We start from the raw sequence: 265,229 nt of genomic DNA on the forward strand, positions 1-265,229 counted from the left end.
TTGAAAATTGCAAAATGTTTGCCAGAGACCTCCGTGGCGTCACACCGGCTTCTCGGAGTGTTTGCCTGAATACGGTGCACCTTCCTGGGCCACAGCAGGTGGCTCCCTCCCCCTCTATACTCTGGTTCTCCTGATAGTAGTGATGTGATAGTAGTAATGTCATCATATTTCATTAGGACTAATCAACAGGTACAGTTGTTCAAATCCTAATTTGTTCCGGCACAGGTGTGCGCAAACTGCACTTAAATCTAAATTTGAATAAAGTAGATATAAAAAAGTTATCAGCTTTCAGTATCAGTTTGAAAAAAGATATTGTGCATGTCTGTCAGTTAGTATTGATAAATAATTATATAAAATGAACTGAAAGACTAACTAAAAAAAACACAAACTGTACATGAGCACCAACAGACTGTTAACTTCGTCATAATACAACAAAACAAAAAGCACTAAAAAAAATACATACATTTGATGTCCATTATGGCAAGATAGTCTACACATATGCCCCCTAGTGGCTGTGGATGGCATAGGTGTCTTATTGTAAGTGCTATGGCCATCTTTCTGTTCAAAATCTTGCCTTTGTGTTGCAGTAAAAAATCAAAACCAGTTGAACAGTCAGAGCAGGGAAGGCATCGTGGACGCCTGCCAAGGCCGTAAAGATGCCAAGGAGGAAATTGCAATTTTGTGCCGTAAACCAAAATACCGAGCAACAGGCCGATAATGTCCGATGAGAAGGAAGCAAGGCTGTACATGTGACAAATAAACAATACCAATATCACCTCTGAACATACCAAGCTCATGATAAGGTCCCACATGCGTGCATTTAAATTCAAATGCGTGTTTTTGTGCTGTAAACATTTTTGGGTAATTGCTGAAGTGGGAAGAAGAGACGACAATTACCAGCGTCCAGAGGGAGCGTTGCGTCTCTTTAGTCAAGGACTTGCGTTGTATCAGTTGAACGATATAAAACATGACAAAATGCCCACTCAAAGCCTATCAAACATTCCCAAGTCCTCCCGCGGGAACTTCTATGTAGGCCAAGAGCTCCCTCTCACTCTCTCTGTCTGTGTGTGTGTGTGTGTGTGTGTGTGTGTGTGTGTGTGTGCAAGTGCAAGAACATAGCATCACAATGCACTGCAAAATGGCCGTCATCATCCTTCATCCTTATTTTTGTTTTTCCACAAACTTTCCCCCTCCGTCATTACGCTTAAAGACACCACCAAAACAAGGACGTTGTCACATTTTGTCTGCTTTGTTGTCATCAATACACATTAGCATTAGCATCCATTTGTTAACAAAGTGACACCAAAACAAACAAAAAAAAGATCAATGCCCACTGTGCCAGTTAAAATATTTGGTGTTGCGTCCCCCCCCGAACCCCCCGCCGGAGCGTTTGCTGTGATGTTTTGTAGTTTTTTTGTTTCACTGAAGTTCTTAAATGAGACACAAACATTCACACACACGTTTGTTTCATGCTTGTAACACATTCAAAACACAACTGCTTTTTTCTTTGTGTTTTTTATCTTGCCACAGCAGAATATGAGCAAAAAAGGTCCGGGAGGTGGGGGAAACCGCCCACGCACTCATCGGGGGCCCCAGCAAACTCAAAATGACCAGAACATGCCACTTTTCTGAGGAGTTGATTTTCGACAGAAGTTGTAAGGACGCTGAAGCAAAATGTCATCAGGGTCCCAAAATCTTTCCCTGCCCCTCATCGGGGGTCCCAGCAGGATCCAAAAAGGGCATAAAACATCACATTTTGAAGGGGTCGACTTTTTGCTAATTTCTTCAGGAAAGCGGCACTTTAAAATCTTTCTTTGCAAAATTTCTGTTTTGGATGTTGCTTCAGATGCATTTTTCCAGCCCGGGGAGGTCAGGGAAAATGTCCCGGCCCTTTTTTGGGGTCCCGACTGGAACCAAAAATGGCAGAAAATGCCACTTTTCAGAGGCGACCCTTACGCAATTTTTATTTTCACAGCCACAACACTTTTCTGGTCCGGAAGGTTGGGGAAACTTTCCACACCCTCAACAGAGGTCCTGAAATCTCTCCCTGCCCCTCATTGCGGGCCCCGGCTGGAACAAAAATGGCAGAAAATGCCACTCTTCGGGGGCATTCATTTTTGTTAAAACGGCAAAATACGGCAATTTAGTGAGGGGTCGTTTTCCCACAAAAATTGTAAGCGTAGTCTTGAAATGTAATTTTTTTGTCATGTTGCTGCTACCACACCTTCCCGGCCTGGAAGGTTGGGGTTGACCCCCCCTTTCCCGGGAGGACCCACTTACGACAAGAAAGTAGACTTTTCCGAGGGGTCAGTTTTCTACAAATTTTGTCGCTGGTTTTCCAAGGGATCAGCGTTTGTTCATACAGACGAGCCTTGTTACAACGCTTTCTTCTGGTTGCTTTCACAGCAGCACCTTTACAACCCGAGAGGTCGGGGAAACCTCCCCGCCACCCATTGGGGATCCCGGCGGAACTCGAAAACAGTACGTTTCAATGGGGTGCACTTTTGGACGGACACCAGCAAACGCGGCAAACTGTAAAAAGCTACACCTATACAGGCTACTACAGTATATACTACACTATACGTATACATTTCTTCAAGGTTGGCAGGTCTGTTAGCGTCTAGAACGATGCTATGGTGCCAGCAACTCATAAAGTGGTTTGTACAGATAAATAAAGAAATACTAAAAGTTCTCAACAGTGTTTCAAATCTGGAGGGTGTGAAAAATATTTTTATGCCCTCCTGGGGGCCATAACAGAAAACATTTGAAAAGCACTGCCTTAGGCTATAGAGGTTGAGCGGTCAAGCTTCACTCGTTAAAAGCCGAAAAATAAAATTGCAACAAAGCACATTGAGTCACGCGTCAAATTAACGGTCTTCGCGAGCGCTTTCTAGATCTGTTTTCTTTTGTCATTAGACTCCAATATGATTAATTAGTAACTGAAAAACATCTTCAAAGAGAGCAAACCACCGTGTAGTCCGTCTGTATATTTTAGTGCGTGCACAGTATTCATTTAGAGGAAAGTACTGTGCACAGCATGGACGTAAATACACCTTAAATAAACATTAGAAGAGCGTCCCGTTACCCTCCAGCCTGTTCATGGTTAAAAATGTCCTCAGATGGTAGCGCTAAAGAGACAAGAACTGGTGTTTAACAGCACTATTAGCGCAGGATGGGGGTAGCGATCAATACCGCCAGTTGGAGACAAGTAGCATCTTTGTCCTGGTGATGTGTTATTCATGCTGGACCTCCTTCTCACTGGCCTTAAAGACATTATCAGCGCCAGGCAAAGGTGAAAAATGTCAGTGGAAGTTGATATCAAAGGGAGAAATAGTTTCTTTGTCTCTAAATTGCATCCTATCGACGTTTGCGGCAACATGCTAAGTGATGGATGCTGCTGGAGACGTCATGCTGGGCCTATTAGGACTTCACTGCTTCATTAATGGCTTCTCCACACTATTCCACTTGTGCCGCTCGCATGGCTCCAACCTTTGTGTACTTACGTAACAAATCACTTCATTGTTGTTTTAATACATATTGATTCGTCTTCTTCTTCTCTTGAGGAAGCTCGCAGTGAGTAAATGTCTGACTTTGTCCTCCAGATGTCTTCCGTGAACTCCAGATGCTCCCCGCGGAGCATCATCTCTCTTTTTCGCCGCTAACAATTAGGTAATGAAGTATTGATTTTTTAACTTAGATTCATATTGATGCTATTAGCTTTGCATTGATAAATCACCAGCAATACGCTGGCAGAGCTCGAGCAGGAAGACATTACTGTACCGCGTCTTCATCTGATGGATATGCAGCACTAACGCCATCTGTTTCAACCAGGGGTGTCCAAACTTTTTCCACCTTCGGGGCCGTATATAGAAAAGTGTAAGTGTGTGGGGGCCGTTTTATATTCTCCACATTAAACACACAGAACCCCATCTATGTGGGTCAATATATGCTAAGCTATTACATGAATGTAAACAAAAAAACAGCCTCTGCTTTGGAAATTCTTTCTAAATTCTTTACTGCTATTATTATTAGTAGTAGTAGTAGTAGTAGTATCATCATCATTATTACCACTACATTAATACCTGCGATTAATTAATTGGTTCCAGACCTGACCGTGGTAAGTGAATTTCCGCAGAGTAGGATTCCGTCTTTAGAAATGGAAATACGTTCTAAATACGTTTTTAACCTTATTAGAGCCATCTAGACGTGCAATAACCCCCATCCAGTCACCTTTACACTCGTAAAGGTGACAATATCGTACACATAATCAGAGAAAATAAGACATTTAAGGCAGTTTATCTTCTAAGGGAGCAGAATCGGTGACAGACAGGAAGTGATGTAGGAGGTTCAGAGTTGAGTTTTAGCTCATTGTGGGCCGCAACAGTCACCCATGGTATTACTATGATTATTATCACGTTATTGTTAGAGATGCACCGATCAGGGTTTTATACTGCCGATTCCGATACCAATCATCCATGAGTGAAATCGACTGATACCGATACCAATCACATGGATTAACTAGAGAAAAAATCTGTAGAAATTTGGAATGGGCCCGCCCTTGCAATTACCCCCGTTACACACTGTATTCTTGCAGGTCATTATGTCATCACAACCTCGACATTGGGATCGTTCTACCCACCTCTTTTCATGCTCTGAGATTGCTCTCTGCAGGACGCAGTGAGTATTGCACTCTTCACTAATTAGTCCATCAAAGTTATTTTATGGGCAAAGACAGCGTTGCCGTGGCAACCCCCATCCATCCATTTTCTATGCCGCTTATCCTCATTAGGGTCGCGGGGTATGCTGGAGCTTATCCCAGCTGACTTTGCAGGGCACACCCTGGACTGGTCGCCAGCCTATGGCAGGGCTCATATAGACAAACACTCACATTCATCCCTGTGGACAATTTAGAGTCACCAATGAAGCTAACATGCATGTACCCGGAGAAAATCCACGCACGGGGAGAACATGCAAACTCCACACCGAGATGCCCAACAGAGACTCGAACCCAGGTCTTCCCTAAGACAACCTGAACAGTCCACTCACAGAGGATGAGACGCCTTGTTTAAGGAGACTTTGGATATGGGAGTATGTTGGCGCCCTAGCAGGACTTCCAGGTAGCACATACTGTAGGTGGGCTCCAAGTGACAAAGGCTGGACGTCTCATCCGATGAATTCATATATTTTTTGGGTTACTTGCTTAGTCTTCTGACTCCTTCTGCCTTCTGAGCTGCCGTTTGACGGATGGTCACACCGTGAGCCTAGAAAACTCACCATACTCCATCAAGTGTTTGCTCCTCAGATGCCGTATTACATGAAAGCTTTTCAACGTGCTACTCCCGCCAGATATTTTTGGTGGCAGACATGTTTGTTTTGTTTCGGTACGCCTGCACAGTGTGAAAGAAAGCGGGCGGGGTACGCTACTCAAGACGTCAGTGCAAGACACCACACTGCAAGCAGGGATCTCTGCAGGCTGCGACAGTATGAGCCACGGGTGATTGGCTTTTGTGGGTGTGCTTATGCATTACGCACTTACTAGGGCGGAAGAAGAAGTACTTCCTACCAACCACGTATCAATCATGTGTTGGCTTTCCACTGTGTTCCTGTTCATGATATGCATGACCTCAAATGACTGAAGTATCAAAGTATTGATATTTTGATTTGAGAAATGATTTTAGAGCATGAGGAGCTGGTATCAGAAGTATCGATATTTCGGTATCGCTCCACACATTGCTAGTTGCTATTCCGTCTTCAGTGCCTACGTGGGAAGTTCTGAGTTGTTACCTTTTAACTTTAATCCAAAATGACGAAACAATGACAACAACAACGCGATGGATGTGAAAAAAACATAATTTTAGTAGCTGCTGTCATAATTTGGGTGGAATTTTCCTGTCTTGTCTCTTCATCGCCGTCATTGGCCTGGGGACTTGGTGTGAGGAAGCTTGGTTTTCTCTTAGTAAACAAAGTAAAATCAATTGATCGTATGCTATTAAATAAAGGGAAGCTCCAAAATGGATATACATTGGTGGTTGGGGACCCCTGGGTTAGGGTTCGTATTAGCATAATCCATTTAGCTAACAAAACGATGAAACATCGATTGTCCGACTTCAACTAAAAAGCGCCTTGCTAGCCCTTTAAAACAGTCAAAATCCCGTTCCACGTCCCCACTAGCACTAGCGCACGCTGTCAGCTGTCACTCCAATGAGCCAGCAGCAGTCCTGCGCATCCCCACTCAGTCGTTGCCAGTCAGACAACATATGTCAGTGCCTCACTGCTTCCTGACATGATCTACTCTCAGCGCCCACAAAAAAAGCTCTGCTTGCTGCCGGGAGCTGCTAACATGATCTCTGGTGTCTGGCGGGCGGCTAAGTGATGCTGTCACTGCACCCGGTCCTGCCTGGCACCACAAACGCAACATGACATGCGCACACCGAGACACACTCCTGCTGCTATGAGCCCCGCACAGCCTTTTATTTTACTTCTACTAGATTTAACTTAACAAAAATGATGTCTTTACTGAGATAATAATGCTCATTTCTTACATTTGTAGTTTGCATCGATGTACTGTACGGTCACTGCATCACACCGAGAGCCGTTTCTAATATTTTGACTCTCCCATGTACCTTATTAAAGGTAATCCAAATAATTCTAAAAGCACTTTTTCATGCAGCTCATTAGCTTGGTCCCGTGTACCTAATTGTGTGGCCTGTTTGGAGACCAATTGCTTGGGGTTGCTGCCATCTGCCGGTAGTGACTAAGAACTGCAGCCAGCAGGCATTACATGTTGAACTATTGTAACCTCCGTAGGCGTACCTGTACACACATAATAATGAACAAATAGTGCTCAAGTAAAAGTAGAGTTGCTCAGGTAAAAGTACACGTCTAAAAAGACCAGGTGTTCTTTAATGAAGCGCCACCTTTATGGATGAAAGCAGGGGGTCCAAACCTCTTGGCGCACAGTGAGAATCAAAGGATTTGGGGGTGACACTTTGATATTTGATGTATTTTGTAATTTTGAAAGCAGAATTTTAAAAAAGAGGTATATATTTATAGACAAAGCTGTGCTTTATTGATAGTTATTAGTATCAACGTTTCAGCTTCTTCTCTTTACATTTTGCCTTTCTGTACCATTTTTTTCAATTTTTGCTGGTTTTTTTTTAGCTTAATTTGTGCCGCAGGCCAATAAAAAACAAGCTGTAGACTGCAAATGGCCCCCGGACTTTGGACACCCCTGGATTAAAGTGACCACTGACCGTGATAAGCGAGTTGTTATTATTTTATGTCATTTATATATATAATACATAAATAATGATATACATATACAGTATATATATATATATATATATATGTATATAGCTTGTGTAAAAAACATATTATTTTATGTTAAGACAAAACGTAGTAGTGGCAAAACTATGACTTTTAAAAATAAAGAAGTTCATCTGATTTTTTTTTTTTTTTGCAGAACAACTTTATTTTTCATTCAACATTTCCAACTACAAATAATCAAGTACTCAGAGAGTGTTACAATTCCACTCCGAACAAAAAACATTAAATAAAACTATAATGTACAAACGATCCAAAAAACAACGTTTTATAGTCAGTACCCGTCACTCTCAGTAATAGTCACAAGTTGATGGCTTTTCTGTTGTTTGTTTTTGGTACAAACACATCATGTTTCTCTCGCTATGGGACATAAATACAGTACAGGGAATGGAAACTAAAAGTATGAAGACACGCTAAAAAAAAACACATAAAAGTGAGGAATGAGGTGAACAGTAATGAGTCTTTGGAGCTGGCAGGTCATAAATCAGGACATTGCTAGCATGTAGGAGACCAGTGCGTGTATTCACAAGTAAAAAGGAAAGGAGACTTATTCAGTGGAACAGTTTGGCAACAAGTCAAATGTTTGCAGTGAATTGGGAATGTCAAGTGTTCGCGCTGTACGCCCTCCAATCCGTTTGGCATGCTTTCAAATGATCAAACGGTTGAAATCTCGACCGAGAAAGAATCTAAACAATGATGGATGGATGGATGGGCCTACTCAATCAAATGCAAGGACAGAACTGTCATACAATCACATGTTTTTAGGTCGTATTTTTTCTAGCTTCACATTTTCTTCCCATTCCAGCTCATTTCCATGCAACATATCTGCTAGCAAACGGTGCACTTAAAAAAAAACAAGATCTGTTTGCATATGTTGTGCATAACAATGAAGTGCGTCGATGATTATTCTTTTTTAGGAAGTCACGGTGGGGGCCATTGATCATCAGTTTATCACTATGGAGGACGAAGAACTGTTTTCATGTTCCTTTATGGAGAGACCCTGAGGTGGAAGTGGAGCGACTGGTCACCTGTAGGAACGCACACACACACACACTCGATGTAAAAACACTCACAGATAATTCGGTTTCAAGTTTGCTACACTGGGAACTTTCCAAAAAGTCCATATCCAATGTATGGGAAATTAGTGGTCAAAAAGTGGTACACAGCCATTATTTTGGTACTGCTAACACCTAAAAACGTTGACCATATCAGTGTAGGGATGATTCATTGTGGAATGGATTGAGCAATGGGCTCAAACAATGTACTGATATGAGGCAGCTTAAGAAATAGCACAAGCGTATGCTGTCTACAAGGCATGTGGAGGAAGCACAATGGGGACAACTACAGTGTCTGATAGACTCAATTCATTCATTTATGATGTCATGAGTAGCACAGTGACTGATATCATTTATCCTGAAGTTGATCATTATTTAACAAATGTCAGTGTCTGATATCATTTCTCCTGAATCCATTCATTTTTATTTCATGAGTTCCACAGTGTCTGATATCATTTATCCTGAAGTTGATCATTTACCAAATGTCAGTGTCTGATATCATTTCTTTTGAATCCATTCATTTATTATTTCATGAGTTCCACAGTGTCTAATATCATTTATCCCAAATTCATTCATTTATTTAATAAGTACCATAGTGTCTGATATCATTTATCTTGAATTTAGTCAAATGCCACCGTGTCTGAGATAATTTATCCTAAACTCACTATTTAATCAATATCAGTGCAGGTTGTAAATAAATGCAACCAATACCCTGACTAACAGACATCTAACAAGCGCATACTTAAACTTAACTATACAAGTACTTAAACGCCACTTCCCGGTGACTTTTAAAAGAGTTGTACTAAATGATGAAAGACACGTACTTGCTTGGAAGCTTCAGAGGAGGAATGGACTTCATTTCCATAAGTCCCGTTGAGCTGCAACATTGCTGCAAAGACGGGGGGTGGGTCGTGAACATGCAAAAGTTGTGCCGTTAAGTATATTTATCTTTTGGAGGTGCCCCCTCACCTTGTGGATCAAGCCTGGGGTCCACGAAGCCCCAGTGCTGGTAGAGAGCCGCCAGCTCGTGAGGACCGTAGTTCTTCAGGAGGCTCAAGACGTCAAAGTCCACGGGCGTGTCTACTGCGGCGGCTGCGGCGGCAGCGGCGGCGGCGGTGCCGTCCCGCTTTCCCTGAGCGAACAGCAGCGGTTCAAAGTAGGCTCTGTGGCCCCACATGCTCATGGCAGCCCAGAGGTCGGCGCCTTTGGGAGCTGAGGTGGAGTCACATGGCCGCCTTTGTGGGTGGAGTCTGTCTGTGGGTGAATTGGACGGCGCCCCGCCGTGACTTCGAGCTAACATGAAGCCGAGACCTTCTTTTGGGAAGTTGCCTTCCGCCGTGGTTCTCCCAGAGGCACTCTTGGCGGACGAGCTGGCTCGGGTGTTGGGGGCTTTGCCGGCCCCCTCTGCCGCCCGCTTCTGCTCACCAGACTTCCTCTCGGATGCTCTTGATTTGGAGTCCTTCGACTGAGGCTTGGGCTTGGCACCTGATTGGCTCTTGGCAGCTGTCTCTTGCTTGCTGCTGCTGCTGTTACTGGCAGCGCCACCTGGTGGTTGCGTGCGCTGACTCCTGGGAGCAGGCAATGCCGGGCAGTCTTTCCCTTCAAGGAACGGCGGGGGCCCCGTGCGCCTCCACTGGGAAGTGCCCATCTTTGGGCTCTTAAGACTGTGAGCGCACGGGGCCCACTTTGGAGCCACGGAGCTGCTGGTGCCCACCCTGTGGGACACCCGCTGGTGGATCCACAGCACCTCCGGGTAGCAGGTGGTATGGGAGCAGTATGGACACTGATGTCTCACCAGGCCTTCTTTTCTGACAGCACAAGACACTTGTCCTTTACTTCCATCCACTGAAGACAAGTTAAGAAGACTGTCCAATTCGCTTCCTTGCCCTTCAACGGCCCCGTCATTGCCCTTCTCTGTTTTAATGTTCAACTCCGCCAACCCCAAGCCAGGCGGTCCAGGGTACGGGTTCCAGTATGGCTGACAAAGCAAGGCGCTCCTTTTCCTGAGGTAGTCCATGTACCGTGAAGCCTTGGAGACGCTTCGGCTGTCCGGATGCGAGCTTTGTGCGCCGCGAGACGCCTGCGTGTCCCGATGCTGCGCGTGCACGTGAGACCTGAGTAGTGAGGCGTCGGCGGTGTGGAAGTCACAGTGCTCGCACAAGAAAGGCTTGTTGTCTGTAGGCAAGAGGATGGAGAGGTTATATATTTAAAGTGGGAGACAAACACTTAAAATGTCCTAATTAGTGGTGGCGCCCCCTAAGGGCTGTGGTCAACACGCTTTGGAATACAGACATCCTCAATGTTTTATGTCACAAGTAAATAAGACATTTTGCTTGACGCCGGCCATGTTTTTGAACCATTCATCCATTTTCTATGCCACTTGTCCTCACTGGGGTCGCGGGAGTATGCTGGAGCCTATCCCAGCTGACTTTAGGCGAGAGACGGGGTACACCCTGGACTGGTGGCCAGCCAATCACAGGGCAAACATAGACAAACCACCTTTCACACTCACATTCATACCTATGGACAATTTAAGAGTCGCCAATTACCCTAACAGCCAATCTTGCTCAAATTTGACACACATGTGCTTGTCAGTGGCCTAAAGGTGTGTACCAAATGTTGCAGTGATAGGGCTAAACATCAGAAAGGTGCAGAGCTCCGTGAGAAATTTCTAGTCAATCCAGTTTATGCGGTTCGATAACAGCGCCTCCATGTGGTGCATTTGTCAGAAAAATAACTGCGCAGGCAGCACAGCAGGGGCACATGTTTTGCCAAATGTCTGCAAAACTTTTGTCTGCAGCGGTTCAGGGGTGGAAGGCTTGGCTGACACAAACAAATACATATCCTTCATTATATCATATATCCCACCCAAGGGGGCGTCCTACATTTTTTACATTTATGCAAACAATTCATAAATCGTAATCCAAAATAAGGGATTATTTAATTTGCTAGAAATGTAGTGTCAATGGAGAACACAGTTGTAGGAACCTTTTTTCTTGTGTTATATAAAAAATAATAAAAAGATGAATTATTTCATATTAATTATATTCTTAGAGTAAATGTACTTATTTGATATTTTGTAATATTTTAGTTTGCACTTGTTATATTATAAAAAAAATCTCCATTCATCATCATCAATCTCCATTATATAATTATTAAATATAAAACAAGTACTAACATTTTTATGTTAATATAACATTTTAACATATTTTTAATAAAAGAAATTTTAAAAAAATATGATATTATTATTCCATATTAATATATTCTTCTAATAAATTTATTTATTTGTACTTATTATTAGATATTCTATAATTATAAAAGGCTTGTTTTATATAATTAAAGCAATGAAAAAGAAAAAAGAAAATTCTGTGATTTAGCTTAAATCTTTCTTATTGTCTACTTTGGTCCAATTTTGGTCCATCTTGATGCATGATGACGGTTCAGTAAGCACATACTTGCTTGTAATTGCACTGTTACTCCACAAGAGGTCTCCCTAGCCGCACAATAGTGCTACATTAATCCTGTAGGAATTGAAGTGCTGCATAGTACCAACGCTGAGTGAATACTTGATGTTTGATGCTAGCAAACATGACGTTGTGTTGCTGAACAAGTGTCCTGTGGTTGGAAGGTCCTACCTTCCTGGTCCTTATTCCTGCTGCTGCTGGTGTGTTTGGGTGAGATGCCGTCCTCTTTGACCTTTCTGTTTTGCAGCGCCTCATAGAACGCGTGACCAAGTCCGTTCAGGAGGATTCGGTCTTTGTGACAAATCTTCTTGTCGGTGGCGACGGCCTTAGCGTGAGCCAGGCTCTTTGCTGCCTGATCGAAGCCCGCGTCGCCTTTCTTCTTCTTCACGCCGGGGCCTGTGGCGTCCATTTGCTTCCTCTTCTTGTCCTGCTTGATGGGGACGTACTCGCCCTTCTCCGTGTCGAACGCCACCTCGGCGTCAGCGAGGCGCTCCTCCCAGCCGAGACATTTCTCTGTGGCCTCCGCCAGTCGCCCCCTGGTGGCCAACTGCCAAGCCTGGTAGCTGCAAACGGGATCCAGCTCTGGAATCCGCCGTCCTTGACTTTTGTCCTCTTCCTGTGTTCCAGCACGAGTGAGGTTCAGGCCTTCCAAAAACTGATTCTGAGTAACATTCAACTGAGAGGCCTCGGAGTCCTGCACTACTTGGCGGCTGTGGGTCAGCTTGTGTAGCCTTGCGTGTATCCTCAAGGTCTTACCGTCAGTGAAGAAGTTGCCGCATCCGGCGCAAAGCTCGTAGAGGCACTCGTCGTTGGTCAGCGCCTCTGGCTCCTGGGGTACTCCGTTAATGGTGGCGGGCGACTCCTGACCCTTGCTGCCCCACAGCTGGGCTTTGACCCGGTGAATGCGCATGTGGCTCTGGAGGAACCACGCCTGACGGAAGCGGCGCCCGCAAATCCGGCAGCCGTGGTCCTGGGCGCTGCGGTGGCGCTTCATGTGCGACTTGAGCAACAGCACCTGAGGGAAGACTTGGTTGCAGACGCTGCAGACGAAGGGCCCGGCGCCGTCCCACCCGTCACCATCCTTAACTTCAACCGCAGAATCCTCACCTTTGGCTTTCTTTTTGCTGGCTTTCTTCTTCACCTTCCCGTTGGCCTTGTGATCTTTGCCGGATATGTCCTCAGGGGTGCCGGGCATCTCCACGGTCTCCACCCCTCCTTGCGCTGTCTCCCTGTCGCCGAGGTTGTGGCTGAACAAGCCCAGTTTGTGGCTCCGAATGTGCGCCTTCAGGCTGCCTTTCTGGGCCGTGCGGTGGTCGCAGTAGGGACATTTGTACGGCTTCTCCCGGGTGTGTCTCCTCATGTGCTGGGACAAAGAGCTGAGGAGGGGGAAGCTGCGACCGCACACGCCGCAGGTGTGACCGGAGCTCACGTCTTCCTCCGTCTCCGCCTTTGCCGTGTGTTTTGATGGAGCCTCCTCCCTCCCTTTGGTCTCCATCGCCGCTTCTCGAGCACTGCAGAGTGGTCGCTGACTTCTTTGAAAACAACGTTCAAAAAGTTTGTAGGCTGTACAAAAATATGGGAAGCATCACCGCTTGTGTGTCATCCTGGTATTTGACGGGGAGGCATCCTCGCTGGTCAAGAGAACCTGGAAATAGAACAAATCGTGATGAACATTGGGACATCTCTCTGTTGGAGTTTGCGTGTTCTCCCCACGCCGGGTACTTCCTCCCACATCCCAAAAGCGTGTATGTCAGCCTTGAAAACCCTTCCCGGTGAAATAAACACACCAAGACGAGCGGATAAGAAAACCGAGGTAAGTGATTACGGTGCACCAAGACACCCTTCATTTTCAACCCTTCTTCCGTTGACTTCATCGTATGTCTTTGTCTCCTCGGTTGATTTTTCAACACAACCAAAGCCCAGATTCCCCCAGATTGTTCTCATATGAGTCCAAGCTGGTTTGGGTCACTACAGTATAGGGGGAAAAGAAGCCCGACTTCTGCACCAATAATCCATTAAGGACAATTTGCAATTACACAAGTCTCCAGTGTAACCTTTGTCCCCTCGCCAGGAGAGAGGCGCCTGTCTGCATGTATTAAGAGAGGGTCAGGCCTGTGTGTCCAAATTGAGTGTGTGAGGTGAAGCATGAAGGGTTGCATTCATTCCTGGCTAAACCAGGATGGGCCCTCGGGGGTCAGCACACTCTAATTCATGATCAATAATCCATTATAACCCAACTTTGTTGCAACAAAAGTGGCGCGTAGAGACGGGGCTAAGTGCTGACATAAGAAGGTCTAACGGTGGTAAATGTTTAAACATTGCTGTTTAATTCATGTGGCATCTTCTAGTATCTTCTAGACACGCATGTAAATAATAGCGGCTCAGTATGAGGAGAATGATGATTCCATGAGGTTTAAGTGCCACTGAGACATGTGCTTGTACTCTGCAGCACAATGCTCCCAAAGTCTTGACAGGGTCGCGACATGTGACCAGGAAGAACCTCCTCTGGCCGGGCAGTAAAAAAAGTAAAACCTGCCATTGTGTCGGCCGCACCAGAACTGTCACATCGACTCAACGTCTGGCCCCTCCAGCTCTCGTTGAGGGGGGTTGAGAGGGTCATTGTTATAAAGCAAAAGAGGCCGCGGCCTGCATGTCGGCGGCGCCTCGACGTGGGCAAAAACAACAGATAAAGGAACCGAAAAAGAGCTTGAGACTTTTTAGCTTGTCTGCAGACGTCTGTCCTCATCACGCAGGTTGGATCCATTCTACTGGAAGAAGAGGACAAAAACATTATTTTAAAAAGCTTTTGTCGTAATTATTTCATCATTCGACAAATAGTTAATGGCTTATGGACAACTGCTAAGTAAGAAAAACATTTTGCTTGATGGCGGCCATGTTTTTCAACCCATCTAACTGAAATTTTACACACATGTGCTTGTCAGTCCTCTGAAGCTGCGTACCAAATTTGGTGAGTCGGCGGAACGCCCTAAAGTTACAGTGGGTGTTTTGTAGAGCTGAGTGACAAATTTCAAGTCAATTTGACTCATGGGGTTTAATAAGAGCGCCACCGTGTGGTGTATTTGTCAGAAAAATAACAGCACAGGCAACATAGTCGGTGAGCATCTTTTGACACATTTTGTCATTTTGTGTGAAGCGCAAGAAGAGAGCGCGTAGAAGAGTTTCCACAAACAAATCCATCCAATAATGTGTGTCCTAATGACAGTAAATTACTATTTGTGGCGCCCCCTATGGGTTGTGCTCACACTGCTTTGCAAGGCATGCATTGAATACAGATGTACTCAAAGTTTTAGCATCGTTAGACAAATTAGACAGTTTGTTGCTAAGTAAGTAAAACGTTTTGCGTGTGAGAAATGTGAAGTCAGTCTCACTTATGGGGTTCAACACTGGCGCCATTCATGTTAGCTACAGTTTATATGGGGTTAGCCGGTTACTGAATGGCTCGGAATTGTGTCTGTTGTGCTGAAGTGGTTGAGGCTGAATGGAAAGTCAGTAGGCTATAACATAAAAAAATAACAGGGGATGGGCCTTGTCGTCATGGCATGGCAGGTGTTTGCTAAAGCAGACGCCATCAGATTAGCGTATGGCTAATGTGGCACACTGTCTCTGAGAGGAGGGGGTGTGGAGGATGTGCACGAGAAAAGTGGAGGGTGGCAATTAGGGGGTTAAGGTTAAAGCAATGGGTTAACACAATGGGGATGAAGTCAACAGATGGGAATAAACAGGCCATCGTCAGTCTGGGGTGAGCCTTTTGTCAAAGCAACCTACATTCTTGGCATCTGCAACATCTACCTCATGCATGCGTCAAAGACACGTACATATTTGTCCTTTTCACCTCTCCTGCTTTGCAAAGCTCCCTTTGGAGTATGCCTGCAAAGTAATGTGCAAGCATGTTGCTCCAGGGGGGCTTAAGCTCATATCTTTTAGAATCCCTCGCTCCCCTTTTCTCATCTCTTTTCTTTGGCAGATGAATAGGCATGTCCACTCAGCTGTCCCCGCATTGATTCATCCTGACGTCCCAACCAGCTCAGCACAAACTCCCTATGGTTAGTGCGCTCTGATGTCTCTCTGTGCGTGCGTGTGCGTGCGTGTGTGTTCTTGCATGAAAATAGCTACTGCCGGTGAGTCGTGCATGCACCAAAACCACGGGTGTCATTTCCTGCCAGGGACTCAAAATAGCATCTGAATTAATTCTCCAAAGCGTCCGTCCAAAATCCCTATTTATGGACTTTGGTTGTAAACAGGTAGACTATCAGACATTTTACCAATAGTGTGCACGTGTGTGTGTGTGTGTGCGTGTGTGCGTGTGTGTGAGCTGAAGTCATCCAAACAGTCCCAACCACCAGTAGCGGGCCCGTGCCAAGCTACTGCTGACTGGCGATATAGCATGTGACCGTCCTTATGCTTCTGTTCAAAGCTCGCTCGCTAAGCCGCACCTCACATCGCTAACTGTTTCCCCCCACCCCCCCAATAATAATCCTGTCTGTTTTCATCAAACGGGAGAGCATGGAACAAAACCTAATACACGGATCGCGTCGCTGTTTTTTAGGCTAAATGTTGTGTAAATATATAAAGAGGGATTGTATTTTTCGGACATTACCCCCAGCCCCCTTCGTTCATCTTCAAGTAATCCCTCCCGAGCTTCCACAAATCCGAGAAACATTTGCCACTGTCAACAAGTAAGCTGTCGGCATTGTCTCGTATGAGCAAACACTTGTCATGCTTCACGACAGAATCACACGTACCTCGGTTTTACGCTCACGGTTTGGTTCATTTTCACAACTTTTATCCAAGCCAAGACAGCAAAGTGGAGACAGTGGAGTGTAAAAGTGCAGCGTTCAGAGCTTGGGCAAAGCAACAGGGTAAGCCAACATTAGCGAGTGTATCGTCAAACATCACAATGACTAATCCGCTCTCCCGATAAACAACCAGCAGCGGTTTGTGTTCCGCATATGCGGCATCTGACCTGGTGCTTTGAATCTTTGAACGGTGTTTTTGAAGTAGGTCTAGTGCCCTCTTGTTATACGGAAGAATATAAGGGATGAATATAAAGACAATTTTTTTTACTACTTGTTTTTCCAGTACGTCCTTTAACCGAAGAAAAAAACCACACCTTGTCTATTGAGGATAATGGTAGTTAATGAATTAACATTCTTTGTTCACTGAATGATGGCGTTATGTTCATTATTCACTGAAATATGTTCATTATTCACTAAATCCCGTTCATTATTCACGGAAATGATTAACGCTACGTTCATTATTCACCGTAGTCAACACTCGGTTTACAAACGACAGATTAACGGCGCTTAGTGATCCAAGTTGCCAAACTTGGATATACTGGCATTACTTCAACAGTAAACTCAACAGCCGCAAAACGCTTGGTGACGCAATACCCCCGACATCACTTCCTCTCCGCACGTCCAGATTGCATTTATGGGACTGTATGCAACACACACGAACACAAGTCTTATTTATGTCTTAAATGTCTTAATTTCTCTTATTATGGCAACTATATTGGGTAATGTGAGCGTTAAGGTGACTATAGGGGTGTTATTTCATGTCTGGATGCTCTAATAATGTTAAAAACCGTATTTAGAAGATCGTAAACGAGTTTTCTATGCCATAACTACAAAAATATTCAATTTACAAAGAAGGAATCCTACTTTGGTCTGGAACCAGTTAATGGCGATAAATGAGGGATTATTGTATTATTATTTTGTTTTTTGACGCTCGACTACAGCCACACTTCTCAACCGATTCAAACCATTCCAACATCAAAGTGTTCACCTCATTCTATATGACACGGCTATCTGTTGACACATTCCAAAAAGATCCCACATTTTCCGTAATTCCACATTTTCCGTGACAACACTCGCATTGACAATGAAGTTCTACATTTCATTGTGTTTCATCATGAGAACTCTTACTACTTCCACATTTCTCAACCGATTCTAATCGTTCCAACATAAAACACATTCAGCTCATTCCCAGGTCCCAGTTTCCCTGGAATTTCACATTTTCCAGCCCTAAGATTCCCAATGAAATGAATAGCATTTTCCCACATTTCTCTTTCATCCCAGCATCAAAACATGCAGGCTAACACTTTCCACATTCCACGAATTGCCACTGTTCCAGTAATGCCACATTGTCCGCAGCATGTCAGTTCAGCTTCAGCTCTGCAAAAATTGCCTTCTCGAGTTGAGTTTCAAACAGCATTCCTGTGGCCTACGGACTGTTCTACTCATTTGTCCTGCAACATTTGTTGTATTTAATGTGTACTAACATGTCATGTTTACGTGGAACTAAAAGCACCCGCAGTGTTGAAGTGTACATCTGTCCCGGGGGGGGGAACTGAAGCTAAAGCGGACACGAGGTGAAAGACTGCGAGCGGCATAGCGAGAGAGCAGTGCAGAGTGAAAGAGTCGCAGCGAGTCGACGCTGACCTTGCCACACGATAATCTAATCCCTGTTGAGAGTGCTTTTTTTAGATAGCAAGTTAATGCCTGCAGATTATACTCCAGTGTCTCCCATACCGGCCAATGAAAAGAGAGTGGGGGGACCGCAGCAGAAAAAGTTCATTAGTGAAGGATTTCTCCAAAGATACTTTACATAAACGTAAACACGATCATCATCATCTTTGGTCTGTGTGCGTGTTTGTGCGTGCAGGTGCTGCCGCGGCCCTATGAAGTCGTCGACCTCGCTCACGTCCTATTTGTGCTCTTTTATTTCATGATAAAAGGCCCCACTCATGGAGTGCCTCGTCTAATACTATGAAGAGTAATCCCTGTGTATGTTGTGTAACCCGGCGGATGGGTTAGGCAAGGCAGGAAGGAGACGGGGACAAAACATGGATCTGACGGCTGTCTAATCTCTTAGGGAGATGAGGATGTTGGCCAGTGAGGCAGGTGAGGACCTCACCTGTCATTGAGAAAAATAACAAAATATTTGTCCAGTGACTTGTGATTCCAATCGCTTTTTAACATTTTCTTATGTAAAAATGGCTGAATTTGCACATTTCCTGATCAAATACGACACAGAAACCTGTGATGCGCGATCTCTGGGGAGTTCCTGTTTGTTGTTCACATTTATTCTACACCATGCCTTTCTAGTGTAGTGTCGTCCGTGCTACCCGGACACTAAACTGAAATGTCACATGGCGAGGCGCACACGGCGAAGGTGCTTGGCACTGCCGTCTTTCACAACAAATAGAGATTATCCTGGAAAGGATATGCAGCTCTCTTTTTCTTGTTATTCTCAATATGAATTAACATTCATTTGTGCACACGAATATAAAGTTAAAAAACCCAACAAAGTCAATGCCTCACCAGCCATGAACCTTAAACAGCCTGCTCACATGACTTATGTAGCAAAGAGATAATATAGTCATAAAGTCATCAATTAAATCACAAGTCAAAGACCTTCTATGTGCTGTTTTTGTTTTTATCTTAGTCTTGAAATGTTCATTATTAAACCTCAAAGCTCATTATTTAACAAAATCAAAGGGATGTTTTGGTTTGGTTTGCACAATTAATTGGATTAATTATCCATCCATCCACTTTCTATGCCGCTTGTCCTCATTAGGGTCGCGGGGGTATGCTGGAGCCTATCCCAGCTGCCATCTGGCAAGAGGCGGGGTACACCCTGGATTGGTCGCCTGCCAATCACAGCAGTTAGATCTAAATAATGACCTTAGTCATCACCAAGAGAAATTCACCTTTCCAGCAGCTGGTTCAAATATTGATACAATAAAAGGCATGCATGCGGGTGAAATGTGGTTTTATTTAAAGAAAAACAAAAAAATATATCAAACTTATAATAAAGCAAAAACATTTATTTTTTTTAAATGTATTAAAAAAATTAACATGAAGTAGCAGTGCGTGGTGGTGTTTTTTCAAAACAAAAAAAAAGTGTTACAAATACGAGCGACCCTAATGAGGATAAGCGGCATAGAAAAAGAATGGCTGGACATTAAAAATAATTTATAAAAATGTATGTAAGTAATAAATATATGAGTAGCCCTTTGATATTTCAGTATATGGCTTTTTTTGAATATGTCTGATATAGGGTGATGTTGGCCTTATAGGCCACGCCCTCTATGATTACACAAATATATCCCATGTTAGGGGTGTCACGAGACGATACATGAGATTTCTTTTCTTGGGAGAATGAACAGAATAAGATTTTCATTGCATGGTATAACTGCTGTTTTACCGTGCACATGACAATAAAACTCTCTTGAATCTTGAATCTTGAATGAGATTGGGTCTACGAAAACGAGACGAGGCTAGATTTTAACATTACTTTGAAGAAAAGTACAATGAAAACAATAATATATATGACGTCCTTGCAATCTACTAATTTAATTTCTACTACGTTACACTCTTCTGCACTCTGTGTGTGTATGCTAGCGGCCCCGCCTCCACCCATCAAGACAAAAAAGAACTGTATGACTGACAAAAAGGCTCACTTGGTTCATGCGGGCTGCTGAAACCAATGAGCACAGTGAACTCTGGCGAGGAAAACAAACACGCATGCACATGGCAATATATTAGGGATGGCAGAATTATCAAGTACATTTTCATTTATTGTGTGATAAATCAATTAATTTATCATCATCGTCATCATGAGGGTGGCATGGCTCAAGGTTCAAATCTCTCGTGATCGTGTCAAAGTGTCCTTGGGCAAAATACTGAACCCCCGGTTGCTCCCGATGCTGCGTCATCAGTAGGCCAATGTGCTAGCAGTGTCAGAGCGCTTTGAGCACCGAGTGCCCACGAGACTTTTTTTTCTGAACATCTTGTCTAGCGAGATCTTGTGACACGCCTATCCTGGATACAGTAGATGCACGCTGATGCAGCTTATTGTGCACAGTCACAGGTCAAAATGAAGCAAATGAACTCCAAATGACACTGCTTTTAATGTGAAATATTGATAACATTGTGTGCATTGCCAACAATTATTATGTAACTACATGTTGCCATCTCACTTGCTCATTTTCATCTGTTAATGTGAGAATAATAAACTTTGATATCTTAGCGAGTTCAAGAGTGCCGCATCCCTTTGAGACGTTCTACATTTGGGTACTTTTCCAAATCAGTTAAATGTCTTTTTAGGTCCATTTTGCCTGTGGAAAAGTAGCTGCCTGATAGTAGTTCTGCAAACCTTGACCACCAGCTTAAATCCAATAAATGCACTCAGGTTTTTACTGCTTAAGAGTGCTTAAATGCACTTCATTTCAATGTTGTTTTGAACATTTTCGTATAATCCTGTGAGTATTCAATCAACACCTGAGCTGTCTGGACTCTAGCCAGCAGTTCTTCCTAAGTGACGTAACTGAATTGCGGTGCTGGACGACAACATGTGTAAAAATGTCTTCCTGCTAGGCCATGATCAAGGTAACGATTAGGGAGAGGCGGAAAGGCGATACGTGCTTGAGCCATTTTGCCCTGCGGCAAGCGGCAGCCAAGAAGAGGGAGAATGACAGCTGGCAGCAGGGTTTGGATTAGGTTTCCCATCGGGGTTATTGCATCTTTTACGCTGTCGCTTCTTGCGCAGCAGAATGGTGCTATAGTAACCCGACTCCCTCGCACCTATCCAATCTCGTCTCGGTCTCAACGGGGTTAAACAGAAGGGATCTGTGAAACGCCTTACTCATCCCCGCCATGCTCCATCTGGACGCCGGTGCCCGTCGGCGCTTGCAGCTTTGTAGTAAAAACAACCTAGTAGGGATCACTGTGATTATTCTCAATTAGCAATGTTACCGAAACAACCAATGTTAAACAAAGACAAACTACTACTACTACTCCTGCTACAAGACATTAAGACGGGGGTGTCCAAAGAGACACGGCCCGCATTAGAACATTACACAGAAAACATGGCCCATATCCTTCCAAAATGGCTGACTACCTGTGAGTCTTACATAATAAGCTCTTTGATGGATGTCCTGTCAATCAGACACCGGTGACGGCTATTTTTCACTAACCTGGGGGGCAGGTTATGTAAATGTAACATTTTTGTGTGTTTAATGAATTAAAACGGTGCATCCTTCATGTGCAGCCCTCAGTGGAAAAAGTCTGGACACCCCAGCCTTAGAAGGTCGTCCAATTTGGCAACCGTACAGAGTGTTAGCGGACAAAGTTGCACGAAAACAATACTTCAGCAAATCCTGTGCTAACTTTAGCTCAGTTAGCATCAAAAGGACGAACGCTAAAAGTGTGTTTTACTTTAGCGTAGCAAGAAACATTACACGTACCTCCGTCCCGGCTGCTCAGTACAATTTTGCACTGTCAACAATACGTGACAAAGGAAGAAACTGACTGAGGGAATGCAAAGTATTTAAATTAGCCACGTGGTCTCCATCCAGGCTGCTCAGTACAATATGGCTACGCACACATCATCACCAACAACATTAAAAAGCTGCATGTGGTCTCTTTCTGTGACATACTGACGTGTGTCGTATCAATACTTCTCTTTTCATACGTCACAATGTTTACACACTTGCCATCTTTTTCACACTTGTACGACTGCAGCGTTATAATGTTAATGCAGTCGTCCCTCGTTTATCGCAGTTAATTGCTTCCGGACTCGACCACGATAAATGAATTTCCGTGAAGCAGGATTCAATATTAATAAACAGAATATTTTCGTAGTTAAGAGCATAGAAAACCTGTTTATGACTTTCTAAATACAGGTTTTAACATTATTAGAGCCTTGTAGACATGAAATAACAACCCTATCGTCACTTTTACACACCTACTCTATTCTTTGTTTACGCAGGCTACGGTATCACTGCCGGGACATAATAGACAGCCACTGCTAATATAGCAAGTCACCAAGCTAACTAGTTAGCCTCTCCAATTTACTTATTACTAAACTAAGAAAGTGTTTTAAACTGAGTGGGGAAGGAGGACAAAGAAGCCAAAAACTTACCACTTCCACACGGAAGATCATTCAATCTCAGCCATGGCATGTCGGCTCAGCTCTGCTTGCTCAGTCGCCAGTCTCCATGCAGTGTGAAAGGTCATGTAATCTAACGTCAGGTCTCATAACATTACTGATGCCAAGTGACCACAATACTACATACAACTTGACTTCCAATATTTTTTGCCATAGTCAACCACAAAACAGTGATCGTTTATTAATTCATTATTTTCTGAAAAGTGAGGGAGTGATGTTCAAACCGCAATATTGCATGGGATGACTAACTGTGCTTTGACGGTGACAGTTCATTTTTCCCATTTTTCAATTTCCATGGGTGGTTATCCTGTGCTTGTTTGAGTGCACACGTGAAGATGTTTGCTGTGGTTACTTATCTTCACACTTACTATTGCAACAACACATCATCAGTAGGGTAAAACTAAGCCGTCTCACGACGGTCTACAGTGTTACTTAAAACATGGCCTGCATTGTTAGGAACAATGTTTTGAGGGTGACAGTTTGACCCCGGAATTTCATGTCCATGACTTCCTGTGGGCCAATTGTTTCAAAATAGGAGCAAATTGAGCCGCAAAAAGGATTGTGCTGGTTCCACTGTGTTAATGAGCCTTTACCTCCCACTTGCATGTGTTTGGACGGTGGTGTCCAAAGTACGGCCCGGGGTGCCATTTTTATCTCACTGTTTGTTTTTTATTGGCCCTCGGCATATTCACAAATAACACAGAGCTAAGATGTGGATGTTTTGTTCAGACAGCTAAGCATATATTGACCTACATTGGACCACTTTTATCTTCTTTAATGTACAAAATGTATCAAAGTGGATCCCCGCATCCTTCAGCTGCAGTCCCCTGCTTTTGGGGGTCCTATAGCAGTGTTGCCACTTTACATTAGCTGTACACGTTTACATTTGAGACTAGTAAACGATGTTTCAGCCATGGGCAGCACACCCCTCATATCTTCCTGTCTGCTCAGTCTGCACCCCTCCCCCCATCCCACCCCGGCCTGCCCAGACCCCCAGCTTCTTCCTGACCCAATCTCCATGATTAAATCATTTTTTCTTTAGCCCAAATTTTACCCCGCTCCCCCCCCCCCCCACCGACCCAATCAACCCCACCGTCCATCCCGTCCTGTGCCTCTCTTGTCTGGTTAGATGGCGCACACCCTCCTCTATTGATCGTCATGCTGAGGAGATTACCCTAATAGCTGGGATTACCTCCCCACATGTTGGTTGGCCACATACGGCGGGGAGGGGGGAGTGCATGGATGTGCTAGAGTATGAAAGCGGTGGGCGGGAGTTAGCAAGTGGTGATTTTTTTTTTTGGTAGTATTTGGAAAGAATCAAAATTAGTATTTGTATAGAACGTCATAAGTCATGAGAGAAAGACAGCACCATGCCATCACCTCAATATGATTGTCTGGCACAGTGGTCGCCAACCTTTTTGATCCCCCGGACCGCTCTCAGACCTCATCTAATGCTATTTGTCATGTTCTGACGTATAAAACAAAGACAAGCACAATATCAAATGAAAACGCTGTACAAAACACAAAAAAACGCTGCTGGAGTTTGCTTTCCGGAGAGAAGATGATAACAGTGTGCTTTAATGTACGATGGATGACAGACAGCGTCTTTTAGCATCCATTGTTTTCATCAGCACCCAAAGTCCAGTCTTACACACGTAATTGGACAGGAATGAATGAATTCATGTTGAATGAAGTCAATTTCTCACCAGCCAGGGTGAGTTGGCACCACTGCCCAACAACTGGTGTGTGTGCGTGCGTTTGTGTGCGTGTGTGTGCGTCACAATCTCAACCCTAAGCAAGAAAACTGCGAGTCACATTTTTCCCTAGTCGCATAGCAAGAAAAGCATCACACACGCCTCTGTCCTGGCTGCTCAGCACAAAAGTCTAATAATAATTGTTACGTCATTATGATTCCTGTTAATTTTAATCCAAAATAACAGGACCCATTGTTGTAGCAAGAAAACCACTACACACGTCTCTGTCCTGGCTGCTCAGCACAATAATAACAATTTATAGTTTCTTTGAACTTGAATCCACAATGACAGAATAACGACGAAGCCACTGTTTTTGGCGTTGTAGTGTAAGAAAACGTGTAAGAAAACCCTTACACATGTCTCTGTCCTGCCATGGCTGCTCAGCACAATAATAATTATTATATTAGTACAGCTCCTTTTAACTTGAATCCAAAATGACAGAACGACAACAACCGATAAGGGATTTAGCGCATTATTAGCAGCCTGCTCGATTTTGGTTGCTTTCTCTTCTCCTTGTTGTGCTCATTGGCCTGGTTAAGTTGCTTTACTTTTCAGCAACCCCAGAGTGAGAAAGCTTGTCTCGGGTACACACTGGCTCACTTTGCCTCCAAGGTGATGTCAGAGTAAAATCAGGTATTATTAAATGACAGAAAGCACATTATTTCCAAAATGGATCAGCTTTTACATGTAATTGGACGTATGTACCAGTACCAGCCCACGTCCTGGAGTTTTGAGACCCCTTTCAATGGTGAATCTAAGCCAAGCAATCAGTTTTTATAAGTTCTAAACTAGCTTCTCAAATAAAAAAGAGTTTGTTTTGAAGTGTTAGTTACAGACCTAAAGCCATGGGGACATATTTCCATGCCCTCCCTGTCCACTTAATCCCCATTTAAGTGCCCACAAGCCCTGGAAACAACAACCAGGACACATATCCTTAGCAAATACATCCACCTTTCATCACTCTTGGCTCGGTTTGACTTTGAGCTCACTTGGCTCGTCAGAGGTTTCATTAAGATGTTTAAAAAGCTGCAGGGAGAACTGACATAGAGAGAGACTGGGTGGGGGTGGGGGGGCATTGAGACAGTGCAGGGGGGAAAAAGGAATTCCGTTAATCCACCGCTGATCCGCTACAATGGCAGCCTTGTTGTCTGTTATTGCCTGCCCGCTTACCCGCAAGTTTGCACGCGGTGACAGCTGGGGGAAAGATGGACGTGGAATAAAACTGCGCGGAAGTGTTGATAAAGTCCCAGGACACCAAAGTGACAACAAACTACTCACTCATTCATGTTGCAAGTTAGACACTCTATTCCTTTTTTTTTTTTTGGTGCCACTTACCCTCGGAGGTCGCTGGTGGAGAAATCCCATCACTTATTCAAAAAACACACACACACACACAATGGCGTGTCCTTGCCCGATCTGGTCTGGGAGTGGATGGCATTCAGTCACAGTCCAGCTCCAGGAACAAGAAGAGCAGGAACAAGAAGACCAGCACATCCAGTAGCACCGCAGCGGGCGACGTCTCGTTCCTGGACGCGAGTGACGCGAGAGATAACGTTATTAACGTTAATAGGGGGCATCTGCGCCTTTCTGCCTGCACTTGGATGGACGGATGAGTGGAGGAGTGCGCACCAGGCTGCTTTTGGGTGCAATACGAGGTCCTCGTTGGATGAGTTTGTCATTCCACTTTTAGATAAACTGCCAAACTTGTTCAGGACCCCAAGAGACTACTTAAGAAGGTCATCAAAGGCGAAACAAACTCATCGATGGCTTGTGACGGTTGTCTTTTAAAGCGACAGTACGTTAGAGGGGGTGGTCGATCCACATGGCGATGGTATCGATACCGTGGGCAGAACACTATCACTTGCCTTCGATATTTATTTTCACATATATCTGTTTTTATGTTTTTATGTTGTTCATATTGATGCTATGCTGATATTTTATATTTATCTGTTGTTATAAACCAAAGTTCTCTGCTTTGGGGGCAAAAAGGGAAGAGATTTGAATGAGAACCAATAGTAGTTGACTTATTTTGTGCGATTTATTTATTACATTATTTTATTAATAATGTAATTTTATATTGTTGTATTTATATGTTCACAGATAAGTGAAATGTACATTTTTGTTGTTGTTTTTTAAAATCTTTGTCCTGATCATGATCAACAAATTAAAAGTCACAAAACCGTACAATGATCTTGAAAAAGGTCAAGTAAAAAGTGTGACTGGCAATGTATTTACTTAAATTGGTAGTACCACCCACCTCTCGTGTACACTCATAGTTGCACACATGCAGTATATTCTTCTAAAAAGCCAAAAACTCAACTTTTACATTCTGTAATATTCAGATTTGGTGTTTATTAGCATGACAACTAGCCTAACTAGACATTGATAATACATGATGGCATTTCCACCCTGAATTTATTCATTGAAACAATTTAAAGTATTACATATAGTAGCGTAAAAATCCGTTATTTACAATAAATGTGTTTATTAAACGTTATATTGGTACACATTGTTTTGCTGTGTTATGCCATCATGATTGACTGGTTGAGTCTTGATGAGCTTTTCTGTGCTTGATTGCTTTAGTCTCCGCCCACTCACCTGCTACCCGGAAATCACATGTCCATGTCACACTCGTGCTATCATTACTTCTGTTATTACTGGTGTTGCTTCCCGAGTCATTATTTCAGGTAGGTTCAAAGCAGTTTGTCTTGATGATTAAATTTTTTGGAACTTCACCAATAGCCACCTGTTTGAATTTAAAGTTTATGACGCTTTCCATGTTGCTAACCTAGACGTTAGCTAACGGTAGACCCTGATTGCCAGTGCAGGTTAACCCGTATTACGTGCTGTTGGCGCTATTAATTAATGTATTTAGTCTCTTCATAATTTTCCTGTTGTTTTAATAATTATAGCATATCATATAAATAATTATATATTGTTTCAGTGATTGTGGTCCTGTAGGTGTATGCTGAGGCAAGTGAGTGCTCTGAGGCAATGCTAATACTTCTGGGCCACCTTACCTTCCTCTACCACATGACGTTACGTGCCCCACTTACCAAGGTATGGTACGCAATGGTTTATTTCAGACATACTTAACTATAGTTCTATTAAGGAACATCATGTGGTTACATTTGCACAATTCAAAAAGTAAGTAGGAAAGAGATGGATGTTATTTAAACCTACCCCTACTCCATGAGTGATAATTCATTCACACCATACGGTAACTTAAATGTTGACACTTAGAATATTTTCTTTGCTTACATTTTGTCATTTAAATTTGGTTCACTTCCTATTTTTTTAAATGACATATATAGTGTGTGTAGTGTTCAAGTAACGGAAGAAGTGTTACAAATAAGGATAAGAGTTGAGAGTTGACTTTTAGCTTGTCGATGGTTTTGTCCGTGTTGTTATTATGATGATTACGTTATTATTGCGCTTATTGTTAGATCATTTAAACCTGCAATAAAAGACGGTTCTTCCTGCGATCAAGTCTGGTGCTTGTCTCACCAAACAGTTATTGACACCTAGTGGCCAATGTAGAATACTACATTCACAATTTTAATGTGTCATCTGCCTTGTGTGTGTATATTAGTTCATTTAGTTAGTTAATTTAGTCATTTTTATGCTTGAAAATGCTTAATTTAGGAAAAAAATACACGGAATTCTTACTAATAATAGGTCATATTCAACCTCAAAACAGCAATCATTTATTAAATAATTATTTTTTATATTATTAATAGAGTGGGGGAGCGATGTTTGAACTGCGATGTAGTGACAGATGACTGGTGCCTAATATTGTTAAATTTGGCGTAATCTGTTATTGTAGAGATTGTTGATGAGTTTGATATGTCTCAAATCTTCATGAGCTGGGTCTTTTAGCTTCCTTATCGGCAAGATGATGTCATTTCCAATATTTTGTCCAGTTCCTTAATGGCTTTGACAAAAAGTAGTTTGGCTTCCTCCGGTCCTTCACTGAAATTGATGTAGATTATGCAGTTGGTGCTCCAAATGCCTTGAATTTTCCCCTGCTTTCTTAAGTGGCGTTCTTTCTGGCGATGTCAGGTTTGCGTAATAGATGCTCATTGTTGTAGATGTTTTGTTCCCTTGAGTTTACTTCTCTGCTTCAGCAATGCCACCTTGTTTTTTTGTTGGTAAACTGGTGATGCCAGACATTGGAATGCATGTATCAATATTAAGTCAAAAGAGACACAAATAGAGGTAAAACAGCTTTACATTAGATAAATAATGTGTACTTTACAGCAGAAAAGATGATGGATGAAAGACTTATTCAGTTGGCACTTGTGGCCGTTGTAGACTGCAAAGGACGTTGCATAAAAAATACATCAGTAATAATGCGGATATATTATTTCCCACACATGACTAATACAAAAAAACAAAATTCAGGAGTTTCAAGTGTATACCGTGTTATGCTGATGGGCACATCTAGGAACAAGAAACAAATAATACCTTTTCATGCTTCGGTTGTGGAAGTATTGTTGGGACCATACAGCCACATGTTGCCCTGTTAGGTTATTCTCAGCTGATGTCCCATGCTGCCACGCTCTCATTTGCACGCCCCATAACTCCAAGTAAGTAATCCCCAACCCTACACGCCAACAGTTAATTGGTGTATTGCAAGTAAATCTGATATTTATGACGCTAATACCCACACACTGTGCTTTATACTGTACTAGCGTGTCACAGCCACCTTCTGTCAGCCTGCGGTCAAATTTCTACCTCAGGGAGGCGCCAGAGATCCTCCTCCCGTGGAAGTATTCTCCCAGATTTAGCATCAAACGGACAAATACAAGCGTGCAGGTTCAAATATGAAGGTTATGAATGAAACACAAAACTAAATTATTATTATTATACCAATATTTGACACTCATGACTGTTCCTGATTACAGGACATCATTAATCTAATGTGGGAGTGCTGGATTTGATCTGTGTTATATAATTAAAGCAAAGCTGCACTGTGTACAGTTAAGGGACTTGAAGGTGATATTTCAATGAAAAACAAACCAACCCAAGCATGGAGAGTAGGACGTTTTATGGGACTGACTTTGTTTTTGACAAAGAAGCATTCATCACCTTCTTCCGCCCATTGCCACCTAATCTCATTTGGTCAGTCACTGCTGATGTTCTTTCCACTATCAACGATTCATAATGATGAGCTGTTCCAGCTGCCCCATCTTACCCTGATATAAATAGAAAATAACAGAAGATTGATTACCTTTTCTAAACTATGCATTTCTTGTTTTTCATCTTCATCCATTTATTTAATTTATTCTAAAATAAGTACAAGGCTAAATAACATGTCATTTTAAAATCTGTTCTTTGATTTATTGCAAAAGAGAAGTTTTCTGTAAAAAAAAAAATAAATGCATTCATGAAAGAATAGACAAATCCCAACCTTTTCCAAACCCGAGTAACTGCATATAATATGTCATGTTTAATATGACGATACAATTCTCAGCATCCAGGAATAGGAACACTTCAGGTTTTCCCATCATTCCATCATAGTCTGAATTGTTTACAATCATTTAGTCATGTCATATTGGGGCTATTTCCAGCAAGGAAGAGGATGGGGTGGAGCATGAACTCGGGGACGGTTATAATCGCATTGTAGGTGGCGGTTATTGTTGTCGACTGCCTCGGCGATAACTTGACTTCATGAGCTGCAGGAGCTGATTGCTGAAAAAAAAGACCTTGGAAAATACACTGGATTATTTGGTAAGTTTTTGTTTTCATGCATGGTCTATAGTGCTTGGAATAAACAGAAAATTCATGAAGTTTCGAGTTAAATGTAGCATTATTATTTTTGTAAAGGCATATAGCTCTTATTGGATATAATCTATATATCTATATAATCCAAACATGCTTACCAAGTTACATTCAGGGACATCACATGTTTGTAGAATTCAACATGTCTGAAAAGGAGTAGGAAAAAGCAGTGTTTATTTTATCTGACCCTTTATCCAAGGGTCAGCAATTGTCGATAGGTTGTTTACTTCCTGTGTTTAAATGTTGCCATTTTCTATTAGTGATGGGGCAAGTGTAGCTATTAAAGTGGCATTGAGTGTATGTTACCCTGATTATTTTACACGCATTTACATTTAAATATTTCCAAGTTTATTTTGCTAAATCATTTAAGTTTGTGTGACGAGAAAGACACTTGTGCCTTTCAGATGTATGACATTTCCAGGTTTTTTTCTTTTTGTTGAGAGCTAAAATGAAATGAAATATGACTGTAATGCGTTCAAGTACACGGTCTTGCGGGTGTCAGTTAACTAGGATGGATATTGCCACACCACACAACGTGATGATGACAGATCACCAGAGAAACGGTCTTCTTTCAAGATGAAATGGGATTATCCAACTCTGCGTCTGACTCTTGGGTGTAATTTGTTTATCTGACAAGGCTAATCCACTTATTTACTCATAAACTGCACTGCCTATTATGCAATAATGATTTCCTCTTTTCCTTCCAAGGACTGATGACTGTCATCTCCTTGGCGGCCGCCCTGAACTTTCATCTTTAATCAATTGCAGGCACTACGGACCTGGAACGAGGAACTGAAATGTCCAGCAGTGACTATAAGAGACTGGAGCTCTTCCGACATATCCTAAATGTTTGCAGCCATGATCCGTCCTGCAACACCTCCCACCTGCTGCTGCACAACATCAGCTCATGCAGCGGGCTGGAGCTTGTGGGGGATGGGTCCCCCTGGTTGAGAAGCCTGATCTCTGTGGTGTACTTTGTGGTGGCAACAGCTGGAGTGGTGGGCAACCTGCTGGTGTTGTTTCTGCTGTACTCCACTCGCACCATCACCACTGGCACAATCAATTTCTTTGTCTTCAACCTAGCTCTGGCCCACCTCCTCTTCTCCCTGGCTTTGCCCTTTTGGGCTGTGGACATTGCGCTGGACTACAGCTGGCCATTCGGTGTGGGCGTGTGCAAGGCCGTATCCTTGCTCACCGGCCTCAACGTGTTTGCCAGTTGCTTTTTCCTCACAGCCATGAGCTTGACCCGCTACTGCTATGTGGCCACCGCACTCAAGCCCAGCGCATCCGTTTGCAGCAGGTCATGCACCTCCCCGTTGGTCACGGCCTTCATCTGGGCCGGAGCCCTTATTGCTGCAGCACCACGAGGTGTGTTTGCTGCTTTGAGCCGCGTGGGCACCAGCAACGATACTGCATGCCTCCTCCGTTTCCCAGATGGTACAGCCTGGCTGGGGATAAACCAGCTCCTGCGGGTAGTGCTTGGCTTTCTGCTTCCTTACACCACCATCATCCTCTCCTACCTGCTGCTGCTGCGCTTCCTCTGTCGCCACAAACTGAAAGGCAGCAACTCACGGCGAAAGGCCAACGTCTCAAAGTCGGTGGCGGTGGTGGTGCTGTCGTTCTGTGCCTGCTGGTTCCCGTACAACATCCTCACCCTGTGGAGCATACTCATCCACCTGGACATCGTCGACATCAGCCCCTCGTTCTACGTGGTGCAGACCTACTTCTTCCCTCTGGCCAACTGCTTGGCTTTCACCAGCAGCTGCTTCAACCCCGTCATCTACTGCCTGGTGCGGAAGGAATACCGAGTGGCTCTTCACAATGTCTTTTTCAAGCTGAACCTGGCCATCATGTCCAAGATGCCTTACGCCATCAACCCCAACAAAGGATTGCAACAAGCTGGACAACTGGCCATTCCTCTTAGCAACATTCCCAGCCAGACGAGCCAATCGGACTCAAGAAGATACGCGCCCCTGTCAGCACTCCCAACGGTAGTCTCCACTCTGTAAAGCCTTTTGTTGAACCTTATCGAACCATATTCAATGCAAGAGTTGCATCCAAGATTATACCGAAGATGACAACAAATGCATGGTTTTAGCCCTGTCATTCCCAACCACTGTTCCGCGGCACATTAGTGTGCTGTGAGAGATCATCAGGTGTGCCACGGGACATTATCCAATCTCACTTAATTGGTCCCAAAATATTAATTTACTACACATTTCTTTATTCATTTTTTTTGTGACAAGCAGAAGAATGCAATGCTCTTCCACGAGATCGCAGGAGATACTTCATCAAGCTGTACAGTTTTTCCACCTGTTCCCAGTAACACATTTTTGTTTGGTGGTGTGCTGTGAGATTTTTCTAATGTGAAATATATGCCTTATAAAACATATTATCATACACAAGACAATGATAGGACAACGTTGCTCTATCTAGTGGAGATGGTGGTCAATTACAAACAAAACAACCACGATAAAAGCATCTTCTCTCCATCTTTTACCTTTTCTTGCTTAGTGTTATTAGCATGAGTGTAAGATGTGTAACTCCTGAATAAAATTGGTCTGAAACTGCATTTTGACCCTGATTTTTATTTCACAATACACACTTTCACATTTACCCCTTCTTCTTTGTGTCTTAGCAATCGCTGATTGTTAGTTCACTTACTGTGTTGAACATGTTCTCAGATTACCAACAGGGAAAGAAAATAATAGTGTGTAATGAGGGAAAGGCTTCTTGAGACGTCATCTGTACTTCTGTGAAGAAGGTGTCGGACGTTTCGCTCCTCATCCGAAGAGCTTAGTCAGCGAACTAACAAGTGCTGGTAGCCTAGGCCTTAAATACAGTAAGAGTGGGCGGAATTGGTGTGCCAATGCCCTCCTCCTATTGGTTCCTTACACTAAGCCTGGGAGGAGTTGTGGTCTAATCCTCTCCTTCCGTGTTCAGCAGGTTACTGAGACCGAAACCCACAGCTCTTAGTCTTGCAAATGAGGTAGAGCCAGGGCCGAGCCAGAACAATAGATGCTAACGAGCCAGTATCAGAGTCGTTCATACCCAACTACAGGGAGCTACACTTCCCTTTGATCTGAGGTGCTAATGGAAGGAGAGGATGAGACCACAACTCCTCCCAGTCTTAGTGTAAGGAACCAATAGGAGGAGGGCATTGGCACATCAATTCCGCCCACTCTTACTGTATTTAAGGCCTAGGCTACCAGCACTTATTAGTTCGCTGACGAAGCTCTTCGGATGAGGAGCGAAACGTCCGACACCTTCTTCACAGAAGTACAGATGACGTCTCAAGAAGCCTTTCCCTTGTTGGACAACTCCTGTATGACTGAGAGCCTATACAGACAAATAGTGTGTAATAGTAAAGTTAATACTTACGGTTAGCTTATTCAGGAATAAAATAATGAATAAATAGTAGAGTGATATCATAGTAATAAATAGTAAAAGTCTTTTTAGCATGGACTTTGTACATACAAAGTTAGTACATATTTTGCCTTCTGTGCTCCCAACATGCCACATGATGGCGCTGCCGTTCTTCATTTCCTTCTTCTCTTTACCTAATGCATCTTCAACTGAATATGGAATGTGTACTTAAAGCCAGGATGTAAACATATAAACATCAAAATACTCAAGTTCTAGCTCTTATAATTGCACCACCAAACCCACATTCTCTTGCATCCTCATCAGTTTTGTTTAAAACACATTTTACCCAAGTTTCTTGTCCTGAGTGTCGTCACTTGCAACAATGGAGAGAGCGACACCCTGAGATGTGTGGGGTGTGAGCAGGCTCACAAACGGCTGTTTAAGTATCACCTAAAGGTAGGACAATGTCATGTTGCCCTTCTTTACACAGTATATATCATGACATATAAGTCTAGATACACATAAAGAATATATTGAAAAGGACCTTAATGGGCACAGGAACATGAACCTCAACCATTTTTATTACAGAAAATGTTTTCAAGGGAGAATACTAGAAATGAAGCGTGGACATACTTTAGAGTAGTCAATGTACAGCTGGTATAGATTTATGCAATGTCATTTCAATAGTAAAGTACTCAAGGGTATTTGCATTTTGCATTTTGTCTTTAGCATAAATGATTTTTAACTGAAAGTTTTATTTTTTCATTTTTTGACTTTTCCTAACAGGAATGCACGTGGACTTTGTTGTGGCAGATTACAGCCTTATTTTTGCACATTTTGTTTGCCATGTGGGTACGGTGTTTTTCTCAGCATTATTGGCATTTATAATTCATTCATTATTATTCAACAAATGTTCCTATTATAATCACAGAGGGAAAACCACCACTACTTATTGCAACTTTCACGTTCTCCTGCAATTTTATGGCAGCAAATTTTTGGGGCAAAAACTTCTGCTAAATCAGGCATCTCAAAAAAGGCCAGCGAGATCCTGGGGGGACTGGTATTGTGTCAGTGTTCAAAAATGTGCCCTGCACTTGAGTTTAATATGCAAATAAAGCTAATTTGTTGAAATCATGTGCTTTTTGGGGTGAAGGTTACAAAGAAGACTTAAAAGAATCATGAATTCATAAAATCACAAGCTGATGCAATGTTATTGACAGAAATTGACAAAAACATAACTTTTGCCACAACAAGCCCACGAAATCCTTGAGGGACTGCTCAATATAGTGATACACAGAACGTTTATCGCGGTTAATTGGTTAGAGGTAAGTAAAGTTACATTCAATAGTAATAAATTGAATATTTTCATGGTTAGAGCATAAAAAACAGTTTATGACGTTCTAATCCCAGAGGTGGGGCACGATGGCGAGGGCCGGGCCTGTACCTATGGGGCCCGGTCGGGCACAGCCTGAAGAGACTACATGGGTCCCTGCTCCCTGCATTTTAACATGACTTGATGCTTGATGCAGTGACAAAAGCTTATTTATCTTTAAATGTATTACTTTATTGAAATCACCCAGAAAAATCACCTGAAAAAAAGATTACATTCCTTCAATTTAAACATAACAAATCATATCAATCCACATACACAGATTATCAGAATTACAAACGCAGTCATACCTACAGTAAATATAGCATTATTAAATCAAAGAAAAAAATCCACATTGAACATCCACCACACAACATCAGGGGAGTGTAGGATATGGCTTCTCAATGGGGCATGGCTTGTTTCAAAACTAAATGTCAATAAATGATTACATCCACTCAGCCAAAATCAAGTCAGTCAAATTCTATTAGATCCTTCGTGTGGCACAGGAAGTCAATTGTGCAGATAATAGCTGCCAAGAAAAAAAATAGTATGTTTTATTCTAAAACTCTATACATCCATTATAGAAACGTAAATATATGTTGCACTGTCGATTGATAGTAGTATTCAAAATATACAAGATATTATACGTAATCGATGAGGTCTGTCATCATTTGTGTTATTCTGAACAAAAAAATTACCTCATTTCTTTCATTTAATAGTACAAGGCAAGGTGCAAATTCTATCATTCATATAGAGGAGGTGGGGTTTGTATAGCACACAGCACTGTTTTAAAAAGTGTTTAGCTCTTCGGCTCAATTTCCTTCCATATATTTTGTGCTTCTGACACCGAAAAACAATTTAAAGGTTATCTCTGTGTTCCTCAAACACCTGAGAGTCTGATAAATACTGTTCATCTCATACTTATGTGATGGTAATGGAACTGAAATACGATACTGGAAAGAAAAAAACAGGAAAATAAGGATAAATTGATAGCACAGCAACGTTGAAGCCAAATTTGTGGCCAAAACGTTTTTAAAATAGTGTACAATTTCCCTTTAACTTCAAGAATGCATGGGGTTAATATACTCTTTCTATAAGGTTTTTCCCACATTATTGAGTACAACTTGGCCAATTATAAAAACATTAAAAAGCTAATGAAATCAACATATATTTGAAAAGAATATAATTGATATTGCAACCCGGTGTTGGTCAGGCCTTGTCCCATCATTGCACTATAGACTCTGATGACTTAATAATAATAATGTACAGTAGAGAATCTGTTTACAAGTTCATGCCTGATGGCCTACTCATTGATTATTATTACAATACGTTTTACATAGAAGAATAAATAAACACTTGTCGCTTTATTAGCTTTGATTATAAATGACTCTGTTGCATTCCACCGTACAATATTAGTTTTATCTAGGTGTGCCTAATAAATTGGCAAGTGGGTTTAAACATTAATGCTGTACATTTCAAATAAAACTTTTTGTATAGTTGAAAGCAAAAGTTTTTTTATTCTTTTTTTAAAGGCAAGAGGTTTAAGTGAATGATATCAGCCATGGTAATATAAATGACGCATACATACGCATTAACCAACACAGCATTAGTTCATCACCTAACTACAAATAGACATGTAATATACAAATGTTACACCTGGCGTTGGTATTATATATTTGGCAGTGTTAGTCCTGCACCTGGACGCCATCTTGTTCTCCACAATACTTGTCCTTCCTACTTCTTTCACGCCGCATCGATGCCAAGAGTTAAAATGTGCAGTTTGGTTAAAGAAAATGTTTGTTTTTTTTGGTACAACAGAATAATATGTGACTTACTCATCTTAGCATTTTTAAAAAGCACATGCAGAACCATCGCACATCAGTAACACAACAGATGACTTGCTATGATATACTGTACTGCTTTGTTCACATCACAGTTTTCATCACTTAACTTACAGGGACAGTCTTTTACACCCCGTTGGGAAAAAAATATGAAAAATGCTGGACATGATGGACTGTTAATATATTGTTTTTGTTGCAGTTGGTTGAAGCTGAAGTGGATGCTAAGATCCAGGAACCAGGTAGGAATGACCCTGTTTAGAATATAAAGGACAGGATAACTTATTTTTATTGCACCTCCATAAAGATAGATGATTTAGAGTAGTCATTTTTAAACTGTTAAAAAGGACGCTTTACAGCAGGGGTGTCCAACGGCCTGGGGCCATCTGCGGTCCGCAGCTTGTCTTTTCTTGGCCTGTGGCACATTCTAAAAATATGACACAAGAAAACTACCAAAAAAAAAAAACAACAACAGTAAATATGCTTTGTCACCAATAGCACAAAGCTGAGATGCAGGCTGTAAAGTAGAGTCAATTTACATAAAGTGATATTTCAATCACTGCTACCCACATTTTTGGAGTCATTTTAGGACAAGGATGTCCAACATGTGGACATGTTCCAACATGTGCAAATGGCCCCTGGGCCATTTGCAGCTCGTTTTGTTATTGGCATGCGTCACATTGTAGCAATAAATTCAATGAAAAACAAAACAGTAAAAATGGGGCAAAATAGAGCAAAAAGGCACAATGTAAAGAGGAAAACTGCAATGTTGAGAATGATAAGTGCGAAAAACACAAAGCTTTGTCTTTTTTAGCCTTGTTCCAAAATTAAAATCTTTCAAAGTGGCCCCAAGCATTGTTTGATTTTTCAGCATGCGGTTAAAAGTTGTAGTTGTTAATACTACTACTAACAGGTTTTGTCACCTTTAACACAAACCTGAGATGCAGGATGTTTTATCTTAGCATATCTATGTTGGATTAACCTGTTAAGAAAATTAAAAATGTCAAAACGTCCTATGATTTCTTAGTGGAAAATGTTTGGACACCCCTGCTTTATAGTCTGGTGTGAGTAGAGCTCATGAAACAGCTTGAATTGTCCTAATTGGACAAGCTGCGGATGTTTAGCACAGGATTTACAGGATTTATTTACATACCTGTACTTTGTAGTGATTCATTTATTTTTTTGCTGTTTTACATAATTGAAATGCATTATAATAAAGAGGGAAAGGCTTGAAATTGAGTATAGCTAAACTGAGTATAAGTAGCTATCATTTGTTTAGAAAGAATGATTATGTGATTAAAAAGATTCAAAAAAAGCAAAATCAGGCCCACCGATGATGATATGTAACTAAAAGACTGCATTTGAATAGGACATTCTGCCTATTCACGTTCAGGGCGGACTTTGTGCTTTTTCTACATTTTGTCAGCAGCCCCTGAAGAGAGAAGTGTTGCATTGTGGCAGCAAAAATCTCCAAATGTCCTTTTTTAATACTTTTAGCTAAGGAAACTCCTAATGAGGCATTGGTTTACCTTCAACTTGTGATTCTTGGTACATATTGGTCTCCGTCGTAACGTGATTGTCAAGTTCTTTTGAAAGTTTTTGTAGCGACAAGTATCCTTGTGTGGTACCGTAGATGTTCTCGTGGAGACAGAGTGGGCGTCTGCTCACACTTGTATGACCATCACGGATCCAAGTCGCTTTCGAAGTGGCAGTCAGGATCCTGGGAGGCCGCCATAGACCTGGCTGATAGACTGGAATGAAAGGAGAGGAAAGGAATGAAATCGCTGCTCACCATGCGGCATCGCTAAGGTGGCTGTGTTTAGAGCGATAAATCAACATTTTGGGAAAGAACAGCTGATGTAGAGGAAAATATTGACACCACTCAATATACCTGGTGTGTTTAGCATAAAGATGCAAGACAGGAATCTTGCCAGCACCATTAAAACACACTAACATGTTATGGTCTTACAGCCGTCCCTCGCTACATCGCAGTTCAAATATCGCACCCTCACTTTATTGCTTTATTTTTCAAACTGTAATTATTTAATAAATGATCACTGCATCGTTGACTATGACCCATTATTAGTCAATGTTGAAATACATGTTATATGTAGTATACTGGCCACTAGGCATCAGTAATGACACAAAACATTGATGAGACATGACAGTACATCACATTACCATCACACTGCATGTACAGTAGTGTAGTCAGCTATGGTGTGTTCGACCTGATAGAGTGAAAAAAAAGTTCTCCTCCTATTCTGTGTGTAAGTGGTAAATTTTTGGCTTCTTTCTTTGTCTTTCTTCCCCACTCCATTTGAAACCCTTTCTTAAGTTTAGAATAAATATATTAGAGGTTAACTAGTTAGCTCGCTAGTATGCTATGCAGCCGTGGCCATCTCTTGTGTCCCTACAGTGATCCCGTAGCCTGCGCATGACCAAAGAATAATACAGGCCCGGATTTAGAGGGGAGTCTGGGGATGTCCCCCCCAGTTTTGAGGTACCCACGATTTTGTTTGCCACAATAAAAGGTAATAAAATGATAAACCATCCTGGATTCCAGTCACCCAGTCCCAGTGAAGGTACATGTTCTGAATTCTGGGCGCGTGGTGGACGCATATGCCAGAATGCAAGCGAGACGCATGCTATTCCTGAAGCCACTGTCAGGCTGATCATTTACATTGGACATTGAATGTGTGCTGTACATGGCTATTCAGGTGGAGGTACAAAACAAAGGTTCTGGCATCATGACTATAAGGAAAACTGACTATTCTCAATGAAAATGAACCAGAAAAGCGATCCCCAGTGACATAAAATTATACTCAAATCCTCGGAATTTACAGCTGCTTCAAATTAGAAAATATTTCAGGAAATTGAGCTAAAATGGGTTTCTCCTAGTACGGGTAATTTTATAAATAGAATCTTTTGGCGTAAATGATGTATTCCAAAGATAAAAATAACAACAAACTCTTGAAATTAAGGACATAAAATTGGCCTCAGATATCACCAGATTGCAGGAAATGAGGTCTAATTTTAAACATTTTTGTGGGGAAGGGCCCCCAGACCCCCCGCTCCATTTCCAGCGCATTTCCACACCCCGCCTTTTCAAAAAAGCTAGATCCGCCCCTGTAATAGAAGTGTAAATGTGGCTATATGGGAGTTATTTCATGTCGATGTGAAATAATGGTAAAACATATTTAAAAAGTCATGAACAGGTTTTCTATGTTCTAACTACAAAAATATTACATTTATTAATATTAAATCCTACTTTGGGTCTGGGGTCTGGGTCTGGAAGCAATTAACTGCGATAAACCAGGGACGACTGTATTCAGAACTTGAGCAAATTATCATCAGGGAAAATAATGCAACTGTGCCAAGTCCAAAACTGTCCAGGGGCCATTTGCGCGTCATGGCTCATAAATTTCTTCAAGCTTGGCAGGTCTGTGATTGTGTCCGACCTTGCGTCATGGACATAAGTCACGCCAATGTTCCCGTGGGATTCTTAGCAAGAGAAGCACGTAGATGCCAAAATGTTGAAATATCACTTCATTTATTGATTTCTTTCCCCTTTGAAAACAGTTGACACCAACAGATGAACAGGACTCTCCCCCTCTTGAAGGAATATCTCGACACTCAACCCAAAAGGATGTGAGCTGTCACTGCTGCCAAAGAGTCAAGACACGGCGGCCTTGCAGGCTGGCGGCACTGATGAGTCACTCTGTGCAACAAATAATGTATACTGCAAGACATAATATACAGTGTCGGTGCTGAGGGCTTGATATTCCTTCAAAGAAAACAACACACTGAATTAGCCTCTGTGCACAAAGCATCCAGCTCCTATTGAGGATGTGACATGTGGTTTTGATAGATGGGAAAAGGTGGAGTGTGTCCTGCACTGACTGGCAAATGTGACGTGGAGAATGATGCAGTGCTTTTGAGCAAGTGGCGATGGTAAGAGAAATAAATTATATATATATATATATATATATATATATATATGTAGACTCAGGCACAAACCTGGTCTGTGAGGATTCGAGGCTTAATATCAGGAATGGCACCCCCTCTCAGCTCATCTTCCACAGCCATGAGTCTGACAACAGGGAAATAGAAACAAACGCTTGACAAAAATAAAATGACGAAGCCGCTGTTTTTTCAGGTTGAGTTTAGGTATGTATGTCTTCGTGTGGCCTTTTGATGATATTAAAGTCTTGGCATGCTGTGTTTTGTTTGTACAATCCACTCCAGTAATATGCTTTCCAGAATGAATGTATGCTCACCAGCGGTTTTATTAGGCACACTTGCACAAAGTAATGAGATCCAATACAAGAGCTGTATGACACATAATTCTAAGTATGGAGAGGAGATGTCACTTTGTAGTTTTATGTGTGTGTGATGGCAGTAGATACAGTGGAACCTCAGTTAGCGTCATTAATCCATTCCAGAATGTCCAACTCAAACTGAATCGTGCTCTAGCCAAATACATTTTTCCCATAAGAAATAATGGAAATCCAATTAATACGTTCCGGACACCCAAAAATGTTAACACTAAACTTTTTAATAGTTGTTCAATTATAGTTTTACTGTATATGCAAAATACAATTTGAAATGCATATAAATGACGAAGGAAAGGGATAAACATTTAATACAGAGATCCACACAGAAACTACCTTGGTGTTTTGCTATGAGTTGTTTTCGTGAATTCAATAGTTGGTCTCACCTTCTTTGTCAAAATGCTGGTACAGTAGTACCTCGCATAACATAAACCTCCTTTTACATAAATTCCACTGAACATAAAGAATTTCTGTAAAATTTTTGCTTCGTATTACAGAAGAAATTCCATATAACATAAAGCGTCAAGTCAGTGCAAGTTTTTTTTTTTTCAATCAACTTTATTAATGCCTCAAGTCGGTGCAAGTTCAGGTTAGCACTTGGTGACGCCTTCTGACGCATCACGCTCTCATTGGCTGATTTTCGGGGCACCACCTCCACTCTCATCTCATTGGCTGACTTATACAGCAGGTATGTAAGTTTGTGTGAGAGACAGGTTTCTCCCTTCAAACTCCTTCCTCTTCGTAGTCCCCCTGAAACTAACTTAAACAATTAAGTTAAGTTACAAATTAAAATTTGGCACACAGCATTATCGTGTAGCACGTGTGCGTTTGTCTGTGAGACCAGCTGACTCTTAGACTCTCTGAGTCGTGTTTCGACTCAGGCTAGCCCTCCTCCTCCTTCCTGCCTCCACTTGCGCTCCTGATCAAGACATCTCGTGAACGGTAGGATTGTTTTTGTTTTTCGGTTTTATTCATTTACAGTAATCTTATTTATTACCTTATTTTATATTGGAATGTTACTCTACTATGTTTATGCTAACGTTTTCTTATATTTTCCCACCATATTTGGTGGACTTTGAACATTTTGAAGTGCCAAAGAGGTGAGTTTGGGAAGATCTTGGAACGGATTAGGCTATTTACATGTATTTTACGCTTCGTATAACATAAAAACCCTATAACAAAAAGGTTCTCGGAACGGATTATTTACGTTGTAGGGGCGTCTACTGTACTTGCAACTTCCTTTGGCTCCATTGTGGGTTATTTTACAGCCGTGATCAATAAGAAAAGCAGAGACTTTTGCCGTAACCCTGTTGGTTAGCAAAGAATTACAGTCAACCGCTGATGACATCTTCGATGGGTAACGGAGCTGGGCGACAATGACTTCCTTTTTCGGTTTCCATGCTAACGCAATGCTAACAGGGACGTTTTGTGATTTAAAAAAAATAAGCAACGTTATGAACACAGTTGGACTCGCTCAACAAGATGCACGCCATATTGTACACAAACTGGAAAATGTATGCAAAGCAAAATTTTTGTGTACATTTTTAACATAAACCACTGAAGTTAAATGTAAAAACTACGACTGCTTCTTGTATTGGATATCATGAATGTAGGTGTACCTAAAGTTGCGTCCGGTGAATGTATGATCCGTCATAGTTGATATTGCTCTTTTACAGTACTGTATATGCTGAGCTATCTTATTTATCGCTTACGATAAGTGCATTTTATTTAAGAATACTGTACTTTGGATACTTAGCAGAGCATTTTATGATGTTAAATCATACAGAGCTGTTACTCGGTATGCTTAATGGTGTGCTAAGCTAGGTTAGGTGGTGATGTTGTGAATTTGTCAAAATGTCCCAAAATGTTTGACTATACATTAAAAGTCAGGAATAGGTTAGTTTTTCTATTACAGCACTTGTAACTATATCAGGGTTTCTTTGTGATTCATCCTACTTTTTCACAATGAATCTCTTCTTTCATATGGTCTTGTGTTGTTAGACACACATATGTCCTTCAACACCCGGTGCTGACATGCTCACAAACACCAACAAATTTCTTTTGTGTGTTAGGATTGACGCCAGAAGAAAAAAAAAGGTGTCAGTGGACATTTTTCCCGTTGAGCTCAACCGTCACCTGTTGATGATGCCTTTGATTTGAGAATCCTTCTCCAACTGCTGCTGCTTGAGGCGCCGCTCGCTGTCCTCCAGGCGGCACTGATACTGCTGCAGGATCTTGCTTGTCTGCTGCTCCTGCGACAGAAGCCGCTGCTCGTACTCCTCCAGCTTGCGATGAGACATTTTCAGACGCTCCTTCAAGGAGTGGATCTCCTCCTCGTACTCCTTTACCTGCGGAGGGAAGCCGCTCTGGATTATGAATGGAAAACATTAGTGTGGTGTGCAGTCAGTGCCAGCAAGGCTTTCTCTGCTGGTCTAAACACTATCAGAAGGACTTACCTACATTTAATTTAAAATGGTGTTAATTTATTCCCAGCAGTCTATTATCTTCATTTTGTAGAGTGTCGCTTGGTTGCACTGCTTCCAGTTGTGTACGTGTATGTTAGGTTTTTTAGTCCAATCAGATTTCAGCTACTATGTGTGTTGCTGTGTCAATGTAATCTACCCAGGGCCCACAGTTATGTCAGCAGTCAGCATCCTGTGATTGGTTGAGGTCTGAAAGCCAATTCCCTCACAGACAGTTACTATTGCGCTTGAATGCATCACCACATGAACAGCGCAGCGCTGTGATGCCACGTTTGTAATGCGTTCTGTAATGCCACGCATTGTTATATTGCTTTTTTGGATATTTTTGAAGGTTTGTATAATTGTGACGTGGTGGTATACGAGGTGGATTGGGTCGCTTAAGTCCGGACTGAAGGCCCAGGTACCAAATGCACTGCCCGCCACTGCTTTCCACGTATACACTATATAAGGCAGAGGACAGTAAGTTTGCTGACCCTCTCCAAGCGGGATTCATCCATGCTTTTGGAGTACTCCTTGAGTTGACCCTCACGGTCGGGGCGCAGGCTCTCAATGTCGGCAGAGAGATGTGGCATATTGGACACCCAGGCCACGGTCCGTTCATTCAAGTTGGACTGAGAACCCTGAAACAACACAAAAATTCTGTTTTGGAGGTTATATTTTTACGTCTTGTTAGCAAGCTTGTCCAAAAACTAGAACCAGAACCAAGGATTGTCTGGTCTTGGCAGTGGTTAATGTGTACAATTCTCAACAAGGTGAAATATGGACTGACCTTATTGACAACCGGCTTGAGCAGATGCTGCTGTGGAGGCTGCAGCTGCTGAGACTTTTTGTTGCTTTTTGTGGGCGTATCTGTCGACTCCTCGGCGGCCGTGGACGGGACATGGTTCTCCTTGGCGGAGCCCGTCTGGAAAGGCAAACCAGGAGCCGGACTGTCCGTCACAGGCATCTGTGTCTCCTGTTGTTGCGGTTGTGGTTGTTGTTGCGGTTGTTGCTGCTGCTGTTGCGACTGCTGTCGTTGTTTTGGCTGACTGCCACTGAAGTTGGTGTCGGAGGAGTCCAGGAGGAGGTTCCTGCTCTGGGGTCGGGCCTTTGGAGGCGTGGCGGTGGCTGGAGTGTTGATGGAGCGCTGTGACTTGAGAAGTTGGGACGCAATGGAGGACTGGCGCGCGGGGTGAACAGTGGTAGGGGGCGTGGCCAAGGAGGCGGGTGTACCTGTGCCAGTGCCTGTCTGAGATGTGACACCCATCATGTGCTGCTGCTGGAGGGACTCCTGAGGACAGAGGAATTCAGAAAGATGACAAGCTCCCTTTCAGTGTTCCCTGGTGGTTTAACCAAAGAAGGCTGGAAGTCTGACGTCATCTGACCCCCTCAGAACCAAGTCAAACCCTGACTTTTGACCTAAAAAAAATCCCACACACCCCCACACCCCAAAGTCTTCCCAGAAGAGGGACCAACTGTACCTTTTCTTCCAATATAACTTTGTGTAGGTGTAATGGCTAAATGTGGTCAAATAAAAAAGGCCAACACATAGCCAATAATTAATTAATTAATCAAGAAAAATCGTCATAGCGCCGACTGTGTTAAAAAAAAAAAAAAAAAAAAAGACGCTGGAGATGTTTGTTCCATCACAGCCCACGCGGAAGGCCAGAAATAGCTCAGGACAACAGTACAGTACATGGCGTTAGCATTAGAACCACTGCAATTTACATCCTGCGAATGACTAGCCAGAATAAGAGTAGGAATCTCACAAGCTATACAGTATATTTGCTTCATATGCTTAAGATTAAGAGCTTCAGTAGCTAGGAGGTAAGACTACAGATGCTAGCACAGAAGGATGGAGGTCAAGAAGAATTTCTACTCTTACATTTATTCCTGAAAGTACAGCATGTACAGCAGCTGGCAAGCTGGCAATGCATAAACTTCATTCTCTAGTGTGCGCCTACACATTCTAATGAGTTCCAACACTAGATACAACATGAATAATGCTCAGTTTTGACTGGCATTGTTGGAGAGGTATTAATTTGACAGTTGTTATTGGGCTTCTTGTTTGCAGAGGTGTACAACCGCATAGTATAATAAGGTAATCATATTAACGGTACTCACTACAAACCACGATAGTAAACATGTTCAAACGTGTCAATCAAATCATAGTCTTTAATAAACATAATATTTAGTCTGGATCATAATGGATTTACTGTTTATCAAAAATGGAATGTATTATTATCTTGAGTGAGGCACAATTTTCACACTAGATCCCATTAATGTGCAGATGTACCAGAATGAATATACAGTATTTCATGTCTGAAACTAACAACCACTTTAGTTTGTGCATGCATATTCAAAGTGAAGCGATTCCTACCTGCACCTGCAGTGACAGCTGATGCCAGACAAAGTCATTGTTCTGGTTCTGCCGGCTGAAGTCGTCACTGTAGCTGTGTGAGTGGACGATGCTGGGCTGCACCAGGCTGTTCTGAGAGCGCAGGGCCGACAAGTCCTCGCTGCGGGAGAAAGCGTTGTTGCCGAACGCCGGCACATAGTCGTGGTGGCCATTCTCTGGCTCCGGGGCAAGGAGGAGCGGTGGGGGAGGAGGCTGCGCCGGTGAGTTCTGGGCCGCCAGATGGAAGAGAGGGTTCTGGAAAGACAGGGGGTAGTGCATGGCGGCTGCCGCCTGTTGCTGCTGCTGGGAGATGGATTCAGTGGGACCGCCAATGTGGCCCATCTGGCTCAGCCTCAAGCCGGACCCTGCCGAGCCACTGGGAAGGTGCCCACTCATGCGAAGAGGGCCGCCCAGGTTGCCGAAGCTGTGGCCCAGGCCGGCAATGGAGGCCTGGGAGGAGGTGAGCATGTCTCCCACAGAGTTCAGGTTGGAAATGCTGTTCATGCGTGAGTCTTGAAGGTCCATCATGGACACACTCTTGTTAACACTGTGTACCTGAGTCCAAGAACAACAGAGAACAATATCATCAGTGACGTGTACGCAGTAAAATATTACTATTTTTAAAATATTCAATGCTTTGTATTTTTAAAAAAATGCAGAATTTGCACATTTCCCGATCACATACAGGGCAGAAACCAGAAGTGAAGCAGTGATGAGTCGCACTTCATCTCTGAATGAACAATCCTTCACAAACTGGGCTGTGTGGTTCTTTGCCGTTTCTGTTTTTCATTGAGTCGCCATTTTGATGTTTGCAGAAAGATTTATTGTACACCAAGACTTTCTACAGCCAGTGTAATGTCTTTAATGGAAGTGTGATTCTTGTAAATCATGCAATAAACTGCAGAGAAACGTCATAAGATGATGCAGACAGTACTCCGCTGTACCCTCTGTATGAAGGGGGCGTACATGAAATCTCAAGGAGTCAGACATGAACCTCACCACACATCTTTGAATATCATCATTAAAATATATATCAATAAGTATTCACACATTCATTTAAAGGCCTTACCTTTGGGTCAGGTTCGGTGATGTCAGAGCTGCTTGTGCAGTATGCCGGGCTGGATCGGGCCAGTGGTGGCCGTGTGACGTAGAACACTTCCCTGGATGAGCGAAGGTCTCGTTCTGCCTGACGCCTCATGTTGAGGTTGGATGAGAGGGACTCTACGGCTGACATGCCAGTGGCGGGCGACGGCAAGCGGGAGATGTCTATCGAACTGGAGACATGACACAACTGTTAAGTGGTGAATACAAAGTTCCTGTCCTTTCTCCGCTTGTGTGGTGCAGGAGATGATGCCAAAGAGTTAGCATTTTTAAATGATTTTATTGGGGTTAGGAGCTCAAATGATTAAGCGCTACAGACTGCCAGAATCCAAAAACGTCTGCTGATTTACAATCCACATTTTTAAATAAAATTGTGTACATTGGGCATTCTAGTACTATAAAAATTAGCAGGGGTATTTTATGTACCCTACTTTCAGTGATTCCCCACCAGTGTTGTCATACACAAACGCCACTAGAATGCTTTATGAAGATGAGTGCGGGGGGGTGGGGAGGCGGCATCGCTATTACAGCTGTTATTGCTCTTACGTTAAGAGTTCTCATCTAAAATGTTGGCTGTAAGGCGAGAGTGAATGTCTCTTGATAATGGCAGAGTGCTGAAAGAAAGTATGAGGTGGAGAAAGGAGGTTTGAGTAAGAGGGTGTGGGAACAGATGGTGCTGGCAATTACCAATTGATCAAATACTTACAAAGCCTTCAGAGATAAATTAGGTAACATTAGCGGGGCTCAGAAATAAGCTGGCATTGTGATTTGAGCCACTGAATCCCCATTCTGTGAGTATTCTTGGTCTTGATGTGCATACTACTGTTAATTACACCCATGTGACGCTGCAGTGTCAGCCCGCGTTTCCATTAGAATTATCCGTCACGGCGCAGCCTCCCCGAGGACATAATAATCTATTTTTACACGTGATGAGGAGGAGGGGAAACCTTACCTGTTTAAGTCGCGCATCATCAGGCTCTGGAAGTCAGAAGACATGAGGCGATTGAATGTGGGCCGAGAGAAGAGTCTGTCCTTGGGCCGCTCGGGCTGGTGATTGGTGGTGGTGTGCAGCTGAGGGTTCCTCAGGGCCACGCTGATGTCATTCAGCAGTCGAGGCAATGGCCCTAGTTTGAGAATAGCGTCCTGCAGCAGAGGTTGGAAATGTGACGGCAGTGAAGATTGTTGTGCGCTTTAATGGGTTTTCGCAACCTTTTCTTGGGGGTCGCTGTTATGGTCAAATTGAGCATCTTTGTGAGTAATACAAAAAGATGCTGCCAGTCTTAGCCATACAATGTATGAAGTGAACAGAAAATATGGACAGTGGAGCCTGACATCCCTCGGATTGGCTAACTCTCGACATAAGCAGTTTTCAACATAAACTGAAAATTGCTTGCATATTTGCTTGACTTTTGACTGATACATAAGTAGAATTGGCAATAATCAAGGATTTTTAAACCTACGGCAGTTTGGTGACATTGTTCTCCTCTATTTGTGCAACATTTTGTTAGTTGCTGAAAGGTGAATGAAAGAATGGCTGAGAATCCTACTGGAAAATAAGAAAGGACGTTTGGTCCTATGTTGAAGCTTCCAAGATAAGTGGCAGTTCCTGTCCTACTGCCACTCCAACCCTTTGTTTGTTTTGCAAAAATACGTGCAATAATGAAAAAGATTGTGACGTTCTGCAGGACAGGAGCGAGCGTCTCCTGTCCTGCGCTCGTATTTTGGCGGGCTGTGCCTTCTCCGGGGAGGAAGAGGCAGCCGCTTCACGCCTGGTGGCCGCGCAGCTGCGGTCAATTAACATTTGTGGCGGTTAAAAGGCCAGCGCCGTCGAATGTGCGGCGCTGGTTCATTGTTGATATTGTTGATATTCCTCTCTGAGCTGTTACCTAGATTTACCTACCTGTTAATACAGAGTGTTTTCCCCTCTGTCTCTTTTGGTTTTGCTCCCGTCTTTTTGTGAATACTTGCACCTGTTTCATTAAAGATTCCTTATTTTAGCACGCCATTGCCTCGTCTCTGCATACCGGGGGTCAAGCTTTCGACAGCAGCAACCGTAATGTGACAAAGATGACAATACTACAACAGCCGTCAACATAAACGGACTGATTTTTCATAGAAATTACTGTACCCCTTTGGGTCTCAAATTTTTGTCAACAAAAGCACTCCACCATGTACAATATGTCAACGATGACTTAAGATGGCACTTTTTAGTAATAAGGACATGGTGGGCCTGGACTTGGTGTGTTGGTCGACTTAGACTGGTTGTCGACATAAACAGGATCGACATTAATGGGTTCCACTGTGTAACTTTAATTTTTTTTTTTTATTACTTCAGTGAATTACCAGTGCAACAACTACAATTATACCAAGTCTGGAAATAGAAATGGACATACGCAAGGTTGATATAGGTCCACCAACCTTGCTGAGCTGACCCATGACTTCCCACAGTAGGCTGTGTAGCATGGACAGCTCTCTGCCGAGGTCAATGTAGCCCTCAAAGCCGCCGGCGTTTCCTCCAGCATCCATATTGGAGATCTCATAGAGGAACTGCTGCATGGAGCCCCACTCCATCTCCAAGAACTCGTTCATGAAGTACATGAACTCCTCCTTGGGCCCGAACCTGTGGAATATACCAAACGTCATGTGGAAAAATATATATTTTCACGGAACCTTTGAGTGCCACGTGGAGCAAGAAAGAGTAGAACTGGTGTGGATGGAGGTATTTTCACTATTTAACAATAACTGTCCACTTGCATTGGGGCAATATGTGGCAGTAACCCACCAAATTCAGCTGATGTAGTAAAAAAAAAAAAGTACTTTTTTACCACCTACAGGCCTGGAGTCCTAGGTGAGAGAGGACATTGTGGGGACTCACTTGCTGAAGCTGGCCAGGTTTTGCATGACCTTCGCGATGAGGGTGAGAGTCCGCGAGGTGCGCTCGGCTGGGTACTCCTGTGTCAGGTTGAAGAGCGATGGGGACATGATGGCCGGGCACATGAAGCGAAGGAACAGCGATGAGCTAATGAGGCTGTCGGCGAGGTCCTCCCTTCCACGCTCGGCGCATCTTGCTCTCCATGAGGCAAACACTTCCTTCAGCTCACGGGGAAAAATGCTGCAGATTCACACCAAGACCCTTCGTCAAGAAGGAGCAGAAAATAAAAACGGAAAGAGTGTGTTGAGGTCACATACGCACCACAGAGAGTTGATGATCTTGCAGAGGAGGAGCTCGCAGCACATGCGAAGGTTTGCTTGATGATCAGCCAGGACCGAAGGCGGGACTCGCATGGGGTCCACCTCACAGTTCTCCTCAGATTCGTATAAGGCTCGGATGAAGTCACCTGATAAGAAGAGGATATCACACTTAGGTTGGGTACATAATATAAGAAGATTGTTGTCTTTACGCAAGATGTAACCCACCTATCCCATCCTTGAGGTATCTGTGACCTATCAACTTGAGGTACTCTTCCACAGCCTTCGTGGCCAGCGTGTTCTCCCGGAAGATCATGTGTTCACGGTCCATGAATCGGTCCACCTCACACATCGCCATGTCAGACAAAAACTCCTGAATGGTTGAAGTTATGTCAAATCAGCTTTCATCAAATTCTGATTGAATGTCATTGTATGACATATGTATTAGTCTTGGCGGAGGTGTCACTTGTTTACCTTAGTTTTACCAGTGCTTTGGAGGATGTGTACCAACGCGAACGCCACCTCCTCTTTGCTCTTGACACTCAACAGAGGTTCCAGGACTGCACACAGTGTTCGGTAGTTGTTGGTGATGTACTCAGCAAATTCCTTGTACAGCTCCATGGGAAGGATGTTCATGGTCTGGTAGCGGGACTTGACGCGGAGCGAGGCGTTGATAACTTTCCCACTGCCGACGCCGCCACTCTTGGCCAAAACACTGGACTGGATGACGGGGTACCACTGCTCCACAAACTGCCGACCCGTGATGCTGGATATGGGGATGCTGACGAGGCCGAGGTATGTGCTTTTTTCCTTGAATGACAGTAACAGCATTTGGTAGACCTTTATCAGGAACCATATTTGGTAACTTAGTCTTTGTCAGGCAAAGACACATGCGGTGACTTAGCATTTAGTAGGGAAGGAACCATATTTGGTTACTTAGCTTTCATGGGGCATGGCACGATAAGTGTAGCAAAGCATAAACATATTTGATAACAAGCATTCTCAGGCAAAGAACCATATTTGGTTGTTTATTTTTTACAGGGCAAGGAACCATATTTAGTACCAGCAAAAAAAAACAAGGAAGGAACCAGATGTAGTTACTAGCATTTATCAGGCAATTAACCATATTTTGCTTTTATTGGGCAAGGAACCATGTTGGTATCTTAGCTTTTGTTGGGTAACTTTTTGTATTTTTTGCATTTTTTTAGGGGTATTTCTGGGTATTATGGGAGAGGGATTGCGCCACTTAAAGCAATTTGTTACATCACTATAACTACTATACCGTACTATACCTTTGTTATCTATATGGCAATGACAATAAAGAATTGAATTTGCCTTTATCAGGCAAGGAACCATATTTGGTAGCCTCACCTTTACTGGGCAAGGAACCATATTTAAAATATACTGCTAGACTGAACCTACCTTGCGTCTCTTCTTGTCCGTCTCCTTGTAAAGGTGCAAACGAAGGCTACGAATGGTGGGCAGGTTGTTGAACTCAAAGTGCTCCCCCCAGAAGATGGTGTCTGTGCGAGGTTTGCTGGTGGTGCGGGCGTAGAGCATGTCATCCAGACACAGCTCACAGTAATAGCGTTTCTTCGCCGGGAGGTCTCGGGCTTCAATGATCCACAACTTCAGCACGTTTTCCACTCGCCTGCTGTTGTCCTGGAAATAATACAATGATAAGACTTGATGATGCTGAAACCTTTATGACTAAGGTGACTAATGAGTTCTACAACTGGGCAAATAATAAACTCATACAGTAGATTTGATAGCTATGCCAGCATGCCAATTTGCAGTAGTATGTTCACCTTGTTGGGTTTGACAGCGCGTTGCAGGTTTTCAATCCACTTGTCCCTCTCTGATGCAGACCGGCAGGCAAAACATTTTGTCCCTGAATTGGTGGTTACCTAAGCATGTAAAAGCTATAAGAGCTTTCATTCTTCTGGAAAATACGTTTTGATTTTTTTTTTTTTTGGTCGACTTCACAAATACGCTATACGCACCTCAAAGCAATACTCTTGTCCTAAAATGCTGGAATGAACTGGTTTTATAATGGCGTCTTCGTCCAGAACCAAGTCCAAAGCCTCGGCAGCACTGCTGGGAGAAAGCAGGGACTCGTGGGAGTGGGATTCTTTGAAGCTCTGCATTAACCGTGTCCTAGTGAGAGAAGAAGAAAAACAATGTATGTACTTCCATCTGCACAAGTACAGTATTATCATTATTATCAGTATTGAATAAACTCTCTGGAAAGTACTTTAATATATATATGACGCACAGTGAGACACTGTGTCTTGGCATGTATCACACGTGACAATCGAAATATATTTTAGAGATGATCCTTTCTTAATTAGTTTTTGCAGGGAAAAGTAAGACCACCAGATTTCTTTCATTTCTGCTGTTTGCAGTTTAGCTTGTTGACTCGGCTGGCTGGTCTGCATCATTCGTTAGCGGTGCGAAATGTACACAGTCTCAGTAGGAGAAGAAAATCCTTTCATTCTAATATACGGCCAAGATGTGTGTGGAGCTAATATGTGTGGAACAGATAGGAAAAAAATTCTGATTTGCAAAAAAATGCATTTTCCTTTGCTTGGTTTAAAAATGTTGAGGAATTTACTGAGAAATTAAATTTTGTGCATTTCCCAGCTATCATCAACATAAATGTCATACATACTTGGCAACCCTCCTGTTTTCCCCAGCAAACTCCTGTATTTTGCCCTTCTTTTCCGTCAACTTTCCGTTTGAATTAAAATTGTAAATTAATTAATAAAACAAAATTTATAAGATGGACTGTTTCGGAACAAGGGGTAAAAAGTGTAGCATCATTTTTAGTACAGCGTTCATCTGAACGTGACGTTTTGCTGCGCTGACAACCTGACACGTTGTCTTTAAGCGTAAGAAACAAGGGAATAGAAAAAGAAAAAAGAACAAATTAAATCAGCACCTTTGAAAATAAATAAATTATGCAGGAATCAAGGATTGCTAATTCAGTGCTGGATTTAATGCTGTCAGTTGGACGATGGCGAGAAGCGGTGGATGAAACACGCTTGGCAGCCACGTTGGAGCAGCTGCAATGGAAAGCGAGAGTGTGAAGTTGGACGCGGCATTGTCAACTTAACGCCGCGTAGAGAATTAACGCGTGTGTGTGGGCAGGAGCGGGAAGCCGGCTGTGAAGGCAGCTGTCAGGCAGCGGCGTGTCGGGAGCGGCGGTAACAAACTGTGGCGGGAAGACAGTGTGACCTCCCCCCCTTGACCCAACCACCTCCACGTTTCACCAACACCACGTCCTTTAATATACGTTTTCTTTACACATGTCAACTGCTGTTTCTGCTGCATTACAATTATTTGTTTAACAACGCCGGACACCCACACCTGCCCCCAAAATGTCCATTATGTACTTCTCCTGTGGCTGCGACGGAGGTGGAGCGTCAGCATAATATTTCCCCCACTTTCTGTTTTCAATGTCTTCACTTCAGCTGTACGCATCGTGACTGAATTCTGTTGGTTCTGCATAAAATTCTGACGACAATGCAGGGCAGATTCCTCTGGGAGGTGACCTCGCAGTAGAATGCAAAACAACAACAATCTGGCATCACAGCCTCTGAAGTCAATGTTATTGTACAGTAGCCTCTCACAGTCTTACGGCACCAGTCATAGAGGTTTTATCACACTGATGAAGAAAACAGTCCAGGGAAGTGAAAATCTTTTTTTAATTAAGTGTGATTTTTGTGATCAATTGGCCATGAATAATACAAACCAGGGAATCTGCAATCATACAAAACAGTTTAGACATTTAAAGAGGTTCTTAAAAACTAACCTCTCTTGATCGGCGCTACGAAACCGAGGCAAGATCATTTGCCTGAAGCTGCTGGTCCGGTCCAGTTTGGGCTGACTTTTGGCCCTCTTGATGGAGCCCTTTAACCTCCGATTGAGGAAACTCTAAAGAAGAAGTCCATGAAACAAAGAGTTAAAGTCTCTTGTTGGACTAAGACTGAACACTGATGGCATTAAGCCTTATTGCTACGATGGACTGGAACAAAGCTGGACAACACAACAGAATTGTCTTTGTGGACTTAACCTTGCAATGTTGATACTAATAACTAATAATAGAACAAAGCTCTGTTTTTAAATATACAGGGTGTCCCATAAAAAAATGTACACACTTGCTGCAACAGTCTGTCATGCCAAACATGAGAGAAGACCTTGAAGATGAATTTTATTTTCAGCAAGATGGGGCACCCCCACACTACCATGGCAATGTTAGATCCTTCCTTGATGAGATCTTGCCAAACAGGTGGATTGGACGGAGGGGTTTCGTTGAATACCCTCCACGTTCACCAGACCTCACACCACAAGACTTTTTTTTATGGGGATACCTAAAAGACAAAGTCTATGCTATGAGATCTGCAACAGTCGCTGGATTGAGAGCAGCCACTGAACATGAATGCACGCAAATACCAAAGGAATTGTTTTGTGATGTGTGCAATTCCATTGCTTTGCGTTGTCCGCTGTGTCGGGACCAAAATGACATCAGTTTGAGAACAGGCGGTGACAAAACAATAAAACAATGTTTGTAAATTCTATTACATTTTGAAAATTGAACTAATTAAAATAAACAGCTACTGTACAATTGTTTAAAGTGTGTATACCTTTTTTGGGACACCCTATATATACAGACCCTTTCCAAAAAATTTGAATGTCATGGAAAAGTTGTTTAATTTCCATAATTGCATTCAAAAAGTTAAACTTTCATGGATTATAGATTCAGGGCCCACAATTTAAACGATTTCAAGTATTTATTTGTTTATTTTTATATAATTTGGGCTTCCAGCTCATTAAACCCACGAAAACAGGAATTCAAAAAATTAGAATACTGTGAAGAAATCAGCCCAAATTTTGCAGGGCATGAATGTTTTAAACTGAGTGTCACACACTAATCATCTACTAAAGTCAAATCACCTGCACAGGCTTCCCCAGGTGTCATTAAATTGCTTCAGTTTGGTTCAATTCTCTCAGTTGGGTTCAATATGGGGAAGACTGCAGACATGACAACTGGCCAGAAGACCATCATTGATACCCTCCATAGGATGGGTAAGCCACAAAAGTTCCTAGCTAAGGAGGCTGGTTGTTCACAGAGTGCTGTGTCCAAGCATATCAATGGAAAGTCTAGAGGAAGGGCAAAATGTGGCAGGAGAAGATGCACCAGCAAAAGAGATGACCGTGGACTTCAGCGGATTATCAAACAGGGAAGATTCAAGAATCTGGCAGAGATCCAGAAAGAGTGGAATGAGGCGGGAGTCACAGCTTCAAAAACCGCCACATTCAGACGCATCCGGGAGATGGGCTACAACTGTGGGGTTCCTCGGGTCAAGCCACTTCTGAACCTGAGCCAACGTAGGAAGCGTCTCCACTGGGCCAAGGAGAAGAAGGACTGGACTGTTGGCCAGTGGTCCAAGGTCCTCTTTTCCCATGAAAGCAAAGTGTGCCTTTCATTTGGGAATCAAGGTCCAAGGGTTTGGAGGAAGACGGGTGAGGAACAGAACCCAAGCTGCCTGAGGTCCAGTGTGAAATATCCACAGTCCGTCATGATTTGGGGTGCAATGTCCGGTGCAGGTGTTGGTAAACTCTGCTTTCTTAAATCCAAGGTCACCGCAACAGTCTACCAGAATGCTTTAGAGGACTTCATGATTCCTTCTGCTGAGGATCTGTATGGAGATGCAGATTTCATCTTCCAGCAGGACCTGGCCCCTGCCCATACCGCCAGAAGCACCAAAACCTGGTTTGATGCCCATGCCATCACAGTGCTTGACTGGCCAGCCAACTCAGCGGACCTAAACCCCATTGAGAATCTATGTGGTATTCTCAAGAGGAACATGAGGGGCACCAGACCCAACAACAAAGAAGAGCTGACAGCAAGCATCAAGGAAATCTGGGCTTCCATAACTCCCAGGCAATGCCACAGGCTGATTGCTTCAATGCCACGTGGCATCGAGGCAGTGATTAAGGCAAAGGGATTCCCAACCAAGTATTGAAGATTGACATATCGTTTTGAAAGTGCCATATTTTGATTGATTTGATGTGATCCTAATTTCTTTCTTTTTTTTCCTGCAAAAACTGAGAAGTAAATGGTGATTTCTTCACAGTATTCTAATTTTTTGAATTCCTGTTTTTGTGGGTTTTATGAGCTAGAAGCCCAAATTATGTAAAAATAAACAAATAAACACTTGAAATCGTTTAAATTGTGGGCCCTGAATCTATAATCTATGAAAGTTTAACTTTTTGAATGGAATTATGGAAATTAAACAACTTTTCCATGACATTCTAATTTTTTGTAAAGGGTCTATATATATATATATATATATATATATATATATATATATATATAGGGTTTTTTCAAATCCTTTTTACAAAAAAAACCCCCATAAAAATATCAAAGTGGATTTGTTGGAGGGGCCGCATGGTGGCCTAGTGGTTAGCATGTTGGCCACACAGTCAGGAGATGGGGAAGATCTGGGTTGGAATCTCCGATGGGCATCTCTGTGGGTTTTCTCCGGCTACTCCGGTTTCCTCCCAAATTCCAAAAGCATGCGTGTTAGGTTCATTGGCGACTCTAAATTGTCCATAGGTATGAATGTGAGTGTGAATGGTGGTTTGTCTATATGTGCCCTGCCATTGGCTGGCGACCAGTCCAGGGTGTACCCCGCCTCTCGCCCAAAGTCAGCTGGGATAGGCTCCAGCATACCCTGGACCCTGGTGAGGATAAGCAGCATAGGAGATGGATGGTTGGATTTTCAGGATGCAGCCCTTGGTGGAAAAAGTTTGGACACCCCTGACATAAGCGGTTGTCAGCATAGCCGAAATTGAAACTGATACTAGCCATTGCTTGCACATTTACATAGAATGGGCGATTAAAGGATTCTTGTTTGTTGACATTGTGTTCCTGCATTTAGGCATATTTTTATTTTCATTCTTAGGTTTCCACGATATTTTATACTCTTATGTAACAGAGCTACTGCAGTAATTTCGCACATGTGCAAACCTTTCTTCCGGGGCTCTCAAATTTTATGTCCACAAAAGCGGCCAACCATGTATGTTGGCTTAAGTGGCCGCTTACACGGATGTGCACTAATAACCAGAACACGGTGGACCGACACCTGATAAGTTGTCGACATATGCTGTCGTATTTTTGGGAGGATTTTCTATATAAATGTTCTAGCAACGTCCATGGTTTTCTTGATGATTACCAAAATCACAGAAGTTCTTACATGAATAGCTATACCATTGTACTGCCAAAAAAATGTACTCTTATGAGCTCTTTTTGTTGTCATTGTTATATTTGTCCAAACAAAAGTCCTTTAGTGGTATCAGGCATTCACAAGAACAAGAAACTGAGGGAACAAGGGTGGTCTCATCATTTTTTCCATGACAATGGAAATGATGTGCAAATATGATACATTTTAAAATGAAGTTTAGATTACTTATCCTTATTAGGATCTAAAATCTTTTAAAATTATATATACAGTATGTAATTTTTTATTATAATTATACATATATAAAATCTTAAAATATTTTAGTACCTAATTAAATAAGTAATCTAAACTTCTTTGTCAGGTAAAATAAGTAACTTGAGACACTTGATCTTGGTGAAGTTTGTACATAAAGGAAAAAGAAAAAGTAGGCTTGCATGTTGAGATCTCAAGTACTGCTATAAACACTGAAAATTTGGCGGATGAATGACGACAAATCTGTCAAATAAAAGGAAGCAGTGCAGGGATAAAAACATTTAGATTAACTTTAGGATGTTCACTGGACTCACCGGCTGCCTGAAGGTCTGCGGGGTGGCATTCGGGGGAGTTTCCATGCTTGACTGTCTCACGGAGGCAAAACTTGCCCTGCGTGATTGGTCTGGGCGGAGAAAATGAACCAAAACGTTAAGAAACACAATAAAGATGTGGTGACAGGCCAACCATTGGTGTTTTTAGAAGCAAAGCGCACAGGCAAGTCTTCGACAAATCAGCGTAGCACAACAAAAGCGAGGACAGACATCAACAACAGCACAGTGACGGACGTTTGTGAGCAAACGCAATCTTTTGTAATGTGTGTTGCACCTCAGATAACGAAAAAGTCTTGTCGATATAATTGCTACATTTAAAGCGACAGCCATTTTTTTGAAAATGCAATCATTGATTTCTTTTGCTCTTGGGAGAAGTACATGCGTCATTCTCTACACTATTTCAAATGTTACTTAACCGGGCTTTTTGAGGCACTAAAAAGGCACTAATGTCAAAATGTACAAAACGTGCAAAATATTCATTTAGAAACACTTGGCTTGAATATTGTGTTTTTAAGGATTTTTTAAAAATGTATTTGTATTTGTCAAGCATATTCATGACTCATTATGTTCAAATATCAATTGTGGGTCTGCACATGTAGCGAATATGCACATGCAGGATAGTCCCAAATATATAACAATCCATGCTCCCTGTTGCTATTCCCTCCTCTCTCGTCTATTTTGGTCTTTTTTGACTTTAATGACTAATGTGAGGGAAGTGAGACACACTGTCACATCCTGTGATTTCCTCCCAAAGCCAGCAAACGGGCTGCTCTCCAGTTTCTATTCTCAAACCCCGGCTAATTGTTTGGTATCCATGGCAACAACTCCAACGACTAGTATTTGAACTGTTCAAGTTGCTGACACGATAAGCAATGCAAGACGCTGCACAGAACCAGGAAGCTTCAAGTGTTCTTTCTTGAGCCATTTTACTGCTAAAGAACAATTGGCGACACAATGCAGCCGTGACGCGCAGCATTTGTGTGTTGACTCGCCATGTTGTGGATGTAAATTGCTATCAGGACAGAGTGCCTGTGTGTGTGTGTGTGTGTGTGTGTGTGTGTGTGTGTGGGCGGCTACAGCCTCTAGCTAGCTGTGATGCTGAGGAAGAAGACCGGGGAGTGGGTGTTAGAGAGCCATGCTCCACACTTAGCATGCATACTGTACACCGTGAATGAAATAACAATTTTTTCCCCCAAATCTCTTCTTGCCTGGTTTTCGTAGTAAAATGTAGGTATTAAATGTATGACGGGACTAGAAAGCCACAAAACCGGGGAGTTTTAATCCAACACAAATACGGCCGACAGGCTGCACTGGAAACGCTACACGGTTGACTTTCGCAACTTGCGTGACTTAAACTGAACAAAGGCTTCCAGATTCAAAGACACAAACAAAAATGGGGCCAATCTAGAAATAAAATGTTTCCTGCATTTTTTTTGGCTGTTTGTGTTCGTATACAAGCCAATGAGGAACATTCTGTTGGCGCTGATAGAGTTTAAAAAAGCAACACGATGAGTTTTGCAATACGTGTATGTTAAACTTAACAACCGTTACTGGGGTAACTTAAGAAACATGAAGCTGTAGTGTTAACTGTGGTGTTAATAGTGGCTTTAAAAGTTAATGGCATGTCACAACAGCAGAGGGAGCCGTGGAGCAAAAACCAAGTGTTATTTAACAGTCAACCTGCTATATCGTGTTTTTTTTTTTCAGAAATTAATTAATTAATAAACTATGGCTGTTTCGTGATAGACTATGGTTTATTATTAGCCAAAACATATTGAAATATAAGTGATATGTAGTATTCTACTCACTAAGCGGCAGTAATGACACAAAACATTGAGAAATTACCTTACATTACATTACATTACCTTAACACAGCATGAAGTCAGCCATGGCATGTCCAACATGATAGAGGGAGAAAATGTTCTCTCATTCAGTGTGGAAGTGGTATGTTTTTGGCTTCTTAAGTTTAGAAGAAATTGGTTAGCTTGCTAGCTTATTAGCTCGCTACCTTGCAGCATAAGAGTTGCAGTGTTGTGTAAACAATGACCAATATGAGTGTAAGTGTGACTATAGGGGTTATTTCATGTCTACAGGGCTCTAATAATGGTAAAAACTATATTGAGAAAGTCTTAAACAGGTTTTCCATGCTATAACTATGAAAATATTCCATTTATTCACATTGAATCCTATATTGTGGAAATTAATTTAACGCGGTCGGGTCTGGAACCAATTAACCGCTATGAACGAGGGATGACTGTACTTTCAATACTGTCGTATGTGCATGAGGACCACACTAAAAACAATATTACGACGAGAGAACTGTCATAACCATAACTAATAAAGTCAGCGAGAATGCTAATGCTATGTCACATTTTATTTTTTATTCACATAATATTGAGGAATCTACAGTATTTAAATGATTAGTAATCATGAGATAATATAAAAAAAGGACTTATAATATTCCGAATTAACGTAATGCTAATTTCACGTTCATATTTGAGAATAAAGTGGTAGCGCCACATGGATAACGTTGCATTTCAACAACAATGAGGCGTGACTTCATTTTAATTGTTGTGATAACTTCATTCATTGAGTTTTTATTTCTTGTAAAAAAAATCTCTTTATTTTTGTTTATTTTATATTGTTCTTTTTATATTATGAAGGTAAAGTCGTCATTTCATGACGAGAACGCCACTGTTTTATTTTTTGAAAGAAGTTGTGACGAGTGAATACTTTAACACTTTTCTTTTGCTGAAATGTTAACTTTATTTTTTTGCCTTTATTTTTATGTTATGTTTTTATTCCCCTATGAGGAATGAAGTTGCATTATTACGAAACTAAAGGGTGAATATTGAAATGTATTTCTTTTCCAAGTGTGGCCCTCCTACATAAACACAAAGTTTTGCATGGCATAAAGAAAGGAGGCCTCTGATGACCCCTGCTATTGTATGCTTAATACATGCAATGAAAAAAACACATGAACGTTTAAAGAAAGTGTTGCCAGGAGGCTCATGGTGTTTTATGCAAAGAAAGACAAGTGACACTTCTGACTGTAGCTATTTTTAGCCCGGAGGCTGCAATCACGTAAATATAAAATGCACGGAAGAAGAAGGAGGAAGAGCTGCAGGATTTGAACAGCGGAGGTGGCTGGAGGGGTGGAGGTAGCGAGAGTCCAGTGTGGGTGGGAGGAAGCATCAGCAGAGACTCACAAGATCCCGTTGGCTTCAAAACGGACACAAACGTGGAATGCCAAAATTGCAAATATGATTCTAACATGATCTATATCAACAATCAAGTGTCCTTGTGTGTTCCAGCATCCATTGCTAACCAAGGGCACTGTGGCCTGGTTGCCATGGGAACATGCTCATCATGGCTTGCTACTACCACAGTTTCAAACAACTGACTGAGAGGTGAGCTTGCAAAAAAAGCAGACTGATGAAAGCTCTCAAGCATCCGTGAGACACTATGAGGCTTCCTCTCATCTTTTCTTTTTCCCAATATAGTCCCTGGCTAAAGGCAAGCCTTTACATTCATTCCTCTCTCCCCGCTTCCCTGACAGTGAAGGAAAAGCTTCAAGAATGTCAGCGCTGAGAGGTGAGCGAGGATTGCGCACTCGTGTAAATCTTCACAGCAGCTAATAAAATACAAAAGTACGTACTAGAAAGAAAGAACTGCAAAGCCAAACGGAGGAACGAGAGCAGCAGAGCTTGTTAAATAAAGCTCCCTCCTGAAGGTTTTCACACCATGCACACAAGAGACTAAAGAAAGTCATATTTGTCATCTTTTATTTTTCAGAAAAAAGGTGGATTTTTTTTTTCTTGTATCTGTTTTGTTTTTAGAAAAGTTTTTTTCGGGAAAAAATCTCAGTCAAGAATCTTAAGTGGATTCATTAGTTTTTGTGGGTTTTCTTTAAAAAAAGATGTCATCGTCTCACGAGAATAAAGTTGTATGTTTTCAAGAAACAAATTGGTGGTGGGGGGGGTTATACATTTTATGGGACATTTTTTGTTCAAAAGGGAAAAATAGAATTAAATATTTTTTTCATTTGAAAAAAGTCCCATTTTCACAGGAATGAGGTTGTCATCTTACAATGATAAAGTTTATGTATGAAGTAGGGCTGTCAAATGGTTAAACATTTTAATCGTATTACTAATTGATCACAGGTTTCAAATGAATTAATCATGATTAATCATCATTTGCAGCTATCTGTGAAATTTGCCCATTTCTACTGTATTTTATGAACAAAAAGCTAAATAACAGGACAGGATGATATACTGCATACAGTATGTACTCTATGTATTTGTATGTATGTATGTATTAACAGCTCCAAATGAACTGAAATTTGAACTCAAGCTAAAAGATAGCACACGTCTGAAAATGTATTTGCCTAACACTAGTCTCTTTCATCATAGCACAACATTTGAATCACACTTTAGCGGCGTTATTACGAGCCATGAAGCGCTGCGTTCAAAGACACCAAGTAATTTAAGTTGAATTCACATGTGATTTCCCAAAATACTTAAATGCATCGTATTGTACTTCCACAGTGAGCGTTACATTAGTGAGTGATAAGAATATCCACTTATTCTTTGTCTTTGTCTTTGTGTTTGTTTGGACCGCACATACATGCATAATAAAGTTATTATTGTGATTTTTGGAGTGTCCGTGAATGCATCTCGCGCTCGTATAGTGACCATGAGGAAGTGCCATTCCAAGGAAGACTATGAAGGTGTTTGTGAGTTGCAGATACACACATTATAGAATATGCTGCTGGAACTGCACTGCTGTTGACGTGTTCAGGTCAGAATGAAGTTATTAAAGAGCGTCAGACTCTATGTGACTGTGGGGACACAACACTATGCTTCCGTGTGCCGTCACATCAGAGAGGTGTGGCTTGGCATGATGCACATGCTTTAATTACACAAAAAATCGGTGTCGGTTGGCGCTGTGTGGTGGTTCGCCTGGCTGCTCGCCCGTTTTCCCGCCCGCCTGCTCAGTTTCCCGCTTTCCTCCTCGCTGGCTCCTCTGCCTGCCTTGCTGGCGGCGTCCTACCGTTGGGAGGGTGTGGCCTGGTGTCTTCCTGCTCCCCGGCGGTCCGCGCTCTCCACGCCTGGGTTCTGGATTGTATGTCTGGGACCCCGGGGTCCCCGGCTCCGCTGCTCCTTGGGTTACTAACGGGGGATAGGGTGAGGCTTCCGGGTGTCGGGCAGTCGACCAATGTGTGTGTGCGTGCGTGCTTGGGTGCGTAGGATTGTGTATGTGTGTACGCGTGGGGGCGTAGGGGTGTGTATGTGCGTGCGTGTGTGTACTTTTATTTATTTATTTATTTATTTATTTATTTTAGTTATTTATTTTGGGGTCAGGTGCTGGGTGATACATCTCTGCCGCCTGTGCCTCCGCCGGGTGGGTGGAGGGTGTGCCTCCTGCATCCCTGGGCGGGGCGGCCCTGTGTCGGGGGTCGGGCGGGGGTTGGCCCGGGGCGGGCCGGGCTCCGCTCCCTGGGGGTGGGGGTGGCGGTGGGCGGGGACTGGCGCTTCCGGCGCGGGCAGGCTTCTTTCCGGTTGTGGGGGCGTCTCTGGGCCTGCCGGTTTGTGGCCCCCGGTATTCGTCTGCCTTTGTGGGGTGTGATCTCTCGCTGGTCTCAGGGGTTGGCAGTCCTCCGGCCCGCCGGCGCCCTGTCCTTGGCTGGGATTACCTCTCTTCGGCCCCTTGCTGGTCTTCCCGGGGGGGAGGGCTCTCTGGGCTGGCTCTTGGGGCACTGATCTTTGTGCTGCCTGCCCCTGTGGGCCTGGTGGCCTTCTGGCGACGGGGGCTCGGCCTGGCTATTTGGGGCGGGGCTCTATGGGAGGTGGAGGGCGGCCCCTTTCCTTTCATGCATTCTCAGTGACAATCACACGCCCACACATTCCTGCACCTTTATATATATATGAAGTCTTCCTCACATACAGAGATACCTGTACATATGCACACTCACAGTACATACGTACTTCCCCACATTACTCACTGAGTTAACCACGGTGTTATTATGTTGTTGGTTTTATTACAGCGACGGTGATATCAGCAGTATGACTATAGTTTTTTTTACAATGATGTGCATTACAGTAATTACCATTCTGTTCACTATTATGGATAATCATTTCATTACTACTATTATGTGTGACTGTTTCAATGCAGTATTGTCATTGTGATCACTATCATAGTTCATCATTTCATTACTACTATTATGTGTGACTGTTTCAATGCAGTATTATCATTGTGATCACTATCATAGTTCATCATTTCATCACTACTATTATGTGTGACTGTTTCAATGCAGTATTATCATTGTGATCACTATCATAGTTCATCATTTCATCACTACTATTATGTGTGACTGTTTCAATGCAGTATTATCATTGTGATCACTATCATAGTTCATCATTTCATCACTACTATTATGTGTGATTGTTTCAATGCAGTATTATCATTGTGATCACTATCATAGTTCATCATTTCATTACTACTATTTTGTGTGATTGTCATTGTCTGCGTTGTCATTGTGGTTGTTGATATTGTTTTGTCCTTTGTCCTTATGTCCTTGTTTGTCTTTATAGTTGTCAGAGACATTTATTTGCTGATGTCGTTCTGTATGTTTCTGTTGTTCTCTTCTTGTTGTCACTATTGTTGTTGTTGCTGCTGTTGTCCTTGTCTCTTGTCTCTCTTTTTTTTTGTCCCCCTCTCATCCCCGCACCCACCCCCCACGCCCCCCGTTTCCTTTTCTCTTCTTCTCTGTCCCCTCCTGCTCCGGTCCGGTCGCTCCAAATTTGCTTTATAACAAGCATCAAAGTCAATTAAATTTTGTATAACAGGGGAAGTGTATATTACACTTCTCCCTCCAGAGTAAATCTGTTGAGCACTTGATGGCATTTAGATCTACAATTCTATCTGCTTTAAAGGCTGGACAGGACAGGGGAAAAAAAAAAAAAAAAGAAAGAGATTTTATTGTAACACCGGAGTAGGGTTTTTTTTCATAATATAATGATATTTGTGTGGACGTGGCCTAATTTGCACTTGTCAAGAAAAATAATAATAATAATAATAATAATAATAATTACACCAAAAATTTGAACGCGGATAATGAAATAAATTCGTTACCGCCGTTAACGCGTTATTTCTGACAGCCCTAATCTAAAGTAATCTTATGGTGCATCGACATAAATTAGAATATGGTGTAAATGTTCACTTCAGACTAAAGACACCAATTAAAGGTTCAGAAAGTTTTTACAGTTCGTTGCTGATTTTTTTACAGTAATCAACTTTTTGAATTTTTTTTTTCATTTACCTTACAGTTACTGAATTTGGTGTTTTTATTAGCTGCTAAGCTTAAACTATCAAACTTGTTAAATGAAGAGAATACATTCTTGAAATATTTCACTCTGTACTGACTCTACAGAAAATAGGTTTCATTTTTTGGATTGAACTACTGAAGTAAATGGACTTTTCAAAGATATTCTAATGAATTGAGATGTGCCAGTTAGGGGTGTCACGAGACGAGACGTGAGATGGGATCCAAGAAAACTAGATGAGACGAGCGTTTAACTTTTTCATTTTAAGAAAAGTACAATGAAAAAATATGACCGGACAAAACAACCGTGTCACAAAACAATGACGGTGCATTTTGAAATGTTTATTGTTCTAAAAAGTATTATTATCAACATTTTTGAGACCAAAGAAGCAACTTTTATGATCCATCCATCCATCCATCTTCTGTGCCGCTTGTCCTAACTGTTATGATAATAGATCATAATAATAATAATACGTAATATTAATGCAATATTTCCTTTAACATGTCGTTGTGACATGTATTTTCTCACAGCCAATTCGTACTGTCTGTCAAACATTTGCAGCATTTCTCGAAATGCTGGCTTTTCAAGAGGGGTGTCAGCATTAATAGTTCCAGCTTGTAGTTGAACAATGCCAGCTCACTGGTTTTGTCTCATCTACTTGTCTAAAAGTTGTGCTTTTATTTTTATTTATAATTTTTTTTAACTATTTGGAATAAAAAATAGCATCAATGGGACTTTGTGGGACATTCTCACCAAAATTGAACACAAACATAGCGACATATGTATATACAACAATCCAGATTGATTGAGCAAAAGCAGTAGACAAGAACTTGCACACACACAAACGCACACCAAAATATACAGTATACACTGTAGGCAAATAGAAAACCAAAACCTGTGTGTGCGTGCGTGTGTGTGTGTGGGCTGGAACACACTCACTTGGGGTCAAAACGCCGGGTCCACCACAGCACACCTCCACTTGACCACCCAACCCAAACTGACCCTGATGTGGCAGCCACGACTTTGACGATGTGTCCATGCAGCTACGAGGCACACACACACACACACAAAGTCATACAGGTACACTATTATATGAATATTTGATGGCTACTGTTTTGGAAATTGTGAGCCCAAAGAAAAAGCCAACTCCATTCAGTCGTTTCCATGCACACACCAGCTTGGCTGACTGAGAAGTTATAATCATCTCAAGAAAAAATGGTTAACAAATAAATCAATAAGAACAAAACAACATTCTAAGTGTTTTCAAAAACAGGTACAATTTCTTAAGTTATATTATTAAAAATGTTTTTTTTCTTTTATTATTATATTTTTACTGACGCCAATGTTTAGAAACCATCATATGTTATTGAATTATGATATTGTATGTGATTATATATTATATTTTCAACTGTAAAAGGGGCTTTTACACTATAAAACATCGGTGAGTAGGTTCCACTAAAAGTTGAAGGATCACTTACGTCCTGAATTTTTTCTGGACATTCAGGTGATTTTTTTGGTGTGAATTTTCTGAATGCCATCATCCTATGTGACGAATCCAAAGAGCACATCTCATCATGGTTGCCCTTTCCTGCCCTAAATGTCAGCATGGCTGCTGCTCAGCCCCAAGCTGTTCCGATGATTAATTGATGGGATTTCTTTGATAGATCTTTTATATCCCACATCTCATTTCCTGATTGGAGTGCATTCAAGTTGGAACTCAACTCAATTAGCAGTTTGCTTGTCTAAAAAGAAGAGGAGGGTCCAAATATCTTGTTTTCCCTGCTCTAAATAAAATAATGACATAATAATTCATGGGTCATCAACAGAAGACTTTGGTTTTAGAACATTCTGAGAGGCTCAGAGCTTTAGTGTTCTTGGCAGAGAACGTGCATCCTCCGTCCATGCTGCACTCAAGCTGGTTGCATGAAGAGTGGCACAATTTAGCATCCAGTTATTGTGCCCGAGTAGAATGGGCTTGTTGTTAAGTATATTCTTCTTCTTAAGTATATTCTTCTTCTTCGTCTTTAGTCACTGAAAATGTATCTGCTGTATTTTACAAGACAGATATTTAAGCATTTTGACAGCAAAAGTGGCATTTTTTGGTATGTTTGTTTTTAGAAAAGTGCAAAAGGTTTGCCAGAGACCTCCGTGGCTGCTCAGAGTGTGTACCCGAATACAGTGCACCTTGCTGGGCCGTGTCAGGTGGCTCCTCCCACCCTGTATTCTGGTTCTCCTGATAGCAGGGATGTGGTGGTAGTAATGTCATGATATTTCATTAGGACTAATCAACAGGTAAGGTTGGTCAAATCCTAATTTGTTCCAGTTCTTCTTACCTCCAAGTGTGCACAAACTACACGTAAATCGAAATTTAAAAAGTAGATATAAAAAAGTTATCTGTACCGTATCGGTCTTGAGAAGCAGAAAGTTATCAGTATAAGTATCGGTTTGAAAAAAAAGATATCGTGCGTCTCAAATAATAATAAAAATGATGATATTGATTTAACAATAATAATAATTAGTAATCCTGATACCAACACTCATACAGTATTTTTATAATTTAATTTAGTATTTTTATAATATTATTTATGTTTAATAATTTGCAATTTTACAAGGAAAAAAGTCACAATTTTGCAAAAAAAAAGGTAAATTTTTTTTAGAAAAAGGTCAGAATTTACAAAAAAAGAAGCTGTCATTTTACAATTTAAAAAATGTATTTTACCAGAATGTAAAAAAAAGAATTGTAGCAAATCAGAAAGCTTTAAAATTTGTTTAGTCTACATAGTACAGTGCTTCTCAAATAGTGGGGTGGGCCCCCCTGGGACGAACTGTCGGGGGGGCATTTCTGAGAACCACTGGCATAGTACAAACGAATGTAATTATATTTAATTTTTAGCTGTGCGTTTTCCGGAAATGACTCTTTTCCAGCGTTTGATTGGCTTCAAGTGTCTTTCTGGGTAGCGATTACAGCGCCATCTGTTGTTTTGGCATGCACTTGGCAGCTTAAAAGACACCATGGATGAATGAGGTTGTGAGATTTATGAGGTTTATGTAAGACATCTTTCTGCAAGGTGACGTGGCGATGGCGCAAAACATCTTGTTTCCTCACATGCCTTGTTCGTTGAAGCAAAATGAACTTTGGGGTATCGAAGCAAAAACTTTGACTGGTGTTTGGCTCGGTTAACTTAATGCAGCATGGTGAGAAATAGCTTTAAAAAAGTGCACACATCTTACGGTCCTCTTTTCTAACGGCCACAAGGGGGCGTCGTTTGAAATTGCGCAACAATCTCTGTAAGAAATTGACCTCATTCCTCACAAGTGTTTGATCTCAAGATCTAGTTTGCTTCACCAAGCAGAACTCAAAAACACCCTGTATTGCAAAAGCAATAAATACATGAAGAGAGAAGTTAGCAAACTAGCGTTAGCTTGGATATGTGTGAACTTGCAAAGTAAAACTGAAAGTTAGCAGTTGCTACTTTTATAGGTTTTAACACATAAAAAATATGTTATGACAGAAATTGAAAGAAAAATAAAGCACGCGTGTCCCTCGTTCACGTCATGCCGGTGTAGCATGTTACGCATCCGGTGGTAATCTCACCAAGTGACGTCATGTAAAGTCAGAAATGAAAACACAAGCAATACATGTCAAAGATCCTCTGTATGACAGGAGCGCTCTGCTGTTTTGAAGCACCGGCTGCAGGGGTGTCCAAAGGGTGGCCATTTGCGGCCCGCGGCACATCGTAGAAATAAAATTACATTTACAAAATAAAAAAATATATATAAAAATATCAAAGTGATTTGATTTTTCTGTGCGCAGCCCTCAGAGGAAGAAATCTGGACACCCCCGACCTGCCGTAAACATGTTACTCAAAAATCCCCGACATGACAGGAGTGCTCTGCCCTTTTTTACCACTTTGCTGCAAAAATCTTAGGCGCTCCCAAGTTTTGAACTGACGGGAGGGTCTGATGTTGTCGTTGAGTAGGCCTGCTCTAGAACCTTCAGAATTATGACATACTGGATCAGTACCGTGTGTGAGAAATTGAATAATAACAAATAATAATCATTCATAGTAGTCAATCAAAACTGAGCTGCATCGTCTTTGCAAAGCAGGCGTGCCTAATGATTTGACAGGTGTGTGTGTGTGTGTACAGTACTCACCCAGTAAAGATGGGTTGCTACCTGGTGAAGAAAAGAGCTCAGTCACATCAGTGTCTGCAGGCTGACCGTCTCACTGCGTTGCCACGTCGATGGCTTCCAAGAAGTCCCGGCTGGTGTCGTTGTCCCTTTTGAGTGACCCCTCACTCATGAGGCCTCACCTTCTCCTCTATAGCAGGTGTGTGTGTGTGTGTGTGTGTTTGTTGTAGGCCTCAGTGGAGTGTTTTAAGAAGACGACATCGTTGCTAGCATCATCATCACTTCCATCACTCTTCTTCAACTCTGTCTTTGCTCATGATGTGTTCAAGGCACCTGGAAACAGCATCCACATTCACTTTTTTTCCCCTACAGAGAAATGAGATGGTTGGTGGAGGGATGCAACATTGAGAGCATCAGCAGGTCACCATAGAAACACACACACACACACACACACATTTAGAGAGACATCCAAAAGTAAACATCCAGGTGGAGTCCAGTCGTTGTGAAGCCACATTGCAAGCCAGTGTGCTGCCTGCACATTTTCCCTCCTTGCACTCGGTTCCGCCTCCTTTCTTAAAAAGCAGTCAGTCGACAACAAATCCACAAGCAGGTCCAGTAATAAAGTCCGGTACCGAGCCGAGCCGGCACCCGTGCAGCATCAGCAGCATCAGTCACACCTAATTGTGATTAAACACAACGGCGGTGGCGGCAGGAGGAAGAGGCGCTCGCTGAACGGATGCGCCTCTCTCCGGAGGGCGGAGATAGAGAGATAGATGGAGCGGAGGGGGGAGAGAAGCGCCGCCTCCGTGAGCGCTCTCTTCCCGCTGGAGGAACCCCACTGCGCCGCTTAATTGGAAGGAGATTGGACGGCGTGATAAGACTGAAATTACACCCCGAGTGTGTTTAACCCCCCACGCTGATTCCAATAAGTACATTCGGCGTGTGGAAGGACTTATGACTAGCGAATATTTATGAGACAGAACGGCTTTGCACTAACTGGAAAGGCCGGCATTTGTGCACCATTTTTGCATGGGGCTGTTCTGCATAACCGGGACAGACTCAGTATAAGCAGGATAAATTCGACCAGGCAATTTTCCACCTTTAGAGGGCGTTTCAGAGGCTATTCCACCATGCCTGGCGAGTACAGGTGCATCTCAACAAATCAGAATCATTGATCTCAGTTTTGCATTTCGCAAGATAAAGTCTTCATTTTATGGGAAAGAAGCATAATTGTGACCCCAAAAAAGTCACTTTATGGAAATAAAAGTCCCAATGTTTTCCATTTTTTCTCCTGAGAACATGTCATGCTGATATTTTTATGTGATTTATTTCTGCTTTGTTTGTAATTCTATATATTTAGAGTAGTTTGTTCTTTACAAAACTTGGTGAATTATTTCCTCTTTGCCGTCAGGTTAAGTGGTGGGGGGGCTGAAGGTGACACCGTGGGCTCGCTGAGGCAGCAAACGAACGCAACATTAGCACAGCTGTGTGAGCTACAGTGCTAACATCACGCTTTATCATAGCAGCATCATGCTGGGTTGGCCCTCATTGCTGAAGAAAAACAAATAATGACTTTCTTTTAATATGTGTAGCGAAGCCTGATTTTTGGGGGAGCGGGGTCTACAAAGCTGTCAAGTGGTGGGCAGGTCAGAGACAAGGAAGGAGGTTTTTCCTTACGCGACGTCACCAAAAGCCAGCGTTTGAGTGCCTCATCTCTCAAAATCTTCCCACGAACGTCATGAAAAGGTTACTTTTGCATAAAAGAGTACATTTAAGCTTACTATAGAGAAACTAAAGATAAGAACTTTTGACATTATAGCACAGACAGTCCTAAATATAGGACATGAGTGACACATCTTTTTTTTTAGTTCTCCCTGTTCACTCTTGTTATACTCGTGCACGCGCACACATCACCATGGAAACTGATAATAGAATTTAAAAAAGCAAAAAATACAAGAAGAAGAACTTGGACGATGGGCAAGGATGTATTTATAGACGCATAGCCCACTACTTTCATCAACTTTTAACACACACACACACACACACACACGCTATCTGCATTGTTGTTTCCCCTTTCTCTTACATGTGATCTACTCCTTCATGTTCAACCTTCACACACACATATCGCCATGGAAACTGATAAAAGAAAGTCTTGCCTGCAAAAAAAAAGAAGCATGGATGGTCAGCAGGGGGATTCAGTGGAAAGACAGCAAGTCATGCAATGTCTTTGTTAGGGACGTCTTACTCCAACTGAAGACTGCACAAAGAGTGCACACCGTAACCTCGAGGTGCATGACAGATGTCTGGCACTTAGAAGAGCATTGACACCACATTTATTGATGTGCTTCGGTCCCACAAAGGCAACACGGTGCGTTTGGTGACAGGAGAAGAGGCCGACGTGGGTTAGAAGGACTGCAAGTTAAAGAGAGAGGATAAGGGAAGGAGTACAGCACAGTACACCACCTACACTCCGTCTCCATGGCAACTACCACACTAGAACCAGCGCTCCTCTGCCAAGTGTACAGTCGGCGCCAGCATGTGAAACGTTATTTTGGACTGGGGGGGGGGGTCAAATCTCATGGAATTAATGATGACAATGCAGCACATCTTTTAGGAGGCCGTCATTGAACGCACCACCATAGCAATGCAGACCATGCACTGTATGGTTAGTTACATACTGAGCCAGAATGAAATGTGTTAGTGCTGCGTGATGTTTGTGCATCTCACAGTGGGATGATGATGATGATGATGATGATGATGATAATTGCACTGGCGTTCTACTATCACAACAAAGCCAATCAATTAGCGGAGCTGGGTGAAGGAATGATCTTTGTTTTCTCTTCATCATTATTAATACCATCGTTATTTTTCTGATGTGACGTCCACAGGACCAGCTTGAGAGGACGGTCTCTTCACCTGCTTCGTTTGCGGCGTGGACAAGCGAACGGAACTAAAGAAAAAATAGAAGACGTGCGTATTTAGTAAAATCATTCCTAATTACTCTTGGTAAGGGTGCAGGTTCAGCATTTGTTTGGCCATTTTGTCATCATTTTCCTTCATTACTACGTGAACAATGCATAAAAAAGTGCATGTATTAGGGCAGGGGTGTCCAAAATGTGGCCCCGAGGACCATTTTCTGCCACATAGCTCATTTTTATTCTCCCTACTGACTTAGCATCTTTCATGTACAAAATGTATGAAGTTCCCCCTGCGTCCTTTAACTCTTCTGTAGAAAAAGCTTGGACAAACCTGGTAGTCGTCCCTCGTTAACAGCAGTTAATTGGTTCCACTGAATGAGTGATGAAGTGAAGTTATCTAACATGAGAAGGCCAACGTGTCCAAAAGGGGAAAACAAATTTGGCACTTAACTGCAGCATCAAAAAGGTTAATGAAACAAATGAAAATAAATACAAGCATACGCTACATGTAAGTGATTTTGTATTTTATTAGTTTTAGAAATCATATAAACAGGTCATATTTTCACAGTACAAAAGGGCAAAACATGAAAAAACAAAGCAAAAAAAGTCCAAAGTCATTACTTAATCCACTCAATGTGGATTAGCAGTTCTAGAAATCAATCTACGGAATGATGGTGGAGATTCCAGTCTGGAGTTTTTATCCCTTTTTAGTTTACCGGCGTCTACGAAGAGACGGTGCTCTGTTTGACCGCCATCTTGTGGCGTGCTCCCCTCGAAGCCGAGTCATGCCCCGCCATTCCCCCTGACATGTTTGGGAACCCATGAGCGGCCACGTACTTACGGTACGCCTCCCGGATGATGCGGAAGGCTCGCGAGTTGGCGTAAGGGATGTCGGTGACCGGGTCGCGGTACAGCGCCGCCTTGTGGGTGACGGGGCAGATTTCCTGCACGGGTACCTGGGGTGCCGCCGGGGCTCCGTGCGGGAAGGCGGCCTCGAAGGCTTCGTCGTCGCTGAAGGTCACATAAGTGCGCGAGCAGAGGCCGCCGGCGGGCTGCTGGGAAGGCGTGGCCGGATTCGCGGAAGCGGTCTGAGGGACATCCTGGTCCAACCTGAGGAGTCATCAAGCAGGAATAATGACAATATTTCTTCTGATATGAAAACGGATTAAAGCATTTGAGGCTAAATTGCTTCCAGTGAGTGGATTACACAAACAGTTCAAAGGTCAGCATCATATTGAAAAATGGCAAACAGACCCTTCCACGTCCACGTTCTCTTCTTTGGGAAGCGATGGCGAGACAAGCGGCATGAGGACAGAATGGTAACGGATGGTGGGACCCTCGAAGCGACGCTTCTTGTGCACCTGTTTCTTCTTGTCCGCTTCCAGGCGCTCGTAGTTTTCTACACACACACAATCACATTTAAATCTATTGTTGGATCGTTCACTCGTTTTATATATGACGGATGTCAAAAACATCCAATCTATGTCAACATATGCTAAGCTATCACATCCACATCTTAGCTGTGTGTTAGCAAAGAAAATGGGTGTAATTTTTAATTAATAAGATATCTCATTAATGATGAATACATTTTATTTTTGTGGGCTCAAAATGGCCGCCTGGCCGCACTTTGGACACTTAGGGCCCGATGACTTCTGTGTGATCAGAATCGCGGAATTGGCCAATAAAAACGGAATTTACTGCTAAACGCAGAGTCTCGCAGAATTTGACATAATGTGAATGAAATGCTGTCATTGCGAGGAGAAGGAACGTTCGTGTGGGGAAGTATTTCCTGGCGGACAGCTCCATCGTGGCGGAATCTCACCATCAACACTAACCCACCCCCTCCCACACTGAACATGTCGGAATGGCCACCAGAAACACCGTAGAAAGTTGGCATAAAAACTCCTCTTAGGGAGTGTGAATGGAAGCTAGCTGGGTTAGCTTCGTTTAGCAGAGCACGCTAGTGCGGCCGTGTGTGTGCGCGTGTCTCAGGCTGGAAGAGTGTGTTTTCACCGTGTTGTGTTTTCCGCTTTAATGTAAGCGAGCGTTTTCCGATGCCTGATGACGTCGTGCAAGGTCTGACTGAAAAAAGACGAGGCACGTTTATTCTTGCACCCAGCTTGTCTTAACCGTCAACAGACATTTAACACACACAACACACTTCTGGCCTTCAAAATAAGAGCACGGTACGCCACATCTTGTCTAATTGCGTAAACATATTAAGGGTATCATAAAAATATATTACATTAATAACGCAATTGGAATTGAACGGGTGACTACGTCTTCCTTAATCACAAGCACGGGCATTACAGTTTGTTGAAGATTTTGTAGCAATGTGTGCAGAGGATGCCAGCCCATTTGAAAAGTTAGCCCGGCTACATCCATTCTCTAAACTACTGGGCAAAGTTGGCCAATCATGTATTGCATTTAGTTAATAGACATTCTATTCACCAACACACACTCACACTAAAATGTCAAAGTGTAAAAGGCAAAAAACAGAATTCTAAAAAATGAAAACAGAAAAAACGGAATTTGAGAACAAAATAAAAGGACTTCATAGGGCCCTAGACACCCCTTCCCTTGTGTGTGAAAGCAATGCTGATACCCAGTGATCGAATGTTGAGCTCAGCTGTGAGCTTGGCCTCGGCCAGCAGCTCCTCTTGCGTCAGAGGTCGGTCTCGGTGGGCCCCCCTCCTGCGCCGAGGGGCATCCTGGCGCTCCTGCAGGCGCAGATTGGTCTTGCGGGTGTGTTCACTGGTGGACTGTCGCACGGACTTCCGGGCTGGAAGAGACACAAAAATGGCTTTGAGATTGGACCACTCAGTCGCTGGCTGTGTTTCAGTTAGCATACTTCTGCACACGACACACCCCAAATAGTGAGTATGCAGAATTGACCACCCCCAATCAGCGCCATCTTGTCTAGGTAGCGGAAGGGGAGGGACTGACTCCAGTGGTTGAAAGTGACATCCAAAAAGGAGATTAGAGCATGTGGATAAATACGGCATTTCCAGGTAGTGCCAAATGACAGTAATGGATTTGGGACAAATACACAGCGTACATACGGTACATATTGGAGTGTAAGTATGGAAGTGTGCAAACTGAAACACAGCCATTAACAAGTGTTTAAGGGAACAACGGATCTGTGGTAGGTTCGTCGCAATCGTACTCTCGCCAAAGTCTTGAAATTCTTGCGGAATCCTCCGTTTGAGCTCCACTTTGGTTTTCTCCGTCTTCTTTGTCTCCTCTGAGGGTCTTTTGGGCTTCGGCTTAGGCTTGGCAACTTTGACAGGTTCCTTTGTATGGAACACACACAAAATACATCCATGAAAACAAAGACTACAGGATGAGTCAAAACAGGAATATAGTCATCCCTCACAATATCGCACTTCGAATATCGCTCACTATATCGCTTTTTTTTTTTTACTATGAATAAAATGATGGCTATTTCCTGGTTGACTATGGTCTATTATTAGTCCAAAACCATTGAAAGACAAGTTATATTTAGTATTGACGTCACTGGGCATCAGTTATGTTATGAAACATGACGTTAGATGACATGACCACAATCCTGAGTTGCTTCTACAGATGCACTATGGAAAGTGTCCTTACCGCCTCCATCACTGTTTGGTACGGTAACTGTACAACACGTGATAGGAAGGCACTCCAGCGGGTGATCAAGACCTCACAGAACATTGTTGGGGCAGCCCTCCCCTCACTGCAAGACATTTATAAAACTAGAGTCCTACACAGAACACACAACCTCTTCAAGGACAGCACACATCCACAACACTCATTATTCACACTCCTACCGTCAGGCAGACGCTACAGGAGTTTGAAGTCCAGGACCACAAGGCTGGCAAACAGCTTTTACCCACAGGCCATCAGGCTTCTCAACGAAGCACTCGCACACGCCGCACGCAACACACGCACACACTCATAGCACTTTATTTATTTATTTGTATTATTTATCTGTATTAATGTCTCTTCTGTTGTTGTTGCTTAATTTATTGGTATTTATGTTTCTTATTCTTTCTTGTGTTTTCTTTCTTTTCTTGGGAGAATGAACAGAATAAGATTTTCATTGCATAGTATAACTGCTGTTTTACCATTCACATGACAATAAAACTCTCTTGAATCTTGAATCTTGAATGACCTTGGCTAAGATGGAGTGGGGAAAAAAAGGTTCTCCTCTCATTTCGTGGGGAAGTGGTAAGTTTTTGGCTTCTATGTCCTTCTTCCCCACACCGTTTGAAACACTTTAAGTTTCAGAATCGGTAAATTGGAGAGGCTAACTAGTTAGCGTGGTATGCTAGCGGCAGCCATCTGTGATGTCCCTGCAGTGATACCGTAGTCTACACAATGTGATGTAAACAAAGAATAATAGGACTGTACGAGTGATTATTGGGTTTCTACAGGGTAATAATGGTAATGGTAATATACAGGTAATAATGTTAACACCCGTATTTACAAAGTCATAAACAGGTTTTCTATGCTCTCGCTACAACATATTCCATTTGGTAATATTGACTCCAACTTTGTGGAAATTCACTTATCGCGGTCGGGTCTGGAAGCAATTACCTGCGATAAACGAGGGATGACTAAACACAATGATTCGAGTCTCTACCTTATACGCTTTAGTAACAACTCGACTTTTCCGCCGAGGCGCATCTTCCTCCTGGTCGCTGTCGGGCTCGTCCCCCTCGTCGATGTCAAAATCGCTGTCCACCTCATCCTCCGTGTCTGAGTGTTCTCCGTGGTACTCGTCGTCTCCCGATTCCTGGAGGGAAGACAAAAAGGTGCGCTGACTTAGCCTCAAAATACAGTGGCCGACGGGCAAACGTGCAGCAACGTCCAAACGTCCACACGTCCACAACCAAAAACACACAAACTCTTAAAAAAAAAAAACTGCAACGGGAAACTACTTCAATCACAAAAACACTACAAGAGCGAGACCAAATGCAATAAAAGTGCTACAAATGCCCAAAACACACATAAACCCCCCAAATAACAGCATGAGACAAATGCTAAGAGACGTTTGTCAGGCTACCAGAGGAGACAGACCTACGCTTAGCTATGTACTAAATACTCTAAGACAACTTTTTTTCTGAGCAAGAGGCTCATGCCTTTAAAGACAGACATCCCTCAAGTCTGGCTCCACTGGTAGCCTGGCTAACTTCTGTTTCTTGCAGCACTTCTCTCATACATTTGCTTTGAGGGTTTGTGTGTTAGGGACTATTATGGAAGTACACTATTAGAAAACACCTGCATCGTTTAATTAGCTTCGACACAAAAAGTGCCATCAAAAACTGCCCTTGAAAAGATAATCATGCTCAGTTTTGATACTGTCTGACAGTACACTTTTATTATTGCCTTTGTAGTTTAGCCTTTAATAAGAAACTTACATCGTTGAAGCCTCCGTAAGTCGTCTTGTAGAACTCGTCCTCCTCTTCGGCATCCAGCAACTTTGACATGCGATTCCCTGCTGTCTTCCTGGGCTCTCGGTGAACTGCTAAACTCATTGTGTTTATAATAGCTTGGCGATGCTAACAACAGGCTATTTAGGTAAAGGTATCCTGATTGCTATACGTCGCGGAAAATGTGTTTATTGCAAAGCCTGTCTGTAATTATAAGTATTTCGCCGTACCCACTAGTTAGTCACAGCGAAATTATGCAATTGTGCTGTTTTTTGTGACCTAATCTATGAATTAAATGACGGCGCTGACTTGTGGCTGTCGCCTAACACTAGCTAGCCGCAGTTGGACTACCTGTTTTCTTCCGGGTTAGCACGTCAACTTCCGATGGAAACTTGCCTTCAAAATAAAGCGGTTTTCAACACAGCGCGTCAAATTGCAATTCACACAGCCACCTACGAATGTACAGTATGTAATCCACACTAAGCGTCTAACGTCCAAATAGTTATTAATAATGATAATATTGCTAGTATAATGAGAAGCAAGGATTGAGATTCGGCTGCTCAGAGCTGATCTGTGAATGGAGAGTGGCTTATTTTGGAAATTTAAGCACAATACAAAACCACACGGCAAATGTTAAAATTGGATGTACTTTATTTAATGAAAACACAGAAAAATGCAATAAAATTATGTAGAATGAAATTAAAGTAGCAGAGTAACCTTAATATAAGGTTAAATACACATTTTTTTCTCAACATACATAGACTTGATATAACCTGACTTGTTGCAATTTGCCTGCTAAGGAGAAAAAAATAGTATTTACCGGAATGGGCTGAATAAATTGTTTTCATTTCATTCTGCAATAAGCCATTATAACCCAATATTGATGTTTTGTTTTTAGTTAGCAACTGTTTAAAATCACTTTTATTATGTTCACATCAGTTTCATGGTAAACCTGCTGGTTTCCATGTAGTTGCCCGTGCCACCATTACTGCTCGTCACGCTACGTGGCACGTACGCAATGGTGGCGGTGTGCTTTAGCTGCCCTTTACCCTTACTCCACAAGAAGATGAAGACGAAACACACGCTCACCGAGCTGAAAAACGAAAGGACGCCGATGGCCGCTGCTATCAGCAGCGTCTTGACGTCGATCGGGATCTCCTGCGGGCCGCTTGCACGTCCCGGAGAGGTGGACGGGAAGACCAGCCAGCTTTTAAGATGAAAAGGGTTTGAGGATGAGGAGAAACCTTGGACTTGGAGGCTGATAGGCGACGTGTCATTTCCCGCCACATTGGACGCCATGCAGCGATAAGTACCGCTGTCCTGAGGCTGAGCATAGCGAACCTCCAGCGAGCCGTTGGCAAGGGCTCGTATCCTGCCCACGTCGCTCAAAGCTCTACGCTGTGGGCTCAACCAAGTGACAGATGGCGCAGGGTCACCTTCCGCATGGCAGTAGAAGACGACCGTGTGCCCCTGATCCACCCTCACCTGCTGAGGTTGGCGTCTTTGTATACGAGGTGGCCGGCATGTGAGCAGGACTTCCGCTTCGGAGTGCTCCAGAAAATTCCACCAACCCTGCGACTGGAGAGTAGTACACACTGGAGAACGTCCACCAAAGCTGAGAGAGGAGTGTCGGTGGACCAGCCACAGCAGGCGGCAGTCGCAGGAAAGGGGGTTGGCGTCTAGGCCTAAATGCTGGAGGGCGTCGACGGAATGAAAGACGCCCTCCTGGAGCGTGCTCAGAAGGTTTCCTGACACATTGAGGAGGTTCAGATTTGTCAAACCAGCAAAGGCCATGAGTTCAACATGCAGAAGATGTCCTCCAACGAGATGGAGCTCTTGGAGCCTGAGCAGGTCACCAAGCTGGTTGGCGTGGATGTGAGTGATGGGGTTATACGACAGGTCAAGGTGGACAAGATAGACTAGATGATGCAAAGGGACGTAAGGGATGGTGCTGAGGTTGCATCTTCTAATAGTGAGCGATGTCAGATTGAGGCCAACGAGGCTGTTTGCTGACAGTGCCTCCAGTCTGAGCCAATCAGAGATGACGAGCTGCTTGAGACGCACCAAGCCGATGAAAGCATAGCTTGGCAGCGAGCTGGAGCCAAGACGGTACAAATACAAACTAGTCAGTCCGCCAACATGTGCCAGCGCCTCTGTGGGCACTGAAGTCACGTTGCAGGCGTCCAGGTGGAGCTGGCGCAGGCCGCTTAGGCCGGCAAAGGCCTGGCGAGAGATGAAGACCAGGTCGTTTTGCAGCGCTTTCATCACACGCAGCCTCGCTACGTCTTTAAAGGTGTAATCAAGGAAGCCCAAGAGCTCATTGCTGCTCACGTCCAGCAGTTGCAGCTCTGACAAGCCGGAAAAAGCTCCAACGGGAAGAACCTTCAGGAGATTACGAGCAAGGTGCAGATTGATGAGGCTCTTCAACCCGAGGAACGCGTCCACCTCGATGTACGCAAGCAGGTTGTCGCTCAAATCCAAGCCTAAAAGTCGCGCCAGAGCTCCAAAGTGCTGAGGTGCCAGAGTCCTGATGGCGTTGTGGCTCAGGTTCAGCTGAGTGGCATCAGGAGGCAGATGTTCAGGAACAGCGCTGAGGCGGCCGTAAGAGCAGTTGACCCGCCATGTGGTCACGTCGCAGCCGCACAAGTGAGGACACGATGGCGACGGTGGAGGCGGAGCTTCTGAAGTTAACACCATGCCAGCTGCCAACATGCAGAAAGCCCCCAAGCGCAGTCTGTGATGGCGGGCTGCCTGCATGGGAGACTGCTGCGGAAAAAATGCGTAAATATAACAAACAGCTCTCAGCATGATGCCTCCTACACCAGTGTCAAAATATTCCAATCATAATAAAACATATAAATTAGTAAACCCATTTAATGAAGACATATTACAGTATTAAAATAAATATCTTAATAGTTTTTTCACTTCTGTAATTAATGCAGTGCAATTCTACGCAAGTGTAAAAATATTCTAAAAATACTACATTTTAATTCATAAACGAATTTAATTAATTTAAACATGAAATGACATTAAGATAGAATAATATTACATATTATTATTGTATTAAAATAAATATGATCTTAGTTTTTCCATTTGTGTAATTAATGCTGGGCAGTTTTACACCAATGTAAAAATATTGTAAATCATTTAAATTAATAAGCACATGTCAAAATATTTTTTTACGTAATTACTTTAAAAATATAATAATTATTACATACTATTATAGTAGTTAAATGTGTTTAGAAAGTGTTGCACTTGTGTAATTAATGCAGTGAGGTTTTACACCAATATATTCTAAAAATAATACGTTTAAAAAGTATTCCCACATTAAATTACTGTAAAATATAGTATTTGGTAAATATTATTGTAGTATTATTATAAATATACTAATATTTCCCACTGGTGTAATTAATAAGGTAAAAGAAATTGAGACAGCTCTTAGCGCAGTGCAGTTCTACACAGTGTAAAATGATCCAAAAAACAACACCGTTTAATTAACATGTCCAAATGTTCAATATATTATTTGCTAAATATTATTATAGTATTATAATAAACATATATCAATATTTTCCACTTGTGAATTTAATAAATAATGTAACCCAAATATTAGAAACTCCACTGAAAATTGTACTTTTTAAAAGTCACAAATTAATATTTTTTTAAAAAGCCAATTCTCACCTCTTAGATAACAGGAAGTAGACTTTCATAACCAAACAGCAGTTTAAGGAGGAGTTTTGTCCAACAAACACAGAAAAAACTGAAACAGAGAAAGCAAATTACGGCAGTTTTTATAATTTCCTACAAAAAAAAATCAGGTCACTAACTTGTTTTAAAGTTCCACTACTCGACCAGTAGGGGGCGACAAAAACACATCACAGTTTACAGTTTACAGTATGTTCAATCACCAAGGGGAGAATTAAAATAGCTTCTATCCTCTAAATAATTCATAATAAACACTATTTATTTGCATGGAGTCTGAGGTAGAATCTCAGGTAAAGCACTGAAAATTACAACACTCCAGATTTTTTTTTTTTACCAAAAAGTGAGAGGAACAAGTGGCACCTGTCGGTGTGACGTCATCGCCGTTATTTGGCTACTTTTCTCACATGCTGCAAGATGCAACATGAGATGGCCGTGTTAATAACCTAAAGATGATGATGTTTGTTTTTTTGCACTAACATATTCAGCAAAATATCAGCCAATTTTGTCTTGTGTTGCATAGAATGTGACTATGATTTTGCTGGAGGTAAAGAGGTGCAGTGGAACAATCATTTGAAAGCGTAGAAAAATAAGACTTTGTGACTCACCAGTTGTCATGCTCTCTCATTATCATTGCTCCATTTCCTGGATAAAAAAAAAATTACATTTAGAAGATGAGTTTTTCTATCAATAAAGTAAAGCCACACAAAAAAGACTCAAAAGTACCTTCGGCAGCTTAAAAATGAAGCTCGTGACCCGCCAGGTTGTTTCATATTGCACTGGCGTCCTCATGGCAACAACAACACTGACGGCGGTGGGAACCTGGTGCAGGGAGCAGGGCGCATGCTGGGGGATTATATGTGCTGCCTGGTGGCCTCGGTCCAAGGCTGGACGCAAGGAGGCAGGCGCAGGTCAGCCAAATGCTGGGAGTCAGGAGCGGCGGCAGATGGAAGAGAATCTCCGCATTGGCTTTTTTGGAAAAGCAGGAAGTGCTTTCAGCTTTATGACGCTGAAGGGCAACAGGTGACAGTTGAGGACCGCCATTTGCATAAGACATCCAAAAAATGGCTTGCGATGTCAACAAAATTGTGACAGAATGTCCTGCATCTGCACCTCTGTCCAGATCTGCACCAATCTTTTAATGTATTCTAGCTTGGCACCACACCTCACCCCCTCAAGTGTTGTCAAAATCTATTAACTATTTTTGGGTAATCCTGCTCCAAAGCAAAGAAACTGTGACGAAAACACCTTCTTATTACCTCAGATAGTTCATTTATAATCAAATCGTTTTCTTTAAACATGCTTGGATGCTTTTTTATTGCGGTTCTGAATGGTTGCTGTGCATGTGCCGTCACCACAGAAGAAGACACACGGCGCTGAGTCAGGAACTCAGCCATCTGCTACCTCCGGGGGACCCGATCTCACCAGCCGCTATCAGTCCAAGCCCGGATTCGTAGAGAGGTGGGGGTGGTGAGTGGAAGCCCGGCACGTTGCGTAACAACGGTCGTCAGTATTGTCAGTGCATTGTCTCATTTTTTGGTTGTTGTGGTGACAGCTGGGATAGTTCCTGGAAGCTGTGATCATACATGAGTATATTTAGCTCACTTAGCATGACGCCACCATAAAACAGGACTACTAGAGGACTGCGACACCCTGGAAGTTATGATATGATCAATTTCACAGCATAAGCCCTAACCGGCTTCTTCGTGTCTTTCTTTGTGTCGCTTCCACCTTCAGATTCTATTTTGGATTCACGTGACGGCCCATCAAGCATTGAAAAACAGAAAAAATAAGGGGCTTGCTTTATTTACCAGTACACCACAACTACTAACGATTGGACTCCCATCATGTAGATTTTGTTTCTTTTTCTTAGTTTTTATATTTGTTTAGTCAACAACAAAGGACAACACTTTCCTCAAGCAGAAATCTTGTTTGTAGTTGTAGTTTTAGTCATTTGCTTCGCATGGCAAAGGCAAAGAACTACAAACAGCAGTTTGCTGTATTCAACGTACAAGCACAAAATTAACGTCATTATCAAAAATTAACATAAGTATCAATGTTGTCCAACTAAAAACATTCATTTATTTATTTCTGAGCCGCTGAATCCTCATTAGGGTCGTGGGGCATGCTGGAGCCTATCCCAGCTGACTTCGGGCGAGAGGTGGGGTACACCCTGGGCTGCTGGCCAGCCAATGGCAGGGCACATATAGACAAACAACCATTCACACTCACATTCATTCCTATGGACAATTTAGAGTCACCGATTAACCTGGCATGCGTGTTTTTGGGATGTGAGAAGAAACCGGAGTACCTGCAGAAAACCCACGAACGCACGGAGATGTATCTTCAAATTTTGTCTTTTTGTGTGTGTACAGTGTTCCCTCGTTTATCGCGGGGGACAGGTTCCCAAAATAGCCCGCAATGAGTGAAATCCGCAAAGTAGCCAACTATATTTCTTTACAATTATTATAAATGTTTGAAGGCTGTAAAACCCCTCACCATACTCATTATACACTTTTCTCAGACAGGCAATAACATTTTCTCACATTTCTGTCTTGTTTAAACACTCTCAAATTTCAAATTTCGTTTAAATTTCAATGATCAACATACTAGCTTGGACACAAGAAATTAATAAGTGACTCACATGTATTTCGCTCCTCTGACAGGGCCCCATTTTGGCGCCGTTCGGCTGTGGCGTTTTTGTATCCTTGTTAAAATTTTCCTCACACGGTTAGCTTCTCCTGTTTCTTCTGTTGTTTACAGTATTGGCGGTTAGCAAGCAGCTCACACGGTTAGCTAGTTTGGTAGCCATGACCACAACAGGAGATGCAGGAAGGAGATTGGCTGCAGACCATTGTCAATCAGTCACGACGCAGAAGACAATGGACGGTGCAGACAGAAGAGTGAGAATAGCGAGACACTAAAGCACAGAACTACAACACTCAACTTCCCACAATGCAATTCTTCTTAAAGGCTCCACCTGTGACAGCATTCATACGCTGTAAAAAAAATTAAAAAGCACTAAAATTGCAATAAAAAAATCAGCGAAACAGAAAGTCCCTGAACGGTGAACTGCGATCGAGCTAGGGAACACTGCATTTAAAGAATAAAAAATACATAAAGATGAAAGGCTTTTAACTGGATGCATTAAAATATGATGTATAGCTTAGTGTTTCCCACAAGACTGCAATCTACCTGTGGCAGTGGGTCGTGGGGGTGATGTCATTCTCTAATTTGCATAATTGGCCATTGAGAGAGACATAAGATGAGCAAAAAACCTGAAAAGAAAACAATATGTTTAGAAACACAAATTGACTTTCTTCTGTCACCTTCTTTTGTGTTTTTACTTCACAGCAGCACCCCCGCTGCTCGTTGAGAAGAGAGATACATGCTCTCATGTTAGTCTCCACAAGTGTCCAATAAGACTAGAAAATGTTGCTAGCTGCTTTTGTGGAAAAAGACAATCTGGAGGGGTCCAAATACTCGCTAATTGTAGCCGCTTAATTGGCAACACTGATCCCTCCTGCTACGTCTTCTTGAGGTGTGTTTAGAAGCAGTGTTATGATGCCATGTACTGTACGGAGTTGGAACGCCATGCTACATTCACAGACAGTCCCGTTATGATGTGTTTATGGGCGAGGGTGAACAGGCAGTGCCAAATCTATTTGTGGCGGGCCGTAAGGGAAACACTGGCTTAGCATGATAAAAGAAATATTTAATGAATTTTTGATCATTATTATTGAAGCCAAGCAGCTCCTAATTGGATCTAATAAAAAAAAATTGAGGCCAATTCAGAAGCTCATAACAAAAATGAACAATTAGACATGACCATGATATTTTAACATGATAGCAATTCAACTTTTTTTTGCAGGATGCACATTCTTTGCACCGTGCTGTTTTCTGGCTTACTGGTCCTGAGCTGCTCTTCTTCATCTTTGGACCACATGTGGCTAACATGGACCTCCAGCATGACCAGGTTTATCAGAACCAGGTAAGACAGTGGATTAAAGCTGTATAGCTTGCTGAGTGTTCTTTTTGTTGTTGTTGTATTTTCCTTCAGGAGAGCCGTATTGGAGAAGAACGTGGAAGCTTAGACACAACTGGGAGGTTTTGGCAGGGAAACAGAGCTTCAGGCTGGGACTGAACCACCGGGCAGACATGGTAAGTCCATTCTAAGAATACTGCACATGAGTTTCAATGCGGATGGAAGCTTGTCTAGTCTTGTCAGTGCTATTTTGAACTAAAGCAGACTGACCTCCAGTGGTGAAAGGTGGTTACTACGCTACCATACTGTTTTTCTCTCTTCTTCAGACAGTAGAGGAGGTCAACAGTTGAAACACCTGATGTTGCCTCACAGTGTGGACGGGAGGACCAAGGGCTTGGTCAGTCCTGTGCAGAACCAAATAGGCCATTTTTGTTTAACTGGAGAACGTTCCTCCAATGAATGACACCATCTTCTTTCAAGTTCTTTCATGAGGCTCATGCTGGGCCCTCAGCGCTTTGGGGGCCCTGGAGGGCCACATGAAGAAGAAGACCAGGGCCCTGGTGCTGCTCAGCCCACAGAACTTGGTGGACTGCAGCAGCCAAGACGGCAACCGTGGCTGCAGAGGAGGTTACATCACCCAGGCTTACCAATATGTCGCACACAACCAAGGCGTCGACTTGGAACGCTCCTACACCATACGAGCACCAGGTCATTATGACCGTGCACACAGCAGCCACTTTATTAGGTACACCTATACACTCTGTATGTTCAGCAAAATGTTTATCATTTGCAGTGGTGGGGCTGCCTCTCACAACTGAAGCATAGTGCAGGTGTACCTAATGAATAGTCCACTGTATGCTCAGTAACACCCTGCCGTACACAAACACCAAGCTAGAAAAACATGTTTACCATCATTTTGTTTGATCTCAGCAGGTGTCGGGAGTGAAATCACCTCACAGATGCAGCGTGATTGCATGAATAATGTGCATATTTCATAAGCTAAGTTATGTATTCATAAAAGATGCATGGATACCAATACGGAAATGATATCTCTACTTGCAGGATGGGCGGTATCGCCATGGTGGGGGGAAAGGCTGGCCACTGCTCCAGCTTCTGCGTGCTTCCGCGGAGGGACGAGGCAGAGCCGCAGGCCGCCGTGAGACGCGTGGCTGTGGCCGTGAATGTTGTGCTGCCGTCCTTCCAAATCTACAAGGGAGGTGAGAATGACGGACAGCTTGGCAATGTTTACTGTGAAAGTCAGCAATATAATACAAAAAAACATTTGATCCATTTACCACTTCAGAATAGTTATTTTTTTAGAGTCTGGTTAGACGGGGCCATGCTGTCACTAAGCTACGGTGCCAACAGAATGGACTAGAATTCTGAACAAAATATCACATATCATTACAATGCAATTATGCCCCCAGTAGCATAGTGTTTGACATCATTTGTGATCGTATAATTTCATAGACATTGTTCCTCAAACTGCTTAAAATGTTTTACTTTGTAAGATGCCATTATTTAACACTAACAGGATTTTAATTTCATAGATATTAATAAATACTTTAATGCCATTTTCTTCCATATGTAGTTGGATTTTTAGGGTTGTGCAAGGGGCTGCATCATGCGGAGAGCCGTGTCTAATATTTTGACCTTCTTGTGTAGCTAGATTGGTTCAAATAAAGTTACAAATAAATGTTAGAAACAACACAATAATAACCAGACTGTGCAAACGTTTTGTCTTTGTATGCTGTGGCGGGTCAGCAATGGAGGTCTTTCACCTAAAAACCAATGAAGAAGAGCAAGTAGTGATGATGTCATCAGCCTCTGATGGGCTGCAGGTGTGCAACCAATTAGATAAAAGGGGGCTTACGTGTGTATGTAGTGTGTGTTTGCTGTTCTCTTTCTCAGGTGGGATGTGTTTCATGCTGTGGTATCCCTGTGCAAGTGTCAGGACAGCATTTCTCTTACCTTTACAGCTTTGTTTTTGCAGATCTAGAAATGTTTCGGAGCCTGCTGTTCGCCATCTTGTGGGGATTAGCAGAGGCCGACATCAGTCCGGCTCTGGATGATCACTGGGAGCTCTGGAAGAAGATGCATAACAAGGTTTACTCTCATCAGGTACAAAGTTATATGCGTTTTTTTGTTCTTATTGGCTTAAAGGTCCCATGTCATTTTTTCCCCATCTGTTTTAAATACTGTAAGTCTCAGAGGTGCAACAGTTGTATTGTCCAATATCTGTCCTTGACACTGGGATTTACTACTAAGACGCTGTTTTGTGTGTCTTTAGACAAATGGACTCAACACAACTGGTGCTCATGAACAGGCTTTATACTTCTTTAAAAGTCACTTTTGCATCATGTGTCTTTTTAGGTGGAGGAGTCTGGTCGCAGGCAGATCTGGGAAGAGAACCTACAGATGATAAACGTCCACAACCTGGAAACCTCCCTGGGCTTGCACACCTTTGAGTTGGCCATGAACCACCTGGGAGACCTGGTGAGAAGACGAGCAAAGCATGAACTCTGTAATCTGCCCTGATATGATCTTGCCATGTTGCAGACCAGAGAGGAGATCAGCGGCACCCTCACTGGCACCATCATTCCCTCAGACCTGGAAAGGTATCATTTTAACTTCAACTGGGACAAAAGCAGTCGGCTGCCGCACTCGCTGGACTGGAGGGAAAGAGGCCTGGTGACTGAGGTCAAGATGCAGGTGAACGCCATCAAGTCTTCTTGGTAATATTGCATAAAAACCAAAACTCCTCTGCAGGGTCCTTGTGGGTCCTGCTGGGCCTTCAGTGCCGTGGGAGCTCTGGAAGGTCAACTGAAGAAGACAACGGGGGTCCTGACGTCCTTGAGTCCACAGAACCTGGTGGATTGTTCCCTCGAGTACGGCAACCATGGTTGCCATGGCGGCTTCATGGCAAACGCTTTTAAATATGTCAACCAGAACAAGGGCATCGACTCGGACAATACCTATCCCTACATGGGAAAGGTGAGCTCTTTCAAGGAAAACGGCACTTTTTTTTTCTTTTTTTTTTTTAGAATTTTGCCCATAATCCACAATAATTGAGACATGAGCCCACGTTCTTTTCTGTGCGTTCTAAAGATATAAAAACGGCTTTAAAAAAGGCAGCTAAGAATGCAAGTAATGGCACACCTACGCCATTTAGAAAGGTCGCTATTAACACCAAGTTTTCTATCCATGCTGTGAGCATGTGGTAATGGACGCACTCGTGATAACATGGAATACCGTGTTTTGGTCATTTTAAGCATTAGCGAAACGTCCTCCCTGGGTGCATTAAAACACTCCAGAACACTATTGGTCACGAGATACAGCAGATTAAAATACTGTTTCATGAAACTAACATCGAAAACACAAGTTGTTGCTCCAATGTGTTAACATTGTGCAATGTTGTGTTGATAAATGAAAAGACGAGTAGGGTATCATTGTTACAATCTACGTTAACTGCATGCCGGCAGTCCTCCTTCGCTGTATTGGCGGCGATGATGTTGCTTTTAGCAGTCATCTTTTGGGAACTCTTAACACTCCATAATTACGTACTCATTTCTTGTAAATTTAAAAACTAGTTGGTATTGCTTCACTTTTCAGCGGAAGTAGAATCATGACATCAAATGCCCCCTTTCGTGTGAACGCGCACTTGGCACAAAGCCGAAAACCAGACTTGAAGTCTGATTGCGGATGTTGGCTTTTGTCGAGCTGCATCTTGAGCACAAAGCATGGATTTGTTGAGCCATTTTCGCTGCATGTCCACCTAGCGTTTACTTTTCCAATATGCAGCGTTACTTTCGCCAGTGGCCTGAGGCCTTGTGAGTGTGTGTGTGGTGAAGCTAGTAGCTAGATGGTGTCACTACACCATTAATGTAGTTCTTCATAACGTTAATGTCGCTGTAGCTTGGTTAATATGCAGGTCACATGATATAAATGAGCGCTGTTGGCACTTTTTTTTCAGGCATTATAGGCAGAATAGTTGTCTCACTACGTGCATTCTTAGCTGCCTCTTTTAAAATGCACAGAAAAGTGAGAATTTTGGAATCAAAATGAAATATACAGATTTTTTTTCTTTTTTTTTTTTTAAACAAAGGTTTGGTTTTAACCTACATTGTCATTAATAGACAAATGATTTTAAACGTTACTTTGATTTTTGTCTTTCAGCGTGGCGAGTGCAAGTACAACGTGCAGGATCGTGCTGCCAACTGTTCAGGTTACGTGTACATCCCAAAGGGGAATGAAAAGGCACTAAAGATGGCGCTGGCAATGGTTGGGCCAATTTCCATCGCCGTGGACGCTTCACGACCCAAATTCCATTTTTACCGTCACGGTGAGGTGAATGGTTTGCATGTTAAACTGACTAATTTGTGAGGGTGTTTTTTTGGCTGTCCAGGTGTGTACCAGGACAACACGTGCACGCACAAAGTCAACCATGGCGTGCTAGCTGTGGGCTACGGCACAGAAAAAGGAAGTGACTACTGGCTGGTCAAGAACAGGTCTCATTTAAAATGTTTGCAAGGTGGTTGAATGATGTGCTTTTAAATAAGCTTTTAATTGCAGCTGGGGCGTCCGTTATGGCGACGAGGGCTACATCAAGATGGCTCGGAACCGACGCAACCAGTGTGGCATTGCGCTCTATGCTTGTTTTCCTGTCATGTGACAACATGAAGGCACGTGTACACAGCCACGATGGCTACTAATGGCAGTTATTTTTTTTTTTAAAAGAATAAAGTATTTGTATTAAAGGTGTTGTCTGCCTTGGTTGGGTACTCCATGGGGGATGCAACTTGAATTTGCTGTAGGCATTAAAACATCCTTCCTGCCTTGACATTACAAGCCATGCCCCATGTAACACATGCATGCACAATACTTATATTTGGCAAAGTTTAGCTGTTATCACTGAATGTACAGCCAATAACTGGTTGCTTCTGAGGCTGCCTGTGTATGTGAACGCCACTAGTAAGATGCTAGATGGTTGGGTTTGTGTTTTTAAGTTTAGTTTTTCTGGATGTCCAGTCCACCCCATAGTCCCAACATTCAGTCAATGAACCTACATTTTATACACAAAGACAACACACCAAAGAGGTTTTGTACATATTTTTTTTCTCATCTGCCAAATAGTTTTCCTGAATTTTCCACAAATTCCATACTTGCACATACAAACATCAATTTTTTTTTATTTTTTTTTTTTTTACATACAGTAGTTTATGTTGATTCTTTTTTTTTCAATTGCACTCACATTTAAAGTAGTTTTTGTTCAAATAAAGATTGGGGAAAACAAAAATAGTCCAACTATGATGGATTCTCGCAGTTCTTTGTCCAGATTTGGGATTTTCTGGCATGGATTTGTCCTTGTGTCCATTTTAAGACAAAAAGTCCATCCTTTGATCGGAAAAACTGTTCATTTTGACTCCAACAAACGATAGGGATCCATTTGATAGCTTTACATATACAATATACTGTTTATATTTCATTCTACACATAGTAACAAATAGTTATCAAGGGCACTCTTTGGATGACTTTCAGGTTTAGCGGTTATTGCCCCAATCAAAGATGGGCGAGGGCCCATTTCTCACCATTGCTGTTACATTACTCTTGAGTAACTTGGGTGTATACATCTGTTTTTTAGAAAAAAGAAATACAAAATAAAGGAGCACAGTCACCACTTTCAGAACACATACTCAACATTTCACCAATGTTAAACCCACTTTTTAACCAAGAACAACCACTGCAAGCAACGAATCAATGTTGTCGTCGTCATCGGACACTGAAAAAACTGGCTTTTCAAAAGACACAAACTGGCTGGCATACAAGGACGTCCAAAAAGTCAGACAACACGACACAAACATGCGTCACGCACGATGGCTTGACTTGAATTAGGAGTCAAGTCGGCTGTAAATTGAGGATTTTTTCTCCTTTTTTTGTAAATAGACTAGAGAGAGCACCCCACGAGTCTCAGTTTCTATGTTTACACGCCACGCAGCATACATGAGGTGTTTCTTAAGTAAAGCCAAAAAAAAGTTTTAAAAATGCATGTAGATGTTTTTAATGCAAATAATCTCTCAAACTGTGTATTTATTTAGTCTTTAAGACTAATTCATTTTGGGAAGGAAACACATTCACTCTCACCGTTAGCCTAGCTAGCTTAGCGGACAAACCGGCAGTAAGGCGAATGTGTGGAATTTGCGATAGCATTTCTTGTGGCTATATTTCAGATTTATACACAACGGATGTCTCTTTTTACATTATTAGCTTTACTCGCTAACGTTTTTGTGGTTTTTAACTTAAAGTTAATAGCTGCTTTCCCCACTGTTTCTAGGCCAAGCTATGCTAACTGCCGTTTATGCTAGGCTAGGCTAGGCTAAACACGCAATGCATTCAAGCCTCACTCGTTGATTGTCTGCACACAAGTTTCATGTACATTTTGGGGGGAATTATGTTTATAAGCCTCAAAGTATCAAACGTAAATGTGTCTTTTAGTAAACGTCTGTTATATATGTCCCGTTTTTTGTGCCGCGTTAGTATGTAATCATTATCAACTTTTAGATTGGTCCCATTTGTGCTTATGACTATCATGGAGTTATATCGTTAAAAACAAGCAAATTGATCGTTCTAAAATAGCAGACAGTATGACTAATTAATGTAAACATAAGTGAAGCACTCACCTGAGCTACTGTGTCGATTCAATTGTAAATAGTGTAAACACTGCTGCTGCTTGGTACATTCTGCTCTTCAGAAGCAATCAATAGTAAATAAAAGTATTTTTTATGAGAAAGTCTTGGAATGATGCGAGTTTTCTCTCTCACACACGCACGCGCACGCAAATATATGCAACTCACTTGCACATTAAAACAAATTTAGGCAACTCAATCGTCAACACTGGACTTGAAATAAAACATAGTCCCAGCAGAGGGCGCTGTGCGACTTTTTTAACAAGAAGAGTGGAGCGACACACAGGGAGGAACCGGGTTAAAAGTACTGCAACCCCATTTTACATTTAACAGAGAATCCTGGGAACTGCTTTTGAGAAAGAGATGAAGGTAGTAAGAATAAATGTGAAAAAAATAGATTCAAAAGCAAAAGTAATGCCTGGATTAAATGGTTAAATCAAGCAGCCAAGTCATGAAAGAGAAATTCATTTTGCGACGCTCTCTAAGAAAATGGCTTGTTTTCTATGCGCCCGTGTGCTCTCCTGTCATTCACAATGACGTCATCCACATGTCAGCGGATTCTGGACTTGACAAAAAATGGTGAGTCTGTGTGTGTGTGTGTGTGTGTGTGTGTGTGTGTGTGTGTGTGTGTGCGTGTGTGTGTGTGTGTGTGTGTGTGTGTGTGTGTGTGTGTGCGTGTGTGTGGTGGTTTGGGAGTGTGACAGACAAGCGGCGCTGAAGCTCTCAAGGGATGTTCGGGTCCCCGGTTGTCATGCACTCGCTCCGAGCTTTGGACACCCCCCAGCTGGACACCTGCTACTACTGCAGCACCTGGCCCCGCGTTTCAGGCAACTTTGTGGCAAGGAAACTACCTGCGGCCAGGGCACCGGCGGCAAAGAGGATGGGCACGGCCTTGGTGATGCCAACGAAGGACTGGAAGATGCTGATGCCCAGGACGGCCGCCACCTTGCACAGGGCGTTCAAGAAGCCAAAGGCCGTGGTCCTGATCATAACATCACGGCGCAAAAACAATACATGACTTGAACTAGTTTGTTGTTTTAAATTTCTAAGTACAATATTACTTTAAGAATTTAATGTAAGTAGCAGTAGTACAGTACTTATATATAATACATCTTTTAGCATTTTTTGTTGTTTTTAATTATATTTTTTATTATGATATTTTAAATATCATAAATATATATGTCCTACTCAGTTGCAGAGGGCCTTTATCAGAGGTAAGGCAGTTATTCCAGACAGCACCATTATTATATCAAGCATTTTACCAGACTGACACATGTGATCAATATTATAACATTAACATCATTTAATAATAGTCTCATAAAACATTTATTCAAGGTGAGGAGACAAATGCATTTTTTATCAAATCCAATATGTGCATAATTTTTACAAAAGTGTTTACCAGAGGTAAGGTGTTTATTGGAGAAAAGGTATTTATTGACATTACACAAACGCATTTGTACAATAAAACTGCGTTAAATCTCTACGCAACATTTTTACAACCAAAGCGTTTTTTAGAGGTAAGGCCTTTATTTCCAAAAATGCATTTATAATACTAGTTTAGCTTCTTATAATATGATTTTATAAGATTAAGATTATATCTACCTTTAAAAAAAAAAGAAGGTATTGAAGGTGAGGCATTTATTGGTTTATTTATTTATTTCTACAGGTGTATTTTTACTCAACTAATCGTAATATATTCATACGTATTGGAAAAAATATTATACTACAATATTATGTATGTATCATTTTTTAAAATGAAGGCTTTATTGGAGGTGAGGTATTTATTAGAGAGGAGAACTATTTATACAAACGCATTTTATCATAACATTAATTAATTGGTAGCATTTTTTTTTTTACAAATCATTGATTACAGGTAAGAGAGAAGACCTATAGAAATGTATCGTATTTTATAGCAATATATATACAGTATTGATTTTTATACATACTATTTATAACCAATAAATAATGATAAAAATATTAAATATATTAAAAAATATACTGTATTTTTTAAAATGATTCTCTGTATATTCAACGAGTACATTGTGACATTTTAGCGGACGAAAAAGTGGTCCTTACCGTTTGTCTGAGGGGTAGAGCTCCACCGTGATGACATCCAGAGCGTTCCATGAGGCGATGCTGATGCCGCCAAAGAGACACAACAGGGCGATCATCCCCGACTCACTATTTCCGAACATCAGGAAGAAGCAGCTGACACACGATATGACGCTGGACCCCGCTATGTGTGTGTGTGTGTATGTGTGTGTGTGTGTGTAGGAGAAAGAAGACCATTAGTGCTGCGGAGGATGACAAATGAATGATCGGTTGCACTGATTGGCCTACCCAGCATCCTCAGACGGCCTATTTTGTCCATCAGCAGAGCCGAGACGATGTTGCCGGGCAGGACGGCCAGCGTGCCGAGGAAGTTGACGAAGTAGATCATGTAGGCGTTGTTGAAGTCGTCGCTGAAGTCCAGCATGCAGCCCTCCTTGTTGTGAAGGAACGTGCTGTTCACCAGCTTGCAGTCCACAAACCTGTACTTGAACAAGTCTGACACAACACAAATGTTCTTACGACAAATGCCATCCGTTCCACGAACGCATCACAGCATATCACAGCAGTCCAGGAACGCCATCAACGTCCAATCATGCCATCTAGTGGCTGTGAGCGGTATGGTTGATGACATCCCAGCAATGTGGTTGGAGGTTAATCGTAGCGTTCATTTGTACTTGTGGACGCTGTGGAAAAAGCAGCATGCCTCAGTTAATCGCTGGTGTGTCGTCCACTTGAATAAATCAACATGTCACACTAGATATTCAAATTCATACGTTATCACTAAGTACCACTTAACACCAAAGTAAACGAATAAATATCTATTTATATATAACATTTACTACAATAAGCGAAGATTTATTCATGGAAAAAGTATTTTGAAAATATATTTTCTAAATATTATATATTATATAGAAATAAAATTCAAAGTACATATAATTATTAAATAATAACATAAATAATGTAATAATAATATTAAATACTATTACTAATAAAATGCATGTGCACAAATAAAATACATAATCTAACTTTTTTTTATATTTGACACATTTTAAAACTTATTATTGTTATTATTTCTTATTCCAATTGGTGATGGTTTCATTTTATTTGAACATGCATACAAGTTACAGTGGAATACATCACATAATTCATTTCACAGTTGCACATGTCCAAAAGGAGTCGGAAGAAGCAAAGCTGAGTTAATCCGACCCCCCGTCCGTTCCACATCTATTGCAGTACATTTATTCACTCCTTGTGTTCCATAAGAGTGATAAGGTAATGTAACAATATGCCCATTTTTGTTCATAAATAAATAACATAGAAATCATATATAATAAACAGTGTATTAATAAATAATAATAAGTAGAGACAAACCATTAAAGACTTTTCCTCCTTGTAAGTCGCAAACATCAACTGCTTGTATTGTTTCTTGACTTCGCTCATGTCGGTGCACTGATTGACTTCCTTACTCAATCCGTTCTATAATTTGATTCCACGTACTGAAATGCTGTGGGTTTTTAGCGTTGTTCTTGAATTATTATTATTATTGTTATTATTATTATTACATAGGGCTTAATTCTAAAAATGCCACCTACTCTCTGCAGTTGAGTAACTACTGTATATTCCCTCAGACGTCATTGAGAAAACACATCACTGTTGAATCCGCACCGACCACTCCAATGCCATCAGGAAGGCTTCAATGATGTGTTTACGTTGCCACGGCAACACCTCCGCAGCACTGGTAACCCTGGGTTACTGACAACACGCGTCTCCACGGCCACTCGTGTGGCTAAAAACGACTCGAGGCTGGTTTGAGCCCAGCATTGGCGCGGGTACCTGTGTTATAAAACAGGCTGGCGATGAAGGTGCAGTTCCTGAAGACGGTGTGCGTGGAGGTGATGTCCTCAAAGTAGCACTCCTCAAACACCGAGTCCTCAAACACCATCGACTTCATCTTCAGGTTGAGGAACCTGAGGTAAAGAGCAGATACGGTAGATGTGTGTGTGTGTGCATGCTTCACATGGTGGCGCTCCTATCTAGTGTACATGTTACCCACTTATCGTTGAAGTAGTGGCCTTGGCGGTGCACCTGGTTTTCCAGGGTGAAGTTAAAGGTGACGTGCTCCACGCGCTCCTTGCTGAAGGTCTTGGTGCGGGACTCGTACTCCTGCTTCTGGATGTACTTGATCATGTCCGGGAACCACACGGTCAGGCCGTAGTAGCTGCAAACAGGAGTTATGACCAAACGCCCATTGTGTGATACGGTATGTGTCGATACGTGCTGATATCTGTGTAACTGAAGATGAAAAACACCCAAATAGAACATAAATCGTGAGGTGTGTTTACCTGAAAGACATGGTGAACCACACGGCCATCAGCATGAAAGTGGTCCGTTTGTATTCCGGGGTGAAGCAGGCAATAATATTATTCCGAATCTGCAATGATATTTCAAAATAATCATAATCATAATAATAATAATAATAGTAAGAAGCACTCCAGGGTGAGTCACTTCCTTGTATATTTTAAGGCTACAGTATATGAAAACACACACAAAAACATCACCACAGGCTGTCACGTGCATGCCAAAGCAACAGGTGGCGCTCTAACACCTGACTCTCAGGCCATGTAAGAAGCCAGAAGAAAGCCACTTCCGGACAAGAACGTCACACTTACAATACAAAATGACCAAAACGAGGAATGTTTGATGATAGTTGGTTTATTTATAAGCAGGCAACTTCTGGGGACGCCGTGGATAATTGGAGCATTTACGATAATCCATCATGTCACCTTGACTTCTGCTCACCTGCTGGGAGAGGCTCATGATCTTGAGCCTGTAGCGCTGCCAGACGGGCGTGTCGGTGCCAGTGTCCACCAACTCGTCCATCTGTTTCACCGTCTTGATGGTGGTGACCTTGGGCGAAAGGAGGAAGAGTCACCTCAGGCTTCAACTGCTCACATTCTCAGCCGGCAGGAGTTCTACAAGGTGTGCACAATCATTAGGCAAGGGTTCCACAGCATCTTTTTTATTTTCCAACTCCTGTAGAGAGTAAACGTGAATGCTGGTAGGACTGAAATACGTATGCTGATGTTTATTTGTGTCATGATGGAAGATGTGGCCTATACGCCTGTGAATGTTCTTATTCTTATCTTATTCTCAGGGCATTTCATCGACCGCAACTGGACTGTTCAGGTTGTCTTGAAAGTTGTGGCCTATAAGAAAACCAGCACTCTTGTGTGTGTATGCACTAATAGGCACACGATACTGGTGCACACAAACGGATGCCCCTAAAAGGCTCCCAATAATAGTGTGTACTAATAGGTGCATGATAATGGTGCACACTAATAGGTGCATGATAATGGTGCACACTAATAGGTGCATGATAATGGTGCACACTAATAGGTGCATGATAATGGTGCACACTAATAGGCGTACAATAATGGTGCACACTAATAGGTGCATGATAATGGTGCACACTAATAGGCGTACAATAATGGTGTGCACTAATAGGTGCATGATAATAAGCGTCCAATAATAGCGCACGCTAATAAGCGCATGATAATAGTGCACACTAAAAAGCTCCCCAAAAATTGTGCACGCTAAAAGTTGCATGATAATGGTGCACACACACTGTAGATATTCTCCTAAGAACGGCAAAGCCTCACTTGCACGTTTTTAAATATTCATCTTTGAGTGTTCTTAACATTTAGGACAGACACAGAGCATTGCTGCTGTTCAGTGATAAACCAAATCCTCAAGAATGCAACTTGAAAAGCAATAAATGTTGACGTTTGTGTGCTCACGGTGAAGACTTTCTCCGGGTGTCCCTTGGCCCTCATGTTGGTGTCGTGGACTTGCTTGAGAATCATCCAGCCTTCATCGTGTTTTCCATTCTGTTACCAAAGGAAAATCCCAGGTGCATTCATTCTTGCACTTTTCAAATCTTACATGTAACACAGCATGTTGTTAGCCTCGAGGGTCAGCTGACCTCCAGGTAGAAACGTGGGCTCTCCGGCATGGCGTTGAGGGCAGCGATGGCGGCCACGGAGGGGAAGGCGCACACCAACACAAATACACGCCAGCTGTGGAACTGATAAGCCGAGCCCATCTGGAAGCTCCACCCTGACAAAGCAGGACGACAAGCAGTAACGCGTACAGCATGTATAGAAGTATATTATGGACAACTTGCTTTGCTCCACGAACTCCATCTCATCTGACCATAGTGGGGGATGATGGCCCACGCCATGGCCGACGCGTAAATCCCACCAATCATCCAGAACATGCAGAGCCAACTGAGGTGTTCGCCTCGCTTCTCCTGGGACAGGAACTCCGAGTAGTAGGAGAAGACGATGGGGATGGAGCCTCCGATGCTGCAGAGATGGCAGAAGACGTGAGCCCCGCCTGCCGTAAAAGGATATTTCTTTCATTGGTGATAATTACCCAACACCCGACAGGAGCCTGCAGAAGAGGAAGGTGCTGTAGCCCTGCACGAACGACGAGAAGAAGGAGAAGATGCTGTTGATGGAGAGGGAGATGAGGAGAGACTGGCGGCGGCCGATGCGGTCGGCCAGAGCTCCCCAGAGGAACGCCCCCACCATCATGCCGAAATACACAATGAGACCTGAGGAGAGACAGCAACAGACACCATTAAGGGGCATGCACGATATCAGCAACATAAACTAACGAGAGTCGATACATTTGTGTTGCCTTCGCAAAGATTATGTTGACTTTTCATTGAAACTCAAGGCCGTAAATACAAAGAAGGTGACCACAATGTTAGGAACACCCCTTTGTTTCAGGCTGCTGGAGCAGCAAACATTTACATGAGTTCATCAAAGAAATAATACAAAAAGAAATACAAATAAATAAAACACATCATTATAAATAACAAATGAAAAACTAAAATTAGAATAATTACGATTTAAAAACTCTAATTGAAGTAGTTATATTATTATGGTATGGCAGCATCGGGAGAGCTGTTTCTAATATTTTGACCACTTCAAAGTGTTGCATTGCTCATATAATATAAAGAATAAATAATAGGGACGCTCCAATCAGGGTGTTATGCTGCCGATTCCCGTCATCCGTGAGTACAATCAGGCGATACTGATCACATCGATCACGTGTAGATTTTTACATGAATTTCTGATGAGTGCTCTTGGCCAGGGGTGCCGTATGAGGGGGAAACGTTGAGCTGGTCATCTCGTCCGATGAATTCAGCTATTTTTGGGGTTATTTGCTGTGACCGGGCTGTGACCTTCAGTGTTCACTGGGGCGGTTTGCAGCTGGGTGCGAAGCTTCTGGCCTCCAAATCCGAAGCCATGGTTCTCAGCGGGAAAAGAGTGGCTTGCTCCCTCCGGGTTGGGAATGAGGTCCTGCCTCAGGTGGAGGAATGAGGCGTTGCAAGGCATTTATCGCCATTTGCTGATCACAGGATTTTATGCGGAAATCGGTGGCCGATCGATCGGAGCATCCCTAATAAGTAAAAAGTGAGCTGCCTTAATAATAACAACATTCATGTTCAATTTTGATGGACGCTGTCACTCAGGTTGCCATAAAAAAAACCAAAATATTAGAAACACCGAAGAAGAAGGTATTTTTGGTGAAAAATGCAATATATTCAACCAATGTGTGTATTTGTTGAAATGAATTTAATGACAAGTATGTTTTATCATTGTGAACCGATTCAAATTTGGTGCAAAACTGGATAAAAGTGCGCTTTTGTGAAGTGTGCATCTGTTAAAGCGTCCGATGTGTTTGGTGGAGGTCTATGTGACTGACTGGTCCTGTTAAAGGCACAATAAGTGATTCCGGCTGCGTGTGCGTGTGCCTAATGAACGCATGCATTTGATGGTGAACATACCCAGCATGCTCTTGTTGGGTTCAGACAGACACATGTCCTTCTCAGCGCTGGGGAGGACAAACCCGACCACAAAGATCTCCACGCCATCGGCCATCAGCGCCAGGCCCAGCACAAAGTAGAGGGTCCACTGGAACTTGCCGTGTCCGCACTCCTGCAGGATGGTCTCGTACTGCTGGGCCAGCTCCTCCTGGTCTTTCCTCCTCTCCGCCTCGGACACCCCGACGTCTCGAAACTGCTGAGCGCCAGCCGCCACCGAGCCGGGCCCCCCGGCCAGGCTGCCCTTGCCCGAGTCGGCCCTGGGGATCCCCTGGTACTCGCCCTCGTAGATCTCGTCATCCTCGTCGTGGCCCTCAGTGGAGTCGCTGTGGCCGCCCTCGTCGTCGTCATTGGCCGCCTGGCTATCGCCGCGGTAGTAGCCGCCGCCGTCCTGGCCGCCTTGCGCCGGGTAGTCGTCGTCGTCGTCCTCCTCGAAGCGGCTGTAGGAGCGCCGGCTGTACTCGTCGTTCATGCGGTCCACCGTGCGGCCCACCTTCTTGGAGGCCTGGCGCTTCACCTCCTTGGCGATGTCTTTGGCACCTTTGATGAAGGCGGTCCGATTCTGATAGCCGTCCTCCATCTTGCGAGGTCGGGAGATGCTCCGATTCGAGGATTATGGTCACCTGGAGCTTCTGTTTGATGGTCAAATCCCTCACAGAATCCCTGGGGAAGACAATCAAGATAACAGACCAATCAATGAAAAGCCACCCGACCATCAAGGCAGCTTGAAAAACATCCACCAGGCTCTGCATCGACCCCGCGTGACTTGTGAGCTGAGTCACAGCATCCCGCAGCTTTTCTTCAAGCTTCTCACAAAATACTGTCCAAAACGTCGCCTGGAAACTTGACAGTTTGGTCACCTGGCCTCGACTCTTGCAGATTTCCAAAAGCCATAAGTGTGTTTTGATTTGGTTTTCTGTGAGAAAATTCACAGACGACCACAGAACCGGCGAACAGGGCCGCCCTCGGTCGCTACTCTATGCCTCAAGGTGGGGATGAGCATCCTTTGCGCATTTGCCGAGAATGCGCCCCTTAAGTTCTACTTCTCAAAAAATACAGTCCAAAATCACGGTGGTTCAGTTTTTTGGAGCCTCTGAAGTCTCCTGAAACGTGGCATTTGACTATTTTGTCATACTCAAATTTTGAAAGATTTTTTTTCCTGTGTTTTTTTGTTTTCTTTTGGCAGAAAAAGCTGAAAAATGTGATGATAATCACAGAACCACAAATGAAACGTATTGAGACGACGTAAGCCTTGCACACACGTCTCTGTCCAGGCTGCTCAGTACAAGACGGCAACCATAATAGTGAAAAAAAAGAGCTGCCGAGAAGTCATTAATATTTCATGGCGATGGGAAAAAGAGTTGTCATCCACAAAGCGCTGCATCGACTACCCTGCTTGACTTGCATGAGTTCTCTTCATGCACGTGTCTCACAAAAATACAGTCCAAAATGATCACAATCCATTTTTTGGGGGTAAAAAAGCGCCTCTAATGTTGCATAAAACGTGGAGTTCGACCATTTTGTGATGCCTCCTCAAATCTTGCAAAATTAGTGTCCCAAGTGTGTTTTGCTTTGGCTTTTCTGTGAGTGTTTTTTTTTTTAACAATTTAAATTGAAATTGCACTTATTGTGGCATAGTAAGCATTATATGCATGTCTCTGCTGTCCAGGCTGCTCAGTACAAAATGGCAAGCATAACAGTGACAAAAAGGGAACGTACGTAAGTCAGTAATACTTCATAATAACAGGCGCGGATTTAGAGGGGGGGTGGGGGGTGTACAGGCACCCACGATTTTGTTTGCCACAATAAAAGCTAATAAAATGATAAACCATCCTGGATTCCAGTCACCCAGTCCCAGTGAAGGTACATGTTCTGAATTCTGGGCGCGTGGTGGACGCATATGCCAGAATGCAAGCGAGACGCATGCTATTCCTGAAGCCACTGTCAGGCTGATCATTTACATTGGACATTGAATGTGTGCTGTACATGGCTATTCAGGTGGAGGTACAAAACAAAGGTTCTGGCATCATGACTATAAGGAAAACTGACTATTCTCAATGAAAATGAACCAGAAAAGCGATCCCCAGTGACATAAAATTATACTCAAATCCTCGGAATTTACAGCTGCTTCAAATTAGAAAATATTTCAGGAAATTGAGCTAAAATGGGTTTCTCCTAGTACGGGTAATTTTATAAATAGAATGTTTTGGCGTAAACGATATATTCCAAAGATAAAAATAACAACAAACTCTTGAAATTAAGGACATGAAATTGGCCTCAGATATCACCAGATTGCAGGAAATGAGGTCTAACTTTTAAATTTAAAAAAAAAGCTAGATCCGCCCCTGTATGCTAGCAGCCCCGCCTCCACCCACCAAGAGAAAGAGACTTTATGACTGACAAAAGGGCTCACTCCGTTCATGCCCTTGTTCTTCTAACAAACGCTCCAAGGTGCTGAAAGCAATGTACAGAGTGAACCCACTTCCTTCCTGTTTGGAGGCGAGAGATGAGGAAAACAGACACGCACGCACATGGCGATATATTGAGACTGGCAAAATGATCAAGTTCTTATTGTGTGATTAATTCATTCATTCATTCATTATCGTCCCAGTCCTAGGGCCTTTTAATCTTGTCACTTTTAATCTTGCGAGATCTTGTGACACGCCTACCCGGACGCCATCAATATTTCGCGGTAGTCGCCACCCGGCGACATCATTCATTTGGTTATCTTCTTTTTACACTTCTATGATAGTTCAAATGTTACCATAAAAACACGTGTACAGTTAATACAATGATTTACAACGGTGACAGTTTGACCCTGGGACTGACCATTTCTATTTCTATTCTTTCTTGTGGGAGAAAATGTTTTGATATTCAAGCGGATTGATGGCGAGTGTGTGCAGATTTCCTTTCTTGCCACAAACTTGTAAAAGCAGCAAATAACAAAGCAGCGACGGCGGAGAAACTGTTCACCGAGCACCGAGTCATGGAGACACGGGGCGCTGAAACAAGTGAGGCATGAAATGGAGGAAAACGAGATATTTCATCAACGTCCGCGCAAACATGAACACAACATCACCGCTGGTGTGTGGCCTTGCGTTACTTGTGGCTTCCTGGGTGATGTTTGTGGTGCAAGCGCTCTACGATGTGTTTCCCTATTGTGGTCCTCGGGGGCCGCCGTACTCGCTGCTGCACGTTGGTCGCCATAAAACAACATGTCACTCTGGGTTTGTGCTGCCCCCCCCCTTCTTCATGGCTTCATTTTAAAAGAGCTACAAAAGACACAAAGCCTGGAAGGTGATAAAAGTCCAGACGTAGAAGGTGACGAGATAAACACAACATGACTGCACCGCATCACACTCACACCTGTTTGTCATATTTACACCACACACGCTCAACTAACCGTCCAATGACGTCACTCGGCAAAAACAGCACAGCACTCCTGTCATGTAGACAATGTTTACGCAGAAGGTTCTTAAAAGCAGCAGAGCGCTCCCGTCATAGAGAGGATCTTTGGCCAGTGTTTTTGCAGTAGGTCCTTCAAAACTGAGCACGCCTGTCATAGAGAGGATCTTGGACTAGCATTTTTTTTTCAGTCAATTTTAAAAAAGAGCAGAACACTCCTGTCATATAGAGGATCTTTGGCCAGTGTTTTTGCAGTAGGTCTTTCAAAACTGAGCACTCCTGTCATATAGAGGATCTTTGACTCGCGTTTTTGCCGTCGATTCTTAAAAACAGCAAAGCTCTTTTGTCAGATAGAGGATCTTTGACTACAATTTTTTTCCATCCGATTCGTAAAAACAGCAGCACACTCCTGTCATATAGAGGATCTTGGACTAGCTTTTATGCGGTCAGGTCTTGAAAACCGCAGAGCTATCATGTTATATAGAGGATCTTTGACTCGCGTTTTTGCCGTCGATTCTTAAAAACAGCAAAGCTCTCTTGTCAAATAGAAGATCTTTGACTACAATTTTTTTCCATCCGATTCGTAAAAACAGCAGCACACTCCTGTCATATAGAGGATCTTTGCCGAGCATTTTTTGCAGTCGGTCCTCAACAACAGCAAAGGCATCCCGATACATGAGAGGATGTTTGATAGTGTCCTTTAAAACTGCACATATATAAAGGATATTTGTATTTGGTGGGTCCCTATAAACAGCAGATTGCTCCTGCCAAATAGAGGATCTTTGACTGGTGTTTTTCAGTAGATTGATATTGTGTTGTGTGAGTGTGTACTGACATACAACACAGTTCAAGCGTGTAAAATGACACCATAGCATTAATAAGATGAAAGAGTAATACAGTAAGTGTTCCTAATGTAGTGTAATCTAATGTAATGTAACGTGTGCTTCACTGACAGCTGTTGTGCTTTTGTTTAATTTGCTCCAACACGAGACACTGCAGGAGGTGGGAAATACACATTTTAGAAAAAAGAAGAAGCTCCGAAGGCTAATGGATAAAAAATGAGCAACAGCTTAGCACGCAAGTGGTAAATCTTATCTGTCTATTTGCATGCATGCGTGTGTTGTGTTGTGTTTGCATTGGTGTGTTTTTGGTGTCTGGCAGCGCAGGTGCAAGAGTCATATTGTGCAAATGAAACCTCCAGTGCATCCATAATGGTCTCTCTGCTTCTCTGGAAGACGAGAGAGGAGGGGGAAAGGCCTCATCGCAAACTGGCTCGCTTGCACACTTTACACACACTACATTTTTTTTCAAATGTGCCACACACACGCGAAGGTGGAAATAATGGCCAATTGTGTGTGTTTTGATACGGGAGCTAAATCTTGCTTGTCACGACCTGGATGAGAATGCAGGCCCGATTCACACGCACACACAAAAAATGGAGCGTTAATTGTTGCGTGGAAGAGAACACGCCCATCGTGTCCCCCTCGTAGCTTGAGGGAGGAGGGGGGGGGAAATATTTTAAAATGGCAACAACAAAAAAGACGCGGAAAAGCCATCGTTAACATTTCTAATGAAATGTACAAGGACTCACCCCGCGATGCCTGCGATGTCTCAGCCCTGGTGAGGATGATGGTGGTGGTGGTGGTGATGATGAGGAAGAGGGGGAGAAGGAGGAGGCTGTTGCTGTGAAGCGAGTGATGATGCTGTGGAGGAGCCCACGCCTTCCACACACACACACACACACACACGCGCGCAGTCATCATGTGCGTGGGTCCCCTCCCCCGCCCCAAAAGAACCCCCTCCCTCCTTCCGTTTGGCCCACGCACATATTTCCTAGATGTGTTTTTTTTTTGTTTCCATTAAATTCACATGATCGACTGCACATTCGCACCCAATACGAGCGGATACGCACGTGCAGGCACACCTGACTCCCGTTGCCATGGCGACAACTTGCCATCACTCCTTGCAGCATCAAGTGCCGTGCGGTGAGGGAGGGGCGGTGGTGGTTAAAGTACGATGAAGCTGTCAAATGACGTCATCGCTATGGCAACACGTAAAGGGTGTACGCAAATGAGAAGCTAAATGCTAACATGGATATTATATGGTCATTTGTCTCGCGCTAGCAAACTGCAAAATTGCCAGATATTTTCATCTGGTGTATAATTATTAATCTACTTTTTCACACTGTAGCAGCACAATCCTGAGTGAACAAGAAAGGCACCGTCGTAGACAACCACAACGTACCCACAAGGCATCCGCTGTACGCTTATGTGCGGAAAAAAAGTCCTAACATTATCAATATTGAAGAAAGATTTTGACAGCATGCTGGCAAAGTTAACCAAATAAAAGCAGCAACGAACCACAGCCATTAGGAATGATTTTGTCATGATGGATGGCTTAAGCATGGTTCAATCCACAGCTCATTTCCAAAAGACATACAGCACCAGTCAAAAGTTTGGACACATTCTCCTGTTATTGAATGTAAAAGTGTCTCCAAGCTTTTGGCTGGGAGGGCAGCCCATCCTCACGATGCCACACACTGTATGATGGTGTTGACATGAAGCTGTATGTGATCATTTTAGGCTGGAAATAGCAACGTCGAATCACATTATGATTAGGTTTAGTTCGTGCGAACATGCCAAATGTTGGCTAAAAGTAAAAAAACAAAAGAAAAACAGAAGTTACTTCGGCAGTTATTTAGACACTAAGCCAGCTGGCCTATTAGGCAACATACTGTAGGTGGGTGCTAAGGATGCTGTGGCCTCCAAGGGGTGCCGAATAAATGGAGAAAAAAAGTCCCCAATACACATGCGTACCAAACCGTGACCGTTTCATATTTATTTTATGAACTGAAACACTGAAAGCTCAGTGTATCTGTGATCAACTACTCTGGCTTAGGTTGCATTGTCAAGCACAGAGCCACTGAGCTGCGCGCCCCCCCCCCCCCCCCCCCACATTCATACCATGCTGAAAATGTTGAATGAGAAAAATGTTGGCAATTCCAATACAATTCTATTTTAAAAAGGCAAGGTCATTTATGAGTTTTGAAATCTTATATTTGTATATACGGTAGTTATTGCAGTGTCAACAGTGTGGTTGTTTAATGTTGATTGCTGTATTTATATTTATTATCGTATTTACAGGATGTTTTACTTTGTGTTAAGCGTATTTCTAATATAGTTCAGACTTTTTTTGTATTTATTTGTAATTTGTCAACCATGTAAACTGGATGACACGTCGTCTTACAAATGAAAGGCAACAGTAAAAGCGAAGCCATTCAATTTCTTCTGCAAGCTATGTAAATCACTGATGGAGGGGGGCACCACGTTGGGTATAGGGCTGGCTCTGAGCTGCGATACACATTTAAGCCCAAAAAAAAGCATTCTGACCATTATAAAGAAATATTATAGAGTATATACACACCGACATATGTATATAAAATGTATACTTAAAATAGAAACTTTCTATGAAGGAAATGAAAACTGCTGACCTGCTTGTGTTGTAGCAAACAATCCGCCGTGTGTACTAAAGGTTTTATTGATCAGCGGTCTTTCATCTGTACAGTGACCCCAAAAAGTACAAACCCATCATTAAAATAAGTACGCTTACAAACTTGTTTTGACATTTAAAAAAGAAAAAAAGAAAAACATCAAGGGTGCAGGAATTTTTTGGAATATGTTTGGATTTAAGGTGGCATGGGTGCCCTTAAGGGAACCCGGGGCGGGGCACTGGGCGGCCTCGGCGGCATGGGGGGAGCTCTCTGGAAGCCAAAGGGAGGAGGGCGAGGGGGAGCGGCGCCGTAGCCTGGCGGGGGCATAGGAGGAGGGGGTCCTCTCATGCCAGGAGGTACGGGGTGACCTAAAGGTGGCAGATAGAAATGATGTAAAACATATAAAGAAAACGCTTATGGCAGCCAAGAGGGAGGGGTTGCGTACCCATGGGTGGTCCGTAGGGGGCCCGGTGTGGCATGCCCATGGGTGGCGGTGGGGGCATGCCGGGAGGTGGCGGTGCACGGGCTTGAGTTGAGCCTGGAGGCGCTGGAGGTGGTGGCACCATGCCAGGAGGCGCTGGAGGGGGCATGGGCATTTGAGGCATACCTGAAGGACACCCCAAGGGTTAAATGCATATACATCACCATGGCAACGCACGTACAACAAAACAAACATCTACCTGCGTGCATGGAGGCAGGAGGGAAAGGTGGGGGTCCAGGTGGGTGTCCACCTTGTGGGCCTCCGTGTGCGGCATGCATAGCCATATTGGGAGGCATGGAAGGCATCGATCCTGGAGGCGGCATGGGGGGAAACGCTCCGGGAGGGGGCATCCCTGCACGAAAAGAAGCTGTTGTCATTACTACACGGCTAAACGTAAATGCACACGACTCCTACCTGGCATGGGCATCCCGGGTCCCATCGAGGTCAGAACTGGCGGTGGTATGGCCTGCGGCGGCGGCGCATCAGCAAACAGCTGATGCGGCCTGTCTGCCTGTGAGAGCGGGTTCTGGGCGGCGAGGAGTCGCTCGGCGGCCGAGCCGTGGCGCTCTCCTTTGGAGTCCTTCTTGAAGGCGTAGGACACGGTGATGGGCCTGTTGCACAGGTACTGACCGTTCATGGCCTCGATGGCGGCGTCCGACGCGTCAAAGCTGGCAAAGTTGATGAAGGCGTATCCCTTGGAGTTGCCCGTGTCGGGGTCGCGCATAATCTTGGGCGTCTGCAGGATGACGCCGAAAGCGCTGAACGTGTCGTAGAGGAGCTTCTCGTCGATCTCTGGGTCCAGGTTGCCGATGAAAATGTTGGCACCCACGTCCAGGTTTTTATTGTGTGCCGACGCCTTATTGACGCGGATGGGTTTACCGTAGAGCTTGATCATATTCATGATTTTGATGGCGTAGTCCGCATCTTCTTCACTAAGAAACTCCACAAATCCATATCCTGCAACGCAGCCACAAACCTTGTTATTGTCCACCAATGCCATCTCAGAAGTATTTCTTGATTACCTTGATGTTGTCCTGTCACCCTGTCCTTGGGCATGTGCGTGTTGACAACAGGACCAGCCTGCAAAAAAAGCTCCCACAGTAACGGCTCTGACACCTTCTCATCCAGGCCACCCACATACACCGTGGCATCTGCATAAATAAAACACACACATACAAAAGGTCAACCTTTTGGAGCCTACAGAACGCCTCGTTTTGGAGTGTGCTCCAGATCTCCTCGTGATCCAATGTTACTGCCATGTGCCGATGTATAAAAAAAAGCAAAAAAAAAAAATCTAATGAAAACGCAGTACAAAACACACAAAATCAATACCAACTCGCCACCAGTGTGAGCCTGGAGCTTGTTCTCCAGAGAGAAGTTGTAATAATAGCACGATTTTAACACCTATTTTGCCAAGTCTTATTTTGGCAGTGGTCAGTGCCACTAAAACACAAGTCATTGCATGGGAACGGCAACAACGTCTGCAATGCCATTGTGGAAAGTTGGGCATAGTTTCTTCTAACTTGAATCCACAAATGATGGAACAACAAACGTCTCCTGGAACATAAAACAAAGGATTTGGCACATTAAAATGCCTGGAAACCACCACAAAAATATATTTTAACTAGTTTGGGTTGAAGTTTGCATCACTGACATTGACCTGGGAAGTTCTTACAGGAAGAGAAAACGTTTTGGTGATGCGTCTGTCCCGAACGAATCGGCTATTAATGATGCTCACGTCAGTGGGAACCAAGCGGGAGGCAATTGTTTTTTTTTCTGTTGAAGGCGAATGTCATTGTATGTATGTATGTATGTATGTATGTACGTATGTATGTATGTATGTACTTTATTTATCCCACAGCGGGGAAATTTACTTGTTACAGCAGCAAGCAAGCAAGATACGCAAGTAAAGAGTACAGTGTCAAGTGACAATGTGTACATTGGTCAAGATGTGTGGCGGCTGGTCTCGGTGTCCACACTAACCCGACGGGGGAGGAGTGGAATTAAACACACACAGCACAACAAAGCAGCACACCAACAGGAGGGAGGGAGACGGAGGTTGCGGAGACACATGCAGTAGAAAGGGTAAGGAAAAAACCCAAGTGACAGAAAAGGGAGTTTCTGGATGCCAATCTTAAGTAAACAACACAATTGTGACCTGGATGCTGCTTTTTGTTTTGCACATTTTACTTTATGATTTGTTGATGTGTTGAGTGTAAATAGTCAGAAATTTGCATGCAGAGACTTGACCTTGTCTATTGAGATGGGTCTTGTAGTTTATAATATATTGTTATGATACTTTTGTAGCTGTTCATTGAGGATTTAAATAAATCCATTAAAATGATACACATTTGATATCATGTATTTTTTTACATCAGTAATTCACTTTACACAATATACATAATTTGGTCATAAATTAATTTAAGACAACAAAAATCTGAGGCGCCACTTGGGAGCCCAAAGAGCCGGCTCGTTTGGTGAGCCGAGCCAGAAAAAACGGCTCTCTAAAAAGAGCCGGAATTTCCATCACAGAAGGTGTTTGTCTCTTCATATACCGACCGCACTGACTCAACTTTGGCCCAGAGGTGACGTCAAGGTAAAACCAACTAATTGTATATTATTGTTTCCAAAATGCATATATGTATACATGTAATTCGACGTTGGGGACCCTAAAGAAACAAGAGAATTGGCTCTCCTGCTTTGCCGTAGTTTGCTCACTTCATGTTAGCCTGCTAAGCTAACTGCATCCGGGAGCAAACTGCATGCATCTCGTTCCAATATAATAACAACAATAAAAACAACAAAAAGGCTAGCTCTAAATTAACACAGTAACACGTACACAACACGCAGCTAATAACTGTTATTTAGACACTATTATTTATATCGTTTTCGATGGAAGAATTAGCGGCGAGCAGCTAAGCTAAAGACCGCAGCATGTGTCAGCTAGCGACCAAATATTAGCGAAGCAGGCAACTAAAGGAGGCCAACAAAGTGTCCGAACGGAAGTGAAAGCCACAAACACTGATGTAAATAGCAGACAAATGTACTGAACTACTGCATTACCTTGGTTTCTTTCCGAAATCGGCCCCGCTGCCATGTTGAATGAACAACGGGGGATGCCGCTTGGAATGAAGCCCCGCCTCTTCCTGTTTCGACAGCGGAAGTAGAAATCTGCTTTAAAAAAACAAAGTACAGTATTTTGATTTTATCCACAAACCTCCTAAATCCACATTATTTCCAACCATATACTCACATCTTTACTGTAATGATTATTCTAACAATCTACCTCTAGAGTAGCTGGTCAATTAACAGGGAATACATTCACTAACTTTTATACCTTCTTCCTTCCTTTGGTTTTACACTTTAAACATGCTAATTTAATGTTTTTGCCTGCAATTTACCTTATGTTCTGATGGCCGTACTGTGATATTTGCCACATTTTTTGTTTCATTTCTACATTTAATAAAACATATTAAACATATACACTGTATTATAATCCAACCCAGGTTTAGTTGAGTTTCTCAACTCTTGTACTTCAATGAAACACAGAGCTCAAATGTGTAAACGTGTATCATCGTGTACTTTATTATATAAATCTACTAAATGTATAAACAAGACATGGAATACAAAACACTCATAGAAAATACACACAATGATGACCTGGATAAGTCCTTTACAAAAACAAAAATACCGTTTCAGTACAGACAACTTAATAGCGATATGCACCCAAGGCAAAATATATGTTTTAATAAACTAACTTCTTAAAAGCCCTCAATATATGGATCACACATAAATGTCTTTGTCAGAAAGATGGCTTATGTTTAAAAAGAAATCTAACACTGACATCCAATAGTAAAGTGATGTGAATGACAAGGCAAGGCGGGGATATAAACAGAGCTGCCAAATTGAGGTTAAAGTGAGCATTTTATCACATGAATGCTCTATTGTTCACGGCGCTATTTGAACATGGAAGCTCTTTGCTATGGTGACCAAATGACTTGCAGGCATAGTTCTGCTGCTACAAAACTAACAGAGTAGGATTTCAACTCTGAATGATAGCAAGGGTTTTTATGAAAGGAAATGGAAAAAAGGGGACGGAGGTTTAAGTGTACTTGAGCAAGTACGCCTGCTACCATGTTTGTAAAGGCACCGTAACAACCATTATATAAGGATCTAGCTTTTATTTGTGCTTATCTTATTTTATATGCAACTCTGCAGTCATTCTTTGCAGCTGTAATCCAACTTTGAGTACTCCTGCTGTTTAAGCAGCATCACTCGTGCACACATCTGCTAGTCACCTCCCTTAGATAAGACGGAAACAAAACAAAATACAGTTTAAGTCGGAATGTCAGATTTCGAGCATTAAAGAATTTGCCTATGCTACAGTGGCACTGCAAAAACATTCAAATCAATTGTTGTGTGTTGTGTTGACTTAAGTGACTTGCATGTGACGCAGTTGCTCAATACAAACAAACCACATTCAAATAAAAACCTTCAGACAGTCAATAGTCTAAATTGCTGGAACAACATGTTTGTAGGTCCTTCAGTGAAAATGTACATTCTGATGCCAACACACCCACACTCACTGCTTGTTACACCTGAGCTGCTTTGCTTAAAAATGATCACTGTAACACGCATTTTGATGCACGATCCTGCTCATTCCTCTTCTATGTGTTCTGCGGTGATAATAAAAGGCTCTGTGTACTTTAAAATATGCAAAACTTAAGTATTAATCAAAGAAATGAGTGCTAAATGGTGTGTTTTGATGGCCTCACACATTCACTGACGAAAGGCAGCTCCGAGGCAGACAAAACATGTAAACTCCAGCCAGCTGGTACGCCAATTTGACAAGAAAAAACACAGATTTTGTAACGGCGAGGCACCAAAAATGTAACAAGCGATCAATTGCGGCTTGTTTCATGGCTGGTTTCATGTGTTGTTACCCCGCCCCGAGGATTTAGTGCGCGGGCAGCGTGGCGGCGTTGGCGGCGTTGAGCTGGCCCACGGCTAACATCAGGATGTCCTTCTTCTCCTTGTAGAAGCGCAGCTCCCGCCCGGCCAGCCTGGCCTCCTCCAGCTCGCGCTCAGTCGACGCCAGCTCCTGGGCGATGGTGCTGGCCACGCTCTGCTCCCGGTTCACCCAGTCGGCCGCCATCTGGGTGCGCATGTCGTCGTCCAGCGCCCGGTGGGAGTAGTGAGCCAGCACTTCCTGCAAGACAAGAGAAAGAAACACGTGTTCGTGATGGTTTTGTGTGTTTTCCGTGTGACTAATATTAATAAAAAGCACAGGTATAAAGCAGAAATATACAGTATATATATATATATAATATAAATTACACAAATATACCATTGTTATAAAAATACCTCACTGACAGTGAATTGAGCATTATTTTGAAAAAGGTTTTAATTTATTAATGTGTAAATTGATCATTTTAAATTCATTACAATTATTTTTTTAAGATATTAAATATAATGTCAGATTTTTTATTTATAACAAATGTAATATTGTTGAAATAAAATGATTTGAAAGCAGCTTTGTGCAGGTGTACCGAATGTTGTGGCCTGTCAGCGTACATTTTCACGCATTTCCCAGCGTGATTTTCCCAAACTAAGCTATCTTGAAGGGGAACGTCATGTGAGAGGAGATGTATCGTGTGTGTGTGTGTGTGTGTGTGTGTGTGTGGGAGGGAAAAATCCCTCAAACCACAAAGCACGACGCTACAGCGTGACGATTGAAACCATGTGTCTTGTTACGGCGGTTTGGACGGGATACGCTACCTGACGGGAACACTGGCGTTCCCTCATGGCTTTCAGGCTTCCGTTCCAGTGGAGGAGCTGGAAAACGGTCATCAGCTCCTGAAATACACACACAGAGGAAGAGGGAGATTGTAGAGCTTTGCAGGCTAACTGCTGTCTTTTACAACACGCAAATGTGCGAGTGAATGCATCGTACACGCTAATTACATCTAATGTGGAGGACGCTAGCTTGTGTTGGTACAGGAAGCCGATGAAGAAGGTATGAAGGATCGTGTGCCACAGGTTCCATTTGTTCTCTTTGAGGAGCGCCCCCTTGCGTTAAAGCAATAAAATAACAAATAGAAAACAAAAATGATGCTATTGTATAAGTGCAGGGCTCACATTTTGCATGGAAGTTCAATAAAAAGTATACATAACAAAAAAAACACATTAAATGGGCTTCAAGTTGAAAGATAAAAGATTTATGAAAATTCTATTTGATATTCTAATATTTTCTATTTTTAATAATTTATTCCTATTTCATTTACTTGTTTTATTTATTTTATATTTGTACTTTTATTTTTTCCTTAACACTGCACGGACATGCTATATTTTTCTTTTATATTGGTATTTAACACCCTTTCCTTCATCCATATCTACCATTTACTCTTTTTTTCAAAAATATTTAGCACCTTTCTTCATTTTTCTTTGTTATACAGTTTTTAAAACGTTTCTTTACTCATATGAGCTTAGTAGTATGTTTAGATTCATTTTATAATGTATGGTATTGTGCTGTACTTTATTTAATGTTATTTCATCTCATTTCATTTCACTTGCAGCTTTTCATTCTTCTTTCATTTATTCCATCACTGCATAAGCTGTGTACACAATTTCTATTTTCTCTTCAATTAGAAAATGATGACACTTAAAACACGGGAAGTGAAGAAAATTTCAATGACAAAATGTAAGCAGACAAAATATGCTAAGTGTCAACATGAAAAAAACACCCAAGTAGTGCTAGTAGGGCTTAATTTAAAAAAAAAAAAAAAAAAAGATCATTAGCTATGCAGCAAGGAGCCTTGACTCGTGTGGGCGGCCTTGCTCCCCCCTCCCTAACCCATTTAAGAGTCTCTGTTGGTCACGGCTAGGGTAATTTACGTGTATGTGAATGGACCGACTTGTTTTAGCTCTCTTCTGCGTTTGCCAGAAATGCTACGGTGTCCCAAAAGGGCCGAAAAGACTCAATGCTGGGCTTGTGGAGCAACCCTGAGAGCAACGACAGGCACTGGCAAGCCACTTCCTGTACATGAATGACAACACATGCACGTTTTTGTTTGTTCCTACTCACCTGAAACTCCAGCATGGATTTGCCTTTGTTGGATTCCAACATGAAACGGAACGCTCCGATTCCCGTGTTGGGATTGTCGGCCTCCTCTCTGTTTCCCTGTGAGAGGACGCGCTGTTAGTGCTACGGCATTGCTACATATGATATAATGTGTCACAAACGTCTGTGCCCTTCATACAGCCTGTAAAAGCTGACTAATTCTGATATAGTGTGAATGGCACCATCAGCCTGGCAATTTTCTGGCATTGGAGTTAGCATCAGAGCTGTAACAGAGGCAGGACCACCCCTGTGTGAAGGAAATAGTGACTAAGCTGGGACTTGGGACTTACAGTACATTTATCAAAAATAGACATTTACAGGCGTGACCATTATATGCGGGGATGGACCGTACCCTTTCACACATCCCGCCCCTGATACTACCTTTGAAAGTGGCAAATTTTGGGTTCAAAGTCGCATGTCAGTGCTTTTCCACACTGATCTACGACACGGGGAAAAGGCGCAAAAATTTCCAACTTTAACATGCCACTGTGTGAAAGGAGCTTCTGTGGAAAAGAGGCTTAGGACTGAGGCCTGGGACATGACTATGACCACACCCTGGAACTGATCCCATGTCAGCAGCTACAAATACACGACACGGCGGGGCCATTAGCCGAATCACAGCGAAACTTGGCACACGGCTTTACGGGACAGACACACACGTGTAAAATTTGAGCAAGGTTGGTTGAAAAATGCGGCAACCGTCAACCAAGACGTCTACCTTCGCAACTAACTGTCCGTAAGTCATTGACTATTTGTCCAATGACGATAAAACATTGAGCATATCTGTCTGTACGACATGTACCACAAGCATTTGGACCACAACCCGTAGGGGGCGCCGCCAAAAAAAAAAGCCAATGGTGAATCCCACGTGGTGCTACTGAGCCTGCAGTGTGACATCTTGGCCCGATTACTCACGTTGAAGGACGCCAAAGCCTCGCTGACGCTTTTCTCGATGAAGTCGTCCGTGATGCGTCGGGATGGGTGTTCGTTAAAAACAGAGTTCATGAGGGCGATCTTGGCTGCGCTGCGTCTGGCCTCAGCCTTGGTGGGACAGAACTGTTTAAAAAAAAGGGAGGGGGGGGTGTAGTTGTAATTTATGCGTGTTGCTTATGAAACATGGAGCCGAGTTGAGGAGAAGTGCAGATGTCGTACTTGGAAGCTTCCGAAGCAGCTGCCTCCCGGGAGGCTCACGTAGCAGACGTACGGGGGGCTGTTGGACGGCACCATTTCGTAAACAACCAGCGCTCCGTTGCGTAGGTCGGCTCCCCGGCTCAGCTTCATCTGCCAGAACTCCTGCAGGGCCTCCACCACGTTGACTGCAGGAAGACGAGAGAAGCTTCATGGAGGGTGGGGCATGAACAGGTACAGTACATCTCCGCGTTTAAAAATGTGATAAAGGCAGCAAAAAAAAAAAAAAAAGAAGCCAAGAAGTCTTTTTGGACAGGTCCAGTGAGGAGGACCAACGTGTGGGCGGCTCGTTTCTGGCGTTATCATCTAGAACTTGGCTGAGGAACATTTGTGTACTCACACAGTAAATCATGACGCAGCCACCTTCTTTATTGACTTGGCCTCAGGATGGTCAGACCACCACATCCCACCTCTTCAGGTTATTAAGGACTTGAAAGTACAACTGTGGAGTTCTTTTTGGACAGTTCATTAGGTACACCAGCACGCTATTTTTGTGGCACATCAGCTGACATTGGAATGAAAGCTGTTTCTAATGTTTTGGTGCTTAAAATAGACCAAAATATGCAGTAAAATGACACCAGTGCAAACTACATAACACATCACATCATAATGAACATATTGTTCTCATAAAGCAAAACAAACCATTCATATCTTTGTGGAGGCACTGTGTAGTCCTTGTAAACACGGGCAATAAGTGCACAAATCATCTTTAGCTTTAATATCACTGCAACTTCAAAAACTGTGCACCACTAAATAAGCCAAACTATCTTAAAAACTCACTGGTTTAACTATTAGCAACACCTGCACACTGTAATGTGACAGAATACACAAAATGCATCCACAAATCTATCATTGCAAAGATAATAATGCCCTATTTTGATGGAATTGGACAATATTTGTGTTATTGTGGCTGTAGTGTGCAGCGGGGTAGAGATGCACTGCATATTTTGGTCTATTTTGACCTAATTTTGCTGCACAGGAGGGGCAAAATCAGTTCAACACCCTTGCAAAGCAAAAATAATAATGAAGATATTGTTGAATTAAATCAAAACAGAGTGTTATTATCTTTATCAAAGCACAGCGTACTCATTTTAAACACAAATAATGTCATTTCTACATATTACGCTATATTTTCATATTAATGTACCTTAAAAACCATGTAGCAAAATATACAAAAAGGCCTGAAAACTTTAGGTACGCCTACACTCCAATGCACAAGATGTTGCCAAAATTCTGCCTTTACGAATAAAATAATGCAGTTTTGATGTCATTTCACAATACACGTACATGCAGTGCAGTGGTGCACAACTGCAGTGCATATTTATGTCAAATTTAACCTAATTTGCCTACACGGACAATAATAATGTACATATTAAATGAAATGAAGATGACAGGGACATTCAGTACGTTTGCAAATGTTCCATGTCTTTTTTACCACCTACGTATTAGATACCTACATATTTATCTTATTGTATCTTGTATTATGTCTATTTTTACATGCTGCAAGGGTTGCACCCCAACTTCACTGAACAATTTATGCGGTGACAATAAAGTTATGTTCTTTTATGTCCTGTGTGAAAGCTTATTTCAATGAAATGTCCCGCTTATCGATCTTTAATGTAATCCCTGCTTTGGCTTTAGTACTTAATCCTATAATGAATTGGACTGAAACAAATGTTACACTAAGGACAGGGAACTATGCTGTAATTTGACTTTTAACTTAATAAGGACATAAATGAGCATAATTTGAAGCATTGCGTGAAGGAATGTAGCTAATGTTTATGCTCCATTTCCAAACAACAAATGGCGCCGCTAAAACGGTCCTAAAATGTGTAGAAAGAGTTGATGAATAAAAGGTTGTTACCTCTGCCGTAGCCCTGCGTGTGCTTGGCGAAGCTGCGGACCACAGCCTCCACTGCCTCCTTCAGCACCGCCGGGTTCCCCGGGTTGCAGTGGCCGGGGGCGGTGGGACCCAGGCCGGCTCCAACTCCGGCAACTCCTCCGTAGAGGCTGTGGAGCTGAAGCGGCGGTGGCGGTGGAGGAGGCCCCGAGGAGGCGACGAGGGAAGCCGCGGAGGGAAGCAGCGGCGGCGGCGGGATAGGCACCGTGACGCCTGGCCGCAGAGAGGAGGAGCGGAGGGTCCCCGTCGGCCCAGAACCGAATCCGATGCCCGGTTGGAGCCTCTGATTGCGGATGTTGAGGACGTGAGAGTCCATTGTCCACAGGCGACGTTGCAAGTCCGGGTCCGGTTGGGCTCAGGACCTAGCGAGCAGACGGTCGGTCCTGGATTAAGAAAAAACACAGACAGCCCTGAATTTACGACCACTTTGGTGGGTTTTGTCAGCCTGGACCAGAACTGTACTTGTCCGTTGTTCTGGTCTGCATCCTCCCTGGACTGCTAGCTGATGCCTTCAGGGACACTCGTAAAACAGGGTGCTTTCCAACAACAGTGCTTTTTTGCCTATTGAATTTCACTCAGATTTTAAAACGACACAACCAGATGATACAAAGCTTCTAATTGAAAATATATTTTGTATAACAACAAATACACGTAAAACCCAATGAGCTCCGTACGGCGAGTACTCACATGTCAGATTTTTACATTGAACCTGAAGGCAGCAGTGTAAAGTCAGAAATATTAGGCCAAAGAAATTTGAGCCTTCCCCTTGTGTTCCTTCCAGTCTGGCCCCTTACACACAGAAAAACTACAATGAGGCTTTACTTGTCATTAATTCCACACAAAAGGCCAGTTTGCTTCATAACTCATCAAGATAAAAGCTGCTCAACTCACAAGACTCAGACCACCAACTTTGTGATGGAGAAAGGAGAGGAAATGAAACCTGGAGTTAGGTTTTTTTCCCCTTTAGTCCCCCCCTCCTTTCTCATCTCTTGTATAAATCTTCCTTTTGTGGTCTGGGAAGAGGCCAGATGAGAAAAGATGGAACATTGTTTCTAAAAAGTTAATCCACATTGCAGTAAACAGTGAAATCACAAAAGGATGTGGCCTTATTATCACAACAGTGCTGTGTTAATAGCCACAACTATGCAGATTATTGCTTTCAGGGACTTTTTGTGTAATTGTTTTTCTACGCCGGTATTCAAAAGTATGAAATAAAACACTTTCACACAGTAGTGGTTTTGCAAAAAAAAAGGAAATGCTACAAGACAGCCCACAACCTCTGTAAATAAGCATGTGGCCCCCTATGCAAGGCCAATACAGTTGTTTAGTAACAACTCAACAGCATATTCATAAGTTTGGACATGCTTGCTCATGCTTTTGAATGCAAATATGTCTCCATACATTTGACCGGTAGTGTAAAGCTCCACAACAAACATGCTAATGAGGTGATGGGTGTATAATAACTTTTCTGCAGGTTACCATCCAGGCCAGTGGTGTACACATGCAGGACACAAAGAAGAAGAAAGAAAAAGGCTGCACATTCCCACAATTCCCACATCTGGCTTTGATCAAGGCTTCTAGGACACAAAAGGGAGGCCATTGTTGTTGTATGTATGAGCACACGTGGCCTCCTGATGTAGGAGATATGCATTTATATCATGAGCCGGAGCGGGGCCACGATGTGATTGAGAATGAATGACTTTACAGCGAGCCATAAAGATAGCTACAATAGGACACCTGGCTGCATGCAAAGCAAAGGTAGAAGGTGTGCGCCCACATCCTCTCGTCATCTGTCATAACAACGACACCTTTGTCACGTCAACACTGATTTCTAAGTGAGGGTACACTTGACCAAACCTATTTCTGCATTTTTGGTCCTACAAAAGGTGCAAAAAGTTATTTAGGGATCTCAAAAGTAGACTTCAGGGAGGCTCCTGGAATTTAAAATTAAGTTTAGAGAATATTACAAATTAAATGTCAATTTGTAGGATTAAAAATACAAATAATAACATAAAATATATACATTACTACACAAAATACTAAAACCCAAATTAAATATAATTAATTGGCAGAAATGAGCAGATATTAAGAAAAAATAATGAACATTAAATTAAGATTAATTGGTCATTTTAGAATACTTGTAATATAAAATACACATCTTAGCAATTAGTCAAATAAGTAAGAAATTATTTTTAAAAGAACGTATAACACACACACACACACACACAAAATAAAGAAAAATAAATTAAGAGCAGATTTAATTCTGAAATATTTTAAATAAAATTGTTTTTTTGTCTCTTTTGCTTGCGGCTGTTAAATCGTCTGTTTATTTAAATTTACTCATTATGTTTAAATTTCACCTTATAGGATAAAAAAACAATTAAAATAATCATAATAGACAATAAGCACCATATATTAAAAGCACATTTAATAATAAATTAAATGTACATTTGAGGAAAAAAATATATACAATATGTATAATAGAAATACAGTATCCTGTAATAATTTTTTATTTTACAGCACACACAACTCTTTAAGAACAAAACAAAAATTGAAACTATTTGAACATATTCACCAGTGAGCAGATGCTACAAGTACTACTGCTACTAATAATAATAACTATTCAGTAATAGGGGGGTTCATATAGCACTATAAAGGGATATTGAGTTTGTGCTTGTTCTAAACCAAAACGGCAATGGGGAAAGGATGTAATGTGTTTGGTTAGGAAGCCGAGGTGGAAGGACCAAAAGTTCTGTGTGTGAGGCCTCAGTGTCATCATTCACTTATTAGTCATCAAGTGTTTGGTTCAATCAACATGATAAGAAAACACACACAGGAGCAGTGACACACTTGGACTTTGATTCACTTTGGCCAAGTGGCACAGAGCAGCAAGGGTCACCACAACATCCAATCATGTTTGGGTTTTTTTATCTCGTCCAATCACAGTCACTTTTGGACCCGGCTGCCCCCCCACTGTGGGGCTATATAAAGTGTCTAACCCCTGCAGGGAGTCACCGTCCGCTCCACATTATCCTGCACTACAGGTAAGTGTCCTTCTGCAAAACTACTTTAAACCTTGAGGCACCTTCAGTGTACATTCTGCTCATGTGACCGTTTGCATTCTTAAAACGTTACTCAATTTGAAGGCTAACTGTATGAAACTTGTCCAGCATTTGTTACGTGCATGGAAAATAGGAGATTTGCATATATGCCTACATTCTTTACCCTCAGCACTCATTTGGTCCCACTGAGACTTGTTTGTTGATACTGCGTGTGTCCTGTGATTGGCTAGTGACCAGTGCAAGGTGTACCCCGGTGGCTAAAATCAGGGGGCTAAAAATAATAAAGAAAACAATACAAAATGTGTATCTACAAAACAATGTTGTATTTTTATATCATAAGAGACCATTTTGGGACCTGAGGGTAAAAAGTGTAATTTAAATTCCAACACCCTCTTCCTTCTTTAGGTCTTCCCCAGTCTGCAACCATGAAGTTCTCCATCATCGCCGCCTTTGTTGTATTTGCACTGGCTCAAGGTACTTTCTAACCTGCTCGAGGGATGTGTTTTATGTTATGCAATGCAAAAAGACTCACCCCAAGTGCTGTACTGGTGGCCCCGATCCCACAGGTAGCCTTGCACAGGATGCTACAGGCGAGCTCCAGAGGATCAGCCAGTATTTTGAGGAGATGAAGAACAAAATGACACAGCAGCTGACCGACTTCGTGCGCACCCACGACCTGAACAGCCAGGCTCAGTGAGTATATGAACATTGCGTGTTACAGTATTAAATTATCACTTGACTTGGTAATGCTTTAATGTGTTTAACATAGTGGTTTAAAACCACTATATATAAGTATTAGAAACTCAGTCATTAAAACCAGCAATTACTGAGTTTCTAATATTTTTGGTTACCTGGAACAAAAGGGTAAAATTGTGCAAACAACTCAAGTGTGCTGCAATGCAAACTACAGCCACTAGGGGTAGGCGTAACGCTGATAGTGGCAAACGGCGCACAGTACATTACGTAAAACTACATTAACTTTAAACATTTCCCACAATTTAAAACTAATCTAAAATTAAATAAAAGGTTAATATTCGGCCAACATAACAGTTTTCAATTTTCCAAAAACAAACATTCAATAATTTAAAAAGAATGTTTTTTGTCATACAATCTGTGTTATATGAATGTGTGTTTATATCTGCCTAGTCAAAGCTTAATCCCCATCCCTAACAGCAATTCTGTACAATTCAACTTTAAATTGTATTAAATGATACCTTGCAGCATCAAGGAACATTTAGCGTTACTATCTTTGCAAAGACAATTTTACACTGGTTGACAATATTCTGTACATTGTGTACAGTTTGGCTTTTTTCCAGATACCAATTTCTTTTTTTTGGTAATTTTTAAAAACACTAATGCCGATCCTGATGACCTTATTTGGAATTTTTCTCCATGCCAATACCAGAGATACTTAGTTACTTCAATTGTAATGTGATTTAGTTTGTCATATCTTGGTTCCGACTTAAAGATAAACTGCACTTAATTACCTGCCTCTTTTTTTGTTTGTTTTTAGCTGTTTTGAAACCATCAGAACACACAGAAAAAACACGTGTGTTCATGTCTCACATAAGGATTGTGAATGATGGGCAAAATCCCAAAAAGCGTGCAGTGTTTTCCTTGCATACATACCCATCTCTTCCGTCCTGTAGGACCTTCCTGGAGGAGCAGAAGGCCCAGTTCGAGCCCCTGGTCGCCAAGATCCAGGAGCAGCTGCAGTCGATCGCCACCAGCGTTGAGGGGCAGGTCCAGCCCATGGCCGCCAACGTGCAGGCCCAGATCGAGCCCATGGTGCAGAGGTTCCAGGAGCAGATGGAGGCCATCGTCAAGCAGCTGACCGAGCAGGCCAAGGCCATCACCAACTAAGCAGCTCTCGCCGTCGTCTTTTCCTCCAACACGGACTGAGTTTTTTTGTGTTTGGACTTTGCCTGTTTGACATCTGGCTGAGAACAACTGGCCGAAAATGTGTTTCATCTTTGCGCCATTAAAAAAGTAGAAACATACCGTCTCACGTTTGTGTTTGTCCCACATGAGACTGACCACCAAACAAGCAAACACATTTGCAGAAACCTTTACTTCAGTAAACCTTTCACCAAAAAAAACACGTCTTTAAATGGCTCCAGCTGAAAATGCTTAAAGTAAAAAATATATACACAACAGCGGCTCATTTACATTTTGTCTAAAACCTCTTCATGTAAAAAAATATTGTACAGATATTTCAATTTTTTTAAATTTGATGTGATCACCTCCATGAGCCGTTGGGTTTCCATCAATATTTGATCAATATATTTTCATATTTTATGGTCATTTCACATGTATTGTTTGATACTTTATGGTCATTTTGATTGTATTCTATGTTTTATGGTGCGTTTACTTGTGTTATGATCTGATTCTTCTCTCCGTCAGTGCAGTTTACAACCCGAGGAGCCCGTCACACCCTGGAGAATGGATCATCACAAAATGTGCAAAGCAGAAAATAACATTTAACACCCCTGCTGTCAAAAGTCAACCAGACGGGGGTACCTTACCTTGGGTCCGTCAGTAAGTCTTCTGGGTAGACTCCTTGGCCTGATGGGCCTCGAGCACCGCCACGGCCTCGTCCACCTGATTTTCCATCCAACAAGATAAATCAAGTATTAGGGTTTTAGTGGGATGCTATAAAAGTTTCGGTGACAAATTTATTTTAATTGACCTTTGAGCGCAGAGACTCGGGGGACTCCAGCATGTGGAGCAGCTCGGAGTTGTCCATCTCCAGCAGCATGCCGGTGATCTTCCCCGCCAGGTCCTGACGCATGTTCTGTATGAGCGGGAACAAACACTCACCTGCAAGAAGAAGCAAGAGGGACTCCTTAAATACTGTATAGAACACGTTCATTTGGTAACACACTTGGGTTTGCACGCAGAGGTGGACAAAGCTGCCATCTTGTGGAGTTCATAAATTAAAAAAAACTACAGCAGGAGGTTGCCTACAGCCACAATATGTTTTTTACCCTGTGCTAATTAAGACACCACAGCAGTTATTTGCTTTAGTAGACTATGTACCCTGCAACTACTGCATAGAAGGCTCTAAATGGTGCAATTTTTATGTGATTACATCTCCTGATGAAGTTTTTTTTTGTTAGCAGGATCACAAAAAATACTTTGGTGCAGTTACGGGACTTTTTAAGGGTATTTGTGCATAATAGATGAATGATGGGTAGAACTGTACTGAAATCCACTGGAGGTCTGCCATGTTTGGTTACCTTATTGGGGTACAGTAAGTAAAATAAACACTCAGTCAAACTACAGCTGTCAAAACATTAAAAATAGTAATCAAATTAATCACAGTTTTCAAATTAATCAAACACGATCAATCACCATTTGCAACTACGTGTGGCCTTTTTACTGTACTTTATGAACAAAAAGATAAATGACAAGACAGGATTACATATTTGTATGTATATGGTTTCAGCTCCAAATGAACAGAACATTTAAATCAAGCTAAAAGATATCATCATCATATGTCTGAAAATGTGTTTACCTAACACTATTTATAACATTTAATGTTTTTGATGATAACACGTGTTATACATGTGTCTTATATATGGTGTTGGAATTGCACTGCTGTTGATGTGTTCAGGCCAGAATAAAGTTCTAAAAGAGCGTCAGACTCTGTGGGTGGATGCTTTTGTTCCTCCGCCTGCCGGCATAACAGAGAGGGGTGGCTTGACATGGTTCGCATGCGTTAATGACGTTAAAAAATGTCATGTAATAACTGCCGTTAACGCGCTATTTTGACAGCGCTAGTCAAAACGGACGTCTTACCCAGCATCTGCTTCTGCTCCAGTGGAGGTGCCGCAGCTAGCACGGACGCCGTCAGAGGCTTCTGTGCCTGAGTGTGAACGGCAGGCTGAAGGACAAGCAGAGACTTCACAAACATGGTCCAGCGGGGTTTTACAAGCGCCTTTCAATACCTGCTGCACAGGCGCAGCCGCCACCGCTTGTGGTTGAACATGTTGCATGCGATCCTGAGGACTGCGGACTGCTGTGGAGTACCTGTAATGAGGAAGACCATACAAAGGGGTGGCGGACCTCGGGCTGGGAGTCTGGGGTGCTGCAAGGACACGTAAGACATTCAGGACCAGGTTGTGTGCACTACAGTATAATCACTAATGAATGAAGGACCGACCAGCACGCTGGCGAGCCATGATACGGGGCACATGGGTGTGAGAACGCAGGCTGCTGAAGGCGGGGGGGCTTGGAGCGGCGGGGCGTATGGCACCAGGCAGGCTCTGGTAGTCTAGGCAAGCACACCATCAGCAATTCATAATATTGGCTGTTGCTCTGCCTAATTGACTGAATGTAATCAATTTCCATACAGAAGCTATTGAAATCTGGTGCATATCTGGATAAAGGTGTGGGCTGAGGGATTTATTCTGATTTGTGGTCACGCATCCAGCAGATAGAGCAGTAGTGAGGATTACAAAAATAAAGGTGTGCAATATACATTACCGCCATCTACAGGATAAGAAGTGCAACAGCATTACTGGCAATAACCTGGGTTCTATGTCAAAAATTCCGGATTCTCTGTTTTGCAGGATCTCTTTGTACAAGAGGCAACTGCTTTATCTGTGTGCAGCTTACCTGCGGTGGTCCAGCGTGGGCTCGGGCAAAGCTGGGCCATCTGGGCGGTGGCCGGGAAGTAAGCGGCACGGCTCTGCGCCTGCGGTAACGGTGCTAGGAAGAAGCCAGGGGGCACCGCTGCCTGGTAGGGGTTGATGACCTGGCTGGGCACGGCCTGCATGCTGGTTATGTGCCGCATGTACTGGTTGTACAGGTACGCCTGGCGCTCCTCCTTCCGCTGGGCCAGCGCCACGTAGAGAGGCTTGGTGGCCACGATGCGGCCGTACATTTCCACCACCGCCTTGTTGGCCTCCTCCGGGGAGGAGAAGCAGACAAAGCCAAAGCCTTTGCTGCGCCCGCCGTCCGTCATCACCTACAATAAACGCCATTAGTCAGCAATTCATTTCAGCAATGCGGTCGAGAGGGGGTTACCTTGGCGCTGGTTATGATACCAAAGGGTGCAAACTCTTTCCGCAGGCGCTCGTCGTCGATGCAATCGTCGAGGTTCTTCACGTATAAGTTGACACCCTGCAGGGCAAAATCATCTTCGTTAGTTACACAACCTGACAGGATGCAGTACAAGAGCTGGTTCAAAAACTAGGATTGGGGGGGGGACATTGACAGTTTTGATCTGATACCAAGTAAATACAAGGCCAGTATTGCCGAGACCGATACAGCCCTCTAGACATGAAATAACACCCCTGCAGTCACCTTTATACTCATATTACCCAATATAGTGGACAGGAATATATAGGTAGAAGGATGCTGAGTTTTGAACTGCCAGGCAGGAGGCCTAGAGGAAGACCAAAGAGGAGGTTTATGGATGTAGTGAAAGAGGACATGAAGGTAGTTGGTGTGAGAGAAGAGGATGCAGAAGACAGGGTTAGATGGAGGATTGATTCGCCAAAAAGCCGAAAGGAAAAGAAGAGAAGACCCAATATAGTGGACATAATAGAAAACAAGCCATTTCCGACAAAAATAAGACATCATTTAGACTCACACATGCTAGCATTGAGAGAGTTCCTTGTTTTTTTACTTTCCAATATGTACAGTACTTCCTGCAGTGGCTATCGTCTCATCAACGCAACGTAATGACCCTTAAGGGCATTCTTATTGCATTCATTCTACTGTGCTTGTGTGTCTTGCAATGTGTGTCTTCAAAAACTAGGATTGGGCGATACTTCCATTTTTGATCTGATACAGAGTAAATACAGGGCCAGTATTGCCGATATCGATACGGATACTGACACTTTTTACTTGAAATTTTTCAAGAAGCTTGAATGACTTAGTGATTTTCCCTCGAATATGTTGATCCTTTTAATCAGAATAAAACACAGGACCAATATTTTAGGCAAATATATACATTTTTATCAATAAATGTATTCCTGAACAATTTAACAATTCAGTAATCCCTCGTTTCTTGAGGTTAATTGGTTCCAGACCCGACCATGATAAGTGAAACTTCTGCAAAGTGGGATTTTTTATTTAGAAATGGAATATTTTCATAGTTAGAGCATAGAAAGCCTGTTCACAACCTTCTACATATGGTTTTTAACATTATTAGAGCCCTATAGACATGAAATAACAACCCTACAGTCACCTTTACACTCGTATTACCCAATGTAGTACACATAATAACGGAAAATAAGCCTTTTAAGACATAAATAAGACATAATATACTCACACGTCTTAGCACTGGTTAGGGGTGTCACAAGACACTCTGTTCATGAGACGAGACGATACACGAGATTGGGTCTATGAGGACGAGATGGGATTTTAACATTATTTTTAAGAAAAGTACAATTTAAAAAAATATTGAAAAAGAAATAACAATATGTTGCCATGTTACACTCTGCACCCGGTGTGTATGCTACCGCCCCACCTCCACCCACCCAGACTTAATGAATGAAAAACGAGATTTTTTAATGAAGACATTAACTTGTGAATGTATGCAAATCCTGGATGGAAGTGTGAAGTGAAGTGGGATGCTCTGTAGCAGTCTTACATTAATGATGCTCATCAGAGTTAACAGTTGCATGTATCTTTAATTCACTTTAAAACGCTGTGTAATAGTCTTATATTAGGTAATGGTGGGCATGTGGATTAACAGTTGCATCCATCTTTGTTTATCTCACAAAGATAATTTACACAACTTTAAAACGCTGTATAATATCTTACATCAGGGGTGCTCACACTTTTTTACCTTTAAAATGACAAAGTCCCAAAGATCTACCTACTATTATAAATATAGAAAGTATATACATTTACTATATTTATTTAAAAATATGAGTGGGTATTTGTGTAGTTTATACATGTACATCTGGAGTGCAAAAGACAATGCAGCCGAAGTCAAGGCAACATATTGAAAAAGTTTCACCAATGGGCACATTTTTAATTTCATCATGAAATAATAGTTTAAGACGCGAACTCTGTAGGAGAGTTCATGACGCGAAGCAAAGCCAGTAAACAATACACTTTTTATCTACGCAACTAGCCGCCATAGATAGCTTTAGTTATATAGACATCTTACCGCAGAGTTAGTTCATCCATAATCACAATCTTAAAGATAAGTTGCATCTTCGTGTGTAGCTTGAAACGCTACGGGGGAGCAAGCGCGACTCAGGAGGGGATCTTAATGTCAGCTGACTGATGTCATATGACAACTACAAAGTGACGTTTACGCGATTGACCCAAACAACCTTGGCGATCTATCGGATCGACGTAATGGCCACCCCTGTCTTAGATAATGGCGGACATGGGGATCAACGGTTACATGTGTCTTTGTTTATCTCTCAGAGGTGGAATTTACACGACGTTAAAGCGCTGTAATATGCTCTCTAAAAGAAAAACTAGAATGTTCTCCTTGATTCTCATGGGGCACTAAAGCGTAGTGTTTTACTGGTTTACAAAGTCACAGCTTAACATGGTGTAAAAAACAAACAAACAAATAATGCAGTTTCTGAAGCCGTTTCTCTCGTCTTCTCCTCTGCTGCGCCCGAGTGACCGCAACAGCCAGAGCTGCACCTCGCTGGTCTGTGTCTTTGTGTGTCAGGGGGCGGGGCCAGGTACTCGACCAGGGTGCAGCACGGAGACAACACAGGAAGGGAGCGACAGGAAGGGGGCGACAGAATCTCCGCGCGGCAAAAAAAAGCAAATATATCGGTCACATATGCACTGATGCTGATTAATCGTTGACACTTCATAATCGGCCCGATTAATCGGCGCCGGGCTCTAGTGGCCAGTGTAGAATACTATATATATTGAGTCGTCTAAATGCCTTATATTTGTATTTTTAGTTCATTTAGCAATGCGTGAAAATACGTAACATTTGCTTAAATAAATCTATTTTTGGACTAACAATAGGCTGCATTCAACCACAAAACAGCATGACTTATTCATAGATATCTTTTTGAAAACCGTGACAGATTGAAGCCGCAAAATTCAAAGCGGCGAGTGGCAAGGGATTACTTTATTGTCTATTTATTTATCCCCAAGAAGAACTAGGGCCCGTGTAGCCCAGCAGGGGTTTCCAAAGTGCGAGGCCCCACCAGAAGACTCCAGGAAAGGTGCAGCAGCTTGAGAAAGAATTTTGAATTTACGCGAGAAAAGAAATTAACGTACCTGGTAGCGGGAGATGCGATCTTGTTTAATTTGTTCAAACTTCCTCTTCAGCTCAGCCTGGCGCTCCACCTTCTTCTGGGCGCGGCTGACGTAGATTGTCCTGCCGTGCAGCTCCTTCCCGTTCATCTCATCCACCACCTGGGAGGCGGCAAACGCTGTGGTAATAACAATGCGTGGTCGTATCCATTTTTAACGCTCTTGCTCACCCTCTGCGCGTCCTCATGCCTCTCGAAGCTGACAAACCCGAACCCGCGACACAGTCCGTTCTCGTCCCTCATGACGCGGATGCTGGTGATGTTTCCTGGGTGACACACAAGAGATGGTGCTTAAGTGCATGGGGCCAAGAGCTGTCAGGCCTTGCAGAGGACCGAACTAACCATATCTACTGAAGATCCCCCTCAGCTTCCTGTCATCGATGTCTTCGCCAAAGTTTTTAATGTAAACGTTTGTAAACTCCTTGGCTCGGCTGGCCAGCTCGGCCTTGCGCTCTCTGCGGGATTTGAAGCGGCCCACGAATCTGTTGGATAGAAAAATATATCTATACACACACACACACACAGGTACATCACAATAACTTCCATCCATCCATTTTCTATGCCGCTTCTCCTCATTAGGGTCGAGGGGGAATGCTGGAGCCAATCCTAGCTGACTTCGGGTGACAGGCGGGGTACACCCTGGACTGGTCGCCAGCCAATGGCTGAGCACTTATAGACCAACACTCACATTCATACCTATGGACAATTTACAGTCGCCAATTAACCTCACCTGCATGTTTTTGGAATGTGGGAGGAATCCGGAGTACCCGGAGAAAACCCACACACACACGGGGAGAACATGCAAACTCCACACAGAAATGCCCAGGGGAGAATCAAACCCAGGTCTTCCCGATCTCAAGACTGTGACTGTGTGGCCAAAATGCTAACCACTAGACCACCGTGCAGATGCCAATAACTTTGAAATGTTGATTTATTTCAGTGGATTAATTAAAAGAAATTGACCTCTTATAGCCTATAGATTCACTACACAGTGAAATATTTAAAGAATGCATTTTTTTAAATAATTTTGATGATGGCCGCTTACAGCTAATAAAAACCCAAATCCGGGGCATGGGGAAACTATTGCTGGGCATCACTGCCAAACCTGGGAGCATTTCCGGCATCCTAGCTATATGCCGGATGTGTATATATATACACATATATATATATATATATATATATATATATACATACATATATATATATACATATATATATATACATATATATATATATACACACACACATATATATATATATACATATATATATATATACACACATACATATATATATATATACACACATACATACATATATATATATATATATATATATATATATATATATATATATATATATATATATATGTATAATATATATATGTATATATGTATATATATATATTTGATTTATTTATTTAGATTTAACTGTAGTTTGTGCACACCTGGAGGTAAGAAGGGCTCAAAGTTGCCTGTTGATTTGTCCTAATCAAATATCATGACATTACTACTATCGGGAGAAACAGATAATGGAGGGTGCCAAGTGGCGTGGCCTGGCAAGGTGTACTGTCCCGGGCACATGCTCCGAGCAGCCAGTGTGACACCACGGAGGTCTCTGGCAAACCTTTTGCGTCGTCGGCATTTCTGGTGGCTAATAAGGTTTTTTGTGTGCTTGTCCCGCCCCCTCATTGCGGGACATATGGGGCAATTTTTAATGTGATCAGATTTACCAGTATGATGTGAATTTTGCCTCATATCGGCCTGGTGCACCCCTAGTTTTTATATTTGTATTCCCCGTAGTAGTAGCAGTTGCCCTATATGTGTCTACTTACCTGTTACTTTAAGTGTTTTGTCTAGTGACTGCCTTCAGTGCTGGCTATCGGTTGTCCAGTTAAAGTGCCTCTGACCATCTCCCCAGGGTCTAAGGGCCGCACTTAAACTCAACTTTAGTGTCAAGAAGGGGGCCGCAAAATATGGTCCCATTTTGGGACACACTTCCTCATTATCCAATTAGGGTTTCAATCTTGAACCCCCTAATCTAAGTTCTTAATCTTTGCAAGACATTTTGCATGATTGTATGCTTTCTAACTGTGCGGGAGCAGTTTAGGGAAGGCCAGTCTCTGTCCCACCACATCTTTCCAGAAGAGTAGAAGCTGCAACCGGAGCACAGACTTCCATTTTTCCACCTCCTGCGGGCTTATAACTGTCACAATGCACAAGAGTGTTGTGTATTTATGGGCATATTTATCTGTGATGAGTATGAAAACAAAAGAAACCCGCTTACACTTTCCGGTCCTTGAGCAGTTTGCCGTTCATTTCCACAATGGCTCTCTCAGCTGCCTCCTGAGTCTCATAATGCACAAAACCGTAGCCCTTGGAGCCGTTCTCGTCACATGCCACCTTGGAGAAAGAAGGCGTACGCGTGTACACAACAAGCGACCGCATTTTTAACAATATGTACCTTGGGTTGTACCTTGCCGGACAGGATGTTGCCAAAAAATGAGAAAATGTCGTATAGGATGTTGTTGTTGATGGACTTGTCCAGGTTCTTGATGAAGATGTTGCCCACGCCGCTCTTCCTCAGCGAAGGGTCCCGCTGCCACCACATGATGCGCATGGGCTTCCCCATAATCAGGTCAAAGTTCATGGTGTCCAGTGCATGCTCAGCTGTAAAAAAAAATAAATAATAAATAAACATTTTTTGGAACACATGATAGCATATAAGTGATAAAAATATCCAAAGATCTATAATCATTAGACAAATGGTCATGGCATCAACTGTTAAATACGTGAAAACAGAACGACTTGGTACATGTCATTTCTTTTTTTTAATAAGTTGGCAAACATTTTGAAGGAACTTTTATCATGCCGTCATTAGAATTTTCGAGGGAAAAGTGAGTTTACTCCATTTTGGAACGAGGCTGTCACTCAACTTAACATAAAAAGCAAAGCTGCACGGCAAATGTGATCTCATTGAACTCAGGCTAGCATCAGTAACGCTTGAGGTTTAAATGATGAGACAATACGTTTTAATTGATCAATTGTTTGGGTGTCTTTACCGTCCGCAAGCTGCTGGAAGGTGACACAGGCGTAGCCCAGGGAGCGGCCGGTCACCATGTCCCGACACACTCGGATGGACAGGATGACCCCGATGTGGCTCAGCCTCTCATAGAGCATGGCCTCGGTCACATCCTGGTGCAGGTCGCCCACGTACAGCGCGGCCATGGACGGACGGATGCTACGTTTTGTGTTTGTTTTGTTTTTTAAATAAATACAAAAACCCACCCACCCACCCACATCAACACGGCAAAACTACAGTTGCGGTCGGTGGAGGTTGCGCAGGTTCCAAAACGAACCCCGGCGACGTTAAAAGTGGGTTGCCAATCAAATGTGCGTGGCGAGCGCCGTTAACTTGTTTGTTTTTTATGTGTGCCGCCCCTCCATCGTCACAATCGTCACATAAAAACTAATAAATACAAAATAAAAAAAAAAATAAAAACGACTGAACGTGAACGCATCGCCATGAATGGGCCCTCATTGGCGCTGTTTTACAACTTGAAATGGTCATCATCAGAGGCACGTACGTCAGGTCACGCGTACGTCACGTTACGTTTGCTTCTTAAAGGGTGATTTACGCCTTTACAAACGTCATATTATATAATTTACTGGAAACGCGTAGATGGGTTGTGTAATGACACGTCGGACACAACATTAGGCACACCTGTATAATCCAAAACAGTATCCAACATTCTACACTAAAAACTCGAACGCTTTTATTTAACAAATACGTGTGGTTGTACAACTGCACTAGCTGTTTCTCATGTTTCAGCCCACATTAGCTCCGCAAGCTTACATCAGGAGTAGGGAACCAACGGCTCAGGAGCCAGATGAGCCTCTTTTGATGACTGCATCTGCATCTCAGACATTTCCTAACAAGATCAAATGTATTTATTTCATTTTTTTCCCCGCTGACATTTTAAAAGCAAAACATGACAGAAACCACAGTGTTAAAAACAACGTTTAAAATATAAAACTTTCTTATGCATTTTAATCCAACCAGACACAGCCAATGGCAGCTCTCCTCCCATACTTTTCCAGGTCAGAAATCAAAACTCGATTATTACTGGATAATGCAGTAGCCTACCCCGGTCAACGAGAGGTCAAGAAGTAAACCTCTGCTTTAATCATATATAGTCATCTAGCCAACCCTTCTGACAAGGAAGAGGCCAAAAAAATGAAGATAAAAAGTACGATGCAAAACCATGCAGCACCAGAAGTTGCATTAATGGTATGAACATTCATCAATCCATTTTCTATGCCGCTTATCCTAACTAGGGTCACTGGGGTAGGCTGGAGCCTATCCCAGCTGACTTTTGGCGAGAGACGGGGTACACCCTGGACTGGTGGCCAGCCAATGGCAGGGCTCATATAGACAAACAAGCATTCACACTCACATTCATACCTATGGACCATTTAGAGTGGCCAATTGACCTAACATGCATGTTTCTGGAATGTGGGAGGAAACCGGAGTACCCGGAGAAAACCCACACACGCACGGGGAGAACATGCAAACTCCACACAGAAATGCCCAAGGGAGATTCGAACCCTGGTCTTCCCGATCTCCTAACTGTGTGGCCAACATGCTAACCACTCAATTTGAACAATTTTATTTATTATTATTATACTTTTTAGCTTCAGTATGGCATGGTTATGTTAAAAGAGAATAAATACAGAGACTTACTATAGTCTAAAGTTGCATGTATTTAGTTGTGCTCAATGTTAAAAAATATGGTATTGCCCTCACGGAAATACATTATAAAATATGTGGCTTTCATGGCTCTCGTAGCCAAAAAGGTTCCCGACCTCTGCCTTAGATGGTCCACTAAGAAGCAGGGGCGGACGTACCATTAGGCAAATGTAGTTTTTGCCTGGGGTGGGGACTGTTTTAGTCTTAACCCACGTGCTTAAAACTACATCAAAATCTGGAATCTATCATGAGAGCTTCGATTGCCCCCTCCCCTCCGTCCTCATGCAATGGACTATTCCAGGTTACAACAAGGGTGCAGACTGATTCCTGGAAGGCGGGAGCGAAACAAACTTGTTGGCGTGGTTTGGAGAAAAGTGATGCGAAGTAAATCCAAACTACCAAAAGTAGACAGCCGGAGGGCAGGCTCTCTACAGCAACACAGCCGAGGAGAATGCAGTAGTTTTAGGGAGGAAGCTGAGAGCGACGCTTTTCATCACAAAGATGTGAGTATTAAAGCGGCGCACTGTATGAAATGTTGCTTAATGTGCCTGTGTTAGGTAATAATAATCTCCCAGCAGGATTTATCTACCTCAGGAAATAGAATTTTCTCAAACTCACACTCGTTAGTAGATGATAAACATTGATATTTATAATTGTTTTTTTGTGGTGGTGGTGGGGGGGAGGGGTAAATAAACTTGGCAATGTAACTAGCAACTCAAATTCAGGGAAAAAAATTGGTCTAAATGACATACGCAAGTACGCAACTGTTACTCAACCGTTTATATCAGAGTTGTAGGGAGACACGGCGTAACAAGCACACTCACCGCACAAAAGAGAGAGGCGATGGACCGTACCGGGACAAGGGTGCAAGACCTCTGAATTTTCCGGCTTTAAGAGAAAACCGTCATCATTTCAGAGGTACGCAAACGACACAAGGCCACGCTGTGTCAGCACAAAACGACCACGCTCCCACACGACCAGGGCTGGGTGATACGGCCCAAAACTCACACCCCGATATATTTAGGTTGAATATCGATATACGATATATATCCCCGACAAAATCAAAGCCAAATATGCATGTCAAGTTGTTTTATTGAAAGAAATACTTAACATGAGGATGTTTTCTGACATTTTAAAGCTTCATGCAAGATGAACATTAAAAAATCGTATCTAAAAATAGCCTCTAAAATAAAGCAGGCCGGCCGCACGGTGGCCGACTGGTTAGCATGGTGGCCACACAGTCAGGAGATCGGGAAGATCTGGGTAATTTCCATGCTAAGCTCGCTGGACATCGCGAGTTTGTCGTTTCCGGCAGGTTTTTAAAGCCGTTTTTTCCACGGTCGCAACAGGGACCATATTTAGCATAGCGCACCAATTAGCTTTTTCCTTTCACAAGGAACGCAACAGGAGCGCGGCAGACAGCGCTGCAGCTTCACACATTCTTCGTATTGGAGTTTGTGCCAAGTTTTAAGGTGGCGAAAAAGATTTTTTTTCCACATGACGCCACCTAACGGCAGGCGTTACGCTTAGCTTCATTCATTCCACTTAACTTGAGGGACCTACTTGAGAATTCCCCTGACTTGCTCCAAGAGGCGGTGGGAGGTTAATCCATTCATCTGAATGAGACACGCTTTGATACACGGCGCCCACATTGTTTGCACATACGGTGGTGTGGAAAAAGTGATTGGCGCCTTCCTGATTTCTTATTTTTTGCATGTTTGTCACATTTAAATGTCTCAGATCATCAAACATCTTTAAATACTAGTCAGTGACAACACAACTGAACACAAAATGCAGTTTTTAAATGAAACTTTTATTATTATTATCATTATATTATTTAGGGAGAAAAAAAAATCCCCCCCAAAAAATCCAAACCTACATGGCCCTGTGTGAAAAAGTGATTGCTGAATTGGCTGAATTGGAAATTCCTGTAAGAGACTCATTGCAAGTTATCGCAAACGCTTGATTGCAGTTGTTGCTGCTAAGGGTGGCCCAACCACTTACTAGGTTTAGGGGGCAAACACTTTTTCCACACAGAGTCAAATTTCCTGCAAACCCAAAATTTTCAGGTGTAATGATATCAAATAAAATAAAATAAAAAAAACACTTTGTAAATAACTAAAGGATATCAATTTTGGAAATATGGGCCATTGTATTATTTTTAAAATAATATACAGTTTGAAATCCAGAAGTAGTTGCATGGTTATGTTGTTTTTTTGCGAGTGGCGACTCATCCCACTTTGTTTGATGGTCCTTGAACGCACCATTGTGTGCTAACTTTGAAAGCAGTCCCTTTCACTCTCATGGGCAAGGAATTCACTTGAGCTTCACAGATTGCTTCAAGAACCCTTTACACTCCTTCATGATGACATCACAGAGCTGTTGGCTGTTAGAGACATCGTGCTCCTCCGCCTCCCACTTGAGGATGTCCAACAGATGCTCAATAGGGTCTTTGAGGTGTGTTTGGAGTTTATCATCATGCTGGAATGCTGTCTTGTGGAGAAGTTTCCAAAGGGAGGGCATCATGCTCTGCTTCCCTATGTTACGATACATGTTGGCATTTATGTTTCCGTCAATGAAGAGTAGCTCCCCAGTGCCAGCAGCACTCGTGCGTCCCCGTGCCATGACACTCGCACCACCATGTTTGACTGCAGACACACTCGTCTTTGTACTCAACTGGTTGCTGCCACAAACGCTTGACACGACTCCTACGTCTTATTTTCTAAACACAACCTATGGATGTGATGCTGAGCATGTGCACTCAACTGCATTGATGGACCATGGCGAGGCCTGCTCTGAGGGGAACCTGTCCTGTTAAAGCGCTGTATAATCTTGGCCACCGTGCAATCTTCTTGTAGCCTCTTTACATAGAGCAACAATTCTTTTTTCGCATCCTCAGAGAGTTCTTTGCCACGAACTGCCACGTTGAACTTCTCGTGACCAGTATGAGCACGTGAGAGCGTTAACACCAAATTAAACACACTTGCTCTCCATTCACACCTGAGATCTTGTAACACTAAGGAGTCACATGACCCCAGGGAGGAAAAAAGGGATAATCGGAGCCCAATTTGGACATTTTCACTTAGGGTGGTACCCACCTTTGCTGCCAGTGGTTTAGACATTAATGGTTGTATGCAGTTATTTTGAGGAGACAGTATATGCGCACTTATTCAGTGTATCTAATACTGTATAGTGCAGGTGAATGCATATGTTAGCTTTAGAAGCCAGATCCCCCATCTTTTTTAATAATTTAAGACGCTAAAGAGGCACTTTTTCTTTATCATTTAAGTTAATTTATCATTTAAGTTGTCACAGCAAGGCTTCAGACAAACCTTTCATGGTCTTCCAAAGTCCAGCACCATCCGTCATCCCCGTCCAGGACATTCCATACAGAGGTTTTTTACTCCGTCCAGTCCTGAACACGGCGTCCATCCATCCATCCATCCATCCTTCTTCTGCTTATACGAGGTCGGGGCAAACAGACAGACAGACAGACAGATTAGTAATGTGCGGCTGTAAACGACAAGGCTCTTGGAATCGATTCTTTAAAGTGAACAATCTGACTCCTTGTTTTTGTTTTGGCTCTAAGTAGTATCTGGAGCGGCAGAGGTTACAGACCCAGCACGAGCAGACAACCAGTGGCAGTTCCGTCTTGAATGATGCATGGATGGACCGATGGTGTAAAAGAGCCGGATTTCCCATTGCGGAGACTATTAGATCATAACAACAACCTTGAATCATCAAGAGAAGTGACCGGTAGCAGGAGACACAATTGCTGATGGTGGACAACGTGTTGTAGATCAGGATGAAGGTACACAGGATACACAGGAGGTGGTTGTCAATGAAGGTGTAAAATGTAGCATATTGGCCATACTGTAGTGTACTTTGAATAGGAAGTTTGTAGCCCTGTAGCGCTATAAAAAAAAGTGATATTGTAGTTTCAACATACCATTGTGGGCCCAAAGATGTTGGCTAGGAGTGTTGTCCATCCGGATCCAAATCCTGAAGGTGCTTCTCTCTTCAGGTGGTTAGCACAACCCTATTCCAGCCAGTTAATGTTTTTTTTTTACACCAGAATGAACCGAAACATGTACTTATCAGTCACTGGAGCGGTTATACGGCGGCAAAACCGGAAAATATAACTCTTTACAAACCTTAGTGTAGTTTCCCCCCACCCAAGAGCTCACTCAGAACTGTCAACAGAACCTTGGTTTGTCTCGTAATACTTTCAGTGGATCCAGTCCGGATATTTTAGCAAGTTCTTCTCCCTTGTTGCAGGATTAAAATTTATTTATTCCTACCCTAAAACACTTACAGTGACTGAAAACTGACCCCTGCGGGAACATTTTCGCTTCTTCCAGGGGTCAACAGGTGACGTAGGCATTGACCCTTAAACTTTAAGGACGTCACAACAGCAATGACATATAGTGGACAAGCAAGAGAATGACATGCAATTCATTTAAGGACTTTTTAACACGTTTTATTGTTAGATACTTCTCTGACAGTCACAAACTATATTGTAACTTAGTGTAAATATAAAAAAGTGATTGATTACATTCTATTATACGTTTATTAACATAAATCAGAGGCTGAGCTGACCGCCAGGGGGCGTCAAAATGGCGGCCACAACGTTGCTTAGCAGTCTCAAAGTACATATTTCTAATCATTAATGTAGTTCGTTAATTTAAGACAACACTTCAGCACTTAAATGTAATAATTTGTTCATTAATTAATTGAAGGTGATGAAACAGGAAAAGAAACAGACACATCCAGCACAACATACTTGGATTTAATGTTTTAATTCATCTCACATGAAAGCACATAACCAAATAACGTACTTAAGAGTGCCACTTGCAAAATGTTTAGAATCTTGCATCCCATCATTTTTTTTTCTTGGAAACCACCACGATAAGAAACCAGCACTAGTTTGTGTTGACTAAATGGTCAAAACCGCTGCTTCCTACTTTGACTTATGAATTTATAATTAGCGTCAACATTTTTTTTTTGCACAAAGTACTGTACTTTCAACGAACGGCATATGCTTTACCCGGTTCAAGCTAAATCCTAAGCAAAAAAAAAATGTAAAAAAAAATAATCGAATAAGTGCCACTTTCAAAGCACGCCTACCTCTCACGCCATACTACTGAGAACCACATACATTCCCGGGGTCAAGGGGGGAATAAAATACACAAAAAGAAAATACAAAAACACCTGAATAGAAAAAGTAGAAAGCCACATAAACGCACATGGCAAAAAGTATCCTCTGCACTGCTGGAAAGATCAAAGGTTTAAAAAAAGTTACAGTATCAAGCCATTTGTGGTGTTGGTTCTTAATCAAGTTGTTCACTTTTTGTTTGAAAGTAGGAGGCAGGGAAAGCAAAATGGAACGTAACCCACATAGCAAAAACAACCAAAGCAAAGACGGACGAAAGCAGAAATATTCATTCACACCTGGGAATCTTCACGACACCCACAGAACCCACCGAGCCGTGAACACGTACCATCCGTAAAAAGACGACTTTCCGACGCGGTGTGGGATGAAGGCAGCAACCTGTTGTCTACTCCATCACTAACTAGACACAAAATTTTAGCGAGAATCCAACCGCTGTGACCATTTTTATTTCAGTATACGAGTTTCAAGGTGTTTTGTTTGACCCAAGTTTCACAAATGTTCAGTTCAAGTAAAAACATACAAAGTATCAAAATATAGTCAAGAGATTTTTGTCCTGTAATGGCGGCGAGCTTGCTACCATAAACGAGGGTCTAATTTGGAACGAAAAAGGAGGGAATACATCGGGACTAAAGCATACAAAAATTCAAATGAAAAACATCCATTGGTTGACACATTGAGTAATGTTCAATTTAAAAAAAAAAAAAAAACATCTATTTGGATATTTCATAAGTGGAGGTGTTCTTACATTTAACAAACACAATGATTCTGCACACGTACTGTACTTTACACACTGTGAGTGGAGCGTAAACATACATATGTGCGCATGTATGTGCACGCACACACACACGACCACGCACACAACATAGGCTGGTGAGAGGTAAAAAAAAAAAACGCGTGTAAATTTTTTCTTTTTAATCCTACGGAGTTCAGTTCTTGTCCGCTGCTGGCGCCGCCTCTGGCTCCGTCTCCTCGCCCTCGGCCTCGCCCTGGTGGTCTGACATCCATAGCTGCAATGAAGAGGCATTAGCAAGCATTAGCCGAGTCAGAGGCACCACAGGGGTCAAACACTGCAACACACACACACACTAGTGATGGTCGAGTATTGACAGAGTTGTTCAAAACTTAGCCTGCTGCTGCCGCTAGCTAAATGAGAAAGGAAACCAGGTAACATGGCATTAATTGTGCAACTGTTACCCTAACTGCATTGTATTAATAAATACAATGCAGTTAGGGTAACAGTTGCACAGTTGCTTCTGTGGAAGTCTCTGCATGTACAGTACAGTACATCTGTGGAAGTCTCTGCATGTACAGTACAGTACATCTGTGGACGTCTCTGCATGTATAGTACATCTATGGAAGTCTCCGTGTGAGGTTTTTAAATCATCCATGCGCGCTGACACATCCAACTTGAGTGACTCGAGTACCCACAATTCGCAGTAAAAGGAATCGAGTTTCCCATCACTAACACACACACACACACACACACACACACACACAGGAAATGGGACATTGCTCCGAGCCACTCCTTGTACACTTACTCAAACTCACACGACACACCCAAGTTTCTTATGAGTCACTGAGGTGCTTGGTGAGCAACGCATTAATGACTTCTGTTCCATGCAAATCGACTAGACAGGATGATGTAAGCTTGTGTCAATTCAAATATTCCTTAGCAACACCGCCAGAGGTCACACCCTGATATTTTGGAAATACTGAGGTGTGGCGCAGTAGCGCATAAATTCAGCTTGTGACAATGACAGAGTTATCAACACCTGCTGGCATGGAGGGTGACCGTCTCTGGCATACATTTGCTGCACTATTTCTACATGTGGCTTAGTCAGGAATTTGGAAAAATCACAGTAACAGCTCGGCTCGGCTCTACTCGCCTGGTTTGGGGTCGTCCCCTACAAAACCGCAAAAACTGAATGAACAGAGGAGAATGTGGGGGTTTGTATTTACATCTTGGCATGCTGGCCACGGTAAGGAGACTGAGGGCAGAGAAGTGGAGACTATGGAGTATAACAGTGCAGCGCCCAGTGCTAAGACACAGCAACAAGGGTCAGCTAATGTTAGCATGTGTGTGTTTTTTGTGGGGATGCACAATTTTTTTCTTCAAGCAGATGCTGATAACTTCTGCTTCTCAAGACCGATACGGATGACATTTTTAGCCATTCTAGAGTAAGAAGACAAAGCCTGAAGAGATTAAAGGCAAACAAACATTTTTTGCCGTTCTTGCATGATGGCCATAATAAGACATTTTATCCGAGAGGAGACTAAGGGCAACATGCAGCAAAGCGGAGACTCTAGTGCAGGGGTCACCAACGTTTTTCCTTGTGAGAGCTACTTTTACAAAATGAAAATGGCCAAGAGCTACTCATTTTTGTAACATTTATTTTCAGAGCTTATTTTAAACCCAAACAAAGCAAATATGCTTGTTTTACCAGAACGTGAACAAAATGCTGGTGTCCACAACTCACATTTTGTATTTCAGAATGCATTTCTTTCATTATTAACTGAAAACCTGAATGAAAAGCAGGCTTGCGGGCACCTCATGTGGTCGTGGGGGGCTACCTGGTGCCCGTGGGCACCACGTTGGTGACCCCTGCTCTAGTGTATCAAGACTGTAGCATCCAGAGCTTGGGCTGTTCTTGCATGCTGGTCATAGTTAAAAATAAATTTTATTCGAATATAATACTGTAACATCCAGAGCGCATCCTGACTAAAGTATGGAGACATTTTACCCAAGACGAGGTTGAGGGCCGGACGTGGCATGAGTGGTTAGCATGTTGGCCTTGCAGTTAGAAGATTGAGGATTCGAATCCCCGTTTGGGCATCTCTGTGTGGAGTTTGCATGTTCTCCTCATGGTTTCCTCCCACATTGCGAAAATATGCATGTTAGGTTAATGCAACTCTAAATTGTCCACAAGTGCGAATGTGTTCATGGCTGTTTGTCTATATGTGCCCTGCCATTGGCTGGCAGCCAGTCGAGGATGTACTCTGCCTCCCGCCCTAAGTCACCTGTGACCCCAATGAGGACCAGCAAGGTATGCAAGGTGGATATTGATATTTTTTCATTGTACTGTTCTTAAACGTAACGTTAAAATCTTGTCCCGTCCTCGTAGCCCCATTCTCGTGTATGGTCTCATGACACACCCCTACCGGACACTGTTCTCCTCTGACGATAATGACTTCAATCGCTTCAGGGTTGTGCAGTGATGGATGTTTTCATTTCCCTACGCCTGCGTCAAGGGGCAACGTGAAATTTTAAAAAACCCTGAAAAACACTCACGGTGAGATTGTCGCGGAGCAGCTGCATGATCAAGGTACTGTCTTTGTAGGAGTCGCTGTTGAGAGAGTCCAGCATGGCGATGGCTTCATCGAAGGCCTGGAGGCAAAGACAAGTCCGTGAGGAGCATTTACCAACGCCATCACGTCATCATACAACACTGCAGCTTTCCTGACTTTGTGGCAAAGAGACACTCTTTATTTGTATAACCTGCTGTAGGTTTTGTGCATTCCTGCTAAACTTATACACCATCAGACCCACCAACAGCTTACATCGTTCGTGGGCAACTTTAGTGCAAGCAGGGGAAGATTTTTACCGTTTTGGCGAGCTCGCAGGCCTTGTTGGGCGAGTTGACGATCTCATAGTAGAAGACGGAGAAGTTGAGAGCAAGTCCGAGGCGAATGGGATGGGTGGGCTGCATTTCTTTGTAGCTGATATCCAAAGCCTGCTGGTAGGATTCTTGCGAGTTCTTGATTATTTCTGTCCAGAGGAAGCAGGACAACAGTTTTAAAAACTCAACCAACAATTAGGGATGCCGTGATCAGTATCGGTAGATTTCCGTCAATAATCACGTGACCGGCATGTGCCGATGAATGCCTCTTGCCCTAAGTCAGCTGGGATGGACTCCAGCGTACCCCTGCGACCCGAGTGAGCGGCATATAAAATTGGATGAATGAAATTATAATACATCCATGTGATTGGCCAATCTTGGATGATCTGTATTGTAATCGGCAGCATAAAACCCTGATCGGAGCGTCCCTACCAACAATATAAACACTCTTAGCTAATGTGTGACTATAAAATGCAATATGCATTTTATAGTCACACATCCAAAGCATCTGGCATTCCAACTGTTCGTTGTCATGTGTACCCAGATCATATTTGTTATTTACTGCACATGGCAACATTAAAAGACATAGAAACGCTGGATGAGACAAAAGGGGCCACCGGCATCACTCACTCTCCTTGTCCTCCCCACTGGCCACCTCAGCCAGGTAGCGGTAGTAGTCGCCCTTCATCTTCAAGTAGAAGACCTTGCTGTCAGCAGGCTGGGCGTTGGGGATCAGGTGATTGTTGAGCAGGTCCTGCAAGGCGGATAAACGCCATAGTTGAAGTCAGCGAGCCTTTTACGACTTTCAGGTTGCACAACAGCGACAGCGACAGCGAGCGGCGGTAAGCATACTTGCTTGAATTGGCAAACGTCACTACATGAACGTATCTGTCAGTCAGGGATGGGCCTAGACTGGTTATTTTGAAAAGGGAAGGGACAATGTGCATCCTAACTCCTGTTTCCATGCCCAGTGTAGTTGTGCCCTTTGTGGTCAGCGTTCAACTTCCCATGGCGGACATCAAGATGTCTTCCAATAGATCCCAAACTAGTCAAGGGTGAATCAACAGCGCCTCTGCTGGCTGCAGCCGAGTAGTACACTCATGTTTGCTTCAACATGCATTCATCAGTAATTAGGCTAATCAATTATGCCCGTCAAGTCACAGACTTCTTCTGTAACATTTCGCCATTTGGGCCCCTGGCCCACATGAATGGAAGAACTGGACACCAAATTCCAAGCACGGTGCCTATTCAGTTGGAAAGAAAAAGAGAAGAAAAAAAGCTTCGTCCTCTTTGTAGTTCCAAACATGTGCGCTTGTGGTTTGACCCGCCTCCTAACAGAGACCTCATAGGCAAGGCGCATAAGTTGTGGTCCAATATTTCATAACAGAGTAAACGCTTGGGTTGTCTTATATTTATAAAACCAAAAAAAAGTGGTGGTTGGTATGGTGGTGATGCCCATTGAGGAAGCCAGCCACGACACATCCAGTTCCTCTTAATACATTTGCGGCAGACCTGAAGCGCTGCCTGCGGTGCCACACTGCACGGAGAGGCTACATTATTTAAAGTATACAACGTCTGTGTGTCTATATATAGCTGAGCCTGGAACTGCAGTTTTCACTGTGGATGTCTTCATGGAAACAGACGACACTTTAATAAGCCATCTCTCCAAGAAGCAGCAAAATATCCAAAAAGTGCCCGCCTTACCAGAACTTCATTGCAGATGTCGTTGAGCTCCTTCTCGATCTTCTCCCTGTACTCCTTGGCCAGGGCCGTCTTGCCGCTGTCTTCCGACTTCTGCTCCAGGCTGGACACCACCCGCCACGAGGACCTCCGGGCGCCCACCACATTCTTGTAGGCGACAGAGAGAAGGTTTCGCTCCTCGTTGCTCAGCTCGGCGGTGCCCCCCTCCGTCACGACCTTCATGGCGGCGGCCATGTCGTCGTAGCGCTCGGCCTGCTCGGCCAGCTTGGCTTTCTGTACCTGCTCCTCCTTGTCTGCCATGGCTCCTTGCGTGGGCTGTGAGCGAGAGGAGGAAGGAAGGGAGGAAGGATGAAGGAGAAGGGGGGGGGGGGGGGTCGACGGGAGGGACAAAACAAAGGAGACAGGAGACGGATTAGGGAGCCAGGAGAGAGCGTTGGGGAGGAGGGGGGAGGGGCAAGGCGGATATGATCATAGGAGAAGTACAATGCGTGTCACCCTCAAATTAAGACTTATTCTCTATAAAATAGTCACAATATTTAAAATGAAAATGGAAAATCAGTGCAGTATGTTGGCCTCTTTTGGACTGCTTCAAGAGGTTATGCCTTTCCACCGATTACAACTCAAACACGATAAATACTGGCAAGTTCATTGGACAAAAACCAAAGACAACAAGCACATCTACTTCCTGATATTTTGGTTGTTGAACGGAGTGGACGACTGACCAAACACGCAACGTGTCAGGGCCTCGTGTTATTTAATCTAGCACTCCCAACTCCATGCAAATGCCACTGAAGATCTAAAAATCTGCAGGTGTTGAAGTGAAAGGCCAACAATCATCAACCGTCACCATGTCCTAAAGCCTGGCATGACAAAGAAAAAGCACTGATACACCTAAAATCTGGACAATGAGACAAATTATGCAGCTAGAACTGATGAATATCTCATGCGTGAAATATCACAATAATCAATCATTACAATGTCCTTCACCTTAGCAACGAGACAACTTTAACGGCTAAAAATTCTGACTACTACTAGATAATAGCCAACAATAACCAATGATTTCAATGTCCTACAGCCTAACAAGACAAAGAAAAAACACCCAAAACACCTACAATCTGCACAATGACACAAGTTGAGCAGCTAGAAATAAAGATATTTAGACACAATTCATGAGCACAGCACTCACTAGGACGTCCACTTCAAATGGCAGCCATGATTATTAGCACACAGGTAAAAACATGGCACGACGTGACGCCCCCTCCGTTTGTCTGCAGTCTTCAAATGCTTGAAATTCGTGTTGTTGGCAGGATTACAGTAATATATGGGGTCTTACCGTGAGGACTGACGAGAAGACGGCGTTAGAAAACGACCATTTAAAAAAATCAAAATGGCACTAGTAGTGTGTGTGTGAGTCACACTCGCCTCCGTCGACACCTGCGCCCTTCTATGGAATGTCGGCGAACCCGGTTTTACGTGACACACCTGTGCAAAAATGACCTAACCTGTCCCTGGACGAGTATGCAATGTAATATTGTAGCATTAACACAATGAAGTGTAACCAATTGGTTGTGCTAGTGACCTGAAAATGAAAGACTAGCTTACATGTTCGCCAGTGAACGCCCTTTTTTCGCTTCCTGGAAAACTACAAAAAATGTCCCCTAGCTACGTTAGGTACTCATACAAGTCCCCTCCTAGGTGTGCTGTGAAGTGACAGAAACGATGAGTCTCCTTTGTAGGGGGCTAGTGAGAGCGCGAGAGGCGGGGGAAAGGTGGCTCGAATGCGGTAGCCGCCGAACAATGACTGAGCGTCGGAGCATCACCAAGCGACTCGACATTCAAGCCAAGGAGTTCACCGTTCAAGCAATCGCGCTTCCTCCCCTCCTGAAACGTACTTTTGCGAGCTACGCGTCGACAAAAAAACCGAGCTGGCGTCGGTTGCTATAAGGCGACCAACTAACCTGTGGTGAGTCGTTCAAACAGCGCTGCTCCTGAGTCCCCGGCCGCACAGCTGACGATGGCTCCCGCTCATCCACGGGGTTTCCCTCCAATCAAAGCCACACCAGCAGGGTCGAGCTGGGACGGATGACGTCATGATCCAGTTGCTAGGGTAACTGCAGCAGGAAAAAATGGCGAGGCACACCGGGGCTCCGTCAATTACACATTTGGAGCACTTCTTGTAACATATTTCAAACATTTATTTCCTTGAATATGTCTCTCCCGTTACACAAGTCGAAATATTGAAAGTAATCGTAAAAGTCAAGTCATTGGAAGCCAGTTTGGTACATATGTGTTGCTATGGAAACCTTGTTTGTGAAGGGGGTCGCCTACATCTCTGGATATTTTCACTTCTAATCACAAACATCAGTGATGATATACAACTGCAGACTAGTTAAATAATGGCATGTATCAATTGGGTATACCTGCACCTTCAATAAACTTACAAAAGACGACATAAAAAAGAATAAAACAACTTGAAAAAAGCCCTCTGTTAAATACTGTTAGTCAAAGATCTTCTATACGTCAGGAGAGCGCTGCTGTTTTTAAGGACCTACTGCAAAAAGGCTTGTCAAAGATCATTTATATAACAAGAGTGCTCTGCTGTTTTTAAAGACGAACTGCAAAACTGCTAGCCAGGGATCCTCTGTACGACACAAACACACTATTAGCAACAAGAATCTCCTGCCTAAAATAAGAATTGAAGATCCCCTATGTGACAGGAGCTCTGTTTTTGAGAATATACTGCCCAAAAAAGTCAGTCAAAGATCCTCTAAATGACAGGAGTGCTCTGCTGCTGTCAAAGGTGTCATATAGAAAGGATGTTTACATTGCAGGCTCCTTGAGCTGGTATGCAGCGGTGTCATGAATCTAACGCGCCCTCTGACCCGCAACACTCGACCTCATCTATAAAAACAAGTAAGGAGCGGACATAAGCTGCTTAAACACGTCCTCTGTCTACGCCGCTTAGGCTTGGGCCCCATTTTAGTAGTGTAACACACTGACGCCGCTATTTAGCAAACATTGTTGCTATCTGACACCTTTTTATCTGATCTCACATAGCTTTTAAACTTGTGTCCTAGCAATAAGAACTGGACAAGTGGGTCAGACGTGTTTTTGTGCGTTTAAAGAAAACACACACAGCAGAACAAGTCGTACAATTCAGAATAATAATTCTGTTGTCCCGATCTTTGCACCTGCATGACAATAAAATGTGCTTTTGCATGCGAAATGCATTTGAGACATGACTTATCATAGCCTTTGTTATGAATGTTAACATTTCAGTGGTTTATTGCTAAGTTGTAATATGCACAGTGCTTCACTTTTTTTTTTTAATTCAGCAGTGGTTAACTTCTTTTTACACTTTTGACTTAAGAAAAACATGCAATGTGCATCTGTGACGCAGCCTTCACAATTCAAGTTAAGATGTGAGTGTTTTTAAGTTGGAAATCCGACTGTGGTTAACTTCTTTTTACACTTCTGACTGGAGAAAAAAACCTAAAACGTGGAGAGTGCATTTGTGATGAAGCCGTCATCATTAAAGTTAAGATTCCTTCTTTTTACTCTTGGAGAGGGTCAGAACATTACTTGAAAGGCTTAATGATGGCGACAGTTTGACTCCGGAACAAATAATTGCCGTTTCTATTAGATTATGTAGGAAAATCTGGATTTAAGTTCATTGATTCTTTATGAAAACAACATCTGACTTCAAGTGTTCCACTTTGTATTGTTGACACCATTATCAGCATCCAAACATTGGCAGTCATATGCAGCCTGTATGTCAACTATAAAGCAGAAAGGTGAATTGGACAATTAGAATGACCTTGAGAGTGCGTGATGTAGCTGTGATACAGTATGTCATAGAAAAGGTTTTTGTCAGGGTGTGTCTGCCGTGACGTTTCAAGCTTCTCCGAGTTTGCAGTGAACTTCCTTGAGCTGAAAAACAAAAAAAGGTTCAATTATTTCTACATAGGCCGTAAAGGAGGTTGAAGTTTTGCAGCAGCGTCTGGAAATAGATGACCTACAGCTGCTGGGAATTCATTAATTCTTTCACCTCATTATGACAGCTAATTTTGTTTTGCTCCTCTTCCTCCCCACTCCCCTCTTCATCTGAGACACCTTTCAGACTGATGTGTCAAATGTTTTGTTTCCACGTGGCAGGGAAGGAGGTGGATTCAAGCGCCAGACTCATTCCTGGTCAACCATCCGGCAACCTGCAATTTCATTAAGAACAACCTACATTGACTGTTTCAGAACTTACTTTAAACGTGAATACAGGTGTAAGGAAAACGGTTTCAGACAGGAAAAAAAGGTGTTGTTCATTGCAGACGTGTTGTTGTTGCACTCTGAGTCATTTCCTGCCGTCAGCCACCTCCTGGTAATTATTTCTGTTCAAATTGTCACCCTACAACAAAATAAATATATAAAAAATATATTTAAAAAAATATTACAATAAATAAAATATTTGGATTAACATTAAATTATTTTTCATTATCATTTCTATTAAATGATTTTACAATTATTTACCAAATGGACGTTGTGTTCTTCCTTGCTTGACTAAACAGCTGAGACTGATTCAACAGCGCCTCTGCTGGTCGCAATCACTTCCACACAATTTTTGTAAGGAATGTAAGTTGAGAAAATAACCTTGAGCCCCTTTTACTTTATCATTACTGTTACTATTTTTCATATTTATTTGTATTTGGTTTGACTTGTGTAAACTGGTCATCCTGTTGGATTGTATTGTTCTTGTACATTACAGTAAAGTTTAAGCACAAACAATAGATCCCTCAAACAATAGATCAATTCTTAAGGACGGATTAATCGATGAGTATGCCAATCTTTGACACTGGTTTGTGGGCCAGAAGATATATATACAAAAAAATGCCCATTTTCACAGATGACATAATGTGATGAGTCTATACATGTTCATTAGGGGGGGGATGGCGTCATACCAAAAATCTGATCAAATTAAAAATAGCGCAGATAACCGATGAGGCGACATTACCCCTACTGTGCGGGTGAGCAAATCAAGCACTCCTTTTCTCCTGCCTGTGACGTTAACGTCCTGTCCAAACTTTACCTGAGCTCACTCGTAAACATTCACTTTAAGATGAAGGAAGTTGTGCACAGGTGTGCACAAATCTAAATTTTAAAAAAAGTAGATTTTAAAATGTTATGTTATTGGTACCATATCGGTCTTGAGAAGCAGAAAGTTATTGGTATCGGTTTAAAACCAAAGATATGGTGCATCTCTAATATTCAGGATGGAGAGCCAACCTTAAATCTGTGTGGATACTGCAAGCCTGAATATCCAACTGTTTAGAATATATGGAGAAAAAGTCCATGACAAGACCAAGGCTTATCACAAAGTAAAATTTAATAAAACGCTATAATACATCAGAGAGCAACATTCCAGTTCCTGACACCTTTCTGCAAATTGTTAATTTTGCATTTTTTTAAAGTAGCAGCCTGGCCGGCACGTTTTAGATGAGCCAACACGAAGATGAACTGGATGCAAAGAATACAGTGTTAACATGTGAGGACTAGCAAAACTCCAACCACTCTACACAGTGAAATGTCATTGAATGCATAACAACAACAGGTCAATGTGCACAGTTACCGCCCTGATTACAACTTGGAATTAAACCACGTGTGCCTGCCCGAACACCCCTCTCCCCGGTCCAGGTGAGTAGCGTTAGAAGAAAAAAAAAAAAAAAAAAAAAAAAAAGTTGAAATCACACAATCGACACACACACACACACACACACACACACACACACACACACACACACACACACACGGATGGCTCAGAATTACATCATCATCATCATAATCATCACTATTAAATGTGCACAACACATCAGAGCAGTGGAGGAGGAACGCTTCATTCATCGCTGGGATTGTTCATGGAGCACGAGCGCACGAGCACACGAGCACACACACACACACACACACACACACCCCTGCCTTTGGGATCAATTACACACACTCACACGCACACAAAGTGGCAAAACTCAATGAACGGAAGCAAACCAAAAAGACAACTTCTTCATGTTGGCGACATCACTTCAATGCTACCGGACCAAGATGAGTGCAGAGCTGGCCTTGAGGGAGCCATCCACATGAGAGGGAGGGAGGGAGGGAGGGAGGGAGGCTGTGAGGGGGTTCTGTCTCATGCTTCCACTCCCTCCAGCTCAGGGGGAAGAGGGGATTTCGGGTGCTTGCTCTCGAAGTGCTGCTTGAAGGTTTTAGGGTCAGGCATCTGGGACTGCAAATAGAAGCACATTCATGCAATGCAATCCATCATATGGACATGATGACACATTGACATGCACGTACACAGCAAACTCCAGCCCAAAGTGTTCATATTCCATCAGGTCACTACATGAACAAACAGACTGGAGCAACTTTTAACAAAGTGCAACAAACGGGAATCGGACTTCAAGCTGCAATCTGATACAGTATATTACAACACAACACAACATCCACAAGGCTTTCACTCATACGTTCAAGACTCTTTATAAACTCCCTTTAGAACTTTTGTCAGACGTGGCTCTGATGTCTGTCATCCGGTGTAGTGTGGGCCGTGCGGTGACGCCGCTTGCTAACGTTAGCTCGCATGCAATGCGTTTTGCATCGAAAAGGTGATATGGTAGGCTTGAAGTGCTTCGGTGAGCTAAGTCTTTATTGCCCTCATTTATCACGGTTAATTGGCTCCAAACTCGACTGCAATGAGTGAATTTCCACAAAGTCGGATTCCAATGAAATATCGTCATAGTTACGGCATAGAAAACCTGTTAATGATCTTCTGAATACGTCATTAGACGTAAAATAACACCCCTAATAGGTGTGCACGATAAGAGGGAATTATGACATCATACCGATACATCCAATAAAATTAAATAGCTCAGATAACCGATAATAAAAAAAAAAAAACACGCCAATGAGGCGAGATTACCCGTACTGTGCAGGTGAGCAAATCAAGCGCTCCTTTTTTCTCCCGCCTGTGACGTTAACGGCCTGTCGCAACTGCCCCTCAGCTCACTTGTAAACATTCACTTTCTGAGAAAAGCATGCTAGATGGACCAAATACTCCACGATGAGGGAGGGAAAAAAAACAAAAAAAACACTGAGCACATAAAAACACGTCTCAGCCACCTCAAACGCAGCGTTTGAAAAGTGCGAAAGGTTTGCCAGAGACCTCCGTGGCGCCACACTTTTCCAAACTCTAACGCAAAAACACAGCAGCACTGGCGGCAGCTCCAATACGTAGCGTCACCTTTGGCTAGTGGCCTGAGGCACTGCGAGCGAGTGTGTGGTGAAGCTTGTAGCAGGTGTCGTGTGGCGAGGCATCACTACGCCAGTAACGTGGTCCTTTGCCGTAACAAAGTCAATAATAATAACATTGTCACTGAAGCTTGGTTAATACACAGGTAACATTATGTAAATGGGGCGCTGTTGAAGCTTTTTGGGAGGTTTTTGCAGAAGGTTTCACGGGCGGAATTGGTGCATCCCATTACGTGCAGCCTTGTTAACGTATGTGTTCATGTCTCATAAGATTTGTGGATGACAGTTTTCCTTTAAAGTGCTCACCTTGCACACGGCGCAGGTGAAGACGAGCGCCGCCTTGGCCGCCGTCTTCTGGTCGTGACCCTTGGCCTTCTTCTTAATCTCGGCCTGCTTCTTGGCGTTCTTCTGCTGCGACTGGATCTTCTGGTGTCCACGGGCCATTCTGGTCGAGTCTGGCGCAAAGAGGTACAAGGACGCCGTCAGCGTTGTCATCTTAGACGATGACATTGTTAGAAAGTGGCTGATGTCGCGTTATACCACAATTTACAGTGGAATCCACAGAAGTTGACAATACTACAACATGTGTCCACCAATACGGAACAATTTTCATAGAAATGACCCCACTGGGACTCACGTTTTAAGTCGACCAACACTGACTTTTTAACAACAGCACAGTGAACCAGGACTTGATTTGTTCGACACAGACGGGGTGTCGACATAAGCGGGATCAACTAAAGCGGCTCCACTGTTCAAACATCACATGGACTACCGAAGCAGTTATTTCATCTCAGCCTTTCTCTTCCTTCAGATCCTGTTTGTTCACTTTTTCCTCTTCTTGACAACTTAGTCTAATAGCGACTTCTATAAATAGTCCACCATTATTAACCAGGAATTAATGTAGCCCTTATATTATATAGCCCAAATATTAACATGTCTGACTTACAAACAAAAGCTTCAAGTAGTTTATTCGGCCTGTTTTGTCACAATGGCGACGTTTTAGTGTTGTGGTTTTACACTAATTAGCCAAACTAGTTAGCTGGTGAGATGCTATGTTGTTTAGCATTTAGCCACGCTCCAAGTCAACAACCAACGCTCGATCTACACCAGCTATCGCCAGAACGGCTTAATTTAAACAATAACAAGTAATCAAACTTCTAAAAAGTTCATTGTGAGTTTAGTTAATGCTGAGAATTAGACAAAATAGGGTAGCAGCTGACCATCGGTCGTAACGTGGATTAGCATTACATGCTAGCAGCCAGCTAGCTCGTTAGCCAACACAACGCGGTGCCTATTCGGATGAAAACTTAAGGATGTTTAGCCTAGCTAGCACAGGAGGGTATGCTGTATCTTAGTGCAATGTCAAAAAAGACAACTTACCTCGTAAACGTAACGAGAATTAAAAAAAAAAAAGGTGTCGGTCCCACGAAGTCCAAACAACGTGACAGCTGCTAAATTCTCAATGACAGGGTGACGTCACTGTTAGGTTTAAAGGCTGTCGTAAACGGAAGAACGTCTGCATTTTAGTATATTTTAAAGTGAAAGCAAGTATTTCTTCCTGAGCGGCTTCGGCATTCTTTTCAATCCATTTTTTAAAATGTCAATGCTTTTGTTTTAACAGTTACGTATCTGACCTCTACTTTTTTTTGACGTTTTGAGAAATTTACGAGCAACTTCGAAGTCACCATTTGAATACAATTAAATCGGCAACGTTGCCCCCAAGCGACAGAATGTGCTCAGTACATTTCCCCTCAGGTTAGTCCTTATAAATCAGCAAAATAAAATTGTTTTGTGTTGCATTTTCGAAGGCGTTCACAAACATTTTTATCCATGCTTCTTGTCGAAACAATGGTGATGGTTATCATAATTGTTATAATACCAGTGTAGTTCCCACCAACCATCGCTAGAGGTCAGACTATTGCTTGGAAGTGCCTGTCAACAAATGGACACCTTTATTGCTAGTTGTAAAACACCAAAGTTTAGCAGCTTTGTGGCTTTGAGGGACAACGACAGGAGAGCACACAAGTGCTAGTGTTAAGATATTTTAAAACGTCCTAAAACATAATGTAATAGTTGTCACAAATGGGGCAGTAGGGTTATTGCACATCCTTATATGACACCAAGTCAAATTATACCTAAAATACTTTTCAAGAACATAACAAAATGAGTCATGAAGTTATGAAGAAACCCTATCATTGTGAGAAAAGTCTCCAGCCAGCTGTGTGTCCTTATCACCTTCGTGCCCCCCCCCCCAATCATAAGAAAAGCGAGACGAGCCTTTTGTGAATGCGAGAAGTGTGGGAGGAGGGTGGGCGGTGGTAATATCTCTCCAGAGGGAAGAGGATGTGATTATTCTTTCAGAAGAAGAAGAAAAATGCATTGCTCGAGACCCCGCCCCCCCATGCACACCCACACCCTGCAGGCGCTGCAGGGTGTGGGTGTGCAGGGACTTGCTAGCTGACGTGGGGTTGGGGTTGTGGAGCCTGAAAGCAAATCTTCCAGGTGTCAGCTATTGGCTAGCAGGAGAGAATATTATCTTCCTGGTGCTCATTGTGTGTCGGGGGAGGGGGAGGGGGATTGCCTGACATTTTTTTTTTTTTATTACTGTCATAAAAAGTGGTAGTTATTTACGACGGATTGTTTGTTTGGAATTCATCTTCGAGGGGTCACAAAGCTCACAAACCTGCGATCAATCCCCAAAAACGCGCCTGAACACAGCTGCCGTGACCTCCTGTTGAGGCAAGAGGAAGCTGCTTCTCAGCTTCCTCCCTTGTCACTTCCTCTCCTCCGTCCCGCCCCTCGCTTTCCCAGGTTTCCCTTTTCTCCAAACCGACTGGTTTTGCCGGCGCCGTGCAGTCACAAGCCACAATGTTGCCAGACCAGTCGGGCCGCAAACAAGCCGCATGCTGCTGCTGCTGCTGCTGCTGGTGGCGGCGGCGGTGGTGGTGGTGGTGCCTCTGGTCATGTGACCTACATGGTCTTTCTGGGGGCAGGTGCTTACATGAGCTCTCCATCCATTCAATCTGGCCTCAGATCAACTGTCAAGTGGAAAAAAAAGCAGCACATTCACACGACCCAGTTTGGATCATTCAAAACTCCATCCACAAAATGCCCATTTTAACACCCACATTCAGTAAGGTCAGGATTTACACTCCGATCCATCGGCCACCGGTTAGTATCGGACGATTTCCATAAAGAACACATCATCGGCACATGCCGATACATGCCTTTCAAAGCCGATCACAAAAAGCAGTCGGCGTGCGGCGGCAAACCTGGACACACTTTGTCTCGTATCAAATGACTTTATTCTCGTAAAATTACAGCTGTTTTTGTAATTTCTGTTGCCCCCCCCCCAACTATTTCAACTTTCTTATAAACTTTCTTCTCGTAATGATGACTTTATTCCAATAATGCTTTCACTTTATTCTTGTAACGTCATAACTTTTTCCATAACCTGATTTCCCAAAAATTACAACCGTATTTGTTGTTTTGTTTGATTTTCTTAACATTATGACTTTAAAAACTTTCTTCTTTAATATTTCAACTTCATGCTACTAAAATTATGTTATCTTTCCTCATAGTATTCTGGTCAAAGTCAAATTGAAACTTTTTCTCGTTACATTACAACTTTTATCTCTTTCTATTTTGACTTTATTCTTGTCAAATTACTGCTGATTCTTCCATTTTTGCTGCTTTTTCTTGTCAAATTCAATTTTTTGGCCAATAAAAAAAACAGCTGTGGGCTGCAAATGGCCCCTGGGCCGCAATTTGGACAACCCTGACATACAGTACGTTAGGCTCATTGAAGAGAACATTAAATTGCCTAGAGCGTTTTACAAGAAAATGCATGTTGGACTCATTGGCGGCTACTTTCCACCATGTTTGATGTGGTATGTTTTGGATCATCACTGTCACTTACAGTGTGCACATGCAGCACTGTACGTTAACTTCATTGAAGGCTCTAAATTGACTTCAGTGTTTACAAAAACATGTCATGTTAGGCTCAGTGAGGACTACTTTCCACCATGTCTGGTGTGGTATGCTTTGGATTCTGTATGTTTGGTTCTCTGAAGGCTACCCTGTCGTGGGCGTGAATGTTCAGTCTTAAAAACTGTCGGCTTGTGATTGACAGGCAACCGGTCCAGGGTGTGCCCAGACTTTCACCTTGAGTCAGCCGGGATAGGCTCCATCAAGCTGCAGTATATTCAAGAATGGATGGGGTCCTGCGGGGAAAGAAAAGAGCTGTAAATCTTCCTGTTAAGTATAACAAAGCCTCTCTTGAAGGACAAGGCATCCCATAGAGAGTAATAAAATCCACTTTGTGTCAAAAAGGTATTTATGACATGTCTTGATTGATTTATGACCCCCTGTCATAAAAGTTTATGACATGCCCCTCCCCCCACCCCCCACCCCCCAACATCAAAGCGTTTTCACACCTATGTGACGAAGATCAAAGCGTTTTCACACCTACGTGACATGTTTATGACAGGGCAATAAAACAATAAAAGTTTATGACGGGCCAATAAAACAATAAAACATCAAAGTGTTTTCACACCTATGTGTCAGGGATCAAAGCATCAGGAAGCAATAAAATTTTATGGCATACCAATAAAACAATAAAAGTTTATGGCATACCAATAAAGCAATAAAACAATAAAACATCAAAGCATCAGGAAGCGGACATGCGGAAGTCATAAACGGACATCTGGAAGCCATAAACCATGAAAGAAGTTTCACACCTATGTGTCAGGGGTCAAAGCATCAGGAAGCGGACATGCGGAAGTCATAAAACAAACAAACAATCATAAAATCATTCCCACGTGACTGTGTTTTCTTCCGGCTGCGTGTGGGGGAAGCCCCCATTCCCATACCCCTCCTTTCCTAACGACCCCCCCCCTCCACCCCCACCACCCCCAAGACATCCTCCGGCCTTATCTGGGTGTGTCTCAGCATGTGTGACTGGGGCCCCCAATACCGCCCCCGCCGGCCTGTCTGTGTGTCAGGTTGTGTCTCAAACATGTAGTTTTCTCATTGAAACAATAGAAATAATACTGCTAAAACAGTCAAAGCATTGCATCCTTAGCTCACACGTCCCCATTCAAACCATTTCAATCCGCCATTTGCAAAGACAGTCAAAACACTGATCAAAACAACAGTCAAAACACTGAAAACACTTTTTTTCCACATTCTCATTGAAACAATAGAAATAATACTGCTAAAACAGTCAAAGCATTGCATCCTTAGCTCACACGTCCCCATTCAAACCATTTCAATCCGCCATTTGCAAAGACAGTCAAAACACTGATCAAAACAACAGTCAAAACACTGAAAACACTTTTTTTCCACATTCTCATTGAAACAATAGAAATAATACTGCTAAAACAGTCAAAACATTACAACCTTAGCTCACACGTCCCCATTCAAACCATTTAAATCCGCCATTTGCAAAGACAGTCAAAACACTGAAAACACTTTTTTTACCATAGTCTCATTGAAACAATACAAGTAATACTGCTAAAACAGTCAAAACATTACAACCTTAGCTCACACGTCCCCATTCAAACCATTTCAATCAGCCAATTGCAAAGACAGTCAAAACACTGATCAAAACAACAGTCAAAACACTGAAAACACTTTTTTTCCACATTCTCATTGAAACAATAGAAATAATACTGCTAAAACAGTCAAAACATTACAACCTTAGATACCAGTCTTTCTACTACAGCTATTTTGTTAAAAATTATATTTTTTAAGAAAATGCCATGATTACCTGTCAGCCGTCCATCCACCAACCTTGTTTCTTCAATAGCAAAGTACAAATGACACATCTAGGCCACTCCCTCATGCATCTAGACCACTCCCCCCAGCCAGCTGATACAATTACTGTTGAAAAATCACAGCTATCAGCTTGACCCCTTGGCGTTAAAACAGACTTTATACATGAAAGCAAATAAAGGTGATATAGAGAGTCAGAGTCAGGAAGCTGTAAAAAACATGAAACCTTGGGACAACTATCTTATCACCCCCCATGACTTATCAACTGTGGATCATTACAATCATCTCTAAGTACCCAAATACAAGAATGTACTATATTCTATTTATTTCCTTAGTTCCAAACGCGTACCAGTATACTGCAAGTACCCAAATACAAGAATGTACTATATCCTTTATTTACAACACAGTAGCAGTATACTGCAAGTACCCAAATACAAGAATGTACTATATTCTATTTATTTATTTATTTCCAAACGTAGTACCAGTATACTGCAAGTACCCAAATACAAGAATGTACTATATTCTATTTATTTATTTATTTCCAAATGCAGTACCAGTATACTGCAAGTACCCAAATACAAGAATGTACTATATTCTTTATTTCCAAATGCAGTACCAGTATACTGCAAGTACCCAAATACAAGAATGTACTATATTCTTTATTTCCAAATGCAGTACCAGTATACTGCAAGCACCCAAATACAAGAATGTACTATATTCTTTATTTCCAAATGCAGTACCAGTATACTGCAAGCACCCAAATACAAGAATGTACTATATTCTATTTATTTATTTATTTTGAAACGCATCAGGCTTTGCCCCCTTTACCTAGTCTTTGTGAAGCTTTGATCAACAGGGCTCCTCTTGGAACTTCTTCTCCTGGCTTGTTTGTCATGAATGAACACCCTGACTCGGGTCCATTTGGTGTGACTTCTCTCGGGAGTCCATCCTGGCCGCATCTCCATTTGGTCTGCTTTCTTATGTTAAAATGTTTTGCATCTCAGCATGATGTATTGGACTTGTAGAGCTTTCCTCACACAGCCATGCTATCCCTGCAGCGTCTTATCTTTTAATCAGCACTCTAGTGTTATGAAGGACTAAAGGAAGGTAGACTTGCAACCATTTGGGCTCTGTTAATAAAAATAAAAAGTCTAGAACATACTGTATAAAGGTGATCTAAAACAATAGATAGTGACTTTGTTAGGTATGTGTCCTTCTGAAAGCCTTTCCTACAAAGGAGTGTCTTGATTGAAAAGTGTGAATGTTGGTCATCAGCAAACCTGATTGTCCTGATGCATACATTTGACATTACAGGGCCAATTCCTCCCCCTAAAGTGGATGCAAATACTGTACATACTGTATGTTGGCTAACAGAAAGACACGCATATACTGTTTACATATGACCAATATTATATTTATTATCACTATGTATATATTGTTAGAGGTTGTTATTATTGTTATTCATTGTCTAGTTGTCCAGATATGATGTTTTGTATGAGTTCTATTTATTATTTTCATTGTGTCCTTTTTAATCACAGTTAATTAGTACATATGTGTACTATTCATTTTGACTTCTCTTTTACTTCTTTCTTCATTTTTTCTTTTTATTACAGTTACAACACGGCGTTCAAGGGGTTGGTAATGACACAATATATGCATGCTACCCGTGCATTCTGTATGAAATCCTACAGAAGTACTGATATGATGCTACTTCAGTTACACATTTGACGAATACATCACTAGCAGCAACTTTAAAGGTTCTTTCAGTTAGATATGCGTATGTGCCTGATAGGACAGGATGCTCCATTTGTTGTATAATGTATAATCATGCCATTCACTCAGAAGGGGTCGTAAGCACAATACGCTTTTTTTATTTATTTAATTTCCAAACACATTGCCGGTATACTGTAAGCATTCAAATACTAAAGCAGAGACATTATTTGATTAAAAAAACAAACCAACAAACATGCCCTGACTTGTCTCCAGGACATGGGGGGGGGGGGGGGGGGGGGGGCCTCAGGAGGCAGGCTATGCTTCCTCAATCTCCACCCCCTTTCGACAGATACCCGAAAAACCATCCGCTGTACTCACGACATTCTACAACCATTTGGGCTCTGTTAATAAAAATAAAAAGTCTAGAACATACTGTATAAAGGTGATCTAAAACAATAGATAGTGACTTTGTTAGGTATGTGTCCTTCTGAAAGCCTTTCCTACAAAGGAGTGTCTTGATTGAAAAGTGTGAGTGTTGGTCATTAGCAAACCTGATTGTCCTGATGCATACATTTGACATTACAGGGCCAATTCCTCCCCCTAAAGTGGATGCAAATACTGTACATACTGTATGTTGGCTAACAGAAAGACACGCATATACTGTTTACATATGACCAATATTATATTTATTATCACTATGTATATATTGCGCTTAATGCACCCGGAAAGATTGGTTAGAGGTTGTTATTATTGTTATTCATTGTCTAGTTGTGCAGATATGATGTTTTGTATGAGTTCTATTAATTATTTTCATTGTGTCCTTTTTAATCACAGTTAATTAGTACATATGTGTACTATTCATTTTGACTTCTCTTTTACTTCTTTCTTCATTTTTTCTTTTTATTACAGTTACAACACGGCGTTCAAGGGGTTGGTAATGACACAATATATGCATGCTACCCGTGCATTCTGTATGAAATCCTACAGAAGTACTGATTTTTTTATTTATTTAATTTCCAAACACATCGCCGGTATACTGTAAGCATTCAAATACTAAAGCAGAGACATTATTTGATTAAAAAACCAAACCAACAAACATGCCCTGACTTGTCTCCAGGACATGGGGGGCCTCAGGAGGCAGGCTATGCTTCCTCAATCTCCACCCCCTTTCGACAGATACCCGAAAAACCATCCGCTGTACCCACGACATTCTACTGTCATCTGGAACTTGATTGAGAGAAGGAGACTCTTTTTCCCCCAACCCCTATTTAATTCAACATGGCGCAGCAGAGGTCTTCAGGTAATATTCACCCTTTACTGATTACCACAAACCCATCATCCATCATTGGAGAACATTCCTATCATAAGAAAGTCCTATGTAAAACACTATTGTCTAAACATTGACTAATATTTGTTTTTAAAAGTGTTCATTAGATATAGAATATCATGTGTAGATATATATGTACTGTATGATATAGATTTCCTTTTCATCTCTGACATTATCTTAAAATATGCTTGATACTACTGTATTGCCGGGCAAATTCGTAAGACCACTGGTAAACAACAGATGCATCACCCATAGCAAAATATACTTTCTCATCAATACAGTTAATCTTGTTGTTTGTTTTATTTCTAATGTCATTATTTTCTTTATAATCATACAGGAATCATCAAGGATCCACACAATAAGACGGCTGAATGCACCAACCTCGACAATGTCCCTACAACTTGGGGTTATGCCGACAATGAATCGACCTACGTGCCCGTTTATCGGCACGACGACGTAACCCCGTCTGAAGACGTTGGAAGGGCGACAAGATTCACTGCAAACATCATCACCCTCTTCCAAACCTTACTGAAAAAATGTTTGAATCAGGTAGCGTGGGAAATAGCACGATCTGAATGCAACGGCTGCATCATAGAACATCCAAGCCAGTTGCAGCATTCCTGTCTAAATGAACGAGGAAGAGTCATTTACATCAACCACTACAGCAGGGTAGTTGACAGCGTTTTCCGTCCTACCCTGACAACCGCACTTCAGCAGCTGTCATGTGTAGAACCAGGATACGTTGTTATAAGTACAGAGAGACTTCTTGGTGCTGCCGAAGTAATAATACACGACCTGATGGAGAAAGCATGCTTTGGTCGCACTCAGGACGACGATGAGGAGCAAGGAAACGAGCCCTCACCTACAAAAATATCCATGGCTTTCTTGACATGGTTACACTAAAAACCATGTGTCTTCTTTTGTTTTTATTAACTTTTATATCTCTTTTATACAAAAATGGACATTTTTATATGTAGGATTACCTCACTTATGTACTTCAAATGACAAATTTATTCCTTTGTTTTATCCTGTCACGGTTAGGTACTGCAATGGGGGGGCGCTACTGCTCCAACAGCCTGTTTCCCGCCCCCACTTCCTGCTCAGCCATGGCTGCTAATTGTCCATTGTTTTTCCGAGACTGCGTACACGCGTGCGTTCCTGTGCTTTCCCCTTTTGTTTCTTTTTTCCTGGCTCAAACAACAATTGTTAAGAATATAGATTTTTTTTTCTGCGTGCTTGCGTGTGTACAGTTTTTGCTGGTTGGTGTTGTTATATTTTTGGGTGAAAAAGCGTCATTTACATCCAAGGATGGAGACCACCTTTAACCGTCAATAAAAGAGTTCTTTAAAAACTATGCCTCTATTTCCTCATTCGCTTTTCAATAAGCACAATCTTCCAACAACACGTCTTCATTGCATTATGAACACGAACATTTGTAGAGTGACGACGAGCGTCGGACAGTACAGTGACATAAAAGGCTTTGCAGAAGTATGAAAGAAAGTGTGAAACTAACGTTTGCCTTCCTTACTGTGTTACCAGTGCTAACCAGGCTACATAGAAAATCAATACAAATAAGTAATTACATTTCTCAATCAAAAACTATCACATACAACTGCAGAATGAACTTGATCGGTACGTGAAATCATTTGCTGCTCAAATCTGAACGTAAAGAATGAGAAGTGCTGTATGCCACCTTATCCACAGAGATGAATACATCAACTGTTGGCAACTTGGATTGCATAAAAAAAGAAAAGTTTAAAAACCTTGTCACTGTTTTCTGACCCATTATTAAAATGTAATGTGCACTTTTTTATTATGTACTGCTTTTTAGGATGTGTGAGTCCTGCTTTCAGTGCATCACAATTATTGAAATTCACTGACCTGCTACAACTCCTATCCAAACTACCCTCTACTACTACAATATTTTTTTCTCAATGGCGAAATAAGAGGGAACAATTGTACTTGAAATATTTGCATGCAAAAACAACACAAAACCTTGTGTGACACAATAATACCACTGATGTACCTTTATTTATCATATTTAAATGTTTATAATGTCTTTTCAATAGTTGTAGAGTAATTGCACCTTTTAAGTCTTCATCAAAATTATTCCATAGATCCGTACCTCTCCGTGTGACACATTGACTCTTAAGGGTTGTACGTGTACACTGTACTTTCAGACTTTGTGTTCACCTTAAGCTATATTTCTCATTTCTATTGGCAGACAATTGTTGGATGTTACTGTGGGGCTGGTTCTTTTTAGTTTTGTATATTACTAACAACGTTTTTAATTTCAAGTCCTCAGTTTTAAAGTGTTAAATTTTAAGAACAGTGCGTTGGTACGGTCGGGCTAACCGACATTGTGCACAACTTGTCACGGGGTGGCATACAGCACTTCTCATTCCTTCCGTTCAGATTTGAGCAGCAAATGATTTCACGTACCGATCAAGTTCATTCTGCAGTTGTATGTGATAGTTTTTGATTGAGAAATGTAATTACTTATTTGTATTGGTTTTCTATGTAGCCTGGTTAGCACTGGTAACACAGTAAGGAAGGCAAACGTTAGTTTCACACTTTCTTTCATACTTCTGCAAAGCCTTTTATGTCACTGTACTGTCCGACGCTCGTCGTCACTCTACAAATGTTCGTGTTCATAATGCAATGAAGACGTGTTGTTGGAAGATTGTGCTTATTGAAAAGCGAATGAGGAAATAGAGGCATAGTTTTTAAAGAACTCTTTTATTGACGGTTAAAGGTGGTCTCCATCCTTGGATGTAAATGACGCTTTTTCACCCAAAAATATAACAACACCAACCAGCAAAAACTGTACACACGCAAGCACGCAGAAAAAAAAATCTATATTCTTAACAATTGTTGTTTGAGCCAGGAAAAAAGAAACAAAAGGGGAAAGCACAGGAACGCACGCGTGTACGCAGTCTCGGAAAAACAATGGACAATTAGCAGCCATGGCTGAGCAGGAAGTGGGGGCGGGAAACAGGCTGTTGGAGCAGTAGCGCCCCCCATTGCAGTACCTAACCGTGACAGGATAAAACAAAGGAATAAATTTGTCATTTGAAGTACATAAGTGAGGTAATCCTACATATAAAAATGTCCATTTTTGTATAAAAGAGATATAAAAGTTAATAAAAACAAAAGAAGACACATGGTTTTTAGTGTAACCATGTCAAGAAAGCCATGGATATTTTTGTAGGTGAGGGCTCGTTTCCTTGCTCCTCATCGTCGTCCTGAGTGCGACCAAAGCATGCTTTCTCCATCAGGTCGTGTATTATTACTTCGGCAGCACCAAGAAGTCTCTCTGTACTTATAACAACGTATCCTGGTTCTACACATGACAGCTGCTGAAGTGCGGTTGTCAGGGTAGGACGGAAAACGCTGTCAACTACCCTGCTGTAGTGGTTGATGTAAATGACTCTTCCTCGTTCATTTAGACAGGAATGCTGCAACTGGCTTGGATGTTCTATGATGCAGCCGTTGCATTCAGATCGTGCTATTTCCCACGCTACCTGATTCAAACATTTTTTCAGTAAGGTTTGGAAGAGGGTGATGATGTTTGCAGTGAATCTTGTCGCCCTTCCAACGTCTTCAGACGGGGTTACGTCGTCGTGCCGATAAACGGGCACGTAGGTCGATTCATTGTCGGCATAACCCCAAGTTGTAGGGACATTGTCGAGGTTGGTGCATTCAGCCGTCTTATTGTGTGGATCCTTGATGATTCCTGTATGATTATAAAGAAAATAATGACATTAGAAATAAAACAAACAACAAGATTAACTGTATTGATGAGAAAGTATATTTTGCTATGGGTGATGCATCTGTTGTTTACCAGTGGTCTTACGAATTTGCCCGGCAATACAGTAGTATCAAGCATATTTTAAGATAATGTCAGAGATGAAAAGGAAATCTATATCATACAGTACATATATATCTACACATGATATTCTATATCTAATGAACACTTTTAAAAACAAATATTAGTCAATGTTTAGACAATAGTGTTTTACATAGGACTTTCTTATGATAGGAATGTTCTCCAATGATGGATGATGGGTTTGTGGTAATCAGTAAAGGGTGAATATTACCTGAAGACCTCTGCTGCGCCATGTTGAATTAAATAGGGGTTGGGGGAAAAAGAGTCTCCTTCTCTCAATCAAGTTCCAGATGACAGTAGAATGTCGTGGGTACAGCGGATGGTTTTTCGGGTATCTGTCGAAAGGGGGTGGAGATTGAGGAAGCATAGCCTGCCTCCTGAGGCCCCCCATGTCCTGGAGACAAGTCAGGGCATGTTTGTTGGTTTGGTTTTTTAATCAAATAATGTCTCTGCTTTAGTATTTGAATGCTTACAGTATACCGGCGATGTGTTTGGAAATTAAATAAATAAAAAAATCAGTACTTCTGTAGGATTTCATACAGAATGCACGGGTAGCATGCATATATTGTGTCATTACCAACCCCTTGAACGCCGTGTTGTAACTGTAATAAAAAGAAAAAATGAAGAAAGAAGTAAAAGAGAAGTCAAAATGAATAGTACACATATGTACTAATTAACTGTGATTAAAAAGGACACAATGAAAATAATTAATAGAACTCATACAAAACATCATATCTGCACAACTAGACAATGAATAACAATAATAACAACCTCTAACCAATCTTTCCGGGTGCATTAAGCGCAATATATACATAGTGATAATAAATATAATATTGGTCATATGTAAACAGTATATGCGTGTCTTTCTGTTAGCCAACATACAGTATGTACAGTATTTGCATCCACTTTAGGGGGAGGAATTGGCCCTGTAATGTCAAATGTATGCATCAGGACAATCAGGTTTGCTAATGACCAACACTCACACTTTTCAATCAAGACACTCCTTTGTAGGAAAGGCTTTCAGAAGGACACATACCTAACAAAGTCACTATCTATTGTTTTAGATCACCTTTATACAGTATGTTCTAGACTTTTTATTTTTATTAACAGAGCCCAAATGGTTGTAGAATGTCGTGAGTACAGCGGATGGTTTTTCGGGTATCTGTCGAAAGGGGGTGGAGATTGAGGAAGCATAGCCTGCCTCCTGAGGCCCCCCCCCCCCCCCCCCCCCCCATGTCCTGGAGACAAGTCAGGGCATGTTTGTTGGTTTGTTTTTTTAATCAAATAATGTCTCTGCTTTAGTATTTGAATGCTTACAGTATACCGGCAATGTGTTTGGAAATTAAATAAATAAAAAAAGCGTATTGTGCTTACGACCCCTTCTGAGTGAATGGCATGATTATACATTATACAACAAATGGAGCATCCTGTCCTATCAGGCACATACGCATATCTAACTGAAAGAACCTTTAAAGTTGCTGCTAGTGATGTATTCGTCAAATGTGTCACTGAAGTAGCATCATATCAGTACTTCTGTAGGATTTCATACAGAATGCACGGGTAGCATGCATATATTGTGTCATTACCAACCCCTTGAACGCCGTGTTGTAACTGTAATAAAAAGAAAAAATGAAGAAAGAAGTAAAAGAGAAGTCAAAATGAATAGTACACATATGTACTAATTAACTGTGATTAAAAAGGACACAATGAAAATAATAAATAGAACTCATACAAAACATCATATCTGGACAACTAGACAATGAATAACAATAATAACAACCTCTAACAATATATACATAGTGATAATAAATATAATATTGGTCATATGTAAACAGTATATGCGTGTCTTTCTGTTAGCCAACATACAGTATGTACAGTATTTGCATCCACTTTAGGGGGAGGAATTGGCCCTGTAATGTCAAATGTATGCATCAGGACAATCAGGTTTGCTGATGACCAACATTCACACTTTTCAATCAAGACACTCCTTTGTAGGAAAGGCTTTCAGAAGGACACATACCTAACAAAGTCACTATCTATTGTTTTAGATCACCTTTATACAGTATGTTCTAGACTTTTTATTTTTATTAACAGAGCCCAAATGGTTGCAAGTCTACCTTCCTTTAGTCCTTCATAACACTAGAGTGCTGATTAAAAGATAAGACGCTGCAGGGATAGCATGGCTGTGTGAGGAAAGCTCTACAAGTCCAATACATCATGCTGAGATGCAAAACATTTTAACATAAGAAAGCAGACCAAATGGAGATGCGGCCAGGATGGACTCCCGAGAGAAGTCACACCAAATGGACCCGAGTCAGGGTGTTCATTCATGACAAACAAGCCAGGAGAAGAAGTTCCAAGAGGAGCCCTGTTGATCAAAGCTTCACAAAGACTAGGTAAAGGGGGCAAAGCCTGATGCGTTTCAAAATAAATAAATAAATAGAATATAGTACATTCTTGTATTTGGGTGCTTGCAGTATACTGGTACTGCATTTGGAAATAAAGAATATAGTACATTCTTGTATTTGGGTGCTTGCAGTATACTGGTACTGCATTTGGAAATAAAGAATATAGTACATTCTTGTATTTGGGTACTTGCAGTATACTGGTACTGCATTTGGAAATAAAGAATATAGTACATTCTTGTATTTGGGTACTTGCAGTATACTGGTACTGCATTTGGAAATAAATAAATAAATAGAATATAGTACATTCTTGTATTTGGGTACTTGCAGTATACTGGTACTACGTTTGGAAATAAATAAATAAATAGAATATAGTACATTCTTGTATTTGGGTACTTGCAGTATACTGCTACTGTGTTGTAAATAAAGGATATAGTACATTCTTGTATTTGGGTACTTGCAGTATACTGGTACGCGTTTGGAACTAAGGAAATAAATAGAATATAGTACATTCTTGTATTTGGGTACTTAGAGATGATTGTAATGATCCACAGTTGATAAGTCATGGGGGGTGATAAGATAGTTGTCCCAAGGTTTCATGTTTTTTACAGCTTCCTGACTCTGACTCTCTATATCACCTTTATTTGCTTTCATGTATAAAGTCTGTTTTAACGCCAAGGGGTCAAGCTGATAGCTGTGATTTTTCAACAGTAATTGTATCAGCTGGCTGGGGGGAGTGGTCTAGATGCATGAGGGAGTGGCCTAGATGTGTCATTTGTACTTTGCTATTGAAGAAACAAGGTTGGTGGATGGACGGCTGACAGGTAATCATGGCATTTTCTTAAAAAATATAATTTTTAACAAAATAGCTGTAGTAGAAAGACTGGTATCTAAGGTTGTAATGTTTTGACTGTTTTAGCAGTATTATTTCTATTGTTTCAATGAGAATGTGGAAAAAAAGTGTTTTCAGTGTTTTGACTGTTGTTTTGATCAGTGTTTTGACTGTCTTTGCAATTGGCTGATTGAAATGGTTTGAATGGGGACGTGTGAGCTAAGGTTGTAATGTTTTGACTGTTTTAGCAGTATTACTTGTATTGTTTCAATGAGACTATGGTAAAAAAAGTGTTTTCAGTGTTTTGACTGTCTTTGCAAATGGCGGATTTAAATGGTTTGAATGGGGACGTGTGAGCTAAGGTTGTAATGTTTTGACTGTTTTAGCAGTATTATTTCTATTGTTTCAATGAGAATGTGGAAAAAAAGTGTTTTCAGTGTTTTGACTGTTGTTTTGATCAGTGTTTTGACTGTCTTTGCAAATGGCGGATTGAAATGGTTTGAATGGGGACGTGTGAGCTAAGGATGCAATGCTTTGACTGTTTTAGCAGTATTATTTCTATTGTTTCAATGAGAATGTGGAAAAAAAGTGTTTTCAGTGTTTTGACTGTTGTTTTGATCAGTGTTTTGACTGTCTTTGCAAATGGCGGATTGAAATGGTTTGAATGGGGACGTGTGAGCTAAGGATGCAATGCTTTGACTGTTTTAGCAGTATTATTTCTATTGTTTCAATGAGAAAACTACATGTTTGAGACACAACCTGACACACAGACAGGCCGGCGGGGGCGGTATTGGGGGCCCCAGTCACACATGCTGAGACACACCCAGATAAGGCCGGAGGATGTCTTGGGGGTGGTGGGGGTGGAGGGGGGGGGGGTCGTTAGGAAAGGAGGGGTATGGGAATGGGGGCTTCCCCCACACGCAGCCGGAAGAAAACACAGTCACGTGGGAATGATTTTATGATTGTTTGTTTGTTTTATGACTTCCGCATGTCCGCTTCCTGATGCTTTGACCCCTGACACATAGGTGTGAAACTTCTTTCATGGTTTATGGCTTCCAGATGTCCGTTTATGACTTCCGCATGTCCGCTTCCTGATGCTTTGATGTTTTATTGTTTTATTGCTTTATTGGTATGCCATAAACTTTTATTGTTTTATTGGTATGCCATAAAATTTTATTGCTTCCTGATGCTTTGATCCCTGACACATAGGTGTGAAAACACTTTGATGTTTTATTGTTTTATTGGCCCGTCATAAACTTTTATTGTTTTATTGCCCTGTCATAAACATGTCACGTAGGTGTGAAAACGCTTTGATCTTCGTCACATAGGTGTGAAAACGCTTTGATGTTGGGGGGTGGGGGGTGGGGGGAGGGGCATGTCATAAACTTTTATGACAGGGGGTCATAAATCAATCAAGACATGTCATAAATACCTTTTTGACACAAAGTGGATTTTATTACTCTCTTCCCATCTCACCTGTCTACACTCGTTCATAGTTCCTAGAGCTCCCAAACAGGCTGACTCCCAATCTGGGCCAAGTCTGGACAAGCTGCTTCTCCCTCCCTGGGAAAAAAAAAGAACAAAAAACGTCTGGCATGTAGGATTTTTTTCTCTCTCTCACAAAAGACACATGGGAAATCTGCATCTCTTGGCAGCTGACGTCTCGTCTTGCCCGTGCCTGCTTGCTGTTCGGCAAGCAGCCTTCGCAACATTTCAACTGTCAGGCAGCCCACATTCTTGCTGGGAAATGGTCAAAAGCTGTCAATAAAGACATGGAAGCTGTTGATTTATGTATCTGTCCACTATATTAACACCCTTTCCCTCTGTGTGGAGAAAAAGGACTCCACCTGTATTTATCTATCACACACACACACACTCACACACAACACGACACACGCAAAAAGGCCCAGGTGCTGTGGAAAACAAATGAGACAAAGCAGGATAGTAGGAACACACACACACACACACACACACACACACGCACACTGATATGATGACACCACTGACGGTTAAACTGAAGAGACTTAAAAAAAAAGATTTCCATAAAAGATCACCCGAGGGCTTTCACACGCAAATACACACATTTTTAAAAACAAAGTCTTCGTTACAAGCGTGGATCTGTCAGTGGGGGTGGGGGCGGGGCCCCAACACTGTGACATGCTAAACTTTATTTACAAAGATACACAACATAACATGGAGTCAAAGGTCAAACTGGTCTACTGGCTACCAAACTTAAGAAAATGTCTACCGTTGCAGGAAAGAGCAATAATAATCATCATCATCATTTTCTGATACATTTTCACCAAAAATAACCAGAATGTGCAACGGTTCTAAAACTAAAATAAATAAATAAATAAAAATGACATTTCCTGTACAAATAGTTAATATCTAATAAAATGTTAATTAAAAAAACACCAGTATAGGGAAAGTATTTATGTAATTTTTTTTGCTGCCGTTTAAATCGAATGTGTAACGTCACTTATCTATCTTTAATAACAATACTAATTTCTGCAAATAAACTTTATTGAAGTTACCTACAATTATGACATCCGCTCTAGAAAACACCTTAGCACGTCCCTGTTGTCCAGATTTATATTTATATTTATAGGATAGGTTTACACTGAAAATGGCTAGCATGTTCAATTAAGCTGGTTTTGGCAACGTTCTAATACAATGAGCACCTTTAAATCAGGTGATAAAATACAAATATGGTACACTTTTTTGTGCAAATACATTTCAAATTTATAATAATACGACCAGAATGTGCAATTTGGTATATATTTATGTAGCTTTTTTCATAGGATGTGAACCTGCATCAAGCAATACCATTCAAATGGCTAACTTCCTGCAAGAGAACTCCCAAAAGTTCAGCCTATCTGACAAGATTTGCACTGAAAAATGTATTAAAATGTAACTGTTTATGTTCCAAAATGCGTGCGTTCAGCACGGGCATCACCATGAGGACAAAACGCGGTGAATTAGCAGTGAGCTGGGACTGTAGGAGCCAAACATGCACAGCGTTTGCCGATGCAGAGTGATCCCAAACACTGGGATCTCCTCACACAATGGTTTCATTAAGGGGACAAAAGCATTGTGTCAACTAATGACGGGTCTCCTCCCTGCTTTCTTTCTGATTACACACACTCTCATATGCACACAAGGAGCAGTCTTCAGAGTGGAGGGGCGGGGTTGTTACCTGCCTCGCCTGAGCCAGCAGCCAATCAGGAGCGAGCTCGGTGCGGCAGCGAGCCAATCAGCTGCGACCTCACCTTCACTCCGCTGCCTGTGAAAGAATGTTTCTTAGCCAAGCGATTAACGCCAAATACAAACATCGCCATGCTTGGCGTGCGTGTTAATCATCGTGATAAAGTCGTCAAAAAGTGCATGCGAGGCGACTGACTGGACGGGTGCCCCCACCGATATTAACCGCGGCCTTTACCTGCCTATTTGGCGCGGAGAGGAGGAGAGGGAGGGGGTCTGGACAGGAGGGGTGGGGGGGTTGAGACCGACAAAAAAAGTCGACTTACCTGTACACCAACTTCTGGCAACTCGCTCCCTCTTATCACCTGCTCCGACTTGAAAGTCCAGTTCCACCAGGCAGAAGCGTAGAGGAGGCGAAATATGTCACAGGAGACAGACAAGTAAGTGATCACGCCTGCGGAGACGATCTTTGATAGTATGGACCAAATGGGGATCAACTTTTCTTGCTTTCTCGCTGTTTGGATTGATTTGGGGGGAAAAACAACGACAACAACAAAACACAGGCAGAAAACTCAGGTTGCATTTGAGGAAAGGAGTTGCTGATTATTGTGGTTGCATCCTCTCTTGGGTCACTCGTGATGAGAATTCGTGGAGGGAAAATGAACGAGGGAGGGCAATTCGCCATTTTTCAGAAAAAGGAAATACCTTCAAACACGCACGGAGTGGACGTATTGCTTTGCATTGCGGTCAGTTGGCACTTTAATAGTGACTAATCTGTCAAGAGTACCGTGGAAGCGTTCTGGTATTTACATAACATAGCTAATAATGTGTGGTTTACACTACTTAGCTTAGCTTTATTCTGATTATTGGCTAGAATGAACGTTTTTCCTAACACGACTTGACGGGAGTTGATGCTGAATGCATCCTGCAACAGGTGCCGCACTCTGGAGATAGAAAATGTCCATCAGATGATTCCATCAGGTAATCTGGAGGATCAAATGGTTGCCATGGAGATGTATTAAAAGGATAAGGCCTTAGGAAGAGCTGCATTACACTGTCATGCTGCAAAAAAAGCAGTGACATCCTTGAACAGCATTTCTATTTGCAACACTAAATGGTTCTAATGCGCTTTAAAAGCGCTTTTCCTGTAAGCGAACAAAAGTATCTCAGGTCATCCAAAGGTGTACTTATTATGCAGTATGCAGACATCGCTCACTGTATAACATTTAGCCGGGGCGCGAAGTTGAGCCATGTTGGCCTCGCTTGTTGACTATGTTGTGACAACACGGTGTGTTTAACTGCTCTGTGATCTGATCTGCACTCTAAAGTGGGCCAACAGAATGAGCAACCTGCACGTTTACACAAACACACACAACATTTCGGTCACTTACGGCATCTCACTCGAGTGACTGCACCCCTCGCATTTTAATAACCATTTTATGACAGCGTATCTTCTCAAGGGACAATACTACTTTGCTATACTTTAGAGTAGTCAGTGTAGAGCTTGTATAGCGGTAAAGATTTACCGTTAACACAGATCCATTATTGCCTAAATAGCTGGCAACACAAGTGAGTAGCAAGATCATTGTGTCTGGCCTACAGTCAAGCATGGTGGTGGTGGAGTGCACGAGTGCTGCCGGCACGAGGGTAGCTGCGGTTCACTGAGGCGAAACATGCATTCCAACACGTAATGTGACATTGTTGAGTAGGCATGGGCCGGGTACCGGTTTCAAGGTATACCACGGCGTGAAAAAGTCACAGTTTCAAATACGATACGAGGGAAAAGTGGAGGTCCAGCGTGGGGAAATACAGTACTTTGTCACGTCCTGAGTTATTCCTCTCAGCCGAAACTGGGTTTCAATGTGGCGTGTGCTGTGTTGCCATACGTCAGGCATACAGCAGATGCCACAGGCTTTGTTAGGTATCTCGTTAGCCTTGAGCGGCGTCGGTGTGGCTGCCCGTTGACATATTACGGGGGGGGTCACCAAATGTGCAGATGTAATTGAGAAGGAGACGGGGGTGGCGTGGAGTGGAGGATAAGTGCTATAAAGCCTTTACTCTCCACTGACCAACAAGCAACCACCACTTAACATCTCAGCTGCTAACAACAATCACATGACCCGGAAACTGAAGTTTGGGGAAAGGTGTGACCTGCCACTAAGAAATGATAACACAAAAAAAGATCTATGTTGTAACGTTCTTGGGTCATATTTATTTGCATTTTGCTTTGAAAATATTTATGACTTCTATGACTTGAGTTGCAGGATTAGCCACAGTAGACTGCACTGAGAGCTACATTTTATTTATTTATTTAGAAAAAAGTGCGTTATTTATTTTAAATACATATCTTCCATTGTCATCGCATCATACTATATGGTTTGAAAATGGCTGTTTGAAAGATATTTGAAAATAGCACATTTAAGAGGTGTAATTATAATACCGTCCATGTGAGATATTTTTGCCCGAGGTTATACCGTCAGAATCCCACACCGGCCCATTCCTACTGGGTCACATGGCATCCCAAGCACACCTCCAGGATGACAAGGTGAAAGTGATGGGATGCCTAAGTATGTCTCCTCCAGACCTGAACCAACCGAGCATTTCTGGGGCATCCTCAAGTGGAATGCGGGAAGGTGGAGCAGAGCAAGGTGTCTAACATCCACCAGCTCCAGTGTAGCTCCACCAATAGTTGCTGAAATGTGTGGGGCGTATGCACTTTTGTTCAACGCTGTGCACCAACATAACAGATGTGAAGCTTTGGCTGAGTTGTTGGTTGTGTGTGTCCGTCAGCAAGCGTCTGGTGGTGGTGGTCCCCAACGAGAGTTCCTTCCCGGCCGTGCGGCGGGCCTACACCAGTGAGGATGAGGCGTGGCGGTCGTACCTGGAGAACCCGCTGACGGCCGCCACCAAGGCCATGATGAGCATCAACGGCGACGAGGACAGCGCCAACGCCTTGGGCTTGCTCTATGACTACTACAAGGTAACTCCCTGGCGCTGTACGCTTGACCCTTGACTGCTTTTGCAGCTTTTGGCCCTGGAAACGGAGAAAATGTACGCAAATAACTAGACCTATGGGGTGTTCTGGTACACTAGAGGCCCTATTTCTGACAGTTTGCCTTCAAAAGTAAAATTAAGGGGGAAAATGCTGACATGTGTTCACAAATGCCCTCCTTGTTGCCTTACAGGTTCCCAAGGAAAAGAGACTCCTGCCTGCTCCCAAAGTTGTGGAAGCAACTGAAGAACAGGAGAAAAAGTCAGTGAACAAAAGACACAGTGCAGCACAAAGCAATGCTGGTATTTTGTTGCAGCATCACAGCTGATGTGTTTATCCAGGTCTACGTTGTCTAGCAGCGGCGACATGGAGGCCCTGGACAACCGCGTCCAGGTCCTCAAGACCGTCCCCGTCAACCTGTCGCTCAACACGGAGCAACCTGATGTCAAACGTGAGCAATTCGCAGCGGCTGTGGCGCTGACCTCCGGAGAAGGAGGCGCGCCCTCCGTGGCACTGGTGAAGGCCGAGGGGTACGCCCCCGTGTACATGACGGGTGCCGGGCTCCATTACCGGACGGACGGGGAGGAGCCGGCCAGGGTGGTGTACGAGCAGAGTCCCTACGAGGTGACCACCGTCAGTCACAACTCCTACGCCAAGGAGGACCAGCAGAGCCCGCCGGACAGCCCGTTTGATGAGGACAGGGATGCGGTGAGGAGAGGGATGATGATTGAGCTTGTTTTTATCTTCACATGGGTGCATGAAAGGCTTCACTTTTAAAGTAGGATATTTAGAATTATTGTAAAGAGCTCAAAAATAATTATATAACAATTTCTATCGCAACAAATAGATACAGTCGTTCGTCCCTCACCATATCGCGGTTCGAATATTCACTATATTGCGTTTTTTTGTTTTGCGGTTGACTATGGCCTATTTTTAGTCAAAAAATATTGCAAGACAAGTTCTATGTAGCATTGTGGTCCCTAGGCATCAGTTATGAAAAGAGACATGATGTTAGATGACATGACCTTTCACACTGCATGGAGACTGGCTACTGAGCTAGCAGAGCCCAGCCGACAAGCCATGGCTGATCAAGTGGAAAAAAAAAAAGGTTCTCCTCTCACTACGTGTGCAAGTGGTAGGTTTGGGGCATTTTGTCCTTCTTCCCGACTCCGTTTGAAACACTTCATTAAGTTTAGAATACGGTAACTAAATCGGAGAGGCAAACTAGTTAGCTCGCTAGCTTGCTATGCTAGCAGTGGCAGTCACTTATGCTTAATAATTTTAAAACCTGTATTTGTCATAAACAGGTTTTCTATGCCCTAACTACAAAAAAATCACTTATCGCTGTCTGGTCTGGAACCAATTAACCGCGATAAACGAGGGACAGCTATTTTTTATACAGTAGGCATCTTTCAGGACATTGTATATTAGCAAATCAAGTGCAAAAAGAGCTTGGAATTCAAACAATTTATTTCATAACAGTTAAGTAATGCTACAACAATGAAGTAATAATAAATAATACTTCTTATTATAGTATATACAGCTTTCAGGACACCCAGGGGAAAAAACCCATTATGAAGCAGTATGAAAAACGAGTTATATCTATCCATTCACCTGGTCATCTCCCGCTGCTTTTATGAATAACAACATAGCATCCTCTCATCTGTTTTAATGTGACTGTATCAGCTGAGCATGTACAGTATCCATTTCAATAGCTGTGAAGAGCTGAAAACAGTCTTGAACATGCTTTTGAAGCTGGATGACAACAATGCGTGGCCAGTTCCTTTTTATGGGCTAAAAGAAGTAACCAGAACGCCAAATCATTTCCTCTTTCTCTGTGTTTTTCCATAGAAGTACCACACGCCTTCTTCTCTGGCGTCAGACGACTTCTTATTCCACCAGGAGGGAGTGTTAGTCGCCACGCACTACGCAAACATGAAGAATCGTCTTTGCCGGTGTTGTGTGTGTGTTTACACTTTGATAATTCGTGGTTTTGTGTGTGGCGCAGTGACAGCTTCCAGTACACACTGGACGCCACGCGTTCGCTACGCCAGAAGCAGGGCGAGGGCCCCATGACGTACCTGAACAAGGGGCAGTTCTACGCCGTGACGCTGAACGAGCTCAGCGCCAACAAGCGCCTGCGTCACCCCATCAGCAAAGTTCGGGTGAGCGCCATCTGTCTTTAAATCGGGTTTCCTATTGGATTTATTCTACTCGCTTCGTGTAGTGATAACAATTGATTTGAAATTACATAAAATAATTCCAGTTCAAAGGTGGTCCAAGCTAAGCGTTGAGCTAAACTAAGCCAGAAGGGGGCAGCGTACCTGAAGTTTGCCATAAAGAGATGCTAACTTCCTTAGCATTGAGCTGCTTACACAAGGTTGCGAGTGGCGATTGTAAGGACAACAGTGTTTCCCATACATACATTTATTAGTGGCAGCCTGCCACAAATACATATGGACTGCCACAAATAGATTGTGGGACTGTGAATGTAGCGTGTTTTTCCAACTTTGTCCAGTAGATGGCATTGTAACTCTGCTTCTTAACACACCTCATACACAGCTGGTCTGCCACAGAATAAGAAGATGTAGCAGGAGGGATCCGTGTTGGCAACCTCGCAACATTTTCTGGTCTTACTGGACATCAAAGCACGTATCGCTCTTCTCAATGAGCTGCGCCTCGACTTGGTTTAGCCGTAGGCGTTGGTGTCATTGATGGGCTGGCGGTCGGACTCGGTCTCTCAAGCTGAGACGGGTGAAGTTGTCAATTTACAAGTCATCGAGGGATATTTATGCTAGGCACGGCTGAAGGCTTAAGTCTTGCGTTGTATCCCAGCTCTCTGGCATTCCTCAAAGCAATCATCATTGAAATGCTCAACAGTGACCACTTCAATGGCCCCCCCTTTTTTTTTTTTTTGTCCAGCTCTTCATAACGTTTTTGTCCTTCGGCCAATGACACCGTGAGCCGTGCCATTACAGCACCTTCCCGTGACACAAAGTCTTGGCATTCTCTCCAGAAACTTCTGCATAAAACTCTTGTGATGTTGATAGGAAATTACACAGACAGGCGTTCTTGCAGGATGTCGTCACAGCTCAAGGGGCTGCAGAGCATAGGGGATGTCTTTAAACTTTATTATCTTGAAAATTAATTAACTTACATTGATGAAAGGTAGTTCGATTCTCCCCTGGGCATTTCTGTGTGGAGTTTGCATGTTCTCCCCGTGCGTGTGTGGGTTTTCTCCGGGTACTCCGGCTTCCTCCCACATTCCAAAAACATGCATGTTAGGTTAATTGGCGACTCTAAATTGTCCATAGGTATGAATGTGAGTGTGAATGCTTGTTTGTCTATATGTGCCCTGCCATTGGCTGGCGACCAGTCCAGGGTGTACCCCACCTGTCGCCCGAAGTCAGCTGGGATAGGCTCCAGCATGCCCCCGCGACCCTAATGAGGATGAAGCGGTATAGAAAATGGATGGATGGATGATGAAAGGTACTGTATGTGTATTTTATGCAAAAAAAAACTGCACTTTTTTGGGAATTTTATCCATGATCCTTATGTGAGACACACGTCTTCTCTTTTCACTGCATTATAAAGATATAAAAACAGATAAAGATCCAACTAAGAATGCATGTAATGGGATGCACATATTAACCAAGCTACATTGACCTGTTATTATTGTTATTAACATAGTTACGCCCAAGAACTACATTACTGGTGTAGTGGCACCTCGCCACACCACACCAGCTAACCACTAACCGGCTAACGGCTAGCTTCACCATACACTCCCTCACAATGCCTCTGGCCATTAGCGAAAGGTAACGCTACGTATTGGAGCTGCCGCCACTGCTGCTGTGTTTTTGTTTATGAATTTGGAACAGTTAACGCTAGGAGTAGCATTCCTTTCTATGTTGCTATGTGAGATCAATGCACCCAGGAAGGAAGTTCCGCTAATGCCTGCTACTACATGGTCACAGCATGTATATAAAACCTTGTTGGAGGTGTTTTAATAGCGGGCTTCGTAGGCGCCATAGGTGTGTCCCATTACATGCATTAATTAGCTGCCTCTTTTGACCTGTTTTTATATCTTTAGAATGCACAGAAAAGAGAAAGACGCGTGTGTTCATGTATCACATTAGTATCGTGAATGACGGCCAAAATTTTAAAAAAGTGCACTTTTCCTTTAAGAATTTGGAATGACCTTTAACAATGGTGGTGGCAATGCTTCTTTTTGCTTGTTGGCCCGCTACTTCCTGTTTGATGGATGTTACAAATGCTGCCATTTAGATTCTAGATGAGAAGCATTTCCAAATTTGAATTTGAAAAAGTTTGTCCCTCGGCCACCGCTACACAGTATTTTGGTTCACGCCAGCTAACCAAACACCGGTACAAGTCCTGCTCGCCCCCTCAGGTGGAAAGCGGTATTGCGAGACGAGCCTTTTTAATTAAACCTGATCTTCTTTTGACTTGACGTCCAACTTGTCCCTCGTTGCTCTGTCCAGAGCGTAATCATGGTGGTGTTCAGCGAGGACAAGAACCGGGACGAGCAGCTTAAATATTGGAAGTACTGGCACTCCCGGCAGCACACGGCCAAGCAGAGGGTCCTGGACATCGGTAAGTCCCTGAAACAAAAGAGACTTAATGTTATTTTCAATTGCTGGAATGCGCACTTAGCTTGTAAAGTGGAGAGAAAAAAGGGCATGGCCACACTGAGAGCAAACAAGCACCCACCCAAGCTGACTGCCTGCCTGCCTGAGGCTGATCAGCTGCCCACCAGCCTGAACCCTTTACAGCCAATTGTTACTGCAACACATTACATTCATCCCTTAACATGACAGGGGGAGTTGACAAAATTGGTAGCAGGGTGGGGGCAATTAAAATCAATCTTATGCGCCTTTCTGAGCGATTCATGACATTTTAACGACTATTTTGGTCTCCACCGCTCGCTGATGTGAGAAGTGTGTTTGCGTTCGGCAAGCTCGGGCCTGTTAAAGCTAGCAAAAAATTTACAGGTATGTGTGACAGACACACACACACACGCACACACACACACGCAGCTTGTCAGGACAGGGAGTGGAATGTGAAGACAACTGCTCGTTAACAAATAATACTTTTCTCACTGACAAGTTGATCAATCGGCGGTTGATGACACTCACAAATGTCCGTTATTTGAAAAGGCAGACGCTCTTATTCAATTAGCAGTAACTTTCCATGCTAATGCTCAACTCCCATGCATTAACGGACTATACGGGTGTTGCTTCTCAAATACATTTTTACTCATAACATTTTATACATTATTTCCCTCAAAACTAGAAAAAGTGCTCATTTACCAAATGTTGGTCTTATGAATTAGCAACTAGAATTTCTTTGTATGTGAAACAACGTTCCTCATAGCAAATCGTGGAAATGAACAAATCACTCTGTTCCAGGGTCCACCTGTGGCCATCATCGACCCCTTATGAGCAGTACAGGCAATGTTTTACGTCACATTCTAAACTGTGACACAAATGTGGAAAGAAGTTACATTTGAGATGTTTCTCCAGGAGGTGACGATTCTACATCCGTAGAGGCGTTAAGGTTTAGAGGTTCCACCGTACTGTCGTCCCTCGCTCTATCGTGGCTTTTCAAAAAATGTATTCATGAATAAATGATGGCCGTTTCGTGGTTGACTATGGCCTATTATTAGTCCAAAAATATTGAAAGACAAGTTATATGTATTATGTGTATGTGTCTCTCTCTGTATCACCTTCACACTGCATGGAGTCAACCTTTGCATGTCTGAAGTGATAGTGTGAAAAAAGTCCTCCTACCACTCTGTGTGGAAGTGGTAAGTTTTGGGCTTCTTACTTTGTCCTTCTTCCTCGCTCTTTTTGAAACCCTTTAGAGTAAACAAAGTAGAGGCTAACTATGTAGTTCGCTCGGGAGCATGCTGTGTTTAAAGCGGCTGCCGTCTCTTGTATCCTGCGCATTACAGTTGCGCAAAGTGTTGTAAACAAAGAATATAGGGGTGTTATTTCATGTCTCCAGGGCTCCAATAATGGTAAAAACCGTACTTAGAAAGTCATAAAGAGGTTTTCTCTGCTCTAACTACGAAAATATTTCATTTATTTATATTGAATCCTACTTCACGGAAATTCACTCATCACGGTCGGGTGTGGAACCAATTAATCACGATAAAGGAGGGGTGACTGTAGTTGGTGATTAATGTGGTTTCAAGACATTAAAAAAAAGCAAAAACTCACAATAAATCCTAATAAATAAATAAAAAAATGTTAGCACTTTTATGTGAATACTATAAATTGTTGATTCTGAAAATTAAGGACGGGCATATCGTTAAAAATGCTATCAATTGTGTTGTATTGATTGTCGATTTATCGCGACTGAAGGCAAAATGGAGTGCACTACTCGGCTGCAACCAGCAGAGGCGCTGTCGATTCAACTAGCTTGCAATTGAAAACTGATGTTCAATTATTAAAGCCATACAAAAATTATCTAAATAAATTTAAGTATTTTCGGCCATCTAAAATGAATATTGGAAAGTAGTCAGAATATTATTTAATACGATTTTTTTTTTTTTATTGAAAGCGATGGCTAATTTTCCATGCGAAAGAGACATCCGTACTGCTCCGTACACAAAGAAAGCATGGCTTGTGTGTGCTGGCGAAATCACAGACGCCCCTGCACCCTTCTCCTCTTTTATTAGGGATGGGCCTGCAGCTTGGATGCTGCATGTAACCTGAAACTGCCCACAGTGCTGATTTGAATAGCAGTGGAGCAGGAGTGTGTGCACGGGTGCCTTAGGGCCACATCACAGTATCGTACATGAGCTTATTTAAACTGGGGTAGGGTGGGACCTTTGTTTCCACCATTGTGCACCTGTTCAAGAAGCAGGAAGTGATGCTGTGGCGTCGGTTAGGAGGAGGTTACAGGTCACAGACAGGGGGAGAGGGGTGGCAGATGCTGATGCCGAGCTGGAAAAGACACAGGAGTATAATGCTGGTTTATGCGGCATACAGCAACATATCATAGCAATCCCTACATTGCATGCAAATATGTCCCACATATGTGAGCGGTGTAGGAGAAAGTAATTGCTCATTCGTCAAACACCCCCCAAAAACAATAATAGTAAGAATAGGAGGAGATTTTAACGCTAATTTATGACCGAATATGAGAAGAAATATGAAAGAAATATGACCGAATAAACTTTTTTATTTAACCCAGTGACAAAATAATGCAGGCGCGTCTTGAAATGTTTATTGTCCCACAAATTGACGCTAAACGATATCATTGTCGACATTTTGTTTAGACCAAATAAACCACTGATGTTATGATAATATATAATAAGAATAACATATCATAATATAACATAATAGTGCAATATTTCCTTTAATATGTCATCTTTTACACTGTAAAGTTGTGGAATTGCCGTTTGTGACATGTATATCCTCACAGGCAATTCCTTTGGAGCATTTCTTGAAATGCTGACTTTTCAGCCGTATTAAAGAGCAGCATTTCTTTTGCCATGACTTTCTGAGAACTCACACCGTTTTGCGCTGTTCCGTTTGTGTTTACTTTGCCGACCAAACGTCTCAGTGAGTGTTGACCGTCGGTGTGTAGTTTTTTTCCCCCCAGATGGTAAAACTGGGTCGGGTGGATATGTTTGAGGAGGGCAAGTTTGTTTTGTTGCCTTTTTTTTTTTTTTTTTTTTGCTACAACATTCAAACAAATTTGGCACACTGGCTTGTTTGTGTTGATGGGCTGCTTGCTTGTAGCATTTGGCTTTGCAATCATCTCTTCTCCTAATTTCTACTACGTTGGCTGTTATTGCTCCTCACCAGGGTCCACTCTGCTGTGTGTATGCTCGCTGCCCCGCCTCTCCCCCCACATAGACAAAGCGACGCTGTATGACTGACAAGAGGTCTCACTCCTTTCTAGATGTCTGGGTCCTGAACCAATGCACGGAGTGAACCCACTTCCTGCCTGTTTGGAGGCGAGGGACCGGGAAAACAGTCATGTGGCAAAATGGCCGGCAAAATTATCCACTTGATGTTCATTTGTGATTAATTTATTTATTATCACAAGACAGCTTTTTTTCTGAACAAGAAATCTCATCACGTTTTGATCTCGTGACACCCCTGCTAACGTAACCTTTCTTTGCAAATAAGCTTAGTGTGCATGGGGCATTTCGGGAGAGACCCTTCCTGTTTGCTGTCTGACCATTAAAAAGCTCTCCAAAGAGCCAAATGGCCTCCTATTTCCTCTTACGGCCTTTTGAAGCCAAAGAGTTGTGTTTGTCCAAGCCAAGATAAGCTTTTATCTTCATGAAATTGAAGCGTGCCATTTGATTTGCTTATCTCGTCAAACAATGGCTACCTGCATGGACTTAAAGGCCGCGCTGTGTGTGCTTTTTTACGTTGTGTTCGCCCGTTTTTCGGTTTTTTTCAACGTGATTTTTGTGCATCCCCCCTCGCAGCCGATTACAAAGAGAGCTTCAACACCATCGGCAACATCGAGGAAATCGCCTACAACGCCATCTCCTTCACCTGGGACGTGAACGAAGAGGCCAAGGTAGGAGATGAAGTGTACATTTTCCCAGAAACCGGTCGGTTATGTTTACCCTTGCCAGAGGCGTGTCGTAAAATTGGAACGAACAAAAAAAAAAGCGGCGGGACGGGTTTTATGTCTTTTTTGCTGATTCAGTTGTTGGCAAACAAGAGCAAAGTGGACGAATGAATCGTGACACTCATGGATTGTACAAACAACACAAGGCTCAACAAACTTGATGAATTAAAACAACTCGAGGGCCTGCAGCGCTGATGATAAATCGCCGTGTATACAAGGTTGTCTGACTGGAATTGTCACATAGCATGCAGTTGGTTAGCAGTCCACAAAAAACACCCCACGAGTGTTTTCTATACATTTAGCTATTTGTGGCAGCCCGTCACAAATACATTTGGACCGCCACAAATAGAATTGGAGCAACCAATAAACACATCATGACCGGACTGTCTGGGAACACAGCTTGTGGTTCCAACTGCGTACAGTAGATGACAGTGTAACTCTTCTTAACACACCTCATATGCCAGAGAATAAGAAGACGTAGCAGGAAGGATCAGCAAGTATTCAGATCACCCCTAGATACTATTTTTCAAAAAAGTGACTAGCAAATCCCAGCGACAGGAAATCCCAGAAAATAAGTCTAAACTCAAAACATGTGAATTCAACTTAAGTTACGTTGTGTCTTTGAACGCAACTCTTCACGGTTCATAATAACGTGTGATCCAAATGTTCTGCTACTGTTACCGAGACTCGCCTTTTCATGTTTTTTGCTGACTTTTTGTCTCGCACAGCGTCCGCACAGATGACGTGCATCATGGCCGGTTATGCCACAACTGAACCACCGCATATTTTGTGGCCCTGTGGGAAACACTGTAAACTCCAATAATGCACATTACAAAGCAATCATCTTGGAAAGTTCTCTTAACAAGTTAAATTGAAGTTAAAAACACTATTAGCAGCCACCATTAGCATTAGCGTGTGGCTAAAGGGGCTATGATGATGTTGAGGTCACCAAATGACCAAATTCAACAGAAATATCACAGGTTTCTTTGTTTTGTGTTTTAAAAACATTATTGGACAAAATAGAAGCGTATCATAGGTGGTTCTTTTGCAATTTAAAAGCATTACGCATTACATTTTAGACTGAAATGACCACCACACAATAGTAAGAGGAAGAGGGGACTTCCTGTTTACCACGGTATAAAGAAAGATGACACGGTAAGTGAAATAAATGAATGAGTGTAGTATATTGAAATCAGTATCTACCTTAATGGTATTGTGTATTATTGTATTGTGTATTGTGTATTATTGTGTGGTAATGGTATTATGCTAATGACGGTTTAAACATGATACCCTTACATTTCTGTGTCCGTCATGAAACTGGGGGTCTGTGTCCTGTACTTTTCTCCTTTGTCTTCACTGTGTGTGTGTGTGTGTGTGTGTGTGTGTGTGTGTAGCCCACTCCTTTGTGACCGCTCCTTAAAATGGAGCCCGCTTGCCGTTTGAACTCCCGGGGCCCCCAAGGGCCAACACACACACACACACACACACACACACACACACACACACACACACACACACACACACACACACCAATCCCCGTCCCCACCCTGTCTTGTTTGTTTTGCCCTCGTTTCTGTGTGAATGCCTGCGTGTGTGTGTGTGTGTGTGTGTGTGTGTATTATGTGGCTCTTTTATTGCAATAGGGGACAAAGAGTTGCTGGAGGAAATCCAAGCTCACTTCTCTGGGACAATATTTACTTTTCCTGGCTCTACATCTTTTTTTTTTCCCCTCCCTGTAAGCGTGAATACACACACACACACACACACACACACACACACACATATCGCTCCTTGTCTCTCTTAAGCTGCAGGTGGATTAGCTGCCCTCCTAATGCCACAAGCATTTGTTCCAAATATTACATTGTTTCTTATTGTTATCGATGTTTGATTATTGTGTTATTGATCACAATAATCCGTCTTGTGTAATTCACAGTCCCCCACTGAAGGTGTTATTTTTGCTTAGTTCACTCATAATATATATACATATATTTTTTTAAAGTGATATTTGTGATAAATACAGCCAAGCTATAGCCAATATGTACTGCAGAGAAGATAAATTACACAGGTTTACCGCAACCTCTCCCTCCCCTCGCCCCCCGTTCAGATCTTCATCACAGTCAACTGCCTGAGCACGGACTTCTCGTCGCAGAAGGGCGTCAAGGGTCTTCCTCTGATGATTCAGATCGACACGTACAGCTACAACAACCGCAGCAACAAGCCGCTGCACAGGGCCTACTCGCAGATCAAAGTCTTTTGCGACAAGGTGGGCCACAAATCACCCCCACCTGGAGTGCATAAAGCCATACGTAATCAATGCACACGACAAGTATTGGCATGTTCATAGCAAGTGATCGATTGAAAGTCCCAAACCAATACTTTTGTCCATGTCGTGTAACGCTTTACACTTAATGAGACAGGAACAAGACAAGGGCTCCCCCTAGTGGTGGTGCCTGCACAATCCACCGTCTTTAGTGTTTTTCATTTCATTTTAAACATTTTTTTTTTTTTTTTACATTTCTCTCCCTTTCAGGGAGCTGAGCGCAAAATTAGAGACGAGGAGAGAAAACTATTCCGCAAGAAGTCGAAAGGTTGGAAATCTTTTTTTTTTTGTGAAATTGAAATGAGGAGAAGCGATATAGAAAATGGATGGATGGATGGAGATGATCACAGATAAGTTATTTATTGATGATTATGACACATTTTTCTTGATAAATCAATTTTCCAGGTAAAGATGGAGGTGTAGGCGTGATAACAGTTCCCAAAAAGTCAGACACAACATATTTCAAGACCATGACTGACCTGGAAGCGCAGCCGGTCCTCTTCATCCCTGACGTCCACTTTGGCAACCTGCAGAGGGCAGGACAGGTACACATGATAATGATGATTTAAAAATGATAATGAAACAAAAAAAAATACTACTTTCATTAAAAACATGTAAAAAAAAAAAAACAGTATTAAAATTGTTCAAGGAAAAAGGCAAGAAACATATTACCCATTATAACAAAACACTTCTATGTTTCTTCCACTGAAAACATTTTGCAGAAATAGTAATAAAATTACAAAAAATATCATAAAACATCTACAATAAAATATGACTAAACAGAATGCTTTATTTTATAGCTGAGGCTATCATAGCTAATATTATTATGCATGCACATAGTGACAGAATTTTTAAGTGATTTCTTTGCGAGGGGAGCAAATATTTCTTTATGACACTAATTTGAAAAGGGTTAAAAGGAGAATAGGGAGTATATCATGCAGGGGAATACTCATTCATTTAAGAAAACCAGATAGAGTTAGCATTCCTTTGTGCTTTAACTAGTTTTTGCTGCTGTTTTTAGGTATTCACCTTCAACACAGAGGAGATCGAGCGAGAAGGGTGAGTGTGCGGCCAGACAGGAAGCGTCTTTTACATCAAACAAATAGCAGCGATGCAAAACGCCCCTGCCCAGACAGGAAGCGGCATACAGTCCTGCCGCAAATGCAAACAAAATTAGCAATGGCGCTGTGTTTTGGTTTTTTTAAAATATGCATCTTCTTCCTCAGGAGCGTGCTGGTGAAGAGAATGTTCAGGCCGTCGGATGAAGACTTGTGTCCGTCGCCGCAGAAACAGATCAAGGAGGAGACGCACAAGAGAGGTACAGGATGGACACCCCCACCTGTACCTGCTATCTCATGAGATCCAATGCAAGAGTTCCATATAAAAACCTGTTCAGTTTGGATTGATGTACCGTAATTTCCAGCGTTTAAGATGCACCCACTAAATTTAGAGAGAAAACCAGACTTGTACATATAGAAGCCGCACTAGACTATAAGGCACATGTCCTTGTCATAAAATGGCATATTGCGGCGCGCACAAGTCCGTGAGCACCAGGTAGCTCTTTATTTGACAGGAGCCAATCATGAGAAAACTCACAACGAGCTTATCGACCCATCGGAAATCGCACGCTGTCATCTTACAAAGAACTCTAAAATCATCACACGACAGCTTAACACTCAATTCACGTTTGTGTTAAATACAACAAAAATAATTTCACAAAAATAAAGGTAAAGCAACACCAAAAAAAAAAAAAAAACGCCCAAAAGTTTATTTTTTAATAATGACCTATTTGCTGGAGGCCCTTGGAGTTGTCTAATGGAGGCCCTGGCCAATACCACTCATCATAAATCAACTGAAACATGTACAGTTAATCCATGTGATCGGTATCGGCCAGTCACTCATGGATGATCGGAATCGGTAACGTAAAACCCTCGCCTTCCTACAAGTGTAATAACAAGCACATTGTTGCACTGACACCTCTTTGATGACGTCAATCCAAACAGAGTTATTCGCCTCCTTTCTCTCGTAAGGGCGCCATCGTTTAATTGTACCAGTGTACCTAATATTGTGGCCAGTCTATACAATATCAAGCGACATGTGGCGGTGACAGTCTGCCTCCCCAACTCCCTTCTCCATCTCCCCCACCCTCCTTGCAGTGTTGCTGTACGTCCGCAAAGAGACAGACGAGGTGTTTGACGCGCTGATGCTCAAGTCCCCCACGCTCCGAGGCCTCATGGACGCGGTGAGTGGCGCCGCCCTGTGTCGCTTGAACGCCGCCAAACAGAGCGAGTCAGCATGCTCTCTGCTGTTTTTAGATATCTGAGAAATACGGGGTGGCAGCCGAGAAGATCTCCAAAGTGTACAAGAAAAGCAAAAAAGGGTGGGATAAACACTTTCTGTTAAGTGTCTTTTCATTTCAAAGGCTAACACGCGGTCACTTCCTGTTTCAGCATCCTGGTCAACATGGATGACAACATCATCGAGCATTACTCCAACGAGGACACCTTCGTCCTTCACTTGGAGAGCCATGCCGACGCCTACAAGGTGACGCTGACGGAGATATGACAGCGGAAAAAGGGGGCGTGCCCCACCAAGCACCCTCATCCTGTGACATCCGAAAAGACTGCCTCTGATTGGCTGACACTGTGCTCTGGAGGGGAACTGTTACAGTGTGTCCTAAAAGGCAGAAATAACAGAGCACAGATTCATGGATCCACGCCACGGTTTTATTGACTGTATAAAATGTGTTGTCGTCGTGTACATACTTGACTCGTATTGACAAAACTGCCCATCAGGAGTAGCCTTGTGAGATGCCTGATGAAAACTGTCTATGCAATAGTTTGAAGTAAGGCGTAATTAGCAGCTTCATTTGCATGCCCGCCTTTGTATTTGTTTGTTTTTATAGCAGTTTTATTATTTATTGATGCTTTGCGGTATATCCATTGATTTCAAGTGCAGTACTTCACATTTCAGTGACTTAACAGGAAGTCACCCTCAACAGGAGCCCTCGTGTGATTTTTCTTTTAAAAAAAAATAAAAAATTTTAAAGGGTTTGTATTGCAGATTTTGATATTCGTGTCACCACCAGTGTTGGCAATTAACTCCATGAAAGTACTTTTCAGCAACTCACTGTTGCCTGAATCTCATGACCTAATGATAAACAGGCGTGCCATGGGGAACGTTCGCATTGTTTCTCTTTCACTATCTGATATAAGTAAATAGCACCAAACAGCAAAAATATTAGTTGTGATGTGTGTTGTTTGGCACATGTTTGTGGCACATCTTGGTAAAAGGTGTCAGTGTTGCCAACATTTCCCCAAAAGCCACTAGCGACAAATCTAACAACTTTTTCTGCGGTCGTTGGAGACTTTCCTGGTAACTGGGGGATTTAAAAGTGACAAGACACATTGTTCTGCAGTTTCAGTTCTCACTGAGCAGCAGCGGGTGTGGCTCAGAGGTGCGCTCCGCCCCAAAGTCTCAGGGTATTTACTGGTTTGAAATAGGTAGGAATTTTGTGTTGCCATAAGATCCTCTGGAGTTTTTCGGAGACCCCTGCTACATAAGGGACTACCACCCCTCTCCTTTTTGCTTCTGTGGGCTTTTGGGTTTCTTTCCCTACTCTCTTCTTTTGACATTTGTTAAAAGCCCACCACGGGTACCCACAGGTTGAGAGCGCTCTCTGGACATGTTGTGTCTCCTTTTTCCTTCCCTCAGCACTAGTTGGTATTTGCTCCGCTCTATGTTGGAGGGTCCTAATAACCCCTAGTTTATGTTGTAGTGGATGGTTTGATTCAAAAAGCAGGTATTGGTCAGTGTGTGTGGCCTTTCTAAAGACCTCTGGAAGTAGCTGTCTGTCCTCTCCTATAATTACCTTGCAGTCTAAGAAGGCTAGTTGGTTCTCTTTAGCGTCCTCGCGAGTAAATTTCATATTGGTGTCCACCGCATTGATGTGATCTGTGAAAGACTGAACTTCCTGTTTTTTGATTATGACAAAGGTGTCATCCACGTATCTAAACCAGTGCCTTGGTTTTGTCCCTGAGAAGGATGTGAGAGCCTGTTTCTCCATCTCTTCCATGTACAGATTCGTCATTATGGGTGAGGCTTGTGAGCCCATCGCACAACCATGAATTTGTCTGTAAAATTTCCCTCTAAACTGAAAATATGTGGTGTTAAGGCAAATTTCCAGTAATTGGCAGATGTGGTCAGCACTAAGTTTTGTTCTCCGATGCAGAGTTGAGTCCTGAAGCAGTCTCTTCCTCACCACCGAGACTGCTGCTGAGGTGGGGACAGATGTGAAAAGTGAAGTCACATCATAAGACACCAAAGTTTCCTCTGGCTCCAATCTGAGGTCTTTGATGCTCGCCACAAACCCTTTTGTGTTCTCTATATGATGATCAGTGTTGCCTACCAATGGGGATAAGACTGTTTTTACATATTTAGCTACATTGTATATGGTAGAGTCAATGCTACAGACAATGGGTCTGAGGGGAAACCCTTCCTTGTGGATTTTTGGAAGGCCATAGATACATGGTGTAGCCTCCCCAGGGTATAACCTATGTTACATCTGTCTGTCAATTAGTTCTTCCTTCTCTAACTTTTGGAGACAGTCTATGATTTCTTTCTTATACCTACTGGATGGGTCCCTTTTAAGTTGCTCATATGTGTTGGCATCACTAATTAGACTTGTTATTTTTCCTCATAGTCCAATGTGTTGAGAACCACTGTGCATCTGCCCTTATCAGCTGGTAAGATGGTGATGCTCTCATCTTTCTGCAGAGCCGCTAATGCTTTCCTCTTAAAGCAACCAATCACTATTGGACTTAAAAATGAGTGCATCCTAAAGACAAGGCTCCAAACCAGAAACAGAGCAATGTGGTCTATTCCATCCACTGTAAAGATGAGGAATGCAAAGAGCACTACATTGGGGAAACTAAGCAAATGCTCCAAAAAAGGCTTTATCAACATCGCAGGGACAATTCTAGTGGTCCTCAATCAGCAGTACATCTACACCTTAAAGCTACCAATCACTCTTTTGAGGACAGCGAGGTAAAGATTTTGGCCAAAGAAAACAGATGGTTTGAAAAAGGAGTAAAGGAAGCTATTTTTGTCAAACAACAGAACCCATCATTGAATCGGAATGGTGGTTTGAGGTTTAATTTGGACCCTGTGTTCAGCAGGTTACTGAGACCGAAACCCACAGCTCTTAGTCTTGCAAATGAGGTGGAGCCAGGGCCGAGCCAGAACAATAGATGCTAACGAGCCAGTATCAGAGTCGTTCATACCCAACTCAGGGAGCGACACTTCCCTTTTATCGGAGGTGCTAATAGCAGGAGAGGATGAGACCACAACTCCTCCCAGGCTTAGTGTAAGGAACCAATAGGAGGAGGGCATTGGCACACCAATTCCGCCCACTCTTACTGTATTTAAGGCCTAGGCTACCAGCACTTATTAGTTCGCTGACGAAGCTCTTCGGATGAGGAGCGAAACGTCCGACACCTTCTTCACAGAAGTACAGATGACGTCTCAAGAAGCCTTTCCCTCGATGTAAGCTATGAGTAAAAATCCGCCATGTTGGTAGGTGGTTAGCTTTAGCCTACTAGACAACGCTGAAACTATGCAACATTGCAGATACAAACGTGCAAAAATATGTGTGTTATGTTGTTTTTCGGCCAGTACCGAGGTATAGCGTGGAACAAAGTAACGTTCTTCGCCGAAATCCGCTATGATGACACACACACTGATTGACCCGCTTGCTAGCTTTAACATGCTACGCCTGCTACAGCCACAACTGATCCGTTACAATCGCAATTAATATACTCACCTGCCACAAACTAATTCATTGTAAGATGATGTTATTACCCAAGTTCAAAATTAATCCGTTTAAAAGTAGTACCAAAAAACAGCCTTTTTACCTTTTTTGGCTCCTAGCTGCTAGCACGGGAGCCTAAGAAGTATTTGCTCCATTCATGAACCCGGGAAAAAAAACCCAGACATTTCGCCATTTTGTCTTTATTTAAATAACAAAATGGACATTCTACACAGAACACATGATGCGAGTTTACAATACAAAAATCTACAAAAAAAAGATAGTGACAGCCGTTTTTTTAAACCTCTTTTCTTTGTTCGACAACTGTACAGTATAAATGATACAATACTGTGTATGATTTCAATTTTTCTTCTACATTTGGCACTTGACCACAAGATGCTGTGCGGGGTTCAGGTACCTGATCAGGCACCGTAATTATCACTGCTGTATTTTTAAAACACATCTTCTTCCCCAGAGTTACATTCCCCCAACTGCAGGAACAACAAACAAATGGTTTGTCCTGTGTTTTTACACCAGACTATGAACAAGGGTCAGTGAATGCAACACGTCATTGACGTCTGTTTGGTTTGAAATTTGGTGCAAAAATCAAAACACAATTAGGAAAAATTGTGGGAAACTTACACTTGAAAGTTGTCAATGCACAGCAATGCTTGTGGTCCTCTCCTCTTCGACACGTCTATCATAAATACGAGTGAATATACTGTAAAACGTCGTTTCTTCTTTCAAGTAAAACAAAACATCACAATGCAATCATTTACACATCCAAATTTTAAAGTGAATCTCATCCGTCGTAAAAGAATACTATACATTTTTAAAACATCTTTTTGTGTTTGTTGCAGATGTATTCAGTGTGTGTATTTACCTATTTGAAATTCATGTGTGCTTAAAATCACATTAAAACAAGGAGGATGTTGTCAAAAATATTCCCCTTCCTATACAAATCCATACACACTTATGCCCAAAATCATTCATATTAAATTAATTAAATATATGTGTTCGATATTTATTTATTTTACCAGGAAATTATATACGAACGTGACAAATAACGAAAATGATGAAAAACGGCAAATATGTCCTTCCTGCTAGCCTTTTGCTAGTCATTTTCAAATTCATGTTTGGGGTGATGTTAACACCCGAGTTCCAGACGCAATCCTGTTGAAATGGTCGACCGCACATATTATTTGTTAGCATTAGCTCCTCGCTTTGTCATATTCCTATTTCATCTCGGACGTAGACATGGAACCTTTGATCAAAACGCCAAAATAATCCAATGACATAGTCTGTCACTTTCCCGGTGCCATTTCCCGCTAAAAGACACCAAACGAACCGAATAAAAATGCATTTTGAACTTAACTGCGCTCGGGTTGACGTAACATTCCTCCGAGATGTGCGTTAAAAACATTAAAACCTACATTTCCCAGATGCTCCAGTCTGTGGAAGGATGAGCTAGCATGGATTCAGTGCATTTCCGCAGGGGGAGCCAACATACTTCATTAAAATATGTCTGGACTGTCTGTTGGAATCAGTTGGGGTTTTTTTCCCCCCCTCCGAGGTCCTGCATTTGTACCGTGTGAGCGCCGCCATCTGCGCAGCACGTCCTTCGAGTTGTCCTTCAAGTGCTGGTCGACTGCTGGGAGAAGCTTTTCTGACATTTTTTTGAATGATAAACTAAACTTCAGTGGAAAAAAACAAAGAAGATGGGAGAAAAAAAAATAAAGAGTTCTGGTTGTCTACTGGCCGACGCTGCCCGGGTCGCACTGCAGCAGCCGAACAATGGAGGGGTCGTTCTTGGCCCCCTCCACAAACTCCTCCAGAGACAATTTACCTTAAAGACGAGAAGAGACAATTTGTGTTCATTCATAATCAATCAACTGCTCATTAGGAAATAGAATTTTAAGGGTCAAATTGATCGATTAATACTGTCTTGAAGCAATGGAGTTCAAATGTAGCGCACTACTTGGCTGCAACCAGCAGAGGCGCTGTTGAGTCAGCTGCAACTGCTCTATTTTGCTGTCTTAACAACAGTGAACTCAGCTGTACTATTTTGTTACAACATAGCCTGTCATGTTTCATTTCTCAAACAATTGCTTAAAAAAGATGATGAAAAATAGAAGAAAAACACATTTTCTTAATATTTCATTCCACCGAAAAAGGAATATAATAATAATAATAATAATAATAATAATAATAATATGAACTTTATTATCTTGAAAAAAACATTCAAATCCATCCCATTTTCCCCCACATTTGTACACTTAATATTAGTGAAAACACAAGGGCAAACACACTTTTTAAAAAAATGATATTAAATCAATGATTTCCCAACCTTTTTGTCCTATAAATAGTCCTGTGTTCAGTGTGTGCTCCCATGACAGAGTTTTCCATGCTTAGCACGGCACTTTAGCCACGTGAGTTAGCGAGAGAGAGAGAGAGAGAGAGCGAGAGTGACGGTCTTACCATCTCGATTTGTGTCCATCTGCCTGAAGATCTTATCTGTGCGTTTCTCAGGCGTCGACTCATCCTCGGGCATCTTCATCACCGAGGAAACCATCTTGTAAATGGCCTGCGGATGACACCAAGTGTGGAAAATGACTTGCTTGTCGGCGACCAGCAAAGTGTGCAACCGAGCCAGCTCGACTACCATTACTACTACTACTTTGTCACCTAGACGGGATGCTGTCGCAATCCCAACACAGTAAATACAACAGTGGATTCAAAAAAGTGTGCATATGATGTGTGACACAGACTTGACAAGAGGGGTCACTCTGTGCATCTGTCTCAACACCTGGGCGCGTTGGTTCGATAGCGCAACGAACGGAGTGAGCGTGAGTGAACCCTCCTGTCAGTCATTCAGTCTCTTTGTCCTAGTGGGGAGAGGCGGGGCGCTCTGTGTGCACTCGCTAGCTGTGTAGTCATTTTCCATAGGCAACCACAAAGCAGCAGGCATGAACCGCGATGTAGTGATGGACGACTGTATCAGTAAAGTTAATGATAAACTATCTAATCTTCAGTATTTTCTGCAAACAAACCGCTATTTTTCACTAACAAATAATTTCGAGTGGATCCTTGAGAAGGACAAACGGTGGGCGGGGCTTGGCTAACATTGCACAGCAGCTGGATGCGGTGCTGAGTCAAGCTGTGGATCTCACTTGTGGAAATAAAACACCACAGGACAAATGCCCGTTTCTAAAATGACACGATGGCCGGCTCCGCCCGCTGCGGGGCGGTCAAACGGCGGGCAGACGGATGTACGACACAGCAGCTGGGCACACTCACCGTGACAATCTCCAGCATCTCGGCCTTGCTGATGTAGCCGTTGCCGTCCAGGTCGTACATGCTGAACGCCCACTTCAACTTCTGGTCCAGGCGGCCGCGCGAGGTCACGCTCAGGGCGATGATGAACTCCCGGAAATCGATGGTGCCGTCCCCGTTGGCGTCGAACGTGCGGAAGACGTGCTCGGCAAACTTGGAGGCGTCGCCGTACGGGAAGAAGTTGGCGTAGATCTTCTTGAACTCCTCCATGGAGAGGGCGCCACTGGGGCAGTCCCGCAGGAAGCCCTTGTACCACTCGGTGATCTCGTGCTCGGTGAAGTCGGTGTTGTCCATCAGGTCCTGCATGACGTCGGGACGCAGCTTGCTGTTCTGTTTCCCCATGGCTGATGCTGAAAACGATGATGGCGCTCTGACGAGAGGGTGGCGGCGGCGATTTCGACTGCTGAAAGAGTGACAGAAAACGCTGTTAGGAACCAATCAAAAGTGAAGTCCCACAAGGGGAAATTTCATGTTTACAGCAGCAGAAGTACAACAGCACACAAAAGCAGACAAAGTGCAAAATCAAGGTAATACAAATCCACGGTTTATTGCACAGTTATGCACGGTTAACGTACAGGATTTTTGGAGCAGTTTTTAATAATGGAGTCTGAGAGCTGTGGGAAGGAAAGGCCTGCCATACCTCTCCTTCACACACTTTGGATGTACCATCCTGTCACTAATGGAGCTCAAGTGTGTGTTGGAGGGGGCGGGAGTCTTTATCCTGGCTGGCAACCTCCTTTCGCCGACCTCCTCCATGACAGAGGGAAGGAAAAATTCCCCCTAAGGAAGAAACCTCAAACAGGACCAAAACTGGACCCCCATTAAGCAAAATTGACTTTTAGTGAAGTTCTAACAGTAATACAGTATGTGTCCCCAGAGATTGCTTATTAGCACCAAAAGTGAGAAAAAGCTGGCATCTCCCTCAGTTTTTTGCTCATTGCTATTTGCTTTTCAGAGAAGAGGCGCTCAAATGCTTTCCATATTTTCAGGCTTCACTACACATCTTAAAATAAAGCTCTGCCCATTATCTGTCAGTCGGCTACGAACACGTACGTTTTTTTTCCCAGCAAATAGGCTAACTTAGCATGATGATGCTGTTAAAATGTACCTGTACTGTTAGCACTGTAGCCCACATAGCTATGCTAGTGTGGCTAACGTTTGTGTCCTCCTGTCCCACTCCTACTACTACTACGTTGGACAAGTGCAGAGCTACAGTGTGTATGTAAAAAGAGGACATATATGCAATTAGCGTTTCTTGGAGACGCACACTCTGTCAGAGACAGGCGTGGACAAACACAGCTCATTTGCATTAAAGCTACAGATACAGAAAACGGCGTGATCCCACTAGGTCTTACAAAAAGCACTTTTAAACTGACTAAATTCCACCATCAAGGCTTGATTTTGAAACATCACACTTGCAACACACTATTGTGAAACCTCTGACACGTCTACTAAAAATAGTATAATATGGACCCTTTAAAATGTGATGCTATGGTCATTTATGGCCCTAGGATTTCCGCGTTAATGGAATCTTAGACGGAATCACTGAATTTGCCAATAAAAATGGAATCTACTGCTAAAGACGAAATATCGCAGAAACTGACAAAATGTGAATGAAATGCTGTCATTGTGAGGAGAAGGGACGTTTGTGTGCGGAAGTATTTCCCCAGCGGCCCGCTCAATTGTGGTGGGATCTCATCACCACCACTAGCCTGGCCCCTCCCGAAATAAACATGTCGGAAGGGCGACCTGAAACACCGGAAAAGGTTGCTGAAAAAAATGTTGAAACTCCTCTCTTACGGAGGGAGCGTGAATGAAAGGTAGCGGGTTAGCTTAACGTTAGCAGAGCGTGCTCATGCGGCTGTGTGACTGTGTTTACACGGTGTTGTGCGTTATCGCTTGTCAGTGTTGCCCGGCGTTTCATGACGCCCGCTGACGCCGTTCAAGTTGTGAGTGGAGGCATGTTAATTCTTGCTCTCAGCTCGTCTTAACCGTCAACAGACATTCTCAACACACACAACACATTTCCGGCCTTCAAAATAAGAGCCATCATCGCCACACACTGTCCAATTGTGTAAGCAAAACATAAAAAATATCTTACACTAACTCATTTAATACCAAAGACGTATTTATACATCTTTTACATTTTTTCACGTGAGAGGCAAAAAGAGGTGATGATGCACCTCATCGCACAGTAGAGCAGTTTTAGGCCACAAAAACGGCTACTAGGTGGCAGAGGTGCATGTGATAAGAGCTCGGCAGAGCTCATGATGAGGCAGGAAACACAGAAGACAGGAAGCAGGAAGTTGGAGAGCATGGAGGAGTGTAGTGTGCACATTGTAGGGACATTTTAATGTATGCAGACGCTACTGGAGGGGATGTCTTTTGAAAAATGGCTGGGATTGAATGAGTTAATCACGCAATTGGAATTGCATTGGTGACTACGTCTTCCTTAACCACAAGCAGGGGCATTACCTGCTTGTTTGTTGAAGATTTTGTGTGTGCGAAGGCCGGACATCCCATTAGAAAAGTTAGCCAAGCTACATCCCTTTCTGAAATACTGGGAAAAATCGGTGTATCGATGTATTGCATCAATACATTCTGCATTTAATTAGAGAACATTTGATTTACTATCAAGAAAGTACACACTCAATCCTGGTCAAATTAGTGTAAAGGGAAAAAAATAAAAAATTCAATCATGTCTCATTTTGAATGCCGCTTAATCCTCATTAGGGTCACGGGTGCATGCTGGAGCCTATACCAGCTGACTTTGGACAAGAGGCGGGGTACACCCTGGACTGGTCGCCAGCCAATCGCAGGGACAAACAAAGAGAAAGAAACGTTGACATTCACATTCACACCTACGGTGGACCACTTAGTCACCTGACATGCGTGTTTTTGGAATGTGGGAGGACGCCGGAGTACCCGGAGAAAACCCACGCACGCACGGGGAGAACATGCAAACTCCACACAGAGACATCCAAAGGAGATTCGAACCCAGATCTTCCAGGCCGACAAGCTAACCACTTGGCCACCGTGTGACCCAAGTTTTTTTTGTTTTCTTTTTAAACAGAACTTTAAAAATTAAAACAGAAAAAAAGGAATTTGGGGAAAAAAACAGATTTAATGAGGCCCCAATTGGCAATAAAGATGGGGGTCGGTTGTTAACACGCAAACAAACAACTCGGATGTAGAAAATGTTTTTCAACCACTCGAGTGCATTGTGCAGCTGCAACCTCCGTTTGCGGCAGGTAATGGAATCCACATCCTCTGCATCATTATCTATTTTGGGTTTTCACCGCACGGGATCACGTTGCTGTAAACAAGCAATACCAAGCAGAGCGGATGCGGCTCGTCAACTGGAGGCGTCTCGCTTGCTTGTCGTACTTCCAGGTGCATCAGCGCTGACACTCATTGAGTCATTACTGAGTTGACGGCCCGCGGAAGATGTTTCTCATCTCATTAGTAAACTTTTTTTTAAATGCCATCAGTGCCCACACAAAGCAGAGACGAACAAATATATCCTGGCTGGGGTTAGGACTGTTAAACAACTCATTCATGTGGCGGAATTGGACTTGAAGGACTTCTCAATTGAACATTTCCCTTCATACGCCGCCCCTGTTGGTGCTATAATCCTCAAACCTCAGCACACAACAATGGAGCCTCTCTTGCAGCCTCTAATGGCTTCTCACTTGGTGTTGGCTTTTTAAACGGCAGCGTGACAAGGAGATTAAGGACTGTTTGTACACTCGTCATCAGCGAGTCAACAGCTAAGGCGACGGGTGGACAAACAAGAATCCTAATCCTTCATCTGAGCGAGACAATTTGGACCATCGTATGCTTTAATTTGCGTAAACAGCAAGAAACTAGTGGACGAAAGGAGTGCCGTGTCTCTCACAGGTCTGCAATACAGGGTATCTAAGTAGATGATGTCATTATCTAACTTGAATAATCGGCCACGATGCAAAACTCAGTGGTGGTGTGTGGACCGGTACAACAGAGCTTTTTGGTTCGTTTCAATGAAATGTGCAACATAACCTCATGTTTTTAAACCTTATTTAACAACAGAACATTAAGTCGTTGACTCCCGGGGGTTGGTTTTGTTGTGTGCAGCACTGGATGTGCGTACGTGTGCTAAAAAAAACAAAACATTCATGATGCGTCCCGGGCTCCATGTAAGTGTGCGCTGATTTTAAAGATATTGTACGCGTCATTGCACATCTAATACTCCACTATATTGTAGTGTTGAGGGGCTTTTCGCTACAGTACCCAGCATGCCTTGTGGGCACCTTCTAAACAACAGTTCAAGTTGGGTGTTTTTTGTTAGCGTTTCGCCGTTGTCCACGTAGAATCTGTTTTGTGTGGACTGGCCTGTAGCGTGTCACGAGATGAGACCATACACGAGACTGGGTCCACGAGACGAGATTTCTTGTCGCAAAATCTTGACAGGAGATCTTGTGACAGCCCTACTGATGACCATCTGTCTGTTAGCACTGCATTTTCATGCTAGTTGTTGGCTATCGCTTGCAAACTGAAGAGCACGTTCCTTAATCCAAGGCGAGCAGATTGTGCCAAATCTTTTAAAAAATCATAAATTAAAAATGGCGCCAAATCCATCTGTTGCGGTCCACATTTAATGGTGGTGGGCCAAATGTATGGGGGCCCCTGTGCAAAGGCAGCATGTCAGTCACATGTCTGCATATGGAAAAGTGGGCGCCTGCACAAGTTACCAAAGTTTATTTTATTACAGATGGCTCTAAATGCAAAAACCAATAAAAATAGCTCAGAACTTCAGGTGACTACATGAAAGAACAGTGAGATGAACTAGAACTACAGACAGGAGCAGAGATAGCCATGAACACGGACCAACCACTGACAGTCATCTGACAGCCTGCCTTCTGCAGGAGTAGCTTTAGGCGCGTTCTTAAAAAAAAAAAAAAAAAAAAGTGACTAGGATGTTCAGGCCGTCACTGAACATCCCGCAAAGCAGACGCCATAAGTAACTCGGCTATTTCTGCCCGCAATTAGCCGCTAAGACTCTTACCTGCACTCGTGGGAAGACCTGCGACGGACTCTTATGCAATGGCGGCTTTTGCCAAGGCAGACACACAGAGCAGTACGGTCACATGGTCCGGCCGGACTGCCGCATGCATGGACCACCTCTCGAGCTTTAAGGCCAAGCAAAAGGTGGCTTCCTTTAAAACACTTTAACGTGCCTGCGAGGCGGCGGAAAGCTGGCACGTCAGCCGGCTTAACGGGCTTTCACGCTGGCTTTGTCACACCGCCTCGGCCTAAAGTCAACATCACCAGTCAATAACAACGTGGAAGCATTATTATACCTCTGACTTGTGGTGAGTTGGAAGTTTACACAAAAACGTCTAAGTTGATTTCTAATGATGTTCATATTTTGTTTAATTGCTGTGTAAATAACGCACATGTAAATACCGGAGGCGGGTATACTGTACCTTGTCAACATTTGCATTAGAAAATAACGGGACATTTTCCAGAAAATAAGGGAAATTCTGTGGTTGGAGCGTGGATAGATCACAACTGTCACCCGCACTACCAAAGAGGTTGCTTTTTTTTACGGGAAATTTTCAGGAAACTGTTTGAACGGGAGGGCGACGGTAAAGGAGGGCAAAATACAGGGTTGCCAGGTATGGAGGTAAAAGGTAAAAGGTGTCAAACCCACAGCCTGGGATCCAGATTCAGCCCGCCATATTGTTAGATGTGGCTCGCAAAAGCCTGGAAATAATGCACAGCTAACACATTTATATTTATTAGTTTATTTTATTTGTATTAATTATTTATTAATATATTTTTATTTTATTATTATTTAGTTTTACAAATGTCATATTTAGATTTCTAAATGAGATTTGGTGGCATTTTGTGGACTTGTAAAAACATAGTTTTCCCCCTGTTTTTGTGGTTGTGTTCTATTAGATCACAGATGTCAAACTCAAGGCCCAGGGGCCAGATTCCGCACGCCGTGTCATATTATGTGGTCGCGAACGCCTAGAAATGATGCAAGTCAAAAAGACGCTTCTTTCTTTATTTTATTATTTTAAATTGCATTATTTTTTTACGTTTTTTTAAATAGAGTTTAATTTTATTCATTTTTACACATAATCCTTCCTGCTAAACGTATTTCTTCTGGCAATTTACTCCTTGCAGTTGGAGTTTCCCGTTTTTGTTGTCGTCAAACCCCTTTTAAATTCAATCATACGACGTACACATTCCTGCGTGGCACTTTCACTTCTTGTGTAGTTTGTAGTTTGTTTGTTAGGAAAATAATACAAAATGAAAATGATAATAATGAAATGTGTCATAATATCGTGAGGTGATGATACATTTAGCAATGGTGGCCCCCTGAAGGTGACCCGAACTGCAGTGTGGCCCACGGTGACAGGCTTGACACCCATGTTCTAGATAAAGGACATCAAATCTTACCCCTTACGGACAACTGGCGAAAAAATTAGGCCCCCCCATGGTCTTCTAACCCTGAAAAGCTGCACACAAAAGGGTGCCACCACCCCACAGAACCCATTAAAATTTGATGGCATTTAGCTGAATCGCCACCAAATTTGCACACACCTTTAGGGGACTGACAGGCACATGTGTGTAAAATTTGAGCAAGACTGAATGAAAAACATGGCCAGCATCAAGCAAAACGTACTTCGTACGCAGCGACTAATTGACCATCTGTCTAATGGTGATAAAACGTTGAGGACGTCTGTATTGCGTTCATGATACCGTGTCTTCCAAAGCACTGGCTGCCAACATCACAGATAGTCATGACAGTTAGGAGATTATTCCGCGTACACGACCAAAGGTTTAGAGACAACATTATCACAACAATCCCTACAGACCTGCAAAAACAAATCAAACGCTGCCGTTTTCCTGTTTTCAAATAAAAACGGACTCATCCAAACCACCCATGGCATTGCTTAAAGACTAAAGACTAGCCAGAAGAAATAAAGCGCCGCACCGTCTTTCCCGCAACACGGTGTGTCTGCCACTTACATAACCATGAGAAGTGTCCATTTATATCCTGCAGGTAAATCTTCAGCAAAGAGCAGTGAGTTAATCCCAGAAGTGCCAGCGCTAAGACAGGTGAAGGAGGGTGGCGGTGAAGATAATGCAGGTAAGCTGTTCAGCCATATCATCTATCAAGGGTCATTCATAATCCCCCCATAATCAGGTGACTAACATGCCAGCCCGGATGTCGTCTAGGTTTAGTTTTTCTTCTTCCCACTCCTGTTACGGTCATATTTAGAGCACTCCAAAAAGTCCAGCAGCCGGCAGCGCAATTCAAAGGCGAACAGCCCGACCAGCTCGAGCCATGCTCGCATTTCACAAGCGCATCGTGGCCGCCCGGTGAAGCGTGAATGCTTGCATATCCGAGCGCAACCCGATCTGCCGCGTGAGGTCAAGAGCCGGACCGACCTGCAGGCGGACAGTCTGGGGAAGACACTGGAGCACGAAGCGGACATTGGAGGAAGTTGTTTCCAACAACAATAATAATCATCATCATGTTTTGCTTTCTCTGGTCCGATATGGCATCCTTTGATGGGTTTGTACACCCGGTCCCAACCTAATATTAACCTTTCTTGGTGCAAGAACAACAAGAAGAAGGCTCGCTGTAGGGAGGGTGCAGATCAATGCAACATGTTACAAAACCGGTCTGTTGTTAACTTTAATAATTAAGTAGACCAGGAATCCCCAAACGTCTTCCGCCTACGGGCCGCCTTGTTTGAAAAAGCACAATATCAAATTATAAGACTGTACAAAACACCCAAAATGAATACAGTCATCCCTTGCTACGTCGTTGTTCAAATTGCTCCCTAGCTGATCGCTGATTTGTGGCTGACTACGGCCTATTATTAGTCCAGAAATATTGAAAGCCAAGTTGTATGTAGCATTGAGGTCACTAGGCATCAGTAATGTTATGACATGACGTTAGATGACATGACCTTTCACCCTGCATGGAGACTGGCTACTGAGCCAGCAGAGCAGAGCTGACATGCCATGGCTGAGACGGATGTGCCATGGCTGAGATCTAGTGGGGGAAAAAAAAAAGGTTTTCCTCTCATTTTGTGTGGAAGTAGTAAGTTTCTGGCTTCTTTGTCCTTTGAAACAATTAAGTTTAGAATAAGTAAATTGGAGAGAACTCGTTAGCTCGCTCGCTTGCTATGCTAGCAATGGCCGTCTGTTATGTCCCTGCAGTGATCCCGTAACCTGCGCAATGTGATGTAAACAAAGAATAATAGGCGTGAAAAAGTGACTATTGGGGTGTTATTTCATGTCTACAGGGCTCTAAGAATGTTAAAACCCGTACTTGCAAAGGCATTATTGAGTTGACGTCCATACTTAGAAACAGGTTTTCGCTGGTCTAACTACAAAAATATTCAGTTTATTAATATTAATATTCTGCGATTGGCTGGCGACCAGTCCAGGGTGTACCCCACCTGTCGCCCGAAGTCAGCTGGGATAGGCTCCAGCATGCCCCCGCGACCCTAATGAGGAAGAAGCGGTATAGAAAATGGATGGATGGATGGATGGATGGATAATATTAATACTGAAAGTTCCTTTAGTTCCTTTTAACTTTAATCCAAAAATGATGGAACAATAAACTTCTGCCTGCTCACAACACACACACACACACACACCTATAAAGGATTTGGTCCATTTGCAAGTCTGCAAACAACAAAACCACATATTAAATAGCTGCCACCATAATTTCGGCTAATTTGCCTGACTAACTTTCACCATCAGAGTAAAATGCATTGCTTTACTACTAAATAAAAGAAATTGAAAATAATTTCCAAAATTGCCATACACTTACATGTAATTTGACAGTGTTATTTAGAAAATGAATCAAATAAAAAGGTGTGCGTCTGTCCTGATGTATGTATTGTGTGGAAGCGATGGTCTATTGCTAACCACCTGGGCTGCACAAACAATGGAAATCTTGATTCACACTTCATTACTGCATGGCCATATGTTCTTTATTTGGCTTAACGAGCTGCATCACAAACAGACTCACTCACGGACTCATGCTGCGTTGTCCATGGCGTGGCAGCCCGATACTTCCTCCCTGCTCTCCCGGTCCCCCAGCGAGCCTCAGCGGCTCGGCCGCCCTGGTTCTACCCACTGACAGCCAACAACTGGCAAGGTTGTTGGCTATCATTCACCAGATGGCATTAACGAATTGGCTTTTCTTGTGACTTTATTACTGTGCGGGCGAGTGTGCCATGTTTTTGGCTCATTGGATTATTGTTCCGTTAATTTCTATCAAGAAAGTCCCCCGTCAACTGTCCTTGCGAGAAGTTTGTGTGCGTGAAATAATGGTCCCGGAGAATGACAATCTCAGTTCTAAGCAAGAAAATCGTGATTAGAACTGCAACAATTGTCCAATTAATCAGCAACTATTTTGGTATTTGATTTATCGTTTTTGATTGGAAAATGTAAATATCCTCGGATTTCAGCCTCTCAAATGCCACTATTTTTATTTCTTTAGTCTTCCATGAAAACAGACCTATTACTGTTGCATTTTAGACCATTTTTTGCCTCTTTACATATATCTTGCGGACCAGACCACTAACTGTTTGTGTTTGGTTCATGTTGATTTGGTCAAACTGGTTTCCACCAAGGGCCACATTGCAGTTATGGTTACCCTCAGAGGGCCACCTGTATCTGTGAAACCATATAAATGTACAATCACCTCATGATATCATGATACGTTTGATTGTTATCATTATCACCATGTATTGTTTTACCAACAAACTTACACCGAAAGAAGTCAAGGTGCCAAGCGGAAATTTTGAGTATTTAACACTTGTATCGTTCTTTTTTTTATTTTCTTTTTTTTAAATAATTCAAACATTGTGTCTTTTAATACTTTTTGTTAAACAATTATTTTTTTTAATTATTTTTACTTAATATATTATAGATATATTTCAAAAAGTAAAAAAGAATTAAAATGCATATCATTGTTTAAAGAGAATATTAAAACAATAAACAAAACTAATTTAAAAAAAATAGTTAAAATAGTAAAACAAATAAAAAAAATAATAATACCAAATATTTTTAAATAATATTTTAAAAAAAAAGAAACTTCCACCCATCCATTTTCTATGCCGCTTCTCAAATGAGTGTTTTTTTATGTGCATATTTCCAGACTTTTGCGGGCCACATAAAACACAAATCTGGGCCCCGGGGCCTTGAGTTTGACACCTAATTAATCAAAACCACAAGGTTCTGATTAATCGGATTAATCAAAAAATAAGCCCTAATCGTGATTCACAATTTTTGCAAAAATCGTGCCGTACTAAGCACGCAGATCCGCTGACTGCTACTTGCAGTCATGTGAGGCTTACAGTGTTTAGCATCTTATCTGATTTGTTCATTTAGCAGTGAGATGGCCTTTTCTTACCACATCCAAACCATACCAAAGAACGTGTGGCACCGTACCCACTCAATTTAGTCTGCACCCTTGTCTTCAGACCTGAGCAAACAAATGATCCAGGTGGACTCAGGGGAGCGAGTGTGAAAGCACGCCACCATATGTCATGAACGCGCTGCTGATTGTATCTCAAATGAGCGCTTGCACCAGAACTCTTCCTGTAAACGGGTGCAAGCTTAAAAGTTTGAGATGACACGCTGAGATAAAACCACATTCTTAACCGCAAAATCCAGAGAAACATGAAGCTGCAGCCTCATCATAAAGCGCCACACATAACCACGTTCGCACGGTCAAGCTTTCTGTTGCGACTGAGCCGCCATTATGACGGCGGGGGAGTCCGAATCGAGACGACATCTGCGAGCGGGCAGCTGACAAACACTTGCAGCAAACTGCCACTTATTGCACAAAGAGGACACTGTTTGCTTTAAACCTCTAGAGTCTAGACAACTCATGACCCAGGCCATCCTATATTCTCCACTTTCCTCCAGGTGGTCGCCATGCCTGCTCGCCGTCTTTCTACAGACGACACACACAGCAGACCAGACGAGACAGAGGAAGTTGCGGGCGAAAACCGCAAGTTGCCCACACTAACGGAAATAGAACGCATGCTCAAATTTAGCGCACTTTTTGAAGTCGCCGCGTGGAAAAGACGTTTCCAACTCCAAGGGGGCTATTATCTCCCGACTCCACCCGCAATTAAACTGGCATTGGCTTTTTTTTTGACACCATATTGGAACTTGTGTGCCACTTTATTAGGCACACCAGCACAAATCTTGTATGGAAGTATGTTTATTATTGTGATGTTGAGCTGGCAGTAGTAAGTACTTTATCGAATTAGTAAAGTAACCTTGAAGTCGGATCAATCAAACGAGTGCATTGGAGCGTGCAGGTGTGCCTAATAAAGTGTCCAGTGAGTGTTTTGGCGTCATTACCCGCCAGGACAACATGAACTCTGGAGCGATTGAGTGTCATATTGGATTAATTCTTAATTGGAGAAGCCCAGCACATACGACAAGCATATATGACCAACTGGTAGCTGGGATTGGAATTCTGAACGTGGAACCTGACACGTTAAAGACTCTCGCAATTCATTTGAAGAGTAGAGGAGTATTTACAAGCATTTTTGCTACTCCTTGACTGTTGTTTTCTCTGATTTCCTTGGCGGTCTGTTGAGTTCTGCAATAGAAGTGTAGTGAGCAACAAACGTTAAGACAGATGTTAATTCCTACATCGGACACACTTTTAACCGCTCGGTTGCAATATAAGTATGTCTGAACGTGGACCACCCACGGGTTAGAACTGCTTACGCGTGCGCTGACCTGCTAAAATTGCAATGTCTTGCAATTCATTTAAAGATCTGCGAGTACTGAACGGCATTTTTGGTCGTCCTCGGTTGCTGTTTTCTTTCTGTTCTGCAGTAGGATTGAGTTTGCAACAATTACTGTCACACCAGAAGCCATATATTCATTAGTAATAGTGTATTATTACAATTACAAGTTAAAGACGTGTACTTTGATGAAGCTACAATTAATGAATTTCAAGACCAGTGGCGTAGTTCAAAGTTCATCCTTGACTGTTATTTTCTTCAAATACTAATGTCTTTGGAGGTCTTCCGCAAACATGCTCACGCAAAACAAACACAAGACTGCGTTTTTGCAATGAAAACAAGCCTAATGACTCCCTGTAAAATGCATATAATCCCTCTAGTGACAGGCCACCTACAGTAGTATGTAGATGCGTGCCGTCTTGTGCTGAAATGGTCATTTATTGGGAAGAAAAGGCAACAAGGCTCCCCTCTGTGCAGCAGCATGGGAGCCACAAGTAGGAGCAGCCTCATCCGATTAGAAAAAAAGTAGGTAAAGCTTTATCCGCAGCAAGCATCTTCTAGAAACCTCTTTGCTGCGTGTAACTAAAATCAACTTTAGATCGACAACACGGACCTGTTTGCCCACCTGAGCCACGCAGAGTGAAAACAAAACTAAACAGGAAGCTAACACTTGCGGGGAAGGGGGGGGATTGTTGAATTAGCAACAACTTACCTCGCTTTGAAGTCGCTGAGTAGAGCCTCGAAAAGGTGTCGTTAGTGGCCCATTACCTGGCGAAAAGTTTCCGAGACGACAACAGGTTGCCAAAGGGACAGGAGGGAGCTGCGGTTGCCCGTCTGTTCTCGGTTCAAACTCTGGCTCTCTGGTCTTCGCCTTCTGCCGGAGGAGAGCAGAGCAGCCTCTGATTGTGACGTAACAACACGTGATCAGAAAGGGCCCAATGAGAGGCCGCGTTGGCTTGGCAACAGAAAAATAACCCTGCGGTTAGTTCAATGTACACTGACTGGCCATAACATTAGGTACAGTAACCCCGTTGACTACAACTGACTTTGAATACAACCAAGTTTGGCATCCTTATAATGATTAAATGATTGGGGCCTGAGCACAAGTGCAAGGACCTTCTTGGAATGGTTTGTTTCTTATTAGGGCCCAAGCATGGAGGTCCAAGGACCTGTGGAAGGACCCTCTTGGAATTGCTCCAATTCAATTTTTTATTAAGGCCTGAGCGCAGAGGTCCAAGAACCAGTGGGTGCCAGAGCCCTATTGCAATAGTTTAGTTTCTTCTTATTATTATTAGGGCGTGAGTACGGCGGTTCAAAGACCAGCGAGTGCATGGAACATATTGAAATTGCTTTGTTTCTTTGTATTATTAGGGCTTGAGCATGGGCGCCCAAGGACAGGTGCAAGGGCCCTGTTGGAATTGTTTACGTTTTTCTTTTTATTAAGGCCTGAGCACAGAGGTCCAAGAACCAGTGGGTGCCAGAGCCCTATTGGAGTAGTTTAGTTTCTTATTATTATTATTAGGGCCCGAGCACGGCGGTCCAAAGACCAGCGAGTGCATGGGAACTATTGAAATTGCTTTGTTTCTTTATATTATGAGGGCTGGAGCACGGAGGCCCAAGGACAGGTGCAAGGGCCCTCTTGTAAGTTGTCAGGTTTTTAATATTACAAGGGCCCAAGAACAGATGTGCAAGGACTCTGTTGGAATTGTTTTGATTCTTCTTATTATTAGGGCTTGAGCACAGAGGTCCAAGGACCGGTGAGTGGAAGAGCCCCACAGGAATTGTTTATTTTCTTATTATTATTATTATTAGGGCCCAAGCACGGCAGTCTAAATACCTGCAAGTGCATGGGGCCTATTGGAATTGCTTTGTTTCTTATTATTATTAGGGCTTAAGCACAGAACAGAAGCCCAAGGACATTACTAGGGCCTGAGCACGGCGGTCCAAGGACCCTGTTGGAATGGCTTCATTTATTACTATTATTAGGGCCCGAGCACAGAGGTCCAAGACGGCCAGGTATAAGGTTTCGAAAACATGTTTACGTTTGAGCATTGCATGATAAAGATGAGGGCGCTGATGGTGTCACTAACCTCAGTACAGTACAAGTGTCCTCATCGAGGCACATTGGGAGCCACGCTTTAACCTGTAAGGTGATTAGCGGCGCACAAAGCCAGCGGGCTTATTCAGACGCTCTTCTTGGGGGGTATTTTCTTAATGGCCTTACAGAGCACACTTAGAACCATCCCTCCTCCTGCCTTCTGCTGAGTCAGCAGCACTGACCGCTGACACTTTAAATGCTCGTTAATTCGTCACCTTGAATTGCATCACTCGTCAAGAATAAGAAGGGAGGTTGGTGTCAATGTCAACAATCAAGACAGGAATCACCGTAAAATATCTTAAAAACAAAACAGGCTCCTGTGTGTTTGAAGTGTCAGAATTTGCTGACGTTCATGGAAGCAGAACAATTATGGCTCCAGTTCATTTGTGGTAAATGTCATATTTTTGCAAAGCATCTTAATTAAAGCTAAAAGTGTCAACTTCAGGCCCGAGTAGATTGTTTTATTTGAAATCTACTGTGTTAGTGTGTACGCAGGCAAGATCATAATATTTTTGTCACAGTCCAAATACATCTGTAATTCTCTAACTTTGCACTAATTATTAATCCTTCGTGGTAAATGGCATATTTTTGTGAATTTTTTCTGCAAAAATCTGCCATTGTCGCAAGTGCTTAATGTATACATTCGGATGATTAGTGTTACCAAACTCTAATCTTCTTATCTATAGCATGAAGCATATAATCTGCCATAAAAATGCTTCCATTAAAATGACATAACGACATCAATCCTCCAGCTGCGAAATGCGTTAATGCTCCCTCCCACCGCCTTGCATCGCACTGTACTGTACGCCATGCCAGCGTAATTCCACGCCGTGCCGCCATTTTTTGACAATGTAAAGATGCGGCCTGGGCCGTGACCTTTACCCAGCGGGCAACAGTGTAATCCACTCGCAGCAGAAATGGTGGCTCATCAGCCCGTTTGACCCTGAGGGAGAGTCCCTGAGTGCTGGGAAGCTGCAGCCTCTGACTAATAGCTTTGCATAACATTGATCTGACCAGCTGTCCACCATTGAGCAATACCCCCCACCAACACCACCACCTCCACTAAACACGCACAAAGCGAGCAAAGTGATGCCCCGCAAAAAAAAAAAGGCTTCCTTGTAAATGAGCCAGCCCATGGCTGCACACGGGGCGCGTCATTAGGTAAGAGCAGCTTTAGGGACGAGGCTAAGAAGCCATGAGCGGCGTGGAGAGGCCACTGATCTGCACGGGAGGGGACCAACAACCTCTCCTGAATGATTATCTGTTACCTAACCACTCAGAGCTAACCTTGCAGCGCTCTCGTGTTCGGAGCCCTCTAACGGTGCCGCCTTGAGATCTCACGCAGGAGAAAGTTGCAAGATGTTGCACTGATGAGCTCATATCATTAGAGTCAATGCACATTCACTGACATCGCAGCGATAGCGCAGGTATCTTTTCTGGCTCGATTGTGAAGCAGGGCTGACCTGTTACTTCACAGCACAAGCACCGTGCGTCATGATAGGCAGACTAATGCTCAAGCCTGCCTGGATTAGCCAGCAGGTGAATTTATTCTCAACCAGAACATGCTGAGAGTGGCGTGTTGAGCCTCCTCGGGACCATTAAAGAGATACAGTACAGTAGTGTGTGTTGCACAGCTATTTGAAAATTCAGTCCCCGAAGGCCCTTTCATTGGGCACTATACAATTTGTTAGGCATGTCTAGCACTAGTAGACCAACGTAAAACCCTCAAGAAGCCATGCCGCAAAACACACAGGGAAGCAGCTATTTGGCCATTTACAGGGGTTTGTCTGTACGCATACAAATCGGCAATTTTGCAGCTCCAATTCTTAAAAAATTCAGCCCCCGAATCCCACTTCACCTAGCATCATGCAATTTGGCAGACATGTCTAGCATAAGTAGACCTAGGAAAAAGTCTCAAGAAGCCCTAGCCAAAAACACACAGGGAGGCGGCCATTTTGGTTAGAAGTGGTGTAGTGTTGCCCATTATTATCACTGCAAATAAAACAAATGTTTTATTTGCAAAAAAAGAAAAGAAAAGAAAAAAAGCTGCAAAAAGTGCTAAACACAGTCAGTAATCCATTACACTGAGCTAGAGTGGACTTAAAGACACTGTACTGTATCGTGACAACTATATAAAACACTGGCAGTCAGGTTTAGAGCAAACACGAGGCCTTGACATGCAGCACGGCCATGCTATGGTGCATACTGATATGTTTTGTTTTTAAACAAGTCATCATGCTCAACATGGAATGCACTTACTATAACTATGAGAGTTATACTTTTGTATTTTATTTTTATGACTTTGGCCAGTGCAAATAGTATGTGTTTTTCTTTGTTTAGAATAATAGTATTATTATTATGGTAGGTAATTCACTTTTTATTACATTTTGGACATTTATGATGTTACATTTTTTTGGGTGATACTAGAGCCAATACTATAATAATGTTATATTTGATTCTCATTTAGTACTATAACACTATTTTGTTATTCCTTTTTTAGAACAGTAATTGTAATACATAGAATAATTACAACTAATAAATAATAATAGATACATAATAATAATTATATATATATAATAAAAATCTTAAAATAAAATGGGAATCTTATTATCATTATTGTCACTATTATTTGTAACCCACTTGACCCTTAAAATAAGACAGGAGGAAATAGCGGGGGAAATAACAAAAATAAAAATATGGAATATGAATAATGATAATAATGTGGAATAATGATAATACATACACAGTATACTGTGACGTGCGCTATCTCCTGCTAGTAGGGGCCTGAGGAGGTCATGACCTCCTGAGGATGAGCCACTCAGAGATGCGCTGCCAATGTGTTACTGCCACCTAGCGGTACAATGTCCTCATTAACTGGCAGGACATTCAAGATACAGTACAGTACTTTAGTCATTGTCAGCAATACAAAGACATTTCGTTTGGGGACTCTCTGTTCACAGCAGCTGAAGATGGAAAAAACAACAACCAAAAAGAGTCAGTAAAGACTGATTAAAACTTACACGCACACACAAGCAGCTTGAAAACAAACCAGACTAAAAGAATGACTGTTTACGTTGTGCAACATGTCCATGTGTTGCATGCATGTGTGTGTGTTAGGGATGGGGGTGGAGGGGGGAGTGGAGTTATGGAGGCCACTGTTCTGTCAAATGTGGCCTGTTTGAGAATATTGTTATTACTAGATGATTTGAGGATTTGATGGGATGGTATGGTATGGTATGGTATGGTATGGGATGGTATGGTATGGGATGGGATGGTATGGTATGGTATGGTATGGTATGGTATGGTATGGTATGGTATGGGATGGTATGGTATGGGATGGTATGGTATGGTATGGGATGGTATGGTATGGGATGGTATGGTATGGTATGGTATGGTATGGTATGGTATGGTATGGTATGGTATGGTATTAGTTTATTTGAACATGAAGGTTCCAATGGAATACATCTCATGAATCATCCTTTCACAGTTCCACATGTCCAAAAGGAGTAGGAAGAAGCAAAGCTTATTTAATCCTACCCCCCATCCATTCTACATCTATTACAACGCTTGTTATTCACTTCTTGCGTTCCATGTCCATGTTGGAATTATTGGAATTGGTTAAAAATTGTTGAAGTACCTGAGTAATTAAGATCAACAGAATATCCTTAATTGTCTGGAAAAATGGGAATTTTGGGAAAAACTTGAAATTTTTAAATGTGAAAAATAGATATCCTTAATTGTGCTGAATGATTCGATGTTGGAATTGTTAGAATTGGTTGAAAAGTGTTGAAGTGCTTGAATAATTAAGATCAAATGAATATCCTTAAGGTAGTTTTCTGGAAAAATGGGAATTTTGGGAAAAACTTGAAATTTTTAAATGTGAAGAATAGATATCCTTAATTGTGCTGAATGATTTGATGTTGGAATTGGTTGGAAAATGTTGAAGTAGTGGAGTAGTTAAGATCAAAGGAAATTACAGCGATTAAGATCAAAGTGGGAATGTCAGGAAAAGTTGGAATGTTAGATTGATGCCCTGCATGTGTGGAATGTTTTCATGGTGCAATGGTTTGAATCGGCTGAGAAATGTGCGAATGGTGGAAGTTTGAAAAATGGCCCATTCATTTTCAATGGGAAAATCTGGGAATTGTTCGAAAAAAACAAAATGGTCGTAGAGGATTCCCGAACGAGCCGAATGATTTGATGCTTGGATGGTGTGAATCGGCTGAAAAACAAAAGAGGAGGAGTTAGCTGACAAAAAATGGCGGAGTAAATTGTAAAAAGCGCAGAGGAACGTACACGTGTGTGAATAAGCATCAAAGGACCGTACGTGTCCTCATCAAAGACTATGACAATTATGATGCTAAAAGCGCGTGTTTCTCGAACCCTGGTACAGGTTGTGATGGCAATTATGATGACTTGTTTAATACCCATGTGACATAACTATGACACAGTACTGATACGAGGTGGTTGTACCAAGTAAACAATTGGTAAAAAAAATAGGAGACAACGAAGACTGGTCAAATATCATTTACACGACCGTTCACAGGATTGCAACAAGAGAGGCCCGGCGAGACCACTGGTATGTGACAACTACTGTTGTTCCCAAGTTACAAACTGTGTAGTAATTTGATGCTATTCCTCTTTGATTCAAAGGTCATCAGCCTAAACTGTGCTCGTGTAAATAGTTGAAGCGTGAAATAAAACTCAAGCCAGTCTGCTGGAGTTGGGTTGATAAAACATCCTTCAAGTTCAGGCTGGTGAAAGTCCCAAAGAACTTGACAGCCACGGCCCTGGGGAAAAGCTGCTCCTTAGACTGCTTGCCCAGGTTTTAATGGACCGGTGTCTCTTCCCTGAGAGGGCAGAGGCATGAACAGGTTGTGACCTGGGTGAGCTGGGTCCCTGCTTACGCTGCCGGCTTTCCGTTTGAGGTGTTGACTGCACGCTGCATGCAGCTCTGGCAGTGTACATTTTGTTTGGACCCCACGAGACAACTTGAGACACTGGCATGGGATGCTCTCTCATGTGTGCCTGTAGACGTTTGGCTCCCTGCAAGCAAATTTACATGACAGCAAAGGCAAACTTGTAAGGTGAGTGCACGCTTTAAAGGAGAACAACTTTTTTTTTGCACAATAAACCCCGCACGTTCATGTCAATCATTTGTAAAAGGGCTAAACGTCTTCTCTTTATGTTTGTTCGATGTTACCAAACGACTTGGGTGTCTCTTTTCATTAGATTACAAATCAAGCCTGCAGCCACGATGCAAACTGTCTTTGTCCAGAGTGTGAGGATTCTGTGGGGTCCCGTGCAAGCATCGAGGAGTCTGCAAATCAAGAGTGTGCAAAGATCTGTGCACCAACACAAAAAGGTAATGTGAGGCAGTATTTATTGTTATTATTATTGCTGATATGCAAATGTTTAGGAATAGAGGAATGGCATACATATGCAAATTGTTAACAATGTCATATTAAGATCCGACGAACCATTTTCAGTGATTATTTCAACTTGACAAAAGTGTTTTAGATGCTTCAATGCGATGACTCAAAGTCCAGCAACCTCAGCCTGGGGGCCGCTGGGTGTTTGCTTTGCTTTTGACCGGTAAATGTCCAACTTTGGGGAGGATTTAAGCGCAATTGTTAACCCATTCCAGCTTTACATTCACTAGCCATGGTTGTATTAATTAATTGGCTACTTGGCCATTGAGTAGTTCAGTTGCATAGTCATTGAGCAGCAGAAAGAACAAATAATGACTGCCAGATTGTTAAGATCATTGATTCCAGACGTGACCACGATAATTGAGTTTAACGCAGTACGATTCAAATATTAATAAACAGAATATTTTTGTAGTTGGAGCATAGAAAACCTGTTTATGACATTCTTAATACATGTTTTAACATTATTAGAGCCCTGTAGACATGAAATAACACCCCTATAGTCACCTTTACCCTCCTGTTATTCTTTGCTTACACGACATTGCTCAGGGATCACTGCAGGGACTTCGCTAGCATAGCAAGCTAACGAGCTCCAGTTTACTTATTGCAAACTTAAAGGAAAAGTGCACTTTAAAAAAAATTGCCCATCATCCACAATCCTTATGTGAGAAATTAACACACATCATTCTGTTTTCTGTGCTCTCTAAAGATACAAAACAGATTAAAAACAAAGAGGCAGGTAATGAATGCATGTAAAGGGACACACCTATTCCGCCTATTGAAACACCTCCAAAAGGCTCCAACAAGGTTTTATGGTCTTCTATCCATGCTGTGAGCATGTAGTAACCACTACATTCATGATAACATGGAACACTTGCACTATTTTGCTCATTTTAAGCATTAGCGGGACTTCCTGGGTGCATCGATTTCACATCGCAACATAGAGAGGAACGCTGCACCTAGCGTTAACTTTTCCAAACAAAAAACACAACTTAAAAAAAAAAGGGCACTTTTCCTTTAAGGTCGGCAATAAAACTTTTTAAAAAACTGTCAGAGCCTGGGTGGCTTTATAAGAATGCTACAATATTATTACTTGAATACAAGAATCGATACTAGTATCAGGAACTTTGGTATTCATGACGTTTTCACAAGCTATATCTCTGATTAATTTATTATTTATGAACATTCTAGAATAGTCTCAAATGAATTGAAGTATATCGAGAGGTTTTGAGATCTATTTTCTTTAAAAACAAAAACAAAAACAAAAACAAAAACAAAACAAAAAAAACGCTTTTACTTTTTTGTTGTCTTATCAAATCCTTTAAGTGCCATTCCACTTCCGGGGTCACGAGGGACGAGTGGTCTGAGCCCTTAAGCGATGAATCGTTATGGGTTTTTTAAACGCCACGTTATGAAACATTTAACTCGTTTGATAAAACGTAGCCGTTGAGTGTGCAGTGACAGTAGGGGGCGCTGAATTATAAATTATACATATTACCGTTCTATTTTTCTATAGTCTATTTTTTTAGTCTTATGAGCGCCACCCGCTGTTTTTTTTCACTCTATAGACAACCAATAATAGGTCAAATTGTAACCTTAGACACTTGTTTTGAGGGGTGTGAACAGTATAAATAATGAAGAACAAACAAGTGGAGGGGTGTAAACAAATAAATGAGCTGGTTTTATCTGCTGTGGTCACCACTCCTCTCACACGCCTGCAGATGATGGACAACGACAAACCGTGGGCTCTGATCTCCGAGGTGGGCGAGCAGGGCATCCTGGAGGAGGCCATGGATCTCCTGAGGCAACACTTCCAGCTGGTCCTCCACCAGGACTTCCTGCGGGACCCCCAACTGCACGGCCCCAAAATCCAGGTGCTGTTTCAGTGGCTGTGCGCCCCGCAGGCCACGCCGGCGCTGCTCAGTTCGCTCCCAGCCCTCAAATTAATCGCCAGCGGGGGGGCGGACTACGACCACCTGGACCTGCCCTACGTCACCAGCTTGGGGCTGAAGGTGGCCAACACGCCCGGGGTGGTCAGCGACTGCACTGCGGACATGGCCATGGGGCTCCTGCTGGCGTCGGCACGCACCATCGTTGAAGGTGGGCTTTGTCGTCCTGCAAACATCCACGCCTGAGAACATCTGACTCTGGTGTGTTTGCAGGTCATCAGCGGGTGATGGACCCCGAGACCACCTGCTTCCCTCAATGGTTGGGAGGCGTGGAGGTCACAGGGTCAACTCTGGGGATCATCGGAATGGGAAAGATCGGAGAGAAGATCGCCCAGCGCGCCAAAGGATTTGACATGAATGTCCTGTATTACAACAGAAACAGACGGTAAAATATACGTGATCATTATGTCGCCTTAGTTCTGTAGAAACATCAGCCATGGTAACAATAGTAATGGTATCATTTATTTTACACACACTACAATTCACAATTTCACTTGTGGACAAAGGAGTAGGAGGAAGCAAAACTTATTTCATTTGACTCCCGCTCCCTTTAACATCAATCGCTAATACATTTGTTCACTTCCTGTATTCAACACGTACCCTGTACCAATTCCGAAAGGCAGCATAACAATGTATTACCATAGGAGCTAAGGGTTGTCTAGCAATATAAATACATTCTATAACGATAAATTCAAATGACTGCCTCACTGCGTCCATCCTCAGCAGCGATGGCGCGCTGCGAGAGGCCTTGCTCACGCAGCTCAACAATCCGACGACGTTCAAAGAGAGAAAGCTTTTTTGCCCTTGCCACTGAATACCTGACAGAAAAGTGAATCCAGATTTGCCCTAATTTTGGCTTTTAAGGGCTGTGGTCTTAAATTTTGATCAGCCGATGAACAGCCTATTTCACTGGCAGTAAATTTTCTTTGTCTCACTCCCATTTCTTCTTTTTGCACTTTGAAGATCTACATAGAACCTCCATAAGATTCAACAGTGCAAAATGTAAATTCTTACCAGTCTTGACGTTATGATGAGGCGTGTATTGACACGTCAAAAGAACAAGGAAACATTGTGACGCTTATCTGTATTTCCCGGTCAGGAGCGTTGAGGTGGAGGAGGCGGTGGCAGCGAGCTACTGCCAGAACATGGACGACCTGCTGATGCGCTCCGACTTTGTCATGCTGGCAGTCTGTCTGACCCCCGACACCACCGGCCTCATCAGCACCCGAGAGTTGGGCCTCATGAAGCCCACAGCGACACTGATCAGCATCAGCAGAGGTGGGAATCTCATGACATGTTACCTCATTGTCCAAACTGTCTTAACTTTCTATTGCCCGAAGGTCCCGTGGTGGACCAGGACGCTTTGGTTGAGGCTCTGCAGGCCAGGACCATACGAGGAGCTGCTTTGGATGTGACTTATCCTGAACCTCTACCAAGGTCTGCCCACACTCTCCCACTCAATTCATGGAGGTTCTTGGAGCATTACAAGCAAAAACTGGCAATGTTACAATGTGACTTGGACTCGAGTCACAGTTTTGATGACTTTGGACTCAATATCAATCAGTATCATCAAAGACTTGCAACTCAACCTGGACTTTGACATCACTGACTCGGGACTTGCCTTGGACTTTAGCCTGACGACTTAAAAAATACCTGAGATTTGTTGTTGTTGAGATGTGTTTGACTAATAAAAGACTGATCATTTATGAATTAATTAATTTCTGGTTTGTAAATGCTGAATGCTGTGTCACACTGGTCTTATTTTATTAAAAAAATAAATAAAACAATTCAAAATGCATTCATTGTATTGGTCAAATTTAATCTTGTTATATTGTTAAAATGGCATTTTATTTAGTAAACACTAAACAGCCTGTAAAGACTCCAACATTTCAAGCCTATGCATTGACTCGACCTGCCAGAGACCTGCATTGACTGGAACGTTTTTACTTCAGACTTGACTTGAGACTTGGGATTAAAGACTTGAGGCTTACTCGAGCCTTGCGAAACACTGACTTGTTCCCACCTCATTCTCGTTATCCGCAGGGATCATCCTCTCATTGGCCTTCCCAATGTTGTGATCACCCCTCATTTCGGCACCAGCACTATTGCCACGATAAAAAGGATGGTGCAGAAGATGGTAGAAAACGCCTTGGCTGCCATGAAAGGAGAATCTATCCCTGATGAAGTGAAATGTTGAATTTTTTTTTTTTTAATTATGCTCCGTATGTTTCACAGTCATGCAATGTTTTGACTACTGTATTAATAAATAATAAATGTATTTATGAATATATGGAGAAACGCTGACATACAGTATTTTAAAAATAGGAGGTGTTTTCCTGAGGGGTTCTGAATAACATAAACGTCGCATTTTCATATTGTATGTATTCATTTTGTATATGTTTGTATGGTTCAATTAAAAACAAACTAGCACATAAAGATTAGGTGGAAAATGTCTGGGATTTGCCGTCAAAAGTGTGTTTTGTTTGTGTACATAACCGTTTCAAAACCTACTTCTCTTGGACGCGAAATTAGAAGCTAAAATATATGCCGGTTTAAAATACATTTGCCTTTCTTCATTTTTTTTTTATTTCGCCCTATTTGTTTAACGTTTATTCAGGCACATTCAAGTATTCAATCCGAATGAGTCGACGCCCGAATTAGAATGATACATTTGAACGTTCATAATCTCTGTCAAACATTTTCGACCAAACTACATTTTTCTTTATCTTTTCATTTTTATTCAGGCACTTTATGGCCTTCAATCACAATGAGTCGACGCCAGGACTGGAAGGACCCCAGCGCCCTGCATGAAAACAGAAAATAAATTTAAGATTGTAGCGTTTATATATATATTTTTTTAACCAAACCCATCATGTTTATCTCTTCACAAAGTTCTACGCCTGTATTTAAAGATTTGACGCTTGTTATGGTGAGTTAAAGATGAGGCTCGTGTGTTCGTGTCCGCTAGTTAGGTGAGTAAGTAGAATCAGTGCTTGCCTGTGAAGGATCGTAATAGAAATGTGAGAGCTAATTCATTTAACATAGAATATATATATATATATATATATATATATATTTTAAGTGCAGTTTTTTATTAGTTATGCAAAATGAAAAAATATGGTCTAAATGCCTACCTATAATCAAAGGCTGCATGTCTTGTATATGTATCTTCCCTGACTCTAGCCAGCAGTGGCGGTGGGCAATGTGGGCCAGCTGGCGGTGGACCTAATCATATCCACACTAAACGTGCGCCGAGTGGGCTACCTGCACACGGACTGCCTCATCCCCATGGCGGGGAATAACCCGTACGCCACCTGCAAAGACGACGCAGAGGAGCTGCACACGGCTGCAGAAGGTGCATGTGTAGAATTTGCCTACATAGCGCAAATTATAATCTACCCTTCCCTTCTTGCCAACAGTCTACGCTGCACCCGAGCTCAAGCTGGCCATTCTTCAAATCAGGGCGCCAATTGTGAAGGTGTCCACATCTCTCGCTTGACAGCTGTAGTAGATGTTGCACATGCTTCTAAATTGTGAATTTGTGTTGTTTTTTTTCCCCCCAGCCAAAATCCAAAAGGTTCCGTCAGCTGCTGTTGTCCTGGATAAAATCTAGTGGTTTCTCCAGGACGGTCGTTCTCTCCAGCAGCCATGCCTACCAGAGGGATGACCAGCAGCTGCAAGGGTATGGACCAATTAATCATAACACCTTATTGCGTGGGCTAGACAAAACCCCTGAATTTACAGTGCGGGCATATTACAAGAATTTACAGTGCTGGCATATTACAATTATTTATTTTCATTGTACGTGATTGTTATTGTGAGCTTTTACTGGGAGATGGAGCATCTCTCGGGTTCTCCTCTGCAAGTTTTTAAAGACGTACTGCAAAATCAGTAGTCATAGATCCTCTATGTGACTGCAATGTGTGTACAAAAACTCGTCAAAGATCTTCTATATCAGGGGTTCTCAAATGGTCTCAACCTGGGACCCACATTTTCCACTTGCCAGTAAGTGGCAACGCACTTTTATTGAAGTCAAACCAAGCAAACGGATTTTTAAAAAGTGACATTAGTGAAAATTGCACTAAATAAGTCCACAAATTTACATCTTTCACTTATCATGCAATGAGTATATACCAATGAGGAAGACGACTAAAATATTGCTCAATTCTACTGAAAATATTTTTAAAAAACAAGTCAGAGATTGGTTGTACGTTACATATTTTAAAGTATAACTCCTGACTAGCTGTCTGCGACCCACCCAGAGTGGATCTGTGGGCCACTTTTGGGTCCCGACCCACCAGTTGAGAATCACTGCTCTATATGACGAGGCCACTCTGCTGTTTTTAAGCACCTACAGCAAAAAGACACTAGTCAAAGATCCTCTCTATACGACAAGACCACTCTGCTGTTTTTAAGGACCTATTGCATCAAGACACGCTAGTCAAATGTTGTCTCAGTGACAGCGCCAATCTGCTGTTATTTAGGAACTACCACATAAAGACACGCTTTTAAAAAGATCCTCTAAATCAGGGGTCACCAACGTTTTTCCTTGTGAGAGCTACTTTTACAAAATGAAAATGGCCAAGAGCTACTCATTTTTGTAACATTTATTTTCAGAGCTTATTTTAAACCCAAACAAAGCGAATATGCTTGTTTTACCAGAACATTAACAAAATGCTGGTGTCCACAACTCACATTGTGTATTTCAGAATGCATTTCTTTCTACTGGTCTTTCGTTATTAACTGAAAACCTGAATGAAAAGCAGGCTTGCGGGCACCTCATGTGGTCGTGGGGGGCTACCTGGTGCCCGCGGGCACCACGTTGGTGATCCCTGCTCTAAATTCTAGGTTCCCAAAGTGGGGTGCGCAGATTGCCATGGGGGTACATGAAGAAAAATGTAAAACGGCTTGACTACATTAGCGCCGAGCACTGAAATTTACTTAATGCGCCCAAACGCCTCAACCGGTTTGTCTGCGTGACCCATATCACCTTTATCACCATATTACCCAAATTGGGGAATTTTCTCAAATATCTGATATTGAATGAAAAACTGTACAGTTTGAAGAATACTGTCGCTACTACAACGTTACCGAGCATGCCTTGCGGGATGTAGATGCGGGTATAAATTAGCATGTTAGTGCCTAAGTGTTATGTGATATCCCCGCATAGTCCATGTGGTGCAGTTGCGTTGTGCATTCATTTGTGTTGGTTTTGTTCACACCGCGGGTTAACATCTGTTGATCATGTTTGCTTGTGCTGTGTTGGCAGCACAGCTCTGTGGTGTTCTTAGGAATCTGCTGCCAAAACGCGAGACAGCGCAAATGTTTTGAACACGTGGGATAGTCTGATGTTTTTTCCAGGCCGGATTTGCCAGTTAAACAATGTTGCTTTTTCTGTTCATGCTGTTGTCTGTGTTTTAGCACTCCTCTAAGGTACCTAATCACCCCCAGCCTCCTGAAGGCCAGTGCAGATGCCCTGAAGGAGCTGGGCTGGAAGGAGATGGAGAAGGTGCCCCCTTGCCTGGGACATTCAGACGCCAACACGGAGCCTAGACTTGTCGTCCCTGGTGGCGGCATCACCAAAGGGCTCTTCACAGACAGGTGAGGGGCTTTTTGAAAAAAGTTGACAGGAAGTAGGGGTGTTGTACCTGATGCTGTTGTGGTCGTGTAGCTGTACTGAGGAGGTCCGGCTGGCCGTGTTGCTCATCTTCTGCTCGGAGGGCAACAACATCCCGGACGCCTTCACGCTCCTCAATCACCTTAACGACTGGCTCCACCTGCTGGACAGCCCTGTAAGTGACGCATCTATTATAAGACAACTGATGAGCTGTGTTTTAATAGCTGAAAATGACCTTGATGTGTGAGGTGTACCATTACGTCCATTCCTTCTTTTTAGAAGCATGAGGCCAACAATTGGAAGATCCCAGCATCCTGGAGTCTCCTCTTTGGGAGCGGCATCCCTCCAGCACTCTTTTGAAACGCAAGCTTTTATGCCGCGTTGTTTACAGGAACTGACCTAAATGAGCACTTCTGCAACCCTTTTTGAGTATTTTATATTTGGGGGAGGTGAAAAAAAAAGACCACAATCGCAAAGATGGTGTGAATTTTTGACCATTTCTCGGCTGGACCTCATTCAGCCCGACTAACTGAAAGTGGTTGGCCAGGCGCCACGCGGTGTTCCCAGCATTCCCGCCCACGACTGTAACATGACTCTTACAACAATACATCACTGACATCACTTCAAGTGTTCAACATCTCCTTGAAATAAGACTGATGGGAAAATTTAAAAAAAAAAGAGCCAAATATTTCCATTATAAATGAAACAGATTGAGAATATGAGCAATTTCTTCCATCACAGGATGATGTGTCATAAACTAGATACCAGTTTTATTAAAAGATAACATTCATAGCATTGACTTTTTTTCCCCTCCATAGAAGAAAATGTCATCAAATTGTCTTAAAATGTGTAACAATGCTCATTGTTTTTTGTGTCAACAAAACCCTTTATATACATGCCACTGACTCTTGCCACAGTGCTGTGGAAAACTTCAAGTATTCTTATAAAAAATAGAAACATTTCCACCCCTGGAAAAATACACATTTATAAAATGGCAATGCATAGCTCCTATTTCAGTCTGTATAAACGTAGTATGACAAAGTTGCAAAGAAACATTTTAATAATGCTGGTGTCTTCTTATTGAATAACGTTGAGCGTGTGTGTGTATTGTAAACAGTTTGGAGAGGGATGATGACAAGTGATGCAGAGAAGTGTTTGAATGGTTGAGGAACGCTGGTGGGAGTGAGAGGCCAGCTGGTGTTCCCTGCAGATGTTTTGCTGTCAGCGTTTCCTGTGAACGTACCCTCGGGTGGGGGGCGGGGGGTAGAGTCAGCAGTCGCTTGTCTTGGCTCTATAAGAGACAAAAACCCAAAATAAATGAGTACCTGCAACGCAAAGCAATCAACGCATCGCCTCATGAATTTTGCATAAAACGAGCATTTAGCTAGAAATGCATGGCTTGAGACGACCACTGTATATCCCACCAGACATCTGGATTGTTTCCCACCCCACAAGCAAAGGTGCACCATTTCTAGGGGTGTCACAAGATCTTGCAAAATTACAATGTGGCAAGATTTCTCATTCAGAAAAAAAATCATCTCATGGACGATAAATAAATGGATCACACAATCAATGAAAATAAATTAGATCATTTTTCCGGCCTCAATATGTTGCCATGTGCGTGCATGTCTGTCTTCCTCGTCTCCTGCCTCCAAACAGGCAGTGAGGCTTCACTCTGTGCGTTGGTCTCGGCACCTTAGTGTGTCCGTTCCATAGAACAACGGCATAAATGGAGTAAGCACTTTTGTCAGTCATACAGTCTCTGTCTCACTGGGTGGGTGGAGGCGGGGCCGCTAGCCTACACACAGAGTGCACAAGAGTGTAACGTAGTAAGAGGTGGAAGTGTAGCAAACGCATTTCTGTAGTGGAGTTGAGGATGCAAAGACATCAAACAATTCACTCTTTTTCTACATAACTAGACAGGTGAATGGATAACTTTTGTTATATAGACATCTTACCGCTCAGTGTATCCTTAATCATATGACATCTACAAAGTGACGTTTATGCGATAGCAATTGACGTAATGGGCTCCCCTGCTTTATTCTAATAGTTATACTTTATTCTTAACTTTTCTTGTTTTTGTTACAAGGGTGCAAAAAAACCCCAAGATATGCTTATCATTTGGGCTTCCATACAGTTCATATATAGGCTGTGGGCCAATAAATACGTAAATGTGCAGCACTCTCCCACACACAAACACACATTCATGCCAGAGTGCATTTGCAAAAAAATTCCAAAATGTTGCCGGGCAACTCAGAAAAAACCCAAACAAACACGGCAGACACACTGCAAACGTCACGTACGAGAGCTCTGGGACGTATTTGTACAAGTTCCTGCTGTAAAATGTGCTGGTTGGTTGTCACAGTAAAGCTGGGGGTACAGACATACTGCACACTCCCCGTCAGCGCCGGGTCACGTGCAGCAAATGCAGCCTACACTGTCCGAGAAGAGAACAGCAGGTTGAGCGTGGCGATGATGGGAGGACTGTTAAGCGTGTGATGGCAGACCGGTCATGTACAGAAACACAATGCCGTCTTTGTAGCCTTCAGCAGGCGAGGGGGAGCTGAGAGACCATAATCACCTTTTCCTCTTCCTCTCGCCGTCGTTCGTCCTTTGGCTTGTTTTGACTGCGTCCGTTACAGAGAAGCTGTCGTCTCTGCGTCGTTTGCTGCGTCAAAAATGAGGTTACCACCTTCATATCTTGAATGATTGACTGACTGATTGGAAGTACTTGTGTGTACTGACTGTGCTGTTGTGCTGTTGTCCTGCTCCTGCTCCTTGGAGGGGGACTCTGTTTGGACCTTGTCGTCCTGCCTGTAGTCTTCTTGCTCGTCGAGCCGTCCCGTCTGTTGGCTGCCGTTGCATCGCTCTGTGGGACAGCGGGCCTGGGGCAGGGTGGTGGGAGGGGAGTCAGTCGTGGGTGCCTGGTCTTCCTGGGACAACTCTCGCCATTGGCTCTGTGTAGCGGAAACAGGACTGTAAATACAACGTACGTTGACTAATACAATGTGCGTGTGTGTGTTGTTGTGGTACCTGCACAGTGGAGTCTCCCATGATGCACTTGGAGCCTTCCAGGACGGCCATGAAGGAGAAGCGCAGCTGATCAGGAGTCTGGATGAGACCCATGCGGTATTTCCTCATGTCCAAAAGAACCCTTTTAATGTCCACTGACGGTTCTTTCCTCTTGTCCATCTGCTTGAAAACAACTCTTATCAACATTGGATTTATTTTAAAACGTGTAGCAAAGTCTTTTTTGTTTTTTGGGAGTTTTTTTGTCTTCCATGAAGTGTATCTAGGGGCAGGTCAGGGGCGTTTCTTCCTTTATGATGTCATGAAAACCCGGCACTTCAAAAGCAAGCATTTGAGAGCCTTTTTTCCTCAAAATGTATGAGACATTAGAGCTTTTTTTAAGAATGCTGTAGGGACACATATTACTGTTAGACCACCATTGAAAACTCACTCGCATAATACAGGACCACTAGGGACATTTTCACCAATCAAATACATGAAGAAAGCCATTTTTGTAAAAGGCAACCAAACAAACAACCACACCGGACTGACGTTTGTGGAAAAATGTGACCTGCTTCTGTGAAATAATAAACAATCTTTGATTCTAATAATTGACTTAATAAATAATTATATTTATATATGACTCTTTCACCATGCAGTTTGTGGAGAACTCTACACCATAGTTTCATTTTTGTTTTCTTGCCAATCAACCAGAGAATAACACACACACAACTCACCAGCACCAAGCACGTGTCCACTAGCGAAAAGGTGCCTGAGCGTCCGATTCCGGCGCTGCAGTGCACCACGGCTGGCCCGTGATCTGCTCCCAGCGCCCCCGACTCGCGCACCTTGAAGAGGAAGTTGAGAAAGGACGCCGGGGATTCCGGGACACCAAAGTCGGGCCACGTGGTGTAATGGAAGTGGTGTATTTCTCTTTTCTCACCCGTCTGTGGCAGAACGATAACTTTTGCCAGTGGCGCCGACAACAAGCTTACGAGGCGAAATTAAACTTACATGAACGTTCAGCAGCTCCAGAACTCTGGTAGTGTAGTAAGACTTGATCTCTTCCGACAGCAGCGTCACCGAGAAGCGGGTGTCCTTGAAGGCCATCTCTCTGTCCTCGGCCATGGGCCAATACTGGGCACACTTTTCCTGATGCACCAGAAAAAATAATTAGTATTTCCTTCCATTTACTGCTTAACTTTTTTGGAACTTTGCTCATTGTCCACAATTCTTATGTGTGACATGAAAAACAGCTAAAAAGAGGCAAGTAATTCATGCATACAGTAGGACGCACCTATACAAAATCCGCAATTAAAACACCTCCAAATGTTTTATGGTTTTCTATCCATGCTGTGAGCACGTACTTGTAGTATCATGTACATTCATGATACCATGTCATACTTACAGTAACGTCCTTCCTGGGTGCATTGATTTCACATAGCAACATAGAAAGGAACGCTATACCTAGCGTCAAAAATGAAAACACAGCAGCAGTGGCGGCAGCTCTAACATGTAGCGTTACCTTTCGCTAGTGGCCTGATGCATTTTGAGCCAGTGTGTGATGAAGCTAGTCGCCAGCCAGCTAGCAGCTTGGCTGAGCTCGTCGCAAGCCGGTGTGCTGTGGCAAGGTGTCACTACGCCAGTAACGTAGTTCTTGGGCGTAACAATGTTAATAACAATAATAGTGACAATGTCGCTGTAGCTTGGTTAATATGAAGGTCACATTATGCAAATGCAGAGTTTGTTGGTGCTTTTTGGAGGTTTTTTCAGAAGGCTGTATATGCGGAATAGGTGCGTCCCGTTACATGCATTTTTAGCTAGGTTAGTGCATATTTAAGCGCCTGACAGCTGCATCACATACTCACTAACACACAAACAACAGTATATGTGGAAATATTTTTTTCATGAGCTTTTCAAAAGTAGAATTAACTTCAGAACGTTTATATTCAAGGTGAATGGTTTGATATTTATATACTGGTTGAAAATAGTGATAAATTCATAGTAAAGTTAATAAAAAAAAAAGTTTGTATGATTAAAAAATTTGTGGAGAAGTTCAGACATTTCATCCAAAAAGAACTCTGCTTCGCGCCCTCATTTAAACCATGCAGACTTTTATATGACCCTGCCTCCAAAAAGCATCGGAATCAAGAATCGTTAGGAGCTGGAATCAAAACCAGAAACCGGAATCGTTCAAATTCAAATGATGCCCAACTTTACTTCGAAGACATTTCACCTCCCGTCTGAGCAGGCTTCATCCTTTCACGGTCAAAGACTAGATAGGCCGGCTCCAGTCTGACGGGATGGTGCAGGATCCAAGCCTTTATTCTGTAAAGTACCGAGAACGGTTTCACTCTTTCACACCACAGTTTAGCTACAGTGGAGTGAGGCCTCTGCCAGCAAACAACAGTCGTCAGTATTCCGTTCAGTTGTAACAATGCATTTGTTATTTACACTGTATCTTCACGACTGCCGTTTCGCAGCAAAAAAAAAAGGTCAAACTACTCCTGGTTGCACCCTCAGACTAGAGCTGTCCTATCTAGTCATGAGCATGAGGCCTGCACGGACGAAAAGCCAAACATCTTCTCAGAGAACCACATAGCTATGCTGGTGTTGCTAACGCTTGTGTCCTCCTGTCCCATTCCTTAGTGTTATGTTGTTGTACGTGACATATGGCATTTATTATGTTGGAGAAGTGCTGAGTTCGGGGATAATACAGCATAGGACGAGCTTCATGTAACAGTTTCCACCAAGCGGTACAGCTCAGCACCGTACCATGGTGAGCAAATTGTTCTTTACGCTCTGCTTACCGAGCCTTTCTCGATGACCCTGTTGAGCATGATGATGGCTTTGGTGTTCTGCTCCCAGATCATGAGCCAGAAATGGCCGCATGTGTTCCTGAGGGGACCCTGTGCAACAACGAGACTCTGTGATAGCTACAGTACACAATACAGACTATGTACTGTACGTTGGCAGATAGCGTGCAAAACCTACTGTTTTATACGCATAGATGCTCAGCAAATAAAAGATAGCTGTTTAATTTCCTCAAGCTGTGTTTGCAGGAGATTACGACCATGTTTGGGGCGGGGGGTTTTATCTGTCAAAGGTGTCCCCAAAGGCAGGGTTCTCGTGCCTCTCCCAAACTGACCCGCTGTTTTTTTATGGCCACAACTTGCCTGAGTCAATATGTAACGTCGCTGAGCATCCTCCATGACGACCAGGCTGGCGTTGATGTAGTCGTTGTCTGTGTCCTTCAGTTTGACCCGACTGTGATCAACTGCAAGGAAGCACAGAGATGTGGTTGGGTTTCAAGACACTGCGTTACTAATGTATATGTGTACGTGTACCTACATGGACTGACGTCTCTGTATCGGTTGCGTATGCGATTCTCTGGATACTTTGCCACCTTGTAGGCACACTCGTGAGACTGACTTCTAATTTCCTTCAGACAACAATAATGACATTAAATAACAAGCAGGAGTGGCTGTGTGAGGATATTAATGAGGACAAATATACCTAGTAATATGATAAAAGCAGTGTCAGCCAAATAATCACAACTTTAAGCTGCCAAACTTGCTAAATCTATTGATTTAGCGGAGTTCGTTTTGCCATATGTTTTGGGACACCCTCGCGCCGGGACATATGGAAAGTGACACGGGCGTTACAGTAACAATGTTAATAAACAAAGTGCGAATGAAAATGTGTAAATATCGAAAATGATCAGAAACGTGTGATACATACCATAAGAGCTAAACAAAATATTAGCTTTGCCTCGATAAATCCGAAACTCTTGACGGTTAGCCACATGCTAACAACGCTAGTCAGCTAACAGACTTACCATGTACAATTTCTGCCACCGGCCCCCGGACTCTATGTCCTCAAACTGCTGGTCCATTTTCACCGAGGCAATGCCAGCTTTGTGAACCAAATGTTAGTGTAGTTATCTACCGAACTATCTATCTCATAACTTTTTAGCTGTTAAAAAAGCTTCACTTGTGGGGAAATTAAGACTTCCCTGTGTGTGTGTATGTACGTGTAAAGCCTATCTTGTCAGTTGACGTCTGGAGATTGGCGCATGCGCCAAACTGGTCCTCCAGTTACTGTTAAAGCCTGCAAAGATCTTCATGGAACGACGATGTCGTATTTCGACATTGATTTTGGCCATGCATTTTTAATGCTTTGTTCCCTTTTATGATTCAGGAATTCGTTAGTACCTATGATGTGCTAGGGGGAGTTTGTTGCACCAACCATGAAAGATGACGTTGTATGACGTCACTCAGATTCCGCGGCGGTTGTGCCGTCCACTTTTTCGACACTCTTTCTTTTTTAATATCTCAAACCAAACCAACCAAAAGTGCAGCCCAGGGACCGTTTTAAGCCTGCTGTTCGTTTGTATTGACCCAATTCATATTCTAGAAATAAAATTAAACAATAACACGCAGCAAAAATGCGAAAAATTGTACAGAACTGCTGATCGTGATAACTGAGATGGTAATATGTTGTGTTAGTCAAATACAAAAACTAGTAAAACAGAAATTGTTCAAACTAATTTGTCCTACGTTGCATACAACATGTCGTCACTGAAATTGTTCAAACTAATTTGTCCTACGTCGCATACAACATGTCGTCACCGATGCCACAGAATGTTTACAAAACTTAAAACACAACAAAAACTGAGAAGGCTCACATTGCAGGGCAAGGTTCACTCACTAATCTCATTGGTATGAAACTGCTTACAGGTGAACGAGGGGGCAAATGTGTACACTGCCCTATTTATTGTTTATTTGTACAAATATGCGGGTAATAAGTGTGAGGGAGGGGGAAAGAGAAAGCAGTGATGCTTTTTCTTTAGTCTAAACATACACTACCTCGTTTAACCTTCACTTTTGTCCATTATTCATGAGCAAAATGTTGTTATTTGTAGATCCTACAGCTAGAGAAAGAGCTGAAAACTCCACAGGTGAGTTTTTTGGAAAGCAGTGAAGACCATAGCCGTATTAGACTCTGTGAGGGGAGGCTTTACGGTGCCACATTGCTTCTAATCACTATCAGAGTCAATGAAATGTCCTCTGAAGTAATGGAAAACATAACGGTCTCCAAGAGGATATGCACCATTGCTTTTTCTGAGTGAATTATTGGGAAAACTAAACAACCGTGGTTATAATTGTTTACACAGGCTACAGCAGGGATGTCCAAACATTTTCCCCTGAACATTTTCCCATTTCCCCACATACAGAAAAATGGAAGGATGGGGGAGAGGAGGGCACGCTAACATGTTTAAAAACGAAATGTTATGGTTATTTATTTGGCAAATACACAATGGTAACTTTTCACACATAATCCATCCATCCATTTTCTATACTGCTTCATCCTCATTAGGGTCGCGGGGGCATGCTGGAGCCTATCCCAGCTGACTTCGGGCGACAGGCGGGGTACACCCTGGACTGGTCGCCAGCCAATCGCAGGGCACATATAAAAAAACAACCATTCACACCTATGGACAATTTAGAGTCACCAAGTAACCTAACATGCATGTTTTTGGGAATGTGGGAGGAAGCCGGAGTACCCGGAGAAAACCCACGCGCACACGGGGAGAACATGCAAACTACACACAGAAATGCCCAGGGGAGAATCGAACCCAGGTCTTCCCAATCTCCAGGCTGTTCCTGTATTGGCCAACGTGCTAACCACTAGGCCACCGTGCGGCCTTCACGCATAATAACCAAATAAAATTATAATTTGAATGGCTTGAAATGCTTTTCTCTTCAGGAATTCAATTAAATAACTATAACTTGATATCTTAATGAAGAAATAGGTTAGTTGGGTGGTGGTATATACATTGATTAAGCGCTGTTGGTCAACATATGCATGCTATGCTTTGCTAACTTTCTCTTGTGACCTTTTTCTCTTTTTATTGTGGTGTCAAACCTTCATTTTAATGTTCTGACGTGAAGTCTTTAATTGTATTCTTTGAATGTACTGTGGGAAAAAAAATCAAATGTGTGCTGCTAATGGCCCTCAGGCTGCACTTTGGACACCCCTACAGCGCTCAAACTGGAAAATGTCAAACATACTGTATGCTTAAGCAGGAACAACAACGGTTTTGTCATATAAATGCAAACTCCAGTTATGTTTATGTTCGGTGTGTTGTTTTATTGTGAAATGCAATATTTTCCAACCGGATGTGCAGGCTCTTTCTTTCCGTACCTTGACTCATCCAGGGGACGTCCCCTGGTTGTCCAGCACAAGTTTTTTCTGCAACATTTTCTTTTCTTACAACTGCGGTGTATTGTCACATGGAGACCGCAGATCGACGTCCAAGCTAAACAATCTCCTCAAGGAGCCAAATGGTAAGTTAAGAGCGATCGCTTAACTATTTGCGTTTATATATTTATATATATATATATATATATAGAACCCAATGCTGCAACTTCCTGTCTCTTTGAGGCGATGGCGAAGCTACCAGTTTTGAAGATTAGCTTGTAAAAGTCTCCCATTTTGAGCGTTTGCTCGACAAATTCCCCACCTCTTTCTTTCGGTTAAAGTTATACAAAGCTCACGGTTTGATTTAAAAGGCATCATTTAAAAAAAACCTAAGTGGAAAACCACTTCCAACCAGCCAGTAACAACAGCAACTCGGTTGGACCATAGTTGGGACGGTTGAAGTTGGGCGCTAGCCTACCGCTGCTAGGCAGCTAGCAGGCTAACAGTGGCTAGCCTGCACAAATGTCAACTCCTTTTAGTGATTAATTTCCCCCCTGCAAACATTGTCTCATACGGACGTTCCTTGTTCAATTACTAACGTGCATCATCTTTATACCGTCATTGGTTATATTAGCGATGTATTTTAGCGTCGATTATTTTCAGCGTAACGCCATGGTCGTCGTCAAAACTCGCAATTTCTGGTGTCACGGCTCAGTTGTAAAATCAAAACATGATCACCGTTAATCGGTATTACAGCTAATTTGTTGTAGTCGAGGCATCACCCAAAACCAAATGTTCAAACGTGCCATAGCTGTAAATCTCCCCATTTTAACATGTTTTCGGTTCTTCTGCACACTCCGGGATGTCCTGATAGGCCACGTTTGTTCCTTTCTGTTTTCTGTTTCTATGATCTAGAAATTGAGGATCTATCGGAACTGATAAATGAGTCAAGAGTCAAAACCGGCTCGACAAGTAATAGTGTGGGGCCAGGCTGCTTCATAGTTTAAAAAAAACATTCTGCTTTGCAAATCTAGTTTTGATTTTCACATGGGGGGCACACTTTCCCATATAACCACAACAATAAACACATTTTTAATTCCAGCCATTAGACTTTGTATTGTTCAATCGAAGCTCTCTTTTTTTATGGTGCCGTCAGCAGTGTTTTCCAGGGAAGATTACGCGTCAATTGCAGGGCACAGTCCTTCCTTATTTACTTTTGGGTCTTTTATTGGCGCCGTGCTAAATTAATCCTCTCTGGAGACTTGTCGCGCCCCAGCAAGACCTATTTTCAAATTAGCTATATTGTTTGAACACCTGGACAAAAGCAAATTTATCTACTTTCGATGTGGATACAGTATGTTGATATGATAAGCTGACACTCTGCATAGATAGCGTTTTAGCACTCAAGATGGCACGCGGCGATCGAGATCACACGTGACGTCGCCGTTTGCCGAGTGGATGAGAAGTATTTTCCAGTTAGTGATGGTATTTATTAGGGGAGTCACAAGATCTTGCGAGATTAAAACATGACAAGAATTCCCGTAAAAAAAAAAAAAAAAAAAAACTAGGCGTGGGACGATAAATAAATTAATGAATCACAAAATAAATGAAAATGAACTCGATAATTTTGCCGGCCTCAATACATTGCCATGTGCGTGTGTGTCTGTTTTCCTCGTCTTGGACGAGGGGTCACTCTGTGCATTGGTTTCAGCACCTTGACGCGTTTGTTCCATAGAACAGCGGCGTGAACGGGGAGCGAGCCCTTTTTCAGCCATACAGTCTCTTTGTCTTGGTGGGTGAAGGCGGGGCCGCCAGCATACACACCGAATGAAGAAGAGTGTAATGTAGTAGAAATTATATTAGTATATTGCAGTATTTTTGTCTATTTTTCATGTTTTTCCGTTGTACTTTTTTAAAATCAAAGTTAAAATCTTGTCTCATCTTGTTCTCGTAGACCATATCTCGCGTATCCTCCCGTCTTGTGAACTGAGTGTCTTGTGGCACCCCCAATATTTATGGTACACCTCCAGTTGCATACTCCATTTTAATGGCAAGGATGCAGTCTTTGCAGTTTGACAGATTCCCGCTAACAGAAATGAAATGGCTAACATAGACAATGATCTCATCAGTGCTTCAAATTTAAGAATAATATCTGCTCGAAAAATGGTTATGGCCAACAACTATCCATTTTCTATACATAGCCTCACAGGGCTTCCCGCACGACTGCAAATCTCATTGTCTAATTTGCGTAATTGGCCAAAATTGCTCAGTGACACTTGAAAAAGTTAGTACGTACCCCATGAACGTGATATCCACTTCCACCGTGAGACAAGAACGAGCTCCGAGCTGTTTGTTTTAAAAACAAAATGTCCCTGTGGGAAAAAGTCACATTTTGGAGTCCGAAGACCAGAAACTAGGCTGATAGCTCTAGCTAGATGGCTAGCTAGCTGCCGCCAGTGACAGCTAGGCAAAGCGTGCAAACAAAGACACAAAAAAGGGTCGAACAGCAATAGGGGTGATAAGGTAGTGATCAAACACTCCGGCATGGATTGGCGTAGCCTGTGTCAAACCGTGTTGACTATTGTTAATTCCAGCAGCAATACGGGACAAAGTGCTCCCCTTGTCAGCTCAATACGGGTGTTGGCAACCCGACGTGACACAGCACATGTGTAGGGTTTGCTGCTGCACGCCCATCGGTTTCTATGATGGCTTTGAAAGGCATTTATCGGCACATGCCAATCACGTGATCGATGGCTGGTCGCTCGGCGCATCCCTACAGTGACGTCATGATATCAAAAGTAACAAGAAAAGCTGAGTCCAGACTGTGTTAAGCTTGTAATATTTTGGCTGGCCCTCGAGGTCTAAATAGAGATCCATCAGACATCAAGCTGGCTTCACCTGATGAGCACTGGGGCTGTCTAACAATAACCTTCTTCCCACAGTGTCAGTTTACAGTACAGGAAAGCCCGGCCACTCGCAAACGGCCTCTTACGGACAGTACAACAGTTACAGCAACAATCAGCCATCAAGTGGTTATAAAAAGCAACGCTACCTCCTCTGGCTCGGCCCGGTCCCAGCGCGGTCATAGCCGCCAGGCGCATTGTCGCATTCAGGAAGTTTGTCCTTTTGACTGGAATGTCGCCGGACGTCAGCGTACATGATGTACGTTTTGAAACCCCAATTCCCAGCGTTGAGGGGCTACTTTGAAGCACTCTGGAAAGAAAAGTGGCCAAAAATTGCAGGAAGCTTACGTCATCTCTACTGAGGTTTTGAGAGCCTGTGTGCGGACGTGTTTCATAATCATCACGAGTCAGTGACTTCTTTTGGGAAAATTGTCACTTGATGGATCAAACCGGGCTGTGGCGCATGTGTTCCATGGCAAATTTTTGTGCTCGCACCAAAAATAAGCTCACTTCAAAACAATCTATTATTGTTTCTCAACGTCACGCTCTGATCCAAGAATACAGCATGTACTCATTTCACTTGATTACCCTTTTTATGTGGCTGCCACGGTCGTGTTTAAAGGGAAACATCTTTAGTAGAAACCGCCTCTTATGTGTTTTAGTGTTCAAGAGCTGCTTTACAGTCAGTGGCGTAGTGGCGGGTGGTATTTGGGTTACCGCACCTCTGTTTACTTAGGACATGGTCATGAGGAAACAGTGGAAATACTCACAAAATAGCACATTTCATTGGAGGGCTATGGTTTATTTACGGCGTATGGCTTGTAAAAGGACGTGGACAATATGAAACGCCGAAACATACAGTATGTTTGGCTGGCGAGCATTACACGCATGTACTGTAGTTTCATGCCTTTGCACCGACTACACTCTCTGGGGGAAATCCCTCGTTTGTATAGTTTTTAGTGTGTCCCCTAGGCTAGGTGATTGGGGGGGGGGGGGGGGGGGGGGGAGTTTTAGTGATCATTCCTTGCCAGTTATTTATGATAATTGTCACATTTTGTCAAAGAAAATCCATAGACTCCATGTGGCTCAAATAAAGAAGAGTCTTGTAATGAGTGCCGTTGCTCCTCGCTAGTTATACATAACACATGATTCTATAAAAGAAAATCAATAGACTCTAAATAATACAGAAAGTCAAAACCCATGGCACGCTTGCTCAAATAAAGGCGTGTCATTGATTCATGTGATTGCTCCTCGCCGGTTTTATGATAACATGACGTTTTCGAAAAGAAAATTAATAGAAAGGCTCAAAATCATCCGGAAAGTCAAAACCCGCCGCACTCTTGCTCAAATATAGGCATGTCATGTGATTAATGCGATTACTCCTCGCCAGTATTGATAACATCGTGTTTTGTAAAAGAAAATAAATCGAAGGGCTCAAAATAATTAATTTGTTTGCTCCTCGCCAGTTTTATAACATCAGGTAGAAAGTCATGATAAACATGACACGGCGCAAAACATGTTTTTATAAAAGAAAATAAAGACTGAAAATAATCCCGCAGCACGCTCACTCAAACGGGACAGGGCGCCCCCTCCGATATAATGGTAGGGGAAACAGTGGTTTCACTGTGGCAGACATGACGAATCGTCAGCTGACGCAAAGGTTGGAAGCCATTTGTGCTGCCGCAGCAAGCTTTCTCTCCCCCCGGGGGCGGTTTTCAGGAATTGGGACACGAGCCCAGTTTGTGCGCTGATAATGCGCAAGCCACAAAACTTGGAATATATGCATGTGGGAACACACACACACGCACACACACACACACAGACTGAAAGGCTTGTGAGCGCACTCGCATGGAAAGTCCCACTGGCTGTCTTTGTAGAGGCTTTTCCAGCTCAATTACACCTCGGGATTGGAGTTGAGCTGCTGAAAGATTGCCTGTTTGCTACACAATGGCCGTTTCCTCGACGATAGCGCGGGTCACACATGTGAGTGCATCATCAAAGTATTTTATTTATCTGTTGCTATCTTGGGGAGGGAAAGGTTATCAGCCTGAGAGCGGGGTTTCAAGCGTCTCTCGGCCATGTTGGTTTTGCCACAGCTCGGATTTGTCAGGAATAAGAGCCGACCGCCTTTTCCCGTTTGGGTTATTTTTAGCGTTCGCATCCAACATCTGTCAGTCACTTCTGAAGTAGTTTGGTGGTGTGTCGCAGAAGAATGAGGAAGTGCTCCAGGCCAGTTGTGGCTGCTTTGTTAAAGCGTAAAACTGCCCTGAATGCAGCCCTAATCCAGAGTAATTCAGCAGTAAATGTAAAAAGCCTGCTTGGTAAGGCTATTTTTTAATGCACCATTATTTGATTTTGCCTCATGATGTTTGTTCTTTCCTCCTCAGATTTTTTTTCCACCATTTCCCAGGCGTTATTTCTTTGTTTACATGAGTACAGCCCAAACTTGCTGTTCTTTCTCCCCACCGACTTGGTGATCTGTGGCCGTCATACACACGAAATCGTGCGTGATGAGCACCCTGCACCAGCAGCATCATGGGAGTGCAGGCTCAGAGCGGGACCTCAACTCAGCAGCCTCCTCAGTCAGCCTGCCCTCAGTCAGGAAGACCCCCAAAAAGCGCCGCCTCTCCCTCCAAGCGCTCTTCGGCAGGCGACGTCGGGCCGACCGTGAGCCCAAGCGCAAGTCCAGAGCTGCGCCCGGCGGATCCGGGCCGGACGGTTTGGTCAGCATGGACAATGTCCCATCGGAGACTTTGGCGGATAGAACGTCAGCTCACTCGGTCCCGGGGGCCGTGTCGGCGTTCTCGGTGGTGGGGTCCACGTCGTCAGAGCTGCTGGAGTGCCCGCTGTGCCTGCTACGCCACACCCGTGACCGCTTCCCGGACATCATGACCTGCCACCACCGCTCCTGCATTGATTGCCTGCGACAGTACCTGCGCATCGAGATCTCTGAGTCACGTGTCAACATCTGCTGCCCCGAGTGCTCGGAGCGCTTCAACCCCCACGACATCAGCATGATCCTCGGCGACCGCGCCCTCATGGAGAAGTACGAGGAGTTCATGCTCAGGCGGTGGCTCGTGGCCGAGCCTGACTGCCGCTGGTGCCCCGCCCCTGACTGTGGGTAAGAAACTACGTTTTCATGGTTTCTTCCATGCTTTTGTTTCTTTTTTTAAATTTCTACCTCTGCCCGTTTAGGCAGCAATCTAGGCCTGAAGTAGAAGAGCTCATCATACCAGATGAAAATTCTACATCAGGGGTGTCCAACGTGCGGGACGGGGGCCCATTTGTGGACCATGGTGTTTTTTTTTTTTATTGGCCCTCTGCACATTATATATAAAAAAAAAGTTTAAAATTAATAAAACAAGAGCAAAATTAAAAAAAAGAGCAATGCAATAAAATTTTAGAAAAATGTATAGTACAGTACTTTTACATGCATTAAGTCCAAAAAAAGTTGTAATCTAATGAGGAAAAAGTCGTAATATTCTGAATAATTTAGTTGTTAGAATTTTTTTAAGTAGAAGTTTTAAAGTAAAGCATTAAAGTTTTTTTTTGTGTGTTGTAGTGTAATGAGAATCATTGGTGGAAAATCTTTGGACACCCCTGTTCTACGTGATGATCAAAAGTTCTTAAATTGCGTCGTTTATAAAGGGCCAGTCACAGTCATTGCATAGATTGCACCTCGCCAGTTCCATACAATAAGTCACATTTTCTAAAAGAAATCAGCAGAAAGACTTCAAAATATCCCAGGAAGCCAAAACCCACGCTCTACCTCAAGACGCAGGCCTTTGAAGCTTCTGCGCTGATGAAATATAAATAGCGTGAGCCATTCGATTCTCTCTGCTGCGTGACTGAAGGGCCACAGACAGTTGAGGAGTAACAAATACGAGACACGTTGTACAGTACATGTCCTTCCCCTAGTTGGTCACGCCTCTGGGAAACACGAGGACGAGTCTTTGTTGACCTCCAGCGTCTTCCACATGGAGGTGCGGCTGAGGGTCAGGCCCGGGTTTTGTTTGCATCTGGCAGGGATTGGACAGTTTGCCAACAGTGTTGGATTTGGAGTTGAGCCGAGCATCTTCCCCCGTAGTGTGGAGTTGCCTCATGTGTTATGAAAAAGGTTCTGCTCGCTTAGTTCAGCCACGATTAATCGCCGAATGCATTCTTTCTTGACGAGGCCGCGCCTTTCTTTTGCGTAAACACCGCCGAGCCCGTCTGTTGCAATAATGGCTCTTTTGACTGGTTCGTGTCAGCGCTCGCCACGGGTTGGTGATCTTGCTTTTTATTGTTGCTGCTGGTCATGAACCGTTTCCGACCGTAACGACCTCGCTCTTTCCCTTCTGTATGAGCATTAGGTCATCATTTGGACATTGGAGTAGATTAGGAACACAGTTGACACCTTAAGTAGTATGTTTGTTCCTCCTTCTGGTCGTCTCCATAAGAAGGACCCCGAGTGGCTGCAGTTTTCCACATATATACTGTATATACAGTATTTACTCTGCTAGACACTTTGACTGGCCTTCTCTTCTGTGGAAAATCTGTGCCTATTCACTGCCCTCTAGTGTTGTCCTGAGCAACTGCATCCAGTAAACACTCCCATTTTCCCTTCCACAGGTATGCAGTCATCGCGTTCGGCTGTGCCAGCTGCCCGAAAATCACGTGCGGCCGTGAGGGCTGCGGTACAGAGTTCTGCTACCACTGCAAGCAGCTGTGGCACCCCAACCAGACGTGCGACACGGCACGGCAGCAGCGAGCGCAGAACTTCCGCCTGCGCAGTTTCAGGTCCTCGTCGCTCAGCTACAGCCAAGAGAGTGGAGCCGCGGGTAAGCACAAAAACCCCACCGAACACACTGATTGCACGCAATGAAGCAGCTCAAATGTGTGTGTGTGCTCAATGCGTCCAAAAGGGGACGACATCAAGCCGTGCCCCCGCTGCGCCGCCTGCATCATCAAGATGAACGACGGGAGCTGTAATCACATGACCTGCGCCGTCTGCGGCTGCGAGTTCTGCTGGCTCTGCATGAAGGAGATCTCTGACCTGCACTATCTGAGGTAAGCTGCTTTTCTGCACCTGCTGCTTAGTTCCTCAGAGGCTTCTTTAGTTTGATGAGCGCTCCAGTATTAAATATCCTCCCCCACTCAGTCCGTCAGGCTGCACCTTCTGGGGGAAGAAGCCCTGGAGCAGAAAGAAGAAGATCCTGTGGCAGCTCGGCACCTTAGTGGGCGCGCCCGTGGGGATCGCGCTCATCGCGGGAATCGCCTTCCCCGCGATGATCATTGGCATCCCAGTTTATGTGGGCAGGAAGGTGAGGACTCTGTCGTACCCTCGCCAGCCACTACATACATAAACTTCAAAACGCACCTCTGTCCATCAATGGTGATGGCGTTTTCCCTTTCCCTCAGATCCATAATCGATATGAGGGCAAAGACATCTCCAAGCACAAGAGGAACCTGGTCATCGCGGGCGGCGTCACGCTGTCAGTCATCGTGTCTCCTGCAGTGGCAGCCGTCACTGTCGGTAAGGAACTCATAGTTTTACTCAAGTAGACAGAAACATGCCCATATATGGTGGAGCCCCTTTTAGTTTCGGTTTTGATTGTGTTGACGTCAGTCAGCCAGCCCAGTCGACATGCATAAAATCGAAACTAAACATTTACTTTTGCCAGAAGTTGAATCGGCGATACTTGGACGCAATCACGGGAGGACAGAGGAGCCATGCGCCCTTTATAGCCATTAAATGGTTCCAGACCCGACTGTGATAAACACATTTCTGCGATACAGGATTCAATGTTAATAGAATATTTTCATAGTTAGAGCAGAGAAAACCTGTTTGACTATCTAAATGTGAGTTTTAACATTATTAGTCATGAAATAACACCCCTTTGGTCACTTTTACGCTCTTATTATTCATTCTCAACACATTGTGCATCTCTTATGCTACAGGGACGCAAGATGGCCGCTAGCTAGTGAGCTAACCAGTTAGCCTCAAATTTTTCTTCTAAATTTAACAAGCCAAAAACATACCACTTCCACATGAAATGGGAGTACTTTTTCACTCTTCTTAACTTGATGCAGCGTTAAGGTAATGTAATGTCTCAATGTTTGATGTCATTACTGCCATCTAGTGAGCAGAATACTACATATCACTTGTATTTTAATGTTTTGACTGATACAGTAATAGACCATAGTCTACCATGAAACAGTGATCATTTTATTCATTAATTTATGAAAAAACGCTATATAGCGAGGGAGCGATAATTGAAGTGTGACATTGCGAGGGATGACTGTACTCTTAAAACAGAGTTGGTGCGGTAATTTCATTGTTTTCTTCCGTTGGCTTACAAGAAAAAAAAATTAAATTGGTGCATTTTGTTAGTAGCTGTGGAAGAATCCATGCTAATACTGCCATGCTATTATTTTGAAGCTTACTTTGCACTGAACAGGAAGTCACTGTGTGCACGTTGTAATGCTGTGTAACCAGGCATCGGTGTCCCTATCATGCTGGCTTATGTCTACGGGGTGGTGCCCATCTCGCTGTGCCGGAGCGGCGGCTGCGGCGTGTCGGCAGGCAACGGCAAAGGGGTGCGCATCGAGTTTGACGACGAGAATGACAACATGGGTGGCGGCGCCGCAGCTACAGGTAAGCGACAAAGTCTCCTCAGTCTCCTCAGTATGTTTCTAAAACCCCATCCCTGGCCAGATACCACCTCAGTGGCCGAGACTAGGCTCAACAATCCCAGCCTGGGCGACGGCGCCAGCGTAGGCGGCCTGACGGGACTGAGCCTCAGCGTGAGCGGCAGCCACATGGAGCGCTGCGGCGTCAGCTCGGCCCAGCGTGACAACATGAGCGACAACGCCAGCACGACGGCCCTCGCCGGTGCCAGCATCACCGGCAGCCTGTCCGGAAGCTGCTACAACAGGTATTCATTCTCAGCGTGTGGCGGAGCACCACACCATTCAGCATTTCGACGACCTGTGGCGTCTTTCCAGGATGGAAGTGCAGGCTGACGTCCAGAAGGAGCGCTGCAGTCTGAGCGGCGACTCGGCCACCGTGAGCCTCGGGACCATCAGCGACAACGCCAGCACTAAAGCAATGGCCGGTTCCATCCTCAGTGCATACATGCCTCTGGAAAGGTCAGCAAGCTGTAGCAACAACACTCTTCACTACTGTAAACTAACTTCTCACACGTGTTCACACTGTGGAGTATTTTGGTGTCTATCGACTCCTTTGATAAAATGTGAGGGTTATGTGATATGTGACTGGTGAGGAGCGGTCGCATTACAGCCATTATGTGCACGTAATCGTCATAATGGCTTGTTTCTGAAAAGAAATGTGCGACTGTGTGCTGTACAGAGACAACAGTCTGGAGCTGGAGTCCAAAGAGGAGAAGGTGAGACACTGCAGCGCCAGCAGCAGCCTGGATGAAGCCAGCTGCAGCAGCACGACGGGCCTCAAAGGGGCGACTGACGGCCACCCGCCGTCGCCATGGCCGAAGGAGCCTGCTGTGTCGGCGTGCAAGAAGAGCAAAGGGAAGCTGTGGAAGCGCACCAGTGGCAAAGCAGAATCCAAAGTGAACCACATGCAGGGAGACGCGGACGCTCAGCTGTTGGAGCGCCGCAGCACCAACTCCTCCGAGTTCGACTCGCCCTCGCTTAGCGGCAGCCTGCCATCGGTGGCCGACTCGCACTGCAGCCACTTGTCGTCAGAGCTCAGCTGCTCCGACCCGGAAACCCCCAGACCGGCTCCTCACCCCCTGTGCTCCGACCCTGCGGAGCCTCGCGCCGCCACCGCCGTCACATTAGGTGAGCCGACCGTCATCACGCCCATGCCCGAGGTGGAGCACGACCGCCTGGAGCAGCTCCCGCCTCAGAGGAGCCACTCTGCCTTCAGCCACTGCCACATGTCCTCATCGCCGCTTGCCTCCCCCAAGGAAGGCGGGGCGGTTCTCTTCATCGCTGAAGAGGGTGCAGGCGACGCCGCCAACCCCCAGGGGAACCTCAGCGGAACCATTCATGACACCGCCGCACTGCCTGTGAGCCCCACAAGGAGGCGCTGCATCCAAACTGACATCTAAAATGTTGACTTACTCACCATTAACAGTCTTAAGTGGGAGTCTGGTTACACACCTAGTGGGCTGTTTAGACAGGAAGGAGAATGTCAGCGTGGATTGGGGGTGGGGTCAATGAGTCAGACTGGCGAGATGTTTCGCAGCGTGGAACTTGAGTATCAAGGTTTTTTTACGGAGGTCGACTTGAATGTACGTGCGCAGGTTGATTTTTACACATGACTTTTTCCATGGCCGTGCCCGCCACAGTGCCACACTTCTGAGGGACCATTCAGTAGCACATTGCAAGTGAAACTCAGTTTTATTTGTCTTGTATCACTTGTGTTTATTTGTACAAAGTGTCTTGTTTATTATTTTCCATTTTGGGAAAGTTTTTTTTTTTCCCCCCCTCCTCCATGTTGCAGTCCTGTGTTGGGTCCAAACTTCTTTTTTTTTTTTTATTTTAAATCCAATGTCACAAGGACTCCCAAGATCTGACATGCTGCCTTTATTTTCATTGTTGCTTTTTAATGAGCCTGACAATTTGGGCCAGCTAAAACACATTTTCGGTTTGAACCTATGCAAGAACCCATTAAAGAAAGCACAGAGTTGCTTTTAAAGTATTTGTTTTAATTGTCTTTGACTGACCAAAGTTGAAACAAGCAGAGTAGCCATTGTATAACTTTTTAGCCAAGAAAAACATGCAAAACTGGTGTCTTTTACAGTCATGTTAATTATTTAGCTTTGAGTCTCCCTTTGGAAATACCCAAATGTCACACCTTTTTTACTATTACACCCATTTTGTTTGCTTGCAAATGTTATAAATGCTAATAATTGTTTGCCCCTCCTAAGTGCCTTTTGGGGAAAATACTTTGCAAGGATTTCCTCTTATGGATCCTCTAAAAGAAACCTTTTAAGCCTATGAATGCTACAAGAGGATGACTTTTTTTTTGTTTGTTTTTTAATTAGACTTGCATATATGATTCTGAAACACTGGTGCCAGGCCTTTTTTTCCATTTTCTAACTTGGTCACACAAAAAAAGCATATACTTACTAATTACTGGCTTTGTAACGTGCATCCAAATGCATATCTTTGAAATAATAAAATTCTCAAATCAAGTCTGTCTGCTTTGGTAATTGATAAAATGTGCACGTAGCTGTTTAAGGCGTACACGTGAAATACGCTCAAGCCAACTGAGGAGATGAACACTGCTGTGGCACGTTGTGAAGTTTCTGAGGGGACGGGCGACTTTCTATACAACAGAATCTGTTTATAGCACAATTTGTATCATGATGACATGAATAAATAAGGTGGATCTGCAGTGCTGGGATGAGAAGCCAGACTTTATGCTGCTTTTCCAACATGCACCTTCTCAGCCTGTTGCATCGTAGGAGTGGTTGAAATCTCAGTAAGGCACAATCAAACCACTTTTTTGTTTTGTTTTTCCCCCCCACTTGACCTTGTGCTTTCTGAGCTGTAAACCTCTCCAGCTTGAAAGAAGGGATTTTTTGGAACGCTCCACAGCAAAGCTATCATCTCCAAAATCCTCCTGGAGGAGCCTCCATCACACCTGGAGGGTCTGACATGGTATAAAAAAAAGTAAAAAAAAAAAAAAAATTGATATCAGAGCTGGACACAAAAAAAAGCTTCCTTGGTGGAGGTCTTACCCTGGACGTGTGAGCTGCGCCATCCTCCATGAGGCTCTGTCTCAGCAGGCTGGTGACCAACAGAAGCTCCTCCTCAGCCTCTCTGACGTTGGGGTCCAGCTGTAGGACCTCCTGGAGGTCACTGCTGGCCGACAGGTAGTCCTGGGTGACGAATGAAGATCATGTAAAAGCATAAAGTGTGGATGAGGCGTGGGAGGTGTACCTGGAGACCCTTATGAGCCAGTGCTCGTCTGTAGAAGGCCTTTTTGTTGGTGGGCTCCAGGAGGAGAGCTGCGTCACAGTCCTGTTTGGCCTCCTCGAAGCGACTCAGCTTCAGCAGACAAATGGTTCTGGAAGGAGAGACAGAGAGCATCTTTTAGTTTTGCTTTCAAATGCAATAATAATAATGGATTAGATTTTAGAGCGCTTTTCAAGGTACCCAAGGCTCTTCACAATGAAGACCCATTATTCATTCCCTCCTCAGTCACATACCGGTGGTGGTATTCTACATCTGTAACCACAGCTGCCCTGGGATGGTTTGACAGAAACGTGGCTGCCAGTTCGCGCCTACGGCCTCTCCGACCACCCCCAAACATTCATTGGCACTCACACACCAGTGTGGGCAGCATGGGAGGCAAGGTGGGTGAAGGTGGGTGACACAATGACAGTGACTGCAAGGATCGAACCGCCAACCTCCCGGTTTCTGGACGACCTGCCTCTACCTTCTGAGCCACTGCTGCCCAGTTATGAGTTTTATGTCGGCAGAGCCGGCTGTCCCTTTGGGCAATACAGCGGCCCATCGCACTATCGCGGTTCGATATTGCTCCCTCGCTAATATGGCTATTAATGAATGAATAAGTGGTGGCTGTTTGGTGGCAGACCACAGTATGGTCTATTATGAGTCAAATATGGAAACCCAAGTAGACGCCAGCAATGACACAAAACATGGAGACTAGTGATGTGCGATACCACTGATTTCCCTTCCGATACTGAGAAGAATTCAGGCTGCTTTCTGCAATATCAATCTGATATTTTGTGCAAATCCACCTAATGTGTCTGGTAAACTTTAAAGAGCAGTGTATCTCACAACATAACACAAAGAATACAAGACATTTCATCAATGTATGAATTCAATTCATTCATCATCTAAATAAAGTTTTAATTCAATAAATGAATAATTAATTGAAGTCATTGGTTTATTTGCAACCATGAGGTCTCGTGAGGTGGTTAGCCGAGCTAACGTACAAAAACAGAAGCCTATAAAACATGGGAAAATGGTATTTGAAACAAGAAAAAAAGAAAATGAGTAAAATAAGAGCGCCATTCAAATAAATGATTACCGCTAACTGTAAGAATGAAAAATGGTTTCGCAATTCACACACGGCCTCATTTACGACGGGTCATCCTTTCGACAGACACACGTTACCTCAAATGGCCAAGTATCGAAAGTATTTCAGAGCATGACGAGCCGGTATCGCAAGTATGAATATTTCGGTATCGGAGCCGCGCTTCGCCAACGGAGACGTGGCGTCACGCTGCCCTTACCGCTTACCCTTGCATGACGGAGTGGGGGAAAAAAAAAAAAGAAAAAAAAAAGGTCTCCTCCCATTCTGTGTGGAAGTGGTGCGTTTTTGGTAGAAATAAATTCGAGGCTACAGTTTTTTCCTTTTTTTTGCGTACCTGTTTGTGTAGAGGGCGCATTCGTCCTGTTTGATGGCGATGCATTGGGAGTATTTGTGCAGAGCCTCAATGAAGTGACCCCTCTTGACCAGGTCGTTGCCTTCCTGTTTGAGGAGACTGACGCGGGCCTCTTTTCGTCTGGCTGTAGGAAGAGAGGCCAATAAGATGACGACAACAACAATAATAATAATAACGGTGCTCAGACGGGAGATGAGTCATGTGACACAGGCCGAACCTGCAGGAAACTTGACCTGGATTGTTCCATTACGACAACACTGTGTGGCTCTTTTCCCTTTGCATTATTGATGCACACACACACACACACACACTTTACGTAACGCATGCGTGTGATGTCACCGACCTTCTTCCCGTGCCGCCCTGGCCGCTCGTGCCCGGGCCTGCTCCACGCTGACGGGCTTCTCCCGATGTCGCTGCTGCACCGTCAGCGGCACCACAGGAATCTCCGGAAGCTTCTCCCTCCACGCGGGCCCGTCCTGCTCGATGAGCATCTTGGTGATCCTGGATGGAGCACACACACGCAAGACTAATTCCACTCCACACCCGACCCCGCCGGTCCTGACCTGTGCACGCTGTCGTGGGCCGCCTGCACCCCGGGGTCTATCTGCAGCACCGTCTTATAGTCCACATAGGCCTTCCTGTAGCGCTCCAGTGACTCGTAGGCCATGGCCCTGCGCAGCAGTGGCTTCAAGGAGTAAGGCTGCAGATCCAAGGCCCTAAGAGGATCAGAGAGACACGTGTTGCCGTGAATGGCGAGCACTGACTCACGTGCTTCGCCATCGGCTCCCACGCGTACCTACTGCAGTCCTGGATGCAGTCACCGCTGTTGCCGTCCTTCAAGTAGCAGGCGGCCCTGTTGGAGTAGAGGATGCACAAGTCCTCCGGACTGCCGACGCCTGCAAGACGTGTCCACTTGATAAGGGACGTGAGCAAACAACCACGCAGCTATTTGCTCCCACGAGTGTCCCGTGCAAGATCAACGTTTGGTCTCACACACATGCTTTTATGAGTGTGTGGCGTCCCTGATATGACCGGGTTTTGAACATCATTAAAGATGACAGAGTACTTCAGGGACATGTTTGTCAGCGTTGAAGACAACTAAGTCCTTCCTGAACCTTACATGCTTGTTTTAAAACATCCCGATCAACATGAACATGTATTTGCACTTAATGAGCCTAACACGCGTCTTTTGACAACATAAGGGACGATTCAGTCGTTAATGATACTAACATACACGCTTTTGGGAATATTGAGAGGCAATTTTGGGTCTTTAGTTTTTGTTAGCACTGAAGACAATTGTGGGTCCTCAGTGAATCTATCCTGTGTGTTTTTAAAACGTGAAGGTGTTTAATAAGCGTAACAGGCATGTGTTTATGGCAGACAACTTTAGAGTCTGTTTTTGTTGCACTGAAGACAATTTAGAGTCCTGAAAGAAGCTAACAGACATTCTTGGAAACAAAGGACAATTTCATTTAGTCTTTCATGACCGTGACGTACATTTTAGGCAATTTACAGTCCCTAGTGAGGCAAATGTACGCTTTTGTTAGCATTCAAGACAATTTGGAGGCTGCGATTAACCCATCCAGTGTGTTTTTAAAACATGAAAGGACTAAATAGTCCAGAATAAAAGTAACAGACATGTTTTTGAGGGTCTTTTGTTCATGGTGAAGACAATTTAGAGTCCCGAATGAACCAACACACTTTTTTTTTTAGTGTTTAATGATCACAATAAAAGATGTTTATATGAACATTAAAGTCCATTTTAGAGTAACTGAATGTACGTTTTGTTAAGTCAGGTGTTTCTGTAAACCTCAACTTCAATGTGGCTTTCAGTGAACGAATCACGAATCTGATGCTGAAATAAAAGAGTCTTTCAGAAATGTAACGCACGTTTTTGTTCACACTGAAGACAATTTAACCCTGGAGAGTCAATTTACTCTGCAATTAACTGAGAGGAGGTGTTTTTGGTCAACATTGGTTAACTTTCTTTTTGTAAGCGCCAAAGCGTTTGTTTTTGTGAGCTATTTTAGGTCGCTTTGCTAATTCCCACCTGCTTCTGCACAAGCTTCAATAGCCCGGCTGTACTTGTCCAAGGCCTCCCCAAACTGGCCGTGCTTGAAGAGGTGGTTGCCATCGCTCTTGATCCGTGCCAGGTGGGGGGGTAGGGACCCAGCAGGGGTGTCCGGGTAACTCGTGTCGACCGCGGGGCAGCCGGGCTCCTCTGCCCCCCGGACGGGGGTCCTCCCAGTCCCGTTGGCCACTCCCTTGCCCGAAGCGCACAGATCCTTCCCTGCTGTGCATCCGCTCCCAGTCTCCCTAGCCCGATCTGGTCTGGATCCTCCTCCCCCACTGCTGGGAGGTTTCTCCTGCGTGTTCCCCATCGCCGCACTGCCTCTGCAGTGTGTCCCGACGCTTCCTCCCCCCCGGCCAGCCTCTCCTGCTTTCAAAGCCACAGCAGCTCCATCGGGATGGGGGTTTCTGTTAGGACACGCCCCCCCAGCATGACGCGTCATTGTGTTGGAGGAGGGGCAACAGCTATGCAGTGCTGCATGCAGCTCTGGGAAAGCCTTCTGGTTTGAAAGCAGAGATCACATGGTTTATTCTGATTATGCGTAGTTGCAGACTTATACAATTCTACACTGTTCTTTCACCTGTTAGTTGTTATCATTCCACTGTTTGTTGTCATCCTTCATTTTTCAACCGTTTCAAACCATTTCAACATCAAATCGTTCCGCTCATTAGCTTAGTATCATGCTAAGTGTTAGCATAGTAGCATTTTTTTGCCATGTTTATGAGTATTAACAAATGCAGGCACTTAGCGCTACCATGCTAAGTGTTGCATGCTAACATTAGCATAATAGCCTTTTTTATAAGTAGAACTCATCGGAACACTTAGTGCTATCATGCTAAGTGTTAGCATTGAAGCATTTTTTGCCATGTTTATGAGTATTAACAAATGCAGGCACTTAGCGCTACCATACTTGGTGTTGCATGGTAACATTACCATTGCTAACATTAGCACAGTAAAATTTCAGCTGTTTTTATAAATAGAAACTTATATAAACACCTAGTCCTATCATGTTAAGTGTTAGCATGTTCACGCTAACATGCTTACATTAGCATAGTATCATTTTTTTTAACATACACAGACACTTAGCTCAACCATGCTAGATTATCACTTTAGCCTAAGCACAGTAGCATTTTAGCAGCGTTCATAAGTACAAACTTATACAAACACTTGCTAGGTATCATTCATACATTCATTTTACATTTCAGCACGGCTTCAGCTCTTCTGCTTTCAAACTACTCTTATATTTATTCTGCATTTCGACATTCGTGTTCATTTAAGTTTTTTCTTCAGCTCTTAAGCATTCGCACGCAATGTCTTCTGACACTGACATCAAGAAAAAGGAAAATGGGTGCATTTTCAAAAGGGGGCGTGGCAATTTACACTCAAAACACACAAAATCCGAAAATCACCTTTTAATAAAACAACACTCTCAACTACAGAGGCAAACGAATGGCACAAACTCAAAACCAATCCTCCGCTTCATCGGGCATCAAAAACAACCACTGGAAATGATGAGTCAAGGAAAGAGGCTCGTGTTATACGTTAAGCAAGGCATACAAATTACGGTGCATTCTCGTCACATTCAACGGGCAAGCTCAGTACAAAATAAGCCAGTTGGTAACGGAAAGCTGTGACGGTATGGCAGAGCCTTGCATTGGCATTACATACAAAATAAGAATAACACTGCAAGTCCACTCTCCTTGTCGTTACCTTGCTGAAAACCTTAGCCTTAAGCCGGTGTAATAATGTAAAGGATACATCTATTTGTTCTCTTCTTGTACATGATCCTGTAGCCGCACTCCCTGCACCGGATTGGATCACGGGCTTTTATTTCGTTTTCCTTGTGGCACTCTGCAGGTGAACACAATATCAATGAATCGGTACAGGAAAGCATGTACTGGTACAGTTAAAAAAAAGAAATCAAATAAAATTAAAAAAATTGTACATTACCTCCACATATGTAGAACATGGGCTGCTGCTTTGGCGGCTGTACATCTCTCGGTGGATCCATTTTGTGCACTAAAAAGACACAATTAGATCGATAAGTAGCATCACAACATTAGCATCATGTGAGCTACGAAAACTTAATTCGGAAAAGACATGGCGCAATGAACTTGGTGGCCTGCGGCTGTTGTAGAGGTATATAAGATGACGAGTAATCAAATGTAGCACATATAAAGTAAAAATGTGTAAAATAACCAAATCATCTCACCGAGTTTACAATCCAAATTGGCTGTTTTGCTGTACTCTCGTCAAACACACGCTACTTCCTGTGTACAAACTGCACATGCGTAGTAATTGCACTCACCTCGGAGTAAAGTGCTGTATGATTGGTCAGGATGAGACAGTATGTATGCTCCGAGTCGGCAGGGGGCGCGCTGGCTTAAAAAGGAAAAAAAATCACAAACTGTCCGTCACTTGACGAAGACACTGCTAGCGTTCTCGCTCTTCTCCACTTTTTTTTGACAACAACGACGACGACAATGTTCACACGGTGATCATAGCAGCTGAAGCAACGAAACATATTTCCATTGCGGGTGTTTTAGTATCGTTTGACATTTTAAAACCATGGATCCATCCGCCCCGAAAAGGTTTGACTGCTGTTGTTTGTATTTATGATAGCTTAAAAAGCCAAACATAGGCGGTAGCTGCCTAGCTAGCCGGTGATGATGCTAACTCCAGTTCGCTTCGCCGGTCTTCTCATAACACTTTCCGGTTAAGTAGATAAATAATTAAACCATGTGTGAATGTATTATACTTACATACAGTGCGTGACTTTCAGTTAGCTGCATTCTACAGTGATGCGACTATATAAACTGGAAACAACGCTTTAGTCTTGCTGATCAAGTATACATTGATCAGACCTGATTATTAAGGGCTATTGTTTTCATTTTATTGGTCTTATTCCAACAGTAAGCTGAAAAAACTCAGTGAAGACAGTTTGACCAAACAACCAGAGGAAGTGTTTGACGTTCTGGAAAAACTGGGTGAAGGGTGAGACCTACTTACAGTATATCGTATCTGATTCTGTATAAAAAGTGACACTTTTCTTTGACTTGTTGTGTTGTGTTGTCTGTGTTCAGCTCTTATGGCAGCGTATTCAAAGCCATCCACAAGGAGTCGGGGCAAGTTGTGGCCATCAAGCAGGTTCCCGTGGAGTCGGATCTACAAGAGATCATCAAGGAGATTTCCATCATGCAGCAGTGTGACAGGTCAGGAAAAAAAATCCATGGTATCTTTTTACTTTAAACGAAACTATTGTGTTGGTTTGCTTTTACAGCCCTTATGTAGTGAAGTACTACGGCAGCTACTTCAAAAACACAGACCTGTGGATCGTCATGGAGTACTGCGGGGCGGGCTCCGTCTCAGACATCATTAGGCTGCGTAACAAAACGGTGGGTGCCCCTAGCCAATACCATGGATTTTGAACCAGTTTTTTTCCCATAGGAATGAATGGAAATAAGAAGTAATCCGTTCCAGGGTCAAACTCTTGCCATTCCTGACGTACATGTATAAAAATAAGTTTACCCTCCGCCCCCAGCTGACAGAGGACGAGATAGCCACCATTCTTAAGTCAACCCTGAAGGGTCTGGAATACCTTCACTTCATGAGGAAGATCCACCGGGACATCAAGGCCGGGAACATCCTCCTCAACACGGAGGGACACGCCAAGCTGGCTGACTTTGGAGTGGCCGGGCAGCTGACGGTAACATCCCAGCTCAACGATGGTGATATTGGATATTGATATATTGGAGTGAGGCTCAGATGATGATGGTTTTACCTCTGTAGGACACCATGGCAAAGAGGAATACCGTGATCGGAACTCCGTTCTGGATGGCTCCGGAGGTGATCCAGGAGATCGGCTACAACTGTGTGGCTGACATCTGGTCCCTTGGCATCACGTCCATCGAGATGGCAGAGGGCAAGCCTCCTTATGCAGACATCCATCCCATGAGAGCAAGTGTTGTTTTTTTTTTTTTTTTTTTTTTTTTTTTTAACGGTACTGTACTGCAGATGTGGCGCCTCATGTTTATTTTTCTTCCACTTCAGGCCATCTTCATGATCCCCACCAACCCTCCACCGACATTCCGAAAGCCGGAGCTGTGGTCTGACGACTTCACAGACTTTGTCAAGAAGTGTTTGGTGAAGAATCCTGAACAGAGAGTGACAGCCACGCAACTCTTACAGGTGATAAAACTACTCAACCTTTGAAGACAGACAAAGGAAGACCTTTTGCTTGACACTTGATATTCTTGTGGATCTCCAGCATCCCTTCATCAGCCAGGCCAAACCAGTCACCATCCTGAGGGAGCTGATCACTGAGGCCATGGAAATGAAGGCTAAAAGGCAGCAGGAGCAGCAGCGAGAGCTCGAGGAGGAGGAGGACAACTCTGTGCGTACACCCCGACTGATAACCGGTTTTTGCTTGGATACAAAAATGGCTGAATCCTCCTCCTTCTTCTCTTGTCTTGTAGGAGGAGGAGACGGAGGTGGACTCTCACACGATGGTGAAGTCCGGCTCGGAGGGCGCGGGCACCATGCGGGCCACCAGCACCATGAGCGACGGGGCGCAGACCATGATCGAACACGGCAACACCATGCTGGAGTCAGACCTGGGCACCATGGTTATCAACAGTGATGAGGAGGAGGAAGAGGAGGACCAGAGATCCATGAGGAGTGAGCTCACACACCCAAAACATGACTGACAGAAGTCTCACACTAGTGCACTGGAAGTGTGATGGACAAAATGTACACCTTTTTAAAAGTGCTTTTAGTAAGCTCTACTGGGAACACGTGGTTTTGTGTGTGTGTAGCTTTAATGCTAATGAGCTGTGCTTGTCCACACCTGCCTCGCTCCAGGAAGCACTATTGTGTACTTTATACAACTGGCTGTGCTCTTGTCCAACATAATACATGCTAGTAGAGCCCCACACATTCCAAGACCGCCCACGAGTAACTGACACACCCATAAAAACGTCTCTTACACTCACATTTTAACAACATCATGCTAGGTTAGCCGACAGAAAACAAAAGGATCCATTGATTGTTTTCCGATGTGTAGCGAAGCCTGGGGAGGAAGGCGTATTTTTCCTTGGTGACGCCATGAATTTCAAAAGCGAGGGTATGAGTGCCTTTTCTTTCAAACGTGGAGCAAGCAAGTGAAGGCGATGATTGATTTGTTGCTCATTAACAGGCTCTAGGGACACAGAGTGGAACCTTGGTTAGCGTCAATCATCCGTTGCAGAAAGTCCCACCCTAAACCAAGCGTTCTCTAACAGAATCCATTTTTTCCCCACAAGAAATAATGTAAAGCCAATACATCCGCTCCAGAAAGCCCAAAATGTTGACACAAAAGACGTTTGTATAGTTTTACAATTGTAGTTTTACATCCAGAAACCAATTAAAAATGCATATGAATGATGAATGAAAGAAAGAAGAGAAGATTTAGCACCACTTTGACCTTGATTGAAGATGTGACTGTCGACACAGACAGCGATGTGGCAGCGAGATCCCCCACGGACCCTCGCTTTCTCACCTTCTCACAGTTATCAAAGTGCTGGCACTTGCAACTTTCTCTGGCTCCATTGTGGGTTATTTTGCAGCCGTCATCAAAAGAAAAGCAGAGACTTGTGGCGTAACTGTGGTGGTTAGCAAAGAACTACATAGTCATCGCCGGCGACGGAGCTGACTTCCGGTTCCTGTTTCTGTCCATTAGCAACTGCCAACAAGGAGGTTTTGTGATTAAACATACATTAAGAACACGGTTGGACTGACTCACGCGCTGAATTAATACCACGACAAGCCGTGTGCCGTATTGTACGCAAGGCGTTAACCAGAAAACACACTAAGCGGGGTGTACGCTAACCAAGGTTACACTATGTGGTAATGATATGTTATTTAACAAAAACACACTTTTGCATAATAGGTGGCTGTTAAGCTGCATCTACGCACAACCTTGATTCCAAAGGTTAAAAAGTCCCATCTTCTTGGTTCCGCAGGGCACGCCACCCCCCAGCAGCCCTTACGTCCGTCTTTTATGGACTACTTCGACAAGCAGGACTCCAACAAGGCGGCCCAGCAGCAGCATCAGCACCAGCAGCACCAGCAGGAGAACTACAACCACAACCAGCCTCACGAGCAGCCCGGCTACCACATCCAGTCCAAGAACATCTTCCCTGACAACTGGAAGGTGCCGCAGGACGGCGACTTTGACTTTGTGAGTTCATTCACCACTTGAAGGAAAAGTGCCATTATCATCCACAATCCTAATGTGAGACATGAACACACACGTCTTTCTCTTTTCTGGAGAAAAAGATCTAAAAAAGAGGCAGGTAATTCATGCACGTGATGGGACACAAGGTTTGATGGCTTTATATCCATGCTGTGAGCATGCAGTAACGGGCACATTCATGATAATATGGAACACAGTATTTTGGTCAGTTTAAGCATTAGCAAAATGTCTTTCCTGGGTGCCTTGATGTTCACGTTTTCCTTTCATGCTTGTGTGTTCTTGGATGCACCGCAGCTATTTACTGGTTTTCTTTCTGGTAGCTGAAGAACCTGGACTTTGAGGAGCTGCAGATGCGCCTGAGCGCCTTGGATCCCATGATGGAGCGAGAGATCGAAGAGCTCCGGCAGCGTTACACGGCCAAGAGGCAGCCCATCCTGGATGCCATGGACGCCAAAAAGCGGCGGCAACAGAACTTCTGAGGGCCTGCTTCCTCTTTCACTGGATCTCTGGCGCCTTCTTTCTCCAGTCTTGAGTTTTTCCCGTCTGACGTCCACTGAGGGAGGAACTGTAGCTGAGTGACACACTCATATAGTCATCTTGGTTGCTTCTTTCATCTGGATGTTGTTCCTCTGTTCCGCATCGGCTGGCATTTTGTGTAAATATGACACGCAAGTAGCTGCTACGTGAGCAGCAAGTTCACCCATGACCAAAGACAATCAAAAATTGTGATGCTGATGCCTTTAAAACATTTGAGTCACCACATGGAGCTGGAATGAGCATGTGGACCATGCAGTTCAGGACTTTTAATGTCAGATTTTCCTTTTGAAGATTGCACACAAAGGTCTTTGAGCAGACCTCATCAGTCTACGTGCCTCATAACACACTAACCCCTCGTTTTTAAGCCACTCCGCCTCTCCACCCCAACATCAATCAGACAAAATAATCATATTCAACTCCAATAAATACCAAAGTTTAAAAAAAAAAAAACACAGCATGTCCAACAGTAACGTTTGTGTTGCTCTACAGCTGATTCATTTTTCCATGCCGTTGCAAGTGCACTGTAATGTACCGAATGAGGCAAACTGCTGGGACTTGAACGCCACACGCGGTTGGCATTTTGAATTTTTTTAACTGTTAGACGTGAATGTTGTTTAACACGCGGTGTGGATCAGCACACGCTGCAGACTAAGTGGCTTTGAAGAGACCTGTTACACGATTTTAACAATACTCTTGTGTACACATTTCACTTGCGTCATTGCTTACTCACCTTTTTTTGTGTGCAACGGTTTTTCGGACCAGATGTCATTGCTGAATTTAAGGATTTAGTGTCGGCATCTAAGCATTCACACCTTTTTATTTATTGTTTAAAACATTTCAGTGACAATGGTTTACAAGATAGACGCTGATTACCATTTGTAACCTTTGTTAACTACATGCGGCTTAATTTTTGCTGTTTATTTTTGGTCTTTGCATGTATATGGAAGGACACTTTATTACCTGCACAGACTTGTATTAAATAACTGTACAGTACAAGACACCAGTTAGCATTATTTTGCATATTTTATTTTAATTGCACCACTAAATGACACGAGGAAGTGTGGAATTTAAGCATCTTGTGTTGAAACTGGTTAATTTATTACTTTTTTTGTATAAAGTGCATGATATAATAAAAGTTACTTTTAGTTAACCACGACCACAGTGAATTGTTTACGTTTGTCTTATGTAATACACCATGAAAGACACTTCATTGAGACACTTGTTTAACGCTTGAAACGCCTTGAGGCACTAAACATGTCCATTCTGTTCTTTCCGCTGCTTTGATTCTTAATATATGGGTCACTTTAAGACGTAATCGTGTGAAACCTGGCCAGGATTAGTTTTTTATTATTGTTTTTAAAATGTCATGCCTCCATCTATTGCAAAGTGTGGGAGATTTGCTTAAATGCCTACACTTTTTACCCTCAGGATCATTTTGGTCCCATCGACTGCCTGTAAACACATTTTTGATTAATTCAAAACAATTATATACACTAACCCCTCATTTATCACGTCTAATTGTCTAATATGAGTCTCTGTTAATAAATGGAATATTTTATGCTGCAGTTGCAGCATACAAAACATGTCTATGACTTTCTAAATTCAGGTTTTAACATTATTACAGCCATGTAGACATGAAATAACACCCCAATGGGTACCTTTACGCTCCTATTAGTCTTTGTTTACGTCACATTGCTCAGGCTACGGGATTGCTGCAGGGACATACAGGTAATACACAGCCGGCGCTAGCATAGCAAGCTAACTAGTTAGCCTCTCCACTTGAGAAAGCGTTTTAAAAAGAGTGAGGAAGGAGGACAAAGGAGATAAAAATGTACCACTTCCAGACAGAATGAGAGGAAAACCTTCTCTCATCCGACCTCAGCCATGGCATGTCGGCTCGGTTCTGCTAGCTCAATAGCCAGTCTCCGAGCACGGTGGAAGGTAACGTACTCTAACGTCATCTCTCATAACATTCCTGAGGCGTACTGACTAGAATACTACATATAGCGAGGGAGTGATGGTTGAACCGCGATATAGCAAGGGATTACCGTATTACATTTTCATTCGACTTTTATTGACAGAGCTTTAGTATATTAAAAAAATACCCCTTTGCTCCAGAAATAATGCGTCAAAATCAATATTAATTACAGACCGTAATAACATTGCATATTTTTTCTTGTTCAGAAAATACTGTGGTTCCTTTCACAAAAAGGGCATGAAAACATTAAGAACATCTAAAATAATAACTATAAACTTTATATCTGTGGTGTCTGAATTTGATGAAGAAATTTGATTGTTTGACTGTTTTTTGCGGAAAGGAAAAAAGTCTGATTTTTTAATGTGCGTCATGGGCTAAGGGGGTCCCCGGCACGAAGCTCACTATATTTACACTCACTTGACTTCCTGCATGCTCGCCTGCAAACAAACCCGCGGGACAAACTTCGTCCTTTTCCACTCCTCACTCAGGCACTCTTTTCTCTCTGCGGCGGAATAGCACAACAGAAGGATGTCCATCCTCAACAGAAAGACAATTAACACCTCATCGGCACCTGCTGCCATTGGCCCATACAGGTAAGAAACACATTATTAATAGGTGGTTAAAACAGCGTATAAGGACACTTGGGACCTGCTCATGTTCGGGCAGAGGCGTGTCTTAGTGGACAATGACCTCCTCATATAAACAGTAACTTTTAGCAGAGAGGCAGCAAAGTCCAAAACACTCTTTTGACGAACAGCTGATGATTTACAATGGCAGCAATTCGTCGGCAGATTACGTACACAGCCAAAGCACCGGTCAGGCAAGGAATATACAGGTAAAACTAAAACTATTGCCTGTTATTGTTGGATTTTTTTATCATGTGGCAGCACATATTCCGGGGGAGTTCCCGTTTTAACCAATCGGCTATCAGTGGGCGGAGTCCGGCCAAGTGTTGTCCTACATGCAGACTTTAAAATGACAATTTGCACAAATTCTCTCCTTTTTACTACGTTGGCAAAATATTTAAACACAGTTTTAAAAGCATTCATCACTTCACAAGAGACGTTTTATTCATGTTGCTAGTTGTAGTTCACCCTCTCCACCACTAAGGACGCTGTAGAAGACAATGTTGTGACCCGATAACACAGAAGAAGCTGAGATTAGCATGAGGCTAACGTCGTAACGAAATGTTAAAATCTTACATACCTTTCAATAAATATTAACTTCTCAGTAGTTAAATTCGTAAATTATTTTCCCAATCGCACGAGCTGTCACATAGCCTAGCCGTTTAGCAGACACGAGCGCTTGTGTATCTATAATGTCACGACACGTCCTTAAAGCACACTGGACACAAAATAACAAACGTTAGATTCTTTTAATGGCGGGGGACATTAGGATGGTAACACAAGTTGATGTCATTTGATATCTATCGCTCTTATAGTAACAACCACTGGTTGCTTTTAGCTCAGTTGTCAATTGGACAAGTTTGAAGCATACCACTTCCGTATATTAGTGACGTCACTGCAGGTCATTAAAGACCCACTGTACAGTAACTAATGCATTACATTCGAGAATGTTCTTGGGTGGAATGAGTAAAAGATGAGTCTTCTGTGTTCTGCAGCCAGGCGGTGCTTGTGGACAGAACTTTGTACATCTCTGGTCAGCTGGGGATGGACGTGGCCTCTGGTCAGCTGGTCGATGGAGGGGTGCAGGCTCAGGCCAAGCAGGTGAAGCATGCAGTATGTCATATAAAGTAATACACACCCACTGGACTGATTTAATGTTATTTGTTCTGAATGTTCTTCCTCAGGCTTTGGTCAACATGGGGGAGATCCTGAAAGCATCTGGCTGCGACTACAGCAATGGTGACCTCTAACTACTACTACAATCCTTGCTTTTATGAAACAAGCATTCTGACTTGGCCTCGCTGTCTATTCCAGTGGTGAAGACGACTGTGCTGCTTGCAGACATTAATGACTTCAACAGCGTCAATGAAGTGTACAAGACATGTGAGTCGATGCCGTTTAGGTTGTGCGGTGGTGATTGATATCGAGCCTACTATACACGAAGCCCCTCACTCACTACGCTGTCCTATATGAATGGATTACCAGTGAAATGGAAGCTACGGCGCCCACTCGCTTGTAAGCAGACACCGCCATGCAGGAGGTCAATGTAATGTGACCTCCCGCATGTCGACAAACTTGCTCCTCTAAATTGTAGCCAGCTCTAAACAACCAGCAGAAGAACAATCAGGTTATCGTTTAAACAGCCAAGTGGGCGTGGCTAGTACGTGGCGAAATTTCCACTGGCCAATGAGGCAGTTATGGCTGAATTCCGCCTAGCAACAAATGTCCTCACCAAAAAAAAAATAATACAATGTCTGACTTGCCTTCGCTGCAATTTTGTTTTGCAGTTTTCAGCAGCAAGTTTCCTGCCAGAGCCGCCTACCAAGTGGCTGCGCTCCCTCGAGTGAGTACATGAAGTACACTTGTGCAGAATAACACACTCACTTTCACCATCTAACAGGAAATATTCTTTTTATTTGTACCTACTTGGGTTCAACTGTAGTTTTTGTCTCCCCAGGGTGGTCTGGTGGAAATCGAGGCGGTGGCGGTCCTCGGCCCTCTGTCTGATTCCTGACTAACCAGCAACATTACTAACAAGTTATAACACAGCTATCAAGATTAGACTGGATTTTTTGGCCTGTGTCTGTAATGAGAGGATGTTAAATAATACAAATAAACAACCTGAAGTGCAAGTGTGATTTTTAGTTTTCTATTTTTATTTCTTTACATGTGGTTCTTTGTTTTATCATCTCAGAGACACACACACACACAATAGTCTATCATTTGTGCTATTATTAGTGTTATTATGTACAGTATAATTGGGCATGAGCCTGCAAAAGGGGCAGTTGAGGAAACTTTATGCGAAATTTAGCTGAGAAATGTGGGAAATGGAGACAATGAATGAGAATTAATTACGATATTTTCAATAGTTAATAATTTTGTAATTTTATACTTTGTAAAGATCTAAACATTTTGGATTTATCGGTATGACGTCATAATTCCCTGATAGGAGCCTGTGCACCCCCAGTAGTAAGGATGGATGTCTCCTCCATGGAGCATTACTGTTGCCTAGTGGCCAGGATACTACACTTGTATTTCAATATGTTTTGACTAATAGCACTAATAGAGCACAGTCTACCACGAAACACCAACTGTGAATTCACTTCTGAAAAAACTGTAAGGACCTTCATACCATTTTTTGAAAAAAAAAAAAAAAAATCCAATTAATTCTTACTGTATGAAAAGTTTCCTACTAAAATTCACCACTTTAATTGTGCATACAGAAATACACTTTTCATATTTTTACGACGATGCCACACAATAGTCACTTAGAGGACTCGTCACATTTTTGGCTTTGACTTTCCCTCAAATTCGATGCAGATAATAAATAAAAGCGGGAAGACATTGTGCTCTGCAATGGATGATTAAGTGCTGTCGTGAAGGTAGGAAGGAAGGCACAGTCGTGTTGACTGAAGGTGTTTGTTGTGTGCAGTCTTGTGCATCTTGGCAACATAAAAGCCAGCTTACATCCAAACTTGCATCATTCACTTGCAGCTAAAGGGAGAAAAGTGTGATGTGACACATTAGGATGGATGTATTATGTGTTTATATCACATGACGTTCACTCACCTGGTACCTCCTCTGTGTGCTGTGATGAATCAGCAGCTTCTACCTGACCTACACAGGTGGAACACGCTTAAGAACGCACGGCAGACACCAGGGAGTATTGACATACTTTTCTTACTGTCTGGTGGAGCTGCATCTGCAGGCCGGGATGGGCTCACTACCTCAGGGGCATCTGCAGGTGGAGCTTCAGCGTCCGTCAGCTGCAGTTCCTCCTGTGCCGCTGGTGGCGCTGTTGCAATTGTCTCAACTGCCGTGTCTTCATCTTCAGGCTTGACTTCGGAAGCGTCTGCAGGCGTTTGGTCTGGAATGGTTTCACTATCCTCTGCTACGTTGCCATTGGCTGCGCCTGACAGGAAACAGGAAATGACAGATCCTCTACATGACTATTGTTTTTAAGGACCTACTGCAAAACGCTACTTTTAGATCCTCTATGTGACTCTGCTGTTTTTAAAGGACCTGCTGCCAAAACCTTAGCCAAGGATCCTCTATATGACATGCTGTTTTTAGGAATCTGCTGCAAAAAACCCTCGTCAAAGATCCTCTATATTATAAGAGTGCTCTGCTGGTTTAACGACCTATAGCAAAAATGCTAGTCAAAGATCCTTTATATACAGAATTGTTCTGCTGTTTTTAGGAATCTGCCGCAAAAACTCCAATCAAAGATTCTCTATATGACAGGAATGCTCTGCTGTTATTAAGTACCTAAGACAAAACTGCTAGTCAAAGATCCTCTGTATAACTGGAGTAACTTGTTTTTAGAATCTACTGCAAACAAATGCTAGTCAAAGATCCACCATATGACACGAATGCTCTGCTGTTTTTAACAAAACTGCTGGTCAAAGATTTGTATAACAGGAGCGCTCTGTTTTCAACAAACAAAGATCCACCAATGGCAAGAGTGTTTTGCTTTTTTTAGGAATCTGTTGGGGAAAAAAAAGGCAAGTCAAAGATCCTGAGCCTGATATGACAGGAGCACTCTGCTGTTTTTTTAAACTAAGCTATAAATGAAGTAAATCCACACTAATGGCTGCAAGTTTCCATAACAAAACTAATAATTCTACTTTCTATCGTGTTTTTCTTAACTTCCTACAATTGTCTTGTGCATTTCACAGGAAGGTCAGAGGTCATCTATGGCACACGAATGAACACACTCGATCGTTGAGCTCTGCCAGCTAACCTGTGCGTATCTGTTTACACGTTGCTATGTGCCATTTCAGGTGTGTGTTTTATGTTTTTGTCCATGAAACGATTGCACAATGTGGAAGAAACCATTAAGACGCTCCAGGGGGGTTGTCTTGCCTCTAGTCAATCTTTGACTAGTTTCCACTGCTGGTATTTTATCTTTAAATGTGTTATATATACTGTAAATATGTTATCTATAATAATATGTTGCAGCATTGTTTCGGTATGTGTGAGGCACTACAACAAAGGTGCGACCGCTGTTTCCTGAAACCGTAGGCTGTCACCAAATCTGCTGTTGAAATGTACTATTATGCCTCATGCACCGCACATCGTACAATGTATTCAACAGGATAATCTAAAATAGGAACATGTGATAATAAAGCCCAATTTTGACGGCCACTGTCAGGGAGGTATTAATGTCATACTAGATAGAACTCCAGCTGCAAATTACAAACAAAATAATTCATATTTTGTTCACGCTTGCTTTATTGCCCGATTTTTGGACACAGCTATTGTATTGGATGCCATTAGATTAGGCAGGCGTATCTACAGAAGTGTTCGGCTAAATGTTCTATAAATAATAATACATTTTAAAGACAATTAAAATGATTCCTACCTATGGTGCTGGTTCCATTGCTCTCCTCTGGTTTAGCGCCAGGTCTGGTCGAGTCCACTGCAGAAGTTTGGGAACTTGTGGAGCATCCCATCCTGTCCTTTCCTGGCCTGACTTCACTGGAATCTGGGCCAATAAAAGGATGGAATCCTCAACTTAGTGCTGTGCGTAATTACGCATCTTGTCTCATCCAAAAGAAGTTCGGTGGTTCCTGTGTTGTGGTGGCCTCAAGTTACCCAGCAGAAGTGTTGGATTTGTTGTTGACTGTAACTGAGGCTGTTTCCAAGAGGAGGCAGTCGCTGGAGCAAAAAATACATTATTCAAGTCACCCGAGTGAGTGGTTGGGTGCACGCGTGCGTGCAGAGGAAGCCAACCTCACGGGCGGTGAAGTTCAGTGTGGCTATGGAGGAGCTAAAAAAAAACATCAAATATGTGTCACTCTACTTGATCAACTCAAAAAGCAGAGATCAAATATCCCAAAATTATACTTTGCAGTGTTCGCTACATGTTTAATCCACACGCCAGAATGGATACAATTTTGGTTGTGCTACTATTAAAACAGTTTGAAATGCTCTTAAAAACGAAGAAAAAGGTCGACGAAGAAGAACCAAACCAAACTTGTCATGTGCACGTGTACTTTGGCCACCGTCTTGGAAACGCTGTACTGTGTGCTATGTATATTTTTAATGTAAATTTTAAATGAACAAACATATGGCATCATTCTCAAATAGACTTTCAGTTTGAATTAGTGCCAGAACGGGCTGTTTTATTACAGTGAAATGAAAAGTGAAATTATGAAATGAAAGTATGAATAATTAACAAAACAACACAATTGTGTTAATTTTTCATAAATAATTCCAATGTAAACAAATAATTGTCGCGGGACGTCACTTCCGCTGGATTTGTCTGCGCAGAAGTCGTTTGCGCACGCCACTCTACAGATAGCGCCGCAAAGCATGATGGGCCTTCCTTTCTCTCCGAGGCCATATTGGAGTTAACTTACCGTAAGATCCTCTCTGAGTTTTCCGAATAAAAACATTCAAATATGTCCGGTTTTGTTTCGTATTAACACTCCGAACGTAATGACACATTTCCTTGTGCTAATCTCCTTCGTAGGTTGGCCGGGTTTGGAGTAAATCGGACAAAATGGTGGCCGCTAAGAAGACGGTGAGTGGAAGCTTTCTAGGCGAAGTGCACGCGCTGATGCTTCACGTGGAGGCTAATGTTAATGTAGAGGCCCGCTAGCTATCGAACCACTAACACCAAAATGTCATATTTATCGTATCTAGACGTTTTTAACCCGATATGTGTACGTGTCATCTTATTTACCCGCGACTACTTACTGTTTGTCACCCAACTTGGGTAGCCGGAGAAGGCTGGTGGTAGCTAATGCTAACATGACAGCTAACACGAATACGGTCGCACAGAACTTTGACATTTGTCTCTGTAACAGTCCACATACAGTCAACCATCTTGTTACTTTTTAAATCCAGAAAAAGTCGATGGAGTCCATCAACTCCCGACTCCAGCTGGTGATGAAGAGTGGCAAGTACGTGCTGGGCTACAAGCAGTCGCAGAAGATGATCCGGCAGGGGAAGGCCAAGCTGGTCATCCTGGCAAACAACTGCCCCGCTCTCAGGTATAAACGCAGTTAATGTTAATGGGAGTACACCTGTTACCTTGTGAGTGAGTTTAGTCTGCACTATTACGCATGTGAAATGTCCCAATGCCTTTTTTGACTTAATTTGCATTTGCTCTGTTGTACTAGTGTTATGCTTCATAGTGGTGGGTTTACATCAAGATGCAACACATTTTGGATCAATCGTTTTTCTGACAAGTGTAGCATACACATTCATTTAGGCCATGTCCACCTGAACGCACACTTATAAACATGTAATTAAATACATACATACTCACTCGCTGTGAGCCCAAAATGCATCAAAATGTTTTTCTTTTAACCCTTTTCATGTCAGAGGACATGGCTATAATGTATTGTCTGCAGTGTGTTCAAATGCACATATTTCAGTTGGACTCTTTAAGCCCAGCAAATTGCTTAAATGAGAACTTAATCTGTGTGTGCTTTTCGTGCGTTCCCTACTGCAGTGACACTGTTGTTTCCCCTCCTTGTGCAGGAAATCTGAGATCGAGTACTACGCCATGCTGGCCAAGACCGGTGTCCACCACTACAGCGGCAACAACATTGAGCTTGGTACAGCCTGCGGCAAATACTACAGGGTGTGCACACTGGCCATCATTGACCCCGGTGAGTCCATGCTGTGCATTTATGTCCTTGCATTTTAAATGGGAAAAATTGCACAAGTCGAGGTTTTGCACTTTGGCAGTTTGCTGACCGCTTATTTTTGTCGTCTGCAGGCGATTCCGACATCATCAGGAGCATGCCCGATCAGCAGCAGCAGGCTCAGTAGAGCTGTCCCAACACCCTCCCACCCCACCCCAGTTGTGATAAATAAAAGTTGGTGTTGACAGTATTCTACTGCTTCTGGCTGTTTTAATGTTTGCTATTTACAGTGCTGTCACGTCAGGGTGTGGGCACTGCAAGTGTCCACAGGAGGGCAGCAATGTCCTCTTTAGAAGTGATTGGCTATGAAGCGCGTGATTGACGTGATTGGTTGGGCTTCATAGGTTTTGTGAAACATCAGTCACCTCCCATTTAATCCACACAGCCCGCTGACGTGTTGATGTCCACACAATTATGCAACAGCTGATCTTTGGGAATATTTTTTAACCTCCCCCCCCTCCTCCGCCTCCATTACATAAACCATCTGCTGTATTAGCGGTTGCCATGACGGCGTGAGAACATGCAGGCTCTTTCATTGGCATTAAAGGCTTGATACACTTGTTTGTTCTTGCCAATCTTACAAGTCTTATCTCTAATATATACTGTAGACTTTTCCCTATCAAACATCACAGGCGTCATCGCATCCAACAGAGCTACAGACATAATCCATGTGTCACCCATCAAATGCTTTGGCCCACTTTTTCCCACTGGCTGCATCTCTAAGCCCTTTTTTTTTCCTGGCTTCCCAATTAGATGGGAGTGAAATCATCCCTTGTTGATGTGCTCACGTGCGGCAATCATGCCCCAAAAAGCAGCAGCACATTTAAAGCAGCTTCATTAAGATTGGATGGAAAATACTTGGCTTCTTTCAGGCATGCTCTACTGCCTCAACACAAGGAAACACATTCTGTTGCACTGAAGATGAAAAGCATGGATGACGCCCAGCTAAAACATCTTTTTGCTACATTTTCAAAAAGATCTTACCTGCTTAATTGCCTTCTAGCGTCTACTGGTTCCACACGTGTTTTTAAAAAAAGGAAATGTAGGTACATTTTGGCGTTTAACAATGTTACACTGCACAGAACTTGACAAGACATTGAAGAGAACAAAGGATATATTAGTAGTAGGGCTGTCTAATGATTAAACCAATAGCAACTATCAGGCGCGGATTTTGTTTGCCACAATAAAAGCTAATAAAATGATAAACCATCCTGGATTCCAGTCACCCAGTCCCAGTGAAGGTACATGTTCTGAATTCTGGGCGCGTGGTGGACGCATATGCCAGAATGCAAGCGAGACGCATGCTATTCCTGAAGCCACTGTCAGGCTGATCATTTACATTGGACATTGAATGTGTGCTGTACATGGCTATTCAGGTGGAGGTACAAAACAAAGGTTCTGGCATCATGACTATAAGGAAAACTGACTATTCTCAATGAAAATGAACCAGAAAAGCGATCCCCAGTGACATAAAATTATACTCAAATCCTCGGAATTTACAGCTGCTTCAAATTAGAAAATATTTCCGGAAATTGAGCTAAAATGGGTTTCTCCTAGTACGGGTAATTTTATAAATAGAATGTTTTGGCGTAAACGATATATTCCAAAGATAAAAATAACAACAAACTCTTGAAATTAAGGACATAAAATTGGCCTCAGATATCACCAGATTGCAGGAAATGAGGTCTAATTTTACAATTTTTTCTGGGTGAGGGCCCCCAGACACCCCGCTCCATTTCCAGCTCCACAACCCCCCTTTTCAAAAAAGCTAGATCCGCCCCTGACTATATCTGAAATATGCCCATTTTTACTGTATTTATAGAAGTGTGTGAGTTGGAGACATACAGTGTACGGTGTTGGATTGTTCAGGTCAGAATGAAGTCAGAAAAGAGCGTCAGACTCTGCCTGACTGTGTGGGGACGCTCAACTGTGCTTCCCTTTGCCGTCATAACAGAGGTGTGATTACTTTGGTGCGCATGCGTTAATGACGCTAAAAAAATTAACGCAATTAATTGAATAAATTAGTTGCCACCATTATTGCGTTATTTTTTTTATTAGTATAGTCAGTTACTGTATGTCAGTACTTGTACATTGAACAAAGTAGTCCATATTTTTGGTTTGCAAGATTGGTTGACATGAATTATGCTGATTTAAAAAAAAAATACAAAATTTAAATGTGCTATTTTGTTAAATACTTTTTAAAATGTTTAGCATTTGAATAATTAAAGAATCCAGGTCACTGGAATGATGTGTGATTATT

General features: G+C 42.9%; 24 protein-coding genes and 3 long non-coding RNA genes across 60 annotated transcripts; 11 read left to right on the top strand and 16 right to left on the bottom strand.

The window, feature by feature from the left end:
- Nucleotides 1-7,463: 7,463 nt before the first annotated feature.
- On the bottom strand, nucleotides 7,464-26,333 carry LOC129173401 (zinc finger protein 516-like). 4 transcript variants are annotated; one of them, XM_054764285.1, is made up of 6 exons: nucleotides 26,200-26,330; nucleotides 25,906-26,096; nucleotides 12,014-13,487; nucleotides 9,348-10,553; nucleotides 9,203-9,267; nucleotides 7,464-8,351 (listed from the first exon to the last, which is right to left on the bottom strand). In XM_054764285.1, exons 3-6 carry the CDS (start codon nucleotides 13,335-13,337, stop codon nucleotides 8,301-8,303), a joined length of 2,646 nt encoding a protein of 881 aa, XP_054620260.1. In that variant the 5' UTR covers nucleotides 13,338-13,487; nucleotides 25,906-26,096; nucleotides 26,200-26,330; the 3' UTR covers nucleotides 7,464-8,300. The 4 variants fall into 4 exon arrangements, with proteins under 4 accessions (XP_054620260.1, XP_054620259.1, XP_054620261.1 ...); XM_054764284.1 differs by having other exon boundaries at nucleotides 25,906-26,333; XM_054764286.1 differs by lacking the exons at nucleotides 25,906-26,096; nucleotides 26,200-26,330 and adding an exon at nucleotides 22,790-23,785.
- Nucleotides 26,334-27,165: 832 nt separating this feature from the next.
- On the top strand, nucleotides 27,166-32,966 carry LOC129173078 (relaxin-3 receptor 1-like). Of its 4 annotated transcripts, XR_008567155.1 has the most exons (5): nucleotides 27,166-27,257; nucleotides 27,515-27,630; nucleotides 29,100-30,303; nucleotides 31,063-32,510; nucleotides 32,604-32,966. XR_008567155.1 is itself a non-coding variant. In XM_054763584.1 (4 exons), the coding sequence occupies exon 4, from the start codon at nucleotides 31,152-31,154 to the stop codon at nucleotides 32,361-32,363; it is 1,212 nt and encodes a 403-aa protein (XP_054619559.1). In that variant the 5' UTR covers nucleotides 27,166-27,257; nucleotides 27,515-27,630; nucleotides 29,100-30,303; nucleotides 31,063-31,151; the 3' UTR covers nucleotides 32,364-32,966. The 4 variants fall into 4 exon arrangements, 3 of the variants coding, with proteins under 3 accessions (XP_054619559.1, XP_054619560.1, XP_054619561.1); XM_054763584.1 differs by having other exon boundaries at nucleotides 31,063-32,966; XM_054763585.1 differs by lacking the exon at nucleotides 29,100-30,303 and having other exon boundaries at nucleotides 31,123-32,966.
- A 2,288-nt stretch (nucleotides 32,967-35,254) lies between these two features.
- Nucleotides 35,255-70,438, bottom strand: LOC129173077 (ras/Rap GTPase-activating protein SynGAP-like). 5 transcript variants are annotated; one of them, XM_054763579.1, is made up of 21 exons: nucleotides 70,151-70,438; nucleotides 69,721-70,062; nucleotides 66,504-66,607; nucleotides 58,222-58,310; nucleotides 54,223-54,344; nucleotides 52,412-52,565; nucleotides 52,217-52,315; nucleotides 51,831-52,070; nucleotides 50,883-51,218; nucleotides 50,637-50,781; nucleotides 50,413-50,557; nucleotides 50,095-50,331; nucleotides 49,638-49,839; nucleotides 48,172-48,362; nucleotides 47,188-47,392; nucleotides 46,101-46,673; nucleotides 44,511-45,011; nucleotides 44,215-44,361; nucleotides 43,395-43,606; nucleotides 40,945-41,017; nucleotides 35,255-38,678 (listed from the first exon to the last, which is right to left on the bottom strand). In XM_054763579.1, exons 3-21 carry the CDS (start codon nucleotides 66,601-66,603, stop codon nucleotides 38,640-38,642), a joined length of 3,810 nt encoding a protein of 1,269 aa, XP_054619554.1. In that variant the 5' UTR covers nucleotides 66,604-66,607; nucleotides 69,721-70,062; nucleotides 70,151-70,438; the 3' UTR covers nucleotides 35,255-38,639. The 5 variants fall into 5 exon arrangements, with proteins under 5 accessions (XP_054619554.1, XP_054619553.1, XP_054619557.1 ...); XM_054763578.1 differs by having other exon boundaries at nucleotides 69,721-70,438; XM_054763582.1 differs by lacking the exons at nucleotides 69,721-70,062; nucleotides 70,151-70,438 and adding an exon at nucleotides 54,656-54,781 and having other exon boundaries at nucleotides 66,504-66,546.
- LOC129173079 (uncharacterized) lies at nucleotides 36,102-49,211 on the top strand. 2 transcript variants are annotated; one of them, XR_008567156.1, is made up of 3 exons: nucleotides 36,102-37,169; nucleotides 40,507-40,878; nucleotides 43,331-49,211. It is a non-coding gene; the product is annotated as an uncharacterized LOC129173079 (long non-coding RNA). The 2 variants fall into 2 exon arrangements; XR_008567157.1 differs by lacking the exon at nucleotides 36,102-37,169 and adding an exon at nucleotides 37,863-38,736.
- A 2,693-nt stretch (nucleotides 70,439-73,131) lies between the features above and the next one.
- On the bottom strand, nucleotides 73,132-78,372 carry vps72a (vacuolar protein sorting 72 homolog a). Its single transcript, XM_054763533.1, has 6 exons — nucleotides 78,017-78,372; nucleotides 77,239-77,391; nucleotides 75,781-75,907; nucleotides 75,220-75,396; nucleotides 73,869-74,013; nucleotides 73,132-73,724 (listed from the first exon to the last, which is right to left on the bottom strand). Exons 1-6 carry the CDS (start codon nucleotides 78,131-78,133, stop codon nucleotides 73,337-73,339), a joined length of 1,107 nt encoding a protein of 368 aa, XP_054619508.1. The 5' UTR covers nucleotides 78,134-78,372; the 3' UTR covers nucleotides 73,132-73,336.
- Nucleotides 78,373-78,534: 162 nt separating this feature from the next.
- Nucleotides 78,535-90,843, bottom strand: LOC129173057 (leucine-rich repeat and immunoglobulin-like domain-containing nogo receptor-interacting protein 1). 2 transcript variants are annotated; one of them, XM_054763524.1, is made up of 5 exons: nucleotides 87,684-90,843; nucleotides 82,454-86,918; nucleotides 82,336-82,372; nucleotides 81,707-81,785; nucleotides 78,535-80,791 (listed from the first exon to the last, which is right to left on the bottom strand). In XM_054763524.1, exon 5 carries the CDS (start codon nucleotides 80,783-80,785, stop codon nucleotides 78,959-78,961), a length of 1,827 nt encoding a protein of 608 aa, XP_054619499.1. In that variant the 5' UTR covers nucleotides 80,786-80,791; nucleotides 81,707-81,785; nucleotides 82,336-82,372; nucleotides 82,454-86,918; nucleotides 87,684-90,843; the 3' UTR covers nucleotides 78,535-78,958. The 2 variants fall into 2 exon arrangements, with proteins under 2 accessions (XP_054619499.1, XP_054619498.1); XM_054763523.1 differs by having other exon boundaries at nucleotides 78,535-80,794.
- On the top strand, nucleotides 82,296-91,074 carry LOC129173058 (cathepsin K-like). Of its 7 annotated transcripts, none has more exons than XM_054763526.1 (13): nucleotides 82,296-82,638; nucleotides 83,088-83,197; nucleotides 85,599-85,718; nucleotides 85,788-85,888; nucleotides 86,039-86,420; nucleotides 86,775-86,929; nucleotides 87,706-87,833; nucleotides 88,086-88,208; nucleotides 88,272-88,424; nucleotides 88,482-88,706; nucleotides 89,889-90,054; nucleotides 90,118-90,220; nucleotides 90,285-91,074. In XM_054763526.1, the coding sequence occupies exons 5-13, from the start codon at nucleotides 86,200-86,202 to the stop codon at nucleotides 90,382-90,384; spliced, it is 1,374 nt and encodes a 457-aa protein (XP_054619501.1). In that variant the 5' UTR covers nucleotides 82,296-82,638; nucleotides 83,088-83,197; nucleotides 85,599-85,718; nucleotides 85,788-85,888; nucleotides 86,039-86,199; the 3' UTR covers nucleotides 90,385-91,074. The 7 variants fall into 7 exon arrangements, with proteins under 7 accessions (XP_054619501.1, XP_054619503.1, XP_054619500.1 ...); XM_054763528.1 differs by lacking the exon at nucleotides 82,296-82,638 and having other exon boundaries at nucleotides 82,895-83,197; nucleotides 86,039-86,109; nucleotides 86,193-86,420; XM_054763525.1 differs by lacking the exon at nucleotides 82,296-82,638 and having other exon boundaries at nucleotides 82,895-83,197.
- Nucleotides 91,075-92,978: 1,904 nt separating this feature from the next.
- On the bottom strand, nucleotides 92,979-105,480 carry LOC129173056 (synaptic vesicle glycoprotein 2A-like). Its single transcript, XM_054763522.1, has 13 exons — nucleotides 105,337-105,480; nucleotides 100,305-101,003; nucleotides 98,882-99,062; nucleotides 98,660-98,811; nucleotides 98,430-98,563; nucleotides 98,245-98,334; nucleotides 97,247-97,354; nucleotides 96,790-96,878; nucleotides 96,501-96,665; nucleotides 96,281-96,414; nucleotides 94,736-94,942; nucleotides 94,472-94,631; nucleotides 92,979-93,377 (listed from the first exon to the last, which is right to left on the bottom strand). The coding sequence occupies exons 2-13, from the start codon at nucleotides 100,918-100,920 to the stop codon at nucleotides 93,194-93,196; spliced, it is 2,220 nt and encodes a 739-aa protein (XP_054619497.1). The 5' UTR covers nucleotides 100,921-101,003; nucleotides 105,337-105,480; the 3' UTR covers nucleotides 92,979-93,193.
- A 1,351-nt stretch (nucleotides 105,481-106,831) lies between these two features.
- On the bottom strand, nucleotides 106,832-110,863 carry sf3b4 (splicing factor 3b, subunit 4). Its single transcript, XM_054764087.1, has 6 exons — nucleotides 110,780-110,863; nucleotides 108,739-108,867; nucleotides 108,131-108,673; nucleotides 107,916-108,068; nucleotides 107,681-107,842; nucleotides 106,832-107,603 (listed from the first exon to the last, which is right to left on the bottom strand). Exons 1-6 carry the CDS (start codon nucleotides 110,811-110,813, stop codon nucleotides 107,431-107,433), a joined length of 1,194 nt encoding a protein of 397 aa, XP_054620062.1. The 5' UTR covers nucleotides 110,814-110,863; the 3' UTR covers nucleotides 106,832-107,430.
- A 422-nt stretch (nucleotides 110,864-111,285) lies between these two features.
- lix1l (limb and CNS expressed 1 like) lies at nucleotides 111,286-121,654 on the bottom strand. Of its 2 annotated transcripts, XM_054763360.1 has the most exons (7): nucleotides 121,519-121,654; nucleotides 117,889-118,307; nucleotides 115,989-116,152; nucleotides 115,752-115,892; nucleotides 114,801-114,896; nucleotides 113,495-113,572; nucleotides 111,286-112,925 (listed from the first exon to the last, which is right to left on the bottom strand). In XM_054763360.1, the coding sequence occupies exons 2-7, from the start codon at nucleotides 118,238-118,240 to the stop codon at nucleotides 112,674-112,676; spliced, it is 1,083 nt and encodes a 360-aa protein (XP_054619335.1). In that variant the 5' UTR covers nucleotides 118,241-118,307; nucleotides 121,519-121,654; the 3' UTR covers nucleotides 111,286-112,673. The 2 variants fall into 2 exon arrangements, with proteins under 2 accessions (XP_054619335.1, XP_054619334.1); XM_054763359.1 differs by lacking the exon at nucleotides 121,519-121,654 and having other exon boundaries at nucleotides 117,889-118,572.
- LOC129172992 (type-4 ice-structuring protein LS-12-like) lies at nucleotides 120,891-122,984 on the top strand. The gene is made up of 4 exons (XM_054763364.1): nucleotides 120,891-120,968; nucleotides 121,392-121,460; nucleotides 121,553-121,679; nucleotides 122,636-122,984. Exons 2-4 carry the CDS (start codon nucleotides 121,412-121,414, stop codon nucleotides 122,847-122,849), a joined length of 390 nt encoding a protein of 129 aa, XP_054619339.1. The 5' UTR covers nucleotides 120,891-120,968; nucleotides 121,392-121,411; the 3' UTR covers nucleotides 122,850-122,984.
- A 288-nt stretch (nucleotides 122,985-123,272) lies between these two features.
- Nucleotides 123,273-132,468, bottom strand: pabpc1b (poly A binding protein, cytoplasmic 1 b). 2 transcript variants are annotated; one of them, XM_054763357.1, is made up of 14 exons: nucleotides 132,303-132,468; nucleotides 131,717-131,910; nucleotides 131,528-131,643; nucleotides 129,584-129,723; nucleotides 129,413-129,507; nucleotides 129,207-129,344; nucleotides 126,018-126,113; nucleotides 125,607-125,958; nucleotides 125,152-125,262; nucleotides 124,937-125,076; nucleotides 124,788-124,872; nucleotides 123,676-123,806; nucleotides 123,512-123,587; nucleotides 123,273-123,421 (listed from the first exon to the last, which is right to left on the bottom strand). In XM_054763357.1, exons 1-13 carry the CDS (start codon nucleotides 132,466-132,468, stop codon nucleotides 123,522-123,524), a joined length of 1,830 nt encoding a protein of 609 aa, XP_054619332.1. In that variant the 3' UTR covers nucleotides 123,273-123,421; nucleotides 123,512-123,521. The 2 variants fall into 2 exon arrangements, with proteins under 2 accessions (XP_054619332.1, XP_054619333.1); XM_054763358.1 differs by lacking the exon at nucleotides 125,152-125,262.
- A 6,305-nt stretch (nucleotides 132,469-138,773) lies between these two features.
- Nucleotides 138,774-146,590, bottom strand: ywhaz (tyrosine 3-monooxygenase/tryptophan 5-monooxygenase activation protein, zeta polypeptide). 3 transcript variants are annotated; one of them, XM_054763361.1, is made up of 6 exons: nucleotides 146,440-146,590; nucleotides 144,485-144,796; nucleotides 143,411-143,534; nucleotides 142,766-142,929; nucleotides 142,453-142,548; nucleotides 138,774-140,170 (listed from the first exon to the last, which is right to left on the bottom strand). In XM_054763361.1, the coding sequence occupies exons 2-6, from the start codon at nucleotides 144,779-144,781 to the stop codon at nucleotides 140,090-140,092; spliced, it is 762 nt and encodes a 253-aa protein (XP_054619336.1). In that variant the 5' UTR covers nucleotides 144,782-144,796; nucleotides 146,440-146,590; the 3' UTR covers nucleotides 138,774-140,089. The 3 variants fall into 3 exon arrangements, with proteins under 3 accessions (XP_054619336.1, XP_054619337.1, XP_054619338.1); XM_054763362.1 differs by lacking the exon at nucleotides 146,440-146,590 and adding an exon at nucleotides 145,815-146,412; XM_054763363.1 differs by lacking the exon at nucleotides 146,440-146,590 and adding an exon at nucleotides 145,668-145,797.
- Nucleotides 146,591-149,837: 3,247 nt separating this feature from the next.
- On the bottom strand, nucleotides 149,838-153,908 carry znf706 (zinc finger protein 706). Of its 2 annotated transcripts, XM_054763365.1 has the most exons (3): nucleotides 153,146-153,908; nucleotides 152,072-152,220; nucleotides 150,178-150,746 (listed from the first exon to the last, which is right to left on the bottom strand). In XM_054763365.1, exons 2-3 carry the CDS (start codon nucleotides 152,207-152,209, stop codon nucleotides 150,651-150,653), a joined length of 234 nt encoding a protein of 77 aa, XP_054619340.1. In that variant the 5' UTR covers nucleotides 152,210-152,220; nucleotides 153,146-153,908; the 3' UTR covers nucleotides 150,178-150,650. The 2 variants fall into 2 exon arrangements, with proteins under 2 accessions (XP_054619342.1, XP_054619340.1); XM_054763367.1 differs by lacking the exon at nucleotides 153,146-153,908 and having other exon boundaries at nucleotides 149,838-150,746; nucleotides 152,072-152,217.
- A 320-nt stretch (nucleotides 153,909-154,228) lies between these two features.
- On the bottom strand, nucleotides 154,229-171,336 carry LOC129173339 (uncharacterized). The gene is made up of 4 exons (XR_008567221.1): nucleotides 171,234-171,336; nucleotides 169,183-169,269; nucleotides 155,930-155,988; nucleotides 154,229-154,803 (listed from the first exon to the last, which is right to left on the bottom strand). It is a non-coding gene; the product is annotated as an uncharacterized LOC129173339 (long non-coding RNA).
- Nucleotides 167,680-187,903, top strand: grhl2b (grainyhead-like transcription factor 2b). 6 transcript variants are annotated; one of them, XM_054764151.1, is made up of 16 exons: nucleotides 167,680-167,698; nucleotides 173,698-173,887; nucleotides 174,093-174,160; nucleotides 174,241-174,607; nucleotides 175,751-175,809; nucleotides 175,908-176,064; nucleotides 178,399-178,510; nucleotides 182,370-182,464; nucleotides 184,623-184,781; nucleotides 185,049-185,106; nucleotides 185,244-185,383; nucleotides 185,860-185,897; nucleotides 186,065-186,156; nucleotides 186,995-187,080; nucleotides 187,154-187,218; nucleotides 187,289-187,902. In XM_054764151.1, exons 2-16 carry the CDS (start codon nucleotides 173,822-173,824, stop codon nucleotides 187,401-187,403), a joined length of 1,677 nt encoding a protein of 558 aa, XP_054620126.1. In that variant the 5' UTR covers nucleotides 167,680-167,698; nucleotides 173,698-173,821; the 3' UTR covers nucleotides 187,404-187,902. The 6 variants fall into 6 exon arrangements, with proteins under 6 accessions (XP_054620126.1, XP_054620121.1, XP_054620120.1 ...); XM_054764146.1 differs by lacking the exon at nucleotides 167,680-167,698 and adding an exon at nucleotides 171,197-171,347; XM_054764145.1 differs by lacking the exon at nucleotides 167,680-167,698 and adding an exon at nucleotides 171,358-173,555 and having other exon boundaries at nucleotides 187,289-187,903.
- On the bottom strand, nucleotides 178,261-184,754 carry LOC129173340 (uncharacterized). The gene is made up of 3 exons (XR_008567222.1): nucleotides 184,590-184,754; nucleotides 180,773-180,867; nucleotides 178,261-178,518 (listed from the first exon to the last, which is right to left on the bottom strand). It is a non-coding gene; the product is annotated as an uncharacterized LOC129173340 (long non-coding RNA).
- A 2,928-nt stretch (nucleotides 187,904-190,831) lies between the features above and the next one.
- Nucleotides 190,832-206,651, bottom strand: ncaldb (neurocalcin delta b). The gene is made up of 4 exons (XM_054764366.1): nucleotides 206,482-206,651; nucleotides 193,942-194,380; nucleotides 193,123-193,228; nucleotides 190,832-192,490 (listed from the first exon to the last, which is right to left on the bottom strand). Exons 2-4 carry the CDS (start codon nucleotides 194,317-194,319, stop codon nucleotides 192,396-192,398), a joined length of 579 nt encoding a protein of 192 aa, XP_054620341.1. The 5' UTR covers nucleotides 194,320-194,380; nucleotides 206,482-206,651; the 3' UTR covers nucleotides 190,832-192,395.
- A 5,723-nt stretch (nucleotides 206,652-212,374) lies between these two features.
- Nucleotides 212,375-217,596, top strand: LOC129173332 (putative 2-hydroxyacid dehydrogenase SAUSA300_2254). 2 transcript variants are annotated; one of them, XM_054764134.1, is made up of 8 exons: nucleotides 212,375-212,446; nucleotides 212,521-212,954; nucleotides 213,100-213,232; nucleotides 215,018-215,396; nucleotides 215,459-215,630; nucleotides 216,345-216,523; nucleotides 216,586-216,682; nucleotides 217,289-217,596. In XM_054764134.1, the coding sequence occupies exons 3-8, from the start codon at nucleotides 213,125-213,127 to the stop codon at nucleotides 217,440-217,442; spliced, it is 1,089 nt and encodes a 362-aa protein (XP_054620109.1). In that variant the 5' UTR covers nucleotides 212,375-212,446; nucleotides 212,521-212,954; nucleotides 213,100-213,124; the 3' UTR covers nucleotides 217,443-217,596. The 2 variants fall into 2 exon arrangements, with proteins under 2 accessions (XP_054620109.1, XP_054620108.1); XM_054764133.1 differs by lacking the exon at nucleotides 217,289-217,596 and having other exon boundaries at nucleotides 216,586-217,014.
- A 400-nt stretch (nucleotides 217,597-217,996) lies between these two features.
- On the top strand, nucleotides 217,997-224,471 carry psmg2 (proteasome (prosome, macropain) assembly chaperone 2). 2 transcript variants are annotated; one of them, XM_054764516.1, is made up of 7 exons: nucleotides 217,997-218,174; nucleotides 218,429-218,600; nucleotides 218,665-218,723; nucleotides 218,809-218,927; nucleotides 220,697-220,846; nucleotides 220,917-221,037; nucleotides 221,142-224,471. In XM_054764516.1, exons 1-7 carry the CDS (start codon nucleotides 218,118-218,120, stop codon nucleotides 221,220-221,222), a joined length of 759 nt encoding a protein of 252 aa, XP_054620491.1. In that variant the 5' UTR covers nucleotides 217,997-218,117; the 3' UTR covers nucleotides 221,223-224,471. The 2 variants fall into 2 exon arrangements, with proteins under 2 accessions (XP_054620491.1, XP_054620490.1); XM_054764515.1 differs by having other exon boundaries at nucleotides 217,998-218,174; nucleotides 220,667-220,846; nucleotides 221,142-224,470.
- Nucleotides 221,294-228,081, bottom strand: ptpn2b (protein tyrosine phosphatase non-receptor type 2b). Of its 3 annotated transcripts, none has more exons than XM_054764511.1 (10): nucleotides 227,710-228,068; nucleotides 227,223-227,313; nucleotides 227,048-227,148; nucleotides 226,682-226,780; nucleotides 224,886-225,023; nucleotides 224,609-224,818; nucleotides 223,896-224,057; nucleotides 223,608-223,819; nucleotides 223,444-223,530; nucleotides 221,296-222,153 (listed from the first exon to the last, which is right to left on the bottom strand). In XM_054764511.1, the coding sequence occupies exons 1-10, from the start codon at nucleotides 227,764-227,766 to the stop codon at nucleotides 222,132-222,134; spliced, it is 1,179 nt and encodes a 392-aa protein (XP_054620486.1). In that variant the 5' UTR covers nucleotides 227,767-228,068; the 3' UTR covers nucleotides 221,296-222,131. The 3 variants fall into 3 exon arrangements, with proteins under 3 accessions (XP_054620487.1, XP_054620486.1, XP_054620488.1); XM_054764513.1 differs by having other exon boundaries at nucleotides 223,896-224,054; nucleotides 227,710-227,790; XM_054764512.1 differs by lacking the exon at nucleotides 227,223-227,313 and having other exon boundaries at nucleotides 221,294-222,153; nucleotides 227,710-228,081.
- Nucleotides 228,082-230,077: 1,996 nt separating this feature from the next.
- On the top strand, nucleotides 230,078-242,139 carry rnf19a (ring finger protein 19A, RBR E3 ubiquitin protein ligase). The gene is made up of 10 exons (XM_054764189.1): nucleotides 230,078-230,221; nucleotides 235,366-236,099; nucleotides 237,590-237,798; nucleotides 237,883-238,027; nucleotides 238,119-238,281; nucleotides 238,379-238,493; nucleotides 239,457-239,615; nucleotides 239,676-239,895; nucleotides 239,966-240,109; nucleotides 240,330-242,139. The coding sequence occupies exons 2-10, from the start codon at nucleotides 235,489-235,491 to the stop codon at nucleotides 241,048-241,050; spliced, it is 2,487 nt and encodes an 828-aa protein (XP_054620164.1). The 5' UTR covers nucleotides 230,078-230,221; nucleotides 235,366-235,488; the 3' UTR covers nucleotides 241,051-242,139.
- Nucleotides 241,435-246,904, bottom strand: spag1a (sperm associated antigen 1a). Its single transcript, XM_054764190.1, has 8 exons — nucleotides 246,416-246,904; nucleotides 245,162-245,261; nucleotides 244,929-245,081; nucleotides 244,709-244,866; nucleotides 244,348-244,489; nucleotides 242,891-243,017; nucleotides 242,689-242,829; nucleotides 241,435-242,600 (listed from the first exon to the last, which is right to left on the bottom strand). Exons 1-8 carry the CDS (start codon nucleotides 246,876-246,878, stop codon nucleotides 242,586-242,588), a joined length of 1,299 nt encoding a protein of 432 aa, XP_054620165.1. The 5' UTR covers nucleotides 246,879-246,904; the 3' UTR covers nucleotides 241,435-242,585.
- Nucleotides 246,905-247,833: 929 nt separating this feature from the next.
- Nucleotides 247,834-248,736, bottom strand: polr2k (RNA polymerase II, I and III subunit K). The gene is made up of 4 exons (XM_054764191.1): nucleotides 248,649-248,736; nucleotides 248,387-248,455; nucleotides 248,195-248,287; nucleotides 247,834-247,938 (listed from the first exon to the last, which is right to left on the bottom strand). Exons 2-4 carry the CDS (start codon nucleotides 248,445-248,447, stop codon nucleotides 247,916-247,918), a joined length of 177 nt encoding a protein of 58 aa, XP_054620166.1. The 5' UTR covers nucleotides 248,448-248,455; nucleotides 248,649-248,736; the 3' UTR covers nucleotides 247,834-247,915.
- A 117-nt stretch (nucleotides 248,737-248,853) lies between these two features.
- stk3 (serine/threonine kinase 3 (STE20 homolog, yeast)) lies at nucleotides 248,854-254,735 on the top strand. Its single transcript, XM_054764581.1, has 11 exons — nucleotides 248,854-249,027; nucleotides 249,350-249,430; nucleotides 249,520-249,648; nucleotides 249,717-249,831; nucleotides 249,978-250,142; nucleotides 250,226-250,393; nucleotides 250,487-250,624; nucleotides 250,704-250,829; nucleotides 250,912-251,113; nucleotides 252,436-252,653; nucleotides 252,989-254,735. Exons 1-11 carry the CDS (start codon nucleotides 249,005-249,007, stop codon nucleotides 253,145-253,147), a joined length of 1,524 nt encoding a protein of 507 aa, XP_054620556.1. The 5' UTR covers nucleotides 248,854-249,004; the 3' UTR covers nucleotides 253,148-254,735.
- An 875-nt stretch (nucleotides 254,736-255,610) lies between these two features.
- LOC129173355 (2-iminobutanoate/2-iminopropanoate deaminase-like) lies at nucleotides 255,611-257,941 on the top strand. 2 transcript variants are annotated; one of them, XM_054764182.1, is made up of 6 exons: nucleotides 255,611-255,776; nucleotides 256,805-256,910; nucleotides 256,994-257,048; nucleotides 257,124-257,192; nucleotides 257,597-257,652; nucleotides 257,767-257,941. In XM_054764182.1, the coding sequence occupies exons 1-6, from the start codon at nucleotides 255,712-255,714 to the stop codon at nucleotides 257,821-257,823; spliced, it is 408 nt and encodes a 135-aa protein (XP_054620157.1). In that variant the 5' UTR covers nucleotides 255,611-255,711; the 3' UTR covers nucleotides 257,824-257,941. The 2 variants fall into 2 exon arrangements, with proteins under 2 accessions (XP_054620157.1, XP_054620158.1); XM_054764183.1 differs by lacking the exon at nucleotides 255,611-255,776 and adding an exon at nucleotides 255,875-256,018.
- Nucleotides 257,942-261,577: 3,636 nt separating this feature from the next.
- rpl30 (ribosomal protein L30) lies at nucleotides 261,578-263,159 on the top strand. Its single transcript, XM_054764184.1, has 5 exons — nucleotides 261,578-261,674; nucleotides 261,787-261,837; nucleotides 262,164-262,309; nucleotides 262,803-262,933; nucleotides 263,044-263,159. The coding sequence occupies exons 2-5, from the start codon at nucleotides 261,817-261,819 to the stop codon at nucleotides 263,094-263,096; spliced, it is 351 nt and encodes a 116-aa protein (XP_054620159.1). The 5' UTR covers nucleotides 261,578-261,674; nucleotides 261,787-261,816; the 3' UTR covers nucleotides 263,097-263,159.
- Nucleotides 263,160-265,229: the final 2,070 nt, after the last annotated feature.

Source organism: Dunckerocampus dactyliophorus, chromosome 20, assembly GCF_027744805.1.
Source record: "Dunckerocampus dactyliophorus isolate RoL2022-P2 chromosome 20, RoL_Ddac_1.1, whole genome shotgun sequence".
NCBI classification, from domain to species: domain Eukaryota; kingdom Metazoa; phylum Chordata; class Actinopteri; order Syngnathiformes; family Syngnathidae; genus Dunckerocampus; species Dunckerocampus dactyliophorus.

Bases quoted from the DNA above. Each gene is read 5' to 3' on its own strand.
- LOC129173401 (XM_054764284.1), bottom strand. From the start codon at position 13,337: ATGGAGACCAAAGGGAGGGAGGAGGCTCCATCAAAACACACGGCAAAG. The intron at 10,554-12,013 runs GTAGGACCTTCC...TCTTGCCTACAG, and splicing joins CAGGAATAAGGACCAGGAAG to ACAACAAGCCTTTCTTGTGC. The intron at 8,352-9,202 runs GTACGTGTCTTT...GCGTTCCTACAG, and splicing joins CCTCTGAAGCTTCCAAGCAA to GTGACCAGTCGCTCCACTTC.
- LOC129173078 (XM_054763584.1), top strand. From the start codon at position 31,152: ATGTCCAGCAGTGACTATAAGAGACTGGAGCTCTTCCGACATATCCTA.
- LOC129173077 (XM_054763579.1), bottom strand. From the start codon at position 66,603: ATGGACACATCGTCAAAGTCGTGGCTGCCACATCAGGGTCAGTTTGGG. The intron at 52,566-54,222 runs GTTAGTTTTTAA...TTCTCTCACTAG, and splicing joins CGTAGCGCCGATCAAGAGAG to GACACGGTTAATGCAGAGCT. The intron at 51,219-51,830 runs GTAGGTTCAGTC...CTGTCATTCAAG, and splicing joins CGGACAAGAAGAGACGCAAG to GAAAAAAGCACATACCTCGG.
- vps72a (XM_054763533.1), bottom strand. From the start codon at position 78,133: ATGAGTTTAGCAGTTCACCGAGAGCCCAGGAAGACAGCAGGGAATCGC. The intron at 74,014-75,219 runs GTATCAGCATTG...GTGTGTGTGTAG, and splicing joins GCTCAACATTCGATCACTGG to AAAACTACGAGCGCCTGGAA. The intron at 73,725-73,868 runs GTCTGTTTGCCA...ATGACTCCTCAG, and splicing joins GAGAACGTGGACGTGGAAGG to GTTGGACCAGGATGTCCCTC.
- LOC129173057 (XM_054763524.1), bottom strand. From the start codon at position 80,785: ATGCAGGCAGCCCGCCATCACAGACTGCGCTTGGGGGCTTTCTGCATG.
- LOC129173058 (XM_054763526.1), top strand. From the start codon at position 86,200: ATGAGGCTCATGCTGGGCCCTCAGCGCTTTGGGGGCCCTGGAGGGCCA. The intron at 87,834-88,085 runs GTACAAAGTTAT...GTGTCTTTTTAG, and splicing joins ACAAGGTTTACTCTCATCAG to GTGGAGGAGTCTGGTCGCAG. The intron at 90,055-90,117 runs GTGAGGTGAATG...TTGGCTGTCCAG, and splicing joins ATTCCATTTTTACCGTCACG to GTGTGTACCAGGACAACACG.
- LOC129173056 (XM_054763522.1), bottom strand. From the start codon at position 100,920: ATGGAGGACGGCTATCAGAATCGGACCGCCTTCATCAAAGGTGCCAAA. The intron at 99,063-100,304 runs GTATGTTCACCA...GTCTCTCCTCAG, and splicing joins ACCCAACAAGAGCATGCTGG to GTCTCATTGTGTATTTCGGC. The intron at 98,564-98,659 runs GTCAGATGAGAT...CTGCTTTGTCAG, and splicing joins GGCCATCATCCCCCACTATG to GGTGGAGCTTCCAGATGGGC.
- sf3b4 (XM_054764087.1), bottom strand. From the start codon at position 110,813: ATGGCAGCGGGGCCGATTTCGGAAAGAAACCAAG. The intron at 108,069-108,130 runs GTAGGAGTCGTG...CTTTTCGTGCAG, and splicing joins ACCCGGGATGCCCATGCCAG to GGATGCCCCCTCCCGGAGCG. The intron at 107,843-107,915 runs GTAGATGTTTGT...GGTGTCCTTCAG, and splicing joins TCCTGCCTCCATGCACGCAG to GTATGCCTCAAATGCCCATG.
- lix1l (XM_054763360.1), bottom strand. From the start codon at position 118,240: ATGGACTCTCACGTCCTCAACATCCGCAATCAGAGGCTCCAACCGGGC. The intron at 114,897-115,751 runs GTGAGTAATCGG...GTCCTCTCACAG, and splicing joins AGGCTTTGGCGTCCTTCAAC to GGAAACAGAGAGGAGGCCGA. The intron at 112,926-113,494 runs GTAGCGTATCCC...CTTGTCTTGCAG, and splicing joins AACGCCAGTGTTCCCGTCAG to GAAGTGCTGGCTCACTACTC.
- LOC129172992 (XM_054763364.1), top strand. From the start codon at position 121,412: ATGAAGTTCTCCATCATCGCCGCCTTTGTTGTATTTGCACTGGCTCAA. The intron at 121,461-121,552 runs GTACTTTCTAAC...CCGATCCCACAG, and splicing joins TGTATTTGCACTGGCTCAAG to GTAGCCTTGCACAGGATGCT. The intron at 121,680-122,635 runs GTGAGTATATGA...TCCGTCCTGTAG, and splicing joins GACCTGAACAGCCAGGCTCA to GACCTTCCTGGAGGAGCAGA.
- pabpc1b (XM_054763357.1), bottom strand. From the start codon at position 132,468: ATGGCCGCGCTGTACGTGGGCGACCTGCACCAGGATGTGACCGAGGCC. The intron at 131,644-131,716 runs GTACAACCCAAG...TCTTTCTCCAAG, and splicing joins GCAACATCCTGTCCGGCAAG to GTGGCATGTGACGAGAACGG. The intron at 123,807-124,787 runs GTAAGACGTCCG...TTCTTCTTGCAG, and splicing joins GGAGCAGAAGCAGATGCTGG to GTGAGTGTTTGTTCCCGCTC.
- ywhaz (XM_054763361.1), bottom strand. From the start codon at position 144,781: ATGGCAGACAAGGAGGAGCAGGTACAGAAAGCCAAGCTGGCCGAGCAG. The intron at 143,535-144,484 runs GTAAGGCGGGCA...TCCGCCTTGCAG, and splicing joins ACATCTGCAATGAAGTTCTG to GACCTGCTCAACAATCACCT. The intron at 142,930-143,410 runs GTGAGTGATGCC...TCCTCTGGACAG, and splicing joins CAGTGGGGAGGACAAGGAGA to AAATAATCAAGAACTCGCAA.
- znf706 (XM_054763367.1), bottom strand. From the start codon at position 152,209: ATGGCCCGTGGACACCAGAAGATCCAGTCGCAGCAGAAGAACGCCAAG. The intron at 150,747-152,071 runs GTGAGCACTTTA...TTCTATTTGCAG, and splicing joins TCACCTGCGCCGTGTGCAAG to TCCCAGATGCCTGACCCTAA.
- grhl2b (XM_054764145.1), top strand. From the start codon at position 173,467: ATGCCTAAGTATGTCTCCTCCAGACCTGAACCAACCGAGCATTTCTGG. The intron at 185,898-186,064 runs GTGAGTGTGCGG...CTTCTTCCTCAG, and splicing joins GAGGAGATCGAGCGAGAAGG to GAGCGTGCTGGTGAAGAGAA. The intron at 187,219-187,288 runs GTGGGATAAACA...TTCCTGTTTCAG, and splicing joins TACAAGAAAAGCAAAAAAGG to CATCCTGGTCAACATGGATG.
- ncaldb (XM_054764366.1), bottom strand. From the start codon at position 194,319: ATGGGGAAACAGAACAGCAAGCTGCGTCCCGACGTCATGCAGGACCTG. The intron at 193,229-193,941 runs GTGAGTGTGCCC...TGTCATCCGCAG, and splicing joins AGATGCTGGAGATTGTCACG to GCCATTTACAAGATGGTTTC. The intron at 192,491-193,122 runs GTAAGACCGTCA...CTCGTCTTTAAG, and splicing joins GATGGACACAAATCGAGATG to GTAAATTGTCTCTGGAGGAG.
- LOC129173332 (XM_054764133.1), top strand. From the start codon at position 213,125: ATGCAAACTGTCTTTGTCCAGAGTGTGAGGATTCTGTGGGGTCCCGTG. The intron at 215,397-215,458 runs GTGGGCTTTGTC...GTGTGTTTGCAG, and splicing joins GGCACGCACCATCGTTGAAG to GTCATCAGCGGGTGATGGAC. The intron at 216,524-216,585 runs GTGGGAATCTCA...TATTGCCCGAAG, and splicing joins ACTGATCAGCATCAGCAGAG to GTCCCGTGGTGGACCAGGAC.
- psmg2 (XM_054764515.1), top strand. From the start codon at position 218,118: ATGTTTATCTCTTCACAAAGTTCTACGCCTGTATTTAAAGATTTGACG. The intron at 218,601-218,664 runs GTGCATGTGTAG...TCTTGCCAACAG, and splicing joins GCTGCACACGGCTGCAGAAG to TCTACGCTGCACCCGAGCTC. The intron at 220,847-220,916 runs GTGAGGGGCTTT...GTGGTCGTGTAG, and splicing joins AAAGGGCTCTTCACAGACAG to CTGTACTGAGGAGGTCCGGC.
- ptpn2b (XM_054764511.1), bottom strand. From the start codon at position 227,766: ATGGACCAGCAGTTTGAGGACATAGAGTCCGGGGGCCGGTGGCAGAAA. The intron at 227,314-227,709 runs GTAAGTCTGTTA...TGTTGTCTGAAG, and splicing joins GGTGGCAGAAATTGTACATG to GAAATTAGAAGTCAGTCTCA. The intron at 224,819-224,885 runs GTAAGTTTAATT...GTTCTGCCACAG, and splicing joins TGGAGCTGCTGAACGTTCAT to ACGGGTGAGAAAAGAGAAAT.
- rnf19a (XM_054764189.1), top strand. From the start codon at position 235,489: ATGAGCACCCTGCACCAGCAGCATCATGGGAGTGCAGGCTCAGAGCGG. The intron at 236,100-237,589 runs GTAAGAAACTAC...TCCCTTCCACAG, and splicing joins TGCCCCGCCCCTGACTGTGG to GTATGCAGTCATCGCGTTCG. The intron at 238,028-238,118 runs GTAAGCTGCTTT...TCCCCCACTCAG, and splicing joins TCTGACCTGCACTATCTGAG to TCCGTCAGGCTGCACCTTCT.
- spag1a (XM_054764190.1), bottom strand. From the start codon at position 246,878: ATGACGCGTCATGCTGGGGGGGCGTGTCCTAACAGAAACCCCCATCCC. The intron at 244,867-244,928 runs GTCAGGACCGGC...TGCTCCATCCAG, and splicing joins GCCCACGACAGCGTGCACAG to GATCACCAAGATGCTCATCG. The intron at 243,018-244,347 runs GTACGCAAAAAA...CTCTCCTTCCAG, and splicing joins TGCGCCCTCTACACAAACAG to AACCATTTGTCTGCTGAAGC.
- polr2k (XM_054764191.1), bottom strand. From the start codon at position 248,447: ATGGATCCACCGAGAGATGTACAGCCGCCAAAGCAGCAGCCCATGTTC. The intron at 248,288-248,386 runs GTAATGTACAAT...GTTCACCTGCAG, and splicing joins CATGTTCTACATATGTGGAG to AGTGCCACAAGGAAAACGAA. The intron at 247,939-248,194 runs GTATCCTTTACA...CATCATTTCCAG, and splicing joins CAAGAAGAGAACAAATAGAT to TGGTTGTTTTTGATGCCCGA.
- stk3 (XM_054764581.1), top strand. From the start codon at position 249,005: ATGGATCCATCCGCCCCGAAAAG. The intron at 249,649-249,716 runs GTCAGGAAAAAA...TTGCTTTTACAG, and splicing joins ATCATGCAGCAGTGTGACAG to CCCTTATGTAGTGAAGTACT. The intron at 251,114-252,435 runs GTGAGCTCACAC...TTGGTTCCGCAG, and splicing joins GGACCAGAGATCCATGAGGA to GGCACGCCACCCCCCAGCAG.
- LOC129173355 (XM_054764182.1), top strand. From the start codon at position 255,712: ATGTCCATCCTCAACAGAAAGACAATTAACACCTCATCGGCACCTGCT. The intron at 257,049-257,123 runs GTGACCTCTAAC...TGTCTATTCCAG, and splicing joins TGGCTGCGACTACAGCAATG to TGGTGAAGACGACTGTGCTG. The intron at 257,193-257,596 runs GTGAGTCGATGC...TTTGTTTTGCAG, and splicing joins CAATGAAGTGTACAAGACAT to TTTTCAGCAGCAAGTTTCCT.
- rpl30 (XM_054764184.1), top strand. From the start codon at position 261,817: ATGGTGGCCGCTAAGAAGACG. The intron at 261,838-262,163 runs GTGAGTGGAAGC...TTTTAAATCCAG, and splicing joins TGGTGGCCGCTAAGAAGACG to AAAAAGTCGATGGAGTCCAT. The intron at 262,934-263,043 runs GTGAGTCCATGC...TGTCGTCTGCAG, and splicing joins ACTGGCCATCATTGACCCCG to GCGATTCCGACATCATCAGG.